Source organism: Diospyros lotus, chromosome 7, assembly GCF_014633365.1.
Source record: "Diospyros lotus cultivar Yz01 chromosome 7, ASM1463336v1, whole genome shotgun sequence".
NCBI lineage: Eukaryota > Viridiplantae > Streptophyta > Magnoliopsida > Ericales > Ebenaceae > Diospyros > Diospyros lotus.
This window is the reverse complement of record NC_068344.1, coordinates 1,600,549-1,878,048: the sequence shown is the minus strand read 5'-3', so window position 1 is coordinate 1,878,048 and position 277,500 is coordinate 1,600,549. Positions and strand designations below refer to the sequence as shown.

General features: G+C 34.9%; 8 protein-coding genes, 1 long non-coding RNA gene and 5 pseudogenes across 23 annotated transcripts; 7 read left to right on the top strand and 7 right to left on the bottom strand.

Annotated features, from left to right (window-relative positions):
- The first annotated feature begins 6,578 nt into the window (after window positions 1-6,578).
- Window positions 6,579-9,955, top strand: LOC127806347 (uncharacterized; annotated as a pseudogene).
- A 15,182-nt stretch (window positions 9,956-25,137) lies between these two features.
- On the bottom strand, window positions 25,138-30,580 carry LOC127806346 (aluminum-activated malate transporter 8-like). Its single transcript, XM_052343573.1, has 3 exons — window positions 30,515-30,580; window positions 25,834-25,977; window positions 25,138-25,671 (listed from the first exon to the last, which is right to left on the bottom strand). Exons 1-3 carry the CDS (start codon window positions 30,578-30,580, stop codon window positions 25,138-25,140), a joined length of 744 nt encoding a protein of 247 aa, XP_052199533.1.
- A 38,788-nt stretch (window positions 30,581-69,368) lies between these two features.
- LOC127806343 (aluminum-activated malate transporter 8-like) lies at window positions 69,369-71,724 on the bottom strand (annotated as a pseudogene).
- A 74-nt stretch (window positions 71,725-71,798) lies between these two features.
- Window positions 71,799-77,857, top strand: LOC127806342 (uncharacterized; annotated as a pseudogene).
- A 5,793-nt stretch (window positions 77,858-83,650) lies between these two features.
- LOC127806002 (phosphatidylinositol N-acetylglucosaminyltransferase subunit A-like) lies at window positions 83,651-174,562 on the top strand. Of its 6 annotated transcripts, none has more exons than XR_008024314.1 (11): window positions 83,655-83,890; window positions 92,858-92,993; window positions 93,696-94,268; window positions 94,388-94,542; window positions 95,164-95,254; window positions 95,413-95,529; window positions 95,639-95,742; window positions 96,319-96,409; window positions 96,517-96,590; window positions 162,323-162,501; window positions 167,587-167,621. XR_008024314.1 is itself a non-coding variant. In XM_052342921.1 (11 exons), exons 2-10 carry the CDS (start codon window positions 92,874-92,876, stop codon window positions 162,372-162,374), a joined length of 1,377 nt encoding a protein of 458 aa, XP_052198881.1. In that variant the 5' UTR covers window positions 83,655-83,890; window positions 92,858-92,873; the 3' UTR covers window positions 162,375-162,386; window positions 174,237-174,558. The 6 variants fall into 6 exon arrangements, 4 of the variants coding, with proteins under 4 accessions (XP_052198882.1, XP_052198883.1, XP_052198881.1 ...); XM_052342921.1 differs by lacking the exon at window positions 167,587-167,621 and adding an exon at window positions 174,237-174,558 and having other exon boundaries at window positions 162,323-162,386; XM_052342922.1 differs by lacking the exon at window positions 167,587-167,621 and having other exon boundaries at window positions 83,651-83,890; window positions 94,388-94,501; window positions 95,164-95,286; window positions 162,323-163,003.
- On the bottom strand, window positions 97,014-169,712 carry LOC127806004 (protein LEAD-SENSITIVE 1-like). 2 transcript variants are annotated; one of them, XM_052342935.1, is made up of 3 exons: window positions 169,653-169,712; window positions 98,349-98,422; window positions 97,014-97,853 (listed from the first exon to the last, which is right to left on the bottom strand). In XM_052342935.1, exons 1-3 carry the CDS (start codon window positions 169,670-169,672, stop codon window positions 97,168-97,170), a joined length of 780 nt encoding a protein of 259 aa, XP_052198895.1. In that variant the 5' UTR covers window positions 169,673-169,712; the 3' UTR covers window positions 97,014-97,167. The 2 variants fall into 2 exon arrangements, with proteins under 2 accessions (XP_052198895.1, XP_052198894.1); XM_052342934.1 differs by lacking the exon at window positions 169,653-169,712 and adding an exon at window positions 98,567-98,790.
- Window positions 112,028-169,800, bottom strand: LOC127806003 (protein LEAD-SENSITIVE 1-like). Of its 8 annotated transcripts, XM_052342925.1 has the most exons (5): window positions 169,653-169,800; window positions 169,404-169,477; window positions 168,448-168,574; window positions 138,820-139,329; window positions 112,060-112,633 (listed from the first exon to the last, which is right to left on the bottom strand). In XM_052342925.1, exons 1-5 carry the CDS (start codon window positions 169,670-169,672, stop codon window positions 112,240-112,242), a joined length of 1,125 nt encoding a protein of 374 aa, XP_052198885.1. In that variant the 5' UTR covers window positions 169,673-169,800; the 3' UTR covers window positions 112,060-112,239. The 8 variants fall into 8 exon arrangements, with proteins under 8 accessions (XP_052198890.1, XP_052198888.1, XP_052198885.1 ...); XM_052342930.1 differs by lacking the exons at window positions 138,820-139,329; window positions 168,448-168,574; window positions 169,404-169,477; window positions 169,653-169,800 and adding exons at window positions 114,191-114,827; window positions 115,538-115,611; window positions 115,785-115,980 and having other exon boundaries at window positions 112,028-112,633; XM_052342928.1 differs by lacking the exons at window positions 138,820-139,329; window positions 168,448-168,574 and adding an exon at window positions 150,285-150,921 and having other exon boundaries at window positions 112,044-112,633.
- Window positions 155,781-160,959, top strand: LOC127806007 (phosphatidylinositol N-acetylglucosaminyltransferase subunit A-like; annotated as a pseudogene).
- Window positions 162,602-164,804, bottom strand: LOC127806005 (protein LEAD-SENSITIVE 1-like; annotated as a pseudogene).
- Window positions 174,563-174,588: 26 nt separating the features above from the next.
- LOC127806006 (protein LEAD-SENSITIVE 1-like) lies at window positions 174,589-176,659 on the bottom strand. The gene is made up of 3 exons (XM_052342936.1): window positions 176,454-176,659; window positions 176,207-176,280; window positions 174,589-175,529 (listed from the first exon to the last, which is right to left on the bottom strand). The coding sequence occupies exons 1-3, from the start codon at window positions 176,471-176,473 to the stop codon at window positions 174,877-174,879; spliced, it is 747 nt and encodes a 248-aa protein (XP_052198896.1). The 5' UTR covers window positions 176,474-176,659; the 3' UTR covers window positions 174,589-174,876.
- Window positions 176,660-180,031: 3,372 nt separating this feature from the next.
- Window positions 180,032-209,118, top strand: LOC127806000 (digalactosyldiacylglycerol synthase 1, chloroplastic). Of its 2 annotated transcripts, XM_052342918.1 has the most exons (7): window positions 180,033-180,875; window positions 181,251-181,283; window positions 183,759-183,846; window positions 200,702-201,183; window positions 201,272-201,538; window positions 201,697-202,046; window positions 208,440-209,118. In XM_052342918.1, exons 1-7 carry the CDS (start codon window positions 180,213-180,215, stop codon window positions 208,972-208,974), a joined length of 2,418 nt encoding a protein of 805 aa, XP_052198878.1. In that variant the 5' UTR covers window positions 180,033-180,212; the 3' UTR covers window positions 208,975-209,118. The 2 variants fall into 2 exon arrangements, with proteins under 2 accessions (XP_052198879.1, XP_052198878.1); XM_052342919.1 differs by lacking the exon at window positions 181,251-181,283 and having other exon boundaries at window positions 180,032-180,875.
- A 6,685-nt stretch (window positions 209,119-215,803) lies between these two features.
- On the top strand, window positions 215,804-220,651 carry LOC127805762 (uncharacterized). The gene is made up of 2 exons (XR_008024182.1): window positions 215,804-216,329; window positions 220,347-220,651. It is a non-coding gene; the product is annotated as an uncharacterized LOC127805762 (long non-coding RNA).
- Window positions 220,652-253,861: 33,210 nt separating this feature from the next.
- LOC127806341 (uncharacterized) lies at window positions 253,862-254,629 on the top strand. Its single transcript, XM_052343568.1, has one exon. The coding sequence runs from the start codon at window positions 253,862-253,864 to the stop codon at window positions 254,627-254,629; it is 768 nt and encodes a 255-aa protein (XP_052199528.1).
- Window positions 254,630-258,253: 3,624 nt separating this feature from the next.
- On the bottom strand, window positions 258,254-258,859 carry LOC127806340 (uncharacterized). Its single transcript, XM_052343566.1, has one exon. The coding sequence runs from the start codon at window positions 258,857-258,859 to the stop codon at window positions 258,254-258,256; it is 606 nt and encodes a 201-aa protein (XP_052199526.1).
- Window positions 258,860-277,500: the final 18,641 nt, after the last annotated feature.

Sequence of the window (277,500 nt, the reverse complement as noted above, 5' to 3'; positions counted from 1 at the left end):
AATTTATAATACTTTTCATATTTTTTTCAATTTATATCTTAATTAACAAATACTATCTTAGTTGTAGAGGTAATCAAATTTTGGTTCGATCATTCGGTCCTAATATTAACCATAAGTGGTTTTCAATTTGGTTGTAGTTCAAGATGAAAAATTGATTATGTTTATTAATTAATAATAATAATAGATTATAATTTATAATACAAAATAATAATTAAAATATAAAATAATACATAATACACAATATACTGTATATACATAATACATATAATTTTTTATATTTTATATAAAATATAAAGAAGAAAAAATGAGTATGGATCATGTTTCTTCCGACCCAAAAGGGGTTGGCTGTCAAACGTGGGTCTTGAGGCGTCGAAGGATTCGACTCCAATAACGGCGTGGCTGGAGTGACTGATACCTGCAATCACTCTAACGCTCAAATAAGAATGAGAATTGACAGTATAACAGTAGAATTATAGAAGAACATACAATGGCCTATAATCGATTTAGATTATATAAAGGATAACAATGGGGGAGTCCTCCTATCTACAAGCTTGTCTCGGGTGTCGCACAACGATGGGACTGTGATATCTGAAGTCGGCGAGGCTCCCTAACAGAGGCGTGGTGCCAACGGGACCGACAATAAATACTGATGAAACTTGCAATAAGTATGAATAGGATCCATAATAGGTGCAAGCTGTTAGTACACAATGGTGATGATGGTTGCTGTAGGATGAAGTTAGGCCACGATTGGGTCGGAAGGTCGATGGAGATTTTGGGCCTCTATTAGGTCGGGTCCGATTGGGTCAGTACAGTTCAGATTGATCCACTTCTATCTAAATCCTAATTAACCCCATTTTTATTCTAAAATCTTTATTAATTTTAGTCTTAGTTCAGTTCGAACTGACACCTTAATTAGTTATTTTAACATTGATAATAATACACACATATATATATATTTATAGAAAAGAGCTGGCCAATATGAAGACATTCAATAAGGGTCACAAGTTGGGTCCAACTTCATTATTATTATTATAGAGGTTGTTAAAAATAAATAAATTGTCGGCATAAGCATTGTTTGCTTTTTGTCTTTTCATAAGACATTGTTTGCTCATTGCCCATTGGTGCATGAATGTGTTTAGTTAGAAACAAACAAGATCTTCATATTTCCTAACAAATCTCATTCAAAAGTCCAAGCTTTCCCCACAAAACAAGCACGCACAAACATGATTTATCTTGAGAACTTGATATTTTTCTAAATAGTATACTAAAACCGTGTAAATGACGGTAACACCCTTACAATTTAGATTTAATACATACAACTTCCTTTTAATAATTAAAAAATATAATATTTAATTTTTGATATATAAAATGTCAAGATTTAATACCTTATATTATTAAAAATTATTACTTTAAGGGTGCATTTGATAGGAGTAAAAAATGAGGGTAGAATTCATTTTCTATCCAAATTTCAAGAAATTCCATTAAACAGTTTTTTTTTTTTTTCATGAAATTCGAATTCCATTTTAGTTAAAAAAGTGAAGATTTTTCTTGGAATCAAGAAATTAAAATTCATAAGAGGTGGGGTGAGAATTGAAATTCCATGAAATTAGAATTACACATCACTTTTCACCCTCCAATCAAACGTACCATAAGTTCTTATTATGATAAAATGTTAATGAGTGTAAGTACGTACATGTTTTCATAAGTAACACGCAATGTGGACAACTAATTAGCTATATTTGAATAGATTGATTGATTTTTTATCTTTTTCCAATAATTAAAAATATGAAATTTGATCATTAATGTACAAAAATATTAAGATTTTATATCTCAATTATTAAAAATTATTACTTTAAGTGCTTATCTTGAAACACAAAAGATAATATAAATAAGAGAGTGAGGAAGCGATAGAACTAAGTTCAATAAAGAGAAATTATGGAGATTAGTTATGTTATATTTTGTGATTGATAATACAAGAATGTGGCATCTTTTGGATTAGTGATTATGAGATTTAGATATTTGGGATTTAGGATTTTTTAATCTATGAGTAATTTAGTATTTTATCCATCAAGATAAATTTTAATTTGATGTGTCTCGCTTACGTAATTTTCTTATGAAATGACACTTTTTATTTTTTATGTATATATTTCGCATGGCATAAATAACAACTTTGTTTACTCTCAAGATAAGGACTTAAAGTAATAATTTTTTATAGTTAAAATAAATAATTTTGATATTTTTGTATATCAAGAATAAAATATTATATTTTTTAATTATTAAAGGAACACAAGAAATCAATTAACCCATGCAAATATTAACAATTGATCATCTACGCAATGTGTCAATCATGGGAATATACGTGTTCATACACGTGTTAATATTTTTTCATGATAAAAATTTAAAATAATAATTTTTAATAATTAATATACTAAATATTAATATTTTATATATTAATAATTAAATATTATATATTTTTAATTATTAACGAAACAGGGAATGCATTATGCAAACAATTTATAATAAAAATAAATACATTTAGAGAACACAATAATAGCAATTTTGGAAACTGTTGGCAGGCGGAGGAACACAATTTCTTGTCGATCTATAACAGCTCACATTCATTTTATTGGGAGAGATGAAATGATTGATTGGGCTGATGAGTCCAAACACGCCCTATGTAGTCCACATGACGGGTTCCCATATGCATTCATCTATTATTATTAAATTATATGTGTAAATTAAAAAAATAAATAATTGATAATTATAAAAAAATATCAAATGTGTATTATTTTTTATTTTAATTATTATTAATATTTAATAATCATAATTGGTTTTAGTCCTAAACCAGTATTGAATCGAAAATCTTTTGTGGTTAGTATTAGGATCGAAGGTTGGAATTGCAATCCCTCTTTCCTAATTAATTTTTCGATTCAGGCCAAAATTTAAATATTCTTATAAAAAATTATAAAACCTTAGAACACTCAAACTTTATAGATAGCTAGAACCACAAATTTTTGCAATCATCACAACTCTAGATAACTAGTCAAACAAATTCAATTATAAAGTGTGTGACACAATCTCCATACCCATAACATCTTCTTGACGTGTGATTGTTAACAAACAAATAATAATGCCTATTTATTAACTTTGATAAGAATAAGTTTCTTAAGATAAATCGAGTAAGTTGTGGCACTTTATCTCTATCACAGATGAACTCAAAGTATCTTAACTTGCCTAGCTTATGTAAATGACAAAACCCTTACAAATAAAACAAGAGACTCTTACTATTTATTCATTAAATTAGTGTTTATTAATTAAGATATAAATTAAAAAATGTAATATATAGAAAGTATTTTAAATTTTTATTATTTTTAATATATTTGTTAAATTTATCTAGGGATCTTTGAAAAAAAAAGTCACGTAATTTATTATCTAATATTTTTTTAATATATTTATTTCTTTTTTCTAGATAAACATATATTAGATCTTATATTTAAGAAAAAAATGATACATATATTTTTTAATATATTTTAAAAAATTTAACGAATAATTTGATAAAAAATTAAAATATTTTTTAATTTTATTTTAATATAATCTTATTTTATTTATTTTGAACTCTAGTAACTTAAGTTTCGGAGCCTATACTAAAAGGAAAGAACGAATGATGCTTTTCTTATAAATATTCAAAAAGAGACAGAATTGTAGGAATCGATAATACCATGTCTATCGGATAACAAGATAAAATATTCCAAAGCCCAATGATGGTACAAAGCGTGTTGGTGAGGCGGTGGCAAAGGCTGGCTAAGGTGGCGTTTGGTTGGGCCACCAAGTGGAGTCGAGACAAAGGTGGGGGACCCATATCTCGTTGTTAAATGTACGTTGATTGTTCGTTTGCGGGGAAAGCAGGCGCAGGCAGGAAGGTCGGCACCCAAAGAGTCAAAATTCGAGGCCCCTCTCCAGTCTTCTGTCACTTCCACGTGGCCTTTTGTCTAAAACCTAAAAACATATGATTTCTTGTGGGTTTCATACAAATGATTCTTGTCTTGTGACCACGGAAATCAAATGGTTGAATAAATTTTAATATTTAATTATTCATCTTTAACGTTTAAAGTATAAGTGGTATATTATTTTATCTTATTTAGCATTTGGCTTGTGAGTTGTGATTGGCATTTGGTGATAGTTTGGAGAAAAAGAAGAAAAATAAGAAAAGGGACAAATTAAAAAAAAATAGTGAAGAAAAAAAAAAGAAGCTGATTATTGGATTGGTTGGTACTTGGTGATGGGTTCTAGCAATTAGAACAGTTGTCAGCAAATATGCTATTTTTTTCTTAGTTTTTGTTTTAATTAATTTAATTAGAGTTGAATTTTAACTTAATTAGGTTTACTAATTTAATTTTACTTAATTAAAATTTAATTAACGTTATTTGCAATGGATATATTTCTTTCCAAATAATTCAAATCATAGATGCTTCTAATCAAGAGTGAGTTGTGAGTATAATAAATTTAATATAAAATTTACATAAAACATTATATGCGTGATCAAAATGGTAGATATGTCTTATACGAAATATTATTTATTTTGATCATAGACACAAAAGCGTGCTTTTAGCAATTTTGCTATAAAAGGAATTTTTTCTGGGTTGGAAGACAACCCTCATTTATCTAACCCCAAGTGACCCATTAGAGGGTAACTTGTGCAGAATTGAACACCATATGATGTTTTCAATTTTAGAAGTATATATCACATAAAGTATTATCCATTTAACTCAAAAGTGTGAAAGTCTAGGAGTGGCCACACAATTAGATCCTACAAATGGCCTTGGGCCTACTCATCAGTCCCACACTCAATTCAACTTTTAGGCCCAGAGTCTTAAACCAAAGGGCACCCACTGCTGGCATAATTGCACCATTTTTTAGTTGGTTTACTTTAAAGTGGTAGCTAGGACCGTGGTCCAGCCACGGCCACCAGTTTGTCTTTATATTCTATCTCAAACATTGGTCTTATCCTCCTCTGGATATCATGGCCTGCAATTGAATCAATATCCAGATTTGTGGGTGCTCAAAAGGATTATCTATATTCTGCAAACTTCTCAAGTTAACACTACGAGAATAACCTGTCCATTTCTTAAAGTTCCCTTATTTTAGGGCACCTGCTTGTCCACACAAACATTAGAGATATATGCTTCTTGGGTAATTTAGAAATTTATTTTATAAGGATATAATTAGAGATTAAGGGAATCTTGACTTGAACCTGTGTCCCACTTTTTTGGATTAGGCATTTGGGTTGGAACATTTATATAGAAATTAATTAGAGACACGTAACATAACTGAATGTTCGTGACATTTAGACAAATTCCTTATAGTGAGCACTTGCAAGAATGGGGTAGGCTTGTTTTCTTAATTTAGTTTTTGAGGCTAAAGTTAGTAATGACACTTGGAAAGAATAATAATAATCTCGTAATCAAATAATTTTACTTATAGGAGTCTCTTATTTTATATAAATTGAATAAGGCAAATCTTTTAGAGTTATTTCTCATATTTCTTGAGAGTTTTGATATTTTCTTTAAGACTCTTGAATTTGACTATTATCATATATTTAGAGCTATTCTCGAGATTTGTTAGGATTTTTGAGATTTTCTTCATAATTCCCGATTTTGATTATTATCAAAAATTAAGATCTCTAATTTGAATTTAAATTAAGATAAATCTGTTAAAACTAACTCAAATTTTCTTGAATTAAGATTTAAGAGTTTTTCTCATATCTCGTCTCATAAATATAATAATTTTTTCTTACATGTTATATTTAGTAAAAAATTAAGTTGATGAAGAAACAAAAGTGCTATTGGCATACTAGTTATAACATATTTGATGACTCTAGTAAAATAATGTGTTTTACATTGATATAATATAAAATTATTATAAATTAATAATTAAGAGTCTAAATAAGATTATAATTGAATCGAGTTGAGTCTAGCAGAGCCTGAATCAAACTCGAGCTCGACTCGTTAAATTAAAAGGTTAATGAATTGAGTCTGAGCTCGATATAAACTCAAGCTTAGGCTTGTCAGCAGGCTCGAGATCGTCATAACCTATTATTTTTCTTAAATCTAATTTGTTATTTTATTTTATTATATATATGTTATTTATGTTAAATGATTAAATTAATATATATAATTTTAAATATATTCAATTTAATTATAATATAATAATTATAATTTAAAATTGATAACTATATGCTAAATAATATATTTATAAAATTAATCATAATTAATTATATTAAAATATTTATAAATCAAGATATTTATGAGTTATTTGCAAACTTATAATTAAGTATGTTTATGTATCTCTAATTAAATATATTAGTGTTCATAGCCCTCTAATTGAATATATATTCGTGAGTCTTAACGAAATTAAGCTCACACCGTTTACAAATTAAGTTTTAAAATTAGATTTAAACTCAATTTATTTATCTTAATACACAAATTTGAACGAATTTTTATCCAACTGTATATCAAATTGTTCGGAAATGACTACTCTCATTTGTGACCGCATGCATAAATATTATTTTTATAAAAAATAATGTGACGGTTGGTTATTTCACGTGGCTACGAGCAACCGACTCGAACGGTCTTCTAAAACCTCTTCCTTGGGTTTTGGAATCCCACCGCATTACAGAGGATTCAAGAGATTCAAAGCTTCGATTGCCGCCATGGTAAGATTTCTGAATCATCTCATCATTGCCAGTTATCGCACTCATCCTCATAATTCAATACCAGACTGTTGAAATTGATTTTGACTTGTTCAGTTTGTTGGTGTTGAAGCCGCAAGGAGATTACATAGAGCTGCACAGAAAGAGGCATGGCTACCGCCCTGACTACTTCGATCGCAAGCGTAAGCGAGAGGCCCACGATGCTCACAAGGGTAAGAGGTTTGCGAAGAGCGCTATGCGGAGAAGGCCCAGATGAAGAAAACGTTAGTACTTTTCTGGAAATCTCTATTCTTCTCTCGTTGTTTAATATGTAGCTAAAGATGCTTCTTCCTTTTCAATGAATTCAAGACAACTAGTTTCTCCAATTGAAACGGATTGGCAAAATCACAGAACTTTGTGTTTGTTTTCTTTTCCATATGTTTCCGAATTCATCAGTTTTGAACTCATCCAAGGATGTGCCCGAGTTAGAAATGTTTAATTTTCTCTAGATTGAAGCCTTTTATGCTCATTTTTCTTTCTTTGTTTTTTTTTTTTTTATGGGAATTGAATATGGATTTTAGGTTTCAGGGTATGGAAAGTTAAAATCCGTATGTTGGGCACCTGATGATGTGATTTTGTCTTTGTACTCCACTCTTCTTGAAGGATATACGTTCTTTTTGTCATGTGTTGTGGAAACTTGTGATGGCTACAGCCTCCAAGCCTACGATAAACAACACATCAAGCCTTTTATCCCATTACATGGGCCCGCTGCATGAATTCTTGCTCATTAATCTTTTGTCTAGAATTCATATTGTTTGATTTGAATAGTCTTGTGTTGGCTATGTAATGCAACCATCCACTTTTATGTGGGCTTGTGTTCACGAATCGGTGAAATTTGTACGCAATATGAGACTGAAGCCATATTCTGGTAAGAACGTGTATGCCTGGTACTTGTGAAGTGATGGTATGCTAATTGGTTGTATTTCCAACCTTTTAGAGGACTCAGCATGCAGCTTGGACATATGCATATTTGCTCATAATTCTTTACTTAATTCTGGTTTCGGAATTAGAATTAGGCATAGCAAAAGTAATAACGTTCTGTCGTCCTCCTTGTTGGATTTCTAGTTCACTTTGCATTTGGAGACTAGCAAGAAAATTGTTTGCTTAACCATTTTGGTCTATGTTGACACTTGACAGGATGGCAACGCACGAGGAATCATCAAGTAGGCGCAGAGTAGACGATGATGTTCGTGAGGAAGCTATTCCCGCCTACCTGCTTGATCGAGAAACAACAACACAAGCAAAGGTGTATTCTTTAGTTGATTGGATTTTTTTTTTCTTAGTATTAATGTCTATCAATGAAAATAATCCTTAAGCTGCTTTATGTGTATTATGATTTTGAATGTTAAATCATGCAACATATAGGTTCTTAGCAACACAATAAAGCAGAAGCGGAAAGAAAAGGCTGGGAAATGGGAGGTTCCTTTGCCCATGGTAAGCTCACATTCAAGTTCTTGATTTTCCAGTGTTCAGTTCCTACAAATTTATCATTGCATTTTCCTGATACTTTTTCTTCTTTTTCATCCACAGTCTCCTCTTTCTGCTGCATGCTGCTAGTGTTGGCAACAGTTTAATTAGTCTATTTTTCCTATAAGGTCAGGCCTGTAGCTGAAGATGAGATGTTCAAAGTGGTGAAATCTGGTAAAAGAAAAAAGTAAGTTTTACTAGGTTCGAGTATTAGGCATATGCTGCACTTCCATTTCTTTGGGTACATCAAACATGAGTCTGTTCAATCATTTATCAGATATGAGCCCATCTAATCAGACATCCTTTTCTCAAAAATTTTAGAACATAAACGACCTCTTTTTCCACCATCTCTAGTACTTAACATTCGCATTCATCTCGCAGCCAAGCAGTGGAAGAGGATGGTTACGAAAGCCACATTCGTGGGACCGGGATTCACTCGAAAACCTCCAAAATACGAGCGGTTCATTCGTCCTACAGGGCTGCGCTTCACCAAAGCCTATGTCACACATCCTGAGCTGAAATGCACATTCAACCTTGAGATCATCGGGGTGAAGAAAAATCCAAATGGTCCGATGTACACATCTCTGGGTGTCATCACAAAGGGAACGATTATTGAGGTAAATCTTCTCGCCTTTGTCATGCATATTGAATATTTTCAGATTCAGCTGCTCATGTATCTTGGTTCTTAAATTCTCAGGTAAATGTCAGTGAACTGGGCCTCGTCATGCCGGTGGGGAAAATAGTTTGGGGTAAGATTGTTCTTGACCCAACAATTGTCTCACTGCTGGGAATGGTGTCCCTCATTCATGGCCGTTCTTATTCATTTTTCTGGCTGTGGATGCGCAGGGAAGTATGCTCAAGTGACTAACGACCCTGAGAATGATGGTTGTATAAATGCAGTGCTCCTTGTCTAATAATACCGTTGTTGGTACAAATTTGGAGTTTTTGCTGTAGTAGATCATTGCATAAAGTGAAGCTGTAACTTAGTGATATCAAATCGGTTAGTTTTGTTCGTTACTATGGGGAAATGGGCTCCATTAGAGTTGGTTGGGTTGAGCCCAACATTTTGGGACCCATTACTTGACTTGGCTTGTCTAAGAGTTTGGGTCAGAGTTTGAGTATCCGTATGTTACTTAGATTATTTTAGTGAATATTCTAAGGTTAAAACTTGGCAATACAATTATTAATTTTGGTCAGCGATCTGCTGTTACTGTTCATTGGGATCTTGAGAGAGAAGTTAAATATTAAACAGAAAGAAAGGCGGAGTGATAAAGAGCAACGGTGACGAGAGTGCCATGGGGATGGTGAGTGATGAAATAGAAAATGGTGTCACCCAACGGTCAATGCTGGGCTCCATGCAGACACAGAGGTAAAGCGGTTACTGGAGGAATGGTGCTGCTGGGCAGCATCGCCATTGGCGTCGGCGATGGTGGACACGACGCTGTTGGGCAGTGCCACGACCGTCGCTAATGATGGTGATTCCGCCTTCATCTCCAGCAAATCTCCAAATCTCCATTGCCTTCATCTCTGACCTCTCTCTCTCTTTCATATGCCCGCTTTCATCTCCCTCTCTCATACTCCTGTTGTCGTCGCCTCCAGCCCATTGCCTCTGCTGCTGCTTCCACTCCGTTAATCTCAAGTTTTGTCGGCGCCATCTTTCTTCCGTTGCTCAGATTTGGTATTTTTTTCTTTTTAGATAAGTATATGATTTTTCTTTGGTACTTTTTTTTGTATTGATCTGTTTATTTTTTGTTTGTTGTTCTTCGACGGTCTAATTGACAAACAGTCAGTTCGCGCTTGATAGTATGTTCACATCACCTTAATCCTTTTTCTTTTTTTTTTTTGCCATTTTAGTCTCCATTTTGTTATGCATTCAAGCTTTACATATCAATTCCTCCAAGCAAAATATACTTAATTATTTGACTGGAGAATTCGAGTTAAGTGTGGTTTTTTTTAGTTGATTTTAGTTCTTTTTCATGCTACTATTTCTGAAATTTTGATTTGAATCATTGATTTACGTTATATATGACTTTTAACTATCTTTCATCAATTTAAGCTAATTTCTTCTTTTGGGTTTTCTGTTTCTGGCTGGAATTCGAGTATTTGATGTTAGAATTTTTTCATTATTAGTGTAATATTAATTGGATTTTGTTTTTAAGAAAAAGTCAGTTGGGCTATAACTTAACAATGCCGGGAGGCCCAAATGAATTATATATGATCATAATTGGACATTGAGCTTGGTGCACCTTAATGGGCTTAGGCCTATTTGTATGTATATGTGATTTGTAGAATAAGTGTAGGCCCAATAGGATTTTGTGATGGGTAAAACTCTATTGGCTCTATACATATATATGGCTAGGTCCCCTCTTCTCTCTAATCAATCTATTACACCATTTTCTTTTCATTAAGAAAATGTTAAGGCACAATAGCAGAGAAGAAGGGGAAGATCTGGTTTGGTGCAGTGCATTTGTGCTAGCTATTATAAACAAGATTTTTCATCACTGTTATGGAGTTAAGAGATATTCTTCTTCTTGTAGATATCAGTGTTTTATATGATATGTGAATTTAATATATACTGTGAAGTATTTATATCTAACATTTGAAGCTTATTTTGGAGTCAATCTCGTTATTTTTGTTATTTTATTTTGTCATTAATTCCATGTTTAGGGCAATTAATCTTCAAAATCCCATCTTTGTTCATTGATTTTGTGCACTGATTTTCCTTTTTCATGAACTTTATGGTTGTTGATTGTTTGTGGAATTCAAAGCTACTATATATATACATATGGTTGTTGATGGTAGAAAATTTATTATTTATAATTTATGTTATTTGGTATATAATATTTGCTATAGAATTGTTTTCCCATGCTGCAATCTTCTGCTGAATTTAATTCCTGTAGTTTTCCCATGATTACTCTACATTTATTTACACAGTAGTTATCGGTGAAAAGGGGTTTTGGTAGGGTTTATGGTTTGTAGATTCTGCCGTGCGATGTAATCGTATGTTTTGATGGTCTTCTGTAGGGGTGTGTACGGTGCGATTTGGGCGGTTTTGGAAGGATTTAATAAGCCAAACCGCATGTGCGGTTTGGCATTAAACCAGACCACGCGGTCTGGTTTGGTGTGCACAAACCGCACCAGACCGCACCGCATTTGCGGTGCGATTTGGTGCGGTTTTCGCGGTTTGATGCTTCTTTATTGTTTAATTTGGTGTTTCCTTCACTAACTTATAAAATTTTAATTAAAACATAAAAATCAATGCATAAAATCATAATTTTTAAATTTTTATAGTATCTTGGAGTTTAAAACTAAAATAAGTTACTATCTAATAAAAATTGCAAATTTAAAAGTTTTAAATCTACAACATAACCACATACTCATAATATAAAAATAACACAAAAATCCACAATATAATTCATGGTCAAGAAAGTATATATTTTTAATTTTTAAATTATTAGATATTTTTAATTTTTTTATTAATATACTACTTGGCCGGTTTGGTTTTAATCAAACCAAAAAAACCACAAATCGCAAATCGCACGGTTTGAGAATTTCTCAAACCGTGCCAAATCGCACCCCCAAAAAACCGCACGGTTTGGTGCGGTGCGGTTTGGTGCGGGCGGTTTCCGCGGTTTGACGGTTTTTTTGCACACCCCTAGTCTTCTGGTATATGTGTTTGGAATTTAATTATGTACTTATGGCTATTTATGTATTAAGTCAATCTAACATATCAATGTGTGGAGGGGTTTTTTGTGTAAACTGAACTAAGATCATGGTTTAGGGGTAAATTACACTAAAAATCACAAAATTTTGATACCTTTTTTTATTGTGGTCACTAAACTTTAATTCTTTACAATGTAATTACTAATATTTAATTTTTTTTGCATTGTGGTCACATTTAAAATTTTCTAACAAACCCCCATTGGAGTTGGTACGTGACGCTGATATGGCAAACACATGCTTATTGTGTGATAGCTACCAATGAGATGTTGTCATCTCTCATTACACCCCCCATAAACCTCCCTCTCTTTTGCTCTTCTTGTTGCTCACGGCTTCTTTCCTATCGTCGTTCATCATTCATTGTTGTTGCAACATTCGTTGACGCCTCCTTTGCTATTTGCCTACGTCATTCTAGTCGTCGTCAACGCCTCCATCTCTCTCTCATTGGCAACATCTCATTGGTAGCTATTGCACAATTAACATGTGTTTGACACATCAGCACCACGTCACAACTCCGACAGGGGGCTTGTCGAAAAATTTTAAATATGATCACATTGCAAAAAATTTCAAAGATTAGTGATCACATTGTAAAAAATTAAAGTTTAGTGACCACAATAAAAAAGGCACTAAAATTTTGTGATCTTTGATGTGATATAACCCTGGTTTAGTATGCAATTTTGTATCAATGAATGCTTCTTTTGTGCTTTGCATTTTGTCCCTTCCTGATGGCCTGGTTACATAAGAAGTACTATCTCACTTATCTAGGGTTTGCTATAGCTTCATGTTTGCCTGAAATATGCTATGACCCTGATATTTTATTAATCATTTACTAATGTTAAATTGTTTGTTTTACCATTGTGTTTCGCATTGATGGAAAAGTTACAGTTCTTTCTATGGACTGTTCACATTTATTGGAGTATGAAGGTGAAATTACAGTTCTTTCTATGAAATATTCACATTGGGCCGTCGCTAAAATCTCCGTCGGTAAATTTGAGACGGATTTTGAGACAGCTTAGAGACGGAAATAGAGATGGAAATAATCTGTCTCTAAGCTGTCTCAAATTTACCGATGGAGGTTTTAGCAACGGTCCAAAATTCGTTTTTAAATCCGTCTTAAACTCAAAATTCGTCTCAAATTGACTGTTTTCTTGTAGTGTGACATTAATTTTATCTGCTTTATATATCAAATTTTAAGGCCAGTTATTTAATTAGTTCTGTTGGGATTTGTTGTCAAATCATTCTAGCTAGTCCTTCACAGGAGCATGAAATTGTTAATAGCTTGATGAAGCAGGTTAATTGGTTTGACTAGATTGACCTTTCAACATATAATTTTCCTTTTCACTCTTTAATTTAGGATAACATGGAGGGGATGAACTGATTGCACGACTATGGGTTGTGAAAGGCTAATTGCAAAACTATTTGAAAGTTTAATCACATGCCTACTAACATGATATATATAACTTTTTTTAACCATAACCTTTCTTAAGTTATTCAAAAAGCTTGAAATATTCTCAAACCTCAAATGATATCATACAATTGTTATTTGTCTTGTATGACCGGATATGTCAAACAAACAGTACATTATATGATCAACTTATGCGACATTGTCATTGAGGAGTATCAGTGAGAGAGAGAATGATAATGAGGATTGCATGCATACACCTATTGGTACACCTTCCACCTCATTTCAGCCTATTCATTAGTCTGTGGGTTGAACCCCTCACAATCATTTATTTTTGTAGGCGACATTCTTTTTCGTCCAACAATAAATTTGATTTTCGATCCATAGCCCACAAGCACCCCACCCTAGCACTATCTGATCTAGGGCTTCTTCATCATTGCCACCTGAAATCGGGGGATCATCCACGTCCCCTGCTGCCCATCAAAATGGTTGAATGATATAATCGTTGGATTCCTCATAAGTCTTTTTTATTCACTAATAATTTTTAACTTCAACAAATGAAGTTTCATTTTTACATATGAGTTCACAAATTAACGTGTACTTCAACAAGTTTGATAACATTGACTGCAAATGGGACATTACACTAATAATCTAATTTAAGTTTGAGAAGTCATAAAGTAGTTGGAAAAAGATAAACCCTATTACGAGAGATATGTGTGGTTTGATAAGTTTAAGATGATGTGAATGCTTTTAAATAAGTATACAACCTTTTAAACTATAGCATTATGAGTCATTTTATTTATTTATGTTACAACATTTTTATAAGCTTTACTTTGCCTTAATATTATAGAAGAGGTGGTCTTCGGAGTCTGAAAAAGAACATCAAATAAGGAAAAACTTTAAGAAGACGGTGTCAGACCGTATAATTGACCTTCTATTTAATATGAGAAATGATTTAACAAAACGACCAACTTGGATGCCTTCTCAAGTATATGAAGTATTAAAGGAATATTAGAATATTCCACAATTTAAGACCAAGTATGAAAAGCCAAAAAAAAAAATGGGGTCTTAGAAGTTGGATTCACTATAATTAAACACATGTGACTCGATACCTATGTCCGAGCATAAGAGGAGATTGATAAATATTTGATGTTTTCTATTATTTTAAGTTTAGTTAATTACTTTTCCAAAATAAGTATAGTTGTATGAACACCTTTATTTTTTCCCTTTCTAAACTATGCAACTTGGTCGCTCATTAACACAGTTTGAGTTATTCCTCACCACGCATAAAGGAAAGGATATTTTGGGATTCATCGAGAAGAGGTCAAGAAAATTTATGTAAATATATATTAGTTATGTATTTTAAATCTTACTATGCTTGACTGACCTATTGATAATACAAATAATTATTCCATGTATCCATGATGATTGCAAGCTGACTTTCAGATGCGACAACAGGAGGCATCATCATGAGCATCGATAAGTGGCCCATTAGAAGGTAGTGATTGTGACCAGCACTTGCAACCAACTATTGACAAGACATGCTTATGGTTGGAGGTTATAGGTGGGAGGAAAAAAGGTCATGTGCATGGGAAGATGCCCCTGTTATCCCTATTATTCGTTCCTACCAAGTATTGTCACCATCTCCATCGTCGTCTTCGTTCATGGATAAGATTTGACAAGTTATGAGGGAGATGATTAGAGAAGCTGTGGATCCCATAAACCAATGCTTGCTAGTCTTGGAAGATAAAGTCGTAAGCATGTCTTTGTGTTTGCCACACTAAAATCATGGAGATCATTAGGAGGATCTGCCATTAGCATGGATAGATTTTAGGTTGTAGCGCTTCCTAGATAGATCTATTCATGGACAATATTATTTATTGTGATGGATTTATATTTATGCATGATTTTTAATTTAGTTTGTTTGTTTTGTTATATTAAGGCATATATATGCTGTGTCTATTAGGTTTAATTATAAAATTTTGAAAGAACATGAATTTTAATGCTTTTAAATTAGTTTAAACTTGAGATGAATTTTAAAAATTACAGACGAAAAAATTTGTCCAAATATCTTCTCAAATTACAAATGAAAAAATCTATCTGAAAAAATCGTCTCAAAATCCATTTGAAAATTCGTCTCAAATTAGAGATGAAAAAAATTTGAGTCAAAATCTGTCTGAAAATTTCGTTTCAAAATTTGTCTTAATATTCGTCTCAAATAGAGATGGAAAAAATTCGTCTCAAATTACAAAAAAGAAAATCCGTCTCAAAAATCTATTTTAATCTTGTTTCAAAATTTATCTCAAATTTTACGATGAGCATTTTTTAAATGACCCAAAATTCGTGTCAAATCGAAAATTCATCTCAAATTGACTATTTTCCTGTAGTGTCTTTACCCTATCAACTCTCGCAAAAGATTTTTTAACTAAATCCCATGCTTCTTTTGAGGTTTCTACAAAGACAACTAATTCAAACATATTTTTGTCAATGCATTAATAGATGGTGTACTACATCTTCTTATCTCTTTTCCTTTGATTTTTCAACTCCATCTTCTCTCCATGTGTTAAAGCTCTTTAGGTTGGTATGGACGGGTTCTGCGCAGTCTTCTTGAACAAAATCCATGCATGTGGTCCCAAAAGTGCTTTCATTTGTATACACCAAATGTCATAATTTTGTTTTGTTAACTTTGGAGTATGACATGCATTTGTGGCAATTTTCTTTTAATTAATTTTTTTTCTCTTTTTTTTTTTTTAAAAAATTTCTACAAGCTGTCTTCTTCGTTTTTTTTTTTTTTAATTTCCACGCTTTGATATCAGGTATTAGAAGGTTACTCCTTCCCTCTTTCTCAACCACTGTGTGTATATATGGGTTTTGTGTGTGAGATCAAATAATTGGGAAGAGCCTTTTCTTTGTTGTGAGAAGATCACTTTGAAATATGTAGATACAAAACTCACTTATTTATATGCAAAACGTTAAACAGTACAATACATATCAAAATTCCAAAAAGGCCCTCTCGGATTTCATGCTGGCTGCCTTTGTGGACTTCTTTCAGCTTCTTCTATATATTCTACAGGTTTAAAAACTCCAACACTCGTCAGTCGGCTGAGACACTGTCTCATTAAATCGGCATTCAAGGTAGGAAGCTACCCTTCAAGGACACAATAACGAACCATCAGTCTGGATCTAGCAGGTTTGAAAGTTGGACCTAAAGTTTTCCGGTAAATGCAAGTTGTGTGTTCCGCGTTGTTTTGTTATCATTTTTACAATTTTTTTTAATGTTTGTGATAATGATGAATGGCCCGTTACTACATGTTCACATGTGAGCCCAAGTGGCAGTGGTGGCTCCCCCTTTCCTCATATATAGTGCCCCTCTTTAGGCCATTTCCAATGCGAAGAGAAATTGTTTGTCAAGATATTGCTCGTCAAATCAAAGTATTAAGAGTTAATTGTTGAAAGCCTATTTTAATGGTGCTCCTTATCTGTTTTGTCCCTCATTAAAAATTTATTGAGCTTCAAATTGCTTGTTATAGTTGTTGAGTTTCAAATTGCTCTTTATATGTCTTGTCCCAAGAATATGGAGAACGTAGATTCGGGATTGGAAGAAGACGGCCGGCGACAAACAACAGCAACAGTGACCAACAGAGAAGAACGAACATTGCAAGCACATGGACGAGTTGTAGACACCAAATCTGATGACGACAACAACGACGAACACCTCCAGCAAAGGTGGCAATAGCGTCTTCTTCTTGATTCAATATATATTTTGTATTGGGTGTTTGATATTTTGTGTATTTAATTATTGATTTGTATATTTTACTACAAGAATTTCGGATTTTAGCGACTGAATATTTTCATCGTTAAATCTAAAAATTCGTCGCTAAATCAATTTAGTGACGGATTAGCGACGGATTTTTTCCGTCGCTGAAACAATCGTCGCTATATTTTTTTGCGACAGATCCGTCGCCAATTTAGCGACGGAAAATTTTCCGTCGCTAAATGTATTTTTTTTTTAAATTTAGCGACAGAAATTTTCGTCGCTATTTTTTAAAAAAAATTATTAAAAAAAATTAAAATTTATTTTAGCGACGGAATATTCCGTCGCTATTTTTAAAATTTAATTTTTTAAATAATTTTTTTATTTTTTAAATATAAAATTAAAAATTAAAAAAATGTTAACGACGGAATATAATCCGTCGCTAACTCATATTTATAAATAAAAAAAATAAAAAATAAAGAAAAATAATAATAATAATTAAAAAATAAAAAAATATTTACACTACAATCTGATAAATATAAAATTATTAAAAAAAGGATAATTAATTAATACTTAAATATTTAAACTTTAAATATAATCAAAAATAGAATAAAATTATAATACTAACAAACACTTCTAATAATTGACTGAAAATAAATAAAATAACACAAAAAAAAAAAAGAAAAAAGCATACAAAATATATGAACAGCAAAAAAAATCTAAAACATAAAAAATAAAATAAATATCTAAAAAATAAACATCTGAAAATACTTTAAATTTACTTAAATTAAACTGAGCTGCAAACAAATTTTAAGAATAAAAAATAAAATAAATATCTACAAAATAAAAAATAAAAAATTAACATTTTATTTACAAAATAAAAAATAAAAAATTAACCTGGGCAAGGGCGAGGGCGAGAGGCTGCAATGCGGGCGAGGGTGAGGGGCTGCAACGCGGGCTAGGGCGAGGGGCAGCGAGCAAGGGTGAGCCGCGAGCGAGCAAGCGAGAGACGAGGGCGATGCAGCAAGCGAGAGCGAGAGAGCGATGGCGAGACAGCGAGGGCGAGGCCGTGAGCGAGAGGCGAGATCGAGCGAGGGCGAAGCAGGGACCGAGAGCGAGAGCGAGAGAGCGATGGCGAGACAGCTAGGGCGAGGGCGAGGCCGCGAGCGAGGGCGAAGCAGCGAGGGAGAGCGAGAGCGAGAGTGATGGCGAGACAGCAAGGGTGAGGGCGCGAGCGAGAGCGAGACAGCAAGCGAAAGACGAGGTCGAGCGAGGGCGAAGCAGCGACCGAGAGCGAGAGCGAGACAGCGAGCGAGAGGCGAGGTCGAGCGAGGGCGAAGCAGCGACCCAGAGCGAGGGCGAATCAGCGACCTAGAGCGAGAGCGAGACAGCGATGGCGAGACAGTGAGGGCGAGGCCGCGAGCGAGAGCGGGGGGAAGGCGAGGCAGAGAGCGAAAGCGGGGGCGAGGACGGGGGCGAGAAGCTAGAGAAAGGTAGAGAGAAAGAGGGTTAGAGATTTGGGGGAAGGGGGACTTAGGGTTTTTGGAGGGGAAGGGAGGGGAAGGGGGAGGGGGGATTTGGTTATGAAAGAGGCGGGGGAGTTTCCCGCCTCTTCAATTTTTTTTTAATATTTATTAATTAAATAAAAATAATATAATTTATAAAAATAATAAAAATAATTATTTAATTGATAAAAATAATGTAATTTAAATAAAATTTTATTATCCAATAATTTAAATAGAATATTATTGTAATTATCTAAAAATTTAATTATATTATAAATCGAATAATTATAATAAATTAATTTTATATATTGAATTATTTATTAATAGTTTGTTATCTTAAAAAATTAATTTTTTTTATAAATAAAAATTATACTAAACGAATTTCAAATTGCTGAATTTCATCTATATCTCAAAAACAAAATTAAAGAGTATAAATAATAAAGCGATATATTTATTTTTTTCTTGGTCAACATTAATGTTTTATACATAACACTTAAAATTTAAAAATAAAAATTAACCTCTATAATTTTTTTATAGTATAACTATTAAGGAGGAAACCATTCCATATCTTCGTTCGAAAATCATTCCGAACTTATCTTGATACTCTGTTATCTTAATCAACACATTTCACTTCCCTAATTGTTTATTATGAATGACTTAATTGTATATTTAATTGTGTTACAATGTCTATATATTAGATAGTGACATATGATATTGTTATAAGACACAATGTCATCCATATATTATGGTTTTAAACTTTTTAGTTTAGCAAAAAATTCTCCTATTTATAAAAAAAAAGAAATTGACAAATAGCTCCTAAACACCTTCTTATATAATGTAATCCCTCAATATTGTTTTATTTTTATGATTTATAAAATTTAAAATAAAGAAAATTTCAATAATATTATGATTTTTAAACTTTTTATTTATTTTTCAAATATAGTGTTTGTTTACATTTTGAACATATTTAATAAATATTACGGTCTTGTACACAATGTCATTCATATATTATAGTTTTAAACTTTTTAGTTTTGCAAAAAATTCTCCTCTTTATAAAAAATAAGAAATTGACAAATAGCTCCTAGACACCTTTCTATATAATGTAATTCTTCAATATTGTTTTATTTTTATGATTTCTAAAATTTAAAATAAAGAAAATTTCAATAATATTATGATTTTTAAATTTTTTATTTATTTTTCAAATGTAGTTTTGTTTATATTTTTTACACATTTAATAAATATTACAAATAATTAATTATTATACATTTAATATATTTTTTATTTTATACACATGAAATATATTAATTGATAAAGTTAGAATTTAGCAATATTATAATTTTTAATATTAATATATTTATTTAAATTTTATAAATTAATTTTTTTATATTCATCTCATGTTTAAATGTATATTTAATTTTTTATAAAATTTAAATATTTATATATTTAAATATTCATCCCAAATTTAAATATTTATAAATTAATTGAATAAAAAAAATTAAAAATTAAAGCGACGGATTGTCCTAGCTTTAATTTTTTTATTTAAAAAAATTTTAATTTTAAATTTTTTATTATAAAATTGAGCCACGGAAATCTATTTCCGTCGCTAAATTTTAATAACAAAAAATTTAAAATTAAAATTTTATTTTAATTATTTAAATTAATATTAAAATTAATTTTTTATTTTTAAATTTTGCGACGGAATATATTTTCCGTCGCTAAAATTAGTGACAGAAAAAAATTCCGTCGCTATATAATTTTTTTTTTGTTTTTTTTATTATTATTAAAATTTAGCGACGGAAAATTATTTCCGTTGCTAAAATTAGCGACGGATTATTTTTTCTGTTGCTAAAAAAATAATTTTTTTATTTTTTTAGCAACGGAAGAATATTCCGTCGCGAAAATCCATTGCTAATTCTAAGAAAAAAAAAAAAATTTATCCATCGCAAATCCGTCGCAAAATAGCGACGAAAATGTCCGTCGCTAAAAATTCGTCGCTAAATCCCGTTTTTCTTGTAGTGAATTTAATTATTGATTTTGTGTATGTGTGTACTTAATTCTTTTTTGAATTTAATTATTAATTTTATTTATGTATACTAGTGGATTACCCATGCGATGCATGGATATTGTAAAAAAAAAAAAACAAATCGTTAAAGCGAAAGTTGTATAATTTAGTAATTACAATAAATGAAAACTACAATAAATAAGTAAAAAATAAACAAAATAATTGTGTTACAATCATGAGAATACAACAAAATGATTATAAATTTTGAAAGATTTCCTTATATACATTCAAGGGTAGACAAATAATAAAAAGTACATAACTTTATCCCGAAACCATATAGAAAATAAACCTAAATTAACATGTAATACAATAAGCAATGCGTAAAAAAATACAAAAATTACACGATAACAGGAAAAAAAAAATAAAAGATAACCAACCTCTTTATTCTAAAATATGCATTCAATGGTAGACATATTTTTTTTTTTATTTTCACATGTATTTGTCTCATATGTGCGTGCCACACGAACCCTCAATGCTTAATTTTTTCTAGTTGTATTCATATCACTCACTTCATAGAATAGTGGTGCTATGTTACACCAGAAGACCAAACTGGATAAAAAAATACGATTAAAATTTACTAAATAAAAGTAAAGAAGAAGAGAAAATTTAAGAAGAAGAATTGAGAAAGAAGAAGAGAGGAAATGAAAGTGTTGAACGGGAATGAAGAGGAAGAAGAGAGAGAGATATTTGTTTTATTCTATTAATTTTTCTTTCTTCAAATTCTTCAATTTCTCTCAATTTATCAAATCACATATCACCATTAAGTTTCTCTTTTTTTCCCACGCTTTGCCACACAATCTGAATCTTACTTAACATAATTTTCAAAACACAAATTTAATTTGTATTTAATTTCTCCAAGTCCAACATATAGCAGATCTTCGGAGTAGACCAATGAAAAAAATGAGAATTAAATAAATGACAATAATCAATTAAGTTGAAAAATAAAATTATGACATTTAAAATTATAAAAAATAAATTTAAATTAATTAAATTGTATGTAAAATAAAGATAATTTAAATAATCAATTAATTATATAAATAATAATAATCAAATTTTCAAAATTGATTATTCAACTTTATATATTTCTCCTAATAATTAATTACCACATTGAAGATAGGTCAAATTATTAAAGAAGTAAAAAGAAAGTTAAAAAATAAGATTATAACATTTAAGTTATATTTAAAATTATAATATTTAAAATTATACGAAAATAAATTTAAATTAATTAAACTATATATAAAATAAAGATAATTTAAATAATCAATTAATTATATAAACGGTAATAATCAAATTTTCAAAATTGATTATCCATGATTTTACATGTTTAACAATCAATTACCACATTTAAGATAGGTCAAATTTTAAGAAAATAATAATAAAAAGTTAAAAAGTAAAATTATAATATTTAAATTATATATAAAATTATAATATTTTAAAATATAAAAAATAAATTTAAATAATCAATTAATTATAAAAATAATAATAATCAAATTTTCAAAATTGATTATCCATATATGACTTTACATATTTTTCCTGACAATCAATTATCACATTTAAGACAGATCAAATTTTTAAGAAAGTAACAAAAAAATAAAGTTAAAAAATAAAATTATAATATTTAAGTTATATATAAAATATAACATTTAAAATTATAAGAAAATAAATTTAAATTAATTAAACTACATAAAATAAAGATAATTTAAATAAATAATTAATTATATAAATGATAGTAATCAAATTTTCAAAATTAAATATACATACATGACTTTACATATTTTTCCTAGCAATTAATTACCACATTTAAGACATGTCACATTTTTAAGAAAACAACAAATAAAAATAAAGTTAAAAAATAAAATTATAACATTTAAGTTATATATAAAATTATAACATTTAAAAATATAAAAAAATAAATTTAAAATAATTAAACTATATATAAAATAAGAATAATTTAAATAATCAATTAATTATATAAATGATAATAATCAAATTTTCAAAATTAATTATCCATATATGACTTTACATATTTCTCCTGACAATCAATTACCACATTTAAGACAAATCAAATTTTTAAGAAAGCAACAAAAAAATAAAGTTAAAAAATAAAATTATAATATTTAAGTTATATATAAAATTATAACATTTAAAATTATAAGAAAATAAATTTAAATTAATTAAACTACATAAAATAAATATAATTTAAATAATTAATTAATTATATAAATGATAATAATCAAATTTTCAAAATTAATTATACATACATGACTTTACATATTTTTCCTAGCAATCAATTACCACATTTAAGACATGTCACATTTTTAAGAAAACAACAAATTAAACTATAAAAAAATAAAATTAAAAAGTAAAATTATAACATTTAAGTTATATATAAAATTATAACATTTAAAATTATAAAAAAATAAATTTAAAATAGTTAAACTATATATAAAATAAAGATAATTTAAATAATCAATTAATTATATAAATAATAATAATCAAAATTTTAAAATTGATTATCCATACATGATTTTACATATTCCCTCTAGCAATTAATTATCACATTTAAGACATGTCACATTTTTAAGGAAGTAATAAAAAAAATAAAGTTAAAAAATAAAATTATAACATTTAAGTTATATATAAAATTATAACATTTAAAATTATAAAAAAATAAATTTAAATTAATTATACTATATATAAAATAAAAATAAAATAAAAAATTTACTTGGCAGTTGGTATTCGACGGTATTACCTGATATCTCAAGATTTCTCCCGATTTAAGAAAGTTTCATTTTTTTGTAATTTATTTCAATTAATATTTTATATTAATATTTAAAAATTAATAATATAGATTAGATCTTGTCTCTTCATCTACCAGCATGCTTACACATTTTCCAAACTCTATTCAACCATAAAAAAATTATTTACGTGTTCCAAGAACTATATGTTTTTCACCAATCTAGACTTAATTAATGACCTATAAAAATTCTATTTCGGGTAAACAAAAAAAATTAAAAAATATAATAAAATATTAAAATAGTAACTGAAAATGGGCGGAAAAAATTTTGACGGCTGTTTTGTTATAATATATATATAGATATCTGATTATTTTGTATATTTGATTATTAATTTTGTATGTATATGAGCATTATAGATAAGGTGAAATAGAGAGAATAAAATTTATTAAATAAATAAATAAAATAGAGAGTGAAATAAAGATGAAAATAGGGAATATGGTTAGAATATGCATAATTTTTTAAATAAAATTAAAATATAGAATAAATTATTTAAAAAATAATAAAAAGTGAGATAGGGAAATGAGTTGGAGATGCCTTACAACACACACGGATCTCTCTCTCTCTTTCTCGCTCTCAGTGTGAAAATGGTTGAAACAAAGAGCACTCTCACTCAGTATGAGATGAATGATTTGGAAGAGAGAGGAAAATGAAATGGGGGGGGGGGGGGGGGGGTGCATTTCCTCTTGCCAGTAGATGCACACACTCAATTCTTTGCTATACGTGACACATGTACATGAAAGGCGCCGCAAATTTCATGGGCAAAGTAGATTGAGTGTATGCGGGCCCAGTGATGATGACACAGTAACATCTAATTAAAATTAAAATCCAATGAGTTGGAGGGTATACATGACACGTACAAATCCAGGGAACGCATTGAATGACCTAAAACCACCCCAAAAAAGAAAACCCCTAAAACCACCACCCCCCGAATGACCTAAAACCTCCCCAAAAAAGAAAACCGCTAAAACCACCCGCCGAATAACCTAAAACCACCCCAAAAAATAAACCCACTAAAACCACCCCAAAAAATAAACTTTGATTGTTTCGATTAGAGAGTTGCACCCAGGTGCAATAGGACCACACGAAAATAGGAAAGAAAGAAGAGAAATAATGATGTTAAAAATTGTGTTTTTGTTCATTTGCTTAGCAGCATAAATGTGAGCTAGGGATGTTTTTGCAAGTTCGTTAAATTTTAGCGGAGATTATTATAAATTATCCATTTTTTATTGTACCATTTTACTTTACTTTAATTTCAATATATATACTAGTTAATTATTACTTGAACACTACTGAGTATTTGCAATAACTAATTAATTATCAGTAAAGTTTGAATTTATCTAAAGAAACAAATTAAGAATTTCACCAAGGGATGGAGCTGCACGCTACATAATTTCTCTGTCACATAATGCTGGCCAATTTGGCTGATCAATTTCGCGTCTCACTCTCGTTATATTTCTAAAATTTTTAATGTTCTTTTGCTTTAAACCCTCTAATTAGAATTGAAACCTAATTAATTATTATGGGTTTAAAGAGGCAAATTTATATTCAAATACGCAATAAGAACAATATGCTTTTTGATTGTAATGCAGCCCCAAGAAACTTTCGATTCATGAAAATGAAACAGAAACCAAAAAAGAGAATTCTGAATTCTTGTTTCCCTTTCCTTAAGAATCCATATGGCTTATAAGTTGGTAGCTAATATTTGGAGCTCGGCTCTTGGGACAGTCGACTTCGGGGATAGAGGATTCCCATTCTCAGGAGATTCCAGAGATGTTCCATCTAGTGTAATAATGACACCATCACCACCATCACCATCACCATCGACTTCGCTATCCGGCTTTGCAGTTCCCCGGTGAAGTTCCTGTGGTTTCTCCGGTGACACAGTCGACTGATCTTCCAGTTTCTTGAAATGTCCTTGGTGCGAAAGCTCATGGACCGACTCGCCAATTTTGTCAACGTATTTGATGATATCTGCAGGAACTGAAGCATCAACAGCCCGAATGATTTCCAAAAGGGTAGAGGTCTCTCTCGAGGCAGCTTCTATTGCTTCCTTGAGCTCATCGGCGGCTGCTTTGGAGTTCTCGATATGAACATCGGCTGCAGATGGGTGTGTCATCGTTTTGATTGATGAGGCTAGTTCTTTTAGAGCCTTGCTGGACTCTAAGCTCATTTTCATGCATAGCTGTTGAATATTTCTTTGGAAGGTTGTTGCCTCCTAGAAGAAACACACACACACACACGTGTAAATTAGTAAGGATGTGACTGAATAATCAAATAAAGAAACATGAATACTATTTCTCATGAAAAGTCACTTAAAATTGCTTAAATTGAACTCAAGGCATTGACATTGTTCATTGTTATTTAAAAGAAAATATACCTGAATATCAGAATTTATGTAGGCGCAGAGAACTTCAAAATGGTAAGCACATTTGCGAGAAAGGGCCGCAATCTTCAAGTACTGCTCCCATGGGTGACGGAATTTGAACCTTCCATGGCCTGGTTCCCACCATGCGAAGTTTGCCTGAAAGTTACAGATTTAATGAGATGAGAATGAATTGATCTGAACAAACCCAAAAAGAAAATCAAAAGGAAAACAAAAGAAAAAGAAATGGGCAGCAAAAGTTGTAACTTTTAAGCAAATTAAAAAACAAGTCAAAATGTCGAAAGAGAAGTGGCTCCAAAAATAGGCGACTACTCACCAAGGAATCCTCGGTGGCTTTTGTGTTGAGAACATCTTTATAAACTTGAAACTTGGGGAAGGGAAGACTGGGTATTAATTTCCCGCATCACCACGTGGCACGCAAGAGCTACGCACGCATGCAAGCACATGCGTGTGTGTGAGCGCGAGAAGGGCTAGGCCCGGGTACGCTGCCTGGCCTTTCCCACGCTTGCGCAGGGTGCGGCATTTAAAAATTTATTTATTTTTAATTTTTACTGCACTCTTGAAACCACAGCTAAAATTAAAAAAAAAAATTAATTTTTGTGACAATTTCAAATTAAAAAAAAGTTAATTTTTTTGGAATTCTTTGCAGCAATTCTGAAACTGCCGCTCAATATTTTAAAAACCCCCGCAAAAAATATAACTTAGCGGTTGTTACTCTAGGGGTTGCTAAAAACAGACGCTAAATGTTTTGCGATGGTTGATTTAGCGACGATTTTCAAAACCGCAACTAAATACCATTTTTTTTTTTAGCGGCTTAACCATTTTGGTCTATGTTGACACTTGATAGGATGGCAACGCATGAGGAATCATCAAGCAGTCAGAGAGTAGACGATGATGTTCATGAGGAAGCTATTCCGGCCTATCTGCTTGATTGAGAAACAACAACACAAGCAAAGGTGTATTCTTTAGTTGATTGGATTTTTTTTTTCTTAGGGATGATGTCTATCAATGAAAATAATCCTTAAGTTGTTTTATGAGTTATATGATTTTGAATATTAAATCATGCAACACAGGGGCGGAGCCACCCGAGGCCCAGTGGGGCAGTTGCTCCCACTGGGCCAGAGTTTTTTACAATGATTTATTATTAAAAATAATATATATATTATATTTTACTACTAGAAATTAAAATAAAATAAGTATTGAAGAAAGCAAGTATATAATGGCCAATAGTAATTATCACAGTATTTTTTACAATTTGTTCATAATTTTATTTTTTTACAATGATAATGCAAATAAAACTAAGTATTGAAGAAAATTGTGAAGTAAAGAAAGCAAGCATGGAGGAAATTTATATTAAAGAAAATGAATAAATTAACAAAACAAGTATTGAGTAAATTAATGTTGCACAACTTCGTACGGATCCCGGGCTAAGAACTATAATAATATATTACAATGTTAATTTTTAAGATCAAATTAGAAGAGTTTACTTGTAAAGAGGTTTGTATCAGTCTCGAAATCAAGACGATTCATTCCAACTTGGTTCAATGAATTTAGTAATTGGTTAGAATATAATATAAACAAAGATGTCACGTTTTGCTTAAAGTGTTATCTTTTTAAAACAAATAATATGGAATAAGGAGATAGTGATTCTTTCATGAAAAAAGGGTACAGTCATTAAAAAAAGAAGAAGATAGACTTTAAGTTTATGTTGGAGATACTAATAGTGTATACAATTAAATTCAAAACAATTGTGAAACCTTAATGAATCAAGAGCAAAATATTGAGATAGTTTTCTTCAGGCAGTTAGAACAAACACTGTGTGATTATTGAATTCGTCTAAATGCATCAATTGATTGTGTTTGACTTCTTTTACGATAAAAACTAGCATTTTGTGGTTATGATGAGTTTAAAGATTCAAATAATCAATGTAGTTTTCTTGAACAATTGCAATTTCTAGTATAAAAAGATGTAAGAAATAATTGTAAAAAAATTATTTTAATATTATCACTATTATCTTATTTTTAAAATTATATTTTTTGTATTTAACTTCGCTCCCATTGGACCAAAATCCTGGCTCCGCCCTTGATGCAACATATAGGTTCTTAACAACACTTGGGAAATGTCCTAACTTAATGTTATAGACCTTTTTTTTTTGTGTTTGATAAAATTTCTAATTATATAAAAAAATTAAAATTAAAATTTTATATTTAATTAATAAATTTAATATTTAAAAATTATATAGACAATGTCACAAATTATAACAGTTATAAATTTTAAATAATTTGTAAATAAACATAATGTTAAAAGTTTTGTCTAATAAAAAGTCATAATAATCTTAAAAAGATTTTAAATGTGTAAGTAAATATATAGTCATATATATATATAACGGTTGGAGTTTGATTTTTAAATTTTAATATAAAGTAATTTTTATAAATTTTAAATATTTATAAAATTTAATATTACTTTTAAAAATGAATTAAAAATTATTAAAAATTTAATTTTTGAATTTTTTTCAACTTTTTTATGTTGGGCCTTAGTTTGGTTAATAGGTTTTACGCCATCTCCAACGCAAGGGAAAAATTCTTGCTAAGCCAAAATTTGAGGAGGAAATTGTTGTAAATCATTTTCAATGGACCTCCTTATCTGCCTTCTCCCTCCCCAAATTTTTATTAAGCTTCAAATGAATCGCTAGAGTTGATGAGTGAAAATTTGCTCCATACTGCATTTCTTTAATGACTCTCTATTGTAGATTTAAAATTTGAAGAAGACGCCGGTGACGAGCAACAACGGCGACAACAGCTAAGAAGGAGCAGCGGCTGCTGCAACTAGATCAAAGTACCATCGATAGAGAAGAACGAGTAGTGGCAACTAGACTTGGTGGCGAAGAAGAAAGAGTAGCAGCTACAATGGCTCCAGTAGCGACGACGATGGCTCCCTCTTCTGGCAATGACGACTCTCTCCTTAAAATACCCTTGGGTTTGTGATTTATATTGTGTATTTTGTATATATTGAAGTATTAGGTGAATTATATTTTGATTATTTTGTGTATTTGATTATACATTGTACGCGAATATTTGATTATTTTGTGTATTTGATTATACATGTTTTTGTATGAAAATATTTGATTATTTTGGGTATTTGATTATACATTTTGTGTATGTATGTATTTTATTATTTTGTGTATTCGATTATTCATTTTGTGTGTGTATTTAATTATTGATTATGTGTATGTATATCGCATTTTTTTAATATAATGTGTACGTGTATATCTGTTTATATGTGTATGTGTGTATTGATTATGTGTATGTGTGTATCGCATTATTTCAATGTAATGTTTTAAAATTGATTCTAAACATAGAAGTCAAAGTTACTCAATTACATTATTTAATATTGTATTTAAATAATAGTTATTGTATCACAATGAGAGTATTTATTTTTGTGATTCTTTACGTAGTTTGGCCAATTATCTTTTGTTTTTCATGGAGGGAGATGATTAACAATACTATACAAATTTGCTCAAGGACAATGTGACGACCCAAATTTCCTGGATCTTAATTACCACCAGCTAATATCCCAAATATATGGGCTAGGGTTCTGCCCCAAATAATACAACAATGGAAGTCAAATAAAAGTGGAACACACCACTTAGGGGTTTAATCATACATAACAACCAATCAAAGCAGTCAAGCCACCATATCCGAGCCTCTGATCACAATTTGTATCTCAAGGATCTTTTTAGTCGAGATTGCCTTGTACACACAGAGCCACCCAAGACTAACACGCCAAACAGTCTAGCCACGGCGTCAGCTCCCACACATGGAATGATGGTAAAACAATGTAATACCCACGAGTTTAGAGAATGGTAGTATATATCGAGGATAAGTAAGAAATGAAATAACACCAACTGAATACCTTTTGGGCTGAATGTAGGCAAAGAACTCTCGGTTTAAGCATGCTTGAGTTGGAAAAGCTCAAGGATGGGTGACTCCTCAGGAAGTTCACGTAAATCCATCAGGGTAAGTTGTTCCACTCATTCCTATCGCTCGATGTAGTTAGTTACACCACTTCATCCCAACTTGATACATCCAAACTCAACACTCAAAAGAAAGCCACGAACAAAAAATTTCTCAACGCAAGAGGATTTAATACTTGTGTCAACATGGCGAAATATTAGTATGGATGCTACACACGGTAACGATAAAACAAAACAAAGGTATTGAAAAATGATATATGCCTATTTCAATAAATATAAAGAGTTTGAATCTGATCGAAATCCCAATTCACTGAGACATCGTTGGTCTACAATTCAACTTGTTGTGAGCAAATTCTCTGGATACTATAATGAAATTGATGGCATAAATCAAAGTGGAACAACAAAATAAAATAAGATAATCTCCATCGTTATTTGATGTTTACTAATTATTAATATCATGTTGCTAGTCATTGTTTTATTGACATTATTATTTAACTGTCTAGATTTCTGAAACAGTAGAGAAGTACAAGAGCCTACAAAAATCTTCTTTCATATTTCTACATTGTTGCCATGAGTTGCGATATGTACCCAAATTCTCCTTGGGTTATTCGAAGAAGAAATCTAAAATTTTTGAACATTCAAATCCCTTCCTCTTTTGCCTTCAACAATGTCGCCCAATGATGCCCCTTTTGCCTCGCTTACAGTATGATCAGAATCGCCATCATCAGCAACAACCGTGGTACTGCCAAGCAATGCTGTGTTTGCCATCGCCAAGTTGAATTATACATATAATGTTCCAACCAAGTTAAACCATGCATCATCGCACCCCCTCTTTTCCCAACCACCATCGCGGTCACCAGCGACTGCATTCTTTGGATAAGACACTACAAAAAAATTGATTTTTAGCGGCTGTTTTTTAGCGGCGGTTTCTAAAACTGCCGCAAAAAATGAAATTTTGCGGCGGTTTGCAAACTGCCGCAAAATATTATTTTAGCGGCGGTTTTTTTTACATTTTGAGGCGATTTTCAAAAAATCGTCGCTAAATTTAGAAAATAATTAAATAATTTAAAATTAAAATTTAATTTAGCTGAAGTTTCTGAAAAATCGTCGCTAAATTAAAAAATTATTAAATAATTTAAATTAAAATTAAATTAATATTTGCGGTGGTTTTAAAAACTGTCGCAAAATTGATTAAAAAATGTAATTTAGCGGCGGTTTCTGAAAAATGGCCGCTAAATTCAAAAATTATTAAATAATTTAAAATTAAAATTAAATTAATATTTGCGGCAGTTTTCAAAACCGCCGCAAAATTCATTAAAAAAATTAATTTAGCGGCGGTTTCTGAAAAATCGCTGCTAAATTAAAAAATAATTAAATAATTTATAATTAAAATTAAATTAATATTTACGGCGATTTTTCAAAACCGTCGCAAAATTCATTAAAATATTTAATTTAGTTTTCAAAAAAGAAATTTCCCCCCAAAACTTGCATTAATAATTTACAATTAATACTTATTGTATTAATAATTTATATTTTATAATTTGCATTAATAATTTAAAATTTTCAATTGCTTTGAAATAATAAGTAGTAATAAAATTTTTCCCCAAAATTTGCATTAATGATTTACATTTAATACTTATTGCATTAATAATTTACATTTTGTAATTTGCATCTTTATATATATAAAAGAAGGATAGTTTTCAAAAAAGAAATTTCCCCCCAAAACTTGCATTAATGATTTACAAATAATACTTATTGCATTAATAATTTGTATTTTGTAATTTGCATTAATAATTTAAAATTTTCAATTATTTTGAAATAATAAATAGTAATAAAATTTTCTCCCAAATTAATGATTTGCATTTAGTACTTATTGCATTAATAATTTACATTTTGTAATTTGCATCTTTATATATATAAAAGTAGGATAGTCTTCAAAAAAGAAATTTCCCCCCAAAACTTGCATTAATGATTTACAAATAATACTTATTGTATTAATAATTTATATTTTGTAATTTGCATCTTTATATATATAAAAGAAGGATAGTTTTCAAAAAAGAAAATTTCCTCCCAAAACTTGCATTAATGATTTACAAATAATACTTATTGCATTAATAATTTGTATTTTGTAATTTGCATTGATAACTTGCACCCGTGGTTGGGCGGGTGGGCAACAGTGTGGGCGCGGGCGGGTGAGAGAGTAAAATTTTTAATTTTATTTTAATTTTTTTTAATTTTTTAAAATTTTAATTTTTTTTAATTTTTGCGGCGGTTGAAAAACCGCCGCTAAAATAAAAAATTTTATTTTTTTTTTAATTTTAGCGGTGGTTTTTAAAATCGCCGCTAAAATTAAAAAAACCGCCGCTAAATCACTGATTTTGCGACGGTTTTAAAACCGCCGCAAAATTAGTGATTTAGCGACGGTTATTCCAGCGATTGGTCAAAATCGTCGCTAAATGCTCCACGACGGCTGGTTTAGCAGCGGTTTTCAAAACCGCCGCTAAATGCCAGTTTTTTTGTAGTGAGATAACCTGAACACAGACACACACATATATATACATATAGATAAACATATACACATATATATATACACACATATATACATACATATACATAGACGCCCAAAGAAGATGGCCCGAACCCAAGGGTTTGGAGGCCTTCAAGGCTTCCCGAACCCATGAACATGTCTGGTTTGTTAGTTAATGTGGGGTCGTTGTCAGCAGGGGCGAAATTAGGATTTTTTTACCTAAGGAAGGGTTCAAAATTTTTTTCTAACAGTAAGATTCACCAATAGAATTTTTTTTTTCAATTGCAGTAGTTAAGGGTAGAACTAGGATTTTAACAAAATCTGGGAAAGAAAAGAAGAAGGATGGGGGGAGCTGGGCTGGGGGATGGAGGGGGCTTGGGAGGGAGGGTTGGAATAATTTTTTTTTTCTAGAGTATAAGATCCATTTTTTAAAAAAATTGAGCCCTGCCCACCCCCTATGTTCGCCCTTGTTAGCGATCTGCCGCTATCGTTCCTCGGGATCTTGAGAGAGAAGTTGAGTATTAAACAGAAAGAAAGATGGAGTGATAAAGAGCAATGGAGACGAGAGTGCCATGGGATGGTGAGTGATGAAAAAGAAAATGGTGTATGGTGTCACCCAACAGTTAATGCTGGGCTTATGCAGACACAGAGGTGAGACGGTTACTAGAGGAACGGTGTTGCTAGGCAACATCGCCATTGACGCCGGTGATGGTGGACACGGCGCTGTTGGGTTGTGCAACGATCATCGCTAATAACACTACAAGAAAAATCAAATTTAGTGACGGGAGAATTCATCACTAAAATAAGAAAATCCTTCACTAAACAATTTAGTGACGGATTTAGTGACAGAAAAAATCCGTCACTAAAACTGGATTTAGCGACGGAAGTTTTAGTGACGGAAAGCCCCGTCACAGGCTAGAGACGGAAAATCAGCGACGGGGCCTCCCATCACTAAATTATTTTTTTTAAAAAAATAAAAATATATATATTAAAATTTTAATAAAATAAAAATTAAATTAAATTATTTTTTCGCTGTGATGGGCGCTACCCATCGCTGATCAGCGACGGGTATTCCCGTCACTAAATTATTTTTAGAAAAAAAATAAAAAATATAGATATTAAAATATATATTAAAATTTAAATAAAAATTAAAATATTTTTTCAAAAATCTGTGACGGGCATTATTCGTCGCTGATCAGCGACAGGATTCCCATCACTAAATAATTTTTTAAAATAAAAAAATAAAAATATATATTAAAATTTAATTAAAATTAAATTATTTTTAAAAAATCTGTGACTGTATGCCCGTCACTAAATTATTTTAAAAAATAAAAATATATATTAAAATTCAAAGAAAATTAAATGATTTTTTCCAAAATTTGTGATGGGCGCTATCCGTCGCTGATCAGCGATGGGTATTCCCGTCACTAAATGATTTTTAGAATAAAAAATAAAAAATATATATTTTAAATTTTAAATAAAAATTAAATTATTTTTCGAAAATTTGTGACGGGCATTATCCGTCGCTGATCAACGACGGGAATTCCCGTCACTAAATAATTTTTTAAAATAAAAAAATACAAAAATATATTAAAATTTAAATAAAATAAAATTATTTTAAAAAAAATCTGTGACGGGTAAGCCCCTCACTAAATTATTTTAAAAAAAATTAAAATATATATTAAAATTCAAATAAAATAAATTAAAATTAAATTATTTTTTTACAAAATCTGTGACGGGCGATACCAATCACTAAATTATTTTAAAATATATATATATATCAAAATTTAAATAAAATAAAATTATTTTATTAAATAATCAGCGATGGTTCCGTCACAAAATTATTAATTAAATTAAAAAAAATTAAAAAATATATTAAAATTTAATTAAAATTAAATTATTTTTCCAATATTCTGTGATGGGCGCTACCCGTCACTAAATTATTTTTAAATTAAAAAAATAAAAAAATATATTAAAATTTAAATAAAATTAAATTATTTTAAATCCTTTAAGAATTCAAAAATTGAAAAAATAATAATTACAAAATAAAAATTATATATTAAAATTAAATAAAATAATAATAATAATAATAATAATAAAATTAAAACTAAATTATTTTAAATCATGTAATAATGTAAAAATGAAAAAAATAATTTGCTTAGTTAAATTAAATACAACTGTAATATAAATAAATTTATATATAAAAATAAATATTTTCATAAATATTACTATTTATGTAAGCACCCCCGCCCGGATATCCCCAACTACCCGGACTATCCGAACGGGAGCGCCTACGGGAGGAGAAAAATAATGAAACACGAGACAAAAACCACCCCGGCATGCATACTCAAAGATGAGAGCAACAGAAGCGAAGAAAAACACATGCATGCACTACTGGTACCCCGCTAACACAGCGGTCACAAGATAAATAAATAAACAAAAACTTCTGTGCCGACATACACAAGACTCGAGAAAACACCTGGCACAGTACGAAATAATAAAGTAAATTCTACTTAGACATCAGAGTTGATAGGGATTGACGAGACTGCCTGTACACCACACCGACTCCGCCATTAAAGCTGACTCCCTTGCTATGGCCCACGCCGCCACTACCTGGAATGATGGAAAGTAAGGTGAGTCGAGAGACTCAGCAAGCATAAAAAAGAAAGGCTGAAGGCTGAACATAACCAGAAAACTCTCCCCAAAATAAACCCCCAGGTACACACAAGCCATGAGACACTACAACACAACAGCTCAATAGCATAACAAAATAAAAGCACATACCGGTCCTTGGGGCCCACATAAGACACTTGGCACCCAAGTCCCATACCAACCTGCCGCTGCCCTGAAAGGCAACAAATGTCTCCACAAACCTGCGCGCGTTGTCCCAGGCCGGTACTCCCGTCACCTGTATCCGTCGGTACTCCCAACAACCGAGCCATAGGCTCCCTCGGAACGGTACTCCCGTCCGAGAACTAAATACTACCAGTATCCATGCAATGCACATAAAAATGCAATGGCGTAGTGAGCATCAACGTGATACAAGGCGCCCATACATCCAGGCATCAAGCCATGCTCCGCCCACATAGTAAACCACACACCATGCATATGTCGCGCTGGATGCAACCTAACCAATCTAGAATGTCCGTGTCCAAGCATACTCAATAAATGAATATCCCAACATGCATCCCGTACCCATGTGCATATCAAATCATGAACAGTAATACAATGTATCTAACCATGCAGTAAATCACATACCGGCAGAGCTTGTCAGTAGTGCGTGGCACCGGTCAACAGCCAGTGACTAGGAGTGTCCACCCGACGGTCCACATCAAGGCCGTACGATAGTCTACTCCAACGTTACCAACAACTGACCCCTGCCCTACTGCTCGATAGCTCTAACCGAACCATAAATAAATCCAAGAAAACTGTAAATAAACCCAATAAAATCATAAATAAACCCGCCCGTCTAGGAACCTTGTCCCAACTGGGTTCAGCATCATTCCGAAAGGAATGGGGGCGGTACAAACCCCCGTAGGCTCACAACGAATAAAATTATAGAAGCCTCAGATTTAATTTAAATTAAAACAAATGAATAATAGTTCAACCAATAAGGCAAGGTGCCGAATTAGAGTAAGGGAGGTGATAAAATATAGAAAATCACGGGGTCTTCCACGGGAATTAAAGATCAGGAAGAGAGGGTTAAGAGCTTGCCTTTACACGGCCGTTCCTTGCTTTTCTTACACACCCGCTGCGAAGTAAAACGTTCGCTGGCAATAAATAAAATCACAGTTTTAATTAAATAAATCTATCGTGTAATATAATTAATTTAGCCGCCTAAAATCCCACGTAAGCACACCTCAATAAAATCTCAACGAGTCTCATATTTATTTTAAATTAAATCATGTTAATAAAATCCTCGAAGCCAGCTTAATAAATTAAATTTAAATCAATGACTCAAAATTCCATAATTAATAAACGAGCCGAAACAAACGAAGGGAGGGTATAAAATATGAGAAATTACAGGGTTTCTCACGGGAATTAAAGAATACGAGGAAAGGATTAGGATCTTGCCTGAAATCGGCTGATTCCTGTCTCTTTCGAGCTCCTGATGCAAATTAAATCATTTTCTAGCAAATAACACAATCGGGACCCAAATTAATTAATTTTAATCGCGTAAAATTTATAATTTAAACATATAATGCTTCTACTAATTTTTACCCACGTACCTGATCACTTCCCTTGTCGAAAAATCCCAAAATCCCTTTATTTTCCCCTTATTTTCTTCTCCTTTTCTTCTTCTTCTTCTTCTTCTTCTTCTTCTTCTTCTTCTTCCTTTCTCTTCCTTCCTTCTGTCTTCTTCTCCTTCTTCTTCCTTTCTTCCCCCCGTTCTTCTCCCAGCGGCCGAACCAGCACCGCCGCGGCCACTCGCGCACAGCTGCCCGCCATGGACGGCCCTTGCTGCTCCAGCCGCTGCAACCTCCGACCGCCTTCGCTCGCCATAGCCGGTCATCAAAGCCCCCATTGACCCCCCCTCGAGCTCCAGCGTTGCGGCCATGGCAGCGGCTTCCTCAAGCCGCTGCTACTTGCTTCAATCACTGGCCATGGCAGCCACTGCCATGGCCGATCTTTCCTCTCTCTCTCTCTCTCCTTTTCTCTCCATCTCGATCTCTCTCTCGATTACTCGCCCCCCCCCAGCTTCCTCTCAAGCTCTCCCTCTTTGTTCCTTCTCCATTCTCCATTTGACAGAAAACGGACACTGTTGATGGCTTAGAGACCACGCACACGCACCGCCTCTCATTTTTCATTTTCATTTTTGTTTTATTTAATTTAAATTAAATTAATTTATTATTTTATTAATATTTTCAAAATTTGAGGATATTACAATTCTCCCCTCCTTATTAGAATTTCGTCCTCGAAATTCGCGCTCAGTCCATATCCTCAAGATACGCTCACAACTCTCATGATATTACTCAACATCACCTCCAGGACATTCCATATCATCATTTTCCAATTCACACAAGTCTAAGTCCACGACATATCCTACTTGACTTAATACACTAGCACATCTCCCTAATCCATCACCTCAAGTGAACCACGATATGACCACTAATACCTTAACCAACCTATAACCAGCCTAAGAGACATCATCAAGGTTCCTCTATTACCATCTCATAACTCAACTGATAATGATAGGAGTAGGGCCATTCTCTTGCATGGCGAGAAGCTAATATTCGATAACGTGACCTAAACCTGCCACGTACTTACGACGCACCGGAACATGGAAACGATACGACATCCTCAATCAAGGATTTAGCAGCAATATCCTTTAGTCTGACTTTTGCTAACGGATTCTTAACCAGATACACATCATTTTCTCAGCAGTACTTTCTCCCACAATTTGCCGTGTACGTTCGGGGTCCTGTTAATAAACATGAGTAGCCATTTAATCATAACTATCAAAGGTTACACATTCTCCCCTCAATACACCTCGAGATCTTAAATGTCGTCAGATCTCCCCTCCTTAAAGGAATCAACACACCCAATTTTGACTTATTCGGTGACCACCAACCCTCAACCTGGTCTTGCTACTGATCTTAACTCCAAATAACTAAATGACCATACCTTCTCTCAAGACTTTATACGGTAGTTGGGACTCAATCTTTAGAACCGGTGTTATCTGCTTGGTAGTCGGCTCGACTAAAAGCACCTCACCATATCCGCAACTGTTCTAATTCCTAAGGCATCTCATAAGTCGCCTCAAAAACAAAAAGCAACTTAAAGATGTGGTTAAGCGTTCCTCTGAATGGCATAACAAGCCATCTCATGTTACTGCCGATGTACCACTTGACCAGCACCCAGAAGAGTCTCATTTTCTCACTCGGTCAATAATCGACCCTAGGGCATGTGGTCCGTGATTAACACCGCGCATACTCACAACAACCACTACCCTTACAGCAAAACCCATCAGTTACTTAGACCTGTATCCAATTTTGGCCTTAGCCATACACCTGGGTATCTCCCACAACAACAATCTTAAAGGGGTTTTCTTATTTCTAATTATCACGGATGCTCCACGGTAGCCCAAAACGTCTACTACCACTTTTGCTTTACCATATGTATTACAGAATCTTACAGCCTTAGTCTTTCGACACGCCAATCGCGACGTCACCTGAACTCCGCTTCACCTGTGAGAACAAAAGACCTATACCCTATTTAGGTCGTGATGCTAAATCTCCAAACAGCATAACCACTGTAAACTCCAAGTTCATAAGTCCATAATAATCCCTCAATAAATTCCCATCATAGATCTCTCTACCCAACCTTCAGTTTTCCATCTTAGTATCCATCTCAGTACACCCTATACACATCTCGGTACCTACGGATCTACTAGTAACCATTGGACTCCTATAGCACATTCCCATCCTTACACTCATAATTTACAGCCACATATTTGCATTGTAGCCCCCCCTAATAATCTCACTAACTAGAACTCTCCTCATCACCCCTGGCAACCGAGGTAGCTTCCTCTGCCAGGTACGCTAAGTCCTCATTGTTAGCTATGCTAGAACTGGGTCCAACGGGTACCTCTGGAGGCTGTGACGATACTCTCATGGTGGCTCGAATTAAACTGGTATTAGGTAATGCTCCAATCCTGGGCACATCCTGTACTAGTCCTTGGTAAGGCTCCCAAATGGCAGCTTGTTGCCTCACAGCCCTAGCAAAAACATCATAATGGGAACGAAGGCTCGCATCATTCAACGTTACTTCTATCAACCACCTCCACACGTCATTCATGTGCTCATGGGAAAACAGGACTTGTCTCTCCGACAATCCCCAAAAATCTCGTGAATCGACTCTTAAAACAACTTGTCAAGCCGATACATATAACTCACTACGTACTCATTTTCGTCTTACTCGCCTCCCCATCCAGAAGCAAACTCCTAGTCCTATCCTAACGTGCACTTATCACCCCTGCACGAGCATAAATTGAGACACAATCTCTCACACGAATCAGCAAAACACAACTGGGACACAGCCTAACCCCATTCGATTCACCTAGACATCCCTAACTCTACCCGACAACCTTGGTGTACAGGAACTCGTCCCCAAAAACTGACTCAAACTACGCTCTGATACCAACATTGTAAGCACCTCCGCCCGGATATCCCCAACCACCCGGACTACCCGAACGGGAGCGCCTACGGGAGGAGAAAAATAATGAAACACGAGACAAAAACCACCCCGGCATGCATACTCAAAAATGAGAGCAACAGAAGCGAAGAAAAACACATGCATGCACTACGGGTACCCCGCTAACACAGTGGTCACAAGATAAATAAATAAACAAAAACTTCTGTGCTGACATACACAAGACTCGAGAAAACACCTGGCACAGTACGAAATAATAGAGTAAATTCTACCTAGACATCAGAGTTGATAGGGATTGACGAGACTGCCTGTACACCACACCTACTCCGCCGTTAAAGCTGACTCCTTTGCTATGGCCCACGCCGCCACTACCTGGAATGATGGAAAGCAAGGTGAGTCGAGAGACTAAGCAAGCATAAAAAAGAAAGGCTGAAGGCTGAACATAACCAGAAAACTCTCCCCAAAATAAACCCCCAGGTACACACAAGCCATGAGACACTACAACACAACAGCTCAATAGCATAACAAAATAAAAGCACATACCGGTCCTTGGGGCCCACATAAGACACTTGGCACCTAAGTCCCATACCAACCTGCCGCTGCCCTGAAAGGCAACAAATGTCTCCACAAACCTGCGCGCGCTGTCCCAGGCCGATACTCCCGTCACCTGTATCCGTCGGTACTCCCGACAACCGAGCCATAGGCTCCCTCGGAACGGTACTCCCGTCCGAGAACTAAATACTACCAGTATCCATGCAATGCACATAAAAATGCAATGGCGTAGTGAGCATCAACGTGATACAAGGCGCCCATACATCCAGGCACACGCACCGCCTCTCATTTTTCATTTTCATTTTTGTTTTATTTAATTTAAATTAATTTAATTTATTCTTTTATTAATATTTTCAAAATTTGAGGATATTACAATTTACGATTGTTCAGAGTTAAATTTTTTAATTTATATATTTTTATAATTTATATAATTATATTAAGAAATATTTTAATTAAAAATATAAATTAAAATTTTATTTTTTTTTCAAAATTTGTTAATTAAAAATTTAATTATTTAATTGAACAGAAAAAAAATGTGGGATAACAAATATGGACACAAAATTCAAATCTATAAATTCCATTACTACAATCATAAATGGTCCACAATAGAATTAACAATCATCATCATCATCATTTTCTTCATCTTCACCCTGATTGCCCTCATTATCACTATCTATGTCACCAGACAATAACTCTTGTTCGTCGTTTTCTGATATGAATTCTTCCTCAATATCATCTTTTTCCTGTTGAGCGACATTGGAGACATCTATTTCTTCAACTATTCCATCGAAATCTTGTATAGTACCTGTTAGGTCATCAGTTAGATCTACTTGAGGCAATTCTGGTATCTCGTACTCTTGGAAAAGTTCTCCCATCTCAGCCTCAGGAGCAGTTATTGTACCTCGTGCCTTTGTTTTAATAAGAACTATCCAATCATGTTTATCACGACATGTGTCGGGATATGACGCATAATACATTTGTTCAGTTTGTTGGGCAAATATAAATAGATCATATTTTTTATACCTTCTTAACGATCGAACCTCCACAATACCATACTTTTCATGAATTTTGGTTCCCCGAGGACTTGGATCGTACCATTCACATTTGAATAAAACTACCCTCTTAATTGGTAGGCCTGCATATTCCAATTCAATAATATCTATAATTTTTCCATAATAGTAGATCTCTGATGATCCAACTCTTGTACCAGACACGCAAACACCAAAATTTTTGGTGGACCTACTATTACTCCACTCAACACTATGAAATTTATATCCATTTACTAAATACATTGGCCAGTATCGCACATTTGGAGTTGGTCCCCATCCTATATTCTGAATTAATAGATCTCTAACAACTTGAGTACTCGAATTCATCTGAGAAAATATTTGAATTATATAATATATATAACTAAAATTCAATTTAAAATGAAATAACATACATAATGATGGAACCACGTAGGAAAATGTTTTTCAATTTCTTTGTCGATTTCTTCGTCAGTGATATTTGAAGATAGCTGATGCAGAATATTGGTATACATGCTGAAAAATTCAAGTTATATATCAACCAAATAATACGAACCACATATGACCATATAAATAAAAGCATTTATTTATCTAATTCTTACTCGACCTGGAAAATTGAAGATGTAAATTTGTGGATATGAGGAATCTCCCCCATCTTCATTTCGAGGGACTCTTGTCTTTCTGGATTGAACGTTAGGTGCAAAATAATATTAACCAAATGTTGACGTCTCCTCAATTAAATAGGCTTCACATTAGGGGTGTTCATGGTGCGGTTTGGACGGTTTAGACTATTTTTAACACGCCAAACCGCATGTGCGGTTTACCATTAAATCAAACCGCACGGTTTGGTTTGGTCTACAAAAATCGCACCGCAATTTGCAGTGCGGTCTAGTGCGGTTTTCGCGGTTTGATGTAATATTGGCAAAGCAACAAACACATATCTAAAACCAATACATACCTGTAACGACCCGCTCCCACTTACGGGCGCCACCGATAAATAATCGATCGAATTACTCACCCGACAACCATAACTGAAGGGTTGGACTATGTTTCAACAGGAAACGCCCTAGGTGGGAACTAGGCTTCGTCCTTCCCTTCGCTCCACTCAGGAATCGGTCTCAACTCAGATAAGAAAAATCCAGCGGACCAAGACCCGAAACCCGAGTGAGCTTCACCTCTCTTCAGCTCACCCCATAGCAAGCCAGAGGTGACCCAGGCACAAAGCTAGCATACAAACACTTCGCTGAGTATTGGGGATTTATGAGTACATACCTTGCTGATCTTTACTCGGTCCGAAACTCGGCTTCTCCAACTAAGCCATATACCACGAACGATCTCACAATCATTTATCACACTACGATGATTTCAACAATTAAATACATCTAGTGCTCAACATCGTTTACATTCAATTACATGAATACATATAAAAATTATAGGAGGTTACACAACAACACATCTCAGGCAACAAGCTAATTGCCACAACAGCCTCCCGTCACCATTCATGCTTGCATATGGTCTTGCATCATCTACAACACGAGGTAAAACCTCATGAGTCATAAAGACTCAGTAAGGGTGCAATGCATGTAAATATGAATATAACCATGTTTATGTATGCCAATGCATGCAAATGAGGTTAGGCTCACACATCCTCACAACCCACTAAGGTTTGCGGCATCGACCTATTAGCCCTTACCACACTAGTCCTCCATATGGCCATAGGTCCACTAGGTCCTACATCACACAAGATATAACCACTACATGCCAATGCAACATAAAAACATTATCAAGCATATTTACCAACTTGCAAGGCCACCTCTGATTAGTGGTTAATTTTGTAAAAATTTTGTTATAATTATACCCTTCTTTCGATCTTAAATATGGTTTAAATTAGATATTAATATATATTTTATGGTTATATGTAAATTTAAATTGAAAGATGAATGAAATGAAGTTCTAAAGTAAATAATAATAATATATAAAATTATATATAATACATATATATATCATTATATGCATGCATGTAATATATATATAATATAATCTAATATATATATGTGCCATGTGTAATACATATATATAATATATAATTTATTAATAACATTAAATTATTTTTATTTTTTTTAGGCATGAAGAATTCAAGTCCATGAAGAAATCAAAGCCATGGAGAAATCAAGTCCATGAAGAAATCAAACCCATGAAAAATTAAAGTCCATGAAGAATTCAAGCCCATGAAGAATTAAGGCCCAATTTGAGCAACCCATGGAAAATATTATTTGGAGAAGGCCCAAGGATTATTTTTAATCCTAATGAAGATTAAAAACCAATTTATAGAAATTTATTTTTATTTTTTATGTGAGAGCTTTATTAGGTGTGTTTTTTAGCTAAAATCCATTTAACTATTAGGTGGATATTATAACTAAAATCCATTTAACTTTATGAGTGCTTTATTAGGTATGTATTTTAGCTAAAATCCATTTAATATTAGGTGTGTATTATAGCTAAAATCCATTTAACTTTAAGTGTATGAGTGCCCATTAGATATAATTATGTCTAATTGAATAATTGAAATTGTGTGGTTTGTATTGCATCTTGTGGCATATAAATAGCTCGCTTGATTGCATTTGTAAGTGTGATTATTATTCTTGAATAAAAGTTTAGTTGTTTTCTTATAATTCTCTCTTTGAGAATTGTTCTTGTTCTTTCTCATTTTCTTTAGTACTTTCTCTTATAATCTTACTTTTTTTTCTTTCTTCTTTTAAATTCTTATGTCATTTATTATTACTTTATTATTCACCGCCTAAATGGCCGGTTAATTTGTGCCTTTAAATTTCTGTAATTTTAATTCTTGTCATTTAATTATTCACCGCCTAAATGGCCGGTTAGTTTATGCCTTTAAATTTCTGCAATTTTAATTCTTGTCATTTAATTATCCACCGCCTAAATGGCCGGTTAGTTTATGCTTTTAAATTTCTTGTCATTTAAATTTTGTTATTTAAATTACGTCATTTAAATTTCTGTCAATTAACTTTCAAATAAAAATGAGTAGTTAAATCTAATCTTGGGTTAAGGCAAGGACAGTGTCCAATGCCAATGATTCCCAAAGAAAGCTGCGCTTTAAATAAGTAACATTAATTTAAATTTCAGTATGAGTGTGTATTAATTATTAAAAAATCACTAGGTTTGGATTGGAGCGTAAGCCTAACTTAGAGCTTTCATGCCATGTATGAGAGTTACTAGAACTGGAAACGCTATCATACCCAAACCCGGATGATTAATTTAGTTGTTTTGTATATTAATTGTAATTGGATTTATGGTAGTTGCTTAAATTAGAATCCCGCATATCATGTATGGGGATTGCTTAACTTAGAACTATCATCATCTCTAATTGCATTTAATAACAAACCCTCATATCTGAAATTAAATTAATGTTGCTAATCTTATATGCTAAAATTTGGGAATCAACGGGTTGGTACTGAAATTGTCTTAACTCAAGCACTATCCAAATTCATATTTTTACGTTTAATGTTTATTTCAATTTTTGCCTTACTTTATTTTCTAGTATCTGTTGTCTAAAAACAAAACCATAAAAAATCTTGTTGTCAATTTGTCCAAATGCGTGTGCGTGTGTGTGACATTCTTTTTCTTTTGCCATAAATAAATCTCTCAGTGGACGACCTGGATTCATCCAGAAAATATAAATTTAAATTTGGACTACAACTGCACTCGTACACTGGCGAGTATAAACCTCTCACTAAAATAAAAAAAATATAAAAGTTTTATTATGATTTGTTTTTATTGTGTTTTAATTGCAGGGTGAGAGTGCAGTCAACCTCCACCTGGGGCCATCCCTTACCTAGCTCGAAGCCTCATCTCTGTCTCAACGAGAATGCCAGCTTGCACTCCGAGCTCTTCTAGAATCACCGCCTCCCCGGTCAAACCTAGAGACAAAACACACAAACCCCTACTCCATTAACATCCGGCATTCAACCGATGCCCTCAACTACGCCGTATACCGCAAAACGCCCGACAACAACTTCAACAAAAACAACCCCAACCAAGGCATAAACCAATCAACTGATCACATTTCATTATCTCACATAATGAAAATATTTTGAAAAAAAATTAAATTAATTACCTCATTCAATTGGAAGGAAAAATCGGCCAATCGCCCACGCCGACGTTGCTTCCCGAGCTACCATCACATGCCAGAAATCCCATTCTCGAGCTTCTGGTATGCTCTACGAGCCTCAATATAATTTTCAGGACTTTTCCCCAATTTTTTGGAATTTTTTCGGGATTTTCCCCTATTTTTCCAGATTTTCTTAATTTCTATTTTTTTTATTTTTTTTTCTTTATTTTCCTCCTTGGATCTTCTCCCGCGCGGCACTATTCCTCCTTCTTCTTCATGCGTCCGTCTTCTTCTTCTTCCATGGGCCATTCTTCTTCGCGCGACTGCTGCCCCACCGCCGCCTCCACGGCCACGCAAACAGTGGCCGGCCACTGCCACCAAGGCTGGCTTCACCGCGAGCCACCACCGCAGCCGACCTCACAGCGCGCAGCCGAACCCGCAAAACTAGCAACCATGGCCGACCTGCGTGCAGCAGCAGCTCCCTCCGTGCACGTTGCCTTGCCCCGCCGTTGCCGCCTGCCAGCTCGCCTCCGCTGGCCGCCGTGACCGCCACCTCGAGCAGCAACCTCGCCATGGACGCCCCTACCTCGCTGCAACCAGCAGCCTTCGCCGGCCACTGCGGCTTCCATAGCCATCGCTGAAGCTTCCTTTGACTTCGCTGGTCACTGCGGCCACCATAGGCCGCATCCAACCAAGCCACCGTGGCCATCGGCCACTCCCCGAGCTTCCAGCACCGCGGCCATGGCTGCTGCCTTCAGGCCGGCCTTCGGCCCTCTTCCCCGATCTCTGCTTCTCTCCCTCTCGGTCTAGGCTCACATGAGCTCTCGGCCTCACTCCACTCTCTCTCCCTCTTGCTCTGCGTTTCACTCTCCCTCTCGGCTCTGCTCTCTGATTTCAATTTAATTTACAGAGACCACTTGGGAGGAAGCTTCAAGGAAGCTTCCTCTCCCTTATACACGCGCACAAAACAATATAAATATATATATTACAAAATTTAATCCCTTTATTTTCAGATAATTACACTTAAGGGACAAATTAATTATACTTGGGGAATTCTAATAATTATACTTGGACCCTCCCAAGATTTTAATTAATTACCCACAAGCCACCAAAACTTTAATTCTCCAAAATTAATAATTGACTTTTACTCGATAAAGCCAATTTCATCCCTGCGCCTGCACGGGACCTTAATTTGACCCGAAAACACTTAAGGGTTGTCTTACTCAGAAAATCGAACCACCCCTAGGGTCCCCTAAGCTTCCAGGAGGTCCCCTCCGACTATTCGGTATTGGCACCCACTCGGGCTTATACAGAATTTATTTCAAAAATTATTTCCGGTCGGATCGCTTCCAGCGTCATTAATCTCATCTTAAGATGCTCGTCAATCTCTTGTCCTCTTCCCTAGACATCCAAGTCCCGAGACACTCCCTGCCGCCGACTCGGTAAACCTTAATAATTAATTACTTGAAACCGACTCTTGGGCTTCTCGGACCACCCGAGGTCCTTTCAAATTAATCAAAAATTATTTATTTCAATACCATGTAATACCGGGTATTACAATACCAACTGCTCCCCGCACCAACAAAGCAACCAATAACCTGAAACATCAATTCCAAATCCACATGTTTACAAGCAAAGCAAATAACAAACACACTACACTGATCTTGCATTAAATCTTTTAACTAGAAAGTCCAAGAAAACAGAAAAACTGATCTGGAATTTACTACAAGAATTTCTATTACTGTTGTGGCATGAACATCTCTCGTGAACAGTATAGAGAGAAAATAATTACAGTGTAGAGTGTAGCATAGAGAATAATAAGATCATTGCACATGCTCTTCAAGAAGAATTTTCCCAGCTATCAATTGCAAAAGAATCTAAAATCCCACACACAGAGGAACAGTTGCAAGCATCATCTATTACTGCTCCTGATTGGGTAACTCCATCAATAGGGAATTATTATCCTGGTGATACGAGGCAGCTGCTGCTAATGAGATTGACAGATCGAATCCCCTTTGAGTCATTGGTGGGTTGGAGGCATGCGGCGCTGGGTAATGGGTAGAGAGAAGAAATAGAAGGCTTGAAATTGGAAGTGATTAGGGTTATGTGCCCTTTTATATTTTATATTATTATTAAAATATTATTCGGGCGGTTCGGTTTAAAACCGAATCGTCAATTTTTAAACCGCAAATCGTGGTTTGCTATTTTTTTTAAACCGCACTGAACTGCTCATCCAAAAAAACAGCGCGGTTTGGTTCGGTGCGGTGCGGTTTGGCCGGTTTTCGCGGTTAGCCGGTTTTTTTGAACACCCCTACTTCATATATAGATCCTTCTACACGAGCTTTATTGCGAACCTTTTTCTTTAAAGTATTGAGAAACCTAAATTATTCAATAATCAACTCAATATCGGAACAATTTAGTTTTTTAAAATAAACATATGAAAATGTCATACATGATTACCTTTCGAAAGGATACATCCACCTATACTGTACTGGTCCCCCCACCTTTGCTTCGTAAACTAAGTGTATTGGAAGATGCTCTATTGAGTTAAACCATCTCAGAGGAAATACACACTCTAATTTGCACAAGATGATGGATATGTTTTGCTCCATAACATCTAAGTTCAATCCTCAACACTGTTGAGCAAATATCTTTAAAAAACTGACATAACTCAATAACTGGATTCCAAATTCGATCTGGTAATATTGCAAATGCTGTTGGAAGTAATCGCTCAATGAGAACATGATAGTCATGACTTTTTAACCCAAATACCCTCGCGTTTCTCATATCAACACATCTACCCAATCTGGAAGCATATCTATCAGGGAGTTTCAGTTCTTTTATCCATTTCAAAACACTTAATTTCTGCTCCCTTGTGAACTTGTATTGGGCCTTTGGTTTCCAATACTTACCTCCACCACGGTCTATTAACTCAAGCTCCTTCCACCGATAATACTCTTTCAAATCCATTCTAGCTTTTGCATTATCTTTACTTTTACCCTTGAAATCCATTACTGTATTGAAAAGATTGTTAAAATTATTTTTTTCAATGTGCATTACGTCTAAGTTATATCGAATCATATTATCTTTCCAATACGGTAATTTCCAAAAAATACTTCGTTTAGTCCAATTATGTTCCACACCATATCCAGGCAGAGCACAGTCTTGCATTTCCAAAATAGATGGAAAATTACATACTCTTTGAAAAATACTATCTCCAGTTAATCGAGGTGGTGGAGGAGAATTATCAACTCTATTTTTTCGAAATGCACTTGTATTTCGCCTAAATACATGATGCATTAGTAAAAATTGCCTGTGATAATCAAAATATGACGTCTTTCGACCATACTTGAGAGTAAAAGCTTTAGTTTTTTCCATACAAATTGGACACGCTAATCTACCAGATGTCATCCAACCAGATAACATTCCATATGCAGGAAAATCATTGATAATCCACAATAGAGCAGCCTTTATCATGAAATTGGTTTTTGTTGATATATCATAAGTCAAAACTCCTTCATACCACAATAATTTAAGTTCATCAATTAGAGGTTGTAAAAACACATCTATCTTATTTTTTGGATTTGATGGATCTGGAATAATCGCAGTTAAAAAAAGAAACTCTTTTTTCAAACACATTCTAGGAGGTAAGTTATATGTGGTCAAAATGATTGGCCAACAAGAATATGGGCGACCCGATTGACTATATGGAGTGAACCCATCTGTACAAAGATCAAGCCTCACATTTCTAGAATCAACGGCGAAATTAGGATATTTCTGATCAAAATATTTCCATGCTTCCCCGTCGGACGGGTGGGACAATACGCCGGGCTCCCTTCGACTTTCATAATGCCATCTCATGCTTGCAGCTGTAACTGTGGAAGCATATATTCTCTATAATCTTGGAATTAGAGGCAAATACCAGATTTTCTTATAAGAAATTTGTTTAAATTTACCCTTCCCACTTCTTGCAAGTTTAAAACAAGGATGACCGCAAAACTTACAACTTATCTCGGATTCATCATCCTTATAATATAATGTACACACTTTTGGACAGCAATCAATCTTCTTACAACCAAGCCCCAGCTGGGAAACCAATTTCTTGGTATGATAAAGGTCAGTTGGCACACGATTATCAGTTGACATTGTTTCATGCATAAACTGCATGACTTCATTATAACAACCTTCAAGCATGTTATAATCAGATTTAATACTTAGCATTCTAACTGCAACAGAAAGTTCACTTTCTACTTCACAATTTGGATACAATGGAGCTTGTGTAGCAGTTAATATGTCATAAAATGCTTGTGCATTTTTATTCGATGCTTCATCTACAGTATAAGTTTGATAACCAGTCCCACTTCCACTTATAATATCTTGCATTATATATGGCCCACTAGATGGCCCTGCCGCATCCATTACCATTTGTTCATATGGATTGAATCGATCTCTAAAATTATCCTCTCTATAATATTCATTTTCAACAACTGGTGGAGGTATTACAGGCACATTCTCACCATGATGAGTCCAGTAATAATAATTCTTCATGAATCCATGTTTACAAATATCCCTTTTGACCTCATTGACTGATTTAAACCTCAAACACTCGCATTTCATACACGGACACCTTAACTTTTCTTCTAATCTTATAAAACTTTCTTGAATAGATGCAAATTGAATAAACTCATCAACACCATTATAAAATTCTCGAGTAATCCCACCCCTTCTTAGATTACACCTATTATCAATCCACTTACGATGCGGCGAAATTTTCATTTTAAATTTAATAATAATATGACCAATATAAAAGTATCCTCAAAACCTACAAAGTCATTAATATTTGATCGTTAATACTTTCGGATCTTTTGAGTATTGTTCTATAATTATCATTAATTACATCGTTACTATCTAGATCATTAGCCACTAATATTAAATCTATAACACTAAATAATTATGACATTAAATGAAATTGTTATAACATTAATTCAATTTTTTTAACAATATTAGATCAATCTAATTATTTTCATAACATTAAATATAATTATTGTAATATTACTTTAAAAAAAATTAATGTTCTTAATTATAAACATTAAATCTAAATGTTTTTATAACATCAATTCTATTTAATGTTATAGAAATATTTTAATAAATTTAGATTTTTATTACATTAAATCTAAATATTTCTAAAACATTACATTTTTAAAACATTAAATATGATTATTTTAAAAACATTAATTTAATTATTATTTTAACATTATTAAATTCATATATTTATTAAAAAAAATTATATAATCAATATTTTAAATTTCATATTTCATTTACAAAGTAATTTTAAATTTTTATTATATTTTATAACATTATTTTGTAAATTTAATTTTAAAATACAAATAAGAACTAATTAAAATACAAATATTAAGATTTTTATTTAAAATTATTATAATATATTTAATAAATAACTACTAATTAAAACACTGCTTTTACCAAAAAAAATTGTATATTTATTAAAAATTTTATATATAATTAATATTTCTTTTACAAAAAAATGTTTATTTTAAATTTTTTATTAAATTTTTATAACGTTTTATTTATATTTCTAATTTTAAAACTTAAATTTAATAAATACCTAACTAACCAATGATATTTATAACATTATTTTTGCATTTTTAAATTTAAAATACAAATAAGAACTAAATTTTAATAAAAAAATTTAACTTTTTCTTTAAAATTATTCTAATATATTTAATAAATAACTATTTAAAACACTGTTTTTACAAATAAATTGTATATTTCTTAAATTTTGTATTTATAATTATTAAATTTTTAGAAAATATATATTTTAAATTTTTATTAAATTTTATAACATTATATTTGTATTTTCAATTTTAAAATTTATATTTAATAAATACCTAACTAACCAACAATATTTATAACATTATATTTTTATTTTTAATTTTAAAATACAAATAAGAACTAATTAAAATACAAATATTATGGTTTTTATTTAAAATTATTATAATATTTTTAATAAATAACTACTTAAAACACTGTTTTTACAAAAATATATATTTTTATATGTAATTAATATTTCTTTTACAAAAAAAAATATATTTTACATTTGAATTAAATTTTATAACATTATATTTGTATTTTCAATTTTAAAAGTTGTATTTATTAAATACCTGACTAACAATATTTGTAACATTATATTTGTATTTTTAATTTTAAAATACAAATAAGAACTAATTAAAATACAAATATTAAGGTTTTTATTTAAAATCATTATAATATATTCAGTAAATAACTACTTAAAACACTGTTTTTACAAAAAAAATTATATATTTATTAAAATTTTATATATAATTAATATTTATTTGACAAAAATATTATTTAAATTTTTTAAACATAACATTATATTTTTATTTCCTATTTTAAAGTTTGTATTTAATAAATACCTAACTAACTAACAATATTTATAACATCATATTTGTATTTTTAATATTAAAAAATATATAAAAACTAGTTAAAATTTAAATATTAATATTTTTATTTAAAATTATTATAATATATTTAATAAAATAACTACGTACAACATGTTTTAAAAAAATTGTATATTCATTTTATTTTTTATAATTACTTAATATTTCATTTACAAATTGACATAATAATTTTTTTACATGTTTTTTAATATTTTTTTATATAAATTATCAATAATATATACACAATACACAATAATATATACAAAATATACAATTATATAAACATAAAATAAATAATAACATACATGCAATAAATATAAATAACAAAGACATTAAAATAAAATTGACATATCAATTAAAAGGAAACAATCTATAATTAAGATAATGAAATTGACATATCAGTTAAAAGGAAACAATCTATAACTAACATAAATATTTTTTATCCTGGAAACATTCCAAATACACTTAACAATTAAAATGATATAAATAAAACATAAAGACAAAAAAAAGAAGAAAAAATACCGTACTGGAAGAGCTCAACTATACTGCTTTATCGTGAGAGCGAGAGAGGGAGGAGGGAGAGATGTAGAAAGCGAGTGCAGAGGACGGGGAGGGGAAAGAGAGGTGGGAATTTTAAAAGGGGGGCGGGAATTTGAATTTAGCACGAGGGAGGGGAATTTTAATTTAGGGCGAGGGAAAGGGGAGGGGGAGGATTTAAAGGAGGGGGGAATTTCAATTTAGCGTGAGGGAAGGGGGGGCGCGTGGCATGCCAGGGAAATGAGAGAGGGGTGGGCACAGGGGAGGGAGGGGAAAGGGGATGCGTGGCATGCCAAGGAAAGGAGAGGGGGTGGGGGGGTTGGGGTGGGCCAGGGAGGGGGAAGGGGGACACGTGGGGGGCGGGCCAGGAGGGGGAGGGGGTGAGGTATTTATTTTAATATTTAATTTTAAAATATTAAAATATACTATTTTATTTTTAAAAATTTAAACATAAAATAATATAAATACTAATAAAAATAAATATTTTATTTATAAAATATAAATATAAAAAAATCATAAAATATAAATTAATTTTAAAAAATAATAAAATATAAATACATAAATAAATCAAATAAAAAGTTAAAAATTTGTAACATCCCGATTGAGTGATAGGAAGGATCGGAACAACTTACCCTGATGGGCCTACGCGAACTTCCCAGTAGGGTCACCCATCCCTGAATTACCCCAGGTTAAGTACGCTTAACTTGAGAGTTCTTTGCCAACATTCAGCCCAAAAGGTATCCAGCCAGTGTTGTTTCCTTTCTTACACTATCCTCGATATATACTAACTTCTTTGGGCTCTCGGGATATTACATTCTCCCCCCCCGTAAGCACATGACGTCCTCGTCATGCGACCTTACAACTGGTCCCAGATCTAAATTGTAATAACCGTTATTCGGTCTGATTATATTAATATGGGAAAGGAATATTTAATTAAGGGGATCATGAATTTGAGATATTATATGTGTTATTTTTAGGTAATGTGACCAAAGTAGAGGGGATGTGAAAAATCAAAGGTTTGAGTTTAATGGAAGTGGGACCCATAACTTTGCAAAGAATGTAAATAAACATTTTATGAAAATTGTGGAGTTTGATTTATGTTTAAACTATTATTTGTAAGTAAATAATTTCCATTTATGTTATTTGTAATAAGGGCATTTTGGTAATTGAGGGAGTGTATGGATATATATATATATATATATATTAGAAGAAGAAATTAAAAGGCAAAAATGGGAGAGAAGAGAGGGAGCGATCGAGAGAGCAATAAGGGGAGGCTAGGGCTTGATTTCCTCTCCATTTTTCTTTGCTTTTGATGTTTCAAGGAAGGTTTGAGCAAGTTAGGAGTAGCTTCATCTTCTTCTCCTCCTTCTTTTGTCTTAGTTTCTTGGCTATGGAGGTGTGGAGGTTGTGGTGGTTTCTCCAAGCAAGGTTTTCAAGAGGTTTGACAAAGGCAAGTTCTCCTCTACTCCTCTTCAAAATCTTTAAATCATGATGTTTTGAGAATTATTTGTGAAAGAAGAGAACCCCCATGATTTTTATGCTTTTGATTGAGATCTATGTAAAGATCTTTGTAAATCTCCCAAAATTCTTGAATGTGATGGTTGGAATTATTTTGTGACTTCAATAGGGTTTGTTCCACCCTATATTTGTTTGGGAATGGTGTATTTTGGCTTTAGATTTGAGTTTTGGGAGAGTTGGAGGAGTTTGGGGGTGTGTTTCTCGTCATTTTTGGGTTCTAGGGGTTCAAGAGTCGACTGGTGAGGTCTAGGCGTCGACTCCCCAAGGTTTGCTCTCGGTTAGGTCGACTCTGGGCATGTGATAGTCGACTTTGCCTCGAGAGTCGACTCTCGGGTGTCGAAAGTCGACTTCCGCGGTAGATTACACTGCGCACCTTATACTATTTTGGTCATAACTTTTTGTATAGATATTCGATTAACGAACCGTTTGAAGCGTTGTAAACTAGAATCGATAGGATTCAATTTGATATATTATGGGTATTATTTGGACAATATTTTAAGGGTCTCCCTAGGGTTTAAAGTCATACTAATTAGGTTTGGGAGCCAATCCACGATCCGTGGCATTTCTTGGTTTGAGTTTTAGGGTCTCATGAATGAATATTATGAGAGATGGTTGAGATGCATATTTGGAGCGCATTTCATGCACTAATGACCTCGAGTGACAATGAGCATTCCTTGACATTTCCCTGTTTGAGGTTTGGGTTGAGTAGAAATTATTATGGGATTCATGACTAATGTGCATACTTTGGGGCATGGTTCCGTACATTTTCATGTATATGTTAAATGAATAAGGGAGCCAAGGCATTGGGTGGAACAGACTGGCCTTAAGGGTGTATGCCATGGGTAGGCGTGACCCTAGGAGTTGAGCTATTTGGCCCCAGTAACCTTGTGGCCTATGATGAGAATTTGACCTTGGGTGGAGCTGGTTGGCCTTAGGTGTTAACCTGGAGTTGAGCTATTTGGCCCCAAATGTCAGTCGATAAGTGTATAAATCTTGGGTCGAGCTGACTGGCCTCAGGCATTGCCTTGGGAGTGGAGCTGTCTGGCCCCGAGCATATGATATTATTTTATATATAATGTCAGGGTAGGGATGTGTTCATGCATCATCTCTTATTATTGAGTTTGTGTGCATGGTATGGTTGGGCTAGTGTTTCACCTTCTGGTAGGTGTACCTTATTATGGGCATTACGACCTACTTGTATTGGGTTATATTTCTTTTGTGGCTTATTCTTATTGATCATGATCTTAATATTTCGTTATTATACTTGCTGGGCCTTGTGGCTCATTCTCTTGCTTCTTACACCATTCCAAGAAAAGGCAAAGGTAAGGCTGAAGGCGAGTCTAGCAAAGGTGGATCTCCAGGGACTTAACTGTGTATAGAGATTACTTAAAGGCAAGGTGATTAGAAGTCTTTTGTTGTGTTATAGAGAACTTGTCACTCTCTTATATTTTGAAGGCCTATGTATATGTTGTTGTGGTCATGGCTTGCGGTTTTGTGTTTAATGAAGGCTTAGAACTTGTGTAATTATGTCATGAATGGATGTGCATATGTGTTAATACAGAGAGTGTTTATGGATGTTTTGATGTTATTCCTCTCTGGTGGTGGTTGGGTTGAGCGTTTTTAATTGAGTTATTTCTATATCATTCTATTGATGACCTCCTCACGGATCCTCTATGCTAGCCGAGGCTCCGGGTGGCGGGCCGTCACAAAATTATACTCTCATTGATTAAGATATATAGTGCCCCTTTATATATGTTTTTGAATTTGCACTATAAATGTTGAATGCACTTAATATTAATTGTTAGATTTTTTATTTCATTTGTACTTGATATGACATGTCAAGTATTATAAACTGTACAATCTCTGGTTGTGCTGATATTAGGGTTCTTCACAAATCTTGGTCGATTGATTCATACATATAGAATTATAGAATATTACAAATAAAAATAATCTTAATATGGGCATTACTCAAAAAATAGGTACATCAATTCTAATGATAAAATAAATTTCTTCTAAGAATTTCTATATATTTTTTGAGAAGTGCTTCTTGATTTGTATAGAGAGCATATATCAAAATTACTTAAATAATATTATTTCATTTTGGATGCATTTGTCCATATATGATCATTGATCAATATATGAATTTAATTTTTTTTCATGATTATGTATATATTTTTCCTCTAGGATGTGAATGATCCCACTGATCTCGCCAATCTCATTTAAATTTCAAACTAATAAAAAAAAATATTTTCAGATAAAGATATGATCCAAATGTTTTATGATAAATTTTTTGTATTAAATCTCTATCTATCAAATTATTGTAATGTTTATTGTTTAGGTGAAAGAAAATTTATTCTTATTTCAAAAAAAATATTTACTTGTAATGCTTATTGGATCTATGATTGAATTTACCTGAACCAATAAAAAAGATGGCAATAAAATCAATAAGAAAAAGAACTTACATAAGATATATAGTGCATAGCATGCATGCTCATATCAAATTAAAAAAGTGTCATATGCTATTAATCACCAGATGAGTGAGAAAATTGGTATTATTAAATATTAATTTATTATCAAAAAAATTAATGATACATCAACAGATGAGTGAAAATTTTCTATAAGATGCGTGGTTTCATTTGGACCATAAAACCATTCAATAAAAAATTGTTATATGAAAACTTGTATTCAATTATATATAATTTTTTTATTATGTAATAATATTTTGATTAGATGGCAAGCCTAGGCCATATAAATAATATAATGAAAATTTTCTTCACATTGCGAGTTGTTTATATCTCCTTCTATACTTGTTTTATCTAGAGTGGATAAGATTTTGAATCATATAACTCATCGAATTGACAAATTATTTATATTTTCTAATGCATTATTTTATATCAATTTGCTAACTGGCTCTGATTTATATATATTCAGGATTTATATATATTCAACTTAACTTGGTCGAAAGATTTATATATATTTAGTAAAAAATTTAATAAAATTTTTAATTTTATTTAATTTTTTATTTTTTAGCTACGAAAATATTTTGTCGCTAAAGAATTTGTAACCTTGTAACATATAAAAAAAGAAGAAGTGTGGAGAGTAAAGTTGTAGCCTTATAACATTTCTTAAAATTAATATAGTTTTGACCATTTTTCAGTTAAATATTGTTAGTAATTTGTTTTGATCTTTAAGTATAGCCTTAAGCGTGGGATGATGATCCAAATGACACTCTCGAGATGTTTTTTTGTGTATTATAGAAGTTATATTTATATTTGTTTAAATAATTTAAAATTTCTTAAATAATTTAATTTTTTATAATTATTTAGCATAGAAATATTTCATTGCTAAATAATTTTAATTTATTTTTACTCTTTAATTATTTAGTGGTGAAATATCCATCACTAAATTAATATTATTTTAATTTTATTTTCTAAATTACTTAGCAATGGATTAACCCGTCGCTAAATAAATTTAATTTTAATTTTAATTTTTTAAATAATTTAGCAATGGGTCTACTGGTCGCTAAATAAATTTTATTTTATTTTTTATTTTTTTAATTATTAAGATACGAAAAATCCCATCGCTAAATAATTTTATTTTATTTTTTTCAGATTATTTAGTGACAGGTTTGCACAGTCACTAAATAAATTTTATTTTATTTTTAATATTTTAAATATTTAGCGATAATTTTATTTTATCTTTTATTTGGTTTAATTATTTGGCGACGGGTTACATCATCGTTAAATAATTTTATTTTATTTTTTAATTTATTTAATTATTGTTAAATTAATTTTATTTTATTTATATTTTTTTAAATATTAAGTGATGAGTTATCCCGTCGCTAAATATTTATTTTTATTTTTTAATTTATTTAATTATTGTTAAATAAATTTTATTTTATTTAAATATTTAGCGACGAGTATAAATAATTTTTTATTTCTAAATTATTTAGTGATGGGATCTCTCGTCAGTAAATAAATTTTATTTTATTTTTTTATTTTTAATTATTATGAAATAAATTTTATTTTATTTTTATTTTCTAAAATTTTTAGCGACACGTATTGTTGTCGCTAAATAATTTTATTTTATTCTTTATTTTGTTTAATTATTTAGCGATGACTAATTCCGTCACTAAATAATTTCATTTTATTTTTTATTTTTTCAATTATTTAGTGACGAGGACTCGTCACTAAATAAATTTCATTTTATTTTTTAATTTTTTTAATTATCGCTAAATAAACTTTATTCTATTTTTTATTTTGTTTAATTATTTAGCGACGGGTTGTCCCGTCACTAAATAATTTTATTTTATTTTATATTATATTTTTAAATTATTTAGTGACGAAAAACCTATCACTACAGAAATTTCATTTTATTTTTGAATTCTTAAATTATTTAGTGACGAGTTCTCCCGTCACTAAATAAATTTTATTTTATTTTTTAATTTTTTTAATTATCACAAAATAAATTTATTTTATTTTTTATTTTATTTAATTATTTAGCGACTGGTTGTCCCGTCGCTAAATAAATTTATTTTTATTTTGTTTAATAATTTAACGATGAGCATTCTGGTCGCTAAATAATTTTATTTTATTTTATTTTTTTCAATTATTTAGTGACGGGTTGTCCCGTCACTAAATAAATTTTATTTTATTTTTTATTTTATTTAATTAATTAGCGACGGGATGTCCCATCACTAAATAATTTTATTTTATTTTTAAATTTTTTAGTGATGAAAAACCTGTCATTACAGAAATTTCATTTTACTTTTTAAATTATTTAGTGACGGGTTCGCCCGTCACTAAAACAATTTCATTTTATTTTTTAAATTTTTTAATTATCGCTAAATAAACTTTATTTTATTTTTTATTTTGTTTAATTATTTAGCAACGGGTTGTCCGTCGCTAAATAATTTTATTTTATTTTTTATTTTTAAATTATTTAGTGACGAGTTTTCCCATCACTACATAAATTTCATTTTACTTTTTATTTTTTAAAGTATTTAGTGACGGGGTTTGGGTTCTCCTATCACTAAATAAATTTTATTTTATTTTTTAATTTTTTTAATTATCGTTAAATAAAGTTTATTTTATTTTTTATTTTGTTTAATTATTTAGCGATGGATTTTCTTGTCGCTAAATAATTTTATTTTTAAATTATTTAGTGACGTGTTTTCTCATCACTACATAAATTTCATTTTACTTTTTATTTTTTAAATTATTTAGTGACAGGTTTGCGAGTCACTAAATAAATTTCATTTTATTTTTTTATTTTTTTAATTATTACTAAATATAGTTTATTTTATTTTTTATTTTTAAATTATTTAGTGATGGTTCTTCCATCACTAAATAAATTTCATTTTATTTTTGAATTTTTTAATTATTGCTAAATAAATTTTATTTTATTTTTTATTTTTAAATTATTTAGTGATGGGTTCTTTCATCACTAAATAAATTTCATTTTATTTTTGAATTTTTTTAATTATCGCTAAATAAATTTTATTTTATTTTTTATTTAATTTAATTGTTTAGTGACGGGTCCGTCACTAAATAATTTTATTTTATTTTTTATTTTTAAATTATTTAGTGACAGGTTGTTTCGTCAGTAAATAAATTTTATTTTATTTTTAATTATTTAGCGACGGGTATTCCCGTCGCTAAATAATTTTATTTTATTTTTTATTTTTCAAATTATTTAGTGACGGATTTTTCATCATTAAATAAATTTCATTTTATTTTTTTAATTTTTTTAATTATCGCTAAATAAATGTTATTTTATTTTTTATTTTATAAATTAGTTAGGGACGGGTTTATCGTCGCTAAATAAATTTCATTTTATTTTTATTTTAGTTAATTAATTAGCGACGGTTTGTCTTGTCGCTAATTTATACATTTTAATGAAAATATTAAAAATATTTAGTAACGGAATTTTGCATCGCTAATTTCATCACTAAAAATTAAAAAAAAAATAAAAATTTGGTCACGAAATTTCCATCACAAATCCGTCGCTAAAATTTAGTGACGGAATTTCCGTCGCAAATCCATCTCTAAATAGTGACGGAATTTTTCCGTCACTAAATCTGTCACTATTTAATGGATTTTTTGTAGTGTGATGGCGATTCTGCCTTCATCTTTAGCAAATTTCCAACTCCCGATTGCCTTCATCTTCGGCCTCTCTCTCTCTCTCTCTTTCTCTCTCTCTCATACACCTGCTTTCATCTTTCTCTCTCATACTCCCACTGTCTCCGCCTCCAGCCCATTGCCGCTTCCACTGCATCAATCTCAAGTCTCGTTGGTGCCGTTTTTCCTCCATCGCCTCTTGTCAGTCGCTACGATCTGGTATTTTTTTTCTTTTTAGTTAAATATATGATTTTTCTCTAGTTCCTATTCTTTTGTATTGATCTGTTTATTTTTTGTTTGTTGTTCTTCGACAGTCTAATTAACGGACAATCAATTCGTGCTTGATAGTATGTTCACATCATCTTAATCTCTTCTTTTCTGCCATTTTAGTTTCCATTTTGTTATGCATTCAAGCTTTATATATCAATTCCTCTAAGAAAAATATACTTAGGGTGTGTTTGATTGTACATTTTTTTCATGGAAAATGGTCAATTTTAATCTAAATTCTAACTTTTGTAGTGTTTGATTAGCTAATTTTTCCATGAAAAATATTTTCCCACTTTGCCTCACGTGACCCTCTTTTCTCACTTTTGATGGAATTCTTTTTCTTAGGGGTGGGGTTAGATTTGATTTTCCATGGAAATGGAAACTGTTGGTATTTTATAGAGAAAGAAGAAAATGAAAGGGAATGAAAAAATATCAAAGCGAAAGTCGTATATTTTATTCAATCGTAAACTCCAATTTATACAACTAAAATGTAAATTAAAATGAGCATAAAGAGGAGAATAATATGGCATAATATCTATCCAAAATAACTAACAAACAATATCAGATATTTGCTAATTTATTGGTTATGGATAATCCTATTTTATTTTGACTTCTTTAAACCACATCAGCAGCTACTAAGTCAAAATTCAACACTTCTCCTTGACTTTGAGGTTGCAAATGCAAAGCATTTTAATTTTGGCATGACTTGGATATAGCATATGGGGATTTTATGATTTTATAGTTATGAGGCATAGGTATGGTTATGGGTTTTGGGGCATAGGCATTTTTTTTTTGGGCATAGGCATAGATATGATTTTTTTGAGTAGAGTTAAAATAACTCCTCCTCCTCATGTTGATAAGCAGCAGCTCTAGCTTCTCCTTCTTGTTGTTGTGATCTGTAGTATCCCTTTAAATGTAGAAGGATTCCTCATCTGGCAGATATGGATAAACCATCTTCTGCACAGTTGGATCTTCCATCATTTTTTCCAAAGCTTCCACTAACAAACCAGAACTTTTTTTCCAGGTTGACGATGAACCTTAAAAAACACCAACCTCAGATGCAGAAGCATTTCCATTCTGAGAAACTTGGTCCACAACCTCAGCATTCTTTGATGATTCTAACGCAGTTGTTTCCTCAAAATCTACAAAAAGAACTCTTCTGTAATGTTTCTTCAAGAGAAACATCTACAAACGCATATTTCTTTGGGCCCTCCATTTTTGGTTCACTCAATCTCATATGTCCCTTAAGAAGAAGGGCTCTGATACCATTTGTTGGTATTTTATGGAGAAAGAATAAAATGAAAGGGAATGAAAAAATATCAAAGCGAAAGTCGTATATTTTATTCAATCGTAAACTCCAATTTATACAACTAAAATATAAATTGAAATGAGCATAAAGAGGAGAATAATATAGCATAATATCTATCCAAAACAACTAACAAACAATATCAGATATTTGCTAATTTATTGATTATGGATAATCTTATTTTATTTTGACTTCTTTAAACCACATCAGCAGCTATTAAGTCAAAATTCAACACCCACGCTGGACGGAATTCATTATGCCATGGGTGGTGTACTCTTCCTTCTTCACGCCATTGGAGTTCGGCTTCTTTAGAGGCTTGCCGGAGAACCTCTTCCTCCTCTATGCGGCCAGCCAGATTGCCTTCCTTATAGACATTGTGGTCTGATTCTTCGTCGCCTACGGAGACTCCCAAGCTCATCGCTCTCTGGATTCATCTCACACATTTGCTAGATTCGACTTTGATTTTCAATTTTTGGTCTTTGAACAAGAACTGCAGCCAAGGCAAACAACCAAGAAAATCAACTAGAAGCTGAGATTTCAAACAGTGCGAGACAAAGCAGCTGATTTTCTTCAAACAATGCGAGACAAAGCAGTTGATTGAAGCAATTGATTTTCTTCAAACAGTGTGAGACAAAGCAACTTATTTTCTTGATTGCTTGCCTTGGTTGAAGTTGTGGGTAAGTAGATTATTTTGATTATTTTATGTAGTTGATTATTAATTTGTGTATTTGATTATTAATTATTTATATGTATGTATGTGATTATTTCTATGGAATATAATGATAATTAAACATCAAAAGTTAGAAAAATGCAATAATTTCTAGGTAAAAAATTAAGACAATCAAACACCTTCAATTAACATTTTTTCTAGAATTTAATTCTAGGCAATTCAATTGCCTAGAAAATATTTTCTTTCCACGCAAATTCCATGCTTGCAATCAAACACACCCTTAATTATTTGACTAAAGAATTTGAGTTAAGTGCGGTCTTTTTTTAGTTGATTTTAGTTCTTTTTCATGCTACTATTTTTGAAATTTTGATTTGAATAATTGATTTACGCTATGACTCTGACTATCTTTCATCAATTTCTGTTAATTTCTTTTTCAGGGTTTTCTATTTCTGGCTGGAATTCAAGTATTTGAAACTTATTTCGGAGTCAATCTCGTGATTTTTGTTATTTTATTTTGTCATTAATTCTATGTTTCGGGCAATCAAACTTCAAAATCCCATGTTTGTTAACTAATTTTCCTTTTTCATGATCTTTATGGAGATTATGGTTGTTGATTGTTTGTGGAATTAAAAACTAATATATATATATATATATGGTTGTTGATGGTAGAAAATTTATTATTTATAATTTATGTTATTTGGTATATAATATTTGCTATAGAATTGTTTTCCCGTGGTTCGATCTTCTGCTGAATTTATTTCCTGTAGTTTTGTGAATTTATTTTTCCTAACAGTTTTTTTTTTTTTTAATTCGAAATCTGGTTATATTTCATTTACTGCTAGTGGTGCGATAAGCTTGTGACGATTACTCTACATTTATTTATGCAATAGTTGTCGGTGAAAAAAGGATTTTGGTAGGGTTTACGGTTTGTAGATTCTGCCGTGTGATGTAATCGTATGTTTTGATGGTCTTCTGGTGTATGTGTTTGGAATTTGATTATGTACTTATGGCTATTTATGTATTAAGTCAATCTAGCATATCAATGTGTGGAGGGGTTCTTTGTGTAAACTGAACTAAGGAGTATGTTTTGGATGAGTTGTGGATATATCACACCAAAAATCACAAAATTTTGGTGCCTTTTTTATTGTAGTTACTAAATTTTAGTTCTTTTAAAATATGATCACTAATATTTAAAATTTTTTGCAATGTGATCACATTTAAAATTTTCTAACAAACTCCATCGAAGTTGGTGACGTGACGCTGACGTGGTAAACACATGCTGATTGTGTGATAGCTACCAATGAGATGTTGTCATGTGTCATTACACCCCCCATAACCCTCTCTCTCTCTCTCAGTCTTCTCGTTGCTCGCAGCTTCTTTCCTATCATCGTTCATAGTTTGTTGTCGTTGCAGCAGTCGTTGATGCCTCCCTTTTTATTCGCCTTCGTCATTCCAGTCGTCGTCGACATCTCCATCTCTCTCTCATTGGCAACATCACATTGGCATCTATTGCACAATCAACATGTGTTTGCCACATCAACGCCACGTCACCAACTCCGATAGGTGCTTGTCGAAAAATTTTAAATATGATCATATCACAAAAAATTTCAAAGATTAATGATCACATTGTAAAAAATTAAAGTTTATTGACCACAATAAAAAAGACACTAAAATTTTGTGATCTTTAATGTGATATACCCCTTGTTTAGTCTGCAACTTTGTATCAATGAATGCTTCTTTTGTGCTTTGCATTTTGTCCCTTCCTGATGGCCTGGTTACATAAGTACCATCTCACTTATTTAGGGTTTGCTATAGCTTCATGTTTGCCTGAAATATGCTATGAGCCTGATATTTTATTAATCATTTACTAATGTTAAATTGTTTGTTTTACCATTGTGTTTCGCATTGATGGAAAAGTTACAGTTCTTTCTATGGAATGTTCACGTTTATTGGAGTATGAAGGTGAAATTACAGTTCTTTATTTTACAAAAAAAAAAGAAATTACAGTTCTTTCTATGAAATATTCACATTGGTTAGGAGTATGAAGGTGGTGCTTATTAATTGGATGCGTCTTGTTATTTTAATTAACCAGTTTGTGGACTGGGATAACTAACATTTTATCAGTGACATTAATTTTATCTGCTTTATATATCGAATTTTAAGGTCAGTTATTTAATTAGTTATGTTGGGATTTGTTGCCAAATCATTCTAGTCCTTCATAGGAGCATGAAATTGTTAATAGCTTGATGAAGCAGGTTAATTGGTTTGACTACATTGACATTTCAACACATAATTTTCCTTTTCACTCTTCAATTTAGGATAACATGGAGAGGATGAACTGATTGCAGGACTATGAGTTGTGAAAGGCTAATTGCAAAACTATTTGAAAGTATAATCACATGTCTACTAACATGATATATATATATATATAACTTTTTTTAACCATAACCTTTCTTAAGTTATTCAAAAAGCTTGAAATATTCTCAAACCTCAAATGATATCATGCAATTGTTATTTGTCTTGTATGACCGGATACATTATATGATCAACTTATGTGACATTGTCATCGAGGAGTATCAGTGAGAGAGAGAATGATAATGAGGATTGCATGCATACACCTATTGGTACATCTTCCACCTCATTTCAGCCTATTCATTAGTCTGCGGGTTGAACCCCTCACAATCATTTATTTTTGTAGGCGACATTCTTTTTTGTCCAACAATAAATTTGATTTTCGATCCATAGCCCACAAGCACCCCACCCTTGCACTATCGGATCCAGGGCTTCTTCGTTATTGCCACCTGAAATCGAGGGATCATCCACGTCCCCGGCTGCCCATCAAAATAATTGAATGATATAGTTGTTGGATTCCTCATAAGTATTTTTTATTAATTAATCATTTTTAACTTCAATAAAGGAAGTTTCATTTTTACATATGAGTTCACAAATTAATGTGTGCTTCAACAAGTTTGATAACATTGATTGCAAACGGGATATTACACTAATATTCTAATTTAAGTTTGAGAAGTCATACACTTTGGAAAAAGATAAACCCTATTGTGAGAGATATGTGTGGTTTGCTAAGTTTAAGGTAATGTGAATGCTTTTAAATAAGTATACAACCTTTTAAACTATAGTATTATGAGTCATTTTATTTATTTATGTTGCAACATTTTTATAAGCTTTACTTTGCCTTAATATTATAGAAGAGGTGGTCTTGGGAGTCTGAAAAAGAACATCAAATCAAATAAGGAAAAACTTTAAGAAGACGGTGTTAGACCGTATGATTGACCTTCTATTTAATATGAGAAATGATTTAATGAAATGACCAACTTGGATGTCTTCTCAAGCATATGAAGTATTAAGTGAATATTAGAATATTCCACAATTTAAGACCAAGTATTAAAAAGCCAAAAAAAATAGGGTCTTAGAAGTTGGAGTCAGTATAAACACATGTGACTCGATACCTATGTTTGAGCACAAGAGGAGATTGATAAATATTTGATATTTTCTATTATTTTAATTTTAGTTAATTACTTTTCTGAAATAAGTATAGTTGCATGAACACCTTTATTTTTTCCCTTTCTAGACTATGCAACTTGGTCACTCATTAACACAGTTTGAGTTATTCCTCGCCATGCATAAAGGAAAGGATAATTTGGGATTCGTCGAGAAGAGGTTAAGAAAACTTATGTAAATATATATTAGTTGTGTATTTTAAATCTTACTATGCTTGATTGACCTATTGATAATACAAATAATTATTCCATGTATCCATGATGATTGCAAGTTGACTTTCAGAAGCGACAACATGAGGCATCATCATGAGCATCGATAGGTGGCCTATTAGAAGGTAGTGATTGTGACCAACGCTTGTAGCCAGCTATTGAGAAGACATGCTTATGGTTGGAGGTTGTAGGTGGAAGGAAAAAAAGGTCACGTGTATGGGAAGGGGTTAGAAGCCCATGTTATCCCTATTGTTGGTTCCTACCAAGTATTGTCACCATTTCCATCGTCGTCCTTGTTCATGGATTAGATTTGACAAGTTATGAGGGAGATGGTTAGAGAAGCTGTGGATCCCATAAACCAACACTTGCTAGTCTTGGAAGATAAATCGTAAGCATGTCTTCGTGTTTGCCACACTAAAATTATGGAGATCATTAGGAGGATCTGCCATTAACATGGATAGATTTTAGGTTGTAGCGCTTCCTAGATAGATCTATTCATGGACGATATTATTTATTGTGATGGATTTATATTTAAACATGATTTTTAATTTAGTTTATTTGTTTTGTTATATTAAGGCATATATATGCTGTGTCTATTAGGTTTAATTATAAAATTTTGAAAGAAAATGAATTTTAATGCTTTTAAATTAGTTTAAACTTGAGATGAATTTTAAAAATTACAGACGAAAAAATCTATCCAAATATCGTCTCAAATTACAAATGAACAAATCTATTTGAAAAAATCGTCTCAAAATCCATCTGGATATTCGTCTCAAATTAGAAATGGAAAAAATTTGAGTCAAAATCCGTCTGAAAATTCCGTTTCAAAATTCGTCTTAATATTCGTCTCAAATAGAGATAGAAAAAATTCGTCTCAAATTACAAAAAAGAAAATCCGTCTCAAAAATCTATTTTAATTTTGTTTCAAAATTTATCTCAAATTTTACGATGAGCATTTTTTAAATAACCCAAAATTCATGTCAAATCAAAAATTCATCTCAAATCGACTATTTTCCAGTAGTGTCTTTACCCTATCAACTCTCGCAAAAGATTTTTTAACTAAATCCCATGCTTCTTTTGAGGTTTCTACAAAGACAACTAGTTCAAATATATTTTTGTCAATGCATTAATAGATGGTGTACAACATCTCTCTCCTTGTGTTAAAGCTGCTTTAGGTTTGGTATGGACGGGTTCTGCGCAGGAATCTTGAACAAAATCCCATACATGTGGTCCCAAAAGTGCTTTCATTTGTATACGCCAAGTGTCATAATTTTGTTTCGTTAACTTTGGAGTAAGAAATGCATTTGTCGCAATTTTCTTTTAATTAATTTTTTTTCTTTTTTTTTTTTTTAAATTTCTACAAGCTGTCTTCTTCGTTTTTTTTTTTTAATTTCCATGCTCTGATATCAGGTTTTAGAAGGTTACTCCTTCCCTCTTTCTCAACCAGTACTGTGTGTATATATGGGTTTTGTGTGTGAGATCAAATAATTGGGAAGAGCCTTTTCTTTGTTGTTAGAAGATCACTTTGAAATATTTAGATACAAAACTCACTTATTTATAGGCAAAACGTTAAACAGTACATACAATGCATATCAACATTCCAAAAAAGGCCCTCGTGGATTTCATGCTGCCTCCCTTTGTGGACTTCTTTCAGCTTCTTCTATATATTCTGCAGGTTTAAACTCCAACACTCATCAGTCGGCTGAGACACTGTCTCATTAAATCGGCATTCAAGGTAGGAAGCTAGCTACCCTTCAAGGACACAATAATGAACCATCAGTCTGGATCTAGCAGGTTTGAAAATTGGACCTAAAGGACACAATAATGAATCATCGGTATTAGAGAGAAGAATGAACGTTACAGGCACGCTGACGACTTGCAGACACCAGATTTGGTGATGGCGGCAATGACGAACACCTACAGCAACTATAGCGACAACGTACGTCTTTCTCTTGCAATTTGTGATTCAATATCTATTTTGTATTGGGTGATTGATATGTTGTATATTTAGTTATTGATTTGAATATTTAATTATTAATTTTATGTATATGTGTATTTAATTAATTAATTTTATTTATACATATATATATATATCTAATTATTTTGTGTATTTAGTTATTAATTTGTGTATTTGATTATTAATTTTATAAATGTGTGAACATTATAAATAAGGTAAAATAAAAAGAATTAAAGTTTACTAAAATAAATAAATAAAATAGAATTTGAAATGAAGATGAGAATGTTGTTGGAGTATATATAATTTTTTTAAGTAAAATTAAAATATAGAGTAAATTATTTATAATGTTCGCAGATGAGTTAGAGATGTACTTACAACACACGGATCTCTCTCTCTCTCTCTCTCTCACTCTCAGTGTGAAATGGTTGAAACAAAGAGCACTCTCACTCAGTGTGAAAATGGCTGAAATAGGGAGCATACTTTTTGTGCGGTGGCAACTGGAAATGAGATGAATGATTTGGAAGAGAGAGGAAAATGAAATAGGGGGGGGGGGGGGGGGGGGGGGGGGGCGCCACCAGTAGATGCACACACACTCAATTCTTTGCTATACGTGACACATGTACATGAAAGGCGCCGCAGATTTCATGGGCAAAGTAGATTGAGTGTATGCGGGCCCAGTGATGATGACACAGTAACATCTAATTAAAATTAAAATCCAATGAGTTGGAGGGTATACATGACACATGTACAAATCCAGGGAACGCATTGAATGACCTAAAACCACCCCAAAAAAGAAAACCCCTAAAACCACCACCCCCCGAATGACCTAAAACCTCCCCAAAAAAGAAAACCGCTAAAACCACCCGCCGAATAACCTAAAACCAGCCCAAAAAAGAAATCCACTAAAACCACCCCAAAAAATAAACTTTGATTGTTTCGATTAGAGAGTTGCACCCAGGTGCAATAGGACCACACGAAAATAGGAAAGAAAGAAGAGAAATAATGATGTTAAAAATTGTGTTTTTGTTCATTTGCTTAGCAGCATAAATGTGAGCTAGGGATGTTTTTGCAAGTTCGTTAAATTTTAGCGGAGATTATTATAAATTATCCATTTTTTATTGTACCATTTTACTTTACTTTAATTTCAATATATATACTAGTTAATTATTACTTGAACACTACTGAGTATTTGCAATAACTAATTAATTATCAGTAAAGTTTGAATTTATCTAAAGAAACAAATTAAGAATTTCACCAAGGGATGGAGCTGCACGCACGCTACATACATAATTTCTCTGTGTCACATAATGCTGGCCAATTTGGCTGATCAATCTCGCGTCTCACTCTCGTTATATTTCTAGAATTTTAGTGTTCTTTTGCTTTAAACCCTCTAATTAGAATTGAAACCTAATTAATTATTAGTTATGGGTTTAAAGAGGCAAATTTATATTCAGATACGCAATAAGAACAGTATGCTTTTTGATTGTAATGCAGCCCCAAGAAACTTTCGATTCATGAAAGTGAAACAGAAACCAAAAGAAAGAATTCTGAATTCTTGTTTCCCTTTCCATAATTTTTCTTATCCATTATGGCTTATAAGTTGGTAGCTAATATTTGGAGCTCGGCTCTTGGGACAGTCGACTTCGGGGATAGAGGATTCCCATTCTCAGGAGATTCCAGAGATGTTCCATCTAGTGTAATAATGACACCATCACCACCATCACAATCGACTTCGCTATCCGGCTTCACAGTTCCCAGGTGCAGTTCCGGTGGTTTCTCCGGTGACAGAGTGGACTGATCTTCCAGTTAATTTCTTGAAATGTGCTTGGTGCGAAAGCTCATGGACCGACTCGCCGATTTTGTCGATGCATTTGATGATATCTGCAAGAACTGAAGCAGCAGCGACAGCCGGAATAATATCCAAAAGGTTAGAGGTCTCTGTCTCTCTCGAGGCAGCTTCTATTGCAGCTTTAAGCTCATCGGCTGCTGTTTTGGAGTTCTCCATATGAACATCGGCTGCAGATGGGTGTGTCATCGTTTTGATTGATGAGGCTAGTTCTTTTAGAGCCTTGCTGGACTCTAAGCTCATTTTCATGCATGGTTGTTGAATTTTTCTGTGGAAGTTTGTTGGTTCCTAGGAGAATAAAGTAAGGATGTGACTGAATAAAGTAGCTTTTAAGTAATCAATTTCTAACTCGTCGAGTCAAATAAAAGAAACATGAATACTAGTTCTCATTAAGTCACTTAAAAATTGCTTAAATTGAACTTAAGACATTGTTCATTGTTATTTAAGAGAAACTTTTATATATATATATATATATATATACCTGAATATCAGAATTTATGTAGGCGCAGAGAACTTCAAAATGGCAAGCACATTTGCGAGAAAGGGCCGCAATCTTCAAGTACTGCTTCCATGGATGATGGAATTTGAACCTTCCATGGCGAGGTTCCCACCATGCGAAGTTTGCCTGAAAGTTACAAATTTAATGAGATGATAATGAATTGATCTGAACAAACCCAAAAAGAAAATCAAAAGGAAAACAAAAGATAACGAAATGGGCAGCAAAAGTTGGAACTTTCAAGCAAATTAAAAAACAAGTCAAAATGTCGAAAGAGAAGTGGCTCCAAAAATAGGCGACTACTCACCAAGGAATCCTCAGTGGCTTTTGTGTTGAGAACATCTTTATAAACTTGAAGAAATGGCTTTTCTTCCCTGGCAGCAACAATACCGCTATCTTCAATTTCCCCATAATCTTTAAAGCATTCGTTTCCAAACCCTGGAAATGTATATAGATTCTTTTGTCATTTTAGCAATTAACCTTTCCCTTTTGGTGCTCATATATATGTAGAAGTGGTATAGCCGACAAAAACCAAAGCAAGTGGCTAAATTCTTTCCTTTTGTGTGTTGTGCAATGCAAACTGGAAGTTCAATTACCTTCTAGGAAGCTTCCAAGTTTCTCTAAGTTGGCAGTAACCCGATCGTGGAGCTCTTCGCCAGCCCAAACGGGGGCAAGGAATATGGATATGATTATGCATATTGCACCGCCGACCAGAATGTTAGACAATCGTTGGTAGGCAAGCAGTAAGATCTTGTCGTCCCGATAACCCGAAACGGCCACAAAAGTGACTGTCAGGATGAATATCAGGACTCCATAGTCATACCTTGCCTTGATATTTGGAAAGAATCTGGTAAATGTAGATGCCGCAGCTGCACAAATTTGATTGATCCATGAGTAAGGATCTCGAAGTAATGAATATTAGTAAATGACTTTGGAACCATTTATGTAACTGTGGAAGCTATTTATAGAGAGACTTGTATGAGTGATAAACTTATACAATAAAGATAGACATATAATATGAACGAGAGTTGGAACTCAAAATGATATCTTTAATTTCTGAGTGTATTTTATAAGGAATCGAAGAGCTATAATCAAGCGTTTTTGTGGGTACCTAGAAGGAAGACAAAGAGCCCAAGAATAATGGGATGTCCTTTGTGTCCAAGGAGGCAAGCTATTTGTTGGGCTCCAACGCCTAGAGCACCGGCAAGTAATGTTGCAAAGCCTCTGTTCATGCTCTTGTAGAGGGTGGCCCCTGGAAAGAGATAAAAAGAAGGATTCATCAATGACATTAAAAAGGAGGGACTCCAAACCATAAATATTAATTCCGTGTATGATTACTTACCAACTGTGAACTCAAAAACAACCACCACGGTGATGACAGCCCACATGCCTGATTGCGCGAAACTATCATACAATGGCCTCGAGTAGTAAAAGGAGGACACAAATGTGAGAGCCAATCCTACTTTGAGAGAGTGAATAATTGTCCTCGGGTCTTCTTGGGCTGTCTTCTTTGCCTCCTTGGCTATCTCTAACACCTTGCCCTTGATCAACCCACTCACCCGGTTGATGAACCCGGTTTTCTCTTGGGTTTTGGATTCAATCTCCATGGCCAAAGAGCAGGGAGAGAGAGGGAGGGAGAGAGAGAGAGAGGAGGGCCGGGGGGGGGGTGTTTTTGAAGAAAATGAATCTGGGGAGAGCTGGATCAGAAGCCGAAATTTATAAGAGGTAAAACCCGAAATTGTTATCATTTTTACAATTTTTTTTTTTAATGTTGTGCGACGACAGATGAATGACTTCATGTGATCCCGGTGGTGTGGTTACGTCACATGCCTCTCATCACAACACCTACGGAGGGAGGGAGCGAGAGGGGCGGACACAGAGGGTGGACAGGAGCCATCCCAACTTTTTTTTTTTTTTAATTATGCTCTATCAGTTGTGTTTCCGCCAAACTCATCCATGGTCATCATGAATGAGATAAATCAAGAATGTATTTGAGTGATTAAGATTTTTTTTTTTAAAATTGTGTCTATTGACAATTATCAAGAACCACTTCTAGAAGCAAGTAGATTTTTTACTTCCCCAAGAATCGATCCCACAATGACAGCCTCCAACATGATTTTACAATCCTTCATTTGACATCGCAACTTTTTTAAAAGTTAAATCTCATACACTAGAATTTTTTTTTTTTATTCCAACCCCCCTTTCATTTGACAGTCATGCGAATGGGAGAAGAGAGAGCACAGAAAAAGGCAATTAAGAGAAGGGGTGAGAGGTGTTTTTGTATTTCGATGGTCAAAATATTACATTTGATCATCATTTTGATCATGGTGTAGTATTTTTTAATAATCCAATGATACCAACCCCCAGGGGCATAGCTGAGTGGTAAAGTAGAGGGTTGTAAAGTCATGTTGGAGATTGTCATTGTGAGATCGATTCTTAGGCAAAACAAAAATTTGTATTTTTCTGGGAGTAGTCATTGGTAAGTGCCAGTCAAAGTTGTTAAAATCGTAAAATCGTAAAAGAGTCTTCAATATGTAAACTCGTAAAATCGAGTGCGATATAACTTTAAAATCGTAAAATTAATCGTAAGGGTTTTCGATACAAAAAATCATAAAATCATGCTCTTAAAATCGAGAGTTTAACAATCATGGTGCCAGTGGACACAACTTAAAAAAAAAAAATCTGATTATTTAGGCATATTTCTAATTTATCTCTCTTATGATAATTTTAGGACAAGTTGGATGAAACGCGAGTGATAACACGTAATTTAAAAGAATATAACAAGATAAAACACTCCAGAGCCAAAGGATAGTACAAAAGAAGGTGGGAAAGCAGACTGAAGGTCGGCTAACGTTCAACTATCGTTTTTAATACATCGGGTACTGGCCGGGACGTCTCTTTCCAAATAATCCAAATCACATGCGTTTCTAATCCAATATGAGTTGCAAGTACAAGAAATTTAATACAAAATTCACACAAAACATCACTTGCTATCAAATCGGTAGGGTAAATCTAAATCATATTAAAGATGACTAAATTTTAGTGTATTTTTTATTTTAATTATTAAATTTTAATTTTTTTTAATGTGATTACAGAAGTTTAAAAATTTTTATAATGTGGTCATATATAAAATTTTTCTGCCACTTTATTGATAGAATGGGTGATATGACGTTAATGTGACAAATAATAAAAATATTATGTAATAATAATTTAATATAATATTATTATATATTGACACGTGGTACGTTTTGATTGATTGTTATTGCACAATAATTTTTATTATGTGCACATCAGTCGAAAAATTTTATATGTGATTACATTGTAAAATTTTTTAAAATTCTGTGATCACATCAAAAAAAATTAAAATTTAGTGATTAAAATAAAAAATATACCAAAATTTAGTAATCTTCGATGTGATTTAACCCAAAACGGTAGCTATGACTAACACACAATATTATTTAATCTGATCACATACACGGAAGAGTACTCTTGGCAATTTTGCTATAAAAGGAATTTTTCTGGGTTGGAAGGCAACCCTCATTTATAAACCTTAAATTTGTCTTTATATTATATCTCAAACATTGGTCTTGTCCTCGTCTGGATATCATGGGCTGCAATTGAATCAATATCCAGACTTGTGGGTGCTCAAAAGGATTATCCATAGTCTGCATACTTTACATTGGTAGCTAGATGTGGGGTCTTGACTAATTAGTAGGGCATTCCCAGCAAATAAGCGATAATTGTTTAATGTAGATTTGGAATAAATTTTTAAATAAAAATATATTAAAGGATTTGTGACATATATCAATATGATAAGGTGATATTATAGGTATTATAGTAATATTGAATACTTTTCTCATATCTCGTCTCATAAATATAATAATTTTTTCTCACGTATTATGTTTAGTCAAAAATTAAGTTGATTAAGAAACAAAAGTGCTATTGGAACACTAGTTATGACACATTTAATGACTCAAAAATTAATATGTTTTACATTGATATAATATAAAATTATTACAAAATTATAATTAAGAGTCTAAATAAGACTATAATTGAATCGACTTAAATTGAGCGGAGCCTAAGCTCGAGCTCGAGCTCAGCTTGTCAAAAGATTAACGAATCAAGCCCAAATCTGAGCTCGACACAAACTCAAGCTTAAGTTCGCCAGCAAGCTCGGGATCGCCATAACCTATTATTTTGCTTAAACTTAATTTGTTATTTTATTTTATTATATATATGTTATATTATGTTAAATGATTAAATTAATATATATAATTTTAAACTTATTCAATTTAATTATATTATAATAATAATTTAAAATTTAAAAACTTTATGTTAAATAATATATTTATAAAATTAATTATAAAATAAATATATTAATATATTTATATACCAAGTTGTTCATGAGTTATTTGCGAACTTATAATCGAGTATGTTTACGAGTCTTTAGTTGAATATATTAGCATTCATAAGTCTCTAATCGAATATATTCGTGACCTTTAACGAGATTAATCTCAGATTATTTATAAATCGAGTTTTAAAATTAAGTTTAAACTTAATTCGTTTATCTTAATACATGAATTTTATCTAGTTTTTATCAAGCCAAATATCGAATTGTTCGCGAATGACTATGTTCATTTACGATTGCATACATAAATATTATTTTTATAAAAAATAATGTGGCGGTTGGTTATTTCCCGTAGCTATGAGCAACCGACTTTAGTATGAAAAGTTGTAAGGAACAATTGTAAAAAAAAAAAAAAAAAATTGTTTTAATATTATCACTATTATCTTATTTTTAAAATTATATTTTTTATATTTAAATTCGCCTCCACTGAACCAAAATCCTAGCTTCGCCCCTGGCCTTGGCCATACTTCCTTGCCTTGGCCATCACACATGCACTGATACGCACATATATATATATAATTATATATATTATATTATGATGATAAAAAATTACATATTTAAACTCCAATTTCATCTATATTTCATTAGGGCAATTCTCTAATTACAATTACATGCTTAAATATCAAATTAATTTACATTACGATACTAAAAATCCAAAATTAATAACTCATGGTTTACTTGATAAGGACAATTTCATCTCTGCGCCTTCATCGGACTTTTATTTCGTCTCGAAACTACTTCAAGGTTGATTTTTATGTAAAATTGGAGTCCCCCTCAGGATTCTGTTGGTTTCTCGAAAGTTTCCTATAATAATTCAATTTTTCAACCCAAATTATAGTTGTATTTTAGCTATACCGAAAATCGTTTTTAATTTGATTTCTTTCGATGTCATAATTCATGACTCGAAACGCTGGTCAGTACCATATCTTTTTTCTAAGATATCTAAGCTCCAAGACACTCCTTATAGCTGATTTGGTATTTCATAAGTATGAGAAATTATATTATAATCCTAATTTATCTGAAAATTTCACTTACGACCCAAGTTAAATTACACTTCAATCCTTTAGAAAATATGAGATATTATACATATTCTGGTAAGAACGTGTATGCCTGGTACCTGTGAATTGAGGGTATGCTAATTGGTTGTATTTCCAACCTTCCAGAGGACTCAGCATGCAGCTTGGACATATGCATATTTGCTCATAATTCTTTACTTGACTGTGGTTTCAAAATTAGAATTAGGCATGGTAAAAGTAATAACGTTCTGTCGTCCTCCTTTTTGGATTTCTAGTTCACTCTGCATTTGGTGACTAGCAAGAAAATTGTTTGCTTAACCATTTTGGTCTATGTTGACACTTGACAGGATGGCAACGCATGAGGAATCACCAAGTAGGCACAGAGTAAACGATGATGTTCATGAGGAAGCTATTCCTGCCTAGCTATCTGCTTGATCGAGAAACAACAACACAAGCAAAGGTGTATTCTTTAGTTGATTGGATTTTTTTTTTTCTTAGGGATGATGTCTATAAATGAAAATAATCCTTAAGCTGTTTTATGTGTATTGAGATTTTGAATGTTAAATCATGCAACGTATAGGTTCTTTTCTTAACAACACAATAAAGCAGAAGCGGAAAGAAAAGGCTGGCCAGGAAATGGGAGGTTCCTTTGCCCAAGGTAAGCTCACATTCAAGTTCTTGTTTTTCCAGTGTTCAGTTCCTACAAATTTATCATTGCATTTTCTTGATATTTTTTCTTCTTTTCATCCAAAGTCTCATCTTTCTGCTGCATGCTGCTAGTTTTGGCAACTGTTTAATTAGTGTATTTTTCTTATCAGGTCAGGCCTGTAGGTGAAGATGAGATGTTCAAAGTTTTGAAATCTGGTAAAAGAAAAAGTAAGTTTTACCAGGTTCTAGTATTAGGCCGGGGTGGGCATGGTGCAATTTAGACGGTTTAGGAGACATTTAATTCACCAAACTCTACATGCGGTTTGGCATTAAATCAGATCACACGGTCTGTTTGGTGCGTGAAAACCGCACCAGACCGCAATGCATTTTGTGGTGTGGTCTGGTGCAATTTTCATGATTTGGTACAGTAGAATGCGGTACAGTTTGGTGGGATTTTTGCGATTTGGTGTTTCTTCTACTGCTTCATCTATTATCTTGTAAATTTTTATATTTGATTAGAATGTTGAGTTGGATCTAACACTTAAACAAATACTAACTATGGAGCAAAATCTAAAACTATATCTATAAATAAAAACAAATTTTAGACATACAATGAAAGGAAAGATAACCAAGCAGTGATTATCTTATCTAGGAAGATTGCAATTTAGTCCCCATCACAGGCTGCAAGTTTGCTGTTCTTGTTTTCATTTTTCATCACAAGCTGCATTACGTTTAACATTTTAGTGTTATACCCTTTTAGGTTTTTATATATTTTATATTTTGTAAATTTTTTATTAATAGACTATTTGATCGATTCGGTTTAGTTTTAACCACACCGAAAAATTCGCAAACCACAAACCGCACAACTTGAAGATTTCTCAAATCATGTTGAACCGCTTCCTAAAAAAATCGCATGGTGCGATTCGGTGCGACCAATTCCCACGGTCTATTGATTTTTTTGCCCACCACTATGCTGCACTTCCATTTCTTTGGGTACATCAGACATGAGTCTGTTCAATCATTTATCAGATATGAGCCCATCTAATCAAACATCCTTTTCTCAAAGATTTTAGAACATAAACAACCTCTCTTTTTCCACCATCTCTAGTATTTAACATTAGCATTCATCTCGCAGCCAAGCAGTGGTATAGGATTGTTACGAAAGCCACATTCATGGGACCGGGATTCACTCGAAAACCTCTAAAATACGAGCGGTTCATTCGTCCTATAGGGCTGCGCTTCATCAAAGCCCATGTCACACATCCTAAGCTGAAATGCACATTCAACCTTGAGATCATCAGGGTGAAGAAAAATCCAAATGGTTCGATGTACACATCTCTGGGTGTCATCACAAAGGGAACGATTATTGAGATAAAGCTTCTCGCCTTTGTCCTACATATTGAATATTTTCAGATTCAATTGCTCATGTATCTTAGTTCTTAAATTCTCAGGTAAATGTCAATGAACTGGGCGTCGTCACGCCGGTGGGGAAAGTAGTTTGGGGTAAGATTGTTCTTGACCCAACAATAGTCTCATTGCTGGGAATGGTGTCCCTCATTTAGGGCTATTCTGATTCATTTTTGTGGATGTGGATGTGCAGGGAATTACGCCCAAGTGACTAACGACCCTGAGAATGATGGTTGTATAAATGCAGTGCTCCTTATCTAAGATCCCCGTTGGTAGAAATTTGGAGTTTTTGTTGTAGTAGATCATTGTATAAAGTGAAGCTATAACTTAGTGATATCAAATCAGTTAGTTTTGTTTGTTACTATGGGAAAATGGGCTCGATTAGTTATTTATATAGAGTTGGTTGGGCTCAGCTTAACATTTGGGGACCCATTACTTGACTTGGCTTGTGTAAGAATTTGGGTTTGGGTTTGAGTATTCATATGTTGTTTAAGTGATTATTTTGATAAGTATTTTAGAATTGGTATTTGACAATTCAATTGTTAATTTTGGACGATCAAATCCGACACAATTCTTATGACGATTGTTTTATCTGACAGTTTTTCAAAAGATGATACTGATGAAAATCTCCCATTACAATTATATATATTTTTTTATTGTTAGAAGAATTGTATTTTTTGTATTTGTACATTTTAATTAGTTATTTGAATCTTCTAAAGTGATATTTAGTTAGCACTTGAGGAATGCCCTAACTTAATGTTGTAGACACTTTTTGGTTGTGTTTGATGAAATTTTTAATTACAGAAAAAAAATAAGTTGTGATTTTATAAAAAATTAAATTATAAATAATTTAATTTTAAATTTGAATTTTTATATTTAATTAATAAATTTAATATTTAAAAATTATATAGACAAGGTCACAAATTCATGATAACAATTACAAATATTAAATAATTTGTATATAAACATAATGTTAAAAGTTTTATCTCATAAAAAAGTCATAATAATCTTAAAAAGATTTTAAATGTGTAAGTAAATATATACCCATATATAACGGTTGGTGTTTGATTTCTAAATTTTAATATAAAGTAATTTTTATAAATTCTAAATATTTATAAAATTTAATATTACTTTTAAAAGTGAATTGGAAATTATTAAAAATTCTAATTTTTAATTTTTTGTAACTTTTAATCGGGCCTTAGTTTGGTTAATGGGTTTTAGTTTAACAAGAAAGAAGTTATTGTTATTTTTAAAATTTTAAAAGACTGTTCTACCCTCAAAGAAATTCAAAAACTCCATCGTCCCCTTCCCTTCTCCATTCTCCTCTCCTGCTCTCCAGTTTAATAAAGAGTTATTGTTATGAAAATTTTTATTTGCAACTAGTTTTTTTGTTTTTTTGCGGTTAGTAAAAATTTATTTATTTTTTTTTTACACTTTACAATCACGTTAATAACTTTTTGTAATCAATATTTTTTAAAAATACTCTCTTCTATTTCAATTGCACACAATCACAATCATCCCCACAAAATCATCTCTAAAACACATAATCAAATCTCAATAACTCGAATCCACAAATACGAGCTTCATAAGAGAATGCAAAATCAAGGACACATATATACATATACAAACACACAAGGGCGGATCTATGTGAACAAAAATTAAATTTATAGAGTAAATTTTTTTATTATTTAGTATTAGCCCAACTCAAACTCAGTGCAGTCTACCCTAATTTTTCCTAGCCCAGCCCATTTCCTTGCATGCCCTTTTCTTCTCTTTCCTCTCTCGACCTTGCTCTTGCTCACGGTTGACCCTCGCTGCCTCACTCTCTGTCTCTTATTCTCTTGCTTGTTCGCTTATGCTTGCCCTCGCTCTCTGCCTCTCTCTTGTTCTCGCTCGCCTTCACTAGCTTTCTCTTACACTCACTTGGGCTCCCTCTTGCTCTCACTCATCCTCATTGCCTCTCTCCCTCGCTCTCTGTCTCTCTTGCTCTTCAGCTCTCGCTGCCTTTCTCTTGTTCTCGTTCTCGCTCGCTCTCTGCCTGATTGTCTCTCTCTTGCTTTCGCTGGCCCTCGCCCCCACTCTCGCTCGGCCAGTCGACTTCTCCCTCTTGCTCACTGCCCTGCCTCTGATTCAGGTCTTCGTTTTACCCCCCCCCCCCCAAACTTCCAAATTTGCTTCATTCGAGCCCAACTGCCTAGGTCTGTTTTCTATTCTTTCAGTTCTTTGATTTTCTCGATTGACAGCTAAATCTAGATAGTTTTTTTATTTTTCGCCCAAATTTTTTTCCTTGTTTATGCTTGATTTGTTGTTGAAATCATTGCCTTTTTTCAAGTTTTAAGTAAGTGATTTTCTGCTAACTTTGTGTCTACTTGCCTATTTGACTACTACATTTAGTTATGAACTTAGAAATTGGCGTGGCTGGAAACCTAGAATTTCTTATTGAAAGGCTAAAATTTGTTATTGTGAATCTATTATTGAATATTTGAATCGACCATACTTTTGCCTTCTCTTGTTTAAACTTTAGAAATACAATTGTTGTATTAGACTTGCATTTGCCTCAAATTTTGAATTAAATATTTTAATTGTTGGATTATTAAATTGTGCTATTTTTTGTTTGTGTATCTTAGAATTTAGGATGAAACAACAACCTTCTATGAAGAAACAAAAAATATTGTTGTCTTTTTTTAGAAAGAGAAATCATCACATTAGTGAAAATACTTTAATTCATAGTGAGCAAAATCAATTTAACATAAGTTTAATGAATTTTTTGTTTCAAAACCTTGTTGAGCACAACTTTAATGAAAATTTATTGTACTGACTTTTTGTTTACATAAAAATTTTATTACATTAATTTTTTAAATTTTAGCCCCCCTAACCTAAATTCCTGGATCCACCCCTGCAAACATATATATATATATACATATATAACGCATACGCAGATACACATATATATATATACACACACAGACATACTTGCCAACGGGTATGGCCGCCGTCTTTGTCTTTGCCCTATCATGTTCGATGGGTCACATCGTCTCCTGTGTAAATAGGTGGCCACGTATGGCAGTTGGTAAGCCATTCTTTGAGAGAGAAAGTAGGTGCATTGAAGAGGGTAAAAATGAAGTTTTAAATAAGGGTATTTTAGGTATATTAAAATATAGCTATGAAGAACAAAATGAGTGGTTGTAAATATAATTTTGAGAAATTCTATTCGCAGCCATAAAATTGCTCTCCATAGCCATTCCCTGCCAAAATTCACTAATATTTTCTAAACTTCCTATTTTACCCTCAACAACCCAGAGCCACCCCATCTCTCTCTCTCACACCTATCTCCCTCTCTCTCCCTGAATATACACACATATATACACGAATATCTTATGTATTTGATCTTGAATGACATAGATATCATTAATAATAAATAAATATTTACATGAATAAACAGAAAAGTTTTTTGCATTGATTAGAATTTGATGTTTTGACACTGTGACTAATTATTACATACAATCACAGTAGAGAATTGGACTAAGATGGAGTTGGGACACTCTCCAATTCTTAAGTCAACAAAGAAAAAAAACAAGATAATAATGGGAAATTGGGGGAGAGGGGTGAGGGAGAGAAATCAAGCAAGCCTATGTAAGAAAAGAATGAGTTAGTAAGCTATCGGGTGTTAGTTATATTCCAGTGATCATTGCCCAGCTGATGTCGAACCACTCCAGAATTAGAGATCTATGTATCTCTTCTCTAGTTTGCAGCAAAGTGCACCCTAGGTCATCTCTCACAAGGAGCCTCACATTCTTCTACCAACAAGGAGAACCAATATAAACAACAGTTTGTTTAGGAGGGGGTTTCGACAAAAAACTAATTAACAAAACAGAAAGACAAGGATGGATGAAAAATCAGTAAAAAAAAATGCAACCGGCTGTGTATTTGTCCCCTCTATGAAATCTTCCTCGTCCAATCTATAAATCTTAGCTTGTTAGATGTTTTAATCTCTGGATATCAAACTTAAAGCATCCCCAACAACCGTCCAAGGATTAGAATGATTGGAATAACAAAATGAATACAAAAACCTCTTATAAACAAAATGCAACCATTCACTCTCTATTCAACCTATTCGGACCTATGCAAGAACAACCGTTCAAGCACATAATATTCATTTCCGAGATGTTATACCAACTGGCTATAACATTCTATTCTCTTAAGCATTTAACAGAAAATGAAACCATGCAAATTCACACAAACCTGCCATGAACTCCATGCATTCACAAATCTGCTCAAATTAAACCAAATGGAAATGAATAAGAAACAAACAACAAATCAGGTTTCTGTAGCTCATCCGGGACTCAGATTCCACATGGATTCGAGATACACAACCGGTTACAAATGCTCTAGCCTATCATTACAGCAAGGAAGACAAAATGGAACAAAATAAAGAAAACAGAAAAAATGCTACAACAACAAAAACGGCCAGAGAATCCTCTCTCTTTTCTCTTCCCTCCCTAAAATATATATCTGGAAAATAAGTGCTAAGAGGCCTTAAATACATGGCTAAGAAAGGAAAAGCTAGAAAGGCTAGGGTTGGGCTTAGCCCAACAGAAAAGAAAAGAAACAAAAGGGGCGTAAGTGAGCCCAAATCTGTTTCTTTAAAGTGAGCCCAAGCTCCTTTAGATGAGTCCCACAATTGCCCAAGGCCGGCCTACCCTCATGAAGTCCGAGATGAGCCTTTTCAAGTCTTTTCTAGCTGCTTCTTTAGTTCATCCAATATTCCCTAAAGTTAAGCAAGCTTGGATCTATAGAAGTAAGATAGAAAATAGTGTAAGGATGATTTGAAGTATAATAAAATAGAAACAATGAAAGATCAGCAAAAATTACTTCAAAATGGCGTAATAAGATTGAGGTGAAATGCCAAAATATAGCATAAATATGCATGCTATCAATCATCTAGCCTTAATTAATAAGAGTTTTGATTCCAAGATTCCTCGACATAATCATTACCTATACATAGTGTGATATGTGCATGGGCTCAAACCTTCTCGTATGCAGATGAGTTCTTAATTTACAGTGTAACTATTCCTTATCTATTTGAGTTGGGTGTCTTGTAAGAGTGCGATTTTGGTCACCCCCTTTAACGGGGTAAACATAACCCTCAGTGTTTTGATGGTTAAAAATAACGGAGGGGCAGTCAAATATTACCCCCATGCAGCCCTTCCATTATTTTTAACCCTTAAAGTACTGAGGGTTATGTTCACCCCCGTTAAAGAGGGTGAACAAAATCGCACTCGTCTTGTAAGGGCGACTCTTACCCTTTAGGCCCTGCCCTACACTTGCCCAGGTAGGCAGAGCCATCTGGAGGATCTACGTTTTAAAGACATGTGCCACTTTATCCAAGAGACGATAGCACAAGTATAAGAGTCGCTCTACACGGCTCGACAGGCCTACAAAGCAGCTTACAGAGAGAGAGCAAAATGACGATTTTGCCCCCGCTCGCTTTGCAAATTTACAAAGTGGGACATTGCCCCCCTCGCTCTGTGCCTTCCCTGTCTGCCATGGCCACCGCTCACTTCTTTGCTGCTTCTCACTGCAATCGCCCGGCCTCGCCGCCTTACCTCGCCGACAGTCGCCTGACTGTCAACGAGGCGAGGTGACGAAGGCAAGGCCGGGCGACTACAATGAGGCGCGGCGGAGAGGCGAACGAAAGGCATGGCAGGCAAGGGAGACGCAGAGCAAGGGAGAATCCATGGGAGGGGGAGGGGGAGAGCAGGACGTGGGGGCAAAATAATCTTTTTGCCTCCTTTCGATAAGCCTGTCGAGCTCTTTAGCATTTTCTCAAATATAATTAAGTGGCAGGCTCCATAGCCACGGCTCATAATTTATTACAAATAAATTTAAGAGTATCATAAGCTCTCATTCCTGTGCCCAAATGATGATTAGGAAAAAAAAATAGTACTCTTACAAACTATTTTTGCTGAAAATTTGTATGCAACCTAAGGGTACCCTCAAATAAATTTTAAAATTTTAAAAGACTGTTCTACCCTCAAATAAATTCAAAAACTCCATCGTCTCCCTCCCTTCTCCATTCTCCTCTCTCGCAGCATCTCCTGTCCATCATCTCCGGCCGCTGCGTTCATCTCCGGCGTCCCTCGTCCGTCACCGCTGTTTCATCTTCCTCGGTCCGTTCGCCCTTTCATCTCCGACCTCGCAGCGTACCTGATCCGGCTTCACTTCTCCGGCGTCACAGCGTTCCCGCTCCGGCGTCGCTGCTGCGACCATTGATCAGCAATTCAGATCTGATAGGTAAGTATTTTTGCTGTATTTTGTTGCTGTTAACAGATTTTTTCTGTGATTTTTTGTTGTTGGATTTGTTGCTGTGTTTGCTGTTTAGGGTTGCTGTGAACAGACATTTTAACGGCTGTGGTTTGTTTATGTGAACAGAATTTTGATGTGTTTTTTATTGTTGGATTTTTGCTGCGTTTTGTGTTGATGTGATTTTTGCTGTTCACAGATTTTGGCTGTGATTTTTGTGTTGGATTGGTGTATTCATGGTTCTTTAGTTGTTGGGTATGTTGATTGTTGCTGTGAACAGAATTTAAGGAAAATTCCTGTCGGGTCTAGTTTCATATATGCCTTGTGTTTTTCCAGGCTCTTGATCCTTCAAGTTGGGTACAGTTGTTGAGCAAAATGTGCTTAGTTATGTTTAGCTTCATAGGAGGGATTGAATTACAAATTTTAAATGTTGAATTACTTTTATAAAAAACTTAAGGAGTCCAATGAAATGCTTATATTGAAATCCCCAAGTCCAAGCCTTATTATCTCTTGAATTGAAATTCAGTACTTATATTGAAAGTAAAATGTGCAGCAGAAAATTTAAATGAAATGCTATTCCCAATTTTGTGAAATGTTATTCAGTTCTTATAGTAGCCAATGTCATATTTTTGTGAAATGCTGTCAACAACCCCTTTGTGCCATTCCTGTTTTAAGTTAGATCCTTTTAACAGTTATATACGTATGTTACGATTTATGAAACCAAATATTTTCTTTTTCTGTAACTGAAACCAAATATTGTGTAATGTCCATGTTTGGGTCTTGTTATATATGTTTGGACCGCCTTTACATTATGATATCCATAATACATATACTATGCAAAAGTACAACAATTATGATATCCATAATACATTATGACATCATTTGATATTTGTTTATGATCTCAGTTTGTTTCATATCATTTGCCTTGTTGAATGTAACATAGATGGATATGCAACAAGACAATACTAGTAAGGCCTGCAAGTTCAATAATGAAAAAGGAAAGAGAAAGGGGCGAATGATGTTCCTAATAAGGGTCTGACCTCTGCTAGTTAGGATGACTTAATGCACTTTAGGTTTATAGAGTTGATATAAAAGGAAATTGAGAAAGGAAATAGGCCAAGGTCTTTCATAAATAAAGACGGTTGGAAATGTTTGGTTTAAACTTTTAATGACAGGACAGGGAGATGTTATGATAACAAACCGTTGAAAAATCACTAGGATTCCATGAAGAAGGAATGGACCTTTTTTAGGCAAATGATGCGAGGAGAGTCTGGTCTAGGTTGGGATGAAACAAAGAAGACCATTGCGACAAATGATGATTGGTGGGAAAAGAAAATCAAGGTAATTCCTAACTTTCTCTTTCTGCGTTCTTTGTTATCTGTCACTGTCACTATTGATATATTAATTGACAAATATGCAATATTATGTTTCACAGGAGAATTCAGATTACAAGAAATTTAGGAACAAAGACTTGTCCGTCATTTGGTTCTGCTATGATGCATTATTCTCAGATATTGCAGCCACGGTGAAAGGGCACGAGCATCCCATCAATGTGAGGTGCCAACCCAACTATCAAGTACTGAAAAGGATGATGGTGAGAATATAAACACTCAGGGACGTTGGTGTTGATGTCTCATCTGGATGGCAAGGGACTCCAACTATAGATAATGCATTATTTTCAGAACCAAGCTGGCAGCAGGGGACATCAGTGGGTCGTCCTAAAGGACAAGAAGAAAGACATAACAACGCCAGGCTAGTTTACTAATTTACAACTCTACGTATAAACACAGTAGGCCTCCCTAAAAGTAATTATACAAAGCCAATCAGAAAGATACTCATCCAGTTCCAAGTGAATAGAACAGAAATTAAGTAAATGAGCAGATATAACACCTAAGTTACAAACCCTAAGTAACAGATTATGCAAAAATTAAGTAAATCAAAGGCAGGATTAGTCTTCAATCATCAAGAGATAGAACCTATGTAAATGAGGTATGAATCGAGAGAAAATGGGAAATGAGCAGAAAAGGGGAAAGAGCCTGAACCTAAAATAGAGTTTTGTTGTGGTTTGTAATGCAGATGTTGGCAGCTGAGTGGGACAGAGTGATAATGGGTTCTGTTACCTGGGAATGAAGAAAAAGAAAAAGAGAAGGTGTTGGTACAGTGAGAGAAGAAGAAAAACAGAGAAGAGTATGTATCAAGTCTTTGAGATGTCAACAGATGGAGATGTCAATCTGCGACCATCCTTCTCTTGGTGGCAGCGACCATCGTCCTTGTCATCATCGCGTTCACTAATCAGGACATGAGTGAGAGAAAGGGTTAATTTTCAGATGTCAAAAGAGTGCAGGAGAGGAATTTTTTTGGGTTTTAATAGGCTTGGGAGTTCTTGACCTAAGCTATTTCCGCTGGTTTTATTATTAAAAGGAAACAAACAATCACTGGAAAAGTAATTAACTACAGCCAGAAAAATAACGGGTCAAATCCATTGTCACCCTCTTTAATGACGGTTTTGAATTTATTGCTGCTAAAAATATTTTAGCAGCAATAAATTCAAAACCGTCATTAAAGAGGGTGACAACTGAATTTAGCATTTGCCATGTGTCGCAGCTGGGCCTATTATTCTGTCTTTCTTCAGGAGTGAAGCAGCCTGCGCTGGTGTGTAGGTCCCTTTCACCCCATCTCACGAGTGCCTGGAAAGTCCCCCCTCCCTCTAGGTTGGTGGGTGATCACCCCTTATTTGTTTTTACTTTTTCTACCGCATGTATCCTATGAGTGATGGGATTTAATCACTCCCTCCAGGTGGTTGGTGATCACCCTGGTTTTAGTTTTGTTAGGCATCAGTAGATTATAGACATGGAGGAGGATGGGATTAGGATTTGAAATGCTAAGGTGCTTCAGGTGTTGATTGTCTTTGATTGATGTGCATTTTACTAAACAGAGACTGTACTGGTCTCATCTTAGAAATTACCTTCCCTTTTCAGCTGCAACGAAGGTGGGATCCATAAGGCTAGGAGTCTGAGCAAGACTCAGCTGATTGTATAATGTGGTTTGTTAAAACCTGAGCTAATCTCAACTTCAAGCCATGCCAATAACAATTACAATTTGGTAAATTTGGGATTGATCTGATTGGTTTTTAGATGGCTCCTATATGTCAATGGAAGAAAGAAAAAAAAAATCATGGTAAATGCTATGTGTTAGGTATTAATCTTACAAAATCTAGTTCAGGTTGGTTGTATTGCTTGTCAGTAGCTGTTCCAAGCCTGGCCCTACATCACCTCTGATTGAGATTTTAACCAAGCTTATTTACAAAATCCATCAAGGAGAAAAAGGGATATCTCATTTTGGAGGATCAGCCTACTTAAATTAGTGCCTTGCTCTAGTTTTTTATGCAGCTCATTCATTATGTACAGTCAATTCAATTTCAAGGTTTGCTCTGTAGGACCGACTCCATTAAACTAACGAATACAACCTGAACTTTGTTTAAATACATGGCATCATTTTGGCCAAACGAAAAGGGATATAGAGATTTTCAGACTATTCATAGAGCAGTTGATTTAGAAAGTAACAACCTGTGCTTACAACTTTGTGAACTTTTGTTGTTAATGACTTGTTGGCAACATTATCTTTCTTCCACAGATTGGAAGTGGAGAATTTTTCGTACTATATTCTTCTTCTTCTTCTTCTTGTTTTGTTTCTTTTTTGGAAAAAGTAGTATGCTTTCAAGTAATTTCAGTTACAGTTCAGGGACACTTTTCTTTGTTCTAAGCAGTTTCAAGTAATTTGCTTTGTTCTAAGTAGTATGAACAAACACGCTGAGATAGGCACCCTAGCTGAATTGCCACATATAAGGTGATTAAACTATATTATTTAAGCTAACTTTTGAAGATGCTTTAATACTAACTGAAATTAATTCTGTGTGCTGAAATCTGTCCCTAAAATTAACCAATTGGTTCTTATGTATATATATAGGTTTTTATGGCTTCTAGGGTGACTTTGTTGTGCCATTATTGGCTTCAAAGTTGTTGAAAATTAAGTATATCAATTATTTTGTTGTTATTATTAATGCAGATAATTACAAAAAAAAATTACTGACGGTTCTGAATAGCTGGTAACAAAGGTCTACCTTTACCGGAGGTAAATTGCCAACGGTAAAGTCCTAACTTTCCTGGCAGTTAAGTACCACCAGTAATGGTAGACCTTTATTGGTGGTTACTACCACCAGGAAAGGTACATATTTACTGGCTATAAGTAATTGTCGGGAATATTGCAAGACTTCCAGTGATTATTTAGAGTTGGTAACGTTCCTAATTACTGGCGGTGGCCACTGCTGGTAAAGGTCTTCTTTCCTGGTGGTTTTTCCTCAACCACCATTTTAGAGCTTTCCCAGCAGTAGCTAACTGCTGGGCACTTTTCTCGATGCATTTTTCCCTACAAAAGGCGAAACCACTGGGAAAAGTTTTCCCAATGGTTTCTCTGCCTTCTACTGGTAGTTTTCTACCACCAGTAAAACTCTTCCTCCTTGTAGATGGTTTTGAGATTTTGTAAGGGCTGTGCAAGGCCATTCGAAGGCTCTTAATGTTCTGTTGGCAAAGGTCCATGGGTGTGTGAGGAGTATATTGACAGTTTAAGTTGGTTTTGATGATTGTTTTATGTATTTCTGAGCCTTTTTGTTTGTCACTTGAATGGGTACATGACCCTTGCATTTATGGCAAAAATGGGTAATTCTATAATACTTATGGGTCTTGGTACCTTATAAAATGTAAAGAGTGTGATGTACAGCACAAAGGGTATATTGTGTATACAAAAGGTGTATTATACAATTATTATGTAGAGATTCTTTATGTGTACAATACATCCTTTATACTGTACAACACACTTTGTATTGTACATCGCACTTTTTTCATTATACAGTGTACTGATACCCTTGGGTTGCATAGAAATATTCAGCAAAAATAGTTCTTAAGAGTACTACTTTTTTTTTTTCCTGATCATCTTTGGGCAAAGGAATGAGAGCTTATGATACTTTTAAATTTATTTGTAATAAATTATGAGATGTGGCTGTGGAGCCTGCCACTTAATTATACTTGTGCTATCGTCTCTTGGATAAAGTGGCACATGTCTTTAAAACGTAGATCCTCCAGATGGCACTACCTACCTGGGCAAGTGTAGGGCAGGCCCCAAAGATTAGGAGTCACCCTTACAAGGCACCCAACTCAAATAGATAAGGAATAGTTACACTGTAAATTAAGAACTTGTCTGCATGCGAGAAGGTTTGAGCCCATGCTCATATCACACCATGTATAGGTAATGACCATGTCGAGGAATCTTGGAATCAGAACTCTTATTAGTTAAGGCTAGATGATCACTAGAATATAACTAACACCCGATAGCTTACTAACTCTTTCTTTTCTGACATAGGCTTGCTTGATCTCTCTCCCTCACCCCTCTCCCCAATTTCCCATTATTGTCCTGTTTTTTGCTCTATTGACTTAAGAATTGGAGAGTGTCCCAACTCCATCTTAGTCCAATTCTCTACTGTGATTGTATGTAATAATTAGTCACGGTGTCAAAACATCAAATTCTTATCAACGCAAAAAAAAAAAAAAAAAAATCTGTTTATTCATGTGAATATTTATTTATTATTAATGATATCTACGTCATTCAAGATCAAATACATAAGATATAGTTCCATAGAATTACCTAGGTAGTTGCAGATCAATGGTAATCGATGTTAACAAATTAAAATAAGGATGTCATGCATGGGCTAGTAATGTTGGATATATGTTCAAAGAAATAACGTCCTTACAAATTTTAATGTAACAAAAAAGTATTTTTTTTTCTTTTCAGTAAGTAATGTCACCAAAAGTCATGTCATAGTTGATTGTAACATTATTATATATTCATGTTAATAGAAAATCCAACATGAAAGATTCATTAATATCTTCATGGGGCCATTCGCTCTAAAGATTTACTCTCATATATAGAGGTTGTCTTCATTATAAATTAGGCATAAGTAAATGCACTTGAAATGCTTTGTAATATTTATTGATTATATTTATTAGTTCTAGCTTTCACTAATACTCCTACTTGTTTATTCAAAAGATAAATTACACTTAATATTTCTAAGATTTAGTAAAATGACAAGGACCTCCCCTGCCATTAACATGTTGCATAAATTGACCATGGTGCCCTCATTTAAACCTCTCATCTCTTTCTGTCTCTATCCTTTCTCGTAGCTCTCTCCCTCTTTGTAGCATAACAATGGTTTGGTAATAGTTGAAGGTTCAAGCATCGTCAAATTGACGTGGTTAATTGTTGAGAACCCCAATTGGGTTCTCTACTTTCCCACCTTTGGCCATTGTCGAACCAATTTGGTTGTTGGGAATGCCAATGGGGTTCTTGTAATCGCATTGCAATAAGATAACCCCTTTCACAATGGAAGAGGGAGAGATAGGGTAACTTCACGGTGGTGATGATGATAATTCTCCTTGATTGCGGCGGCAAGGGTACGCCTCTCTCTCCCCCTTTGTCTTCTTGCCTTCTCTTTCCTCTTTCTATCTTTCTCTTTGACGCTCGCTCCTTAACTGATGAGGAAACCCCACCACTAATGGGGTTTCATCCCCCCCCCCCCCCCCCCTTGAAGTAACCCCGCCAATGATGGGATGGGAAAACCCTCTCGCTCTCTCTTCATAGAGGAACCTAGATACCTAAATGTCAGTTCCTCCATCATCGATGGTTGTGGTTTGTGATGGCAATTGACTATCACTAGTAATTTTTTTATTTTTTATTTTTCTGTAATTATAGAGAGAAAAACGGAGGTGACGGAGAGGAGGGATGGCATTTTGGGATATTGCAAAAGTTTAACTCCCATTTTCTCATAGCAAGGTGGAAAGCAATGTGTGGTCAATAAAGTCAAGGGAAATCCTTAATGTTTCTGATACATCGAGGTTGTTTGTGTCTCTTTGCCAAACCTCAAGGGGTGTTGGGTGCATTAAAATTCACAGAAATCATGTAGATGGACTATTTTGAGTGATCAGGATTGCATATTGTGTGGTCCTATTCATAGCACGAGAAGATGTTACATTGTAATCCTGAACAAGAAATGTAGTGTCAAGTACTAATCAGGCTAGTATTTGGTCATAAAATTAATAGATTGATTATTATTTGAAAATGAATTTACTGTGAAGATCTAGAAGATGATGGTGAGGAAAAATGAAAACAAAATGGGTTTAATTTGAAAAAAAAATAAATGTATTACTTTTTCTTGCTGTGCTAATATATATATTTTTTCGTTTTTGTTTCTTTCGCAATATGTGTGTTGTTTTTTCTTCCGTTCCTTTGCTTTTTAAATTTTGCTTTAAGCATAACGAGTTACCACTCAAATTTCATATAGAACAAGACACTAAACCTCAATACTCCTAACCCCTATTCAAGTTTGACTCCTGTCATTTTAGGTTAGTGCTGGAGCCAGGACCTAGACTCAGTGGGTCAAACTCTTTTTCCTAGTTTAATATCATTAATTATTATATATTTAATATGAAAGTATTTGAAGCTTGGAAGAATGCTTTCATCATCTTGGTTATGGCATTCTTGAAGAGAGATGAGTATTGATTTAATGCCATTTTTATTTTAAGAAATTTTCCATAAATATAACCTATTAAAAAATAAATTTTAGATTAAAAAATAAATATTACTTAAGACTATGAATTAGTTAGTAATACAAAGTATTTTAACTACTAAGCATTATTAGTCCTAAAAAAAAAGTTTAACTATATTGTAAAAATCACTAATATGAAAAATGAACCAAGGTTTTTCTTCCTTACCTTAAAACTCAGATTGTTACACAATTGCTAAGATTTTGTGTCATTCTTCAATCATTTTTCTGTTTCTTTTTTCTTTTCCCACTCTCTTCCCCCCCTTTTTTTTCTTATAACTCTAAGCACTTGCATGTTCAAAAAAAAAAAAAAAATCTTTGTTCTTTTTATCGAGCAAGAATAGAGGAATAAAATTTGATTCTAAAATCTATTTTTAATCAGCTAATCAAGCTAAAGGAAACAAAATGTTGAATCAATTATCAAAGATTCAAGGCATCAGTTAAGTAATAAAGATACTCCTTGATTGTAAAAGAAGCTTAATTGTGGTTGTATTCTGAAAATTTTGAAAAGCACCTATTTATATCTTTTACTTTTTAAAAAGTCATAAAATTTCAAAATATACCTTTTTTTTTCTTGTGGCCTTGAATATTTTAAAATATCATATATTAATCAATATTTTTATTTTTATTGCTTAGAGTCTTCTTTTCTTTTTCTTTTCCAAATCGATTGACATTTTATTGATTTAATAGGGGGGCAATTTTGGAAAAAAAAAGTAAATTGCATACCTAACTTCTGTAAAGTTGGGGGGGGGGGGAGAATAGCGGCAATTTTGCAAACAGTGAATTGCATTTCAAATGTGTAATTTTTGTCAAGTTCAGGGGGGATGCAATTACCCCCTCTCAACTATCTGGATCTACTGCTTCTTGGTCAAAATTCCAGTTTGTGGATTGAATTTCTTCTTGTTTGATGCAATATGTTGCATTTCATTACATCGCCAATAGAACAAATAAAAGAGTGCTTAACTTGTCAACAAATCTTGATTCACAGGGTTTGTCATTATAGCCTCACTGGGTTCTTTCATTGTATGATCTTTGTATAACTGGAGTGCAGCATGCATATTGTTTATTAAAATCTGTTTACAAGTTTCTTGTATGAACAATGATGTGTGGCCCAAATTGAGGGCCCCAATACTTAGGACCAAAAGGGGAATTTCCCATTCTACTACCCCTCAATTCAGGCAACATATCATTCGTCTTCTTCAATTCATTTTGAAGTGGTTTGTTTTAATTGTTTATGTTAATAATCAACAACATTTTCAGTTTCCTTCTAGTCTATTTTCTAAATATCGCCTGTTCCTCCACTGCAGGTGTGAGAAGTCAGATATGGATGAGCAACTGAAACATAGAATTTTGATGGTGTCTGATTTTTTCTATCCCAATTTTGGTGGTGTGGAAAATCACATCTATTATCTATCACAATGTTTACTTAAGCTTGGCCACAAGGTCAGATAATGAATCTAATTTGCCTTTTTTTGGGGGGGGGGTTAGATTGTCCAATTTGTTTTTTACTGCACTCTTGCTAGCTCTTTCTTTGAATAAGCCATTATTAACCGGCCCTTTTCATTTGGAGAAATGAACTGGTTTTTTGAACAGTGTTCACTTAATTGGTGGAAATTTACTCAAGATTTGGCTATTTTGTCTTCTTCACTTATGCACTTTTAAATTATAAGTTCAATATGTTTAAAACAGAGTATGTTTTAACCCCTGGAGTTTGGCCTGAAAAGTTGGTGTCAGAATTTGTCATTAAGACCTATTAGGACTTAAGTACTGAAAGTTCATTAACCTTGTTACTTGTGATAATGCTGAAGGAACTTTATTTGATTCATATACCTTCTATTATGTTCTTCTTCAAATGGTTTGTAGAGAGTTCCAATATAGAGTGTAGTGTCATTCAAACTATCAAAGTGTCTATTGGATTTCACTTCTGGTGGGGATGAGAAGATAGGAAACACTTCCAGCACAATAATTACTTGGCTAAATAATTGTGTCCTACAAAAATGTGTGTTTAAAAATTTTGTTTTATGTTTTGTCATTGAAATGCTAAACAAAAACCAGGTAATTAGCAGAGCAAACTGTCTGCCTGTTGGAGGCATCACATATTTTCTTCTCTGGTTGGTTAAATTACTCAATGGCATGATTTTTCAGGTCGTAGTAATGACTCATGCTTATGGAAAACGTTCCGGGGTGAGGTATATGACAGGAGGCCTAAAGGTCTACTACGTACCATGGAAACCATTCCTTATGCAGAACACACTGCCCACCTTTTATGGGACACTTCCAATAACGAGGACAATTCTCATACGGGAAAAGATATCATTGGTGCACGGGCATCAAGCTTTCTCAACTCTTTGTCATGAAGTTTTGATGCATGCACGGACGATGGGATACAAAGTTGTATTTACAGATCATTCACTTTATGGTTTTGCTGATGCGGGCAGCATTCACATGAACAAAGTATTGCAGTTTACTCTAGCAGATGTTACTCGGGCCATTTGTGTTTCTCATACAAGTAAGGAAAACACAGTTCTGAGGTCAGGTCTGCCGCCAGAAAAGGTTTTTGTAATACCAAATGCCGTGGACACAGCTGTGTTCAAACCTGCTCCAGAACGACTTAGCTATGATGAAATTGTTATAGTTGTGATAAGTAGACTGGTTTATCGAAAGGGTGCAGATCTGCTTGTTGAAGTGATCCCAGAAGTATGCCGTTTATATCCTAATGTGAGTTATTGTAGGTCACTCTAGTGACTTCTTCAAATTTTCACACATATTACAAGCTCAGTTGTGCTTGTTGAAAGTACTCCCTGAATTTTGCCGTTTATATCATGATGTGAGTCAAGGTTCGTTTCCTTGTTGGAGGAGATGGGCCTAAAAGGGTGAGGCTAGAAGAGATGAGGGAAAAGCATTCTCTTCAAGATCGAGTGGAAATGTTAGGTGCCGTTCCGCATGCCAAAGTTCGTTCTGTCCTTATTTCTGGCCATATATTCTTAAACAGGTAATGTTTCATTATATTCATCTCTAATGTATTTTCTTTCATTAAAGTTTCAGCAACTTGAGCTGGTGATTTAAAATTTTACAAAAAGAAAACCTTTTTTTATCTGTTTTGATATTTGATCAATCCCAACATACCATCTCCAACATTCTCCTTGTCTCTTAATTAAGTGAATATATAGCAAAGCGATGCTCTTTGCTAATGATCATGACATTCAACATAAACCTTGTAACTGCTGTTATTGACTAATAATAAATACAAACATATTTTTTCTTTTCTGGGTTTGTCAAAGTAGTTATTTTATTTATATTAAATGATCAATGAGCCACCTGTGTTGAGAAAAGTTAGTGTGATTTTTGCATGTCCTGCCACAATCCAAGTCTTTTCTGTTGTTTTTCCAACCTTAGGGATGCAAGATTTTGCACAAATTATGCAAGACCAAGAGAAAACCTGAAGATAAGCACCGTTGCCACATATGTACAGAAACGCCTTTAGTGTCATCGCTTTGTTTTATCTACCCCTACCCCCCACCCCATCTTCTCCCCTTCTTTTCCTGTTTTTGTATGCAGTCATGTGTGTTCCTTTTGAAGAAATTTTACTTGTTTATTGTTTCTATTTTGGCAGTTCTTTGACAGAAGCATTTTGCATAGCAATCTTGGAGGCTGCGAGCTGTGGATTGTTAACAGTCAGTACACGTGTGGGAGGTGTCCCAGAGGCATGGATACTGAGATATCTTTTCTATGCTTACTTAGTTTGAGAATGTCTTCCCATTTTGTTCTTTAGTGGGTGGAGCTAAGATTAGTTTGAAAGAATGATAATTCTTTGGGCTATTGGCTTTTTAACTTCTCATTTCTTTCTGTTATGCCTAAATAGGTTCTTCCAGAGGATATGATTGTACTAGCAAAACCAGATCCCGTTGATATGGTACAAGCAATCCAGAAGGCAATATCTATGCTTCCAGAAATTGATCCACAAAACATGCATCTTCGTGTGAGTGAATTTCCTAAGTATACTTACCAAAAAAAAATCCTAAGTATAAGCTATTTGTTTTAAGATATACTGCTCACTTTTTATGTCTGTTTCTTATATTTAATGGCAGATGAAGAAATTGTACAGTTGGCATGATGTTGCCAAAAGAACAGAAATTGTCTATGACCGTGCTTTGAGATGTCCAAATCATAATCTTTTAGAACGACTGTCACGGTAAGAAGAGAGTTCATAATCTGAAAATTTCTTGTGCCAAAGTCTGGGGGTGAGGCTGGAGGTGGTTATATGCTTGTGGATACAAATACTTTAAGATGGGCGTGTAATGCAATGTGTAAATCATCCCTCGTATTGACTATGCTTCTTATTCTATAAAATCTTTTCTTCAACATATCAGCCATGGTAAATTGCTCTTATGGTTGCAGGAACTTAATGTGGTCCATTGTAAGATGTAATGTCTCCTTCCCTGTCACTGGGCTTCTTTGAGCTTTCTTAAATTGTTGGATAAAACAGCGCAATTAAATCTGAAATTACATTAGTTCTAGCAGCTTGTTAGATGTCATTTGCACATTACTTCTAGTAGTTTTCTGCTCTGCTCATGAATGCAACATTGTCTAGGCAATTAATGACCGACTTCAGAATAAACTTATCCAATTTTCAGTTAGGCTGGAAGTTTTAGTTTTTAAGTCAGAAAGCTGCATAATGAGCACTGTTCTTTTTTTGGTCATAAGTAGAGAATACTGCATAACACATTATGTAGTTTCAAGGTTTGCTGATGATGTGATGGGTAAATAGGTACCTCATATGCGGTGCTTTGGCAGGCAAGCTTTTCTGCTTGGTCATGATTATTGATTTTTTGTTATGGCATCTGTTGCAACTTTTGCAGGTATACCCCTTCTTCTATGCCATTTTGTTTAAAGAATTGCTCTTAATTACTTTGTCTTCTGCTTGATATTTTCCTCACATTAATTATTTGCTTGCACATTCCATTAGCCTGCTGCAGATATTGAGAGGGTCCCTGATATAATTCTACCACAAGGTCAACATGGGGAGGAATCGGGCGATTTTGAGTGAAGCTTTGAAATTAGTTGTGGCCTCAACAATCAAACTGGGAGCTATGTGATTGGATGCAGGTTACATGTTTTGACTTGCACCTTCCAATTTCATAGCGCCTGGCTTCTTAACTTTGCTTATCTTCCATTCAGTTGGTATGGAGGTATACTGTGTCTTGCGTAGGTTTTGGCAGTGATAGACTGACTTGTGGGTACTGATGATTATAGGGGCCTGAGATGTAAAGATGTTTGATTATTCAATTCTGTTGTTGCCCAATAGATATTTATTAACTGCCACTATTATAACTTGCTGCTGTAGTAAGGAGCCTTGACAGATTCATAGATTAGTCTTCAAACACCTTTAAAAAGACGTTTTTGTCACCATGATACTGTCTCATGCAGGAGGCTAAGTGATAGAGGAAAACAGGCCTGCAACCATGAAAGCAATCCCCTCGCACAAACTTAATAGAACTATAACATTCCAAATCTCATTTCAGTCTCTTATCATATTGGAGGGTGCCAATACTATATACCCATCCTGGTATTAAATAACGCAAACACATAATAGTTATGATGCAATACAGCAGCCAGTCTACCGGGCATGAGGTAGCAAAGCCGGGAGATTCGGTTCTGTAATCTGTAGTGCACCTGCTGCTAGCCTTGTTGTCAAGTCCTCGACAGAGACCTTAGCCACATCTCTTCTCATGCCAATGTCCGCAGCATACCGGCTTGCACAGTAGACTCCAAATGCTGTAGCGGCCATCCCATAGGCATTTGTGGTGATAAGCGTTAATGGAGTAGACAAAACAGCTGCAATCGGCCCACCCACGAATGAAACAGCTTGCCCACTCTGCCCCATTGTACTTTGATCCAGAACAAGTAACCCTGTCTTGCAGTAGATGGCAAAGTCTTCACAGTTGTTCTTGAATACGTTATAACATCCAAAGCCATTGTTAAGAAGGTGCTTTGCGCGATGGACCACAATGTCGTCTGGATCTGAAGCAGCAAGAGTGCAAGTTCCACCACGCGCTTTTGCAAGAAAGAGAGCGGGTGGGACAGCATACTCGAAACAGTAGAGAACACCTCCGGCGAGGAAACAGTTCAGGCATGAGGATATAACCCCATGATGACCCTCTTCCGGTGGGTTACAGGTGGAGCAGGGTACTTGAGCTCGGGCCGGTACCGAGCTCGTCACAAGGACATCCAGCACAGTTCCCGTTCCTACTTCCTGGCCCCGTCTTGTAAAATGGATGACTTTATCATCTCCAACATAGATGCCTGTAAGGACAAAAATTAGGTAAAAAATTAATACACACACACACACCCCCCCCTGGAGATGACAAAGAAATCAACCCTCAATCTTTTGAAACAGATCATTCAAAGTTCATACATCCAGAGTGACCATGGAGATAAAAAAATTAGTCTAAGAATACCAAGGGCAAGAACCCACAAGTTGCTCCTCATCAAATGACACAAACAATCATGAAATCGATAGAATTATGCTGCCTCAATGGGATCGCTGCATTTCACTTTGATGTCAAGGACACAAAATTTATTCCCAAATAATCAGATCTCGAGGCTCCCTCCACTCCAAACAACCTTCTGATGCGATCCCAACCATAGAGAAATGCCACAAACAAGAACAATACAAAGATCACGCCCCAAAATGGGCGAATCACAAAATACCCACAGAAATATGTAACAGATTGGGGAATAAAACAAAAGATTGAACCAGAGAAGAGAAGCAAATCAAGAGAAACACAGAGAAGTGACCATGATGGGCGTAGATATAGGCGGCCCTCCAGGAGTAGATGTGATCTCCGGGTTTGAGGTTCTTCTTGTCCACTCTGCGTTTGTTTTCGTCCATCGAAGTCCGAATACATCAAAAACATTCGAATCAACAAACCATTTGAAGAACGAAGTTACAAACACCAAATCCAATTGGGGAACAAAGTTAAATCAAAGGCGTACACGGATGCATGCATACATACCTGTTAGAAATCAGCCCCATCTCTCTCTTTCGGCGTGAGTGATCGAACAGAAAAGGGTTTTCGCGTCGAGAGAAGAAGAATTGCTATCACGAGCGTCTATAGAAGAAAAGGGCCTGGATCGATTGGCGAGAAAATAACGAATATGCCCTCCTCCACCGCCCTCGATCCTTCGCCGTTAGCGAACGGAAGTGTTGAAGGAAGCGTCGCCGTCACGCCGCGTCTTGCGGCGGTTGCACGTGTTTAAAATATAGGTGAGATATATTTAGCTAGGTTTTGACAAAACCATCCAGATAAAATTATATTAAAATAATTTTTTGATATTTTTTAAATTAAGATATAAAATAATTAAGATAATATTAAAAAAATCATAATTAGTATTCTATAAGTTACATCATAGGCTACACAATATATCATAAATGATAAAAATATCTCTCGCGTCTCACAGTCTCTCCTTATCGTGCTTCATCTCCTCATGCCATCTCACCGCCTTGGGTGAAGAGTATTTTATTCATGCGTCTCACCGTTTCATGCCGTCTTACTTCATCACCTTAAGTAAAGGGTAGTTTGAACATTTTAACTATATTATGTAGTCAATGATATAACTCATGATATATTAATAATATTTTTTATTAAAAAATATTTTAAAATTTCTATTAAATTATTTTTTAAAATTTTTAAAATATATTGGGGGATATATTAGTAATTTTTTTTATCTATAACGTATTAGATAAATTTATGTGGAATGATAGATAAATTTATATTGTCAAATAAATTTAATAAATATAATAAAAAATATTTTTATTTAAAAGGATAAATTAAATAAAAAGATAAAATAAATATTTTACTTTTCTCTCTCGACTTTTGATTAAAACAACTAAGAATAATTAATGAGCAATAGCCACTTAGCTTTTCAAAAAGAAAGAAAGACAAAGGATGAACTAATGAATTCTTGTGTCTTGATTCATTGTAGAAGGGAGATAAATGATAAAGTCAATTGCGTTGAGGTTCATTGCTAATAAATTTAGGTGTCAGTATCATAGAGAGAGAATCATGTTATCATTGTCGTTGTCATTACTATTTTTGTCGTTATTGACCCAAAAAAGAGAGAAACATATATAGATTTAAGAAAAAAAGATAAAAGTAAAAAAAAAAAAAGAGAATTTTTTTAAATATAAGAGCACTTTAGTTATTTTTTAAATAGATTCTTAAATCAAATTATATCTATATCAAAAATCAAACCGAATCAATTAAATAGATATTTAAATCTAATAAATCAAAAAAATTGAAAAAACTAAACCGATTGAAAGAGTAAAAGAAAATAAAAAATTAAAATAAAAAAGTATAAAAAAAACATCATTTTTGACATTTTGGTAGATTCTATTTTTTCAATTTTCTTTTAATTCGAGATCGAACTCAATCGAAATAAAAAAAATTGTTAAACTTAAAAATCGAACCAAATCGATCTACAATTTAAATTGAACTGAATCATCAATTTCGATCAATTCGATTCAATTATTTCAATTTAATCAAAATATTACTTATTCTATGTTTAAAAGAAAAATTAAGTAAAAGCTACAGAAGTGGTATTATCGACTCTTTTAACATGTCAATTTTGGAACTCATGCGTAGGCTAATTCATAGAAGAAAAAAGGTCTGCAACCCCATCCCACAAACTTTATAGAACTAGAACATTCCAAAACCCATCCTAGTACTAAATAACGCAAACAGATAATAGTTATCGATGCAATACAGCAGCCAGGCTATCTGGCTTGAGGTAGCAAATCCGGGACACTCGCTTCAGTAATCTGTAGTGCATCTGCTGCTAGCCTTGTTGTCAAGTCCTCGACAGAGACCTTAGCCACATCCCTTCTCATGCCAATGTCGGCAGCAATCCGGCTTTCACAGTAGACTTTGAATGCTGCAGCCCCTATCGTATAGACATTGGTGGTGGTGAAAAGCCTTAATGGAGCAGAACAAACAACTGCACTCAGCCCACTCACCAATGAATCAGCTTGCCCACTCTGCCCCATTGTTCTTTCATCCAGAACAAGTAACCCTGTCTTGCAGTAGATGGCAAAGTCTTCACAGTTGTTCTTGAATGTGTCATAGCGCCCAAAGCCATTGTTAAGGAGGTGGTTTGCACGATGGACCACAATGTCATCTGGATCTGAAGCAGCAAGAGTGCAAGTTCCACCACGCACACTCGCGAGAAAGAGAGCGCGTGAGACAGCATACTCGTAACGGTAGAGACCACCTCCGGCGAGGAAACAGTTCAGGCATGAGGAGACAACCCCATGATGACCCTCTTCCGGCGGGCTACAGGTAGAGCAGCATACCAGAGCTGGGGCTGGTAACGAGCTCATCACAAGGCGATCCAGCACGGTTCCTGTTCCTGCTTCCTGGCCCCGTCTGGTAAAATGGATGACTTTATCATCTCCAACATAGATTCCTGTAAGGACAAAAATTAGGTAAACAATGAATACAACACAAACGCACACCCCTGGAGATGACAAAGAAATCAACCCTCAAATCTTTTGGAACAGATCATTCAAAGTTCATACATCCAGAGTGACCATGGAGATAAAAAAATTAGTCTAGGAATACCAAGGGCAAGAACCCACAAGTTGCTCCTCATCAAATGACACAAACAATCATGAAATCAGTAGAATTATGCTGCCTCAAGCTCACAGTCAATGGGATTGCAAGGGTCCAAGATTCTTTTTTATTTAACTATGTGAATGTGCGCTCTGATTGCTAACAAGAAGGCAAGCATTTAAAACAATTAAACCCTATTGCCCTCTTCTTATGCATTCTATCCTAGACGTCCAAGATTACAGGATTTCATGTGGGTAACGATCAAAATTTATTACAAACATGGTAGCACCGAGGATTTGAATTTTCAATTGCAAAGATGCATATTTTTTAACAAATGCCGCAATGATGGATGGAGACTGAAGGGCTCTCCTGCAAAAGCAATACAGAAAGAGAACTGAGAGATCCAGCAAGCCTCTTTGATCACTGCATTTCACTTTGATGTCAACGACACAAAATTTATTCCCAAATAATCAGAAATGTCACAAACAATAACAATACAAAGATCAAGAGATTGAACCAGAGAAGAGAAGCAAGTCAAGAGAAACAGAAAGAAGTGACCATGATGGGCGTAGATATAGGCGGTCCTCCAGGAGTAGATGTGATCTCCGGGTTTGAGGCTCTTCTCGTCCACTCTGCTTCCATTTATTTGATTTCCCCATTCGTTTTCGTGTTTAATTAAAACATACTTAGAGATTTAATTAACTATCATTTGTTAAGATTATAATATTTTATAAGTAAAATATTAAACAATTAAGATAAGATTTGTGAAATATTTTAATATTTTTATCAAATTATTTATTAAATTTTTTAAAATATATTGAGAGACATGAGTTATTTTTTTCTTATATATAAGTTTCTAAATAAATTTATTTGAATAAGAAAGAGTTTAATTTATTTAAACAATTCTAGATAAAAAGTTATATGACTTTTTTTTAATGAATTATTAGATAAATTTAATAAATATAATAAAAAATATTTTTATCTGAAATATTTTTTATATTTTATTTTTTTAATCTATTATGATAAATTAAATGAAGAGATAAAATAACTACTTTACTTTTTTTTTTCTTTTGTCACTTTTTTGATTAAAATAATTAATAATCATTAATCAACCACAGTCACTTAACTTTTTAAAAAGAGAGAAAAAGAAAGAATGAACTTATGAACTCATGTGTTTTGAGTTTATTCTAAAAGTAAAAGAGAGGATAAATTCAATTGAGTCATAGAAAGTTATGTTGCACGGAAACACCTTATAAATGTCGTTTCTTCATTTTCGAAACGTTTCAGAAACGTTTCTTATTCCGCTTTTAGAGTCTATTTATGCCATTTTTTTAGAAAAATGTCCGTTTTCATGTTTTCGTTTTCTATTAAAAACGTTTCCCGTTTTTATTTCCGTAGAACATAGATAGAAAGAGAATCGTGTTGCTTTTGTTATTATTGTTTTTATCGTTATCGATCAAAAAAGAGATGCATAAGGAGAGAATCATGTTGCTTTTGTCATTATTACTTTTGTCACTGTCGATCAAAAAAGAGATAGATTGGTAGAGATTTAAGAATAAAAAAAAAAGAGAGAAATTCTTTAAATATAAGAGTTGAATATAATTTAAATATGTGAAGTACACATTATAAGTTGCTGAAATATAATTTATTTTTTAATTTATTTATTTTTCTTTTATTACATTTTATTTTTTTGCCTATTAATATATTTGTTAGTTATGTATTTGTGTAAGGATGAGCATTTGATGGATCAGCTACCCAATCAATCGAATTGCTAAAATCAAGTAGATTGAATTTATGTAAAAAATTGAACCATATTGATTAAATAAATCAAAAAAATTAAAAAAAAATCAAAAATCAAAATATCTGAACGAATCGAAAAAATTGAAATAACAAAGTACAAAAATGACATAATTTTTGATATTTTAATTGATTTAATTATTTTAATTATTTTAATGTGGAGATTGAACCTAATCAAAATTGTCAAACTTAAAAATCGAATCAAACCGACCTACAACTTGAATTAAATCGAACTAAGAAGTTTAACTAATTCGATTCAATTATTTCAGTTTAACAAAAATATTGTCAACTCCTATATTTGTGTGTTTAAAAGAAAAATTAAGTGAGTAAGACCAGTAGAAAGAGGTATTATTGACTCCTTTAATATGTCAATTTTAGACCAATATATATAAAGTTTTAAGTTAATAAAGTTCCTTAATAAAAAAATTAAATTATAATAATTTGATTATTCTTTGATGTTCAGTGACTGCAAAGGCATGAGCCCAAAGGCCGATGAATGGGCTTTCAGCTTAAGCCCATATCAAACTTCTACCCACAGACCCAACAGCTTAAGCCCATTCATTATAATTGTGCGATTACGCCATTGTATTATATTAAGGTAATATCATATTTCTTTTATATTACCATATCTCTCCAAAATGGGTGTTTATTTGCAGAGATGTATGGGATGGGACACACCCCTAAGCAAGCAGCTGAGACTGAGAGTGACCTCCATGGTGACACCATGCATAAGGACAGCAATGGTGGGTTCACAATTTTACCAGTCCATATATATATATATATATATCCAATAAGTCCTTTATTAATCCATGTATATCCATCCGTACACATAAATTGGGTAAAACTCCACCTAAAAAAGTTGATAATGAGATTAAGAAATAACGTTTAGCCCTAAGGGCATAGCCAAGTAGTAAAAAAGTAGGCTGAAAGCTTGTTTGGAGATTTCTAGTGTGGGTTCGATTCCTAAGAAAAGTAGAATGCTTCCTTCTGAGGAAGGACCTTATAAGTGATATTAGTGGTGTTGAGGGCTACCATCCTGATCATTTGGACACATTTCTTAATTTACCTCTTCATTGTAACTCTAGGGATAGGATGACTGAGAATGCCAATAATAAAGCATACTTTAAAAAAAAAATAGCATTTAATTAGAACTTATTTGAGCTACCCATGTCATGTGGTTAACTACCTATTTTATACTTAGCTAATATGACATGAGTGGCATGCATGTATGTGTATATGTATTATTTGAGTTGATTAAGACTTGATATATTCATGCGGTACAATTATAAATGGTATTTGAATACTTAAATTTAGAATATTTATTAATATATGTAACGATGTCATGTATATTTATATTAATATAATATACAATCCAAAATATTAATAAAAAATATCTTTAGAAATATCAAATTTGAATGTTTAAGTAATATTTTGAGGACTTAATTAGTTTGTAGTAATAATGGAATAAAATGGGGTAAAATACATATTTTAATTACTTGAATTTGCATCCATTTTTTTTATTTAGATACTTAAATTTTTTATTATTTTAATTATATCTATGGACTATACTTAATTTATCATCCTCAATAAATTTGTCGATGTATGTAATCACAATAGAAATAATAAAATTTTTAAGTATTTAAATGAAAAATGCATTTGGCCAATGAAAATGATTCAATAATGGAAATGGAGTCCATGCCATGCATGTATGATAGGGGTGTTTAAAAAAATTGTTAAACTATAAAAACAGACTACATTGCATGATTTTTTTGGGAGAACGGTTTGAGAAATTCATAAATTGTGCGGTTTGATAAAAAAAAAAAAATTAACCAAACTACCTACACCGCACCACAATATATAAAAATTAAAAAAATAAAACCCTAACATTTTAATTTTCTAACTTTATTTGTTTCCCTTAATATTGCAAATAAGTCCATTATGAAAATAAATATTGTAAACCTTGATTAGTGATGAAGTTAAAGTTATAGCATGTTTGCTAGGTTAATTACACCAATAATCACTTAATTTTGCATTCTGTTACTATTTGGTCACTGAATTTTGAAATATTACATGTTAATTATTAATATTTCAAAACTGTTACTGTTTAGTCATTGAACTTTAAAATATTATTTATTAGTCACTAATATTTTAAAATTGTTTCTCATCCATAAGTCGTAAACTTAAAGTTTAGTAACTAATGAGTGACGGGTAAGAAACGATTTTAAAATATTAATGACTAGTATGATATATTTTAAAGTTCAGTGACTAAATAATAATAATTTTGAAATATCAATGACTAACATATAACATTTCAAAGTTCAATGACCAAATAATAACAGAATGTAAAGTTTAGTGATTATTGGTGTAATTAACCCATGCTTGCTTGACCATGAATTATATTGTTGTTTCTTGTATTATTTTTATGTTACGGATATATGGTCGTGTTGTTAACTTTGAACTTTTAAATTTATATTTTGATTGGATTATAACTTATTTTACTTTGAATTGCATGACTTTAATTAGTTATGCTTGGTGTTTAAATAGTTATGGCATGTTTTGGACAAAATGTGAAAACGACGTCAAACCATACCGCAAAATATAGTGTAATTTGGTGCAATTTACGTTGATCAAATTAAATTGCATGATTTAAAATAATAAAAAAATTACATATATAATTTGATATATTAAAAATGACTTGAGACCAGCCAAATCACCCCAAACACCCCTAATGCATGGTGATTGTTTCGCCAATTGCCAGCCGCTAACTAGCTGCCAATATCATGTTATTCCTCCAACACCACCACCTCTTATATATATTAAAACTCCTAAAATATATAGCCTAACCGGTGGACATGTTTAAGAATATTTGTTATTTTAATTATTAAAAATTATTATTTAAATTTTTATTATATAATAAAATATTAATATGTGTATGAAGATATTTGTAAGTAACACGCTATATAAATGATTAATTAATAATATTTAAATAGATTAATTAGTTTATTGTACTTTTTTTAATAATTAAAAAATATAATTTTTGATTTTAATATATAATCACTTGAAAATTTTATATTTTAATTACTAAAATTATTATTTTAAAATTTTATTTAAAATATATAAAAAATATAAATAAGAGAGTGAGAAAGAGTTAAAAAAATAAATATTAGTTATCTCGATTTGTGATCAATATTTTGATCAAAATCTAAAAGAGGTGAGATTAATTTAAAAAAAAAATTACACGTAGTGACCCGTACGTGCGCCCAGCCACATAAGCACAGTGGCACGCGCAAGCAGACCCCCTTCTCGCAAACTCCAGCATCTTCATCCGCTTCCAGAAGATTCCACCATCCGCCTAATCATAGCCCGCCACTTCATCCACGTCAACAGCGAGCCGCGAATCTCCTCCAACTCCGTCCTACATGTCATATCATAACACGTGTCTCCAGCCGCCCCGTAAAAAATGTCCACGATACAATGTTGCGTATAGAAGCAAAAATCTTTGGCCGTTAAATTCGCAGCCTAAACATCTCCGATTCTCTTTATCTCTCTCGGCAAGAAGAAGCGCACTCGAGAGATATCGGAGCTCTCTTCGTGTTCGTCTTCTCTGAAACCTCAATTTTGGGAAGCCTGATTTGGAGGCGAAAGCGTCGATGATCAATCTGAAGCCGCCAGAGGCTTGGGGATCGACCGTGCCGCCGGTGACGACGAAGAAGGCGTTGTCGTTCATATCGAGAGGTTGGAGAGAATTGACTATGTCGAGGAATCTTGGAATCACAACTCTTATTAATTAAGGCTAGATCATCACTAGAATATATAACACACACCCGATAGCTTACCAACTTTTTCTTTTCTTACATAGGCTTGCTTGCTATCTCTCCCCCACCACTCTCCCCCAATTTCTCATTATTATCCTGTTTTATCTTTATTGACTTAAGAATTGGAGTGTGTCCCAACTCCATCTTAGCCCAATTCTCTACTGTGATTGTATGTAATAATTAGTCGCAGTGTCAAAACACCAATTCTAATGTGAGTTATTGAAATGGCACGATGAGCTATCAATTGTGTAAAGATAATCTCTTTTTGTAAGTGATAAACCTAGATTTGAAATTCAGAGAGACAAGTTTTGAAATATAGACAATGAGATTTTGAAATAGAACTTTTTGTTTATGATATTTCTATTTGAGATAAGAAGATTGCAAATTGTCATTCATTTCCAATTGATGCTCTTGTCCTAATATATTTGGAAGGATCTCCAATAATATCATTTCTCTACATATTTTTCTTTTTGAAAATGATTGATCTTTCTCTTCATTGACTATGTTTTCTTCATTAAACATTTAAGCATATTAACATTAAATCACAATCTTCATTAGGTATTGGAACTTCAACACTTATATCATCAACTATAGTTAGAAAAGATTCTTCTACAGTAGAGTTTTTTAAATACTTTATATGATTTACTTTGAGTAGAATATTCTAAAAAAATTATTTCCTCACTCTTTAGTATCAAATTTTTCTTAAAGAGTTTTTACCATTGTTAAGGATAAAGTATGCACTACCAAAAATATGAAAATATAAAATATTTAGGTTGCGTTATGTTTACTGTTTTCAAGTTATTTTTAGTTTTCAATTTTCTAAAATAATGAAAACGCATTCTCTTTGTTATTTTTAAAAATACATTTTTGAAAACAAAAAAAAAAAATTGTAAAGAAAACTCAAAACAACAAAAAGTTGTTTTGAGTGTTTTCATCCAAAACAAACTCAAAACTCAAAACATATTTATTTATTCATATTTTATTATTGTAAAGGGAAAAAATATTATAAAATTCATTAACTTTAAAAAGTATATATTTTTTAATAATATATTAACATTAAATATTTATAATTTACTTAATAATCAAATTTATTGAATAAAATATCATTGAAAAAATATTTTCAAAATTTCAAAGAGAACGCGTTTTCTAATTTTCTATTTTGAAAAATAGTTTTTCAAAATGACAAAGAAAATACGTTTTCAATTTTCTAAAAATAGAGTATCAAAATAAAAAACTGAAAATGAATTTAAAACTCAAAACTGAAAATTGAAAAGCAAAGAGAACGCACCCTTAGTTTCCTTTCTCTATATAACTCATAGGGGTTTTCTTTAGGATAAGCTTTATAGAAATCCTATTCAATATATAGCATAAGGTGTTAATGGCTTAAACCAAATGATTTTTGTCATATAACATAATTCTAACCATTTCTTGTAAAGATCTATTTTTTTCTTTTCAACTACCTCATTTTCTTTTAACATTAGAAAATTATGATCAATACCATTTTTCTCACAATAGTGCTTGAATTGTTCATTTCAAAATTCTCCCCATGATTGTTTCTAATTTTTTAAAATATATATATATATATATATACCTTTATCAAAAGATTTCAAATTGTCTAAACATTTGACCTTTTTGAAGCAAGAAACATTTTCAATTGAATCTAGAATAGTCATCTATAATGGCAAAAATATAATGTTTTCAATCTAAATTTTGGATTCTCATAGGTCCATCCAACAAGATGTAAATGAGGTAAATTAGAGTCCTAGAACAAACCTAACCAAAATTAATAATTCACAGATTTCCTTGATATTCTAATACTTTTATATGTCCAGCCAATAACTATAGAGTAAAAAGTGTTCTTTTAAGGGTCATATTGGCAATGTATTCTTTTATTCATTAAAATGCTAACTTAGAAAAGCAGTAAGAAAATAGGTAGTTTGGAACATGCTATGGATGAGTGTTTGGTAAATGCTTAAAAAAACTAGTTTTTTTTAGTCATGTTGGTAGAAGATTCCACCCTCCGCCTAATCATAGCCCGCCACTTCGTCCACGTCAACAGCCAGCTGCGAATCTCCTCCAACTCCGTCCTACGTGTCATATCATAACACGTGTCTCCAGCCGCCCTGTAAAAAATGTCCCCGATACAATGTTGCGTATAGAAGCAAAAATCTTTGGCTGTTAAATTCGCAGCCTAAAGATCTCTGATTCTCTCTATCTCTCTCGGCAAGAAGAAGCGCACTCAAGAGATATCGGAGCTCTCTTCGTGTTCGTCTTCTCTGAAACCTCAATTTCGGGAAGCCTGATTTGGAGGCAGAAGCGTCGATGATCAATCTGAAGTCGCCAGAGGCTTGAGGATCGACCGTGCCGCCGATGACGACGGAGAAGGCGTTGTCGTTCATATCGAGAGGTTGGAGAGAACTGATTATGTCGAGAAATCTTGGAATCACAACTCTTATTAATTAAGGCTAGATCATCACTAGAATATATAACACACACCCGATAGCTTACCAACTTTTTATTTTCTTACATAGGCTTGCTTGCTATCTCTCCCCCACCACTCTTCCCCAATTTCTCATTATTATCCTGTTTTATCTTTATTGACTTAAGAATTGGAGTGTGTCCCAACTCCATCTTAGCCCAATTCTCTACTGTGATTGTATGTAATAATTAGTCGCAGTGTCAAAACACCAATTCTAATCAACGCAAAAAAAATTTCTGTTTATTCACGTGAATATTTATTTATTATCAATGATATAGACATCATTCAAGATCAAATACATAAGATATAGTTTCATAGAATTGCCTAGGTAGCTGCAGATCAATGGTAATCGATGTTAACAAATTAAAATAAGCATGTCAAGGACCTGTTAGTATGCCATGCATGGGCTAGTAATGTTGGATATATGTTTGAAGAAACAACTTTCTTTCGAATTTTAATGTGACAAAAAAGTGTATTTTTTTTTTCTTTTCAGTAAGTAATGTCACCAAAAGTCATGTCATAGTTGATTGTAACATTATTATATATTCATGTTAATAGAAAATCCAACATGAAAGAATCATTAATATTTTCATGGGGCCATTCGCTCTAAAGATTTACTCTTATATATTGAGGTTGTCCTCATTATAAATTAGGCATAAGTAAATTCACAAGAACCTCCCCTGCCATTAACATGTTGCGTAATTGTAGTCCTACAAAAATGTCTCCGTTTAAAAATTTTGTTTTATGTTTTCTCATTATAATACTAAACAAAAACCAGGTATGCAGAATACACTGCCCACCATTTATGGGACACTTCCAATAACGAGGACAATTCTCAAACGGGAAAAGAATCATTGGTGCATGGGCACCAGGCTTTCTCAACTCTTTGTCATGAAGTTTTGATGCATGCACGGACGATGGGATACAAAGTTGTATTTACCTATCGTTCACTTTATGGTTTTGCTGATGCGGGCAGCATTCACATGAACGAAGTATTGCAGTTTACTCTAGCAGATGTTACTCGGGCCATTTGTGTTTCTCATACAAGTAAGGAAAACACAGTTCTGAGGTCAGGGCTGCCGCCAGAAAAGGTTTTTGTAATGCCAAATGCCGTGGACAGAGCTGTGTTCAAACTTGCTCCGGAACGACTTAGCCGTGATGAAATTGTTATAGTTGTGATAAGTAGACTGGTTTATCGAAAGGGTGCAGATCTGCTTGTTGAAGTGATCCCAGAAGTATGCCGTTTATATCCTAATGCAAGTTATTGAAATGGCACGATGAGGTATCAATTGTGTAAAGATAGTCTCTTTTTGTAAGTGATAAACTTAGATTTGAAATGCAGAGAGACAAGTTTAGAAATATAGACAATGAGGTTTTGAAATAAAAGTTTTTGTTTATGATGTTTCTATTTGAGATAAGAAGGTTGCAAATTGTCATTTATTTCCAATTGATGCTCTTATCCTAATACCTTTGGAAGAATCTCCAATAATATCATTTCTCTACATATTTTTCTTTTTGAAAATGATTGATCTTTCTCTTCATTGACTATGTTTTCTTTATTAAACATTTAAACATATTAACATTAAATCACAATCTTCGTTAGGTATTGGAACTTCAACACTCATATCATCAACTATAGTTAGAAAAGATTCTTCTACAGTAGAGTTTTTTAAATACTTTATATGATTTACTTTGAGTAGAATATTCTAAAAAAATTATTTTCTCATTCTTAATTAGCATCAAATTTTTCTTAAAGAGTTTTTACCATTGTTAAGGATAAAATATGTACTACCAAAAACATGAAAATATGAAATATTTAATAACCTTTCGCTATATAACTCATAGGAGTTTTCTTTAGGATAGGTTTTATAGAAATCCTATTCAACATATATAGCATAAGGTGTTAAACCAAATGATTTGTCATATAGCATAATTCTAACAATTTCTTGGAAAGATCTATTTTTCTTTTCAACTACCTCATTTTCTTCTAACACTATAAAATTATGATCAATACCATTTTTCTCACATTAGTGCTTGAATTATTCATTTCAAAATTCTCCCTATGATTGCTTCTAATTTTTTAAAATATATATATATATATATATACCTTTATCAAAAGATTTTAAATTGTCTAAACATTTGACCTTTTTGAAGCAAGAAACATTTTCAATTGAATCTAGAATAGTCATCTATAATGACAAAAATATAATGTTTTCCATCTAAATTTTGGATTCTCATAGGTCCAACAAGATGTAAATGAGGTAAAGTTAGAGTCCTACAACAAACCTAAACAACATTAATAATTCACATATTTCCTTGATATTCTAATACTTTTATATGTCCAGCCAATAACTATAGAGTAAAAAGTGTTCTTTTAAGGGTCATATTGGCAATGTATTCTTTTATTCATTAAAATGCTAACTTAGAAAGCAGTAAGAAAATAGGTAGTTTGGAACAAGCTATGGAGGAGTGTTTGGTAAATGCTTAAAAAAAATTAGTTTTTTTTAGTCATGTTGGTAGTAGAATAATTTAAGAAGTGATAAAAATACCCCTAGAATAAAAAAAATATTATATTTTAAGAACAGTTATATAAAAATGTAAGAACAATATCATATCTATTTCTTTACAATTACAAATAAATAATAAATAAAACATGTAATTTCTCGTGCTTTTGGTCCACAAACTTTGCATGAAGCAAAAATATATTGATTGGCCGCTCAATCTTTGGTATCCGAAGGGACTTCCGTTTACCTAACTTCTTCATATTGCAGGTAAATTAAAAAATTATGAAATAATCATCAAATTACCACTACAAACTTAATTCTCGTGACATACAGTTTACGAAATATATGAAATATCTCTATAAATACTTGTTTTAATTTTACCACTACAAACACATATCCAATTAGAGTTTTCATAACATACAGTTTTACTCAATTACCACTATATACGCATATATAAATATATTTCTCAAGTGTTAACCACAATCATGCCAACCCCTTTCCTTTACTATGGTCGTTCACACTTCTTTTTCCCTTATGCACTGTTACGTTCACTGGAATCTCCACGTCATCTTTTTCATATATTTGAGCTTGAGTCTGAAACATGCAAGATAACTCTTTTACGGAAAAATTGGTCGTAGACTTAGCCGAAGCACTACCACTTGATTCACCTTCTTCGACCCACTTCCAAAATCCACACTTAATACTGCAAATATTGAACAATCTCCCTTTATTTATGGACCTTTTGTTCACCTTGAAACATTTTACAATGCCTTGTTTACACGATGGGCATGGTCGCTTTGTTGGACATACCGCAAAGTAGTGCCCCCGCCGTCTACAGCTGTGACATACTCTTGCATTTCGTCTCATCCTTGTAATACTGTGAATTAGAAATTGCACTCCAATTAATAACACAAGGAAAAAAAGATTCATAATAACAAGGTTTCTATAGAAAGAGAGTGTTACAAATTTTCTATCGATCGCAAATGCCAACTATTACTATATCTATTACTATTAAAAGAGGTAGTGATGTACTTGAGCAACCAACTTTGACAAATTATTGCCTGCAACATACTACAATGCTTCTCCTAGCATAAAAAAATTGGTTGTCAATAATAAAACCCAACGGCCCAAGGTACAAATTCATGTTTGGACATCGCCTTTCAACATCTATTATTCAACTATAAGCATGATTTTATCTGGTATGACAGCAAAACTATTTTCAAAATCCATTTATATTGGAGGACCAAGATTAACGACGACTTTAATCCAAAACCATTGTATCTTTTTTTGTGTAGTAAATGGACTCAAAACTGAGAAATATCACCATAGAAGAATGCTATTCTGTGAAGATATAGACAAATATATAAACTCAAAGTACTACATACCAAGAGTGTTGGCCAGCGGTGGCAGATGCAATGGACGACAGGTGGGCGAGACATTGGGCACAACTGTCGGTGATGAGGGGTTGTGGGTTTTGTTTTGGAGATTTGTGGGTTTCTGGGCAACGGGTGGGGGCGACAATCGTGAGAGAGAGAGAGTGGTTGTGAGAGGCATGGCTGACCAATGGGGGCAATAGTCCTCAGAGCAAAAGAGAGAGAGAGAGAGAGAGACGATGGTCGACAGAGGCATGATCGGATGGTGAGGCCGACAGTCATGAGAGCGAGTGAGAAAAAGAGAGCGAGACAGTGGTGGGGCCAACTGTGTTGGGAGATGGAGAGACGGGTGGGGTTGACGGTGTTATCAAAGTGAGAGAGAGATAGAGACAGATGGTGGCTGTGAGAAGGGTGGCCGACGGCTGGGGCGACGGTGTTCGGACAGGGAGAGGCGGGTGGGGTTGATGGTGTCGTGAAAATGAGAGGTGGATGGGGGCGATGCTGTTTGCGAGAGGGAAAGTGACATAGAGAGTCAGTCGCATTAGAGGGGTGGTCGGAGGGTAGGGGCGATGGTCGTGAGAGCAAAAGAGAGAGAGAGAGAGAGAGAGAGAGGGTGATAGGGCTGATGGTGTCAGGAGATAGAAAGCAAGTAGGGCTGACGCTGTCGTTAGAATGAGAGAGAGAGCGTCAGACGATGGTCAATAGATAGGGCAACGTTTAGAAAGGGATAGGCAGGTGGCCGGAGGGTTGGGGCCAACGGTGTCTGCGAGAAGGAGAGCGAGAGAGAGAGAGAGAAAGACAAAGGGGGGGGAGAGAGAGAGAGAGAGATGGTTTAGGGTCTTTTCGGTTTGGGTTATTTATCACAAGGGCAAAATAGTCATTTACTTGCCCCGTAAACCATTCTCTAAACAGCCTTCTATACAAATAGCACAATGCTAAAAGAAAAATTAAGTAAAAGCTATAAAAAGAGGTATTATCGAATCTTTTAATATGTCAATTTTAGATCTCATGCGTAAGCCAATTCATAGAAGAAAACAGGCCAATACTAATCTGTAGTGCACCTGTTGTTTTCTAGCCTTGTTGTCAAGTCCTCGACAGAGACCCTAGCCACATCGCTTCTCATCCCAATGTCGGCAGCAATCCGGCTTTCACAGTAGACTTTGAATGCTGTAGCCCCCATCGTATTGACATCGGTGGTGGTGAAAAGCTTTAATCGAACAGACGAAACAAGTGCATTCAGCCCACTCACCAATGAATCAGCTTGCCCACTCGGCCCCATTGTTCTTTCATCCAGAACAAGTAACCCTGTCTTGCAGTAGATGGCAAAGTCTTCACAGTTGTTCTTGAATGTGTCATAGCGCCGAAAGCCATTGTTAAGGAGGTGGTTTGCACGATGGACCACAATGTCATCTGGATCTGAAGCAGCAAGAGTGCAAGTTCCGCCACGCACACTCGCGAGAAAGAGAGCGCGTGAGACAGCATACTCGTAACGGTAGAGAACACCTCCGGCGAGGAAACAGTTCACGCATGAGGACACAACCCCATGATGACCCTCTTCCGGCGGGCTACAGGTAGAGCAGCGTACCAGAGCTGGGGCTGGTAACGAGCTCATCACAAGGCGATCCAGCACGGTTCCTGTTCCTGCTTCCTGGCCCCGTCTGGTAAAATGGATGACTTTATCATCTCCAACATAGATGCCTGTAAGGACAAAAATTAGGTAAACAATGAATACAGCACACACGCACACCCCTGGAGATGACAAAGAAATCAACCCTCAAATCTTTTGGAACAGATCATTCAAAGTTCATACATCCAGAGTGACCATGGAGATAAAAAAATTAGTCTAGGAATACCAAGGGCAAGAACCCACAAGTTGCTCCTCATCAAATGACACAAACAATCATGAAATCAGTAGAATTATGCTGCCTCAAGCTAAGCTCACAGTCAATGGGATTGCAAGGGTCCAAGATTCTTTTTTATTTAACTATGTGAATGTGCGCTCTTATTGCTAACAAGAAGGCAAGCATTTAAAACAATTAAACCCTATTGGCACTCTTCTTATGCATTCTATCCTAGACGTCCAAGATTACAGGATTTCATGTGGGTAACGATCAAAATTTATTACAAACATGGTAGCACCGAGGATTTGAATTTTCAATTGCAAAGATGCATATTTTTTAACAAATGCCGCAATGATGCATGGAGACTGAAGGGCTCTCCTGGAAAAGCAATACAGAAAGAGAACTGAGAGATCCAGCAAGCCTCTTTGATCACTGCATTTCACTTTGATGTCAACGACACAAACTTTATTCCCAAATAATCAGAAATGTCACAAACAATAACAATACAAAGATCAAGAGATTGAACCAGAGAAGAGAAGCAAATCAAGAGAAACGGAAAAAAGTGACCATGATGGGCGTAGATATAGGCGGTCCTCCAGGAGTAGATGTGATCTCCGGGTTTGAGGCTCTTCTCGTCCACTCTGCTTCCATTTATTTGATTTCCCCGTTCGTTTTCGTCCATCGAAGTCCGAATACATGAAAAACATTCGAATCAGCAAACCATTTGAAGAACAAAGCTACAAACACCAAGTCCAACCGGGGATTTCTTTCTTGCTTTGTAATCAAAGGCATTGCGGGATGCATACGTACATACCTGTTGGAAATCAGCCCCATTTCTCTCTTTCTGCGCGAGTGATCGACCAAAGAAGGGTTTTCGCGTCGTGAGAAGAAGAATTGCTATTACGAGCGTCTGGAAGTGGGGTGACAGAGCAGTAGAAAAGGGACTGGTTCTATGCTTCGCCGTTAAGGAGCAGACGTGTTGGAGGAAGCTTCGCCATGACGCAGCGTCTTTCGGCGGGTGTTTGTCTTTACAACATATTTGAGATTTATTGAACTATCATTTGTTATAAAATGAGGAAGATAAAATTATATTATGATAAAATTATAATATTTTTTAAGTAAAATATTAAATAATTAAGATAAAGTTGTGAAGTATTTTAATATTTTTATTAAATTATTTATTAATTTTTTTAGAATGTATTAAGAGATATGAGTATTTTTTTTATATATAAGGTTATAAATAAATTTATTTGAATAAAAGATAGTTATATTTATTTGAATAATTTTAAATAAAAAATTGTTATGGGTATTTTCTTGGTCGTACTATATGGGATGGGAACGGTCCAGTAGATCAGCCCAATTCTTCAAAATTTAGTAAGTCCCGAGTTGAGGACATCAGAGCAAGGTTGTTTCGACTGGGTTCAAATCACAGAATGTCTTAAACTGTAAGATACGCCGTCAAGATACTTAGCTCACATCACGAAGAGATAACGAATTTATCGGAAACGGTTAGAGAAAAAGTTAACCTTTCTAATCTAAGACAAATCAAATCCCTACTAATGTTGAATCCGTTCCTAATTATGTAAAACTGATAAGAAAATATTATCTTTATGATATTATCCTTCCATTTTAGATTTTATTTAAATTGCAAATACCCCATATTATAAATAAATGTCAAAAACCATTGTATGTGGAAGAATAATAATATACTGTTACTCTACCAAAATAATCAGAGGAACAGTCGTAGACTAAGCGCCGTTCAGGGCAAACTACATAAAAAAAACTTCTTTAAGCACTTCTCTTCCTTACTTTTTCATTGAAATCGTGTTTATTTTCTCAGTGCGGGCAAACGAATCACGGTCGATTAATATTCAACGTCGACAAAAGTCAAGTGATTTCTTTTAAGTGAGTTATTAGATAAATTTAATAAATATAATAAAAAATAATTTTATGTAAAATATTTATCATATTTCACTTTTAAATTAAATAAAGAGATAAGATACCTACTTTACTTTTTTTTCTTTTTTTTCTCTCATCACTTTTTTCTCTCTTTTCATTGATCAACGACAGCCAGTTAGCTTTTCAAAAAGAGAAAAAAAAAAAAGAATGAACTTATGAACTCATGTGCTTGAGTTTATTGTAGGAGGGAGTGAGAGGATAAATTCAAACGGGTCAAGGTTCATCACCAATGAATCTAGGTGTTTGGATCATGGATTGAATTTACGTAAAAAAAAAAAAAAATTGAATTGTACCTGTTAAATAGATTCTTAAACCGAACAAAATAAAAAAAATAAAAAATAAAAAATAAAAAAATTGAATTGATCAAAAAAATTAAAAAAAATGAAAAACTGAAATAGCAAACTAACAACTTCAATTAAATCGAACCAACAATTTTGATTGATTCGATTCAATTATTTCAATTAAACAAAAATATTACGCCATTGTATTATATTAAGGTAATATCATATTTCATATATATTACCGTATCTCTGCAAAATGGGTGTTTATTTGCAGAGATGTATGGGATGGGACACACCCATAAGCAAACAGCTGAGACTGAGAGTGACCTTCATGGTGACACCATGCATAAGGACAACAACGGTGGGTTCACAATTTTACCAGTCTATATATATATATATATATCCAATAAGTCTTTTATTAATCCATGTATATCCATCCGTACACATAAATTGGGTAAAACTCCACCTAAAAACGTTGATAGTGAGACTAAGAAATAGCGTTTAGCCCCATGACATAGCTAAGTGGTAAAGGTGTAGGTTGAAAATTTGTCTAGAAATTCCTAATGTGGGTTCGATTCCTAAGAAAAACAGAATGCTTTCTTTTGGGAGGACCTTATGAGTGATATTAGTGGTGCTGAGGGCTACTATCCTGATCATTTGGATACATCTCTTGATTTACCTCCTCAGTGTAGTTCTAGCGGCAAGGTGACAGAGGATACCAATAATAGAGAGTAATTTAAAAAAAAATAGAGTTTAATTAGAACTTATTTGAGCTACCCATGTCGTGCGGTTAACTACCTATTTTATACTAGCTAATATGACATGAGTGGCATGCATGTACGTGTATATGTATTATTTGAGTTAATTAAGACTTAATATATTCCTGCGGTACAATTATAAATGTTATTTGAATACTCAAATTTAGAATATTTATTAATATATGTATCGATGTCATGTATATTTATATTAATATAATATACAATCCAAAATATTAATACAAAATATCTTTAGAAATATCAAATTTGAATGTTTAAGTAATATTTTGAGGACTTAATTAGTTTGTAGTAATGGAATAAAATGGGGGTAAAATACATATTTTAGTTATCTGAATTTGTACGTTTTTTTTATTTTATTTTGACACTTAAATTTTGTATTATTTTAATTACATCTATGGATTATACTTAATTTATTATCCTCAATAAATTTGTCGATGTATGTAATTATAATTTAAACAATAAAAATTTTGAGTATTTAAATAAAAAATGCATTTGGCCAATGAAAAAGATTCAATAATGGAAATGGAGTCCATGCCATGCAATAGGGGTGTTCAAAAAAATCGTTAAACTGTAAAAACATACTGCATCATATTGCATCGCATGATTTTTTTAGGAGAATGGTTTGAGAAATTCATAAATTGTGCGGTTTGATAAAAAAAAAAAAAATTAACCAAACTACCTATACCGCACCACAATATATAAAAATTAAAAAAATAAAACCCTAACATTTTAATTTTCTAACTTTATTTGTTTCCCTTAATATTGCAAATAAGTCCACTATGAAAATAGATATTGTAAACCTTGATTAGTGATGAAGTTAAAGTTCTAGCATGCTTGATGGGTTAATTACACCAATAATCACTTAATTTTGTATTCTGTTACTGTTTGGTTAATAAATTTTGAAATATTACATGTTAATTAATAATATTTCGAAACTGTTACTGTTTAATCACTGAACTTTAAAATGTTATCTATTAGTCACTAATATTTCAAAATTGTTTCTCATTCGTCATTTGTAAACTTAAAGTTCAGTAACTAACGAGTGATAGGTAAAAAATAATTTTAAAATATTAATGACTAGTATGTAATATTTTAAAGTTCAGTGACTAAACAGTAACAATTTTAAAATATCAATAATTAACATATAACATTTTAAAGTTCAGTGACTAAATAATAACATAATGCAAAGTTGAGTGATTATTGGTGTAATAAACCCATGCTTGTTTGACCATGAATTATATTGTGGCTTCTTGTGTTATTTTTATGTTACGGACATATGGTTTTGTTGTTAACTTTGAACTTTTAAATTTGTATTTTGATTGGATTGTAACTTATTTTACTTTGAATTGCATGACTTTAATTAGTTATGCTTGGTGTTTAAATAGTTATGACATGTTTTGGACAAAATGTGAAAACGACGTCGAACCATACCGCAAAATATAATGTAATTTGATGCAATTTATGCTAATCAAATTAAATCGCAAGATTTAAAATAATAAAAAAATTACATATATAATTTGATATATTAAAAATGACTTAAGACCAGCCAAATCACCTCAAACACCCCTAATGCATGGTGATTGTGTTGTGTCATAGAAAAAATAAAAAGAAATAAGAATAAAAAATGAAAAGTAAAAAAGCAAAAGCTGGCGGCAAATTGCCGCCAGCCTCGCGGCATGAGCTAGCCGCGAGGCTGGCCTGGCACAAGGGCTAGTCGCGAGGCCAGACTTGCGGCTAGCCTCGCGAGTGGCAGCCTCGCGGCTGCATGCCGCAAGGGCCGCGGCCCCCTCAGGGGCTGGCCGCAAGGCTCCACCTTGCGGCCATTTGGTGACTGCCTTGCGGCCACTTGGCTGGGCCGCAAGGTTCAAGCCTTGCGGCCACTTCTTTTCTGCAAAATTTAATTCCCCTTCGTTGAAGTCGCCCCCATTTGGCAAACGCCACGTGTCAACACCAACCACCTTTGAAAATCGTGCCCTATAAATACCCAACTACAGGACATTAATGGGGACCTCCAACTTCGATAAATCTGATCACTTTGAATACACTTTGACTATTTTTTTGTGAATATTTCATTAGGATTCGGGACTGACTTTGGCATCGGAGGGCCTTTGCAGGGAAGATTCCCGCAAGCCTTCTAACATATTTTCTCAGCATTAACAGGGCCAAATTCTTGTGGCGAAGCTAGCGGTAAAGCTTGGGCGAAGCTAGTGGCGAACCTTGTGGCAAAGCTAGTGGCAAGACCTTGTGGCGAAGCTAGTGGCAAAGCTAGTGGCAAGACCTTGTGGCAAAACTAGTGGCAAGACCTTGTGGCGAAGCTAGTGAAAAAGCTAGCGGCAAGACCTTGTGGCAAAGCTAGTGGCCAGACCTTGTGGCGAAGCTAGTGGCGAAGCTAGTGGCAAAACTAGTGGCAAGACCTTGTGGCGAAGCTTGTGGCAAAGCTCGTGGCGAAGCTAGCGGCAAAGCTTGTGGCGAAGCTAGCGACGAAGTTTGTGGCGAAACTAGCGGCAAAGCTTGTGGCGAAGTTAGTGGCGAACCTTGTGGCGAACCTAGCGACGAGACCTCGTGGCGAAAGTTAGTGACGAGAGCTAGTGGCGAAAGCTAGTGGCGAGAACTAGCGGCAAATCCTTGCGGCGAACATCCTAACGACAACCTCCCTTGAAGCAACATCTCTTACGGCAACCTAACTTCACCCGACACCAAGTTCGAGTGGACCCCACATCACAAAATTTTAATTGTTGTATTTTGACAACAACAATTTGGCGCCGTTTGTGGGAAACTGCAACAAAAAGACAATTTCAACACAAAATGCCGAGAGGGACAAGATCAGCCAGTCGGGCGAGCCCGCCTGACCCCACCCAAAAGAACGCTCATACCAGGACAGGAGCCACGAAAAGCTCCCACCAGGCGAACTCTACAGTACTAGAATTTTCAGTAGATCACCCTAACAACGAAGTGTGTTCTGGAAACTTTCCTGTGCTCGAATGCAACCATACCGCCGGACTGGGGGGTATGGAGCATTCGGAGCAAGAAGAAGCACACGTAGAGGGATACACGACAGGGCGAGGGGAACAAGTCCCACATACACCGCCCGCTAACCAGGAACAACACTCATTTGGACAGTCTTCAATTCCAAATAGAAACCTCATGGGAACTTCAAGAATAGCTCCACCCACAGTCTTACTCTCAGATTATGAACTATTGAGGAAGAACTTTGAGGAGCTGAAGCAGCAGAATAATGAGCTCAGGGTGAACAATGAGGAGAATATGAGAAGACTACAGGAGGTCACTACTTTGTTACGTGAACTAAGGCCGGACATTCATATTCCCCACATGGGACAAATCGATACAAGGGTAGAACATCGGAGATTCCAGGACAACCCTTCAAGAACCCCTCGGCAGGGGATAAGAATCAGAACACCAGGGCTGAATAGTCAAGTTCCAGAAGTAACAGACTTGAGAAGGAAAAATCGCATGAGGGCGAGAAAAGCTTCCAAGTATAGAGAGACAGCAGAAAACTCCTACTCGGGAGTGCCTCAAGACCCATCTATTTGCAAAAATGAAAAGAAGCACGGAACACTCAGCGTATCTGACATTAAACGCCTCATAGAAGAGGTGCTAGAACAGAAGTAGGTAATGATGATACCAAAGGTAACTCCCTCGAAAGGATTCCCTCTATCTGAGGAACTCCAGAGGCGACCAGTGCAACCAGGTTTTGAGCTACCACAACTCTCGGTATACTCAGGAAGGGAGGACCCCGAAAAACACTTACAACATTTTGTCGCAGTGGCCGTGTTACATGGATGGAATGAGGTCACTAGGTGCAGGGCTTTCCCACTCTCCCTGGTAGGACAAGCTCAGCAGTGGTTCACTGAATTACCGGCAGGACGTATACGATCATTCGAACAGTTGAAGAAAGAATTTCTAGATGCATTCTCCGTCTATCTCCCAAAGAAGAAGAGTGCAATATATCAATGAGTTTACAACAGAAGTCGGATGAATCCCTAAAGCAATATATCAAGCGGTTTAGAGTTGCGACACATGAAGTAAGGGATCTCCCAATCGGACTGGCAGCGTCAGCCCTGCTAAACGGAACTACCTACGCCTTGCTTAGAAGATCCTTAGCCTTCTCCGAGCCAAATTCAGTGACTGAGTTGTTCGACCGAGCAGAACAATTTGTCACCCAAATAGAAATTTTCGACGCAGGGGAGGGTAATAGAAGAGAAAGGGAAACCTAGCCCGAAGTACGAAAGACCTTACAAAATCCAGAAGATGGTAGACACCAACAGGTACACACTACCGACACCACAAAGCAAGGCGATAGGAAAAGCTCGGAACACCGCGCACCTCGAGAGGTACTTCCCGGCTTTAGCCCTAGGGGAAAGGACGAAGCACGGGACATAAAGTCAAGCCTATCGTCAGAAACGTTCCTCGACCCGGTTAGAGGCCGGAATTGTCTTTGAATTTTCCATTATAATGACATCCCCCGATAAATAAAAGAATATATCCCATGTATTCCCGTGGAGTAGGCAAAACTATAAGCTGAACCACGTAAAATCTACAAGAGCCCAGATTATTTGTATTTGTCTTGCAGGTATGGCGGCTCAAGCACAGCTCGCTTCCAATAGGTCAAGTAGCCTAGCTGCAATCTGGTGCCGATGACCACGGGATGGCCCGGGATTACCAGAACATCCGATGCCTATGCCCGCAGACTCACCCAGATCTCTCGTTTGAGTTTGGTGCTATGCCTTTTTGGCTACACCCGACTCCTTGGTAGATCTGGCGCCTAGGTCTCCCGGAAAACTCGGATGTCTGATAGGAATCCCGTGCTGCACCGCTGGCCAAACCCAGATTCCTTGAGGTAGACTGGCCCTAGGAAGGCGAAAAAGAAGTGAAGTGATCACCTGATAGCTCCAGCACAAGACCGCTCCCGAAGGTCAAGTCGCCTAGTGGCAATCTGGTGCCGATGACCACGAGCTGGCCCGGGATCACTAGAGGATCCGATGCCTATGCCCGCAGACTCACCTGGATCCCTCGTTTGAGTTCGGTGCTATGCCTTTTTGGCTAGACCCAACTCCTTGGTTGATCTGGCGCCTAGATCTCCCGGCAAACTCGGATACCTAGTAGGAATCCTGCGCCTGGCCACTGGTCAAACCCAGATCCCCTGAGGTAGACTAGCCCAAGGAAGGCATGAAAAGAAAACAACTCTGTCATAACCCCGCTTATCAGAGTTGAGCCATCCAGGTGGAATCTGGTGCCTATGACCACGAGTTGGCCCGGGATCACCAGACCATCCAATGCCTATGCCCGCAAACTCACCCAGATCCCTCGCTTGAGTTAGGTGCTACGTTTTTTTGGCTAGACTCAACTCCTTGGTAGATCTGGTGCCTAGGTCTCCCGGCAAACTTGGATGTCTGGCCGAAATCTCGTGCTGAACAACTGGCCAAACCCAGATTCCCTGAAATAGGCTAACCCTGAAAGATAGATATGGAGAACACAATAGCCAAAGCGCTATGACCCATCATGGTATCATCGGATGCTCCGGAAACTGTGCCCGTGGGCTTGTCGGGATCCACTGACTAAGTCCGGTGCTATGCTCCCGAGCTAGATCCGACTCCTTAGCTGATCTGACGCCTAGACCTCTCGGCAAGCTCGGACACCCGACTAGAATTCCATAGTGAAGTCTATCTACCAGGGGTATGGTTGCCCAGAGATAATTTGGTACTTCAACCCCTGGTCGAGGTAAGATCTTTTTGGGCATTCTGAAACACTTGGTTGAATCAAAGTGCTAGACCCGACTCCTTGGTTAAATATTTTTACTCTTCAATTTCGTCTAAAGACAAAACAAAAGAGTAGGGGGCAATTGTTGTGCCATAGAAAAAATAAAAAGAAATAAGAATAAAAAATGAAATGTAAAAAAGCAAAAGCTGGTGGCAAATTGCCGCCAGCCTCGCGGCATGAGCTAGCCGCAAGGCTGGCCTTGCACAAGGGCTAGCCGCGAGGCCAGACTTGCGGCTGGCCTCGCAAACGGCAGCCTCGCGGCTGCCTGCCGCGAGTTCGCTTGCGGCTAATTGCCACAAGCGGCCTCACGGCTACATGCCGCGAGGGCCGCGGCCCCACTTTGGCTGGCCACAAGGCTCCACCTTGTGGCCATTTGGTGGCTGCCTTGCGGTCACTTCTTTTTCGCAAAATTTAATCCCCCTTCGTTGAAGTCGCCCCCATTTAGCAAACGCCACGTGTCAACACCAACCACCATTGAAAATCGTGCCCTATAAATACCCAGCTACAGGACATTAATGGGGACCTCCAACTTCGGTAAATATGATCGCTTTGAATACACTTTGACTATTTTTTCGTGAATATTTAATCGGGATTCGGGACTGACTTTGGCATCGGAGGGCCTTCGCGGGGAAGATTACCGCGAGCCTTCTAACCTATTTTCTCAGCATTAACAGGGCCGAATCCTTGTGGCGAACCTCGTGGCGAAGCTAGCGGCAAAGCTTGTGGCGAAGCTAGCGGCGAAGCCTTGTGACGAAGCCTAGTGGCAAGACCTTGTGGCAAAGCTAGTGGCAAAACCTTGTGGTGAAGCTAGTGGCAAGACCTTGTGGCAAAACTAGTGGCAAGACCTTGTGGCGAAGTTAGTGGCAAAGCTAGCGGCAAAGCTAGTGGCCAGACCTTGTGGCGAAGCTAGTGGCAAAGCTAGTGGCAAGACCTTGTGGTGAAATTTGTGGCAAAGCTCGTGGCGAAGCTTGTGACGAACCTCATGGCGAAGCTTGTGGCGAACCTCGTGGCGAAGCTAGCGGCAAAGCTTATGGCGAAGCTAGCGGCGAAGCTTGTGGCGAAGCTAGCGGCGAAGCTTGTGGCGAAACTAGCGGCAAAACTTGTGGCGAACCTTGTGGCGAACCTAGCGGCGAGACCTCGTGGCGAAAGCTAATGACGAGAGCTAGTGGCGAGAACTACCGGCAAATCCTTGCGGCGAGCATCCTAACGGCAACCTCCCTTGAAGCAACATCTCTTACGGCAACCTAACTTCACCCGACACCGAGCTCGAGTAGACCCCACATCACAAAATTTTAATTGTTGTATTTTGACAACAACAGATTGTTTCGCCAATTGCCAGCCGCTAACTAGTTGCCAATATCATGTTGTTCGTCCAACACCACCACTTCTCAATATATATATATATATATATATAAACTCCTAAAATATATAGCCTAACGGTGGACATGCATGTTTAAGAATATTTGTTATTTTAATTATTAAAAATTATTATTTTAAATTTTTATTATATAATAAAATATTAATATGTGTATGAAGATATTTGTAAGTAACACGCTATATAAATGATTAATTAATAATATTTAAATAGATTAATTAGTTTATTGTATTTTTTTAATAATTAAAAAATATAATTTTATATTTTAATATATAATCACTTGAAAATTTTATATTTTAATTATTAAAATTATCATTTTAAAATTTTATTTAAAATATAAAAAAATATAAATAAGAGAGTGAGAAAGAATTAAAAAAATAAATATTAGTTATCTCGATTTGTGATCCATATTTTGATCAAAATTTAAAAGAGGTGAGATTAATTTAAAAAAAAAAAATTTGCACGTACTGACCCGTACGTACGCCCAGCCGCATAAGCACAGTGGCACGCGCAAGCAGACCCTCTTCTCGTAGGATAATGCTACACGGCCAATTTGGTCGACAATGCGGTTGACAATGATGCTCTAATGACAAATTTACCCTCTACTTTAATTACAAATTTACCCTCAAATCAGTTAAAAAAATTGAAATCGCGCGCAAGGCCTTCTTCTTCATCACCTTTTCTCTCTTTCTCTCTCTACCTGCCCAACGTCTGCTTCTTCCTCACCTACTATCTCTCTCTCCGGCGTCATTTTGTACACTGGCGGCGACTTCAAGAGGTTTGGCGAGCTTGGCAAGATGTTCGACATCTCTATCGCCGACCCCACCCAACATACGCTCAAGCCGTCACTCCCTGCCACCTCTTTTTCTCAGCACAACAGCGGATCCATCAGATCTGGCCCCAACTCCGCGCGAGTGCGTGACCGGCGACTGCGTCTCCTCCACCTCCAACCGTCCGGCGTCCCTTGGATCTCGTCTCCTTCATCTTTGTCGTCTTCATCATCGTCGCTTACCTTCATGGCTAGAGTTAGTTTCTAGGCTGGTTCTGTTTCATCGCCCGCTAATAGTGGTGCCAGGTAGTTTTGTTGCGCCCCTTTCCCTTTATCTTTGATCTTTCTTAGGTACTAATAGCCTTGTGGTTTGCTGCGTTGGTTGCCTATATTTGATCTTCCTTATGCCCACTAATGGTGGTTTTCTTATGCGGCGTTTCATCTTTCTCGCATTGCTCTTTGATGGGGAAATTCTTAAGATTACCTGGCTCCTCGTTCTCGGTCATATTTCAAATGGGTTTGACAAATTAGCCTACTTACAGCTTTTAACTATTTGATTCTGGACCTCATATGCTGATTAATTTTACATCCAATTTCAATTTGCTATCTTTTCCCTATTTGTTTTTGGGTTTATATTGAATTTCCAATTGTTCTATGCGTAGTTGTTTTATGTATTTTGACTTGCTCAAAGGAAGGCTGCTGGCCGGAGAGAACATACCCAATTTGTGGAAGTTGTTGATTGATATAGTTTTGACTCATTTCACACTGATACAGTTTCTTGCATGATTAGTATCTGTGTGTGAGTTTACATTCTTAGATGTGCAGATCCATTCGGTATTGATCTGCTTGAATAAAAAATTGAACTTGTAGATTAATTTTTCATCAATTACATATTTACATTGTTGGAAAAACAACAACTGTGGCTGTTGCCGTTGTCAGATGTACAAAGCTTTTTGCTGTTTGAGTATCCTGTTCATGACTATTTGTGCTATGCTTATTCAATTGAACATCAATTTCTATAAGTTTCTTTTCTTCTTGTTGATTTATTTCTGCTTGTTGATTTATATATCTGTATCTGTCTTTGTTTTTCAATTGCACGAATTTTTTCCCTGTAGCTATGTGCAAAGCCCTGTTTTCTTAGTTCTCTATTGTATATATTGCATTTTGAGGAATCTAATTTCACAAATAAAATGCACATTTTATTTTTTTTTCTCTTAATTCTTTTTCTTTAGTCTCTGTTCTATCTGATATTTTGCGTTGGAATATCGGAATGCAACCCATAACCTTTATATTTTCTTCTTTTTTAAAGAAAAAAGAAATGCAAGTAGCTTAAAGAAATTAATGTCAAATAGACCCCAAGAGTGACCTTACAAGAAGCATGTCATATATATCTGATAATTGAGTTCATTTTTGTAATTAGGTTTGGTATGAATATTCATATGTGCACTGATGAACAAACAACCAATTCTTTCTTGTCATTTGTTAGGGATGGATGGGGGTTGGGGACAAGGGATGACTTAGCTTGATAGTGTTGCAAATTCAGAATATTTTATGTACTTGTATTTACGTGTAATAGAAATGTTTGCTTTGCAGGTTATACACTCAGCCAGAGCAAATGCAATCCACAATCATGGGTTTGATCCGGATTGCGGCATATCAGGTGGCGTAGCAGTCTGATCAAGTATTTGTAGTAGAGGGCAAAAACCTTGTGCATCAAGTAGAGGCTATTGTGACTTAAAGAGACTTGAGTGGAAATTGATACTAAAATTATTTTCAATTTAGAGTATTTAATTAAGAGAATAGTTCTAGATTTGATACAAATTATACACCATGTTTTTTATTGTATTAGTTTAACTGGCCAGTTAGAATGATTAATCAACCTGCCTAGAATAATTTTCCAAGCAAGAAAATCATATTGATTGTTTATGTAGATTGTTTCAAGCTATTAACTAATTTTGATGGTTGTCTTAGTTAGTGTTAAAATACGAACATAATTTTTGATAATTTGGATAATATAAGTCAATAGATGTGTTAATTGAGAAACATCTTTAAAATTTCAAGTGTTGTAGAAGAATGCAATGCAATGCTCGGAGGCTCCTTGACTAGGGCCTTGGTATTTGCTGCCGACAACAATAAGGGAGACAAGATTTCAGACTAACTCTATAATGTTCTAAACAGAATGTCCAAAAGAAAAAAAATGGTCTAATTTTCAACAGAGGGAACATATGGAGTTAAGTGATATATGAACAAGAAATTTTCAACAAACGCTCTCTCATTTAATCACTGAAATTTCCACGTTCATGTATTGAATTTACCTCCACTCATTCCAAAGATAAATTGAAAGTTCACCAAATATTTTCATTTGTGATCAGACTTTTCACACCACAAAATGAATTGCATTTGTCAATACGTGCAAACATAAATCTGTCATTCGAAATGAAATCTCTGTTTTGGTAAGTATAAAATTGCAAAACCTCATGTAGAGTAGTGACCTTAAATTCAACATCTCGGAAAGCCCTGCTAATGAGTAAAAGCAGGATCAAATTGGCACGCGCAAGCAGACCCCCTTCTCGCAAACTCCAGCATCTTCATCCGCTTCCAGAAGATTCCACCCTCCGCTTAATCATAGCCCGCTACTTCGTCCACGTCAACAGCCAGCCGCGAATCTTCTCCAACTCCGTCCTACGTGTCATATCATAAGATTCATAACACGTGTCTCCAGCCGCCCCGTAAAAAATGTCCCCGATACAATGTTGCGTATAGAAGCAAAAATCTTTGGCCGTTAAATTCGCAGCCTAAACATCTCCGATTCTCTCTATCTCTCTCGGCAAGAAGTAGCGCACTCGAGAGATATCGGAGTTCTCTTCGTGTTCGTCTTCTCTGAAACCTCAATTTCGAGAAGCTTGATTTGGAGGCGGAAGCGTCAATGATCAATCTGAAGCCGCCAGAGGCTTGGGGATCGACCGTGCCGTCGGTGACGGCGGAGAAGGCGTTGTCGTTCATATCGAGAGGTTGGAGAGAACTGACTATGTCGAGAAATCTTGGAATCACAACTCTTATTAATTAAGGCTAGATCATCACTAGAATATATAACACACACCCGATAGCTTACCAACTTTTTCTTTTCTTACATAGGCTTGCTTGCTATCTCTCCCCCACCACTCTCCCCCAATTTCTCATTATTATCCTGTTTTATCTTTATTAACTTAAGAATTGGAGTGTGTCCCAACTCCATCTTAGCCCAATTCTCTACTGTGATTGTATGTAATAATTAGTCGCAGTGTCGAAACACCAATTCTAATCAACGCAAAAAAATTTTTTGTTTATTCACGTGAATATTTATTTATTATCAATGATATAGACATCATTCAAGATCAAATACATAAGATATAGTTTCATAGAATTGCCTAGGTAGCTGCAGATAAATGGTAATCGATGTTAACAAATTAAAATAAGCATGTCAAGGACTTGTTAGTATGCCATGCATGGGCTAGTAATGTTGGATATATGTTTGAAGAAACAACATTCTTACGAATTTTAATGTGACAAAAAAGTGTGTTTTTTTTTTTTCAGGTTAACAGAGAGCTTGAAATCTAACAGAGAAACACACGAGAATTAAAGGCTTCACTGACCCACTTTATTGATAGAGATCTCTGCCTTAAATATGCCCTAAAACTAATACACAAATTACAGAAATGTCCTTGAGACAAAAAATACAGAAACGCCACAAAACATGAAAATACAAATGTAAGCTATTACAATACAAAACAGAATATAAAAAAATACAACTCTATTACAACTCTATTACTCCCCCTCAAAATGAGCCATGAATATTGATGATGGCCATCTTGGACAATAGCGGAAAAAGATGAGAAGCTGGCAGAGCTTTAGTAAAAATATCTACCAGCTGGTGTAGTGAGCGAATAGGTAATAGCTTGATTTGTCCAGCAAGAATTTTGTCACGAACAAAATGGCAATCTAACTCAATATGTTTGGTACGCTCATGAAAAATCGGATTAGTTGCAATATGAACAGCAGCTTGATTATCACAAAAAAGTAAGGCAGGAGGGGAAAAAGCAACCTGAAAATCCGATAAAAGTTGAGTAAGCCATGTAAGTTCACTGGCAGCAGAAGCCAAAGCACGATACTCAGCTTCAGCGGAGGAACGGGAAACAGTGGGCTGCTTCTTAGAACGCCAAGAAATCAGAGATGCTCCAAGGAAAACACAATATCCAGTAACAGAACGACGAGTATCCAAGCACGAGCCCCAATCAGCATCGGAAAAAGCACGAAGCTGTAATGAAGAAGTGGCAGAAAAAAATAATCCCTAACCAGGAGCAGCCTTCAGATACTGCAATAAGTGATAGACAGCATCCAAGTGAGGTTTCCGAGGATTAGATACAAATTGGCTAAGTTTGTGGACCGCATAAGTGATATCCGGCCGAGAGACGGTAAGATATAGTAAGCGGCCGATAAGCCGACGATAGAGAGAAGCATCCTCAACCAAATCCCCTTCATTAGCACTAAGCTTTAGATTAGGAATCATGGGAACAGAAGCGAGTTTGTTGCCTAAGAGACCAGAATCTTCCAAAAGTTGCAAAGTGTAGTGCCTTTGAGAGAAGAAAATCCTTTTGGCAGATTGTGCAATCTCTAGACCAAGAAAATAACGCAAACGACCAAGATCCTTAAGCTTAAAATGACGATGTAGAAAAGATTTCAAATCAGCAATAACTGAAAGATTGGGTCCTGTAAGTATGATGTCATCCACATAGACCAAAAGAGCTACAAATGAAGAACCACTACCCTTGGTGAAAAGGGAATAATCTGATTTGGATTGTGTAAAACCAAATTGAAGAATAGCTTGAGAAAATTTTGAGAACCACTGCCTGGAAGCTTGTTTCAGCCCATATATAGACTTATGTAACCGACAAACTAATTTCTCCCCCTTATTACCAACGGAGTAAGAGGGCTTATACCCAAGTGGTAAGTCCATATAGACTTCCTCAAAAAGATCCCCGTTAAGAGAAGCATTATTCACATCCAATTGAGTAAGAACCCATTTATGGCTGGCAGCTAAGGCAAGTAAAACTTTAACAGTCACCAATTTCGCTACAGGAGAAAATGTATCAAGAAAATCCAACCCCTCTTGTTGTGTATATCCTTTAGCTACCAAGCGGGCCTTGTACCTTTCTATAGAACCATCAGATTTGTGTTTAATTTTATAAACCCATTTACACCCAATAGCATGCTTGTGAGAAGGCAAAGAGGTAACACTCCAAGTGTTATTAAGGTGCATGGCATCTAATTCAGCTTTCATTGCATCTCTCCAATGAGCATGCTTTACAGCTTGATGATAGTATTGAGGTTCAAAATCAGTGGAGACTTGAAGAAGAAAAGAACCATGAGTAGGAGAAAGTTTAGAATAAGAGACATAATGATGTAAAGGATAATAGGTGTTGGTCAAAAGAGGTGGGTGATGAGATAAAAGACTGCAATGAAAGTCTTGTAGATAAGTAGATGGTCGAGTAGCCCGAGAAGACCTACGGATGAGAATGGGAGAGATGGACGGAGATGAAGATGAATCAATAGCAGGATCAAGGCGATGATTAGAAGATGAAGGAGATGGTTCAACAGCAAGTTCATGTACAGGAAGTGGTAAAACAAGATCAGGAAATGGGTCCAATATCTCATCAGAAGAGGTTATAGAATGAAAGGGGAATATGTGCTCATGAAATTGAACATCCCGAGAGATGAAAATAGATTTTGCTGTGAGATCATACAGCTTGTAGCCTTTGATGTTTGGTGGGTAGCCAATAAAAATACAAGCCTTGGCCCTAGGATGAAATTTGGATCTATGCGAGGGCAAGGTAGAGGCAAAACATAGACTACCAAAAACTCTAAATGAAGAATAGTCGACGGGAGTTTGATACAACAATTGATAGGGGGTTTGGGAGTGTAAAAGAGGGGTAGGAGATCTATTAATCAAGTATGCAGCCGTAAGGACACAGTCACCCCAAAATTTTATAGGAACCCGAGACTGAAAACAGAGTGCCCTAGCCACATTTAAAAGATGTTGATGTTTCCTTTCAACAACAGAATTTTGTTCAGGTCTCTCGACACAGGAGAATTGATGTATGACTCCCTTAGAGGCAAAAAAATCAGCAAATTTCAATTCAGGGGCATTATTAGACCGAAATTTCTTAATCACCTTGTTAAATTGAGTTTCAACCAAGGAAAAAAACTTAGGAACAATAGTCTTAGCCTTAGATTTATGTTTCATAAGGAAAACCCAAGTAAACCTCGTACAATCATCAACTAATGTGAGAAAATATGTATGTCCAGCATATGTAGGTGTATGATACGGTCCCCAAGTATCACAATGAATTAAATCAAAAGCACACTTTGACAATTGATTATTTGAGACAAAAGATAACCTTCGTTGCTTAGCCAATGGACACACAGAACAAACATCATTGTTAGCATCATGAAAATGTAACTGATCCTTTATTAATTCCATTCGCTTAAAAGAAAGGTGTCCTAGTCTCTTATGCCATGTGGTTTTATTAACAACATTAGCTACCATGGCATGATGAGCAGATTTTACAGTTGTACTAACTGACATATCAGTTCCAGCTTTAAGGACATATAGGCCTCCAACCAAGTCACCCTTGCCAATCATCTTCAAAGTGCGTATATCCTGAATAACACACGCATGAGGAGCAAAATTGAGACTCATTGTATTCCTTTTAACCAATGCGCTGACAGATATGAGATTGAACTTAAATTGAGGCACATAAAGGACATTGTCTAATACCAAATCTAAGGTAAGTTGAACACAACCCATATAGAATACTGAGATCCGTGTATGGTTAGGAAGGGTAACATAAGTGTTCTGAATAGGTTTTACTTCAACAAAAGACGATAGACAAAAACATACATGACTAGTAGCTCCCGAATCCAAAATCCAATATTGAGGGTCACTAAGTAAAGAGCCAACAGACACAGAAAAATAGATACCTGAAGCCTGATCCAAAGTGGAGGCCTCAGGAGCAGGATCTGCACTTGTAGTCTTAGCAAATGTGAGATGTGAACTTAACATACTCAACAAATTTTGATATTGCCGAGGATTTAGCGACTGCGTAAAACCTTCAACACCCTGACTCTGAGAGGAGTTAGAATTTGATTCAAAAACTTGACTCACAATAGGATTTTTCAGCTGGTTATAAGGGATCTGATTAGATGTAACATTTCTCTGCCTAGGCCTATACCCGGGAGGATATCCATGAAGCTTATAGCATTTGTCAATTGTGTGCCCAGTAAAACCACAATGACTACATATGGATCTTTCCCTCTTTTGAGATCTACCTTGATTGGGCCTATTATTATCATGTTTGACAGAGAATGTGACTGGATCATTAACAACAGTATAAATGTTCCTTTGATTTTCCTCTTGAGTAACTAGGGCAAACACCTTATTAATGAGAGGAATTGGATCCATTAGCAACAGTTGTCCCCGAACTTGTGCATAAGAATCATTTAGGCCCATCAGAAACGACATTACATATTCAGTGTGATAATGTTCTGCTAAAGCCTTTATACCACCACAGGAGCATCTTCCACAAGAGCAGTTTGGCCTATAATTGCTAAGTTCGTCCCATATGGTCTTAAGTTTTGTGAAATAAGCACTAACAGATAACTGACCTTGTGTTAGATTCATCAAATCTCTCCTAAGCTGAAATATCCGAGGACCATTAGACTGTTGGTATCTTTCCTTAAGATCATTCCAAATATCATAGGTAGATTCAGAAAATATCACACTTGCAGATATTTCTTTAGAAACAGAATTTAAAATCCAGGAAATACAATATTGTTGTTTCTGATCCAGGAATTGAAAAGAGGATCATCACCTGGTGGCCGAGAAATCAAGCCACTAACAAAACCTAATTTGTTCTTTACCGAGAGAACAATAAGCATGGCGCGGCTCCACGACGCATAGTTGTCTCCGGTTAGCGGTTGAGATACTAGCAGCAATCCAGGATTATCAGAATGATGTAGGAAATATGGACTCGAGGCATTGTCAACAGCAGAGGTGCTCAGTGATGGAGAAGAAATTTCGGGAAATGAAGTCGCCATAGAACAAGTATGAGCAATCGATCAGATAGCAAAACAAATGAAGACAGTGACGGAATAAGATCGCAAGGTTCGCGATCTAAAAAAAATATGAAGGAAAACGATGAAGACGGTAATACCGATTTGCAGAACTCCGAACAATGGAGATCCACAACGACACCGAAAAAAAAAACACACAGCGTCGTCGATTAAGGAAGGAAAAGAAGCGTACCTAGAACTCACAGCGTCGGAGACCGATGAAGACAAGAATCGACGGAGGTGGAGGCTAGGGTTTGCTCTGATACCATAACAGAGAGCTTGAAATCTAACAGAGAAACACACGAGAATTAAAGGCTTCACTGACCCACTTTATTGATAGAGATCTCTGCCTTAAATATGCCCTAAAACTAATACACAAATTACAGAAATGTCCTTGAGACAAAAAATACAGAAACGCCACAAAACATGAAAGTACAAATGTAAGCTATTACAATACAAAACAGAATATAAAAAACATACAACTCTATTACAGGTCATAGTAATGACTCATGCTTATGGAAAACGTTCCGGGGTGAGGTATATAGCAGGAGGCCTGAAGGTCTACTACATACCATGGAAACCATTCCTTATGCAGAATACACTGCCCACCATTTATGGGACATTTCCAATAATGAGGACAATTCTCAAACGAGAAAAGATATCATTGGTGCATGGGCATCAGGCTTTCTCAACTCTTTGTCATGAAGTTTTCATGCATGCACGGACGATGGGATACAAAGTTGTATTTACCGATCATTCACTTTATGGTTTTGCTGATGCGGGCAGCATTCACATGAACGAAGTATTGCAGTTTACTTTAGCAGATGTTACTCGGGCCATTTGTGTTTCTCATACAAGTAAGGAAAACACAGTTTTGAGGTCAGGGCTGCCGCTAGATAAGGTGTTTGTAATTCCAAATGCCGTGGACAGAGCTGTGTTCAAACCTGCTCCAGAACGACTTAGCCGTGATGAAATTGTTATAGTTGTGATAAGTAGACTGGTTTATCAAAAGGGTGCAGATCTGCTTGTTGAAGTGATCCCAGAAGTATGCCGTTTATATCCTAATGTGAGTTATTGAAATGGCACGATGAAGTATCAATCGTGTAAAAACAATCTCTTTTTGTAAGTGATAAACCTAGATTTGAAAGGCATAGAGACAAGTTTTGAAATATAGACAAAGAAGTTTTGAAATAGAAGTTTTTGTTTATGATGTTTCTATTTGAGATAAGAAGATTGCAAATTGTCATTCATTTCCAATGGATGCTCTTGTCGTAATACCTTTGGAAGGATCTCTAATAATATCATTTCTCTACATCTTTTTCTTTTTGAAAATGATTGATCTTTCTCTTCATTGACTATGTTTTCTTCATTAAACATTTAAGCATATTAACATTAAATCACAATCTTCATTAGGTATTGAAACTTCAACATTCATATCATCAACTATAGTTAGAAAAGATTTTTCTATAGTAGAGTTTTTTAAATACTTTATATGATTTATTTTGAGTAGAATATTCTAAAAAAATTATTTCCTCACTCTTAACATTAAATTTTTCTTAAAGAGTTTTTACCATTGTTAAGGATAAAGCATGCACTACCAAAAACATGAAAATATGAAATATTTAGTTTCCTTTCTCTATATAACTCATAGGGGTTTTCTTTAGTATAGGCTTTATAAAAATCCTATTCAACATATATAGCATAAAGTGTTAATGGCTTAAACCAAATAATTTGTCATATAGCATAATTCTAACCATTTCTTGTAAAGATCTATTTTTCTTTTCAACTACCTCATTTTCTTCTAACACTAGAAAATTATGATCAATACCATTTTTCTCACAATAGTGCTTGAATTGTTCATTTTAAAATTCTCCCCATGATTGCTTCTAATTTTTTAAAATATATATATACTTTTATCAAAAGATTTCAAATTATATAAACATTTGACCTTTTTGAAGCAAGAAACATTTCCAATTGAAACTAGAATAGTCATCTATAATGATAAAAATATAATGTTTTCCATCTAAATTTTGGATTCTCATAGGTCCAACAAGATGTAAATGAGGTAAAGTTAGAGTCCTACAACAAACCTAAACAACATTAATAATTCACATATTTCCTTGATATTCTAATACTTTTATATGTCCAGCCAATAACTATAGAGTAAAAAGTGTTCTTTTAAGGGTCATATTGGCAATGTATTCTTTTATTCATTAAAATGCTAACTTAGAAAGCAGTAAGAAAATAGGTAGTTTGGAACAAGCTATGGAGGAGTGTTTGGTAAATGCTTAAAAAAAATTAGTTTTTTTTAGTCATGTTGGTAGTAGAATAATTTAAGAAGTGATAAAAATACCCCTAGAATAAAAAAAATATTATATTTTAAGAACAGTTATATAAAAATGTAAGAACAATATCATATCTATTTCTTTACAATTACAAATAAATAATAAATAAAACATGTAATTTCTCGTGCTTTTCTTCAAGTTTTGTGCTGTATAGCACCTTTTGGTCCACAAACTTTGCATGAAGCAAAAATATATTGATTGGCCGCTCAATCTTTGGTATCCAAAGGGACTTCCATTTACCTAACTTCTTCATATTGCAGGTAAATTAAAAAATTATGAAATAATCATCAAATTACCACTACAAACTTAATTTTCGTGACATACAGTTTACGAAATATATGAAATATCTCTATAAATACTTGTTTTAATTTTACCACTACAAACACATATCCAATTAGAGTTTTCATAACATACAATTTTACTCAATTATCACAATATATGCATATATAAATATATTTCTCAAGTGTCAACCACAATCATGCCAACCCCTTTCCTTTACCATGGTGGTTCACACTTCCTTTTCCCTTACGTACTGTTACATTCACTGAATTTTTCACGTCATCTTCTTCATATATTTGAGCTTGAGTCTGAAACATGCAAGATAACTCTTTTACGGGAAAATTGGTTGTAGACTTAGCTGAAGCACTGCCACTTGATTCACCTTCTTCGACCCACTTCCAAAATCCACACTTAATACTGCAAATATTGAACAACCTCCCTTTGTTTATGGACTCCTTTTTCACCTTGAAACATTTTACAATGCCTTGTTTACACGATGGGCATAGTCGCTTTGTTGGACATGCTGCAAAGTAGTGCCCCCGCCGTCTACAGCTATGACATACTCTTGCATTTCGTCTCGTCATTGTAATACTGTGAATTAGAAATTGCACTCCAATTAACAACAGAAGAAAAAAAAGATTCATAATAACAAGGTTTTTATAGAAAGAGAGTGTTACAAATTTTCTATCGATCGCAAATGCCAACTATTACTATATCTATTACTATTAAAAGAGGTAGTGATGTACTTGAGCAATGAACTTTGACAAATTATTGCCTCTGCAGCATACTACAATGCTTCTCCTAACATAAAAAAATTGGTTGTCAATAATAAAACCCAACGGCCCAGGGTACAAATTCATGTTTGGACATCGCCTTTCAACACGTATTATTCAACTATAAGCATGATTTTATCTGGTATGACAGCAAAACTATTTTCAAAATCCATTTATATTGGAGGACCAAGATCAACGACGACTTTAATCCAAAACCATTGTATCTTTTTTTTGCACAGTAAATGGACTCAAAATGAGAAATATCACCATAGAAGAATGCTATTCTGTGAAGATATAGGCAAATATATAAACTCAAAGTACTACATATCAAGAGTGTTGGCCAGCGGTGGCAGATGCAATGGGCAGCAGGTGGGCGAGATGTTGGGCACGACTGTCGGTGATGAGGGGTTGTGGGTTTTGTTTTGGGGATTTGTGGGTTTCTGGGCAGCGGGTGGGGGCGACAGTCGTGAGAGAGAGAGAGAGAGAGAGAGAGAAACGGTGGTTGTGAGAGGCATGGCTGACCAATGGGGGCAACAGTCCTCAGAGCGAAAGAGAGAGAGAGAAAGATGGTGGTCGTCAGAGGCATGATCGGATGGTGAGGCCGGCAGTCATGAGAGTGAGCGAGAAAAAGAGAGCGAGACAGTGGTGGGGCCAACTATGTTGGGAGATGGAGAAACGGGTGGGGCTGACGGTGTTATCAAAGTGAGAGAGAGATAGAGACAGATGGTGGCTGTGAGAAGGGTGGCCGACGGCTGGGGCGACGGTGTTCGGACAGGGAGATGCGAGTGGGGTTGACGGTGTCGTGAAAATAAGAGGTGGATGGGGGCCATGGTGTTTGCGAGAGGGAAAGTGACATAGAGAGTCAGTCGTATTAGAGGGGTGGTCGGAGGGTAAGGGCAATGGTCGTGAGAGCAAAAGAGAGAGAGAGAGAGAGACGGTGATGGGGCTGATGGTGTCAGGAGATAGAAAGCAAGTAGGGCTGACGGTGTCGTTAGAATGAGAGAAAGAGCGTCAGACGGTGGCCGGTAGAAGGGGCAACATTCAGGAAGGGATAGGCGGGTGGCCGAAGGGTTGGGGCCAACGGTGTCTGCGAGAAGAAGAGCGAGAGAGAGACAAAGGGGGGGAGGGAGAGAGATGGTTTAGGGTCTTTTCGGTTTGGGTCATTTATCACAAGGGCAAAATGGTCATTTAATTGCCCATAAACCATTCTATAAACAGCCTTCTACACAAATAGCACAATGCTAAAAGAAAAATTAAGTAAAAGCTATAAAAGAGGTATTATCGAATCTTTTAATATGTCAATTTTAGAACTCATGCGTAGGCTAATTCATAGAAGAAAACAGGCCAATACTAATCTGTAGTGCACCTGTTGTTTTCTAGCCTTGTTGTCAAGTCCTCGACAGAGACCCTAGCCACATCGCTTCTCATCCCAATGTCGGCAGCAATCCGGCTTTCACAGTAGACTTTGAATGCTGTAGCCCCCATCGTATTGACATCGGTGGTGGTGAAAAGCTTTAATCGAACAGACGAAACAAGTGCATTCAGCCCACTCACCAATGAATCAGCTTGCCCACTCTGCCCCATTGCTCTTTCATCCAGAACAAGTAACCCTGTCTTGCAGTAGATAGCAAAGTCTTCACAGTTGTTCTTGAATGTGTCATAGCGCCGAAAGCCATTGTTAAGGAGGTGGTTTGCACGATGGACCACAATGTCATCTGGATCTGAAGCAGCAAGAGTGCAAGTTCCACCACGCACACTCGCGAGAAAGAGAGCGCGTGAGACAGCATACTCGTAACGGTAGAGAACACCTCCGGCGAGGAAACAGTTCACGCATGAGGACACAACCCCATGATGACCCTCTTCCGGCGGGGTACAGGTAGAGCAGCGTACCAGAGCTGGGGCTGGTAACGAGCTCATCACAAGGCGATCCAGCACGGTTCCTGTTCCTGCTTCCTGGCCCCGTCTGGTAAAATGGATGACTTTATCATCTCCAACATAGATTCCTGTAAGGACAAAAATTAGGTAAACAATGAATACAACACAAACGCACACCCCTGGAGATGACAAAGAAATCAACCCTCAAATCTTTTGGAACAGATCATTCAAAGTTCATACATCCAGAGTGACCATGGAGATAAAAAAATTAGTCTAGGAATACCAAGGGCAAGAACCCACAAGTTGCTCCTCATCAAATGACACAAACAATCATGAAATCAGTAGAATTATGCTGCCTCAAGCTCACAGTCAATGGGATTGCAAGGGTCCAAGATTCTTTTTTATTTAACTATGTGAATGTGCGCTCTGATTGCTAACAAGAAGGCAAGCATTTAAAACAATTAAACCCTATTGCCCTCTTCTTATGCATTCTATCCTAGACGTCCAAGATTACAGGATTTCATGTGGGTAACGATCAAAATTTATTACAAACATGGTAGCACCGAGGATTTGAATTTTCAATTGCAAAGATGCATATTTTTTAACAAATGCCGCAATGATGGATGGAGACTGAAGGGCTCTCCTGCAAAAGCAATACAGAAAGAGAACTGAGAGATCCAGCAAGCCTCTTTGATCACTGCATTTCACTTTGATGTCAACGACACAAACTTTATTCCCAAATAATCAGAAATGTCACAAACAATAACAATACAAAGATCAAGAGATTGAACCAGAGAAGAGAAGCAAATCAAGAGAAACGGAAAAAAGTGACCATGATGGGCGTAGATATAGGCGGTCCTCCAGGAGTAGATGTGATCTCCGGGTTTGAGGCTCTTCTCGTCCACTCTGCTTCCATTTATTTGATTTCCCCATTCGTTTTCGTCCATCGAAGTCCGAATACATGAAAAACATTCGAATCAGCAAACCATTTGAAGAACAAAGCTACAAACACCAAGTCCAACCGGGGATTTCTTTCTTGCTTTGTAATCAAAGGCATTGCGGGATGCATACGTACATACCTGTTGGAAATCAGCCCCATTTCTCTCTTTCTGCGCGAGTGATCGACCAAAGAAGGGTTTTCGCGTCGAGAGAAGAAGAATTGCTATTACGAGCGTCTGGAAGTGGGGCGACAGAGCAGAAGAAAAGGGACTGGCTCTATCCTTCGCCGTTAAGGAGCAGACGTGTTGGAGGAAGCTTCGCTATCACGCAGCGTCTTTCGGCGGGTGTTTGTCTTTACAACATATTTGAGATTTATTGAACTATGATTTGTTATAAAACGAGGAAGATAAAATTATAATATTTTTTAAGTAAAATATTAAATAATTAAGATAAAGTTGTGAAGTATTTTAATATTTTTATTAAATTTTTTAGAATGTATTAAGAGATATGAGTCATTTTTTACATATATAAGGTTATAAATAAATTTATTTGAATAAAAGATAGTTAAATTTATTTGAATAATTTTAAATAAAAAGTTGTTATGGGTATTTTCTAGGTCGTACTGCATGGGATGGGAACGGTCCAGTAGATCAACCCAATTCTTCAAAACCCAGTAAGTCCCAAGTTGAGGACATCAAAGTAAGGTTATTTTGACTGGGTTCAAATCACAGAATGTCTTAAGCTGTGAGATACGCTGTCAAGATACTTAGCTCGCATCACGAAGAGATAACGAATTTATCGGAAACGGTTAGAGAAAAAGTTAACTTTCCTAATCTAAGGTAAATCAGATCCCTACTAATGCTGAATCCGTTCCTAATTATGTAAAACTAATAAGAAAATATTATCTTCATGATATTATCCTTCTATTTTAGATTTTATTTAAATTGTAAATACCCTATGTTATAAATAAATGTCGAAAACCATTGTATGTGGACGAATAATAATATACTGTTACTCTACCAAAATAATCAAAGGAACAGTCATGGACTAAGCATCGTTCAGGACAAATTACATAAAAAAAACTTCTTTAAGCACTTCTCTTCTTTACTTTTTCATTAAAATCGTATTTATTTTCTCAGTGCGGACAAACGAATCACGATCGACTAATTCCCAACGTCAACAAAAGTCAAGTGATTTCTTTTAAATGAGTTATCAGATAAATTTAATAAATATAATAAAAAATAATTTTATGTAAAATATTTATCATATTTCACTTTTAAATTAAATAAAGAGATAAAATAACTATTTACTTTTTTTCTTTTTTTCTCTCATCACTTTTTTTTCTTTTGTCTTTGATCAACGACAGCCAGTTAGCTTTTCAAAAAGAGAGAAAAAGAAAGAATAAACTTATGAACTCATGTGCTTGAGTTTATTGGATCATGGATTGAACTTAAGTAAAAAGAAAAAAAAAAAATTGAACTGTATCGATTAAATAGATTCTTAGATCGAACAAAATAAGAAAAATTTAAAAAAATAAAGAATAAAAAAATTGAACTGATCAAAAAAATTAAAAAAAATGAAAAACTGAAATAGCAAAGTGCAAAAATGACATAATTTTTTATATTTTAGTTGGTTTAATTATTTTAATTTTTTGTAATACGGAGATTGAACTAAATTGAAATAACTGAAATTATCAAATTTAAAAATCGAATCGAATCGACCAACAACTTCAATTAAATCGAACCAACAATTTCGATTGATTCGATTCAATTATTTCAATTAAACAAAAATATTGTCCACCCCTATATTTTGTGTTTAAAAGAAAAATTAAGACCAGTGGAAAGAGGTATCTGGACTCTTTTAATATGTCAATTTTAGACGAATATATATAAAGTTTGAAGCTAATAAAGTTTCTTAATAAAAAATTTAAATTATAATAATTTAGTTATTCTTTGATGTTCAGTGACTGCAAAGGGCATAAGCCCAAAGGCCGATGAATGGGCTTTCAGCTTAAGCCCATATCAAACTTCTCCCCTTAGGCCCAACAAGGTTACACTCTGAAATTGAACAAGATATATTCATTATAATTGTGCTATCATGCCATTATATTATATTAAGGTAATATCATATTTCATATATATTACCGTATCTCTGCAAAATGGGTGTTTATTTGCAGAGATGTATGGGATGGGACACACCCATAAGCAAACAGCTGAGACTGAGAGTGACCTTCATGGTGACAACAATGGTGGGTTCACAATTTTACTAGTCCATATATATATATATATATATATCCAATAAGTCCTTTATTAATCCATGTATATCCATCCGTACACATAAATTGGGTAAAACTCCACCTAAAAACGTTGATAGTGGGACTAAGAAATAGCGTTTAGCCCTAAATGCATAGCCAAGTGGTAAAGATGTAGGCTGAAAGTTTGTTTGGAGGTTCTTAATGTGGGTTCGATTCCTGAAAAAAGCAGAATACTTTTTTCTGAGGAGGAAGAACCTTATGAGTGATATTAGTGGTGCTGAGGGCTACTATCCTGATCATTTGGACATATCCCTTAATTTATCTCCTCAGTATAACTCTAAGGGTAAGGTGACTGAGGATACCAATAATGGAGCGTAATTTAAAAAAAAAAAATAGCATTTAATTAGAATTTATTTGAGCTACCCATGTCACGTGGTTAACTACTTATTTTATACTAGCTAATATGACATGAGTGGCATGCACGTATGTGTATATGTATTATTTGAGTTGATTAATACTTAATATATTCATGCGGTACAATTATAAATGGTATTTGAATACTTAAATTTGGAATGTTTATTAATATATGCATCGATGTCATGTATATTTATATTAATATAGTATACAATCCAAAATATTAATAGAAAATATCTTTAGAAATATCAAATTTGAATGTTTAAGTAATATTTTGAGGACTTAATTAGTTTGTAGTAATAATGGAATAAAATGGGGTAAAATACATATTTTAATTACTTGAATTTGCACCCATTTTTTTTATTTAGATACTTAATTTTTTTATTATTTTAATTATATCTATGGACTATACTTAATTTATTATCCTCAATAAATTTGTCTATGTATGTAATCACAATTGAAATAATAAAAATTTTAAGTATTTAAATGAAAAATACATTTGGCCAATGAAAAGGATTCAATAATGGAAATGGAGTCCATGCCATGCATGTATGATAGGGGTGTTCAAAAAAATCGTTAAACTGTAAAAACAGACTGCATCGTACTGCATCACATGATTTTTTTGGGAGAACGGTTTGAGAAATTCATAAATTGTGCGGTTTGATAAAAAAAAAAAAAATTAACCAAACTACCTACACCACACCACAATATATAAAAATTAAAAAAATAAAACCCTAACATTTTAATTTTCTAACTTTATTTGTTTCCCTTAATATTGCAAATAAGTCCACTATGAAAATAGATATTGTAAACCTTGATTAGTGATGAAGTTAAAGTTATAGCATGTTTGCTGGGTTAATTACACCAATAATCACTTAATTTTGCATTCTATTACTGTTTGGTTATTGAATTTTAAAATATTACATGTTAATCATTAATATTTCAAAACTGTTACTGTTTAGTTATTGAACTTTAAAATATTATTTATTAGTCACTAATATTTTAAAATTATTTCTCATCCGTCAGTCGTAAACTTAAAGTTTAGTAACTAACGAGTGACGGGTAAGAAACGATTTTAAAATATTAATAACTAGTATGTAATATTTTAAAGTTAAGTGACTAAATAGTAACAGTTTTGAAATATCAATGACTAACATATAACATTTCAAAATTCAGTGACCAAATAATAACAGAATCTAAAGTTAAGTGATTATTGGTGTAATTAACCCATGCTTGCTTGACCATGAATTATATTGTTGGTTCTTGTGTTATTTTTATGTTACGGACATATGGTTTTGTTGTTAACTTTGAACTTTTAAATTTATATTTTGATTGGATTGTAACTTATTTTACTTTGAATTACATGACTTTAATTAGTTATGCTTGGTGTTTAAATAGTTATGGCATGTTTTGAACAAAATGTGAAAACGACGTCGAACCATACCGCAAAATATAGTGTAATTTAATGCGATTTACGTTGATCAAATTAAATCACAAGATTTAATATAATAAAAAAATTACATATATAATTTGATATATTAAAAATGACTTAAACCAGCCAAATCACCCCAAACACCCCTAATGCATAGTGATTGTTTCGCCAATTGCCAGCCCCTAACTAGCTGCAAATATCATGTTATTCCTCCAACACCACCACCTCTCAATATATATATATATATATATATATATTAAAACTCCTAAAATATATAGCCTAACCGGTGGACATGCATGTTTAAGAATATTTGTTATTTTAATTATTAAAAATTATTATTTTAAATTTTTATTATATAATAAAATATTAATATGTGTATGAAGATATTTGTAAGTAACACGCTATATAAATGATTAATTAATAATATTTAAATAGATTAATTAGTTTATTGTACTTTTTTTAATAATTTAAAAATATAATTTTTCATTTTAATATATAATCACTTGAAATTTTTATATTTTAATTACTAAAATTATTATTTTAAAATTTTATTTAAAATATATAAAAAAAATATAAATAAGAGAGTGAGAAAGAGTTAAAAAAATAAATATTAGTTATCTCGATTTGTGATGAATATTTTGATCGAAATTTAAAAGACGTGAGATTAATTTAAAAAAAAATTGCACGTACTGAACCGTGCATGCGCCCAGCCGCATAAGCACAGTGGCACGCGCAAGCAGACCCCTTTCTCGCAAACTCCAGCATCTTCATCCGCTTCCAGAAGATTCCACCCTCCGCCTAATCATAGCCCGCCACTTCGTCCACGTCAACAGTCAGCCGCGAATCTCCTCCAACTCCGTCCTACGTGTCATATCATAACACGTGTCTCCAGCCGCCCCGTAAAAAATGTCCCCGATACAATGTTGCCTATAGAAGCAAAAATCTTTGGCCGTTAAATTCGCAGCCTAAAGATCTCCGATTCTCTCTATCTCTCTCGGCAAGAAGAAGCGCACTCGAGAGATATTGGAGTTCTCTTCGTGTTCGTCTTCTCTGAAACCTCAATTTCGAGAAGCCTGATTTGGAGGCGGAAGCGTCGATAATCAATCTGAAGTCGCCAGAGACTTGGGGATCGACCGTGCCGCCGGTGACGACGTAGAAGGCGTTGTCGTTCATATCGAGAGGTTGGAGAGAACTGATTATGTCGAGAAATCTTGGAATCACAACTCTTATTAATTAAGGCTAGATCATCACTAGAATATATAACACACACGCGATAGCTTACCAACTTTTTCTTTTCTTACATAGGCTTGCTTGCTATCTCTCCCCCACCACTCTTCCCCAATTTCTCATTTTGACTTAAGAATTGGAGTGTGTCCCAACTCCATCTTAGCCCAATTCTATTTATTCACGTGAATATTTATTTATTATCAATGATATAGACATCATTCAAGATCAAATACATAAGATATAGTTTCATAGAATTGCCTAGGTAGCTGCAGATCAATGGTAATCGATGTTAACAAATTAAAATAAGCATGTCAAGGACCTGTTAGTATGCCATGCATGGGCTAGTAATGTTGGATATACGTTTGAAGAAACAACATTCTTACGAATTTTAATGTGACAAAAAAGTGTGTTTTTTTTTTTCAGGTCATAGTAATGACTCATGCTTATGGAAAACGTTCCGGGGTGAGGTATATAGCAGGAGGCCTGAAGGTCTACTACATACCATGGAAACCATTCCTTATGCAGAATACACTACCCACCATTTATGGGACACTTCCAATAACGAGGACAATTCTCAAACGGGAAAAGATATCGTTGGTGCACGGGCATCAGGCTTTCTCTACTCTTTGTCATGAAGTTTTGATGCATGCACGGACAAGGGGATACAAAGTTGTATTTACAGATCATTCACTTTATGGTTTTGCTGATGCGGGCAGCATTCACATGAACAAAGTATTGCAGTTTACTCTAGCAGATGTTACTCGGGCCATTTGTGTTTCTCATACAAGTAAGGAAAACACAGTTTTGAGGTCAGGGCTATCGCCAGAAAAGGTTTTTGTAATACCAAATGCCGTGGACAGAGCTGTGTTCAAACCTGCTCCAGAACGACTTAGCCGTGATGAAATTGTTATAGTTGTGATAAGTAGACTGGTTTATCGAAAGGGTGCAGATCTGCTTGTTGAAGTGATCCCAGAAGTATGCCGTTTATATCCTAATGTGAGTTATTGAAATGACACGATGAGGTATCAATCGTGTAAAGACAATCTCTTTTTGTAAGTGATAAACCTAGATTTGAAAGGCAGAGAGACAAGTTTTGAAATATAGACAAGGAGGTTTTGAAATAGACATTTTTGTTTATGATGTTTCTATTTGAGATAAGAAGATTGCAAATTGTCATTCATTTCCAATGGATGCTCTTGTCGTAATACCTTTGGAAGGATCTCTAATAATATCATTTCTCTACATCTTTTTCTTTTTGAAAATGATTGATCTTTCTCTTCATTGACTATGTTTTCTTCATTAAACATTTAAGCATATTAACATTAAATCACAATCTTCATTAGGTATTGAAACTTCAACACTCGTATCATCAACTATAGTTAGAGAAGATTTTTCTACAGTAGAGTTTTTTAAATACTTTATATGATTTACTTTGAGTAGAATATTCTAAAAAAATTATTTCCTCACTCTTAACATTAAATTTTTCTTAAAGAGTTTTTACCATTGTTAAGGATAAAGCATGCATTACCAAAAACATGAAAATATGAAATATTTAGTTTCCTTTCTCTATATAACTCATAGGGGTTTTCTTTAGTATAGGCTTTATAAAAATCCTATTCAACATATATAGCATAAAGTGTTAATGGCTTAAACCAAATAATTTATCATATAGCATAATTCTAACTATTTCTTGTAAAGATCTATTTTTCTTTTCAACTACCTCATTTTCTTCTAACATTAGAAAATTATGATCAATACCATTTTTCTCACAATAGTGCTTGAATTGTTCATTTTAAAATTCTCCCCATGATTGCTTCTAATTTTTTAAAATATATATATACTTTTATCAAAAGATTTCAAATTATATAAACATTTGACCTTTTTGAAGCAAGAAACATTTCCAATTGAATCTAGAATAGTCATCTATAATAATAAAAATATAATGTTTTCCATCTAAATTTTGGATTCTCATAGGTCCAACAAGATGTAAATGAGGTAAATTAGAGTCCTACAACAAACCTAACCAACATTAATAATTCACAGATTTCCTTGATATTCTAATACTTTTATATGTCCAGCCAATAACTATAGAGTAAAAAGTGTTCTTTTAAGGGTCATATTGGCAATGTATTCTTTTATTCATTAAAATGCTAACTTAGAAAGCAGTAAGAAAATAGGTAGTTTGGAACAAGCTATGGATGAGTGTTTGGTAAATGCTTAAAAAAACTAGTTTTTTTTAGTCATGTTGGTAGTAGAATAATTTAAGAAGTGATAAAAATACCCCTAGAATAAAAAAAATATTATATTTTAAGAACAGTTATATAAAAATGTAAGAACAATATCATATCTATTTCTTTACAATTACAAATAAATAATAAATAAAACATGTAATTTCTCGTGCTTTTCTTCAAGTTTTGTGCTGTATAGCACCTTTTGGTCCACAAACTTTGCATGAAGCAAAAATATATTGATTGGCCGCTCAATCTTTGGTATCCAAAGGGACTTCCCTTTACCTAACTTCTTCATATTGCAGGTAAATTAAAAAATTATGAAATAATCATCAAATTACCACTACAAACTTAATTCTCCTGACATACAGTTTACGAAATATATGAAATATCTCTATAAATACTTGTTTTAATTTTACCACTACAAACACATATCCAATTAGAGTTTTCATAACATACAGTTTTACTCAATTACCACTATATACGCATATATAAATATATTTCTCAAGTGTTAACCACAATCATGCCAACCCCTTTCCTTTACCATGGTCGTTCACACTTCTTTTTTCCTTAGGCATTGTTACGTTCACTGGAATCTCCATGTCATCTTCTTCATATATTTGAGCTTGAGTCTGAAACATGCAAGATAACTCTTTTACGGAAAAATTGGTCGTAGACTTAGCCGAAGCACTACCACTTGATTCACCTTCTTCGACCCACTTCCAAAATCCACACTTAATACTGCAAATATTGAACAACCTCCCTTTGTTTATGGACTTCTTTTTCAACTTGAAACATTTTACAATGCCTTGTTTACACGATGGGCATGGTCGCTTTGTTGGACATACCGCAAAGTAGTGCCCCCGCCGTCTACAGCTGTGACATACTCTTGCATTTCGTCTCGTCATTGTAATACTGTGAATTAGAAATTGCACTCCAATTAACAACACAAGGAAAAAAAGATTCATAATAACAAGGTTTCTATAGAAAGAGAGTGTTACAAATTTTCTATCGATCGCAAATGCCAACTATTACTATATCTATTACTATTAAAAGAGGTAGTGATGTACTTGAGCAACCAACTTTGACAAATTATTGCCTCTGCAACATACTACAATGCTTCTCCTAACATAAAAAAATTGGTTGTCAATAATAAAACCCAACGGCCCAAGGTACAAATTCATGTTTGGACATCGCCTTTCAACACCTATTATTCAACTATAAGCATGATTTTATCTAGTATGACAACAAAACTGTTTTCAAAATCCATTTATATTGGAGGACCAAGATTAATGACGACTTTAATCCAAAACCATTGTATCTTTTTTTGTGCAGTAAATGGACTCAAAACTGAGAAATATCACCATATAGACAAATATATAAACTCAAAGTACTACATACCAAGAGTGTTGGCCAGCGGTGGCAGATGCAATGGACGACAGGTGGGCGAGACGTTGGGCACGACTGTCGGAGATGGGGGGTTGTGGGTTTTGTTTTGGGGATTTGTGGGTTTCTGGGCAACGGGTGGGGGCGACAATCGTGAAAGAGAGAGAGAGAAAGAGAGAGAGACGGTGGTTGTGAGAGGCATGGCTGACCAATGGGGGCAATAGTCCTCAGAGCGAAAGAGAGAGAGAGAGAGAGACGGTGGTCGACAGAGACATGATCGAATGGTGAGGCCGACAGTCATGAGAGTGAGCAAGAAAAAGAGAGCGAGACAGTGGTGGGGCCAACTGTGTTGGGCGATGGAGAGACGGGTGGGGCTGACGGTGTTATCAAAGTGAGAGAGAGAGAGAGAGAGAGACAGATGGTGGCTGTGAGAAGGGTGGCCGACGACTGGGGTGACGGTGTTCGGACAGGGAGAGGCAGGTAGGGTTGATGGTGTCGTGAGAATGAGAGGTGGATGGGGGCGATGCTGTTTGCGAGAGGGAAAGTGACATAGAGAGTCAGTTGCATTAGAGGGGTGGTTGGAGGGTAGGGGCGATGGCCGTGAGAGCAAAAGAGAGAGAGAGAGAGAGAGGGTGATGGGGCTGATGGTGTCAGGAGATAGAAAGCAAGTAGGGCTGACGATGTCATTAGAATGAGAGAGAGAGAGAGCGTCAGACGGTGGTTGGTAGATAAGGCAACGTTCAGAAAGGGATAGGCGGGTGGCCAGAGGGTTGGGGCCAACGGTGTCTGCGAGAAGCAGAGCGAGAGAGAGAGAGAGACAAGGGGGGGGGAGAGAGAGAGAGATGGTTTAGGGTCTTTTCGGTTTGGGTTATTTATCACAAGGGCAAAATAGTCATTTACTTGCCCCGTAAACCATTCTGTAAACAGCCTTCTATACAAATAGCACAATGCTAAAAGAAAAATTAAGTAAAAGCTATAAAAAGAGGTATTATCGAATCTTTTAATATGTCAATTTTAGAACTCATGCGTAAGCTAATTCATAGAAGAAAACAGGCCAATACTAATCTGTAGTGCACCTGTTGTTTTCTAGCCTTGTTGTCAAGTCCTCGACAGAGACCCTAGCCACATCGCTTCTCATCCCAATGTCGGCAGCAATCCGGCTTTCACAGTAGACTTTGAATGCTGTAGTCCCCATCGTATTGACATCGGTGGTGGTGAAAAGCTTTAATCGAACAGACGAAACAAGTGCATTCAGCCCACTCACCAATGAATCAGCTTGCCCACTCGGCCCCATTGTTCTTTCATCCAGAACAAGTAACCCTGTCTTGCAGTAGATGGCAAAGTCTTCACAGTTGTTCTTGAATGTGTCATAGCGCCGAAAGCCATTGTTAAGGAGGTGGTTTGCACGATGGACCACAATGTCATCTGGATCTGAAGCAGCAAGAGTGCAAGTTCCGCCACGCACACTCGCGAGAAAGAGAGCGCGTGAGACAGCATACTCGTAACGGTAGAGAACACCTCCGGCGAGGAAACAGTTCAGGCATGAGGAGACAACCCCATGATGACCCTCTTCCGGCGGGCTACAGGTAGAGCAGCGTACCAGAGCTGGGGCTGGTAACGAGCTCATCACAAGGCGATCCAGCACGGTTCCTGTTCCTGCTTCCTGGCCCCGTCTGGTAAAATGGATGACTTTATCATCTCCAACATAGATGCCTGTAAGGACAAAAATTAGGTAAACAATGAATACAGCACACACGCACACCCCTGGAGATGACAAAGAAATCAACCCTCAAATCTTTTGGAACAGATCATTCAAAGTTCATACATCCAGAGTGACCATGGAGATAAAAAAATTAGTCTAGGAATACCAAGGGCAAGAATCCACAAGTTGCTCCTCACCAAATGACACAAACAATCATGAAATCAGTAGAATTATGCTGCCTCAAGCTAAGCTCGCAGTCAATGGGATTGCAAGGGTCCAAGATTCTTTTTTATTTAACTATGTGAATGTGCGCTCTGATTGCTAACAAGAAGGCAAGCATTTAAAACAATTAAACCCTATTGGCACTCTTCTTATGCATTCTATCCTAGACGTCCAAGATTACAGGATTTCATGTGGGTAACGATCAAAATTTATTACAAACATGGTAGCACCAAGGATTTGAATTTTCAATTGCAAAGATGCATATTTTTTAACAAATGCCGTAATGATGCATGGAGACTGAAGGGCTCTCCTGGAAAAGCAATACAGAAAGAGAACTGAGAGATCCAGCAAGCCTCTTTGATCACTGCATTTCACTTTGATGTCAACGACACAAACTTTATTCCCAAATAATCAGAAATGTCACAAACAATAACAATACAAAGATCAAGAGATTGAACCAGAGAAGAGAAGCAAATCAAGAGAAACGGAAAAAAGTGACCATGATGGGCGTAGATATAGGCGGTCCTCCAGGAGTAGATGTGATCTCCGGGTTTGAGGCTCTTCTCGTCCACTCTGCTTCCATTTATTTGATTTCCCCATTCGTTTTCGTCCATCGAAGTCCGAATACATGAAAAACATTCGAATCAGCAAACCATTTGAAGAACAAAGCTACAAACACCAAGTCCAACCGGGGATTTCTTTCTTGCTTTGTAATCAAAGGCATTGCGGGATGCATACGTACATACCTGTTTGAAATCAGCCCCATTTCTCTCTTTCTGCGCGAGTGATCGACCAAGGAAGGGTTTTCGCGTCGTAAGAGAAGAATTGCTATTACGAGCGTCTGGAAGTGGGGCGACAGAGCAGAAGAAAAGGGACTGGTTCTATGCTTCGCCGTTAAGGAGCAGACGTGTTGGAGGAAGCTTCGCCATGACGCAGCGTCTTTCGGCGGGTGTTTGTCTTTACAACATATTTGAGATTTATTGAACTATCATTTGTTATAAAACGAGGAAGATAAAATTATATTATGATAAAATTATAATATTTTTTAAGTAAAATATTAAATAATTAAGATAAAGTTGTGAAGTAATTTAATATTTTTATTAAATTATTTATTAAATTTTTTAGAATGTATTAAGAGATATGAGTCATTTTTTTTATATATAAGGTTATAAATAAATTTATTTGAATAAAAGATAGTGAAATTTATTTGAATAATTTTAAATAAAAAATTGTTATAGGTATTTTCTTGGTCGTACTACATGGGATGGGAACGGTCCAGTAGATCAGTCCAATTCTTCAAAATTTAGCAAGTCCCGGGTTGAGGACATCAGAGCAAGGTTGTTTCGACTGGGTTCAAATCACATAATGTCTTAATCTGTGAGATACGCCATCAAGATACTTAACTCACATCACGAAGAGATAACGAATTTATCGGAAACGGTTAGAGAAAAAGTTAACCTTCCTAATCTAAGACAAATCAAATCCCACTAATGCCGAATCCGTTCCTAATTATGTAAAACTGATAAGAAAATATTATCTTTATGATATTATCCTTCCATTTTAAATTTTATTTAAATTGCAAATATCCCATATTATAAATAAATATCAAAAACCATTATATGTGGACACATAATAATATACTGTTACTCTACCAAAATAATCAGAGAAACAGTCATAGACTAAGCACCGTTCAGGACAAACTACATAAAAAAAAAACTTCTTTAAGCACTTCTCTTCTTTACTTTTTCATTGAAATCGTGTTTATTTTCTCAGTGCGGGCAAACGAATCACGGTCGATTAATATTCAATGTTGACAAAAGTCAAGTGATTTCTTTTAAGTGAGTTATTAGATAAATTTAATAAATATAATAAAAAATAATTTTATGTAAAATATTTATCATATTTCACTTTTAAATTAAATAAAGAGATAAGATACCTACTTTACTTTTTTTTCTTTTTTTTCTCTCATCACTTTTTTCCCTCTTTTCATTGATCAACGACAGCCAGTTAGCTTTTCAAAAAGAGAAAAAAAAAGAATGAACTTATGAACTCATGTGCTTGAGTTTATTGTAGGATAAATTCAAACGTGTCAAGGTTCATCACCAATGAATCTAGGTGTTTGGATCATGGATTGAATTTATGTTAAAAAAAAAAATTGAATTCTACCGGTTAAATAGATTCTTAAACCGAACAAAATAAAAAAAATTAAAAAATAAAAAATAAAAAAATTGAACTGATCAAAAAAATTAAAAAAATGAAAAACTGAAATAGCAAACTAACAACTTCAATTAAATCGAACCAACAATTTCGATTGATTCGATTCAATTATTTCAATTAAACAAAAATATTACCCCATTGTATTATATTAAGGTAATATCATATTTCATATATATTACCGTATCTCTGCAAAATTGGTGTTTATTTGCAGAGATGTATGGGATGGGACACACCCATAAGCAAACAGCTGAGACTGAGAGTGACCTTCATGGTGACACCATGCATAAGGACAACAATGGTGGGTTCACAATTTTACCAGTCTATATATATATATATATATATCCAATAAGTCTTTTATCAATCCATGTATATCCATCCGTACACATAAATTGGGTAAAACTCCACCTAAAAACGTTGATAGTGAGACTAAGAAATAGCGTCTAGTCCTAAGGCATAGCCAAGTGATAAACGTTTAGGCTGAAAATTTATCTAGAAGTTTCTAACGTGAGTTCAATTCTTGAGAAAAGTAGAATGTTTTCTTCTAGGGAGAACCTTATGAGTGATATTAGTGATGCTGAGGGCTATCACCCTAGTGATTTGACGTGCTGAAAATGATTCAGACCGGTTAAACCACACCGCGAACACCCCTCCTACTAGCTAATATGACATGAGTGGCATGAATGTATGTGTATATGTATTATTTGAGTTAATTAAGACTTAATATATTCATGCGGTACAATTATAAATGTTATTTGAATACTCAAATTTAGAATATTTATTAATATATGTATCGATGTCATGTATATTTATATTAATATAATATACAATCCAAAATATTAATACAAAATATCTTTAGAAATATTAAATTTGAATGTTTAAGTAATATTTTGAGGACTTAATTAGTTTGTAGTAATGGAATAAAATGGGGTAAAATACATATTTTAGTTATCTGAATTTGTACGTTTTTTTTATTTAGACACTTAATTTTTATATTATTTTAATTACATCTATGGATTATACTTAATTTATTATCCTCAATAAATTTGTCCATGTATGTAATCATAATTGAAACAATAAAATTTTAAGTATTTAAATGAAAAATGCATTTGGCCATTGAAAAGGATTCAATAATGGAAGTGGACCCCATGCCATGCATGCGTAATGAGAGTGTTCAAAAAAATCGTTAAATTGTAAAAAGAGAACGCACCCCGTACTACATTGCATGATTTTTTTGGAAGAATGGTTTGAGAAATTCATAAATTATGCGGTTTACAATTTAATAAAAAAAATAATTTTTAATCAAACTACTTGCACCGCACCACAATATATAAAAATTAAAAAAATAAAACCCTAATATTTTAATTTTCTAACTTTATTATTTCTCTTAATATTACATATAAGTCCATTATGACAATAAATATTGTAAACCTCATGAAGTTAAAGTTATAGTATGCTTGCTTCACCATGAATTATGTAATGAATTTTTGTGTTATTTTTATATTATTGACATGTGATTGTGCTGTGAACTTTGAACTTTTAAATTTGTATTTTGATTGGATTATAATTTATTTTATTTGAATTTCATGACTTTAATTAATTATACTTGATATTTGAATAGATATGACATGTTTTGTACAAATTGTGAAAACGAAACCGAACCATATAGCAAAATACCGTGTGATTTGATGCGATTTACGCAGATCAAATTAAATCGCATAATTTAAAATAATAAAAAAATTACATATATAATTTGATATAATAAAAATGATTTAAGACCAGCCAAATCACCCCAAACACCCTTAATGCATGGTGATTGTTTCGCCAATTGCCAGCCGCTAACTAGCTGCCAATATCATGTGATTCCTCCAACGCCACCACCTCTCAATATATATATATATATATATATATATATATATTACAACTCCTAAAATATATATAGCCTAACAGGTGGACATGCATGTTTAAGAATATTTGTTATTTTAATTATTAAAAATTATTATTTAAAATTTTTATTATATAATAAAATATTAATATATGTGTGAAGATATTTATAAGTAACACGCTATATAAATGATTAATTAATAATATTTAAATAGATTAATTAGTTTATTGTTTTTTTTAATAATTAAAAATATAATTTTTTATTTTAATATATAATTCGTGAAAATTTTATATTTTAATTATTAAAAATTATTATTTTAAAATATAAAAAAATATAAATAAGAGAGTGAGAAAGAGTTAAAAAAATAAATATTAGTTATCTCGTTTTGTCATCAAAATTTAAAAAAAAAAATTGCACGTACTGACCCGTACGTGCGCCCAGCGGCATAAGCACAGTGGCACGCGCAAGCAGACCCCCTTCTCGCAAACTCCAGCATCTTCATCCGTTTCCAGAAGATTCCACCCTCCGCCTTCGTCCACGTCAACAGCCAGCCGCGAATCTCCTCCTTAGCCCAACTCCGTCCTACGTGTTATATCTTTGGCCGCCCCGTAAAAAATGTCCACGATATAATGTTGCGTATAGAAGCAAAAATCTTTGGCCGTTAAATTCGCAGCCTAAACATCTCCGACTCTCTCTCTCTCTCTCTTTCCAAGAAGAAGCGCACTCGAGAGATATCGGAGCTCTTTTCGTGTTCGTCTTCTCTGAAACCTCAATTTTGGGAAGCCTGATTTGGAGGCGGAAGCGTCGATGATCAATCTGAAGCCGCCAGAGGCTCGGGGATCGACAGTGCCGCCGGTGACGGCGGAGAAGGCGTTGTCGTTCATATCGAGAGGTTGGAGAGAAGTGAGGGACTCGGCGGACGCGGATCTCCAGCTGATGTACAGAGCCAATTCGTTCAAGAATTTGCTTCGTCTTTCGACCGCAAGCTCGAGAACTTCTTGAATTCGGTCTCCAAGTCGACGTTCTCGGTGCCGGCCATCAGGTCGTCTCCGCCGGCGGAAATCGACTTCGTGAAGCGGTTGCAGCCGAAGTTGTCGGAGATTCGCAGGGTTTACTCTTCGCCGGAGTTCAGCCGCAAGGTCCTGCAGAAATGCAGCCCTAGACCTAGAATTCGGATCGACTTGTCGGCGATTAAGAACGCGATTGTGTCAGTTACTGCCAGCAGGAAAGGTACATATTTACTGGCTATAAGTAATCGTCAGGAATATTGCATGACTTCCGGTGATTATTTAGAGTTGGTAACGTTCCAAATTACTGGCGGTAACCACTGCTGGTAAAGGTCTTCATTCCTGGTGGTTTTTCCTCAACCGCCATTTTAGAGCTTTCCCAGCAGTAGCTAAGGGCATCTCCAAGGAATGCAGCGCCAATTGCATTTTGGCGCAGAACCATCTCCAATGAACACACCAAAATGGTGTTAGGCACAACCAATAAATTTGGTGTCGAGTGAATAGTATAACACCAAATTTGGTGTTACACTATTCATCAACACCAAATTTTTATTTTTATTTTATTTTTAATCTTACCTCTCTTTATATAACTTCAAAACAATTTATTCCCTTTATATCCTTTTATCACTTTGATTATATTTATATATTTGATTAATAATTAGAAATATAAATTAAATTATTACAAAAAAAATATATACTGATAAAAATATTTTATTAAAATCTATAAAATGAGTATAATATTGAATATATTTTAAAATATTTAATATATCTTATAAATACTATGTTAATATAAAATGAACTATTTTTATTTGTGTATATGAATTTTTTTATTTTAATAATTACTTAATAGAAAGAAAATATTTTTAATGTAAAAATTCAATAATATAATAAAAAGCAATAACATTTCCATTAATTTAAATTAAAAATACATGATGAAAATAGAAAAAAAAAACTTAAAATAAAAACAACAACAACAACATGACTTAAAAATAAAAAATATTTATTGGAAAAATAGTGAAAAAAAAGAAGATAAGAAAATTAATTGAAATATTAAGTGAAAAAAACATTTATTGGAAAAATAGTTTCTTTGATTTAAAATATTAGTTGAAAAATGAGATGGATAAATAATTAGGTGGATAAACAATTAGTTTGCTAAAAATTAGGCAAAAATAACTAATTAAAAATTTAGTAAAAAAATTAATTAGAATAACATATTTTGAAAAAAATATAAAAAAATTATGACTGTAATTTTTAATTTGTTTATAAAATATGACTAATTATTTTTAATTATATTATACTATTAATATTTATTAAATATTTATTTATAAAATATTCTTTAGAAATTTTCTTTTACACCAATTTGGTGTTACACGTTGGAGAGAACACCAAAATGGTGGACACCAAATTGGCGTAAATCACTGTTGGACACCAAATTGGCGTCCAATTTAGTGTCCAACATTGGAGATGCTCTAACTGCTGGAAACTTTTCTCGATGCATTTTTCCCTGCAAAAACTGGTTGTTTTCTGCCACCAGTAAAACCATCTCCTTGTAGATGGTTGTGAGATTTTGTAAGGGCTGTGCAAGGCCATTCGAAGGCTCTTAATGTTCTGTTCGCAAAGGTCCATGGGTCTGTGAGGAGTATTTTGACAGTTTAAGTTGGTTTTGATGATTGTATTTTGTATTTTTGAGCCTTTTTGTCTCTCACTTAAATGGGTACATAACCCTTTCATTTATGGCAAAAATGGGAAAATCTATAAAACCTATGGATCTCGGTACCCTATAAAATGCAAACAATGTGATGTACAGTATAAAGGGTATATTGTGTACGGAAAATTTTATGATGTCTGCACGGGGCAAATTTTTTTTTGCACTCGGGCCATTTGCGAGGGGCGGGCGTGGACCCTATGGAAGGGGGTGGATCCACACACCCACCCTGCTAACCCGCGCATGTTGTCCGGAGTGTGCAACATATCACTTCTCTATTGTGTACACAATAGATGTATTATACAATTACTATGTAGAGATTCTTCATGTGTACAATACAGCTTTTATACTCTATACACCTTTTTGCATAGAGTACTGGTACCGTTAGGTTGCACAGAAATTTTAAGTAAAAATAGTTATTAGGAGTACTAATATTTTGAATGAGAGCTTATGATACTCGTAAATTTATTTGTAATAAATTATGAGGCGTGACTGTGGAACCTGCCACTTAATTATACTTGTGCCATCGTCTCTTGGAAAAAGTGGCACATGTCATTAAAACTTAGATCCTCCACATGGCACTACCTACCTGGGCAAGTGTAGGGCAGGCCCCAAGGTGTAGGAATCGCCCTTACAAGACACCCAACTCAAATAGATAAGAAATATATAGTTACACTGTAAATTAAGAACTTATCTGCATGCGAGACGGTTTGAGCCCATGCACATTTCACGCTGTGTGTAGGTAATGACTATGTCGAGGAATCTTGGAATCACAACTCTTATTAATTAAGGCTAGATCATCACTGGAATATAACACACACCCGATAGCTTACCAACTTTTTCTTTTCTTACACAGGGTTGCTTGCTATCTCTCCCCCACCACTCTCCCCCAATTTCTCATTATTATCCTGTTTTTTCTCTATTGACTTAAGAATTGGAGTGTGTCCCAACTCCATCTTAGCCCAATTCTCTACTGTGATTGTATGTAATAATTAGTCGCAGTGTCAAAACACCAATTCTAATCAATGCAAAAAACTTTTCTGTTTATTCACGTGAATATTTATTTATTATTAATGATATCTACATCGTTCAAGATCAAATACATAAGATATAGTTTCATAGAATTGCCTAGGTAGCTGCAGATCAATGGTAATCGATGTTAACAAATTAAAATAAGCATGTCAAGGACCTGTTAGTATGCCATGCATGGGCTAATAATGTTGGATATATGTTCAAAGAAACAACTTTCTTCTGAATTTTAATATGACAAAAAAGTGTATTTTTTTTTCTTTTCAGTAAGTCATGTCATAGTTGATTGTAACATTATTATATATTCATGTTAATAGAAAATCCAACATGAAAGAATCATTAATATTTTCATGGGGACATTTGCTCTAAAGATTTACTCTTATATATAGAGGTTGTCTTCATTATAAATTAGGCATAAGTAAATTCACTAGAAATGCTTTTTAATATTTATTGATTATATTTACTAGTTCTAGCTTTCACTAATACTCCTATTTGTTTATTAAAAAGATAAATTACTGTTAACATTTCTAAAGTTTAGTAAAATGACAAGGACCTCCCCTGCCATTAACATGTTGCGTAATTGTGTCCTACAGAAATGTCTCCGTTTAAAAATTTTGTTTTATGTTTTCTCATTATAATACTAAACAAAAACCAGGTAACTAGCAGAGCAAACTGTCTGGTTGTTCGTTAAATTACTTGATGGAATGATTTTTCAGGTCGTAGTAATGACTCATGCTTATGGAAAACGTTCCAGGGTGAGGTATATAGCAGGAGGCCTGAAGGTCTACTACATACCATGGAAACCATTCCTTATGCAGAATACACTGCCCACCATTTATGGGACACTTCCAATAACGAGGACAATTCTCAAACGGGAAAAGAATCATTGGTGCATGGGCATCAGGCTTTCTCAACTCTTTGTCATGAAGTTTTGATGCATGCACGGACGATGGGATACAAAGTTGTATTTACCGATCATTCACTTTATGGTTTTGCTGATGCGGGCAGCATTCACATGAACGAAGTATTGCAGTTTACTCTAGCAGATGTTACTCGGGCCATTTGTGTTTCTCATACAAGTAAGGAAAACGCAGTTCTGAGGTCAGGGCTGCCGCCAGAAAAGGTTTTTGTAATACCAAATGCCGTGGACACAGCTGTGTTCAAACCTGCTCCAGAACAACTTAGCCGTGATGAAATTGTTATAGTTGTGATAAGTAGACTGGTTTATCGAAAGGGTGCAGATCTGATTGCTGAAGTGATCCCAGAAGTATGCCGTTTATATCCTAATGTGAGTTATTGTAGGTCACTCTAGTGACTAGTACAAATTTTCACACATATTACAAGCTCAGATGTCGTTTGTTGAAGTACTCCCTGAATTTTGCCGTTTATATCTTGATGTGAGTTAAGGTTCGTTTCCTTCTTGGAGGAGATGGACCTAAGAGGGTGAGGCTAGAAGTGATGAGGGAAAAGCACTCTCTTCAAGATCGAGTGGAAATGTTAGGCGACGTTCCGCATGCCAAAGTACGTTCTGCACTGATTTCTAGCCATATATTCTTAAACAGGTAATGTTTCATTACATTCATCTCCAATGTATTTTCTTCCATTAAAGTTTCTGTAACCTGAGCTGGTGATTTAAAATTTTACAAAAAAGAAACCTTTTTTATCTGTTGATATTTGATCAATCGCAACATACCATCCCCCAACATTTGCCTTGTCTCTTAATTAAGTGAATATATAGCAAAGCGATGCTCTTTGCTAATGATCATGGCATTCAACATAAACCTTGTAACTGCTGTTATTGACTAATAATAAATACAAACATATTTTTTTCTTTTCTGGGTTTGCCAAAGTAGTTATTTTATTTATATTAAATGATCAATGAGCCATTTGTATTGAGAAAAGTTAGTGTGATTTTTGCATGTCTTGCCACAATCCAGGACTTTTCTGTTGTTTTTCCAACCTTAAGGATACAACACTTTGCACAAATCTTGGAGGCAATCTTGGAGGCAACCTTAAGCATTTTGCGTAGCAATCTTGGAGGCTGCAAGCTGTGGATTGTTAACAGTCAGTACACGTGTGGGAGGTGTGTCCCAGAGGCATGGATACTGAGATATTTTTTCTATGCTTGGTTAGTTTGAGAATGTCTTCCATTTTGTTCTTTAGTGGGTGGAGCTAAGATTGGATTGACAGAATGATAATTCTTTGGGTTATTGGCTTTTTAACTTCTCATTTCTTTCTGTTATGCCTAAATAGGTTCTTCCAGAGGATATGATTGTACTAGCAAAACCAGATCCCGTTGATATGGTACAAGCAATCCTGAAAGCAATAGTCCTTGCTTCCAGAAATTGATCCACAAAACATGCATCTTCTTGTGAGTGAATTTCACAAGTATACTGGCCAAAAAAAATCCTAAGTATAAGCGATCTGTTTTAAGATGTGCTGCTCACTTTTTATGTCTGTTTCTTATATTTAATGGCAGATGAAGAAATTGTACAGTTGGCACGATGTTGCTAAAAGAACAGAAATTGTCTACGACCGTGCTTTGAGATGTCCAAATCATAATCTTTTAGAACTGACTGTCATGGTAAGAAGAGAGTTCATAATCTGAAAATTTCTTGTGCCAAATCTGTGGGTGACGCTGGAGGTGGTTATATGCTTGTGGATACAAATACTTTAAGATGGGCGTGTGGTGCATTGTGTTAATCATCCCTCGTATTGACTATACTTCTTATTCTATAAGCATGAAAATCTTTTCTTCAACATATCAGCCATCGTAAATTGCTCTTATGGTTCCAGGAACTTAATGTGGTCCATTGTAAGATGTAATGTCTCCTTCCCAGTCACTGGGCTTCTTTGAGCTTTCTTAAATTGCTGGATAAAACAGCGCAATTAAATCTGAACTTACGTTAGTTCTAGCAGCTTGTTAGGTGTCATTTGCACATTACTTCTCGTAGTTTTCTGCTCTGCTTATGAATGCAACATTGTCCAGGCAATTAATGACCGACTTCAGAATAAACTTTTCCAAGTTTCAGTTTGGCTGGAAGCTTTAGTTTTAAAGTCAGAGAAAGCTGCATAATGAGCACTGTTCTTTTATTGGTCATAAGTAGAGAATACTACATAACACATTAAGGTAGTTTCAAGGTTTGCTGATGATATGATGTGTAACTAGGTAGCTCATATGCGGTGCTTTGGCAGGCAAGCTTTTCTGCTTGGTTATGATTATTGATTTTTTTGTTATGGCATCTGTTGCAACTATTGCAGGTATACCCCCTCTTCTACGCCGTTTTGTTTAAAGAATTGCTCTTAATTAATTTGTCTTCTGCATGATATTTTCCACACATTAATCATTTGCTTGCACATTCCATTAGCCGGCTGCAGATATTGAGAAGGTCCCTGATATAATTCTACCACAAGGTCAACATGGGGAGGAATCGGGCGATTTTGAGTGAAGCTTTGAAATGAGTTGTGGCCTCAACAATCAGACCGGAAGCTGTGTAATTGGATGCAGGTTACATGTTTTGCCTTGCACCTTCCAATTTCATAGCGCCTGGCGTCTTCACTCTGCTCATCTTCCATAGTTCCATTCGGTTGGTAAGGAGGTATACCTGTGTTTTGCGTAGGCTAATTCATAGAAGAAAACGGGCCAATACTAATTCATAGAAGAAAACACGTCTGCAACCATGAAAGCAATCCCATCCCACAAACTTAATAGAACTATAACATTCCGAAACCCATCCTCGTATTAAATAACGCAAACAGATAATAGTTATCGAAGCAGTACAGCAGCCAGGCTATCTGGCATGAGGTAGCAAATCCGGGACACTCGCTTCAGTAATCTGTACACTCTAGTGCATCTGCTGCTAGCCTTGTTGTCAAGTCCTCGACAGAGACCCTAACTACGTCGCTGCTCATGCCAATGTCGGCAGCAATCCGTCTTTCACAGTAGACATTGACTGCTCTAATCCCGATCTCATAGACGTTGGTGTTGGTAAGCCTTAATGGAGCAGACAAAACAGCTGTAATCAGCCCACTCACGATTGAAACAGCTTGCCCGCTCTGCCCCATTGTTCTTTGACCCAGAGCATATAACTCTGTCTTGCAGTAGATGGCAAAGTCTTCACAGTTGTTCTTGAATGTGTGATAGCGCCCAAAGCCTTTCTTAAAGAGTTCCCTTGCGCGACGGACTACAATGTCATCTGGATCTGAAGGAGCAAGAGTGCAAGTTCCACCACGCACACTTGCGAGAAAGAGGGGGCGTGGGACAGCATACTCGTGACGGTAGAGACCACCTCCGGCGAGGAAACAGTTCAGGCATGAAGATACAACCCCATGATGACCCTCTTTCGGTGGGGTACAGGTGGAGCAAGGTACTTGAGGTTGGGCTGGTAACGAGCTCGTCACAAGGAGATCCAGCACAGTTCCTGTTCCTACTTCCTGGCCCCGTCATGTAAAATGGATGACTTTATCATCTCCAACATAGATGCCTGTAAGGACAAAAATTAGGTAAACAATGAATACAGCGCGCGCGCACACACCTGGAGATGACAAAGAAATCAACCCTCAAATCTTTTGGAACAGATCATTCAAAGTTCATATTATCCAGAGTGACCATGGAGATAAAGAAAAATTAGTCTAGGAATACCAAGGGCAAGAACCCGCAAGTTGCTCCTCCAACCGACACAAACAACCATGTAATCAATAAAATTATGCTGCCTCAAGCTCACATTCAATGGGATTGCACGGGTCCAAGACTCTTTTTCCTTAATTATGTGAATGTGCGCTCTGATTGGTAACAAGAAGCCAAGTATTTAAAACAATTAAACCCTATTGCACTCTTCTCATGCATTCTATCCTAGACGTCCAAGATCACAGGATTTCATGTGGGTAACAATCATAATTTATAACAAACACGGTAGCACCGAGGATTTGAATTTTCAATTGTAAAGATGCATATTTTTTAACAAATGCCACAATGATGCATGGAGATTGAAGGGCTCCCCTGCAAAAACAACACGGAAAGAGAACTGAGAGATCCAACAAGCCTCTTTGATCACTGCATTTCACTTTGATGTCAACGACATGAAGTGTGCTCCGAAATAATCAAATCTCGAGGCTCCCTCCACTCCAAACAACCTTTTGATGCGACCCCAACCATACAGAAATGTCACAAACAATAACAATACAAAGATCACGCCCCAAAATGGGCGAATCACAAAATACCCACAGAAATATGTAACAGACTTGAGGAATAAAACAAAAGATTGAACTGGAGAAGAGAAGCAAATCAAGAGAAACAGAGAGAAGTGACCATGATGTGCGTAGATATAGGCGGTCCTCCAGGAGTAGATGTGATCTCCGGGTTTGAGGCTCCTCTTGTCCACTCTGCTTCCATTTATTCGATTTCCCCGTTCGTTTCCGTCCATCGAAGTCCGAAATCGAATACATCAAAAACATTCGAATCAACACACCATTTGAAGAAAAAAGCTACAAACACCAAGTCCAATTGGCGATTTCTTTTGCTTTGTAATCAAAGGCGTACACGTATGCATACACACATACATACATTATACATACCTGTTGGAAAACAGCCCCATCTCTCTCTCTTTCGGCGTGAGTGATGGAACAAACAAGGGTTTTCGCGTCGAGAGAAGAAGAATTGCTATTACGAGCGCCTGGCAAAAACAGAGTTTATGCTCTTTGTGGCAGCAGAAGCTCCTCGGAGATCTCCAAATGGTGGAGCTTTTGAGCTAACCAGAAGGTTCTAGACAACTAGTGCATGGAGCTCACTAGACACATTCCAGAGACTAGCCAAGCTCAACACTTGGTAGATTATTCTAGAAATCTACCTAGATAGTTCTAGACTAGTTCTCGTATATTTTGCGGTAGATATTTTATTGGATAGTTGTAAAGAATTCTAAAATCATAATGTAGGCCGTTGGATCAAAGCGATCCTAGTCGTTCTTTGTATTCGGCAACTACTATAAAGTTATAAACACGTGGTGCCTCCATTTGTAAAACTACGTCGTTTAATACTTTGGTTAATTTGATTATTTAAAATAAAAAAATTGAATCAAATTGAATAACGAAATTTTTTTAAAAAAAAATCAAATCAAACAACTATAAAAAAAAAAAATTGAATCAACATTCAGTTCAGTTAATTCGATTTTCCCGAATTTTTGCTTACTCTTAAGAAAAATTATGTTGTTATTTTTGTTTTTGTCACTATGGACCAAAAAAAAAAAATGTATAGAGATTTGAAAATAAAAAGAGAAAAATAAAAAATAAGGAGAAGTTTTTCAAATATAAGGGTATTTTAATTATTTTTTAATATTTTATTGAAGTTAACTAATGTTACAACATAGCATTAAATTTCAAGGGGTGTTATGTATAATATTTCTTTTAAAATTATATTAGTTATCTCTATTTAAAAATTATATCAACTTATCTTTGAAATTATATTTATGTTGTTTTGGTATATTTAAATCTTTTAAAATTCTACAAATTTCCTAACAATTTTTTGATTAACAACGGTTGAATATAATTTCTAAATATGAGAAGTACACGTTACAAGTTAGTGAAATTGCAAGGGTGTCAAACATAATTTACTTTTTAATTTATTTGTATTTTTTTATTATTTTCTCTCTCTCTTTTGTTTATTAATAGATTTGTAACTTGAGTGAGAATTCAATCGACTCAGTTATCGAATCAATTGAATTGATCAAATCAAATAGAGTAAATTAATATTAAGAGTCAAATCGAATCGATTAAATAGATTTATAAATCGAAAAAATAAAAAAAATTGAAAAAAAAATCAAAAAAATTGAACTGAAAGAACCAAAAAATAAAAAAAAATCCAAAAAAGCCGAAAAAAAACCTAAAAAATAGAAATAACAAAGTGCAAAAGCAACATAATTTTTGACATTTTAGTCTATTCGATTATTTCATTTTTTTAATACAAATATCGAACATAATCGAAATAATTAAAATTGTTAAACTTGAAAATTGAACCAAACCAACCTATAACTTGAATTGAACCAAACTAGTAATTTTGACCGATTTAATTCAATTATTTTGGATTAACCAAAATATAGTTGACTTCAAGATTTGTGTATTTAAAAGAAAAATTAAGTGACTACAAGTGATAGAATTATAAAAGAGATATTATCGTCTCTTTTAATATGTCAATTTTAGACGAATGTATATGAAGTTTTAAGTTAATAATTAAAATTATTTAATAAAAAATTTAAATTATAATTTAATTCTTCTTTGTCTTCTCTCATTCTCTCTCTCTCTCCAACACTTATTTCTTAATTGAAAACCCCAATCAAGACACTTACTCCTTAATTGGTGGGTTTCATTCCTCCCTTCCCCAATCGAGATAACTCGGCCAAAGTTTGCAGAATTCTTATTATTACAGGGAAACCCACCCCTCTCCCCCCACAGAGGAATCTAGATATCGAAATATCAATTCCTTTGTTGCAAAAGGTGGATTCTTTCATTTTAAGAACCCTCCACATATTACCCCAGATGAATTCTTTTATCTTAAGAACCCTCCACATATTACCCCACGTACGTGAGAGGGTAAATCACGGTATACGGCAGCCCCCTAGGCAGGAGGCATAATTCATAATACCCACAATGAGCCACCTCTATAAGAGGGTGAAACTCTCACATTGTAGCTGTCATAACTCGAACCTGCATTCTTAACTACAATCTGCTACCCAGATACCAACCATGCTACGCCCGTGAGGACTTGAAATATCAATTCCTTCATCATCGATGGTTGTGGTTAGTTATTGCAATTGACTACCACTAGTAATTTATTTTTTATTTTTTTGTAATTATAGGGAGGAAAAAAAAAAGAGGTGAGTTAGAGAAGGGATGGCATTTTGGGATATTACAAAAGTTTAACTCCTATTTTCTCATAACAAGGTGGAAAGCAATGCATGATCAACAAAGTCAAGGAAATCCTTAACCTTTCTGATAAATCGAGATTGTTCATGTCTTTTTGCCAAACCTCAAGGGTGTTAATAGATTGATTAAAAAATAAATTTTAGATTAAAAAATAAATATTACTTAAAGACTATGAATTAGTTAGTAATACAGAGTATTTTAACTACTAAGCATTATTCATCCTAAAAATTGCTAATATGAAAAATGAACCAAGATTTTAATATGAAATTGATTCTAAAATCTATTTTTAATCAACTAATCAAGCTAAAGGAAACAAAGTGTTGGATCAATTATCGAAGATTCAAGGCATCAATTAAGTAATAAAGATGCTCCTTGACTGTAAAAGAAACTTAATTGTGGTTGTATTCTGAAAATATTAAAAGCACCTATTTATATATTTTGCTTTTTAAAAAGTCATAAAATTTCAAAATATACCTTTTTTTTTCTGTGGCCTTGAATATTTTAAAATATTATATATTAATCAATATTTTTATTTTTATTACTTCCAGTTTTCTTTTTCAAATTGATTGACATTTTATTGATTTAATAGGGGGGCAATTTTGGGAAAAGATATCATTGTCCGTGCATGGGCATGCACGGACAATGGGATACAAACCGGGAGCTGTCTGATTGGATGCAGGTTACGTGTTTTGACTTGCACCTTCCAATTTCATAGCGCCTGGCTTCTTCACTTTGCTTATCTTCCATTCAGTTGGTAAAAGGAGGTATACCTGTGTCTTGCGTAGGCTAATTCATAGAAGAAACTAGGCCAATACTAATTCATAGAAGAAAACAGGCCTGGAACCATGACAGCAATCCCATCCCACAAACTTAAATAGAACTACAACATTCCAAATCTCATTTCAGTCTCTTATCATATTGGATGGTGCCAATACTATATACCCATCCTAGTATTAAATAACGCAAGCACATAATAGTTATCGATTGAATACAGCAGCCAGGCTATCTGGCTTGAGGTAGCAAAGCCGGGAGACTCTTTTCAGTACTCTGTAGTGCACCTGCTGCTAGCCTTGTTGTCAAGTCCTCGACAGAGATCTTAACCACATCACTTCTCGAGCCAATGTCGGCAGCGCACCGGGTTGCACAGTAGAGTCCGAATGCCGTAGCCGCGATCCCATAGACATTGGTGGTGATAAGCCTTAATGGAGCAGACAAAACAGATGCAAACGGCCCACCCACCCATGAATCAGCTTGCCCACTCTGCCCCATTGTTCTTAGACCCAGAACGTGTAACCCTGTCTTGCAGTACATGGCAAAGTGTTCACAGTTGTTTGTGACTATGTTATAGCACCCAAAGCCATTGTTAAGGAGGTGGTTTGCGCGATGGACCACAATGTCGTCTGGATCTGAAGCAGCAAGAGTGCAAGTTCCACCACGCACTTTCGCAAGAAAGAGAGCGCGTGGGACAGCATACTCGAAACAGTAGAGAACACCTCCGGCGAGGAAACAGTTCAGGCATGAGGATACAACCCCATGATGACCCTCTTCCAGTGGGGCGCAGGTGGAGCAGGGTACTTGAGCTCGGGCTGGTACCGAGCTCGACACAAGGAGATCCAGCACAGTTCCTGTTCCTACTTCCTGGCCCCGTCTTGTAAAATGGATGACTTTATCATCTCCAACATAGATGCCTGTAAGGACAAAAATTAGGTAAAAAATGAATACAACACACACACACACACCCCTGGAGGTGACAAAGAAATCAACCCTCAATCTTTTGGAACAGATCATTCAAAGTTCATATTATCCAGAGTGACAATGGAGATAAAAAAAAAATAGTCTATGAATACCAAGGGCAAGAACCCACAAGTTGCTCCTCATCAAATGACACAAACAACCATGAAATGAGTAGAATGATGCTGCCTCAAGCTCACATTCAATGGGATTGCAAGGGTCCAAGATTCTTTTTTCTTTAATTATGTGAATGTGTGCTCTGATTGGTAACAAGAAGCCAGGCATTTAAAACAATTAAACCCCCTATTGCACGGTTCTTATGAATTCTATCCTAGACGTCCAAGATCACAGGATTTCATGTGGGTAACGATCATAATTTATAACACACATGGTAGCACGGAGGATTTGAATTTTCAATTGCAAAGATGCATGTTTTTGAACAAATGCCACAATGATGTATGAAGACTCAAGGGCTCTCCTGCAAAAGCAACACGGAAAGAGAACTGAGAGATCCAGCAAGCCTCTTTGATCACTGCATTTCACTTTGATGTCAACGACACAAAATTTATTCCCAAATAATCAGATCTCGAGGCTCCCTCCACTCCAAACAACCTTCTGATGTGACCCCAACCATACAGAAATGTCACAAACAAGAACAATACAAGGATCACGCCCCAAAATGGGCGAATCGCAAAATACCCACAGAAATATGCAACAGATCGGGGAATAAAACAAGAGATTGAACCAGAGAAGAGAAGCAAATCAAGAGAAACAGAGAGAAGTGACCATGATGGGCGTAGATATAGGCGGTCCTCCAGGAGTAGATGTGATCTCCGGGTTTGAGGCTCTTCTTGTCCACTCTGCTTCCATTTATTCGATTTCCCCGTTCGTTATATCGTCCATCGAAGTCCAAATACATCAAAAACATTCGAATCAACAAACCATTTGAAGAACAAAGCTACAAACACCATGCCCAACTGGGGATTTCTTTCTTGCTTTGTAATCAAAGGCATTGCGGTATGCATTCATACATACCTGTTGGAAATCAGCCCCATTTCTCTCTTTCGGCGTGAGTGATCGACCAAAGAAGGGTTTTCGCGTAGAGAGAAGAAGAATTGCTATTGCGAGCGAACTGGAAGTGGGGCGACAGAAGAAAGGGACCTGGATCGATTCGCGAGAAAATAACGAATATGCCCTCCTCCACCACCCTCGATCCTTCGCCGCTAAAGGAACGGTAGTGTTGGAGGAAGCTTCGCCATCACGCAGCTTGTGTCGGCGGGTGCTCGTGTTTAAAACGTAGTTGAGATTTATTTAGCTAACGTTTATTCGAATGCGCAGAATAGAATTATATATATATATATATATATAAATATTTGATAATAGGATTAATTATATTAATAATTATTTAATTTTATATTTTATTATTATTTAGTCACTGAACTTTAAAATATTACCTATTAGTTACTAATATTTCAAAACTGTTTCTCATTTGTCACTCGTAAATTTAGAGTTCAGTGACTGTGAGAAATGATTTTGAAATATTAATGAGTAACATTTGAAAGTTTAGTGACTAAGTAGTAACAGTTTTGAAATATTAGTGACTAACAGGTAACATTTCAAAGTTCAATAAATAAACAATAACAAAATGTAAAATTGAGTGATTATTGGTGTAATTAACCATTTGACCAGAAGGTAAATTATATTAAGATGAAGTTATAATAATTTTTAGATTAAAATATATAATAGTTAAAATAAAATTAAAAATATTTTAATATTTATTATATTATTTATTAATTTTTTTTAGATAAATTAATTCAATTGAGATATGAGTATTTTTTTTATTTATAAGATTCTAGATAAATTTATTAAGAAAATAAGAGATAAATTTATTTAAATAATCTCAAATAAAAATTTACGTGATTTTCTTAAATGAATTGACAGATAAATTTAATAAATATAATAAAAAAAATTGTTTAAAATGATTTCTATATTTTATTTTTTTAACCTATTAGGGTAAATTAAATTAAAAGGTAAAATAATTATTTTGTCATTTTTTCTCCTCTTACTCTTTCAATTAAAATAATTAATAATAATTGAATAGGAGCAACTACTTAGCCTTTCAAAGAAAGAGAGAGAGGTGATGAAATAATGAATTTGTGTGTTTGGGTTTATCGTAGAAGGGAGAGAGAAGATAAACTCAAATGTGTAAAAGGGAGAGAGAAGATAAACTCAAATGTGTTTGGGTTCAACACTAGTGAATCTAAGGATGCGTTTGATAGGAATGGAAAATTATGATGGAATTCATTTTTTACTCAAATTTTAAGAAATTCTATCGAACAGTTTTTTTTTTTATGAAATTTGAATTCCATTTTAGTTCAAAAAATGAAGATTTTATTTGAAATCAAGAAATTAAAATTCCTAAGGGGAAGGGTGAAAATTGAAATTCTATCCTATTTTTCGCCCTCAAATCAAACGCACCTTAAGTATCTAAAATAAAGAGAGAATCATGTTACCATTGACATTACTCTCTTTGTGACTATCAACCAAAAAAAATGAGAGAAACATATAGGGATTTGAGAAAAAAAATTAATAAATAAGAATAAATTTTTAAATATAAGGATATTCAATCGAGTTAGTTCCTAAACTCATCAAATTGATCAAATCAAGTAGATTGAATTTATGTCAAAAATTGAACTAAATTGATTAAATAGATTCTTAAATTGAATAAACTAAAAAAAAAAAAAACTGAATTGTCTGAAAGAACTGAAAAACAAAAAAATAAAAAATCAAAATAATAGAGTGTAAAAATAACACCATTTTTGACATTTTAGTTGGTTCAATTATTTTAATTTTTTTACTATAAAGATTGAAGCCAATCAAAATAATTGAAATTGTTAAACATTAAAATAGAATCAAACCAAACTGAATTAGTAAGTTTGACTCGTTCAATTCAATTATTTTAATTTAACTGAAAATTAGCGACCCCATATTTGTGTGTTTAAAAAAAAATGAAGTGAGCAAAAGCTATAGAAAGAGGTATTGTGGACTCTTTTAATATGTTAATTTTAGACGGATAGATATGAAGTTTTAAGTTAATAAAGTTATTTAATAAAAAATTTAAATTATAATTTAATTATTCTTTGATGTTCAGTGACTGCAAAGGGCATAAGCCCAAAGGCCGATGAATGGGCTTTCAGATTAAGCCCATATCAAACTTCTTCCCCACAGGCCCAACAACTTTGCACTCTGAAATTGAACAAAAAAAATTCATTAGGGAAATCCTATTTGCAGCTCACATATTTCTCAATGCAGCTCACCCCATCAAATTTTTTAATAATTTTAAAATTCTTATTTTATCTCCACCCCATTCTCTCCGCCAACCACCCCTGATTGCCACCTTGCCTCTTTCTCTTTCTTTCCTACACTATACACACATATATATATATATATATACACATACACGCATGCGACGACCATGGTTGTCGACCCACTGCCATCGGGGGACTTTCTATCTTTCTTTCTTTGTGCGACTGTCACGAAATGGGTTGACAATGACAACCAACCCACCACCATTGCTTGGGTTCCCCGATTTCCTATAGTCGAGGAACTCAAGTCCTAGGCGATCGGGGGTTTCCCAAGTCCCTAACAATCTACAGTCGGGGACTCAAGGAGCCCCTGACCGCGGTGGGTCAAGGAGTTCCTCAACCCATTCCCATCGAGGGCTCCTAGAAGCCCCCTCCCCCCATTAGGGGGTTCCAGGAACCCCTAATTGCGATGAACTAACCCTTACCTTAGCAATGGCAATGGGTCGGCTGCCATCGTCGACCCACCTCGCAACCGTCACAAAGAGAGAGAGAGAGAGAGAAAGTGTGTGTGCATGTCCCCTAATGGCAGTGGGTTGGCGACCAACCTTGACAATGGCGGATGGCTGGCCATGGCCGCACGCGTGTGTGTGTATATATATATATGTGTTTGTATGTGTATGTATATATATGGTGCGGGAGAGAAAGAGAGAGGTGAGGTGAGAGTTGGGGGTCATCTGCGGAGAGAGTGGGCTATGGAGGTAAAATATAAATTTGAAAATTAGCAAAAATTTGACGAAGGTGTGGGCTGCACTGAAAAATACCGGGGGCTGCCAATAGAATTTCCCAATTCATTATAATTGTTGCAGAGATGTATGGGATGGGACACCCATAAACAAGCAGCTGAGACTGAGACTGACCTTCATGGTGACACCATTCATAGGGACAACAATGGTGGGTTCACAATTTTACCAGTCCATATATATATATAACACGTCTCTCCAGCCGCCACATAAAAAATATTTATAAAACGGATGCCCACGATACAATGTTGCGTATAGAAACAAAAACCTTTGGCCTTTTAATTCCCAGTCTAAACATCTCCGATTCTCTCTCTCTCTCTCTCTCGTAAAGAAGAAGCGCACTCGAGAGATATCGGAGCTCTCTTCGTCTTGGTCTTCGTCTTCCCTGAAACCTCAATTTCGGGAAGCCTGATTTGGAGACGGAGAAGGTCAGTTTAGGTGGCAATGGAAAGGGGAAGGAGAAGGCGAGGAAGGTCAGTTTAGGGATTGGGAACCAATCCGGGTGTTGAAGACGCGGTTGCGGGAATTCAAACAAAAGAATTCATCTTCAGAGATTTTTGAGAATTTCAAGAATAGTGAGTTTGTGGAAAAAGTGAAGTCAAGCTTGGATGTTATTTTATTTTGATTCCTGATTTTAAGGACAAGGACAAAATAATTGTACTAGTGTGAGGCGTACTTAATGATGCATCTTTGTCTCGTTTGTCTATACGCTGTAAATCTACCAAGTCTGAAATGTCAAACTTTACAGTCCCTATTTTGTCATGTCACATATCTGAATAACAATACGCTTAAATTGTGTAAGTCATCCCTCGAATTGACTATACTTCTTATTCTATAAGCATGGAAATCTTTTCTTCAACATATCAGCCATCGTAAATTGCTCTTATGGTTGCAGGAACTTAATGCGGTCCATTGTAAGATGTACTGTCTCCTTCCCAGTCACTGGGCTTCTTTGTGCTTTCTTAAATTGTTGGATAAAACAGTGCAATTAAATCTGAAATTACATTAGTTCTAGTAGCTTGTTAGATGTCATTTGCACATTACTTCTAGTAGTTTTCTGCTCTGCTCATGAATGCAACATTGTCTAGGCAATTAATGACCGACTTCAGACTAAACTTTTCCGAGTTTCAGTTTGGCTGGAAGCTTTAGTTTTAAAGTCAGAGAAAGCTGCATAATGAGCACTGTTCTTTTTTTGGCCTTAAGTAGAGAATACTGCATTAACACATTAAGGTAGTTTCAAGGTTTGCTGATGATGTGCTGTGTAACTAGGTACCTCATATGCGGTGCTTTGGCGGGCAAGCTTTTCTGCTTGGTTATGATTATTGATTTTTTTGTTATGGCATCTGTTGCAACTATTGCAGGTATACCCCCTCTTCTATGCCATTTTGTTTAAAGAATTGCTCTTAATTACTTTGTCTTCTGCATGATATTTTCCTCACATTAATCATTTTCTTGCACATTCCATTAGCCTGCAGCAGATATTGAGAAGGTCCCTGATATAATTCTACCACGAGGTCAACATGGGGAGGAATCGGGCGATTTTGAGTGAAGCTTTGAAATTAGTTGTGGCCTCAACAATCAAACTGGGAGCTATATGATTGGATGCAGGTTACATGTTTTGACTTGCACCTTCCAATTTCATAGCGCCTGGCTTCTTCACTTTGCTCATCTTCCATTCAGGTGGTAAGGAGGTATGCTGTGTCTTACGTAGGTTTTGGCAATGATAGACTGACTTGTCATTATAGGGGGCCTAAGATGTAAAGATGTTTGATGATTCAATTCTGCTGTTGCCCAATAGACATTTATTAACTGCTACTATTATAACTTGCTGCTGTAGTAAGGAGCCTTGACAGATTCATAGATGGGTCTTCAAACACCATTAGAAAGACATTTTTGCCACCATGATATCATCTCATACAAGAGGCTAATTCACAGAAGAAAACAGGCCTGAAACCATGAAAGCAATCCCATCCCCCAAGCTTAATAGAACCATAACATTCCAAATCTCATTTCAGTCTTTTATCATATTGGAGGGTGCCAATACTATACCGAATTACCCATCCTAGTATTAAATAACGCACACACATAATAGTTATCGATGCAATACAGCAGGCAGGCTACCTGGCACGAGGTAGCAAAGCCGGGGGACTCGGTTCAGTAATCTGTAGTGCACCTGCTGTTTTCTAGCCTTGTTGTCAAGTCCTCGACAGAGACCTTAACCACATCGCTTCTCTTGCCAATGTCGGCAGCAATCCGGCTTTCACAGTAGACTCTGAATGCTGTAGCCCCGATATCAAAGATACTGGTGTTGGTAAGCCTTAATGGAGCAGAGAAAGCTGCTGCAATCAGCCCACTCACCAATGAATCAGCTTGCCCACTGTGCCCCATTGTTCTTTGATCCAGAACAAGTAACCCTGTCTTGCAGTAGATGGCAAAGTGTTCACAGTTGTTTTTGAATGCATTATAGCACCCAAAGCCATACTTAAGGAGGTGGTTTGCGCGATGGACCACAATGTCGTCTGGATCTGAAGCAGCAAGAGTGCAAGTTCCACCACGCACTTTCGCAAGAAAGAGATAGCGTTGGACAGCATACTCGTAACAGTAGAGAACACCTCCGGCAAGGAAACAGTTTAGGCATGAGGATAAAACCCCATGATGAGCCTCTTCCGTTGGGGTACAGGTGGAGCAGGGTACTTGAGCTCGGGCTGGTACCGAGCTCGTCACAAGGACATCCAGCACAGTTCCTGTTCCTAATTCCTGACCCCATCTTGTAAAATGGATGACCTTATCACCTCCAACATAGATGCCTAGAAGGACAAAAATTAGGTAAACAATGAATACAACACACACACACATACACCCCCCTGGAGATGACAAAGAAATCAACCCTCAATCTTTTGGAACAGATCAGTCAAAGTTCATATATGCAGAGTGACCATGGAGATAAAAAAGTTACTCTAGGAACTCATCAAATGACAAACAATCATGAAATCAGTAAAATTGTGCTGCCTCAAGCTCTCATTCAATGGATTGCAAGGGTCCAAGATTCTTTTTTCTTTAATTGCGTGAATGTGCGCTCTGATTGGTAACAAGAAGCCAAGCATTTAAAACAATTAAACCCTATGGCACTCTTCTTATGAATTCTATCCTAGACGTCCAAGATCCCAGGATTTCATGTTGGTAACGATCATAATTTATAACAAACATGGTAGCACCGAGGATTTGAATTTTCAATTGCAAAGATGCATATTTTTGAAAAAATGCCACAATGATGCATGGAGACTCGAGGGCTCTCCTGCAAAAGCAACACAGAAAGAGAACTGAGAGATCCAGCAAGCCTCTTTGATCACTTTATTTCACTTTGATGTCAACGACACAAAATTTTTTCCCAAATAATCAGAAATGTCACAAACAATAACAATACAAAGATCAAGACATTGAACCAGAGAAGAGAAGCAAATGAAGAGAAACAGAGAGAAGTGACCATGATGGGCGTAGATATAGGCGGTCCTCCAGGAGTAGATGTGATCTCCGGGTTTGAGGTTCTTCTTGTTCACTCTGCTTCCATTTATTCGATTTCCCCATTCGTTTTCGTCCATCGAAGTTCGAATACATCAAAAACATTCGAATCAACAAACCATTTTAAGAACAAAGTTACAAACACCAAATCCGATATGGGATTGCTTTCTCACTTTGTAATCAAAGGCGTACACGAATGCATACATACATACCTGTTGGAAAACAGCCCCATCTCTCTATTTCGGCGTTAGTGATCGAACAAAGAAGGGATTTCGCGTCGAAAGAATAAGAATTGCTATTGGAGCGTCTGGAAGTGGGACGACAGAAGAAGAGGGCCTGGATCGATTCGCGAGAAAGTAACGAATATAACCTCCTCCACCACCCTCGATCCTTCGCCGTTAAGGAGCAGAAGTGTTGAAGGAAGCGCCGCCATCACGCAACGTCTTTCAGCGGGTGCTCGTGTTTAAAACATAGTTGAGATTTATTTATTTAGTCTTGGGTAAAATGAGCATCATAAAATTGTATTAAAATAAAATTATAATATTTTTTATATTAAAATATAAAATAATTAAGATAATATTAAATAGATTTTTAATCTTCCCATTAGACTGTTGATTAAAATTTTTAAAATATATTGAGAGATGTATGAGTTTTTTATTTATTTATAAAGTTCTAGATAAATTCATCTACATGGAAGAGAAGAAATAAATTTATTTAAATAATTTTAAATAAAAAGTGATGTGATTTAATTTTTATTGGATTATTAAATAAATTTAACAAATACAATAAAAAATACTTTTGTCTGTAATGATTTTTACATTTCACTTTTTCTAACCCATTAAGATAAATTAAATAAAGAGATAAAATAATTATTTTATCTTTCTTTCTCTCATTCCTCTTTTAATTAAAATAATTAATAATTGTTAATGAGTGTCAACCACTTAACTTTTCAAAAAGAGAGGAAGATGCCCTCGAGGCATAAGTTGAATTGCAAAAATAGTGTAATTTGATGAGTCACACTTGGACTACAATAAGTTGGGCTTAAGCATATATCAGTTCGATTTAAACTTTTTTTTGTATCGGTTCGGTTTGATTAATTTTTTTTTAAAAGTTTAATTTTTTATTTGATTTTTTAATTTAAATAATTAAACTAACTGAACCAATTGAATTTTAAAATAATATTATTTTTATATTTATAAAATGATGTTATTAATTTTTTTACTTTTAATTTAGTTTATACGGATTCAATTTTTTTATTATCAATTAATTTAATTTTTAAGTTAAAAGATAGTGGTTGTGAGGCAAATAAATAGTCTTTACTAAATAATTATATTTTTAAATTTTTTGTTATTTTAATTATATTATTAATTATACTTAATTTATTATTATTAATAAATTTATCAAGATGTACAATTAAATCAAAATTATATAATTTATTAATGTAATTAAAATAATAAAAAATATAATATTTAAATAAGAAAACGTATAAATATATATACTAAAATATATATTTGGGCATTGAAATGACTTCAATAATGGAAGTGGACCATGCATGCATGGTGCTTGTTTGGCCAATTGCTAGACGCTGGCTGGCTGCCCATATCATGTTATCCCCCTTCAACACCACCACCTCTCAAAACATATATATATATATATATATTACACTCCTAAAATATATATAGCCTAACAGGTGGACATGCATGTAACCATTGGTCACTTGACCTTGGAAGTTGTTAGAATCCTTATTTCACGGGACATGTAGGGTACGTATGGTACTATTAGGGGCCCGTAATAGAAGGCAACCATCTAGATAGGGAGGGTAGTGGCCACTGTTTTGAATGACTCAACTGAGGTTAGTATCCCACTCAACTGAGGTTAGTAATGCCACTCTCTTTAAACACTCATGTAGTCTTTATCTTCACCAAGTCCTTTATATGATTCGAGTTAAGTATTAGAGACTATTTTAGGGTAGATTTCAAGATAATTTTTATTGTTAATTGTAAAATTTTAATGATCAACATTGTTATTGTTCAAATATAATAATAAATTTATTAATTATAAATATTATTATTAAATTAGTCAAATTTTACAAGAAAATAAACAATCAGATGGTGCATGACACTTTCCGAGCAAACACTACAATATTTAAATTAAACAGTGAATATTTGAATATTGTATTGAAATCAATATTAGAAATTATTCCTGGTAGGCTCCAAGCTGAGTTCGTTGGAGTAAGCTCACACATCGCTGGAGCCAAGCTCAGATCGCGGGACCAAGCGGGTTTTAAATGATCGAGCTCTCAATGATACTTCTAACTTGCTAGCCTAACCGATTAGCTCGCAGACCACAGAGTAACCAGAGAACAGCTATGGGTTAAGGGTTATTTTGATTAAACTGTCCAAGCCCAATCTGGCCCACCTTTTCGGTCTACTTTCTTGGCCTGTGCTGGTCCTATCCTAGCCCTGTACCCGTTTGCAACAACATCATTGTAGTCATTTATGGGTTTCTGCGCGCCCGCCTCAAATCTCATCCTCATTAATGGCGGATCCTATCCATATTAATGAAGGTCCCGTCGGCACCATGTTACAATCTGGGCGACTCCACATGCTCTGGATATTCTGTCCCATCACCTACAGACGTACGACACATGGAATAGGACATTTCCTCATCTTATATATAAGCCAACTCTCCCCAAAGCCATGGAATGCTCTCTCTCTGCCAATTAACTGATACTCTACATCTTCTTTCTTGCTTACTTGAGCATTAGAGTATTTTGCAGGGACTGATCGCCTGGCAGTTCAACAAGCAAAACCATACCACATATCATTCTCCCTTCTGGATTCATTACATCAGTGCGACCCGACAAATCACGATCGACCAATTTCGAATGTTAATAGAAACATACATTTTTTGAAATGAGGGATTATCTATTTAAGAGAAGTATGAAATTTTATAAGATCTACTAAGATTAAGATTCTTATGGATAATATTTATCTCAATATTTTTTAGATTCATTAGAATTATGATTCTAATAGATAATTTTTATCATTTTTTTGCATAACTTTTAAAAGAATTTTAGAATGTCGGAGTTATCCCGTTTACGCTTTATTTGGAGCCTTTGATTAAGGAAGAATTTACATGGTAGCTTATAGTCTATTTTAATTATTAAAAATAATTATTTTGATTCTTTATTACATAATGTAACGTTAGTACCTAAGGTGCCTGTAAGTGATATGTCATCTGGATGATCAGTTAATAGTATTTGAATAGATTAACTAGTTTGTTGTGTTTATTTAATAATTAAAAAATATCACTTCGGATTATTAATATAAAATAATATAAAAATTTTATATTTTAATTATTAAAAATAATTATTTTAAATCTTTAACTTGAGATATAAAAGAAAATATAAATAAAAGTGAGAGAGTAATGGAATGGAATTCAATAAAAAGAAAGGAATGGGATTAGTTCTGTCATTTTCTGATTAATATTTTGATCAAAATTTAAAAGGGGTGATTGGAAGTACTGACCCGTACGCCCGCCCAGCAGCATAAGCACGGCACAGAGGCACGCGCAAACAGACCCCCTTCTCGCAAACTCCAGCATCTTCATCCGCTTCCAGAAGAGTCCACCCTCCGCCTAATCACAGCCCGCCAACTCACCATCCACCTGGTCCAAGCCAACGGCCCAAATCCCCCCTCAACCCAACTCGTCCCACGTGTCATAGCACGGGTCTCCAGCCACCCCATAAAAAATATTTATAAAGCGGATGCCCACTATACAATGTTGCGCATAGAAGCAAAAATCTTTGGCCGTTAAATTCTCAGCCTAAACTTCTCCGATTCTCTCTCTCTCTCTCTCTCTCAGCAAGAAGAAGCGCACTCGAGAGATATCGGAACTCTCTTCGTCTTCGTCTTCGTCTTCTCTGAAACCTCGATTTCGGAAAGCCTGATTTGGTGGTGGAAGCGTCGATGATCAATCTGAAGCCGCCAGAGGCTCGGGCATCGACGGTGCCGCCGGTGACGGCGGAGAAGGCGTTGTCGTTAATATCGAAAGGTTGGAGAGAAGTGAGGAACTCGGCGGACGCGGATCTCCAGCTGATGCGGGACAGGGCCAATTCGTTCAAGAATTTGGCATCGTCTTTCGACCGCGAGCTCGAGAACTTCTTGAATTCGGCCTCCAAGTCGAAGTTCTCGGTGCCGGCCATCAGGTCGTCTCCACCGGCGGAAATCGACTTCGTGAAGCGGTTGCAGCCGAAGTTGTCGGAGATTCGCAGGGTTTACTCTTCGCCGGAGTTCAGCCGCAAGGTCCTGCAGAAATGGAGCCCTAGACCTAGAATTCGGATCGACTTGTCGGCAATTAAGAACGCCATTGTGTCGGAGGTGGAGGACAGGGACGATGTGGTTGATTATGACGCGAGGGAGAGCTTCTGGAGGGGTAGGAAGGTGGGGTTTACGAACTTTAGGTGGGAATGGAAAGGGGAAGGGGAAGGCGAGGAAGGTCAGTTTAGGGATTGGGAACCAATCCGGGTGTTGAAGACACGGTTGCGGGAGTTCGAACGGAAGAATTCATCTTCAGAGATTTTCGAGAATTTCAAGAATAGTGAGTTTGTGGAAAAAGTGAAGTCAAGCTTGGTATGCTATTTTTTTTATTGCTTTTAAGAGGCTTATCGCTCTGGATCTTTTCTGTATAATGTTGAAGTTTGTTTCTGAATGGTAGTTAAATAATTATATGCTGATTCTTTGAACTAAGATTTTTACGTCCCTTCTTTTTTTCTCTAGTTTTGAATTTGTCGTTGGAAAAGTTTTTCTAGCGTTGGGGCTCTGTTTTCTGTGAGGATAATAGTTGGCTTTGGGCTTAAAGTAGAATTTTTCTCTCCAAAAACTTGAAAATAAAGTGTTTGATTGATAGTAAAATTGTTTCATTGATATCGGCGCACTGAGGCGTTTATCAACTGATACAATTATACGTTCAACTTATTAATTATTAAACTTTATTTGTTTTTGCAGAAAGCAATCTGCAAGGAGCCAACTGAATCAAAGGTTGGTGTTGAATCTATCGCCTCCCCTTATTCCATTGTTCTGTTAATTTCTTTACACTGTTAAGAGTCTTAACTTTTATTGCTTTCTATGGGCACTCGAAGAAGACCAAGGTCATAAGTAGTTCTATTTGTCTAGTACAAAGGAATATTAACAGCAGTTCTATTAAGTGTAGTTATAGTTTAATTAAGTTTATTAGTTAGGACTTGTTCACTTTTTTTGTATCCTAACAGAATCAGTTGAGTTCACACTCTATAAATACTAACTGATTTTCTATTTCTAATGTCAAGAATCATTTTCGGCAAATCTTAGTTTCAATTCTCTTTTCAGTCTCTTTCTTTTTCTTCATAGAAGCTCTTGCTTCATGGTATCAGAGCCAACATCCCGCGTCAATGGCTGGAAATCAAGAACAATCACATTCTTCTTCTCAAAGTCATTCCTGCTCTTTTTCTTCTCCATAGCAAGCTTTCAGTCACAGTCCTATCAAACTAGATAGTAATAACTATCTATTTTGGAAAGCTCAAATCTTGGCGACAATTAGGGCTTTCAATTTGATCTCCTTCATCAACAAATTAGAAAAATCTCCAGTCAAATATTTACCGGATCCAGATTCTGGTGATCCTAACGCACAGAAAGTAAATTAAGAATATCTAGCCTGGCTCAAATCAGATCAGTTACTCCTAGGATGACTTTTCTTTACAATTGACAAAGAAGTTCTAGCTCAGGTGATTAATTGTGAATCCTCAGCAGAGTTATGGTATGTTCTTGAGAATTTATATTCTTGGAAAACTATTGTCAAACCTTTTCAGTTAAAACAACAATTAAGATCTAGCAAGAAAGGTTCTCTATCTTTGAATGACTATATCTTGAAGTTTAAAAAATAGGACATGCTCTTGCTACAATTGGTGAACCAATCAATGATGAGGATCTTTCATTGGCTTCTTAGTCTAATTATCTATCAAATGGATGATATTAACCTAGAGAAGGTTCAATACTTATTGTTGATGTATGAAGACATGTTATCTCTTAAGAATTCTTTTTCATAGTCAGCCCTAAATTTTGAAGGTATAACTCCGATGCATGCAAATGTTGCATCTCACTGGTCAAAGAATGGCACTGGTCTTATTACCAGTAGAGGAGGTTTTTCTAACGAAGGGGTAGAGGTTGAGGTAGATCTAACGCTAGAAAAATATATTGTCAATTGTGTGGGAGACCAGGTCATTTTGCTGGAAAATGTTACCATAGGTTTGACAAAAATTTTCAATGTTTTCCTAGTCAAAATTTGGCAGAGGAGGATTGTCTAAATCTGATTCAAGAGCTTATCTTGTAGCTCCTAGTAATCCTAGTGAAGTATTTCTAAGTGAGACCGGTTCTATTCAAGGTTCTCATTATAACAATTCTTTGGATAATCAATTTACTTCTTCAGCAACTTGCAGTGATCCTTCTTGGTTTGTTGTCATTGTACTGGGTGATGCATGCTAAAATTTTATATATCCAACAAATAAAAATCACTAGCCTGGGATTAGGATAGCTGACTCATATTTTGTGTGCCACGGTGTATTTGTTGTAAAAGAAATAGATGTGCTCTTGAGAGTTTCATTTTCTGTTTAAATTGTCATGATCTCTAGTCTTCGCTTTTGGTTGAGGGAAGATGCTTCTTGTTGCATGTATTCTGTGTACAGTTTTTTTTGATCCTGCATTGTATATATTGGAAACCTGAGGTTTCCCCCCCTAAGGCGGTTGTTCTATATACTTGTCAGGAAGACAAGGAATTTACTATTTTTATTTTCTTTTTGCTTGATAGAATTAACTGTGTTTCTTTGCATGTGGTGCAACTTCTGGCATTCATGTGAGAAACCTGACGCAACAAATTCATATATAAATTATTAAGTAGCCCTTTTAAATGATAAAAGAAGATTTTAAAAATTTTGTTTTTGAGTTGATGGTTGGATGATATGTGGATATTCTCCTTGTTTTGTGGGACGGCAGTGCATCTTCTGCAGGAGGCCTTGTGGCTACAGATCAGGGTTCTTCTGTGCCCCCTTCTTCAGTGGGGCAGAGGGGAAAAGATTGTCAGAATGTGTTGTTTCTATTGGACATGAGTGCTATCCCTTTCTCTCTCTTTTCTGAAGGTGTTGCAAATATTTGCTCAGATACCTTATATTGTAATGGACTCTGAATCCTTGAATATATATTCTTTGAGGTAGCTTGTTGTCTGATGGACATTGACATGTCTCTGCGTACTTGTTGACATGCATTGCATACCAATATGTAATCCTAGTAGATGAATACCTCACATTTAAGTACAGTTATAGGGCATAAGTGGAATCTGATTTCTGGTGTTGTGCTGTGTTTATTCCTTGGCTTGGTTTAGATTTGTTATAAATTGGATATATTTATCACACACAGTTTAATATAATCTGACGCTCACTGCACTGTTTCTTTTCTTCTCTTTTTCTCTTTTGATGTCTACTCTAGCAAGTCCCGCCATTCGATGTACCAGAACTTTTAGCATATTTAGTCAGGCAATCTGGACCATTCTTGGATCATCTTGGCATTAGTAGAGGTAAGTAATGCTTTTGGGTTTTGTTTTTGCTTTTGTGGTGCTCTTGTTTTAAACCAAAGCTATACCTCAATTGAACAACTGTCATTGAATCTATGTATTAGATACATGTATATATTATTCTTTTTTTTGTTGTCCTTGTACTATCCTGTAGCATGTATTTCAATCATATTTCTAGTGAGGATCTATGTAATCTCATATTTAGCATGTGACCAAACATTTGCTTAGCAATCATAGGTGGCCTATGATGAACATCAAGAGTTCTGATTATTCTAGGCAACAACATTAGTCACAAGACTTAAATCTCCTTAGGTGGGTTCAGCTAACGAGTTCTAGCTTTTCACCCATTTCCATTTATGGTCATTTTTTTTTTTTTTTGGCAATGCCATTATATCATATATCATGTTGAGTATTTTCCATTAATTTTCTTTAGTCTTTCTTCATTTTTTTTGTCATGAATTCTTTCTTTCCATCCACTTGCCTATCAGGTGCTTCTATTGGTCTTTTTCCATATCCAATCACATGTCAAGAACATCTTAATCTCGTTTTGTGCATCTTATCTTTAATAGGTGCCACATCAACCTTATGATGTATAATCTTATATCTAATTTTGTCCTTTTTCTTGTATGGCTATCTATTGATCATAAAATCTTCATTTCAATTGCATCCATATTTTGCATGAGTTGATACTTAATTGCCCAATATTTTGAGCTATCTAATAAAAATGGTCTTATCATTGTTTGATAAAATTTTCCTTTTAGCTAAAGGGATTTCACAGTTGCATAATTCTAATTATTTTAGAGGTTTTATAATTTCAGTTATGTAGGATTTTTCTTTTTTGGGGGCTAATATTGAAATTAAGGCTGGGGACTGACAGAAAATACAAAGATAGGGGGGCTAGACCCCTACATATGTCAGCCATCAAAGCAACAGAACTAAACCATAGGATTGGGGTGCAACTGAACAAATAGAAACATCATGCTCCATCTCACTTTAGAGAATTTTGAAAGTCACATCACCACCAGGGCTTCATTTTCTATTTTATGATTTTGAATGCCTTTGCAACGCTTTCTATCCAATTGAATTCTCCATTTTTCGTGCATTCTATGATGGGGCCATGATGATGTTGGACCTTTTAATAAACTAATGATAGAAGGTATATAATTCATGAAAACTCGTAATGTCTTGGATAGACTTTGAAATAGGCCAATCTACAATGGCTTGGAGCTTCTAAGATTAGCAATTACCCTTGAGGAGACAATGAATCCTAGGAAGACAACCTTATCCGTAAAGAGCTTACACTTTTTGAGAGTGGCAGAATGGCTCTTTTTCCTAAGCATTGGACATACTTGAGTAAGATGTTTCAAATGTTGTGCACTGGTCTTGTTATAAATGAGTATGTAGTCAAAGCAAACAACTAGAACCATTCTATAAGTAGCTTAAGTTAGGGATGAGCTGGCCCAGGCCCATAAGAAACCCTGGCTTGTCTCAAGAGCTCACATAGGGTGAGCTGAGTCAGGCCGGCCCATTAGGCTCACGGATGGTGAACTTGAACGACTGAGCCTAGCAAAAGCTCATTGAGCTAGCTCGATTTTGAAATCGTTTTAAAGTTACTTTAAAAAATGATATTTTTTTATTTAATGAAAATGATACAAAAATATTTTTTAAAATACAAATTCCACTTACAAGTTAGTAGTTAAAAAGTTTGAAAATTCCACTTGGAAGTAGTTTTCTCTTTATAGTTTTTGATAATCCAATTCCAATTACACTTTTAAAATTATTTTAATTTATATAAATATTTAAAAGTTATAACAAATATTTTGTCATTTTAGTAGTTGATTTGAAACTTGACACATTAAAATTGTATAACTGATCATATGGTAATGTTTATGTACTTTTTATTGTTATTGTGTTATGTTTTCTTATAATCTATAATTTTTAAAGTAGTAGACTTATTAAATTATATATAAAAAATTTAAAATCAAAGTTGCAATATAAAAGATTATAACTTTTTTATTTTATTTTTAAAGCTACATTTATTAAGCTGGCAAGAGGGGCCTGAGCTGAGCGGGGCTTTTTCCCAGGCCAAGCCACTAGCCCAACCTTGTTGGGCTTGGCTCTGCCCAACCTACCTAGAGAGATGGGCTTCCTAACCCGTTCGAGGACCCTAGCTTAAGTGTTTGGATCATTGTTTGCTAGAAGTTATTGAGTGCATTGGATAGTACAAATGGCATGACTAGCATTCATAAAGGCCATCTTTCATTCTGAAGGCAGTCTTCTATCCCTAGGCAGATTTTGATTTGATGATAATTGTGGAAAAGAGAAAAAGAAACAATGTTGAACAAGATAGAAAGTAGAGAAAATCTTTTTTAGGAGTAGAACTTTATATTAGCTCTAGTATCCTTCCATTGAAATTTATAGTAAGCTGTACAATAATTAAGCCTAAAATAAAGACTTAAATAATAGCTAATTACATTTAATCACATGCTAATTGATAAATCTTCTTTCCTTGATTTATGGCAAATATTTCTTCCTTGATTTATGGCAAATTTTCTTGATTTATGACAAAGATACTTTCCTTGATTTATGGTCTTGATTCACAGCACTTCCTCTCTTCCTCTCAAGCTGGTGAATAGACATTGTCCATTCCCAACTTGGCTATAATCTTGTGGAAGACAGGACTAGGGAGTCCCTTGGTTAGAATATCAGCTAATTGGGATTCATTTGGTATATAGGGAGTACAAATAAGCTCTCTGTCTAGTTTCTCTTTAATAAAATGTCGGTCAACCTCAATGTGTTTTGTTCGGTCATGCTCTATAGGACTGTGTGTAATGCTGATAGTAGACTTATTATCATAATAGAGTTTTATAGGGCTGTCCCACTTGAGTCCCAAGTTTTCAACAATAATTTTCATCCATAGCAACTCACATGTACCTTGTGCCATTGCTCGAAATTCCAATTTTGCACTCGACTTGGCCACAACAGTCTGCTTTTTACTCCTTTAAGTAACTAGATTTCTTCCCAAGAAAGTGCAATACCCTTTGGTAGACCTCCTATCAACCATTGAACTTGCATAATCTGCATCGGTATAGGCCTCTAGGGTAAGTTTAGCCTCTTTTTTGAACAAAATTCCCTTTCCTAGGGTTCTTTTGAGGCAGTGCAGAATTCTATAGATTGTTTGTAGGTGAAGCTCTTTGGGTTTGTGTATAAACTGACTTACTATGCTCACTGCATAGGCTGTGTTTGGCCTTGTGTGAGATAGATAAATCAACTTGCCAACTAATCTTTGATAGACTTCTTTATTGATATCCTTGTCTCCCTTTGCTTCTCCTAGTTTGTGATTAGGATCAATCGGGGTGTTGGCTGGTTTGCAAGCCATTTTCCCTGTGTCCTCAAAAGGTCAAGAATATACTTGTGTTGAGATATGAATATCCCATGCTTGGATCATGCCACTTCAATACCTAGAAAATATTTTAAATTCCCTAGTTCCTTGATCTCAAACTCCTTAGCCAAACATCTGCCCAAGTTTTGCCTCTCCTTTTCATCATTTCCTGTCACTATAATGTCATCAACATAAATAATAAGACTTGTGACAAAATCTGAACCTGAGTGTTTTATGAATAGAATGTGGACCCCTTGGCTTGGTTTGTAACCCATAGCTAGCATTACTTTGGAAAATCTCTCGAACCAAGCTCCAAGTGATTGTTTTAGGCCATATAGTGTTTTCATGAGTTTACAAACCTTGGTCCCAGGTCTGTTTTTGTTGAATTCTGGGGGTATGTCCATATAAATTTCCTTCTCAAGGTCTCTGTGTAAGAAAACATTCTTCACATCAAACTGTAACAAAGGCTAATCAAAGTTAATTGCTAGGGATAAGAGAATTCTCACCGTGTTTATTTTGGCTACCGAGGAAAAGGTTTCTTGGTAATCTATTCCATATGTTTGGGTATAACCCTTAGTTACCAACCTAACATTGTATCTTTCAAGTGTCCTATCTACTTTATACTTGATTGTGAAGACCCTTTTGCATCCAACAGGTTTCTTTCCTTTTGGTAAATCCACAATTTCCCATGTATTATTCCTCTCAAGAGCCTGCATTTCAACATTCATGGCATTTTTCCAATTTTCACAATTTAAAGCCTCTGATAATGTGGTAGGAATGGATGCTGTGTGTATATTTGTAATAAAGTTTCTATGAGATGGAGAGCATCTTTTAAGGGATATAAAGTATGAGAGTGGATATAAGGGATGTTTTGTGCACACTCTAATTCCTTTCCTTAGTGCTATAGGAAGGTCAATATCAGTTATTGAATCAACATTAGAAGATGAGTCAATAGATGTTACCTCATTTCCATACATTGGAACTGATGATAGGTGCAGCCTTGGTTCGGGTTTTGGATTATTTCTTCTTGAATAAATTTGGAGAAACCATTTGTCAGTGGTGGTCTCCTCCCCGGCAGTTTGGAGAACAGGTTGGAGGGAGGATTTAGAGTTCATGAACTTGTGAGGTAGAGTCAAATGCAGGTTCGGTCAGTAAGTCAAGGGAAGGTTCAAATGCAGGTTGTTCAAGTAGAGGTTTAGGAGCTGGAGTTGGTTGCAGAAAGTTAGGAAGGAGCAACTCATCCTTATTTTCCACACTTGAGGTCTCCCTTTGAAGAGAAAGGTGAGTAAAATAGGGTTCAATTTTAACAAAGGTAACATTCACAGAAACCAAAAAATTTTTAATCGGAGGATGATAACATTTGTACCCTTTTGTGTAAAAGAATAGCCCACATAGACACACTTAAGAGCTCTAGGATCCAACTTCTCTCGATGAGGGTTGTGAACATGAACAAATGAAGCACACCCAAATATGGTAGGACTAAGTTGATTTGTGGTAGGAAGAGCAGGATAGAAGTGGGATAAGACTGCCATTAGAGTTTGAAAATGTAACACTCGAGAGGGTAATTGGTTTATGACATGAATGGTTGTGAGGACAGGTTCTTCCCAAAATTGTTTAGGTACACCCAAATATGGTAGGACTAAGTTGATTTGTGTAGGAAGAGCAGGATAGAAGTGGGATAAGACTGCCATTAGAGTTTGAAAATGTAACACTCGAGAGGGTAATTGGTTTATGACATGAATGGTTGTGAGGACAGGTTCTTCCCAAAATTGTTTAGGTACATTTTTGTGAAACAACAATGCCTTAGTAGTATCTAGGAGATGGTTGTTCTTTTGTTCTGCAATCCCATTTTGTTGAGGGGTAGAAACACATGAGGATTCATGATAACTCCCTGTTGAAGGAAATAGTGGGAAAGGGTTTGGTTGAAATAATCCCTTGCATTGTCTGATCGAAACCGTTTGATTTGTGCCCCAAATTGATTGTGGATCATAGAAAAAAATTTGGGAAGAATATCACTCGCATCAGATTTAATTTAAGAAGAAAGACTCATGTAACCCTTGTGCAATCATAAATGAATAAAACAAACCAGTGCCCCAGAAACATTTGGAATGGTTGATGGACCCATATATCACTATGAATTAATTCAAAAGGAGTAAGACATCTGTTATTACTAGTTGGAAAAACAGCATGTCTATGTTTAGCAAACTCATAGACATCACAATGAAACTCTCTAATATCAAGGTTTTGAAACAACGAAGGGAACATAATTTTAAGAGTAGAGAAAGCAGGATGTCTTAGCCTGTAATGATGCATCCAAATAGTATCCTTGTGGGGTATATGTGGTTCTGAAAGACATGTTAAAGGGTTGCTTCCACCTACTAACATGTAATTTCTTAGATTTCTCAAGGTAGTATAAGCTATCCCGTTCTTGAGCATGTCCAATCATCAGTCTTGAGTCCTTGTCTTGAAACTAACAGTAAGACGGAAGATCTCTACAATTAGTGTCATAGGATAGCTTGGATATGGAGATTAGGTTGGTGGACAGTTTAGGCACATGAAGGACAATTTTTAGGGTCAAGGAAGGGCTAATTTTAATCTCTCTTATTCCCGCTACCGTGATCAATGAACCATTAGTTGTAGCAATTTTTCGATTGCTAGAACAGGGTGAGTATGAGAGAAAAAATTGGAAAGAAGGAATCATATGGTCTATGGTTCTAGAGTCAATAATCCATGAGTCTTTTAAGAGATGTATCAAAGGCATTTAAAGCATGTGAAATCGGGGTTTTACCTAATTGTTGCAGTGAGCATGTACTTGAAAAGGGTGGTGCCTCAAGGGTACTTAAAAAGTATCGCATCCTTTCAATCTCCTCCTTGTTGAATTCTTTTGGTTCATGGGATTGTTTTTCCTCTTGTGGAGTTGCCATATTAACTTTCCATTGGCTCTTATGCTGATGTTGTCCACCTCTATGTCACGGCACACTTGTGAATGCAACTACTCCTAGCCTCGATCTAATTAGGAGTGGGTTTCGATCAGCACAAAATGAAACAGAGCAAGGGAGGGAGAGAACAAGAGTGAAGAATGAGGGAGAAGAAGAAGAGAGATTGGAGCTAGGGAGGAGAATCAATTCGGATTGTTATCATTCAATGCCTCTTTCTCCAACAAGCCGGAAATATATAACACTGGTGTGAGGGGATTGCTACAGCAGATCCCTTCTCTATGCGGTTATAATCGCTTCTTTGTCCTATTCTAATTCCCCTCCACGTGGGAATCTTCTAGCTAATGCCACTAAGGGAAATTACAGTAGGAAAATAACAGAATTACAGCGAAATGGAAATGACAACAATAAGCAAAAAATAAACCAAGATTGTAACTATAAGGTGTATCAGTCCTCGGTCCCCTTCCGTGACAATTCCCCCCTCCTTACACCTTTCTTGTCCTCAAGAAATGTTGAGAAGACTGGTAGCTCTGGGGTCGTGTGAGCAAGCTAGGCAGGTACTCCCAAGTATCACTTCCTGTTGCACCCCCTCTGCCATTTTACCAATACTTGGATGAGTGGAACCCCTTGATTATGAATTACCTACTTATCCAAAATAGCTTCCGGTTCTTCCAAGCTGTCTTCTCTCTCAAAGATAGTGGGCATCGCGGGGTTCACTTGCTCAGTCCCAACTGTTGCCTTTAACAGGGAGACATGGAAAACTAGATGGATTCGAGTTCCTCCAAAAGCTGTAGTCGGTAGGCCACATTTCCTATCCTTTCCAGTATGGTAAAAGGCCCAAAATATCTAGGGGCAAGCTTTGGGACCCGCTTTTTAGTTTTAGCCTTTAAGTGGTGCTTCCTCAACCTCAGGTAGACCTTCTCCCCGACCTCAAATTCCCTGTCACTTTTCTTCTTATCTACAGCTTGCTTCATCCTATTCTGAGCCGTGGCTAATTCTTGTTTGAGTTGTCACAACACCTCCCTTCTCTGCTACAGATACTCTTCTACTGAGGCTGGGGTGGAGTGTTCTCCTAAAGCTTGTAGTAAAGGGGGCTTATAACCGAAGAGAGCCTCGAAGGGAGACACCTTTAAGGAAGAGTGTTGGTTGGAATTGTACCACCATTGGGCTAAAGATAGCCATCTGTGCCAACTCTTGGGCTGCAAGATGCAGATGCACCTCAAATAATTCTCCAGGCCTTGGTTTACTCGCTTGGTGTTGCCATCTGTCTGAGGATGATAGGCCGAAGACATGTTCAACTTAACACCCAATGCCTTCATAAGTTCTTTCCATTGGGCGCTTGTAAAAACCTTGTCTCGGTTGGAGATAATAGTAGTAGGAACCCTATGCAAGGCTGCCACTTGATCCATGAAAATTCTAGCCACCTCTTGGGTGGTATAAGGGTGGGCCAACCCTATAAAGTGAGCAAATTTTGTGAACTGATCAACCACCACCATGATACTATCTTTTCCTTCAAATCTAGGCAGCCCTTCGACGAAATCCATAGAGATGCTAGACCAAGCTTGCTCGGGCACCGGCAGTGGTTGTAGAAGCCCTGGGTAGGCCACATTCTCAACCTTGCACCTCCTGCAAATGTCACAGCCCAACATAAACCTCCTTACCTCAGCTCTTAATCCGGGCCAATGGAAGAGTTGTTTCACCCATAGGTAAGTATTTTGGATGCCGGAGTGCCCTCCCAATGGAGATTCATGTAGTGACTGCAGGATTTTCTTCTTGAGGTCTTCTCTATTCCCAATGACAATCTTGCCCTGGTACCTCAACATTCCATCCACCAGTGTATATCCTTCAACTTCTTTAGATCCTAGGGCCAGCTTTTCCAGCAGCTCCCTCACGGCTGCATCCCCTTCATAGCTTCTGATCACCTATTGACACTATTCAAGGATAACGGTAGTTATGGCTGCCACACTACCCTTCTCATGACACCTCGACAATGCATCAGCAACCACATTTTCTTTCCCTTTTCGATATTGTATCAAGTAGTCTAATCCCATTAACTTGGCCATGCCCTTCCTTTGCAACTATGTTTGTAATTTTTGTTGTAGTAAAAACTTCAAACTCTCATGATCCGTTTTGATTATAAACCTCCCCGTCTCCAAGTAATGCCTCCATTTGTCAACAGCCATCAGCATCGCAATGAACTCCTTCTCATATATGCTCAGCCCCACATGTTTTGGGCCCAATGCTTGGCTCAAAAAGGCCAAGGGCCTCCCTTCTTGCACCAGGACTGCCCCCACACCTGTTCCACACGCGTCAGTTTCCAGGACAAAGGGCTTACTAAAATCAGGTAGCCCCAATACCGTCACTCTACTCATGGCCTTCTTAAGCTCCTCAAAAGCCCTCTCGGCTTCTAGTCCCCAGCTAAAGTTGCCTTTTTTTAGCAGTTCCGTTAGTGGTTTGCTGAGGACCCCATAATCTTTAACAAACCGCCAGTAATACCTGGTTAGGACTAGGAACCCCCTCAAGGATCTCATGGACTGAGGCCTCGGCCAAGACACCATCGCCTCCATCTTCTTTGGGTTCGTACTAACTCCTCCCTTGGATATAATGTGCCCTAAATATTCCACTTGCCCTTGACCAAATGCACACTTAGATTTTTTAATGAAAAGATGGTTAGACTTGAGGACATCCAAGGTGATTTTGAGGTGAATTAGATGCTGGTTAAGGGAAGGGTTGTAGACTAATATGTCATCAAAGAACACAAGGATAAATTTCCGAAGATAGGGTTCAAAGATTCAATTCATTAGAGATTGAAAGGTGGGCGGGGCGTTGGTAAGCCCAAATGGCATTACCAAGAACTCAAAGTGTCCATGGTGGGTCCTAAAGGCTGTCTTATGCACGTCTTCCGACCTCATCCTAATTTGATGATACCCCAAACGCAAATCAAGCTTTGAAAAGATTTGGGCATGGTGAAGTTCATCTAGGAGGTCTTCCACCAAGGGTATAGGGAATTTGTCTTTAATGGTTATGGCATTAAGTTAGCGATAGTCCACACAAAATCGCCATGACCCATATTTCTTTTTGACTAATAGGACGGGTGAAGCAAAGGGGCTTTGGCTGGGCTTGATAATGGACTGTTGAAGCATTTCCCTAATCATTTTCTCTATTCAGTCTTTTGGAGAGGTGGGTACCGATAGGATCTTTACATTAATGGGTTCGGTATTTGGCTTTAGGTGAATGGCATGGACATACGGCCTGGCGGGGGGTAGGGAATTAGGTTCCATGCACAGGTCCTCATAATCTGCCAGCAGTTCATTAATGCAATTTAAGTGATTTACCTGGTCAGGGAGCTTCCCAGTTGAGCTGATCATCAGGTAGGCCTTCTCGTGCCCTCCTGGATATTCCTCCGAAGTTATGATGGAAAAGAGATTGGCTAGCTGACTCCATTTCCCCTTGAGCACCTTGTGCAACCTCCTTCCTGTTATCATTTTGCATGTTCCAACTTCCTTACCTCCTGTCAGTATCATCCTCCTCCCCTCCTTTTCGAACGACACCTCCATTCAGTTAAAATCAAAACTAATCGGGCTCACTCCCTTCATCCAATCCACCCCCAACACTACATCACATCCCCCTAGTTGTAACAATTTGAGGTCTGCTTCGAATTGTTCACCTTGCATCTCCCAGCAGAACCCATTGCAAGCTGATGTACTCATCACTTGCTGGCCATTGGCCATGGTCACACTCAAAGGGGGCTTACCCATGAGCTGACACCCCAGTTTCTTCGCCGTGCCTTCGTCTAAAAAGTTGTGGGTATTCCCACTGTCAATTAAGACCATTAGGCCTTTCCCTTTAACCTGTCCTTCTACCTTCATTATTTTGCTGTTGGGTACCCCTTTCAAGGCATGGATGGATATCTCTCCATTATCCTCCTGGGCCTTTTCCTCCTCTTCTTCTTTTGTTACTGCTTGTTCAGATTCCTCATTACCTTTCAGCAACAGTATCTGTCTCTTACACTGATGGCCCGCATGGTATTTCTCTCCACACCGGAAACACAATCCTGCCATCCTTCTTGACTCCCTTAGTTGTTCTCCAAAAGAAGTTGGGTTGGGGTCTGTCACCCCTCTCACCCCACTGCTTCCTCTCATCTAATCTCGGTTGGGGTGTCTTCCAGCAGTATTAGATGGGCCTCCTATCACGCCCCTCGTTTGTTGCCTCTGCTTCCTCATTAAGGCCTCCACCACCAACTCTGCAGCCTAGCATTCTTGGAGGCTTGTTCAACTGACCGGGGCCTCAACACCTTCACCATTGGTCTGAGCTCGTCATTAAGGCCGCTTAAATAACTTGACACAAAATAGGCCTCCGCGAGGTGGGGATTATGTTGGATCATGAAGGATCTCAATTCCTCAAAGCATTTCTGGTAGCTTTCCACACTTCCAGTTTGCCTCAGTTTGTTAAATTCTCCCACAATATCCTCCATACTTCTTTCCCCAAACCTTTCGCACACCTTCTCAGAGAATTCCCCCCAAGTGTAGGTCCTTCCCTGCCTAAGGCTTCCTTGATACCAGGCATCCACCATCTCATTGAAATGAACCGTAGCCAGTGGTACTCTCTGCCCTTCAGGGATGCCATACCACTCAAACATCCTTTCGCACTTCCTCAGCCACCACCGAGGATTAACTCCCTCAAAGGTGGGAATGTCCATCCGAGGCATCAGAAATCCTGGGTGTTGATTTACAGGTTTGTCTCGAGCCCTGTCCATCAACCCAGCCAGCTCCTCTTCTGGGTCCGCTTCGATCTCCGAAGTTCTGCGTTCCCGGTTAGTTTCATTCCTTTGTAGGATTGGTTCTGTGTGCTCTCGAAGTGGAAAATCAGGAGACAACCTTACTCGGTTTTGGCGAGCAAACATAACCATGAACTGTTGCATTTGAGCACCCAGTTCGTCCCGCACCCTTGCGATGGACCCTTCCAGCCTCTGCTCCATTTTGTCCATGGAGCTCTCCACTCGTCTGTCCAATGCCATGATCGCCTCGTGGCTACGGGTAGCTCCTAACTCCAGCTTAGGGGTGTTCGCGGTGCGGTTTGGCCGGTCTGAATCATTTTCAGCACGCCAAACCGCTAGTGCGGTTTTTCAACCAAACTAGACCGTTGGTTTGGGTTTGGCCAAACCACACCAAACTAGACTGCATTTGCGGTCTGGTTTGGTGCTATTTACCGTGGTTTGAAATGCTATTTAAAATCACTAAAAAAGATATTTAAAAATGGTAAATAAAGACACAAATATTGGTAAATAAAGACAATTAAATGTAAATAAATAGGAGCAAAAAATAAAGACAAAATAGTGTAAAAAATAAATAGGATGGGCTGCCAATTATTAGATTTTTATAATAATAATTTTTTTATAATTTTTTTTTTATTATTTTCTTGGGCGGTTCGGTTTAAAACCGAACCACAAACTGTCCAAGCCGCAAACCGCGCGGTTTGGACAGAATCCAAATCGTTTTCAACCGCCAAAAAAAAAAAATCGATCGGATCGGTTCGGTTCGGTTCGGTTTAGCCGATTTTCGCGGTGCACCGGTTTTTTTGAACACCCCTACTCCAGCTAGTTGATCCAATTTTGACAATCGGTCATGGCCGAGCTAGCCTGTTGCAGTTGTGCTTCCAAATTCTTCATACGAGTCCCTTCTGCCATTACCGACTTCTTTCTCAATCGGCCAAGGAAAGATGGCTCTGATACCAAATTGTCACGGCACACCTATGAATGCAACTACTCCTAGCCCTGATTGAATTAGGAGTGGGTTTCGACCAGCACAAAATGAAACAGAGCAAGGGAGGGAGAGAACAAGAGTGAAGAATGAGGGAGAAGAAGAAGAGAGATTGGAGCTAGGGAGGAGAATCAATTTGTATTGTTATCATTCGATGCCTCTTTCTCCAACAAGCTGGAAATATATAACACTCGGTGTGAGGGGACTACTACAACAGATCTCTCCTCCATGCGGTTATAATCGCTTCTTTGTCCTATTCTAATTCCCCTCCACGTGGGAATCTTCTAGTTAATGTCACCAAGGGAAATTACAGTAGGAAAATAACAGAATTACAGTGAAATGGAAATGACAACAATAAGCAAAGAATAAACCAAGATTGTAACTATAAGGTGTATCAGTCCTCGGTCCCTTTCCGTGACACTCTATTTCCCTATTCCTTGCTTGTTGGCTTTCCATGTAGCTTCCTGCACATCTCCCCAGTATGCCGTAGTTTATTGTAGGAAGTACACCACATATTCTCACAGTTGTCATTGCCCATGGATTTGAAACCTGTTTTTCCATTTTCTCCTGGTAGCTGGTCCTCCTCCTCCTTGAACTCATAATTTCCTCCTCCTTTTGCGACCATTGCTGAGGCCTCAATTGGTTTGGAGTCTAACACGACACCTCTCTTTCTTTCCTTAGCTATAATAATTGAAATCACTTCATTAAGTGAAGTTAAGTCATCCTTGCCTAGGATTTGAACTCTCACCTGATCGTACTCCACATTTAGGCTTGTAAGAAAATCATAGATGCGATGTTTGTCTATAAAAGCTTTCAAGATGGCTGCATCATCACTGTTCTTCATCTCAATTACCATGTAGTGATCCATTTTTTGCCATAGTCCCTTTAGGAAATGGGCATACTTGGTGACAGTTCTGTTATCTTGTTTTGCTGTAGCTATTTTGTTCTTCAACTCGTAGATCTGGGTTGCATCCTTCACCTTCAAGTAGGTTTGTTGGATAGACTCCCAGACTTTCTTTGCTGTTGACAAAAACATGCAGGTATCACTGATTTCAGGAGCCATGGAACTCTACAACCATGCAATGATCATGAAATCTTCTTCATCCCATGCTGCATAGGCTGGATCTCCTTTCTTTGGTCCGGTTCCTATAATATGGTTAATCTTCCCTTTTTCTTTCAAAACGGTTTGAATCAACTAGGACCATTTAAGATAATTCCTTCCATCCAACCAATAGGCAACATTGATTGGTTGCAGTTCTCCTGAAGCATCATGGGTACTGGTGTTTCCCTTGTATTGTGGGAACTAGCTTCATCAGTGGTGGCTGATATCTTCGATTAATGGGAAGGGCCAAGGAAAGAATGAGAAATAACATACTATTGCAGTAATGAAGGCTACTCGTGATGGCTATCAGTAGTAGCAGAAGAGTAGTCAGCGATGAAGGCTTAGAAAGAAGAGTCCTAGGGTTTCTTAGGTTCTGATACTGTGGAAAAGAGAGAAAAAAAACAATGTTGAACAAGATAGAAAAGAGAAAAAACCCTTTTTAGGAGTATAACTCTATATTAGGTCTAATATCATTCTATTGAAATTTATAGTAAGTTGTACAATAATTAAGGCTAAAATTAAGGTTACAATTAAGGCCTAAATAATAGCTAATTACATCTAATCACATGCTAATTGACAAATCTTCTTTTCTTGATTTATGGCAAAGATACTTTTCTTGATTTATGACAAATATTTCTTCCTTGATTTATGACAAATCTTATTTCCTTGATTTATGACAAATATACTTTCCTTGATTTATAGTCTTGATTCACAACATTAATCACTTCAAGTTCAACTTGGAGAAAATTGTGCCACCTACCATCATATCTAAAATGGGAACAGGAAAATGTTATTTTATTGTGATTTTGTTGATTCCTTGCTATCAACATACGTTCTAGTCCTATTTTTAGCAGTTAAAAGGGTTGGGACAGCACACAGGTCATAATTCTCACAGACGAACTTACCAAGATGTTGATCCACTTGCTGTTCGTATTTCAGCATGCTCACGTGAATCCATCCTATAATGTAGTAAGGTAGGCACCCTATAATGTACTAAGGTAGGAAGGCTTGCACTTGAGACAAAGTCAATAGAATGTTGAATATCATGCAAAGGGAGAAGAAGTTTTGGGGGAACCTGAGGAACACGCCTTGAAATTCCCTTAGTACCTAACATGCTTCTTCTAGTACTCCTTATTGTTCTTCCTTAGGGACTCCCTTAAGTACTCCAACAAGTGCAAAGAATTGTTCATCAATCTCACTCTTGAATTCTTTTGGGCCGATACATTGCAAGCAGTTCTGTACACCATTTCCCCAGACTTTGTTCATAGTAGCAGGTCAGAGTGGTAAGGGATTAAGGTGAATTTTCTTGCACTTAAAAGGTAAAAAGAACATGAGTTGGAGTGATTGAAGATTATTACATCCCAAGCTAAACATCCATGATCTTTTCAAGATAATATTGCACACTGCCCGCGTTTATAGGGAAATGATGTCACACCTAATCACACTAAACGACATCATGTCACAACTATGGAATATGCATCTACCCATGATACATTGCAAGGGATAAGACAAGGAACCAACTCTAACCCAAGGTGAGTTACTGTGGTAGAGGAGGAGTTTACATTAATGCAACTACCAGTATCTATTATGACTTTACAAGATTTGCCAGTGATCTTAATATTAATGTGAAGAATGCTGTTTGAGATTGCTTAGGTTGAGTGAGAATATCTTGACCAACACTTACACGGGTTGTTGAGGCTAGATTTAAATGAGCTTGGCTGAAAGGATTTGACTTTTTTTTGGGGCTAGGAAAAAAGATTTGACTTTACTGCAATTTAAGACATTATCATCAAAGTTGTCATCTAGAGTACCAAATTTGTCCATAGATTTGTTCCCATAAATGCTCCTCATCATTCACTTCTTCAATATCCTAAATGATGGAGAACCTTGTTGGACAGTTGGTAGACATGACCAAATCATTACATCTGAAGTATTGAACTTGTTGGGCCTTACTCTCTTTTGTCGGAGGTATGTTTCCGGATGTGGACCTAGAATATATTTTGTAGTTTGGAGGAGGAACCTAACTAGAAGATGGCCGATTGTTTCAGCATCTCCTGTGTTGAGGTTTAGATACTAGCTCCTACTTTTGGACCAAAGTACAAGCATGGTCAAGAGTCAATAAACCTATTAAGTCTACTTGTCTCCTAAGATTATTGTTAAGGTTTAAACCTACTTAAGGTTATAGACTCATACTCGATAACATTGCCTCCTCATCTTAAATTCGTCAAATTGGGCTGCATATTCTCGTCCAGGCCTATTGCCCTGTCTAAGATTGCTCCATTGGTCTAATAAGTTACTCTTATGAGATGGGGGAAGATGTTTTCCTTTGAGTGGTCCCTTCATTTCTTCCCAATCCATGACTTGAGGTTGATCCCATTTTGCTAAGAGGGCTTTGACACTTCTATAAAGTCTAATACCTTCAGTCGATTTGGGATGGCAAATCTGACCTCTCAATCTTTTGAGAAATTGTACCACTCAATGAAAAGGTCCATGTCATTAACCTTTTTCGTAAGGATTGAGGTGGCCATCAAACGTAGGGGCTTCTAGCTTAACATGTTTTAGGAGTAATTTGTCTTGATAGGTTGGAAAATTATTGACATGTTGATGGTAGTTCCCCTGTTCTGTATCCAGTTTAAGTGGTTCACGTCATTAACTAATTCGGTGAAAACCCGAGGATCAAAGCGGTCATCAAAGGTAGGGACTTCTAGTGTAACATGTTTTAGGTATAACTCATACCTTGCAAGTTTGGCAAAATAACATGTTGATGGTAGTTCCCCTATTGTCTATCGAGACCCCTCGGCCTATTTTGATCTCTATGAGGTACCTTGCCTTCTCTCTTATTATGGTGGTTGCTATTATGGATGCATCACTTTCATCAACTTCAGATGAAGGGGTAGCTCATTTCAAGTGACTAACTGTAGTGGTCAAGGTTGCAACTTGAGCTTGTTGTATCTTGAACACATTGTAGTATTTGAGTTTGTTTCTAGCCAGAAGGTTCTCAGGTTTGACTCCATTGCACTTAGTAGGTATACTGGTTTGAGTAAAAGAAGAAGAATAAAAGGAGAAGCAAGAAATAGGATTTTTGTAAACTAGTGGGACCCAATGCAAAAATTTGGAGAAAGAGGAGAATTGAGGAAGGAGTAGAGAGGGAAGGAATTTGGCAATTAGAATTCCAAAATCATGCGCCTTTGATTACATTAAATTGTACCTATTTATAGCCTCAAGATAAATCAAATTCATAAAGAAAAGAGAATTGGGGAAAAAGAAGAAGTAGGGAAGGAAAGAATTCAGCAGAGGAGAAATCTCAATTCTGATTCCAATATTAATTACCCTTGGGTTGCATCCATCTTATCTATTTATGGGTTAAAAGATAAAATCATTTCCTGAAAAATCAAACTAAAAATAAAGCTGAAATATAATCAAATATTTCTAAAAATAAAAAAAGATGAAATTTAAGTTCTTAATCAAAATTAAAACAAGTAAAAAAAGAAAAATCAAGGCAAGTAATATGTCCTATTTCATCATGTTGGAAGGAGAGAGCAGATTGGTAATACAAGATGCTACTGGTTTCTTACATTTTTATTTACTCTCAGAACTTTTGCTCGTTATATTTGTTATTTTTTGGGGATTTGGGATCACCTATACAATGAAGTTCTAACTTTTCTTGGCTTGATGCCAGATATATCAGACAGGATAGTGGAAAGCTTGTGTAGCAAACGCAAAAGTCAACTCCTATTGCGTTCCATTCCTGCAGGAGAAGCCTCCATTCTTGAAGGAGATATTAATGATGAACTGGATTTAAGGATAGCCAGTGTCCTCCAAAGCACGGGGCATCACTATGAGGGGGGCTTCTGGAATTATTCCTCAAACCATGACTTATCGGAAAGGAAAAGGCATGTTGCTATTGTCACAACTGCAAGTCTTCCATGGATGACAGGAACAGCTGTGAATCCACTGTTTCGAGCTGCTTATTTGTCTAGATCTGCCAAACAAAATGTCACACTGCTTGTTCCATGGCTTTGTCAGTCAGACCAAGAACTAGTATATCCAAACAATGTCACTTTTAATTCGCCAGAAGAACAGGAGCTTTATATACGAAAATGGCTTGAGGAGAGGGTGGGTTTTAGGGCTGATTTCAAAATTTCATTCTATCCAGGAAAGGTAATTTTGTTAGAGATATTACAGTTTCATGACTGTGTGTTGTTATTCACTATATCTGATGTGTTGTCTTTTTTTTTTTTTTTTTAAGTTCTCAAAAGCAAGACGAAGTATAATACCTGCTGGAGATACATCGCAGTTCATTTCATCAAAGGATGCTGACATTGCTATCCTGGAAGAACCAGAACATCTTAACTGGTACCATCATGGTAAACGTTGGACTGACAAATTTAACCATGTTGTTGGTATAGTTCACACAAATTACTTGGAATACATCAAGAGGGAGAAGAATGGGGCTATTCAAGCTTTCTTTGTGAAACACATAAACAATTGGGTTACTAGAGCATACTGCCACAAGGTACAAGTTGAAACTGTTGGTATTGTCATGATCCTGTCATTCCTCTGCCAATTTAATCATGTTGCAGTGCTGTTTGTTTTAAGATATACTGAGTAGTGGGTTCAGTGTGGCTGAAAATTTTACATTTCTCAAACTGATTTGATAAATTGTCTGTCTAGGTCCTCCGCCTTTCCGCTGCTACCCAGGACTTACCCAAGTCTGTTGTTTGCAATGTTCATGGCGTGAACCCAAAATTTTTGAAAATTGGTGAAAAAGTTGCCGAAGAAAGGGAGCGCGGACAGCAAGCCTTCACAAAAGGAGCATATTTCTTGGGGAAGATGGTCTGGGCAAAAGGATACAAGGAGCTGATAGATTTATTGGCAAAGCACAAGAGCGACCTTCATGGCTTCAAACTGGATGTATTTGGAAATGGAGAGGATGCTCATGAAGTTCAGAGCACAGCTAAGAAGTTGGATCTGAATCTCAACTTCATGAAAGGCAGGGACCATGCTGATGATTCTCTTCACGGGTAAGGAACCTTTGAAGCTTGATTGATGAATTGATTGGCTTGTTTTTATCATCTTTCTTATCTCAAATAATCTTTATCATCTCATCTTTTATTCAAAGTTGGTTTCTCCAACACTCCCCCTCAAGCTGGCGAGTAAATGTTGACCATTCCCAGTTTGCATGTGATCTCCTGAAATCTTGTCGGTAGAAGACCTTTTGTTAGGATGTCAGCTAATTGATTTTCTGTTGGCATATAAGGAGTAGTGATTATGCCATTGTTCAATTTTTGCTTGATAAAATGTCTGTCGACCTCTATATATTTGGTACGATCATGCTAGACTGGATTGTGAGCAATACTGATAGCAGACTTGTTAGCATAGTATAATTTTATCGTTCCTTCTAGTTTGATCTTGAGGTCATTTAGGATAATCTTCAGCCATAGAAGTTTGCATACTCCATGAGCCATAGCTCTGGATTCTGGCTTGGCACTTAATCTTGCAACTAAATTTTTCTTTTTACTCTTCCACGTGACCAAGTTTCCTCCTAAAAACGTACAGTAACCAAATGTGGATCATCTATCCATAGGTGACCCTGCATAGTCAGCATCAGAATAAGCTTCTAGTCATACCACCGTTATTCTGAAACATGATTCCTTTTCCCCATAGTTGCCTTTAAGTAATGCAGGATGTGATTGACAACCTATAGATGTTCTTCCCTTGGGTCATGCATAAATTAGTTGACTATTCCAACGGAGTAAGCAATATCAGGCTTGGTATGAGATAGATATATTAGCTTACCAACTAACCTTTGGTATTTGTCTTCATTAACTGCGCCACCTTCATTTTTGGACCCTATTCTATGATCAATGGGAGAGCTTGTTGCCTTGCTATTAAGTTTCCCTGTTTCCTTTAGCAGGTCCAAAATATACTTCTTTTTGGATAAGAATATGCTAGTTTTTGAATAAGTTACTTCAACTCTAAGAAAATACCATAGCTTATCGAGGTCTTTAATTTTAAATTCTCGTGCTAGATGTTCTCTTAGAGTTAGTCTTTCAGTAACATTATTCCCTGTAATAATAATATCATCAACATATTGGGCTATGATCTTACCTTCTCCATTGTGCTTGATGAATAGAGTATGATTTTCTTGACTTTGTTTATATTTTAGTTCCTTCATTACCTTTGTAAACCTTCCAAACCATGCCCTCAGAGACTATTTTAGCCCATACAAGGCCTTTTTCAACCGACACCCCTTGTTACCCTCAAATAATCCTTCAAACCTAGGAGGAGGCTCCATGTAAACTTCCTCTTCTAAATCACCATGTAAGAAGGCATTTTTAGGGTCAAATTGTAGCAATGGCTAATTAAAACAAGTAGCAAGATAAATAAGTATTCTAACTGTATTCGTCTTGGCTATTGGAGAAAGTGTTTCTTGATAGTCGATGCCATAGGTTTGTGTGTATCCTTTTGCCACAAATCTTGCTTTGTATCTTTCAAGTGTCCCATCAAATTTGTATTTTACTGTAAACACCTGTTTACATCCCACTGGTTTCCTATCCTTTGGCCTAGATATAAACTCCCAAGTTTTGTTCTTTTCAAGTGCTTTCATTTCCTCCTCCATAGCAAGTGTCCACTTCTTATCCTTTAATGCCTCATGAACGGATCTTGATATTGTGAGGACAATCTATGGTCAAATACAAACTGGGATATGGGGTAGATAGAACGTTTGGTGCATTCTTGGGTGCCTTTTCTTAATGCAGTGGGTAGATCAAGGTCACAAGACTCAGATTCTCAAATTCTTCCAGAGGGGTTGGAAAAGGAATAGTGGTACTACCTTCATCTAGGTAGGAATCTTAAACTTGTGTGGGTCTAGGTTCAGTTTCCTTCCTTCTTGAGTAGACTAGAGGTTCTCTTGGATTCAAGCCTGGTCGTTGCAATTTGGCCATGTGCTCGTCACGATTAGTGTGTGATGGAATTGTAGAAGCTGGGAATGGAAGGGAACCAGTTGAAAGAGAAGGCTGGCTTGGTGGTTGAGAGGATAAAGGAAGAGATAAACATGTGTTAAGAGTAAGATCCTCATCTTCACTCAAGTGCTCCCCCTAAAGATGAGGTGGGGAAGAGAAAAAAAAAGGGACAAGTATCATGAAAGATAACATCCATGGAGATAAAGAATTTACAAGTAGATGGATGATAGCATTTATACCATTTCTGAGTGTTTTGAGTACCCAAGGAATACACACTTGAGAGCCCCAAGGTCTAGCTTGTCACGGCTATGTAGATGAAGGTGAACATAGACCGTGCACTCAAAAACTTTGGGAGATAAATGAGACAGATGGGAAGTGATGCATTAGAAGCCAAATAGGACTTTTGTTGTCAAGGGAGCGAGAGGGGACACGGTTAACAGATGAGTGGCAATGAGCATAGCTTCCCCCCAGAATTGTTTAGGTACACAAGATTGAAATAACAAAGACCAAGTAACATTTAAGAGGTGGCAATTTTTCCTCTCAGTCACACTCCGCTTTGTTGAGGGGTATCGACACAAGAAGACTCGTGAAGAATGCCTTCTTTAAGAAAGAAGTTGTTTAAACAATGGTTAAAGTAGTCCTTGGCATTATTCGAGCAAAATCGTTTTTTATACACACCCTGAATTGGTTTTGATCATGCGACAAAAATTTGGAAGAATAGTGGCAACGTTAGATTTGTCATGCAAACGTAAGTGATCCGAGTACAATCATTAATAAAGGAAACAAACCATCGAGCCCGCAATTACAAATCCGTGAAGGACCCCATACATCACTATGAATTAATGGAAAATGAGAAATAACTTTTTTATTTACCAAGGGAAAATAAGTTCTGTGATATTTGGCAAGTTCACAGACTTCACAATGAAGATTGTCTAGAGATACATTGTGAAATATGATAGGAAACATAATTTTTAAGAGACTAAAAGGAGGATGGCCAAATAGATAGTGCTGTAACAAGATCTTGGAAGTAGTAGGAGAAGGTTGACATTGTGATGAGAGAGCCAATTGGTGCCTTGATCCATTCAAAGTACTTGTTGCCTCAAGATGGTAAAGTCTTATCTTAACCTTAACAAGTCCAACCGTCGTCCTTAAAATCTTGTCCTGAAAAATACAATCTATGTTAAAAAAGATAACACTGCAGTTCAAAGATTTGGTAAGTTAGCTTATGACAAAAGGTTGGTAGATAGCTTGAGAACATGAAGAACATTAGTTAATGGGAGATGGGGAATGAGATTGATGTTGCCTTGACCAACAATAGGAATATGAGAGCCATTTGCAACAACAATCCCTCTGTGGTCCGGAAGGGGTTTGTATGTTGTAAAAAGCGTGGGACATAGAGTCGTGTGATCAATTGCACCTAAGTCAAGAATCCACGAAGAAGGATGTGGCATTAAAGAAACAAGGAGAAAGACATTTATCAGAGGAGGCTAGAGAGTATGCGCAACTAGAGCCAGAAAGAGATTGGATGCAACCTCTAAACTTTTCAATTTCCTCCTTAGTCCACCAAGTTCATCACTGCTAGCAGAAGCATCTTGAGACCAATATGCCATTTTGGCAGTGTTTGTTGACTGTTGTGCTTGTCCCTTGAATCACCCGTCTGACTTGGAACTTGAGCTTTTCCATGAAGCTTGAAACAATTTTCTCTAGTGTTTTAACTTCTTACAAAATGTGCACCAAAAACCATTCTTATTGGAGGGCTTAAGGCAGTCAGTTTGACTCCCCATGGTTGTCCTTCCTCCATTAGGCTTCCTTGATACCATGGCAGACTCTTCAGTTTGCTAAGATTCAAGCATAACTAGGTGCCTGCTTTCCTCGGCTTGAATGAAAGAGAAGACTTCCCCTAATGGTGGCGACTTTCCTCTTCCAAGGATTTGAACTCGAACAGGATTAAATTCAGGATTTAGACCTACTAAGAACTCAAAACACTTGATTTCGTTCATTGAACTCTTTAGGATTTGGGAATCCTCGTCGTTTTTCATCTTCAGATTCTAATAGTGATAAAGTTCTATTCATAAGCCATTTAGATTATTGTAATAGGCAGTCACAGAAAAACTTGCCTGTTTCGTGGATAAGATTTTGGTTTTGATTTCAAGCATCAAGGTTACTTCTTGCATCATCTTTCGAATAGTTTCTCATACCTTATGGGCAGTGGATAAAAACTTGCAGTTGTGGTTAATTTCAGGTTATTTAGAGTTCCATAACCATGACATAATTGCCGAGCCCTCGTCCCATCGGTATGATGGGTTAAGATTTTGAAAGTCGCTTGCTGTCGTGTTGTGACTAACAACAGTCATCATGCTGGTGTTAGGATTAGCCTTGGAGCGGCTAGGGTTGTTGGTTTTAGAGACTGAAGACATCAGATTTGGGTAGTAAATCTGGGCAAAAAACATATATGAATCTGGGCTATCGGATCTGCAGTGGACCAATGGGTCGGGTCGTATCCAGGCCAGATCTAGGCAAAAGGCATGTCTGAAATTGGGCTAGCAGATTTGAAACGAGTTTGGAGTGGGCCAATGGGTTAAAACTAGATTTGGGTCAGATCTGGGTTGATTGAAAACTTGAAGCTTTCTGCGGTGGGGGAAACCCAATCGACGATGGCGACTATATTGACGTATAACAAGCAACAAGGAAGGCCCTTGACCGATGTTTGAAAAGGCGATCGAAGAGAGAGAGGAAGCTGGCGATGGCATGACTAGTGCAGGGCAATGGCAGTCGAAGGTAGGTCGACGATGGTGGAGGACAAAGACTTGACGAATGGTGACAACGAAGGCAGCAGTTGTGCCGACGATGAAGGCACGACCGAGACGGATGCCGCAAAGGTGATGAAGGCCGAGATTCAAACGATGGCGGTGGCAAGGGGGCGACCGACGATGGCCATTCTAGGAGCTTTAGTCGATGGTAGTGAGGAAACCAACAATCGTGATCGACAGTGGCAGTCGATGAAAGTTGCGCAAGAATCAAAAGCAGAGACTAGTTGGAAAAAATGGACGGCAATGAAGGCCGAAGGTACCCTAGGATGATGCCCTGATACCATGTAAAACAGAATTATATTGCTATACTCCGAAGCACATAAACAACTTAGAGACACCGTTTCAATGTTTTTGAACCATTTCCTGTTTTGAAAACAGAAAAAATGGCCTAGAACGTTTTTCAAGTCGTTTTTATAATTTGCAAAACGTTTCAGGGCCATTTTCCAAATTACATAAAATGGTCGAAAATGCGTTTCCGACGACGAGAGACAGCAAAGGAGGATAGAACAATAGAGGGAGGGGTGTGTAGTGGCGGCAAGAGGCAACGGAGAATAAGGATGCATCGTCGATCGACAATGAGAGGCGAGGCAACGAGAGTTGGGGTAGTGGCGAGAGGTGAGGCGATGGCTAGAGGGTCAGCAATGAGGGGAGGTAGCGGCCACAAAAGGAAGGGTGTGCAGTGGTGGCGAGAGGCAATAGAGAGGGAGGATGTAGTGGTGGCTGACAGTGAGAGACGAGATAGCGGCAAGATGCGGTTGTTGGAGAAGAAGATGAACAGGTGACCTAGGGAAGGGGAGAGAGAAAAACAAGGTTTCTTAGGGATAGACCCACTTAAATAATAAATGATATAATATTTGATATGTATGTATAGACTCTTGAAAAAGAAAGACGAATATGATGATATGTATGTATATGTATATATGTTAAATAATATCCTTTACATATTTTATTTTTAATTACTAAATTCAGCTTGCTTACTGTCCTAATGCTAACACTAGCATGTGTTCATTCTTGGTTTACTTTTAAATTAATTACAATAATAATATCATTAATTGGTGTTTCTCATTTTTTTTATAAAAGAAATATTGACTATTAGTTATTATGGAACTTATGCCTATTGTTTATGTTTATTTGTATTATGTTTGAATTATTTTTTATATTAACAATTATATTTATAAAAACCCCTATATTTTTTTTAATTTACACTTTACCTTGTGTTTTTGTTTTTTACTTTTTTGAAAAAATGTTGTTTTCTCATTTTCGTTTCGGAAACATTTCCCGTATCCGTTTCCATTCAACCTAGCTGTTGTAATTGTGTATATTATATGTATTGAGTTTAGAAGTCTATTTATACATGAGCTAGGCTATGGATTACTCCTAAAATTCAGGGATTAGATAAAATACAAATTCAAATATGCTATGAACAGATATTTTAAAATTCAAGTGGTGGTTTTTGTAACCACTTTTATCTCTTTTATCTTATCTTCTTCTCTATCTTCTCTTCTTTCTTATCTCAAATAATCTTTATCATCTCATCTTCTATTTAAATTTGGTTTCTCCAACAGTTTTTGATATTGCAAATGCTTGGCCGATCAGTAATTTGCCTTTTCTTGATGTTTTTATTGTTTTTGTTTTCTTGTAGGTACAAAGTCTTCATAAATCCCAGTGTTAGCGATGTGCTCTGCACAGCCACAGCCGAGGCCCTAGCAATGGGGAAGTTTGTTGTTTGTGCAGATCATCCATCGAACGAGTTCTTCAGGTCATTCCCCAACTGTTTGACTTACAAGACTCCAGAAGATTTTGTTGTGAAGGTGAAAGAAGCGATGGCCAATGAACCCCAGCCTCTTACTCCCGAACAAAGATACAACCTTTCATGGGAAGCGGCCACCCAGAGATTTATAGAGTACTCCGAGCTTGACAGAATGTTGAATGACGAAAAAGGCGATTCTCAATCTGCTCAAGCTAGTGGGAAAATCTTCAGAAAATCATTGTCCACGCCAAACTTGACGAACATGGTTGATGGAGGGTTGGCATTTGCCCACTATTGCCTTACTGGGAATGAGTTCCTTAGGCTGTGCACGGGGGCTATACCTGGGACACGCGACTATGACAAGCAGCATTGTAAAGACCTGCAACTCTTGCCTCCTCAGGTAGTAAACCCTATTTATCTGTGGTAGGTGGGTTCGTTCGCATGTGTATATCGGCAATAGTTACTTTTGTGTATAATCGATGCTATAGATATGTAGGATCTTATCATGTTTGTGGATCATCAAGGTCCTTCTTGACGTTCTTTAGTGATAAATTCAAGATTTTATAGTGTCCTTGTCTTGAATGCAGAAATATTGCAACTTGGTAAGAGGTAATTTAAGAAATCAGTCTCCTCTCTCTGGGCTTTGCTGTGTCGTGTGTGATGTCTAGTAATTTGATAGTTCACGCACAAACCGAAGGGAAATGGTCAGCTAAGACCTTGAGTGGGCTCTGCCTTTCATGAAGTTGAGATTCAGTTCTTAATTCTTTGCTTTGTTCTTGTAACAGTTTCAACTTGTTCCTTGTTCCCAATTCTTTGTGTGTTTCAAGGGGAAAGATTCACACTTGCTTCTTGTTCTTCTTCTTGTTATTAAATAAGGATATTATTAAATAAAATAAAATAATTAGAAAGATAAGGTGGTGTTTTATTCCTAAATTTTTATGAAATCTCTAGTTTTGTTTTTATTAAAAAACTGAAAAAGTATTGTGTTAAAATAAGAGATTGAGATGATTTACGAAAAAAATTGTGAAAAATAAAAAAAATTCAAATTAGTAAAGAAAATTTAGATATCTTATTTTAAGAAATTTTCAAGTTCAGTTAATATTTGAACAATGTTACTGTTGTTAAAAATAAATTAGTCTTTTGATAGTAAATAATGAGAGGCTAAAATTGGCACGCACCAAATATAGTAAGAGAGAGAGAGAGAGTCGTGCATTGCACAACACACAAATATATACAAATATAATATATAAATATATGTACGAGGCCATGCTGTTCTTCCGCTGTGTCTAAGATGCTAATGGATACTTTATTTTGTGAATAGTCGATAAAATTTTATTTTAATAAATAGAGTTTGGATATTAAAAAGTATTTATAAAAAAAAATATAAATAAAATTTTTAAAAGATTAACTATGTACACATAGGATGGTAAAGACATAGTCCCTACCCATAATATATTTTATATAATTATATGTATATATAAAAATTTATCAATTATATATCATAATTTATAAATTTGAAAAAGTCCCAAGTCACACGTATCACCACAAATTTTAAAGTTAATATAGTTATGGCCTCACCCGCCTCTTATTTTGTCATAAACAAACAAATTTGACATTTTTTTATTAATTAATACATTCAAACCATCTAAACTGTTATTTTTTAGTTTTTTAGTCAGATTATTTTATTATAAATTATTTAAATTGTAAATATAATTTTTTTAAAAATAAAGTATTATATATATGAACGATACAATATAACTGGCTGAGCATACCAAGAGCCACAATTACACCGACTCCATTTGCGTCCACCACACATCGCTTAGGTCCTCTAAGTTGTACAATTTTTGGCAAATACTTGATTCTCTGCACGTTCTTTTTTCTTAGAACTTCATTGATTCTAAATTTGATTTTTTTTTTGGGTTATAGGGTATCAGCCCAAAAGAATTCAAGAGTGAGATTGATGAACAATTCTTTGCACTTGTTGGAGTGTTAATGGAGTCCTTAAGGAAGAAGAACAAAGAGAGGTAGAAAAAACATGTTAGGTACTTGGGGAATTTCAAGATGTGCTCTCAAGGTTCTTTACCTTTTATCATCAATTTATTAAAAGGTTCAACACCATAAAGGAATGTCCATCATGAAAGTTACTAACAATGGAGAATTCAATTCAACTGAAAGGAAAGAGTCGTATAAGCATTCAAAATCATAAAAGAGAAAATAGAGCTGCTTAGGTAATGTGACTTGCAAATTTCTCTAAAGTAAGATGCGATGTGATATATCTATTTGTTCAATTGCAACCCAATCCCATGGTTTGAAATTCTTCTATTCTTGAAAAACTTCAGTTGTGATCGCTTCACCAAGTCAATTTTTGCCGGTGAAGGCGACTTGATGGTCAGCACTGAAAACGTCGACTTGGAGGCCGAATTCAAGAAGTTCTTGAGCTCGTGGTCGAAAAACGTTGGCAAATTTTTGAACGAATTAGCTCTGCTCACCTTCTGACTGCACTTTCACTCTGCAATTAAAACACAATAAAAACACAATAAAACTTATATATTTTTTCTTAATTTTGAAAAGAGATTTATACTCGTCAGTGTACGAGTGCAGTTGTAATCCAAATTTATATTTATATTTTCTGAATGAGTCAAGATCGTTCACTGAGAGATTTATTTATAGACGAATTGGCAACAAGATTTTTTTATGGATTTTCAGATAACGGATACTAGGAAATAAAGCAAGGCAGAAGTTGAAATACACATTGAATGTGAGAATATGAAATTGGATAGCACTTGAGTTAAGACAATTTCAGCACTAACCCGTTGATCCCCAATTTTTAGTAGAAAAGATTAGCAACATTAATTTAATTTCAGATATGAGGGTTTGTTATTAAATGCAATTAGAGATGATGATAGTTCTAGTTTAAGCAATCCCTATACATGATATGTGGGATTCTAATTTAAGCAACTACCATAAATTCAATTGCAATTAATACACAAAACAACTAAATTAATCATTCGGGTTTGGATATGATAGCGTTTCCAGTTCTAGTAACTCCCATACGTGGCATGAAAACTCTAAGTTAGGCTTACGTTCCAATCCAAATCTAGTAATTTTTTAATAATTAATACACACTCATACTGACATTTAAATTAATGTCACTCATTTAAAGCACAGGTTTCATTGACGTTGGACACTGTCCTTGTCTTAACCCAAGACTGAATTTAGCCACTCATCTTCATTTGAAAATTAATTTAAATGATAGGAATTAAAACAACAGAAATTAACCGACCATTTAGACGGTGGATAATAAAAAGACGTGAATTAAAAATTGCAGAAATTTAATGGTAGAAACTAACCGGCCATTTAGGCGGTGGATAATAAAATAATAATAAATAACATGAGAATTCAAGAGAAGAAAGATCACAAGAGAGAAAAGAAGAGAGAACAAGAGCAATTCTCAAATAAAAAACTCTAAAAACACAACTAAGCTTTCATTCAAGAATAATAATCTCTCCACAAGTGCATCCAAGTGAGTTATTTATAAGTCACAAGATGCAATAATGACAACACAAATAAAATTACCCCATTATTCGCTAAACATAATCATAACTAAGCTAATGGGGCATTTACCAAAAGACTTTAACTAGTGGAAAGACACAAAATACAAAAGACTTTAGGTGGTAAAACACTCATAAGAATATAAAAGACTTTAGGTGGTAAAACACTCATAAAAAAAAATATAAAATAAAGAAAAATATTCTACAAATTGAGCTTTGTTGGGCATTTGGTTGGTTTTGGGCCTTTGGTTGGACTCCACTTAGTAGTTGGGTCAAGTGCACTTGAAACATTCTCTAGATTCCATAATTGACCCTTGAATTTGAGTAACAATAATGGGTAATTCAACGTCTTCGATTTATGTCCCTAATTAATTGTAGAAATAAACTTCCTCGCATCATCCTAAAAATAATATGTAATGCATATAGTTATTTATTTTAAGCATAAATATAAAACTAAAATAGGGATATAATTCATTGAGATTTAGAAAACATTAACCCTTCATAACCTTCTTACCCCTCTAGCTGATGCATGACAGATTTTTATTTGATGGTAACCACTTCAACTTCAATTTGAACTTGGAGAAAATTGTAGCACCTACCATCATATCTAAAATAAAAAATGGGAATAGGAAAATATTATTTTATTGTGATTTTGTTGATCTCTTGCTATCAACATACCTTCTCCAAATCTTATTTTTAGCAGTTAAAAGTGTTAGGACAACACAAACTATAATTCTCACAAACAAACTTATCAACAAGGTGTTGGATCCACTGGCCGTTCATATCTCAACATACTCATGTGAATTCATCCTATGATGTAGTGAGGTAGGACGACCTACCCTCTTGAAACAAGATCAATAGAATGTTGAATATCATGTAAAGGGAGAAGTTGTTTTGGGAGAACTTTGAGCAACACATCTTGAAATTCCTCTAATACTTAACATGCTTCCTTTAGCACTCATTGTTTGTTCTTCTTTGGGGACTCCATTAGTCACTTATAAGTGCAAAGAATCGTTCATCAATCTCACACTTGAATTCTTTTGGGTTGATACCTTGCAAGCGGTTCTGTACACCATTTCCCTAGACTTTGTTTATAGTAGGGGGTCAAAATGTTAAGGGATTAAGGTGAATTTTCTTGCACTTAAAGATAAAAAGAACATAAGTTGGAGTGATTGAATATTGTTATATCCCAATCTAAACATCCATGATCTTTTCAAGATAATATTACACACTACCTGTGTTTATATAGGGGAATGACATCACACCTAATCATTGTAAACAATATCATGTCACAACTATGGAATATGTGTCTACCCATGAAACATTGCAAGGGATAAGACAAGGAACCAATTCTAACCCAATGTGAGTTACTATAGTAGAGGAGTAGTTTACATTAATGTAACTACCAATATTTGTTATGACTTTACAAGATTTGTCAATGATCTTAATATTAATGTGAAGAATGTTGTTTGAAATTGCTTAGGTTGAGTGAGAATATCTCAAACAACACTTACACCCAAGACGCGTGACTATGACAAGTAGTATTGTAAAGACCTACAACTTTTGCCTCTTCAGATAGTAAACCATATTTATGGATGGTAGGATAGTTCGTTTGCATGTGTATATCGATAATAGTTATGTGTGTATAATCAATGCTATAGATATGTAGGATCTTATCATGTTTGCTTGTTTGTTTGTGGATTTTCAAGGTCATTTTTAACTTTCTTTAGTGATAAATGCAAGATTTTATAGTGTCCTTGTCTTGAATGCAGAAATGTTGCAACTTTGTCATAGATAATGTAAGAAATCAATCTTCTCTCTGGGCTTTGTTGTGTCATGTGTGTGTTGTCTAGTAATTTGATAGTGCACACACAAACTGAAGGGAAATGGTCAATTAAGGCCTTGAGTGGGCTTTGCCTTTCAAGAAGTTGAGATTCAAATCTTAATGTGCTCTTGTAACAATTTTAACTTGTACCTTGTCCCATATTCTTTATGTGTTTCACAAAGAAAGATTCACACACTTGTTTCTTCTTGTTCTTTTTCTTGTTAGAACGACCTATACCTATTGTTTGTGTTCTTTAGGCATCCATGATTTCAATGAGGTCTCACGGTCAAAAGAGAAAAGTCCATTGAACTTTTAGGATTATAGTTAGCAAATTTAAGGATTTTTTATATGTTTATTTACTAAAATCGAACTTTAAAAGGGCTATGTTATTCTAACTTGGTGTTTATTTCATTGTGTTTAGAAGTCGAGTTGGCCATATGATTCTTACAATTTTAGTCATATTTTTTATAAGATTATTATTTATGTATAATTTAATGATTTACCTAAATTATGGATTATTACTACATCTAAATTTGAAATTGATTATAAACAGGAGGATTATCTTTCATGCTAGATGTGTTGTAAGAGGTAAGTTTTAAATTTCAAATTCTCCATTAATGGTTTATACCAAATTATCCATTGGATTCTACAGTTGGTGTAAGTGTATTATTTATTAGTTTAGGTAATCAAGTGGCATAAAGGTATAGTTGAAGGTGGACTTTGAATTAACCCAAAATATATATATATATATATATATTCCAATTCTAAACCCAGTGTCTAGTTTTAGATCATAATTAGAAGTCAACTTGGCACCATCAAGTTGATTTAAAACTAAATTTGATATTTGTAGGGATATTTTGTATTAATATATTTAATATAAAACACATTATACAATACAAAAGAATAATGTCACTTCAAATATTAAAATTAAGTATCTAAATAATATTTTTATTTGAAATTATACTTTCAAGAGAACTGTTAAGTTTAGGGACATCAGAATTTGGGAGATATCAATGGATTTAATAACAAACCAAACTTAGAAAAATTTATGAGTTAGTTACAATCAAATTTGCCCTTACCTTTCCCATTCAAAATAGATCTTAGTTTTTAACCTTCCTTTAAGAGGTTTATTTTATCAAAGAGGCAAAAAAAATATTGTGTCCTGTCTTTTGAGACACTTAACTATTCTCATATTATGATTATTTTTTCATTTATCATTTAATAAAACTAGTAAATGTATAAACCATCTAATATAAATATGGATCGCGCTAGTCGTACAGAAGAGGGTTCATAGAACCCTTTACAGGCGCAATTTATCACGATATATCGCGATTTTTTTCACCCGTTCTCTTTCTCTGCATGCCTCGCCTTTGCCACCGCCACTGCAATCTCATCGCCTCACCGTTGCCGCCTTTACTGCCTTATAGCCTCTTGCTCTCGTCGTTGCCTTGCCTTCTCTCGCCGCTGCAACCTTATTGTCTCGTTGCTGTAACCTCACCACTTCTCGTCGCCTCACTTCTGTCGTCTTGTCATTGGTCTTTTTCGCATCACTTTCTCACCGCTGCATCCTCCAGCAATCGGTGACCATGCAAACTAACCGAGGATTCAATAGGTGGCGACGATTAGCAAGCGACAAGGACAATGACGAGGTGGGCGAGAGAAAGACAGAGGAAAAAGAGAGTTTTGAGTGAAGCGAGAGAGAGACAGAGGAAAGAGAATTTGGGTTATTTATTATAAGGGTAAATGGATCATTTCATCCATTTGTAAAAGGTTCCGTAACTCTCTTTTTGTACAAACAGTATTATCTTATAAATATATATATATATATATACATAAGTAGATGTAAATAAATATATATTAGTATATGGTGATAGTGTAAAGAGTCCATGGTGGCCCAAAAAATTAATATGATTTTCGCGGCCTTGGGCTCCACTCTCATTGATGCTGCCGGAGTCCGATCTTGCTCGCCGTCGGCCAGTGAGTTCTCTAGGACTCTCTCATCCCTCGTCTCCCCTGCTCCGATGGGTTCTCTATTTCTCATATTTATACTTCTTCGTTCTCTCTTCCACGGTCAGTTTTCCCCTTCTTTGATCTCCTCCGCTATATATTGTATAATGGGTGTTTTTTGTTGTTGTTGTTGTTGCGGCGGCTGTGGCTTAATCTTGGGTTCCATCTGTTGGTTATGGCTGGGTGTGGATTTGGCTTTGCTTGTTCCGTCCTCCGTCGTGACCCTGTGATCCAAGACAACGCCCATCTCCTGGCAACTAACCCTGTCATTGATCCCCGAAAGAGAGGCCAGGATCATGTAGCTGCCATTCAATATTGCTCGACTCTCCTGTTGGTCCCTTGGGCCCTCTCGTTGCAATTGCATCAACTCTAGTCAATCTTGATGAATCTTGCATGCAGGTTGCGGCTCTCAGTGGCCATCTTCCTCCCCTTAATTGGGTAGTTTTAAAAATAAAAACTACCTTTATTAAGATGAATTCTTCTGTTCTTGAAATCTCACTATTCTTGAAATTCTCGAAAATCTCTGAAGATGAATTCTTCTGTTCGAACTCCCGCAACCGCGTCTTCAACATCCGGATTGGCTCTCCCAATCCCTAAACTGACCTTCCTCGCCTTCGTCTTCCCCTTTCCATTCCCACCTAAAGTTCACTTTCCTACCCCTTCGTCCCTGTCCCTAAACCGCTTGGAGAATAATGATTTTCTCTACATTCCTTTGATTGAGAATTACAATTATATAGAAGTAGGAACTTCCAAATACAGCTTAGGAAACTATACAGATTAGGAGACTGCCAAAAAAGATTCATTAATTTTATATGATCAGAAAATCAGGGTTGCTGAATTAGGAAACAAATAAGAAAGTTGGGACTCAACAACATGCACTTATCAATATTAAATTTCTAGGTTCAGTTCCCCTTTTACTGCTTATAAATTTTGGCTGCTGATCCAGCTCTCCCCAGATTCTTTGTCTCTGCTCTTTGGCCATGGAGATTGAATAAAAAACCCAAGAGAAAACTGGGTTGATCAACTGGGTGAGTGGGTTGATCAAGGGCAAGGTGTTAGAGGTAGCCAAGGAGGCAAAGAAGACTGGCCAAGATGACCCGAGGAGAATTATTCACTCTCTCAAAGTAGGATTGGCTCTCACATTTGTGTCCTCCTTTTACTACTTGAGGCCATTGTATGATGCTTTGGGGAAATCTGGCATGTCGGCTGTCCTGATTGTGGTGGCTGTTTTTGTGTTAATCATATATACCTGGAATTAATATTTATGGGCTCCCCCTTCTTTTTTTTTTTTCTTTCCCTTTTTAATGTCATTGATGAATCCTTTGTCTCTTCCAAGGGCCACCCTCTCCAAGAGCATGAACAGAGGCTTTGCAACATTACTTGCTCGTGCTCTAGGTGTTGGAGCCCAACAATTAGCTTGCCTCCTTGGACACAAAGGACTACCCATTGTTCTTGGGCTCTTTGTCTTCCTTCTAGGTACCCACAAAAATGCTTGATTATTGCTCTTCGATTACTTATATCAAGGCAAGGAATGACTATGGAGTCCTGATATTCATCATGACATTCACTTTGGTGGCGGTTTTGGGTTATCAGGCCGACGAGATCTTAGTGCTTGCCCACCAATAATTGTCAACCATTTTGGTCAGCGGTGCAATATGCTTAATCATATCCATATTCCTTGACCCCGTTTGGGCTGGCGAAGTGCTCCACAATCTAGTTGTTGCCAACTTAGAGAAGCTTGGAAGCTTCCTAGAAGGTAATTGAACTTCCAGTTTGCATTGCACGACACACAAAAAGAAAGAATTTAGCCACTTGCTTTGCTTTTTGTTAGCTGTACCACTTCCACATATGTATGAGCACCAAAAGGCAAAAGTTAATTGCTAATTGACGAAAGAATCTATATATACATTTCCAAGATTTGGAAATGAATGCCTTAAAGATTCTGGAGATATTGGAGATAGCGGTATTGTTGCTGACAGGGAAGAAAAGCCATTTCTGCAAGTTTATAAAGGTGAGAACACCTTATAAAACAAATGAAAAAGAAGGTGTATTTCGTTTTCATTTGTTTTATAAGTTGTTCTCACCTTTATAAACTTGCAGAAATGGCTTTTCTTCCATTGCAGCAACAATACCGCTATCTCCAATATCCCCAGAATCTTTAAGGCATTCGTTTCCAAATCTTGGAAATGTATACATAGATTATTTCGTCAATTAGCAATTAACTTTTGCCTTTTGGCGCTCATATATATGTAGAAGTGGTATAGCCGACAAAAAGCAAAGCAAGTTGCTAAATTCTTTATTTTTGTGTGTTGTGCAATGCAAACTGGAAGTTCAATTACCTTCTAGGAAGCTTCCAAGCTTCTCAAAGTTGGCAGCTACCAGATTGTGGAGCTCTTTGCCAGCCCAAACAGGGCCAAGGAACATGGATATGATTATGCATATTGCACCACCGACCAGAATGGTTGACAATCATTGGTGGGCAAGCACTAAGATCTCGTTGGCCTGATAACCCGAAATCGCTACCAAAGTGAATATCAAGACACCATAGTCATACCTCGCCTTGATATAAGGAATCGAAGAGCAATAATCAAACGTTTTTGTGGGTAACTAGAAGGAAGACAAAGAGCCCAAGAACATTGGGATGTCCTCTGTGTCCAAGGAGGCAAGCTAATTGTTGGGCTCCAATGCCTAGAGCACGGGCAAGTAATGTTGCAAAGCCTCTGTTCATGCTCTTGGAGAGGGTGGCCCTTGGAAGAGACAAAGAGAAGGATTCATCAATGACATTAAAAAGAAAGAAAAAGGGGGGGGGGGGTTGGACTCTAAACCATAAATATTAATTTCGGATATATATGATTCTTTACCAACTGTGAACTCAAAAACAACCACCACGGTCAGGACAACCGATATGCCAGATTTCCTGAAAGCATCATACAATGGCCTCAAGTAGTAAAAGAAGGACACAAATGTGAAACCAATCCTACTTTGAGAGAGTGAATAATTCTCCTCGGGTCATCTTGGCCAATCTTCTTTGCCTCCTTGGCTACCTCTAACACCTTGCCCTTGATCAACCCACCCACCTAGTTGATCAACCCGGTTTTCTCTTGGGTTTTTTATTCAATCTCCATGGCCAAAGAGGAGAGAGAGAGAGGGGGGGGGGTGTTATTGAGTAAAATGAATCTGGGGAGAGCTGGATCAGCAACCATAATTTATAAGCAGTAAAAGGGGAACTGAACTTAGAAATTTAAAATTGATAAATGCATGTTGTAGAATCCCAACCTTCTTATTTGTTTCCTAATTCAGCAACCCTGATTTTCTGATCATATGAAATTAATGAATCTTTGTTGGCAGTCTCCTAATCTGTATAGTTTCCTAATTTGTATTTAGTAATTTCCTAAAGTGTATTTAGTAGTTTCCTAAGTTGTATTTGCAAGTTCCTACTTCTATATAATTGTAGTTCTCAATCAAAGGAATGTAGAAAAATTCATTATTCTCCAAATTCTTCACGGTATCAGAGCAGTTTAGGGGCAGGGATGATGTGGTTGATTATGATGCGAGGGAGAGCTTCTGGAGGGGTAGGACGGACGGTGAACTTTAGGTGGGAATGGAAAAGGGAAGGCGAAGGCGAGGAAGGTCAGTTTAGGGATTGAGAACGAATATGGGTGTTGAAGACGTGGTTATGAGAGTTCGAACATAAGAATTCATCTTCAGAGATTATTGTGCTTAAAAGGGCTAAAAAAAACACTTCTGTTCTGTATTCTGTTCTTTTCATTTCTTCATTGTCATTGTACTGGGTGATGTATGCTAAAATTTTATATATCTGACAAATAAAAATCACTGGCCTGGGATTAGGATAGTTGACTCTCATATTTTTGTGTGCCACGGTGTATTTGTTTTGTTGTAAAAGAAATAGATGTGCTCTTTAGAGTTTCATTTTCTGTTTAATTTGTCATGATCTCTACTCTTTGCTTTTGGTTGAGGGAGGAAAGGATGCTCCTTGTTGCACGTATTCTGATGTACAGTTTTTTTTAATCCTGCTTTGTATATATTGGGAACCTGAGGTTTCCTACCCTTTTTGTGTGTGTGGGTTTTTTTTTTTTGAGGGGGGTGGGGGGGTTTCCCCTTAAGGCAGTTGTTCTATATATTTGTTTACTTGTGAGGAAAAGAAAAGAAAAGAAAACAAGACAAGGAATTAACTGTTTTTATTCTCTTTTTGCTTGATAGAGTTAACTGTTTTTTTTGCATGTGGTGCAACTTCTGACATTCATGTAATTGATAAAACCTGAGGCAACAAATTCATATATATAAGTTATTAAGCAGCCCTTTTAAATGATAAAAGAAGATTTTTTAAATTTTATTTTTGAGTTGATGGTTGGATGATATGTGGATTTTCTTTCTCCTTGTTTTGTGGGACGGAAGTCCATCTTCTGCAGGTGGCTCTGTGGCTACGGATCAAGGTTCTTCAGGGGGACAAGGGGAAAAGGATTGTTTCTATACTATAGTATTGGACATGAATGCTATCCTTTTCTCCCTCTTTTCTTTTCTGAAGGTGTTGCAAATATTCGTTCAGATACCTTATATATTGTAATGGATGTTGAATGTCTCTGAATCCTTGAATATTTTATTCTTTGAGGTAGCTGCTGCTTGTCTGATGAATACCAACATGTAATCCTAGTAGTTGAATACCTCACATTTAAATACAGCTACAGGGCATAATTGGAATCTTCTGATTTGTGGTCTTGTGCTATGTATGTTTATTCCTTGGCTTGGTTTGGATTTGTTATAAATTGGATATATCTATCACACGCAGTTTAATATAATAGGTGACACATCAACCTTATGATGTATAATCTTATATATCTAAATTTGTCCTTTTTCTTGTATGGGCATCTATTGATCGTAAAATTTTCGTTTCAGTTACATCCATATTTAATTGCCCAATATTTTGAGCTATCCAATAAAATGGTCTTATCTATTTGATAAAATTTTCCTTTCAACTAAAGGGATTTCACAATTACATAATTCTAATTATTTTAGAAATTTTAAAATTTTAGTTATGCCAATTTTTTTTTTTTACTAATATTGAAATTAAGGCGGGAAATTGACAAAAAATATAAAGATACAGACTCTAAACTATTACTTGCGTTAGATAATAATTATGTTGCCCCATGTTAATGTGGCAACAAATTATTGAGGGGTGGGATTAATTTGGGCCTCATGTCCCCTTAATGATCTGTTACCACATTAGTATTGGACAATATAATTATTATTTGATGTGAGTATTTAAAATCAGTTTGTAAAATTGAGCTACAACTGAACAAATAGATACATCAAAGTCATTTTAGAGAAATTTAGAAGTCACATTACTTATTTTCTATTTTATGATTTTATATGCCTTTGCAACTATTCTTTCCATCCAATTGAGTTCTCCATTTTTGTGCATTCCATGATGGGCCTTGATGGTGTTGGACCTATTAATAAACGAAGGTATATAATTCATGAAAACTCCTAATGTCTTGGATAGGCTTTGAAATAGGCCAATCTACAATGGCTTGGAGCTTCTAGGATTAGCAATTCCCCTTGAGGAGACAATGAATCCTAGGAAGACAATCTTATTCGTAAAGAACAAGACACTTTTTGAGAGTGTCAAAAAGGCTTTTTTTTTCCTTGAACATTGAACAGGCTTGAATAAGATGTGTTCAAATGTTGTGCATTAGTCTTGTATAAATGAGTATGTAGTCAAAGTAAACAACTAGAACCATCATATAAATAGGTTAAGTTAGGGCTGTGCTGGCCCGGGCTCATAAGAAACCTTGGCTTGTCTCATGAGGTCACTTAAGGTGAGCCAAGTTGGGCCGGCCCATTGGGCTCAAGGCTCATGAGCTTGAAAGGCTAAGCCTAGCAAAAGCTCATTGAGCCAGCTTGATTTTGAAATTATTTTAAAATTACTTTAAAAAATGATATTTTTTTAATTAATGAAAATGACATAAAAATATTTTTAAAAATACAAATTCCACTTACAAATTAGTAGTTAAAAGTATGAAAATTCCACTTGGAAGTAGTTTTCTCTTTTTGATTATCCAATTTCAATTACACTTAAAATTATTTTAATTTGTATAATTATTTAAAAATTATAACAAATATTTTGTTATTTTAATATTTGATTTGAACCTTGACACATTGAGATTGTATAAGATATGGATAATGCTTATGTACTTTTTATTGTTATTGTGTTGTGACATCTTTTTTATAATCTATAACTTTTGAAGTAGTAGATTTATTAAATTATATATACAAAATTTAAAATTAAAGTTGCAATATAAAAGATTATAACTTTTTTATTTATTTTTAAAACTACATTTATTAAATTGGCAAACTAGAGGTCGAGTTGAGCCGGGCTTTTTCTTGGGCCAGGCCACTAGCCCAACCTTGTTGGGCCTGATTTTGCCCAACCTATTTAGAGAGACGGGGAATATAACCCATCTGACAATCCTAACTTAAGTGATTGGATCATTATTTGCGTGAAATTATTGAGTGGATTAGATAGTACAAATGGCATGACTAGCATTCATAAAGGCCATCTTTCGTTCTAAAGGGAGTCTTCTATCCTTGGGCAAATTTTGATTTGACGGTAATCACTTCAAGTTCAACTTGGAGAAAATGGTGGCACCTACTGTCATATCTGAAATGGGAATAGGCAAATGCTACTTTATTGTGATTTTATTGATTCCTTGTTATCAACTTTCGTTCTCCAAGTTCCATTTTTAGCAGTTAAAAGGGTTGGGACAGCACACATGTTATAATTCTATGCTATTATAATTCTCAATGACAAACATACCAAGGTGTTGATCCACTGGCTGTTCGTATCTCAGCATCCTTATGCGAATTCATCCTATAATGTAATATAGGAAGGTTTGCTCTCTGGAGAAGAAGTTTTGTGAGAAGCTTGAGGAACACATCTTGAAATTCCCTTAGTACATAACATGCTTCTTCTAACACTCCTTCTTGTTCTTCCTTAAGGACTCCCTTAAGCACTCCAACAAGTGTAAAGAATTGTTCATCAATCTCACGCTTGAATTCTTTTGGGCTGATACCTTGCAAGCGATTTTGTACACCATTTCCCCATACCTTGCAAGTGATTAAGGTGAATTTTCTTGCACTTAAAGATAAAAAGAACATGAATTGAAGTGATCGAAGATTGTTACATCCCAATCTAAACATTTATGATCTTTTCAAGATAATATTGCACACTGCCCGCATTTATATAAGGGAATGGCATCACACATAATCACTCTAAACAACATCATGTCACAACTATGGAATATGTGTCTACCCATGAAACATTGTGAGGGATAAGACAAGGGACCAATTCTAACCCAAGATGAGTTACTATGTTAGATGAGGAGTTTATATTAATGCAACTACCAGAATCTATTATGACTTTACAAGATCTTAATATTGATGTGAAGAATGTTGTTTGAGATTGCTTAGGTTGAGTGAGAATATCTCAAACAACACTTACATAGGGGTTGTTGAGGCGGGATTTAGATGAGCTTGGTTGAAAGGACTTGACATTTTTTTGGGGCCACAAAAAAAGATTTGACTTTAATGCAATTTAAGACATTATCATCAAAGTTGTCATCTAGAGTACCAAATCTGTCCATAGATTTGTTCCTCTAAATGCTCCTCATCATTCACTTCTTCAATATCCTCAATGATAGAGGACCTTGTTGGGAAGTTGGTAGAAGCGACCAAATCATTACATCTGAAGCATTGAACTTGTTGGGCCTTACTCTCTTTTGTAGGAGGTATGTTTCCGGATGTGACCTAGAATATATTTTGTAGTTTGGAGGAGGAACCTAACTTGAGGATGACCGGTTGTTTCAACATCTCCTGTATTGAGGTTTAGATACTAGCTCCTACTTTTAGACCAAAGTACAAGCATTGTCAAGAGTCTACGAACCTATTAAGTCTACTTGTCTCCTAAGATTATTGTAAAGATTTAAACCTACTTAAGGTTATAATAGACTCATACTCAATAACATTGCCTCCGCATCTTAAATTCATCAAATTGGGCCATATTCTTGCCCAGTCTAAGATTGCTCCATTGGTCCAATAAGTTACTCTTATGAGATGGGGGAAGATGCTTTCCTTTGAGTGGTCCCTTTATTTCTTCCCAATCCATGACTTGAGGCTGATCCCATTTTGCTAAGAGGGCTTTGACACTTCCAATAAAGTCTAATACCTTCAGTTCATTTGGGATGGCAAATCTAACCTCTCAATCTTTTGAGAAATTGTACCACTCAATGAAAAGTTCCATGTCATTAACCTGTTTCATGAGGATTGAGGTGGTCATCAAAGTTAGGGGCTTCTAGCTTAACATGTTTTAGGAGTAATTTGTCTTGATAGGTTGGAAAATTATTGACATGTTGATGGTAGTTCCCCTCTTCTCTATCTAGTTTAAGTGATTCATGTATTAACCCGCATCATCTCATGCACATAACAACTACTACAGTCTAGTAAGGATGTAAACTAAAAGAAAGCACAATAAGAGACACGATATGATGATATTTGCTTTAAGCTTGTGGTTCACGTGAGCCCTAAGATATATATATATATATAGATAGATAGATATAACCATTTTACCATATATATAGATCGATATATATACATAAGTAGATGTAAATAAATAAATATTAGTATATGGTGATAGTGTAAAGAGTCCATGATGGCCCAAAAAGGGTAATGAGCATGTGATTGCCATTTTAATAGCCCACTCATCATGGCATGGCCCTTCAGAGGCCACAAGAGTTCATCAGACATCAGCAATAGTGGGAAGAACATGAATTACTGGTTTTGTTCTGATCAGCTACAGAAAAAAAGCCAAAGATTATGATGATGATGCAGAAGTAATTCAAAAGGACAGCTAAAAGCATAACCCACCATGCATATGCTAATGGCCCTTCAAGTTTAAGGAATGTAGCAGACAGTTGAAGGGCATATTCCAGTACTGACTCTGTCCTGCATGTCCTCTCTTTCCTAATGGCTTCTTTCTTTCATGTTTTCCTTTTCATTTTAAGTAGAGATTGGTTTTTGAATATTACATATATGTGCTGGACTTTGGCTTAAAACAGAAATATTATGGCAGGCTCAAATAGTAATTCCACTTAACATGGGATATCTAGATTTTCGGCCCCACTAAATTTTATGGGTCCAAGTAAATCACGTCATTTGTATGAGTTAAATAAAACTTCATCAGCAATCACAAATAACGTACAATGTTTACACAGATTTCACCACATAATATAATAGGTAGAGTACTACATCAATGAGTAAGCTCACATAAATTCCACCATGCATCATGGCAGGAGTACTCCGATAAGAATTCAGTTAGAAAATATTTTTTGCATATGACTAACGAGACCTAAACTTACACCAGACAACCTAAAATTGTGATAAAGACAAACTCAGACAACCCCAAAAAATAAATTGCAGTATTTGAACGTGAATGATCATATAGATCCAAGAAATGGGTGGAAAGAAACCTTGAAGGATATATATATATATATATATACACACACACACACACATATGGTACAGAATCTTCTAATTAAGTTGTTAATTTGAAGCCATTAACCTCTGAATACCCATTAAATTAATTTGTTCTTCTCTGCTTGTCTTTTGTGCCTTGAAGAGGCAAGTTTAATGGACAGAACTATATATATTACTTCAGTTTTATTTATTTATTAATATCCTTATTACAGGTATCTATAAAAGGCGAAAGACCTCCTGGGATCTCTGGATACTGACAAATTACAGCATACCAGTAGTTGATGAATCTCCAAGCTCTTAATTCCTTCACACCGGCTGCAGCTTAATTGGTTTTATGCTTAAGCATTATTAGGTGATGACAGCATGGTGCTCAGCTTTGTAACGTAATTTGGACCTAATTAAACTAAACTCTGGGATTGCAGCCAGCCACTGCAATTTATGCCAGCACAAAGTATATTATATGTGATGCATGGGGGTGGGTACATTAATTATTTCTTAATTGTATTAATTATGTACTGCCTTAAGCCTATCATTAAAAGAGACTGTTAAAATCTCCGACATATTAAACATAATTGACTGAATTAGACATTTGAGTAATCAGGGATTTGATACATACGGCAAGATGAATATACATAACATTCAAGATTGTTAACTTTTTAATGAATGATTTTAATGAAAGATAGACGATAGTACAAATTTGAAACAATAATTAATATTGTTTTATGCTGGGTTAGTATTAAGAGTAAAATTTTTAAGTTCACAAGAAATTAGACAAAAATATTGAGAAAAAATCAAAAGGGCTTTAGTCTCGTGTCCTATGGTTGATACAATTAAATTCTTTACATTAATTAATATTACTATTCATTAATCAAACATGCAATAATGAGTAATGTGTTTTCAGTCTTTGATTATAATGCAATTGGTTATGTTGTCTTCTGTTTTTTTAATAATTTTATCTGTCACGCTACATGAAAATACTAAAAAAAATAAATTACTAAATTATCTCTAAAGATTGGCCAGTCCCATTTAGTCAAGTATCACCATTAATAAGCAACAAAAAATTGACACATCTCTTCTCATTCATCTCAATTTTAAGAGAATAACTATCTTCTAACTCTCAGATTTTGATTCTCATTTGAACTCACCATTTATCTCTATTCAGGTCAAGAATTAACCGAGCAAGAGTATTGGAGATAAACTTCAAAGGTCTCGACTCACATCTAACTTATCTCATCTTTGAATAATTCAGGACTAATATTATCTCTATTTGGTTAAGTCCTCATTCATTATGGTTTACTAGTAGCCAATATTTACACCTCCATCGGCTCTTTGGGCAGTCGACTTTGGGGTTTGAGGATTCCCATCTTCAGGTTACTTCGGAGATGTTCCATGTTCTGTAAAAATGACATAGTCTCCATCGCACATAGCTAATCGGCTTTACGGTTCCCCGATGAAGTAACTGTGGTTTCTTTGGTGACACAGCTGACTGATCTTCCAATTTCTTGAGATGTGCTCGGCGTGAAAGCTCATGGATTGGCTCGCTAATGTTGTCAATACATTCGACGATATCTGCAAGAATTGAAGTGACAGCAATGGCAGGAATGATCTCCAGATTGTCAGAGGTCTCCCTGGAGGTGGCTACCAGTGCAGCCTTGAGCGCATTGGCTGCTCTTTTGCAGTTATCCATATGCACATTAGCCGAAGATGGGTGTGTCATTGTTTGGATTGACGAGGCCAGTTCTTTGAGAGCCTTGCTGGATTCTAAGCTCATTTTCATGCACAGTTCCTGAATTTTTCTTGAAAAGTTTGTTGGTGCCTGTAAGAGATACAAATATAGGAAAGTTTGCAATGATGTAAATGAATAAAGTTGTGTTTAGTAATTTATAGCTTAGGATAGTATCTCTAGTTTCAATGTTGCAAAATCATAAGCCCACGACAACTTAGATTTAATTTGAGAGCCTAACGAGATCAAGAAAGTGGGCTAACCAAAAATTCAACTCAAGACTATTCAAGTAAAGAGTACAAAAGAGGATTTGAATCCAAATCCACGCGCATAGTTTCCTCACCTAGTTCACCTAGAGGATCAAATTTGATTATTCACGTGACATCATCTTGACTTGTATTGACCCTCTAAGTAATATAAATACATGGTCTCTTAAGAATCAAGTAGGACTTTTATTACATTATTACTATATCATTCCTGAGTATAGTGACTGATTTGAGTGAGGATCTATCTAGAGACTAGAGCACCAGTCTGGACAAACTCAAATTCAAGAATTGTTAAGACTACCTTAGAATCAAGAAAAGCAAGAAGAGAGCATAACTCTCGCTAGGATCGAATGGTAATTGACTTGAAAAAACCCTCATCAATAATTAATGTAAAATTCATTGAATCAAATAAAAGAAACATGAGTATGAGATAACAGATAATTATGACAAAATGAAATTGCCTAATTATTGTTCAAAAAAATTATCAATTGAGAATTGGGATTGGTCAATTAATTGATAAAGCATTTAAGGAAAACATGTTTGAGAATGACAGAGAAAAAGAAGATATACTTAAAATTAAAACTCTTTCCTCTTTAATTATTGATATTTCTTTCTAATTATTTGAAAATGGAAATCCTTGTATGGGAACAAATGGCATATTTTTTTGCTCTCTCTAGGAAAACCCTAGAGATTTTTGCTGCCTTGGGCTCCACTCTCATTGATGCCGTCGGAGTCCGATTTAGCTCGCCGTCGGCCAGCGAGTTCTCTATTACTCTCTTATCCCTCGTCTCCCTGCGTTCCCTATTTCTCATATTTATACTCCTTCGTTCTCTTTTCCACAGTCAGTTTTCCCCTTCTTTGACCTCTTCTCCTGTATATGACCACCCTTATCTGCCCATGGGATCCATGAATTGACCCACATAGCATGTTAATCAAAAACCCTTTCTTTTTGGGGATTTTTGAGTGGTTTACGCCTGGCAAGGAGGTAAATGCCCCTTCCACCGTTCATCATCTCCTACAGAAGGACAACTGTGGCCTTCCCAGGGATGCATTCCCTTTGCGCCCTTTGATGGTAGGTGCCACAATTTTCTCCAAGTTGAAGTGGTTACCATCAAATCAAAATCTGGCTAGGGATAGAAGATTGCCTTCAGAATGAAAGATGACCTTTATGAATGCTAGTCATGCCATTTGTACCATCCAATGCACTCAACAACTTCATGCAAATAATGATTCACTCACTTAAACAGGAGACCCATCTCTCTAGGTAGGTTGGGCAAAGCCAGGCCCAGGAAAAAGCTTGGCTCAGCTGGGCCCTTGGCTTGCCAAGCCAGCTTAATAAAGGTAGTTTTAAAAAAAAAAATTATAATCTTTTATATTGCAATATTGATTTTAAATTTTTTATATATAATTTAGTACTTTAAAAATTATAGATAATAAAAAAGACGTCACAACACACAATAAAAAGTACATAAACATTATCCATATGATGAGTTATACAATTTTAATGTGTTAAATTTCAAATCAAATATTAAAATGACAAAATATTTGTTAAAACTCTGAAATATTTATACAAATAAAAATAATTTTAGAAGTGTAATTGGAATTGGATCATCAAAAACTACTTCCAACTGAAATTTTCAAACTTTTAACTACTAACTAACTTGTAAGTGGAATTTGTATTTTTTAAAATATTTGTATATCATTTTCTTTAGATAAAAAATATCATTTTTTAAAGTGAATTTAAAACGATTTAAAAATTGGACTGTTTACATGAATTATATATATACTTTCTATCATCAGTTTATTAAAAGGTCCAACACCAAGGAAGGCCCCATCATGGAATGCATGAACAATGGAGAGTTCAATTCAATTAGATGGAAAGAGTTGCAAAGGCATTCAAAATCATAAAAGAGAAAATGAAGCTGCCCTCGTAATATGACTTGTAGATTTCTCTAAAGTGAGATGCGGTGTGATGTATCTATTTGTTCAATTGCAGCCTAATCCCATGGTTCTTGAAAAATTTCGACTACGATTGCTTTACGAAGTCAATTTCCACCAACAAAAACGACCTGTTGGCTGGCACCGAAAACATTGACTTGGAAGTCGAATTCAAGAAGTTCTTGAGCTCACGGTCAAAAGACGTTGCCAAATTCTTGAACAAATTAGCTTTGTCCCTCATCAATTTGGCATCGTATTTCAATCGCAAGCACGAGAACTTCTTGAATTCGGCCTCCAAGTCGACGTTTTCGGTGCCGACCATCAAGTCGTCGCCATTGGCGAAAATTGACCTCGTGAAGGAATCACAGAAGAATTTCAAGAACCATGGGATTGGGCTGCAACTGAACAAATAAATACATCATACCACATCTCACTTTAGAGAAATCTACAAGTCACATTACCAGGGTGGCTTCATTTTCTCTTTTATGATTTTGAATGCCTTTGCAACTCTTTCCATCTAGTTGAACTGAATTCTCCATTGTTGGTGCATTCCGTGATGCGGCCTTCCTTGATAGTGTTGAACCTTTTAATAAACCGATGACAAAAGGTATATATATATATATATAGAATTCATGAAAACAACCCAATTTTGAAATCAATTTAAAATTACTTTAAAAAATGATTTTTTTTATTTAATGAAAATTATATAAAAATATTTTTAAAAATTACAAATTCCACTTACAAATTAATTTGTAGTTAAAAGTTTGAAAATTCCACTTTGAAGTAGTTTTTGATGATCCAATTTCAATTACACTTTTAAAATTATTTTAATTAATTTGTATAAATATTTAAAAGTTATAACAAATATTTTATCATTTTAATATTTAATTTGAAGCTTAGACACACTAAAATTGTATAACTAATCATATGAATAATGTTTATGTACTTTCTATTGTTACTGTGTTGTGATGTCTTTTTTATAATCTATAATTTTTAAAAGTAGTAGACTTATTAAATTATATATAAAAAATTTAAAATCAAAGTTACAATACAAAAGATTATAACTTTTTTTATTTATTTTTAAAACAACCTTTATTAAGTTGGCAAGCCAGGGCCCAAGTTAAGCCGAGCTTTTACCCAAGCCACTAGCCCAATCTTGTTGGGCCTGCTTCTGCCCAACCAACCTAGAGAGACGGCCGCCTGACCCGATTGGCGACCCTAGCATAAGTGCTTGGATCATTGTTTGCATGAAGTTATTGAATGCATTGGATGGTACAAATGGCATGACTAGCATTCATAAAGGCCATCTTTCATTTTGAAGAGGCAATCTTCTATCCCTAATCAAATTTTGATTTGATAGTAACCACTTCAAGCTCAACTTGGAAAAAATTGTGGCACCTACCATCATATCTAAAATGGGAACAAGAAAATGTTATTTTATTGTGATTTTGTTGATTCCTTGCTATCAATGTACGTACTCCAAGTTCCATTTTTAGTAGTTAAAAGGGTTGGAACAACACAGGTTATAATTCTCAAAGACAAACTTACCAAGGTGTTGGATCCAGTAGCCGTTTGTATCTCAGCATGCTCATATGAATTCATTCTATAATGTAGTAAGGTAGGAGGGCTTGCCCTCTCAGAACCAGGTCAATAGAATTTTGAATATCATGGAAAGGGAGACGTTGTTTTGGGAGAACCTTGAGGAACACATATTGAAATTCCCCTAGTACCTAATATGCTTCTTCTACCACTCCTTGTTGTTCTACCTTATAAGGGACTCCCTTAGGCACTCCAAAAAGTGCAAAGAATTGTTCATCAATCTCACGCTTAAATTCTTTTGGGCCGATACCATGCAAGCAATTTTGTAGACCATTTCCCCAAACTTTGTTCATAGTAGCAGGTCAGAGCGATAATGGATTAAGGTGAATTTTCTTGCACTTAAAAATAAATAGAACATGAGTTAACGTGCTCAAAGATTGTTACATCCCAATCTACAAATCCATGATCTTTTCAAGATAATATTGCACACTACCGGCGTTTACAGGGGAATGGCATCACACCTAATAACTCAAAACATCATATCACAACTATGGAATATGTGTCTACCCATGAAACATTGTGAGGGATAAGACAAGGGACCAATTCTAACCCAAGGTGAGTGACTATGGTACAGGACGAGTTTACATTAATGCAAATACCAATATCTAGTAGAGGACGAGTTTACATTAATGCAAATATTAATATCTATTATGACTTCGAGATTTGCTAGTGATCTTAATATTAATGTGAAGAATGTTGTTTGTGATTGCTTAGGTTGAGTGAGAATTGTTAGGATATGTACCGCCAGGGGGCACGTGCGGTAGATTGTAAGAAACAAATCGATTTTTAATTTTTTTTTTAAAAATCATACAAATAAACAGTTGAAACGGATTACTTTTTGCATGACACAGTAATAACAATCATATACATATACAAAAACATAACCATTCATAATAGAAATGTAGTAAATGGTAAATGATACCTCAAGCTAAAAAAGCATGCCGATTGCTTCTGTTATGCATCTGACTCGAACTCCTAGGTCACCTGTTGAGCTCCCGTGATATTATCGCGTATCGGCTCAACAACCTGCTTCCCGATCCAGCTCCTCCGATACCTATCTTTGGCTGACCAAGCTACCTCCACAGGCATAAGATATCAAGTCAGTCCATCCGTAGCCACCCTAGAATCCTTTGCTGGACCCATGTTAGGACCAGGTAAATAAGTGCGGAACTGTTCCTCCAAAAAAGATTGTCTATCCAATGGACCTATGGCGTAGTATAAAAAAGGTTTCACGGCTGTAAATCTACCACCGACAACTTTTTGCCGGACAGTTGCAAGGAACTTGTAGGAAACCCCAAAGGCTGTACCAACGACAACTCTTACCGTCACAGCTATCGGGACCGTCGGAGATCGGACTATGACTGCCACGGGCCGACAACAACAATTGTTGTATTCGACTGCCCGCGTTAGTCTTTTTGCAACGGCCACGACGAACACCTTCGCCGGATCTTCCCGTTGCCATCCGTCCTTCCGGTCTGCATTGTTCCGATTAATTTCTGACGGCGAGAAGCTCGCTGTCTGTAACCTTCCATTAAAGCTTCTCCAAGAAGTTTATGCCGACAGCACTCCAACTCCACCATCTCTCATTCTCTGAAATATATATATCACATATGTATACATGTAAATGGAGAATGGAAGCCGAAAGAACAAGACCGCAGGAATGCTGTTCGGCGCACCTGGAAGAACGGAAGAAGAAGAGAAGAAGAAGAAGAAGACGCACGGCACAGGATCAGGGGGTTGAATCGGAACACGCATGGGCTGCGTCTCACGCACGCCCCGCGCACGCACCAGAGAAGAAATCGGGAATGGAGAGAGAGAGAGAGAGAGAGAGAGAGCTGGAGAGAGGGCTTCACATGCTGGGCGTCGAACGCACTGAAGGAGACGAGAGGAAGGAACCATTAGCATCCAATTCCAATTCAAAATTTAAATCAATAAAATGGCTGAAGTCCGCTTCCCTTTTATTTTATTTTATTTTATTTTATTTTATTTATTAATTTATAATGTATATTGTATATTGCACGGCAGGCACGCACATGGCCCTCCACGGACGTCTCCTCATTTGCAATCTCCGAGTCTCCAATTTCATGGAAGCCCATTTCTCCCACTTTTTTCTTCCATTTCTTTTTACAATGAGGCCTGTTTGATTTGCTTTATTTTTCATGAAAAATAATCATTTTTTATGTAAATTCCCATTTTAGTGCTGTTTGATAGACTATATTTTTTAGGTAATTTAAATTCCCACTTTTGCTCACGTGATGCCCAATTCTAGCTTTAGCTAGAAAATCAATTCTTAGGGGAAGGGTTGGAAAAGAAATTCCAGGCATTTGGGAGAAGAAGAAGAAGATGCAGCAGCAGCGAACAGTAGAAGAGCAGAAGCGAAGGAGAAGAAGAAGGGAAGCTCGGCCGGCAGTAGCGATGAGGAGGGGAAGCGTAGCCGGTGATTGCGAGGAGGGGAAGCGTGGTCGGCGATCGTGACGAGTAAGGGAAGCGCGGTCGGCGGTCGGGCATGGCAGCGACCGACTGAGAGAGGGGGCGAGGACGGTGAAAGCATTCTGAAGCATCGGAAGTACTCTGGTCGATGCCGCCAGGCTCTCGGCCTCGCGCTGCTCTGCTGGAACTTGCTCAGTTGAAGACGATGCTGCCATCATCGCCTCTTCCCTCTTCTTGGCTCTGCTCCTATGTATGTATGTATATTTGTGTATATACATACACACACAAAGATGGGTGTGTGTATGTATGGGTGTGTGTGAAGTGCTCTGATCAACGCCGCCAGGTTCTCGGCCTCGCGCTGCTTCGCTGGAACTTGCTTGGTTGAAGATGATGCTGCCATCATTGCCTCTTCCCTCTTCTCGACTCTGCTTTGATCCTCTATATTTATGTATATTTGTGTATATACATACACGCACAAAGCTGGGTGTGTGTATGTATGTAAAATTGTGTGTATATATTTGATTTTTTTGAATATTTTGTATAGTATATTTGATTTTTTGAATATTTGTGTATTTATATTTGGTTTTTTGAATGTTTTGTATAATATATTTGATTTATTTTTAGATAATTTCTAGGTAGAAAATTAAAACAATCAAACGCCTTCAATTGATATTTTCCCTAGAATTTAATTCTAAGTAATTTAATTCCCTAGAATTTATTTTCTTTCTATCTAAATTCCACCATTGCAATCAAAGGCACCCTAATATATAATATAATATCATATTATATATATATATTATACATGTGCGCAATACCCACTTTCAATTCCAATTTCCCTTGTCTTCAATTCAATTAATTAAATAATTAATTAATATAATATTATATATAATAATTATACGTATAATATTGTACTCAAATTAATTATATACTGAGAATATTTCTTTAGAAATAACATCTTGCTAAATATTTTATTAATCATTAATTTTTAATAAAAATTTTGACTTTGTTAATTTTTAATGATAAAAGTATAGTCAATTAGTCCAAATTCACTAATTCGTATTACCCACTTAAGATGTGACCTTCTAAATAGACGAGAAGAGACAAGTGTCATTTTTCTGTTACTTATTAATGGTGATATTTGACTAAACATGATTGATCAATATTTAGAGATAACTTAGTAATTTATTTTTTTTGGTATTTTCATATCGCATGACAAGTAAAATTATTATAAACTTAAAGATATTACTCATTATTGCATATTTGATTAATGAATAGTAACATTAATTAATGCATGTAAAGAATTTAATTATATCAACCATATGATATGAGACTAAAGCCCTTTCTAATTTTTCTCAATATTTTTGTCTAATTTCTTATAAACTTAAAAATTTTACTCTTAATACTAACCCAGTATAAAACAATATTATTATGAACAGTCATATTATGTTGCTCGTCAATGGACAACATAACAGGCCTGTATTATTTCAAATTTGTACCACTGTTTATCTTTCATTAAAATTATTTATTAAAAAGTTAACAATCTTGAATGTTATGCATATTCATCTTGCCGTATGTATCAAATACTTGATTACTCAAATGTCTAATTCAGTCAATTATGTTTAATACGTCGGAGATTTTAACAGTCTCTTTTAATGATAGGCTTAAGGCAGTACATAATTAATACAATTAAGAAATAATTAATGTACCCACCCCCATGCATCACATATAATATACTTTTTACTGGCATAAATTACAGTGGTTGGCTGCAATCCCAGAGTTTAGTTTAATTAGGTCCAAATTACGTTACAAAGCTGTGCTGTCATCACCTAATAATAATGCTTAATGATAAAACTAATTAAGCTGCAGCCAGTGTGAAGGAATTAAGAGCTTGGAGATTCATCAACTACTGGTATGCTGTAATTTGTCAGTATCCAGAGATCCCAGGAGGTCTTTCGCCTTTTATAGATACATGTAATAAGATTAATAATTAAATAAATAAAACTGAAGTAATCTATAGTTCTGTCCATTAAACTTGCCTCTTCAAGGTACAAAAGACAAGCATAGGAGAACAAATTAATTTAACGGGTATTCAGAGGTTAATGGCTTCAAATTAACAACTTAATTAGAAGATTCTATACCATATGTGTATGTATATATATATATATATATCCTTCAAGGTTTCTTTCCACCCTTTTCTTGGATCTATACGACCATGCACGTTCAAATATTGTAATTTATTTTTTGGGGGTTGTCGGAGTTTGTCTTTACCACAATTTTGGGTTATTTGGTGTAAGTTTAGGTCTCTTTTAGTCGTATGCAAAAAATATCTTTTAATTGAATTTTCATTGGGATATTTTTGGAATGATTGTCCTTACGTGACTTTCCTTGCTCGTGCCATTGACTATGTGGCTCTTTGTGATTTTTCGGCTGCTCTTTTGCAGTTATCCATATGCACATTAGCAGAAGATGGTTGTGTCATTTTTTGGATTGACGAGGCCAGTTCTTTGAGAGCCTTGCTGGATTCTAAGCTCATTTTCATGCACAGTTCCTGAATTTTTCTTGGAAAGTTTGTTGGTGCCTGTAAGAGATACAAATACAGGTAAGTTTGCAAGGATGTAAATGAATAAAGCTGTGTTTAGTAATTGATAGCTTAGGATAGTATCTCTAGTTTCAATGGAGCAAAATCATAAGCCCATGACAACTTAGATTTAATTTGAGAGCCTAACAAGATCAAAGCTAAAGAACTGGGCTTACCCAAAAGTTCGACCCAAGATTATTCAAGCAAGAAGTACAAAAAAGGATCTGAACCCAAATTCACGCCCATAGTTCTCTTGCCTAGTTCACCCAGATGATCAAATTTGATCATCCACGTGACATCATCTTTGCTTGTAATAATTTTTTAGTCTATCTATCTAAATGTGCAGTCTCCTAGAAATCAAGTATGACTTTTATTACTCATTTAGTATATTATTATTATGTCATTTTCCAGCATAATAACTAATTTGAGTATTGAAAAATTTATTTGAAGATTAAGTCATAATCAAGATAAACTCAGAATCGAGAATTGTTAATACTACCTTGGAATCGAGAAAAGCAAGAAGAAAGCTCATTGTTGCACGAATCAAGTGGTAATCAATTCGAAAAAACTCTCATCAATAATTAATGTAAAAGCACGAATCGAGTGGTAATCAATTCGAGAAAACTCCCATCAATAATTAATATAAAACTCGTTGCAGCAAATAAAAGAAATAGGCTTAATGCATTATTTTGTCTTTGGACTAATCAAAAAAATAACTTTAAGTACCTCAAGTATTTTGTACTCACTATTCATTCCTAGACTAGTATTTTTGTACCTTTTTCATCCCTGATTTAACTGCCGTTAAAAGAGGTATTAAGTTTGTCTCGTCAGCACTGCCACTTCATCAAAATTATCCATGTCAACTTCTTTCCTTAATTTTAAAAAAACAAAACAAAAAAATAGTCACTCTCTGATTCACCCATCCCCCACATTCGTGACCCACCCCATATACCCCCACTCATCGACTATCATTGAAACAACCACCCATCGACTACCAATCTTGTGAGCTTCGTGAAGCAGTTATTGGTCACTCCATGCTGTTCTTCCCATCGAATCAAGCAACCGGCCATTAGCATCAAATCTGGCTAGCTTTTCCTTAGAACTAGTCACCCTCTGACTCTTCCTAAGGGAGGGATATGCTTGGATAGGTTGACAGCAACAGAGGTAGCCTCGTCATCGTTGGAGAAAGCTCTGAATGTGTTTTTGCCCTGTTCAAAAACTAGAGCTTTGTCCATCGCTAGCTCTCTCGTGAACGTTGATTTTCTTGTGCGAGATGGAGTTTTCAAGTAGTAAGGACTAAAAACAACTCATTTTCAGCCTAAGAAGTCGAAGAAACAAAAGCATCAGGTAACGGGATGGCCAGTTCCTCACTCGATCTCGAGACCTTTGTTTTTCTTTCCTCTATTTCAAATGCATTAAAATAATCTTGACCCTTCCTCGGCCAACCCTTTCTCTTTCTCTCTTCCCCACCCAACCCACCAAGTTGCTCTCTCCCCCAAAACTAGATCTAGCGCTACGGCAGCGATGCCTGGCAACGACGAAGACCTCTAGCGTTGTCGTTGTCTTTTTCTTCTTAAACGATATGCTACCGTTGTTGCTGTGTGATACTTTGTGTGATTTATATTGTATATATTTTGTTATTAATTTGTGTATTTAATTATTAATTTTGTATATGTGTTTATTTAATTATTTTATGTATTTGATTATTAATTATGTAAAATTATATATTTGTTAATTATGTAAAATTATATATCTGATTATTTTTGTATTAAATGATTGATATTGTGTGTTTAGTTATTAATTTGTATAGTTAATTATTGATTTGTGTATTTAATTATTAATTTTGTGTATGTATGTATTTGTTAAATTTTTTGTATTTAATTATTATTTTGTATATTTGATGAGGTGGTAATGCTGACGGGGTAAAGTGAACACCTCTTTTAATGGCAGTTAAGTTAGGGGTAAAAAATGCACTAAAATATTTGATTTAGAGATGAACAGTGACTATAAAATACTTGAGGTCTTTAAAGTTATTTTTTTGATTAGTCTAAGAATAAAATAATGTATTAAGTCAAAGAAATATGAGTATGAAATAACATATAAGTATGATAAAATGAAATTATCTAATTATCGTTTAAAAGAATTCTTAATTGAGAATTGGGATTGGTCAATTAATTGATCAAGCATGTGAGGAAGATATGTTTGAGAATAACAGAGAAAAAATAAGATATATTTAAAATTAAAAACTCTTTCCTTTTTAATTATTGATATTTCTTTCTAATTATTTGAAAATGAAAATCCTTGTTCGGGAACAAAGGGCATATTTTGCTCTCTCTAGGAAAACCCTAGAGATTTTCGCCGCCTTGGGCTCCACTCTCATCGATGCCGTCGGAGTCCGATCTAGCTCGCCGTCGGCCAATGAGTTCTCTAGTACTCTCTCATCCCTCGTCTCCCCTGCTCCGATGCGTTCCCTATTTTTCTTATTTATACTTCTTCGTTCCTCTCTTCCACGGTCAATTTTCCCCTTCTTTGATCTCCTCTCCTGTATATGATCACCCTTATCTGCCCATGGGACCCGTGAATTGACCCACATAGCATGTTAATCAAAAACCTTCTCTGTTTGGGGATTTTTTAGTGGTTTGCGCCTGGCAAGGAGGTAAATGCCCCTTCCACCGTTCATCATCTCCTACAGAAGGACAACTGTGGCCTTCCCAGGGATGCATTCCCTTTGCGCCCCTTGATCTGTTGATGCTTATTCGGTTGGGGGAGCGCTCATGTTGATGCTTATTCGGCTGCGGCGGCGGCTTAATCTTCGGTTCCATCTGTTGGTTATGGCTGGGTGTGGATTTGACTGTGCTTGTTCCGTCCTCCGTCGTGACCCTGTGATCCAAGACAACGCCCATCTCCTGACAACTAACCCTGTCCTTGATCTCCAAAAGAAAGGCCGGGATCATGTAGCTGCCATTCAATATTGCTCGACTCTCCTGTTGGTCCCTTGGGCCCTCTCGTTGCAGTTGCATCAACGCTAGTCAATCTTTATGAAGCTTGCATGCAGGTTGCGGCTCTCTGTGGCCATCTTCCTCCCCTTAATTGGGTCATATAAGATAAGTTGTTTAGCTCATCTTTCCTACATCTGGTGGTCTTTATGGATGCTTTTTATAGATTAAGCCTTTGATTGTGTTGGGTATGTAAATATTGAACTTATGGGTTTTCTGATAGTGATAATTGAAAGGAACTATGAGCTGAAAATTAACAAAATGACAAGAAAATTGGGCATTCGAGAGGCCCTTTTAACTCTCTTAAGAACTCAATACCAAAATCTTCTTCCCCTACCAATATCTTCACCTTCTACATATATCCCTCTTTCCTTCTCAACCGCATTCTGTTACGCACACTTGTTGGGTTGTTACGCAACCCAGCAATTTTCCCACTCTACTCCTTACACACATGGTTGGCTGTTATGCCAGCTAGTCAATTTACCATCCTACCCCAGTCTCTTGGACCTTCTTTGATAAATTCAATTAATCGGGACCTATCATGACCCCGACCCCCCCCCCCCCCCCCCCCAACTTTCACCTTGTCCTCAAGGTGAAAAGAATGGAAATTGCTGCTAGATCAAAAGGTAAGGCTCTCAAGTAGCTTTCCATGGGGGTAGCCCCTTCCATTGTATGAGCATCTCTAGCACATACGTTGGGGGTAGAGACCGCTTGTATGCCAACCCCCTAATCCTTTCCTCCACCTCCATAGATAACTTTCATGCCCAAATTCCCATCAATATTAAAGATCTTTGGGTCTATACCATTGGGCTCTACAATAGAATGCAAAATGAGCCCTCGACTTCTAGAAAGATGCTGCCTTTCCACCATCATGACCTGCTTGGATGAGGCACCCACCCCCTCATGATAGTGAGAATACATGGGAGGGCCTCCATTATCAACCAACCCCCTGTAAAATTTCTGAGAAACCTGGCTAAGAGTCAAACCATCTTCCCAAATAACATGGATCTATGATGGCGCCTCCTTCCTTGACAAGATGCTCTCCTTGGCTGTCACCGGATCGGCCGTCCGTGGCCTTTTAAATGGATCGATCGTCGGCTACCTTTCTGTCTCGCCGTGGAACTCCCCAACACCATCGTCGTCGGTAGCCACTCTGCTTCGCGACACCCTGTTTTGCTCAACCGCCAACCCCCCATTCAATATGTAGCTCGTTCGACTTCTCCCCCGCGCCTTCTTGCATGGACCCTAAGCGATTCCTCAGTAGCCCCTTCAACTCTTCCCAACTTCTCACTCTTCGTCTCCGTTGCTCGCATTGGACCCATGAAAGTGCAGCACCCTCCAGACACAGTGCTGCTGTGTCCATCCTCTCCTCGACAGCCAACCCATTCACTGCAACTCCCAACTCCTCACCTGTCGCCTTAAGCTCCCCCCAACTCCTCAATCGTCGCCTTCGCTGCTCCTACTGGAACCTAGCCAGAGTAGCTCTTTCGAAGCCGAAAGCAGCGGAGTCTAACTTCTCCGCATTCGACAACTTAATCACGGAGAAGTATCGCTCGGCCCGAAACACCCAATCATCCGGGTCGTCTTTTTCAATCACCGGCATCTCTAGCGTCGGCCCCTTCCTTCCGACCTCCCATAGACGTCGTACTCATCGCTAGCTTTCTTGTGTTGATTTCCCAGCTCCGGCGTGGCTTTCTCAGTGAGGGACGACCCCATCGGTAAGTGCTCGCCAAACTGTTTCACCTTCCTCCCTTTCTCTTGGTCCTCTTGTCTCTCCTCATTCTTCCTCTCTCGTTCTTGCTCTTCCCACCTCGTTCTCATCCAAGCGAATCGTTCCAGCAAGCTCGCCTGCCTTCTTCCCCACCGATGGAACCACACCCCTCATGGCATCAAGTTCCCGTTGCATGCCTTCCATCCTCCCTTCCAATTTTCCTACTCAGTCCGTCAAGTTCACCATTAGGATCGATGGCGCTCTGATACCAATTGATAGGATATTGATAATCAAAAGGAACTACAAACTGGAAATTAACAAAATGACAAGGAAACTGGGCCATTCGAGAGGCCCTTAACTCTCCCAAGAACTCAATACCAAAATCTTCTCCCCCTACCAATATCTTCACCCTCTACATATATCCCTCTCTCCTCCTCAACTGCATTCTGTTACGCACACTTACTGGGTTGTTACACAACCCATCAATTTCCCCACTCTACCCCTTACGCACATGGCTGATTGTTATGCCAGCTAGCCAATTTACTACCCTACCCCAGCCTCTTGGACCTTCTTTGATAAGTCCAATGAACCGGGACCTATCATTTTCCTCATTTAATTCTTTTATCATCGACATTGTTCATTGTTATTGAAGAGAAACTAATATATCTATATATTTATATATACATACCTGAATATCAGAATATATGTAGGCGTAGAGAGCTTCAAAATGGCAAGCACATTTGCGAGAAAGGGCTATCTGCAAGTACTGCTTCCATGGATGGCAGAATTTGAACCTTCCATGGCCAGGTTCCCACCAGGGGAAGTTTGCCTGAAAGTTACAGATTTAATGATGAAATAAAGTTTGAACTTTGTAGCAAAAACAAGTCAAAAAATGTCCAAAAATAGTCACCAAGGAATCCTCAGTGGCTTTTGTGTTGAGCACACTTTTATAAACTTGAAGAAATGGCTTTTCTTCCCTGGCAACATCACCACCACTATCTCTAACATCCCCAGAATCTTTAAAGCATTCGCTTCCAAATCCTGGAAATGTATAGTTTTTGTTATGCTAATTAGTAGTCCACTTTTGGTGCTCTAATATAGAAGTGGTATAATTAACCGACAAGAGGCAAAGCAAGTGGCTAAATTCTTTCCTTTTTGAGTGTCGTGTCATGGAAACTGAAAGTCTAATTACCTTCTAGGAAGCTTCCAAGCTTCTCTAAGTTGGCAGCAGCCAGATTGCGAAGCTCTTCACCAGCCCAAACCGGGCGAGGGAATATGGATATGCTGATGCATATTGCACCGCCGATCAGAATGGTCGATAATCGTTGGTTGGCAAGCTCTAAGATTTTGTCGCCTCGATAGCCCGAAACGGCCACCAAAGTGAATATCAGTATGAATATGATAACCCCGTAGTCCTACCTCGCCTTGATACTTCGAAGAAATCTGGAAAACGTAGATGCCGAGGCCGCACAAATTTGATTGGTCTGTCTAATTAGAACTTAGAATAAATACGAGACTCGAGACAATGAATATACATGGTCTTCTTTTGAATCAATTATATATGTAACTGTCGTGTAGAGTTTTTATAGAGAGAATAGGCGTGTAAGAGTTGGGAATCCTCACAATGATCCCTTTTTGATCTCTTTTCTTAGTATATTTTCAGGTCTGCAAATTCATTTGCTATTTCGTTAGTTAAGTCTGCTTTGCAGAGGTCTGATGTGATGAGTTCGTCTCTTTTAGCCTGGAGCTACTCTATTTCTGTTGCCTTGTTGAAGCAAGTTTTAGCTCTATTTCTAAAGGTTTTTTTTCTTCTTTTGTGGGTACCTAGAAGGAAGACAAAGAGCCCAAGAACAATGGGTTGTCCTTTGTGTCTAAGGAGGCAAGCTAATTGTTGGGCTTCAACGCCTAGAGCACCGGCAAGTAATGTTGCAAAGCCTCTGTTCATGCTCTTAGAGATGGTGGCCCCTGGAAGAGACAAAGAGAAGGATTCATCAATGACATTAAAAAGAAAAAAAATAAAAGGGGGATTCCAAACTATAAATATTATAATATTCCCGGTATATATGATTACTTACCAACTGTGAACTCAAAAACAACCACCACGGTCCAGACAGCCCACATGCCGGATTGCCTCAAGCAGGAAAAGATGGACACAAATGTGAGAGCCAATCCCACTTTGAGAGAGAATAATTCTCCTCGGGTCATCTTGGCCAGTCTTCTTTGCCTTCTTGGCTACCTCTAACACCTTGCCTTTCATCAACCCACTCACCCGGTTGATCAACCCGGTTTTCTCTTGGGTTTTTGATTCAATCTCCATGGCCAAAGAGCTGAGAGAGAGAGAGTATTGAGGGAAATGAACCTAGGGAGGAGAGCTGGATCATCAGCCGAAAGAGAGAGAGAGAGAGAGAGAGAGAGAGAGAGAGAGAGAGAGAGTATTGAGGAAAATGAACCTAGGGAGGAGAGCTGGATCAGCAGCCGAAATTTATAAGCAGTAAAAGGGGGCTGAACGTAGAAATTTAATATTGATGAGTGCATGTGTTGGTGGGAAAGACACAGATTTTCTTTAACACAATGAAAAGGAATTTGACAAAGTGGGTATGTATAGTGTGACTGCCCATCTGATCAATTTCGGCTGAACCAAATTAATTTAAACAGAAATACTATTTTTACACTTAATTTTAATATTTAGGGTGATTTCTGTATCAATGAATGATACACAGTATAATAAATTAATACACAATTGTCGCTCCGAATAACATTTCTATAATTCGAAATTGATAATCAGAGACATCAACAGGTGATGTTTAAGTCTCCTTCAAACTCAGCCTGGACAAGGGGAAGGCCCAATATTTGACTTCTTGACAAGTTACATATTAACACAAAGTTAACTGCCAAAATTGGCGGGAAGATTTTGTCAAGAAGATATGCCTGGCCACGGGAGTATTTGTATAACAATCAAACACTAAAGAGTAAAAACTAAAAAAGTTTCATGTTTGGAATCAAACGTACCCTAAGATTAAGTGACAATCAAACACTAAAAACTAAAAAAGTACAATAAATTCTAAATAGAAAATTAATCCAATTAAATATCCTTAATTGACAATTTATACATGCAAATCATTTCTAGGCAATTTAATTACCTAGAACTTATTTTCTTTTTATGCTAGTTCCATGTTTGCAATCAAACGGACCCTAAGATTAAGTCAAGTGTGTTCACTCTACCGTTCTACTTAGATATAGTGATTTTGCCTCTTTTACTACAAGAAAAACAACATTTAGGGATGAAAATATCCGTCGCTAATCTACTTAGATATAGTGATTTTGCCTCTTTTACTACAAGAAAAACAACATTTAGGGATGAAAATATCCGTCGCTAAAATATCAAAATCAGTCGCTAAAAAATGTAGCGATGGGTAGCTTCCCGTCTCTAAAAATGGTGTCGCTAAATTTTAGCGACGGCACAAATTAGCGACGGAAATTTTCGTAGCTGATTAAAAAATAAAAAAATTAAATATTATTTTAGCGACGAAAAACTTTCCATCGCTAATACACAATAAAAGTAAAAAATTAAAATAAATTCGAATTAGTAACGAAAAAAGTTCCGTCGCTGATTAGCGAAAGAACAGTTTTCGTCTCTGACTTTTATTTAAAAAAAATTAAAATAATTATGGTACGCGCTTGGCTGATGCGTGTGTGCGCCCCTGCCTTGCCCGCGCCAGGTGGCGTTGCCGTTACGTGCCAAGTGACTCCCCCTTAATCCACCACGTGTAGAGTTAGGAAATTAATCCTAACACTCTTTTCTTCCCCTCAGTTTCGATCCTTGGTCCCCTATGTCGGCGCGCTCTCGACCGTCCGAGCTGCGAGCCTCCTTATTACATATACTGCACATATTAATTATATACTACATTTAGCTATCAGTTATTTTAATTTTAATTTAAATTCATAAATTAATACTCAAAAAAATAAATGTTGTAAATTTTAACTCAACTAATGTATCACTTAAATGTTGTAATTAATTAATTTCTTAAATATTTAATTTTTATTTGATTAAAAATTAGTTTAATACATATTTCTTATTATAAAATTTAAAATATCATATCAATTTACATATTTTGGTTTGTAAATAAAATACATAAAATATGCATTTAATGGTAAAGAATTTTAATTTTTATTTAATCTTTGTTTAATACATAATTAATAATTTTTATTTTTTTACTTTATTTTTTTCTTTTTTAACAACGGATTAGTACTGTCGTTAAAGTTTTTAATTATTAATTTAACTTTTTTAATTATATTTTTTTAATTTTTTTATTATTTAACGACAAAATATTTTGTCGCTAAATTGTTTTAATTTAATTAAATAAAAAATACAAAATTTAGTGACGGATATTCTGTCTCTAAATAATTTAAGTTAATTTAAATTTTTAAATCATTTAAATTTAGTGACGAAATATTTTGTTAAATTTAAAAAAATTAAAAAATTTTGCGACAGAATATTCTGTCGCAAATATGTCGCTAAATTTTAGCGACGAACTATCCGTTACTAATTCATCTCTAATTAGTAATGGAAAAATTTCGTTGCTAAATCTATTACTAAATTACGAATTTTTTGTAGTGTTTGTTCGTAAATGTTGGCATATTGTACAACCACAAATTTTTTTTTGTGTATAAGAGTTGTAATCGAATCAAATTAAGCTAAACTTTATTTGAGCCACTTTCTAGGCTCGAGATTAGGCTTGTTAGAACCTATTATTTTGTTTAAACTTAATTTTTTATTTTATTTTTTTATATGTACATATATTATATTATGTTAAATATAATTATTTAATACATATTTAATTTAATTATGTTATTTTGCTATTTTAAAGTTTTATAACTTTATGTTAAATAATATATTTATAAAATTATAAATAAATATATTAATTAATATATTTATAAATGAATTTGTTCACGAACTATTTGCGAACTTCTAATTGAGCATATTTACGAGCCTCTAATCAAGCTTATTAGTATTTACGAACTTCTAATGATATATGTTTGCAAGTTTTAACGAATCAAAATTTACTAAAGTCAAACTCGATTTGTTTATAAATGAAGTTTTAAAATTAGACTCAAAATTGTTTCGTTTACATTAACGAACGAACTCAAACGAGATTTTGTTGAGTCAAGCATCAAGCAATTCACAATGATTTAGCTCATTTGCGACCCTATGTATGAGTTTGTGATTTTATCTTACTTTTCATATTGTGTTGGGGGAATGTTCATACAATAATCTTCTGAATTCTAGAATAATTTTTTAATTATGGATAACGTTAAAGAGATATAAATGCATCTTATTTTTAGGTAAAGTGGCTTTATTACAATACAATATATTACTAATTAATAAAAGTGTCCAAAACTTAAAAATAATATCTAATGAATACACATAATCAAAAAACAAGATACATTTATGTTCCTTAACATTGTCCTTTAATTATCTTGCACTTTGTATACAGTACAAAACAGGAAGGGTGCGATGCATTTATCTATCGTAAAATCTTCATCTTAATTACACTTATATTTTATATGAATTGGCTATACAGTAAAAATGATCTTACATCTATAATTTTACTTCAAGCATGAGGTTGATTTAAGCATCGAATGTTTCACAAGTGATCTTACTCGCACTTCTAATCGATTTCTTCATTGCAAGACTCTTGGAGACTACAAATAAGATTCTCTTTCACACAAAAAGAATTATTATTATATTTTAACAATAATAGTAGAAATTATTTAATATGTATTTTTAATAATAAAATCTTTATATATATAAAAGTAGGATAGTCTGAAAAAAAAAAATTTTCCCCCAAAACTTGCATTAATAATTTGTATTTAGTACTTATTGCATTAATAATTTGTATTTATTAATTTACATTAATAATTTAAAATTTTCAATTGTTTTAAAATAATAAATACTGATTACTATAAAATTAATAATGAATTTTAAATACATGAATTTTTCAATGGTAATCATGGGTTTTTCAATACATTATTATGTGAATATTAAATATTTAATTAATTCATCAATCAATAAAAAATAAATAATATTTATGAGGAATATGAATAGACACTTAAAGTATTAATTAAGTCACAGAAAATTGTCCATTTAATAAAATCTTATCTTTATATAATATAACAATATATAATATCTTTATATATTTATATATATAAAAGTAGGATAGTCTGAAAAAAAAAATTCCCTAGACCTTGCATTTACTATTTTTTGCATTAATAATTTATATTTAGTAATTTGCATTAATAATTTAAAATTTTCAATTGCTTTGAAATAATAAGTACTAATTACTGTAAAATTAATAATAAATTTTAAATATATGAATTTTTCAATGCTAATCATGGGTTTTCCAATACATTATTATGTGAATATTAAATATTTAATTAATTCGTCAATCAATAAAAAGTAAATTCTATTTATGAGGAATATGAATAGATATTTAAAGTATTAATTAAGTCATAGAAAATTATCTATTAAATAAAATTTTATCTTTATATAATATAATAATATATAATTTATATATATATAAAAGTAAGATAGTCTGAAAAAAAAATTCCCCCCAAAACTTGCATTAGTAATTTACATTTAGTACTTATTGCATTAATAATTTGTATTCAGTAATTTGCATTAATAATTTAAATTTTTTAATTGCTTTGAAATAATAAGTACTAATTACAGTAAAACTAATAATGAATTTTAAATACATTAGTTTTTCAATGTTAATCATAGGTTTTTTAATACATTATTATGTGAATATTAAATATTTAATTAATTCATCAATCCATCAAAAATAAACACTATTTATGAGGAATATGAATAGATACACAAAAAATTGTCTATTAAATAAAATCTTATTTTTATATAATATAATAATACATAATATATTATATTAAAGCAGAATAGTTTGCATATTTTTTTTTCCTCCAAAAATCTATCAAACTGTTTTTGCCTTTAAAATTTATATTAAATTTGCATAGGTTTTTTGAGAAATATTAATAGACAATTTGAACTATTAATTAAGTGATAGAAAATTGTCTATTTATTATTTAAAATCTTATCTTTATATCTTTATTCTATATATATATAATATTAAAATAGAATAGTCAAGCAAAGTATTTTGTCAAGTGTCAATCAATAGTGAATTTTTTCTCTCAAAAACTTGCATTAAATAAAAAATAGTGATTAATTAATTATTAATTTTACTTTAATAATTATATTATAGTCTTAAAAATATGATATCTTAACAAATTCATAAAAAAATATTTAAGGTTGTCAAATGCTTGAGTTTTTCAATACTAATTAATATTTAAGGTATCACATGTTTAAGACTATGGAAGAAATTAAAATTCATATTTTTAAAATTTTGTTATTATTAAAAAATTTATTCTTACTCACATTTAAGAATTTTAATTTATATTTATAATATAATAAATAAAAAATAACGAATGTCTTTGAGTGGATATATTATAAATTTTATAATATTTATTTATAAATATATATAATATAATATGATAAATACAAAATTTTATAAGTATTTTGCTAATTGATCTACTAAATGTGTTAATTATTTTTTAACACATTGAATGACGGTACATTGAATTAAGAGTGTTCTCCCTTAGTATATTAAATAACGAATAATTAATTGAACTTAAATTTTGATAAAAGATTGAGTATTAAAAGAAAAAAAAACTATAATTATCAATTCTATTAGAATTATTTAAAATAACGAGTTTAATCTTTTATTTTTAAATTAAACTCTCCCGTGTATCGCATGGGTTTACCACTAGTTGTCACTAAAGATAATATAGTGAACTGAATATATATGTATATACATATGCGTTATTTGTTTGCGTTAATAATTATCGCTTTAGTGATAAATTATTATTAGTAGAGACACATACAGAATGATTTAGAGATATATAATATTATATTTAAATATATTTATTAAAATTTAATTACATTTAACCCTAATTAAGTGGACAAAATTATTATTATAGCGTCACACTGCACGTCACTTATATTTCAAAGTCGTATTATGGGGACTTCATTTTGTATTTTTATGAGTTTGAATGCCTCCTAACACTCCGTCCAATTGAATTCTTCCTTTTCCCTTTTTATGTCCAATTGAATTTCATTAGGAAAAATAAAAAGTGTTCATAGTTTTTGATGAGAGAATATTTACAGGGGGCAATTTTACTGTACTACCCTTGGGAGGTTACCATTAACTTGGAGCCATGTGTGCCAGTAAAAGCCAATATGCAATCGCCACGTGTCAAGTCCTAGGAGCTCCACGTGTCTTTATAATCTCTATTATGATTTTGAATTGGAAAGAGATAGAGAAGAAGATTCAGTCAACCAATAATATCTCCAAAATCCCAAGAATTATCTCTATTAGGGAATATTATCTTTTCTCCCCATGGAAAGGGGATCGACCTCTATTTTTGAAAGATATCTTATCTCCTAAGGGAAAGGCCAGACGACATCTATAAATAGAGGATAATCTCTATAGGTATGGGGATCTGATTTCTAAGGGACTCTTCTATTTTTTTTCTATTATTATCTCCAATTTATAACCATATGAACTGACTTAAGTGTCGGAGGGATCACGGGGAGCAAGTCCCCACCCTTTTTGCAGGTACTTGGTCCGGGATAGAAGAAAGTGATCGGTTCTGCATCATCAATTGTCGCCCACCGTGGGGCCCTCATCTTTTCCTTTTGTTTTCCAAGTATAATATCAAGCCACACGAAACACAATCAGATCAAGTGGGAAAGAAAAGGTTTCACGTATGTGATCTCATTAACGGTATGCTCCCTGGTTTAATATTTATGCACCGATCACTGTTGCATAAAAGGGGAAAAGATAGCTGGAGGCATTATGCGTATCAACTATTAATTTATGTGTGTAAAGATCAATTATTGTATGTGTCGATTTTTGCCGTTTTCCCATAAGTTTTTCTCTTATGTTATATCATTAACGGCTTCTGAAAAAAAAAATGGGAGAAGAAATTGGGAGCGGCAATCCAGGAGAAAGAAGATGTTCATCTTATTTTATAGATCCTATGCGGCTTGATTTCTCCATCCTATGCAGCTTTATGTTAAAATAAAACCTTTTAGAGGCTAGGGAAAAAGACAAGCAGAATCAATGGATGAAGTTCCATGGCAGCAAGGTACTGTTAATTTTACTTCAGTTTTTTGTTTCCTTCTTTGCAAAATTATAGTTGTAGCCACTAGCATCCCTAAAGCCAAAGCATCCAATGGGACCATTAGACCAAGTGTCAATTAGAGTCTGCTTCAGGTGAGAACCTGCTTTGAATCAAGTTGATAAAAAATGGTGAAATTCCCTCTAGAAATGGCCATGTACACTCCGATTTCGGCAACTGATTTTGCGATAGCATCGTGCCACCGCATACGCGGCGATGGTAAATTCTATATTTTTCTAATCCATTGAGTCTATGTGTTTGTTTATCATCGTTGCTTATTAATGGCACTTGTTAAGGTCGAAAACCTTAAGATGATGAAGCTTGATTTTGTTCATGCTGTATATATTATATTTTTCTGGCCTATTTTTGGCTACAACGTTAATAAAGGGCTTTTCCGATGAGTCTAGCATCTCTCTCTACCCATGGGGGTTTTATTCCATGACTGTTAGGGCCAAATTGGGCTAGCCCCAAACCCTCAAAGAGATGGCCAATGGCTAGTAGGATGCATCTTTGCATGACAAGACAGTAGAGATGGCTATTGCGGATGTAGGCATCAAGACCGAACGACGAAGACAAAATATGAACATTATTTCTTATTGCGGACGAAGGCATGAAGCCGAGCGGTAAAAATAAAATGTGGATGGTATCTCGGATTGCGGATGTAGATTTTATATCGAACCGCGAAAACAAAATATTGTTATTCTTTAATTGCGGATATAGATTTTATGTCGAACCGCGAAAACAAAATATTGTTATTCTTTAATTACGGATGTAGGTATTACGCCGAACCGCAAAGACAAAATATTATTATTCTTTAATTGCAGACGTAGGCATTTCGCCGAATCGCGAAAATAAAATATGGACATTCCTTAAAATCTCGTCATCAACTGCAAATCCAAGCCAGCATGTGCACACGAAGATTGAGGGTCCGAAAGCCTCGACAACGCAAAAACAATGGATCAGATGATCCTCGGGGGGCCCCGAACCTCCGAACACTCAAAAACAAAGGATCACTTATGATCCTCGAACTCCTGACAACTCAAAATCAAAGATGAATAAGATCAGACATGATCTTCAAGGGGACCACCCCTAATAATTAAAGAACGAGTTCGAGGCTACGCACCTCGACCACCGAAGGTTCAAAGGGGACCACCCTTAATAATTAAGGAACGAATTTGAGGCTTTGAACCTCGACCACCGAAGACCAAAAGGGACCACCCTTACTAATTAAAGCCCCAGTTCGGAGGCTACAAACCTTCTCCAAATGAAGACCAAAGGAGACCACCCCTAATAATTAAGGAATGAGTTCGATGCTACGAACTTCGACCATCGAAGGCTCAAAGGGGACTACCCCTAACAATTAAGGAATCAATTCCAGGAATCACTCCCAAAACAAAAAAAAGGTTCGATGTAACCCCTCATCGGTTTAGAAAGAACCTCCGACGAAAGTTGAAAGATCAAGATTCTCCCTAAAGCAAGCAGCGCTACATGAAAAGTTGCCTCATCAAGATAGTAGAGCTTATCTTAGTACACCTAATGATTAAGGGCCAAGATTTTATGAGCTTTGGAAAGCAAACGAAAGAGAGAAATCTCAGCCACCACAGCTTCGGCTAGCGGCCCCCAAAGATGAGGCAAGCAGCCTCGGCCAGCGGCCCCCAAAGACGAGGCACGCAGCCTCGGCCAGCGGCCCCCGAAGATGAGGCAAGCAGTCTTAGCCAGCGGCCCCGAAGATAAGGCACACAGCCTCGGCCACCACAACCTCAGCCAGTGGCCCCCGAAGATGAGGAATGCGGCCTTGACCAGCATAGCCTCGGCCCTAGGCCAAAAATAACAATAAAAATATATATATGTACTAATTTAAGAGCTGGCCCCTTTCTACCATAGGAAAATCCCCGAACATCTTTTCACCCTCTACATGGGAAGAGTGAAAGGGCACTGGGAGACTTAAAAAGCGAATTCAGCATCCGAGACTGCTAACCCAATTTTTAGTAGAACTTTTTTACAGAGGCTCAGAAAAATAATGACGACTACTCCTTCAGTAGCCCAACCTCCTCGCTCGATCAGCTCAAGGAGTGGAGGACAAGTGATGAGGGAATATTTACAGGGGGCAATTTTACTGTACTACCCTTGGGAGGTTACCATTAACTTGGAGCCATGTGTGCCAGTAAAAGCCAATATGCAATCGCCACGTGTCAAGTCCTAGGAGCTCCACGTGTCTTTATAATCTCTATTATGATTTTGAACTGGAAAGAGATAGAGAAGAAGATTCAGTCAACCAATAATATCTCCAAAATCCCAAGAATTATCTCTATTAGGGAATATTATCTTTTCTCCCCATGGAAAGGGGATCGACCTCTATTTTTGAAAGATATCTTATCTCCTAAGGGAAAGGCCAGGCGACATCTATAAATAGAGGATAATCTCTATAGGTATGGGGATCTGATTTCTAAGGGACTCTTCTATTTTTTTTCTATTATTATCTCCAATTTATAACCATATGAACTGACTTAAGCGTCAGAAGGATCACGGGGAGCAAGTCCCCACCCTTTTTGCAGGTACTTGGTCCGGGACAGAAGAAGGTGATCGGCTCTGCATCATCAGTTTTAAATTGAAAGAACAAACATTCAAGTGAAAGAAATAACTTGTATATAATTATATACAATTGATGAAGAAAGTCTATAAAAAATGTCTATCGAAATGCAAACTCCCAAACTCTTGTTAACAAACCTTCCAAAGCACTTGAAGATTTATGACTCGAATGTCATGTTTATGATGCCAATACCTGATTACTTACATAGAAGAACTTAAGAGAGTTCATTCAAAGCATAACCTATCAATTTATGAAATCTCCCTAAACATTAGATTGGTAAATAAAATGAATGATAACATTTGTAATGAAGATACCCAACTATTCCCCAAACAATGGCTTAGAGTTTCTATAGCATATTCATAAGTCAATCACCGTTTTATTTGAAAGTTGACAGTGGTGATGTCAACTTAGAGTAGAAGAATATTGGTCAGCCGAGAACTGCAAAAAATGCTGCAAAACACAGCTCTATAAAGTATGAGGAAAGGAAATAGTAACTAACATTATTCAGACATTACACAAAATTTGATGTGCTAACTAGGACGTGAATCACTCTTATAAATATTATAAAAGTATCATAAATAAATATGAAAGTAATATGTGAGATGACAATTCCCTGTTCAAGGAGAGGATTAGGATGAATCCCAGAAAGAGACTGTGACGTTATTAAACCAAGTCAAAACTGTTAGTAGTGGAGTCAAAATAAGAGTGTTAGTTTTGTGCTGTGAGTGGCAATGCCACGTTCCAAGTTAGTAAGTTAGTGGTTGCTGTTTTTCCTAGATTTAAATTCCTATTTCTTAGGATATGCAGTTGTTATTTTTTGCTATTTATTTTGACAGTGTAATTCAGTGTGTGTGAGTGTGCCAAAAAGTAATAATAAAAGGAAGTTCAGCTTACCTCCTCCATCAGAGCCATCGTCAACCTTGCAAAGTATATTTTCAGTTGTGAAGCATGGCAAACAATTTCAATATTGTTTGGTCAGGTCCCAAATTAGATGAGAAACTTGATTACAATTATTGGCAGATTTTGATGACCACACATTTAAAAGCTCAAAATCTTTGGAGCTTTGTTGATCCAGGACTTCCACATGGAGCTGATGCAAATTTTCAGTGTAGAGATCAACTCGCATTGGGGCAAATTCACCAAGGTGTTGATTATTCAATATTTGGCAAGATAGCCAATGCCAAGACAGCCATGGAGGCATGGGACACATTGCAATTGTCAATTGTCATATATATAAAGGGGTTGATCCAATAGAAGTCTAAGTTGCAGTACTTACGAAGGGAGTATGATCTCTGTGAGATGATCATTTCAGAGACAGTTGAACAGTATTTTTCTCATCTTATTGATCTTGTTAATAAGATGAGATTATATGGAGACAAAATTGAGGACAAATTTGTAGTGGCAAAAATTCTTCGAACAATGCCGATAAAGTATGATCATGTGGTGGCTTCAATCACAGAATCACATGATACTGATAAAATGACAATTGCAGAGCTGCAAGGTTTTGTGGAAAGCCATGTTGACAGAATACATGAAAAGTCAGAGAAACCAATTGAAGAAGCCTTGAAGAGTCAAGTCACTCTGAGTAATATTGTTGAGACCAATCAAAGAGGAGGATCCAATATAGGTCGCAGAAGAGGTAGAGGAAGTTTTAGAGGAAGAGGACGTGGTAATTATTCGGCATACAGTCCAAGCCAAGGAAAAGGTGGAGATAATCCCAAGCAAGATAAGTTTCAGTTTTGTTGCTTCAATTGTGAAAAATTTGGGCACAAGATTGCAGATTGTAGATACAAGAAATTCAACAATCATGATAATCAGGCGAATGTTGTTGAAAATAAAGGTGAGGACTCTAATGAATCTGAAACTTTACTTTTGGCCAGTAATGCTTTGACTATAGATGAGAATACATGGTTTTTGGATACTGGATGTAGTAATCATATCTGTGGGCAGAAGGAACTATTCTCTGAGTTAGATGAATCAATTCAATTAGAAGTAATATTTGGAAATAATTCAAGAGTGTGTCAATTAAAGATGAAATATGCCGGCAGATACACCGAGCAAAAATGAGAAAATATAACTCTGTCAGAAATCTCTGTTAAAACATAAACATCTTTCCGTACAATCAAATGAGAGTTACAAAGCCATTTATACTAGTAACGTAATATATTAATGCTATGAATGTGGACTAGAACATTAATAATAACTCAAATTCCTAAGAGACTTAATGCATGCATCCAGAGAACTTATCAACTTCCTAATCAATTAAGCTTTATCTTCAAGATACATGGAATAATTCTCAATTAACATTCTCCTCCTCGGGAATTGTTCCATGTACTCCCAACATGCTTCTCATCTTCTCGAACCTTGCCTTTTGAAGACTTTTGGTCATGACATCTGTTACTTGAGCTTTGGACGGACAATAATTTAGCTTAATTTCTTTATTAGTCACCATTTCTCTTATTGCATGAAACTTGACCCAAATATGTTTGGCAATGCCATGAAGTACTGGATTTTCTGCAAGAGAAATAGCAGATTTGTTGTCCACATTTAAGACCACAGGTGAATTGACATTTATGCCCAAATCTAAGAGTAATTTCTGAATCCAAATAGCTTGATTTGCAGCATTTACAACTGCAATATATTCTGCCTCAGCAGAGGATTGAACAACAATTTCTTGTTTCTTTGAACACGATGAAAACACACCATTTCCAAGGGTAAATGCATAACCTGAAGTACTTCTGCTGTTAGCTTCATTTCCAGCCCAATCTGAGTCTGAATATCCCATTAACTCCCCTGAATTTCTGAAGTTGAACCAAATACCATAATTTATGGTTCCTTTCACATATCTCAGAATCCTCTTAGCACATCTAAGATGCCTTTCATATGGCTCATGCATAAATCTTGATAAATAGCTCACAAGAAACATAATATCTAGCCTGGTGTGTGTGAGGAAGAGAAGACCTCCAATGATGCTTCTGAAAAAGGTTGCATCAACCATTTCGCCTTCATCATTTTTTGACAGCTTCTCATTGCAAGCCATTGGAGTTGAGACTGGCTTGCAGTCTTCCATCTTACATCTTTTCAACAGATCTTTAGCATACTTGGATTGAGACATGAAAATACCTTTTTTTGTTTGCATGATCTCCATTCCAAGAAAGTAGTTCATAACTCCAAGATCTAATATCTCAAATTGCTTTTTCATTTCAGCTTTGAATTTCTGGAGTGCATCCTTATCATCTCATGTCATTAATAAATCATCAACATGCATAGAGACAACAAGAGTTCTGTTGTTAGAACCCTTCTTGACATATAATGTTGCCTCATGTAGACTTCTTTGAAAGCCACATCTGGACAAATAAGCATCAATCTTTCCATACCAAGCTCTTGGAGCCTGTTTCAGCCCATACAAAGCCTTATGAAGCTTCAAGATTTTATCACCTTCTACCTCAGCTGGAAAACCTTGAGGAATATCCACATAAATATCCTCTTTCAAATCACCATTGAGAAATGCTGATTTTACATCCAAATGATAGATTTCCCAGCCAAGTTTTGCAGCTAAAGCAACCAGCAACCGAACCGTGTCTTGCCTTGCAATAGGAGCAAATGTTTCCCCATAATCCAAACCAGCCTTTTGAGCATATCCTTTCACAACTAATCTTGCTTTTAGCTTGTTGACTGAGCCATCTGGGTTTCTTTTCACCTTGTAAATCCATTTCAAACCAATTGGCTTTCTTCCTTTAGGTTTGCTTACAAGACTCCAAGTTTGGTTCTTGTTGATCATGAACAACTCCTCCTCTATAGCTTGAATCCATCTAGGATCTTGAGAAGCCTCTTCATATGAATCTGGTTCAGAAATAACCAAATTACAACTCTCATATATATCAGCAAGACTTCTGGTTTTTTGCTTTAATGGTTCATCTTGCCTATCAAATTCATCTTTGGCATCTGCCTCTTCATTGCTTTGCTGTTGAAATTGCAATTCCTGAGTAGGTTCAGAAATGATATCTTTATGTGGCTTTAGTTCATTCTCATCAAAACTCCAATACGAGCCTTCATCAATCACCAAATCTCTAGTGATAAGGACCTTTCCTTCTTGCACATCATAGACTTTGTAACCTTTAGTCATAGGAGCATAACCTAGGAGTATCCCAGGTCGAGACTTTTGATCTAATTTGGATCTCTTGATTGCTGGCACATGAACATAACATCCAAAACCAAAGATTCTCATATGCTTTACTGAAGGTTTATGACCTTTTCATGCTTCAACAGGTGTAACTCCCTTTAAGGCTGAAGTAGGAAGTCTGTTTATAAGATAAATTGCTGTGTAAGCAGCTTCTACCCAGAACTCATTTGGGAGCTTCTTTTCGGCCAACATATATCTTACCATCTCCATGACAACTCTATTCTTCCTCTCCACAACACCATTCTGTTGCGGGGAATATGCACTTGTGAGTTGATGCGAAATACCATACTTATTGCAGAATTCTTTAAATTCTATGGAGTTACACTCAAGACCGTTGTCAGTTCTAAGAGCCTTGATCTTGCAACCACTTTGTGCTTCAACCATCCTTTTGAACTTCTTGAAAACATCAAAAGCTTGTGACTTACTTTTGATGAAATAGATCCAGGTACTTCGAGTATAATCATCCACAAAAAGGACAAAGTATTTATTCTTGTTCAAGGATTCCTTCATGGGACCACAAAGGTCACTGTGAATGAGTTCAAGCTTTTTCTTCGCTCTCCATGTGGTTTCAGCAGGAAATGGAAGTCTGTGTTGCTTCCCCATTTGACAAACCCCACACATTTCATTTGGGATCATTACATCTGGCATATTTCTTTCCATGCCTTCCTTACATAATTTAGAAAGAGCATTATAGTGAAAATGACCAAATCTACAATGCCACAACTTGGATTCATCAACAGTTACATTACATGCATCTTCCTTTTGGATATTAAAATTTAACATGAAGGACTTGTTGATCATAGGCATCCTTGCAGTTAAAGAGCCTTCTTTATCATAGATGTAACATGTATTTCCTTTGAAAAGAACTGAATAACCATTCAATAGCATTTGAGGCACACTTAGGAGGTTATGAGAGAGTGACGTGACATAAAGAACCTGATTAATATATCTTGGCCCAACCTTGGTTTGAACCAAAATAGTTCCCCTTCCAGCAGCTTCAACAAATTGACCATTTCCAAGTCTGACTTTGATCTTTACAGACTTGTCCAGGCTATGAAATAGATTCTCCTTCTTTGCCATATGACTTGTGCAACCACTATCAACCAGCCATGTATGAGAATCGATTTCAGATAATTGAGAGGCAAGAAATACCTTTGCTTCGGTCTCATCTTCTTCTTCTTTTGTGATATTTGCTTGTTGAGTTGCCCCTCATTTGCCTTGAGCTTTTTTCAGTCTACAATGTTTTTCAAAATGGCCCACCTTGTTGCAAAACCTACATTGAATGGGAGGCTTGCCTTTGTATCTGCAATCTTCCTCTTTGTGGTTTGTTCTAGTGCAATGTTTGCTTGGTGGATAGCTTGACTTTTTGTCTGAATCTGCAGAAATCTGCACGCCTTTCCCTTTGTCTGAACTTCCTTTTGTAGGTTTCTTGCCATATCTTTTGTCTTTCTTACCTTTGTGCCTTGCTTGGAATGCTCATTCGACATCATCTTCTTCATTTCTAATCCTTAGCCTTTTTTCAAGGCATAGAGCCTACTGATCAATTCTGAAATTCCAAGAGTCTTGGGATCAACAGACTCTTCAATGGCTGAAATCTTCGATTCATACTTCATTGGTAGGCTGATAAGGATTTTTTCAATAATATTTTCATCTGGAAAATCTTGGCCCAAAAATCTGATCTTGTTTGCCACATCAAGTAGCCTAGAAGTATATTCTTTAACACTTTCTCCTTCCTTCATTTTCATGAAATCAAATTCCCTCCTTAAAGTTCTTAAATTGACAGACTTCACTCTGTCGTTGCCTTCAAATTCCAGCTTCAGTTTGTCCCACACTTCCTTTGGAGACTTAATATTGATAATTCTTGTGAAAATTGCCTCAGAGATAGCCTGGTGAATGCAGGTCAAAGCTTTTGGTTTCCTTTGCTTTACCTCATTATGAATTTTAATTTGATTGAGAGTAGGATTTGTAGGTAGAGGAGGTGGATTAGAATCAAGCTCCACTACTTCCCATAGATTGAGGGTTTCGAGATATGCTTCCATCTTGAAAGCCCATAAATGGTAGTTGTTACCATCAAACCTTGGAGGACTAGACCCAATCTGCTCACTTGAAGACATTTTGGACTTAAATGAACAGATCCCTCAAGAATGCAGCTCTAATACCACTTGTCAATTAAAGACGAAATATGCCAGCAAATACACCAAACAAAAATGAGAAAATATAACTCTGTCAGAAATCTCTGTTAAAACATAAACATCTTTCCATAAAATCAAATGAGAGTTACAAAGCCATTTATACTAGTAACGTAATAAATTAATGCTATGAATGTGGACTAGAACATTAATAATAACTCAAATTCCTAAGAGACTTAATACATGCATCCAGAAAACTTATCAACTTCCTAATCAATTAAGTTTTATCTTCAAGATACATGGAATAATTCTCAATTAATAGAGTGCCAATTGTGGGGAAATGTCAGATTTCTATGAAACTAAAGGATGGGTCACACAACTTTATTTCTGATGTATTTTATGTTCCTGGGCTGCACCAAAATCTGTTGAGCATGGGACAGTTGTCAAAAAAAGGATATGACATATGGATTAAACACCAACATTGTACCATCACAGATGCAAATGGCAGGTTGATAGCAAAGGTAAATATGTCTTCAAATCGACCATTTCCTTTGAAACTACAACATGATGTTGTTTCTTGCTTTAGTTCTATGATAAGTGATGATAATTAGTTGTGGCATATGCGTTTTGGGCATTTTCATTTCTCTGGTTTGAATTATTTAGCAAGAAAAGGGCTTTTCTCTGGTTTGCCTTTGATTAGTATTTCTGATCATATTTGTGAGACTTGTGTTTTGGGGAAGAAGCGCAGAGAATCTTTAATTTCCTGTAGGCAAATCGTGGAGAGCTAAAGATCAGTTAGAAATTGTTCACTTAGATTTATGCACTGTGGAAGTTCCATCACATGGAAGTAGCAGGTTTTTCATTACCTTTATTGACGATCTGAGTCGGAAAACATGGGTTTATTTCCTGGGACAAAAATCAGAAGCATGTGATGTTTTCAAAAAATTCAAGTTTTTTGTTGAAAAGCAAAGTGGTTGCAAAAACAAAATTCTGAGAACTAATAGAGGCCAAGAATAACTTGTTTGCAATGAATTTTTTGAAAAGCATGGAATTCAACATCAAATGACAACTAGATACACTCCACAGCAAAACGAGGTGGCCGAAAGAAAAAACAGAACCATCTTGGACATGGTGAGATGTATGTTAAAATTCCAAAAACTGCCTAAACTTTTTTGGGCAGAAGTTGTTTCTTGTGTTGTCTGTATATTGAACAGGTGCTCAACAAAAAGTGTTCGAGATAAAACACCTGAGGAAGCTTGGAGTGGAAGAAGGCCATCTATCAGACATCTCAAGATCTTTGGATGTGTAGCATATGCACATGTACCGGACCAGTTGAGAAAAAATTTGATGATAAAGGTGAAAAGTGCATTTTCATTGGTTATAGTGACATGTCAAAGGCTTATAAATTGTATAATCCAGAGACTAAAAAAGTAATAATTAGTCGTGATGTTACCTTTGATGAACATGGTGTTTGGGATTGGTCTAGTATGGAAGAAAAGCCAGTTGTTGTTCCTGATAACTCTTTTGATGAACAACCTGCACAAGATGATCTTGAATCTCTGTCTAATCTACAGATTCAATCATTAGCTTGGAGATCACAATGCTAGCGCCACTTGCCAGCTCACTTGCAAGATTATGTTTTGGGTACTGATAATGATCCATCTGATGAAGAAATTGTTCAGTTTGCTCTTTTTGTAGATTGTGATCCCATATCATTCGAGGAAGCTGCTAGTAATGTTTCATTGGGTAAAGGCCATGGATGAAGAAATTCATGCTATTGAAAAGAATGGTACATGGGAATCGACTAACTTACCTCCACGAAAGCAGCCAATTGGTGTAAGATGGATCTACAAGACAAAATTTAAGTCTACTGGTGAATTTGATCATTTCAAAGCACGACTGGTAGCAAAGGGTTACAAGCGAAAACCTGGTATTGATTACTTTGAAGTCTTTGCCCCAGTAAGTAGACTTGATACAGTGCGTATGCTTATTTCTCTTGCTACTCAAAATAGATGAAAATTGCATCAAATGGACGTTAAATCTACTTTCTTAAATGGTTTTTTGGAGGAAGAACTATATGTTGAGCAACCTGCAGGTTATGTGAAAAAGGGAGAAGAGCATAAAGTTTATAGGTTGAAGAAAGCCCTATATGGTTTAAAACAGACACCAAGGGCATGGTATACGTGCATTGATTCTTATTTTATTGAGCATGGTTTTGTGAGATGTCCTTATGAGCATGCTTTATATGTTAAATGCACTGAATCTGGTGATATTCTCATAGTATGTCTTTATGTTGATGATCTGATTTTTACTGGGAACAATTCAAAGTTGATCACAGAGTTTAGGGAGGCTTTAATTAGCAAATTTGAGATGACTGATATGGGTTTGATGTGCTATTTTCTTGGACTCGAAGTTGTTTAGTTGGATGGTGGAATTTTCATCTCACAAAGGAAATAAACCTCTGATATTTTGAAGAAATTTAGAATGGAGAATTCCAAGCCAGTTCTAACTCTAGTAGCTGAAAAAATGAAGATGGCAAGACATAAAGCTGGTAAGGATGTGAATGTCATAGGCTATAAAAGTTTGATTGGGAATTTAAGATACTTGGTTGCTACAAGGCCAGATTTGGAGTTGGATTACTCAGCAGATTTATGGAAGAACCAAGAGAATCACATTGGCAGGCATTAAAGAGAATTTTAAGATATGTTAAAGGTACGATGAATGATGGAATTTTCTATTTTGCTAATAATGTTGTGAAACTTGTTGGCTACACAGAGAGCGATTGGGCTGGTGATATTGAGACCAGAAAAAGCACTTCAGGTTATGCTTTTCATCTTGGTTCAGCTGTATTCTCTTGGTCTTCTAAAAAACAGCAGGTGGTAGCTCTTTCAACTGCCGAAGCAGAGTATATTGCAGCAACAGGTTGTGCTACTCAAGTGATTTGGTTGAGAAAAATTCTGGAAATTTTGCAACACAAACAAGATGTACTTACATCTATTTTCTGTATTAACAAGTCAGCAATTGCATTATCCAAGAATCCTGTTTTTCATGGTCGTTGCAAGCATATAGATATCAAGTATCACAAAATTCTGGAGCTGGTTGTAGAAAAACAAATCAGCATTCAGTATTGTCCTATAGATTGTCAAATTGCAGATATTTTTACAAAGCCGTTGAAGACAGAGTTATTTCTCAGACTGAAGAAGTCACTTGGGATGGCTAATCTTTCTGACTTAGTTTAAGGGAGGCAATGTGATGTTATTAAACCAAGTCAAAATCGTTAGAAGTGGAGTCAAAATAGGAGTGTTAGTTTTGTGCTGTAGTGGCAATGCCATGTTCCAAGTCAGTAAGTTAGTGGTTGCTGTTTTTTCTTAGATTTAAATTCCTATTTCTTAGGACATGCCGTTGTTATTTTTTTCTATTTACTTTGACAGTGTAATTCAGTGTGTGTGTGCCAAAAAGTAATAATAAAAGGAAGTTCAGCTTACCTCCTCCTCGTTCAAATTTGTTTCTATCAGACATCCATATCCGCAGAGAGAGAGAGAGAGAGAGAGAGAGAGAGAGAGAGAGAGTATTGATTGGCATAAAGACTGATTTTGCTAAGCGTTGAATAGATGTTCCAAATGTTTTGTTTGACGAGGCCTTAGTAGTAATGAGTATGTGGTCAAGGCAAACAATTAGAAACTTCCTATAAATAGCTTAAATGCTCTGTTCATGCTTTGCCCCAAGTTATTTGGTTCATTGGATAATACAAATGGCATCACTACGCATTCGCAAGTGTCATCTTCATGTTGATTGGAAGATAACTTATAATGTGTAATAAATATATAATTTTTCAAGTAATGTATATTTATTAATGATAATGGGCATGAGTTGCACGAAAATAGAAATAAAAAATATTTTCGATAGGAAACAGAAATGAGGAAGCGATATTTAAAAAAAAAAAAGAAAGTAAAAAACAGAAATACAAAATAAAACAATAAATAAAAGAACATATGCTTTTTTTTTTGTAAATATAACTTTTAATATATAAAATTATAAAAAAATAGTTATTCAATTTAAAAACAAATATAAATTCCTTCCATAATGCATCCAAGCAAACATAAATATAAATTTCATATTGCATTGCATTCAAACAAATATATATATAATGTCTATAATGCATTCAAATAAACATAAACATAAAGTTCACAATACATTCAAACAAATATAAGCAATAAACATGAGTTCAATCACCGTTCACAATGACTTAATAATTAAAAATAAATAATAAATTTAAAAGAATAATCAAATGTAATACAACTAAAACTGTGAAAGTGTGAATCGATGGAGGCTTCGAGCACTGAGCAATTGACAACAAGAGGGAACCGAGCAATTGAAGTTGGAGATAGTGACCTCACAAGCAATTGCACCAAGCAACTGAATCAATGGTGACATGAGTACTGAGCATCGAGCAATTGGCGTCGAGTAAGAACCAAGTAATCGAAGTTGGAAACAACAACCTCGTGAGTAATTACACTGAGTATCGAGCAATTGAATCAATGGTGACATTGAGCACTAAGCACCGAGCAATTGGCCGGTGGGGGAGGGACGAAGGGACGATTGGACACGAGAGGATTCAGTTTAGCTCTGATTCAGACTTCAAAGAAATTAGATTTAAGGCTAGTGTGCGGGGATTGAGGTAGGAGTGAAGAGAGAAAAAAATGTGGATTATTTATTTGTTGGTTAGAAACGGAAAAAAATGTCATTTCTAACAAGCTTCCGTCGTCAGAAATGCGTTTATGATAGTTTAGCTTTATTATGAAATGCCTCTCAAAACGTTTCAAAAATTACTCAATGGCCCGAGAATTTTTTTTGGTCATTTTTAACTTTTCTGAAATGGGAAACTAATGTCTTGCCTTTGATATGATTTTGATGATGAAAAACAATTGTATTTTGACGATGAAATTATTTTATTAATAGTTAGGGCTCAAATTTACTTTTATATATTTTATTAAGTACTAAAATAAAAATTAATTTTATTAAGTAAATCTAATGCCAAAATGTTGAGCCAACTTCCTCTTCTTAATTAGTAATTAATTTTTTATAATTAAGAGAATATTTTGAATAAATATGAAAATTGTAATATCGAATTATTTTAGATTAATTTATAAAAGATGGAGAAAGGGATATATATAAATTAGTTGAAGCAAGAGAAAGAAAAAAAAAAGGATTTAAATCAAGTAAAATGCATAAAAGATGAAAATCAAAATGTATTAGTGAATGAGGGAGCGATTAAAGAGAGATAGAATGAGTATTTCACAAAATTATTCAATGATGGTAAGGACACAAGAGTTAGGTTGAGACATCTTAGTAACTCCAAAGAGAACGTGAGCTATACATTTTATCGATGCATAAGTTTAAATGAAATAAGACAAGCATTAAAAAAGATAAAAAGTCATAAGACGGTGAGACCGGATAATATACCAATAGAAGCATGAAAATGCATGGGAGAAGAGGGCATTTCTTGGCTAACAAAATTATTTAACGCGATTCTTAAATAAAAAAAAGATGCCAGATGAGTGGAGGAAGAGTACTTTGGTTCCTATATAAAAGAACAAAAGAGATGTTCAAAACTGTAAAAATTACAGAGGAATTAAGTTAATGAGCCATACCATGAAATTTTGGGAGAGAGTAATAGAGCAGAGGCTTAGAAAAGAAATAGATGTCTTGAAAAATCAGTTTGGTTTTATTCATGGTAGGTCAACAATGGAAGCTATATACTTACTGAGGCGTCTAATGGAAAGGTATCGAAATCAGCAGAAAGACCTACATATGGTGTTTATAGATCTAGAAAAGACCTATGATAGGATCTTTAGAGAAGTATTATGGAGGGTTTTAGAAAAGAAAGGAGTTCGAATAGTCTATATACAAGCCCTTAAGGACATATATCATGGTGCAGAGATAAGGGTCAGAACATGCAGAGAGGATACTGAACCGTTTAAAATTACAATGGGACTACACCAAGGTTCTGCACTAAGTCTATACTTATTTGCTTTAGTAATAAATGAACTCACTAAACACATTTAGACAGAGGCGCCATGGTGTATGCTACTTGCAGATGACATAGTATTAGTGGATGAAACAAAAGAGGGAGTGAATGCTAAGTTTGAGTTGTGGAGAAATAATTTAGAATCTAAGGGATTTAAATTAAGTAAAAGGAAAACAAAATATATGGAATGTAAATTTAGTAAGAATGCAAGAGTGAATGATGTTGTAATAAAATTGAAAGACCAAATCTTATAAAGAAAAGACTATTTTCGATATTTGGGATCAGTGATTCAAAAAGATAGAGAAATTCACAAGGATGTCACGCATAAAATTAAGGCAGGTTGGCTAAAATGGAGAAATGCATCGGGGGTGTTATGTGATGGTAAAATCCCATTAAAACTGAAAAGAAAATTCTATAGGATAGCTATAAGATCAGTCTTGTTATATGGCTTAAAATGTTGGGCAGTCAAATACTAATATGAGCAAAAGACGAGCGTATCAGAGATGAAGATGCTAAGATGGATATGTGGCCATACAAGAAAAGATAAAATTAAAAATATGAGATTATTCATAATAAGGTAGGAGTAGTGCCAATCGAGGAGAAAATGAAATAGATTAGATTAAGATGGTTTGGTCATGTGAGAATGAGACCTAGAGACGCTCCTGTGAGCAGAGTTGATGAAATGGAACAATTAGTCAAAAATCGATAGATAGAGATCCAAGAAGACTTTGGGAAATACATTAAAATTTGATATGAAGTGTATGGGCCTAAATGAAGATATGACAAAAGACAGAAATATATGGAAGTCTAAAATTCATGTAGCTGACCCCACATATTGGGATAAGGTTGGATATGCTGTTATAGTTGTTTTAATTTATAAAATATTTTTTAAATGACATATGTATTTCAAAAAATATTATTTTCACTAACTGTATTTTTTAAGTAATATTAAAATGCATAACAATTTTATTAAAAAAATGACCATTATGAACAGTAATTGTGAATAGTAATCATGAATAGTACCATGAACAGTGTTTTGACCGTTATGAATAGTGTTTTTGAGCGTTGTAAAATTTGACCATTGGAATAGTATCTCCAAACACCTATGAATATCCCCAAATTTATTTAGAAGAGTAACAAGGTGTCCATTGTGCATATATAACACATCTACAAGCTCTCAAACATTCTCAATTGTAAAATTTTCAAACATTCCAAAGCTCTTGAAAGTTCATCGTCCACTCATCAAAGAGCCACAAAGAAAAATGAGAAAAACATTTGAAGTCTATTTCGAATTTCTCCATTGAGGTCACAAATTTATATTTCATTGCCTTGAATATTTGTTTTTAATCATTTTATTTATTTCTCTCACAAAAGATTTACATTTATAGCGTATTAAATTGCTTTCAAGTCTTGTACTTATTTTAAGAGATTCTGTATTTAAGAGATTCATCTTTTAGAATTTATTTTTATAATAATTTATTATATTTTCTATCTTGTTGTTAGAGGGCCTACTTATTATAGTAGGAGGTTTGTAATTCCTAACAGATTATGTTAGAGGGTCTATCGGTTGTGATATGAGATTTTTAGTGGATTGTTTGAAAAATTCTTAGTAAGGAGATAAAGTAGTGGATTAGGCTTGGTTAAGTAGAACCACTATAAATCCTTATATCTACTCATTTGCATTTACTTATTCTTCATTTATCTTGTTAACTTTATCACTTGCTTATTTTTCAAAAATCTCATTTATTTGCTTCAAAATTTTAAGTTCAATTAGAATTTTAAAATAACCCAACTCACTCATCTCTTGGGTTGTGGTGCCATTGTTGTACAATTATAACAATTAGTATCAGAGTCAAGTACCTAATTTTTTTTAAGGTCTAACAACCTAGGGTAAAAGATCCATTCATGACATACTTTGCTAACTCATCTCAACCCGAGGGTCAAAACACTATTCGTCCACCTTACTGACGGTACTAACTATAACTATTAAAAGATAAAAATGTCGTGCTTTCTCATGTAAGATTCCAGCATTATGCAAGCTATCAAGAAGGAAACTAAACAGTCTGATGAGTAGAAAATGGACACTTGGATAGTAGAGGAAAGAAGGAATATGGAGATCAACACAAAAGCAATGAACATCCTATTCTGTGCTCTATTCCTTGAAGAATTCAATTATGTATCAACTTGCAAAACTATAAAGAAAATATGAGACAAACTAAAGGTAACACATGAAGGTACCAATTAGGTAAAAGAAATAAAAATTAATTTACTTGTTCATAATTATGAATTATTTTTCATAAAATAAAATTAATCTATAAAAGAAATGCACACTAGGTTTAATGATATAGTCACTACCTTAGAGTCTCTAGGAAAAATTTATACAAATGGTGAGAAAGTAAGAAAAATATGGAGAAGTCTACCTAGGGCTTGGGATCCTAAAGTTACAACTATAATCGAAGCCAAAGACCTAGATACTTTATCCTTTGATAATTTATTAGGATCATTAATGACTCGTGAAATTATGATGAAAAAGAATGATATATACGAGTCAAAGAAAAATAAAAATGTAGCATTTAAAGTAGAAAAAAAAGATCAAGATTCTCAAGATAGTAAAGTTGAGGATTTTGCTATGCTTGCTAGGAGATTTAGTAAGCTTATGAAATTAAAGTGATTTAATAAAAGAAGTAACTTTAAGAAAAACAAAGAACAAGAAAAAGTTACTACTAGCGAAGTTCGATATTATGAGTGCAAAAAGCCAGGTCATATAAGGACCAAATGTCCTTTGTTGAAGAATGAAAGAAAAAACAAAGAAGAAAGTATTAGTCGCATGGAGTGAGAATGACTTCTCCTCAAATGATGAATCTCAAGATGTAGAAGTGGCCAACCTATGCCTCATGGAAAAAATACAAGAAGAGGTACCTTCCCACTCTATTCCTTCAATTATAAATTTTACTCTTGATGAATTACATGATGCATTTAATGATGTCATGAGTGAATTTGAAAAAGCTAGTTAAAAAAATAATGTTCTAAAGAAGAAATTAAAATCTCTAGAGGAAGAATTAAATCTATTAAAAGAAGAAAAAGAATCTTGAATTAATGAGAAAAATGTTTTGATTGATGAAAAAGAAAATCTTTCTAAGCAAAATTTGGATTTAAAGGAATTTTTAGAAAAACTTGTTGAAGGTAAAAAGAAATTAGAAATTATTTTGGGTGCTCAAAGAAATTTTGGAGAAAAAAAAAAAAAACAAGGTTTAGGTTTTGATCCATTGCAAGTTAGGCAAAATAAAACTATTTTTGTAAAAACATTTTATCAAAAACCTATTTCAAATAAATCATTTTATAAACCAAAATTTTCAAAAAATAGGACTACATGTCATTATTGTGGTAGACTTGGCATTCAATTAACAAATGTTTTATAAGAAACTACCCATGTAGATTTAAGCAAGTTTGGGTTCTTAAGGTTTGCGTACCAAAGAGATCAAACAACTTGATTATTTTTTTTGATAAATTGCTCTTGTCACTAATGTTGTGAGGAGCAAGTGGTTTCTTAATAGTGGATGCGCCAAACACACGACTAGGGATGGAAAAATCTTCAACAACATCACATACAAGCAATGAGGTAATGTTGTCTATGATGACAACTCAAAAGGTAAGATTCTTAGCATTGGCTCAATTTGTTTCCCAAATTTTGTGTTAGAGGATGTTGTTTCACTAGAAGGTCTTAAACATAATTTGATTAGTATAAGTCAATTATATGACAAGGGACATAAAGTATGCTTTAATGCTAAATCATGTGAAGTATTTTATCCAAAACAAATGAAATAAAAATAATTGGAAATATAATAGAAAATGTGTATATCATTTATTTAGACTTATCTTTATCTAGTATAGAAAAATGCCTAGTATCAACCATTTCTCAAAATACTAGGTTATGGCATAATAGACTAGGCCATGCAAACATGAATGTCGTTAACAAACTATCCAAACATAATTTTGTTAAAGGATTGCCTAAGCTAAAATATGAAAAAAACTTGCATTTGTGAGGCATGTATGAAAGGTAAACAAATAAGCATATCTTTCAAACCTATAAATGAAGTTTCAACCTCTAGGCCTCTAACCTTACTTCATTTAGATCTTTTTGGATTTATGAGAACCCAAAGTTTAGGAGGAAAACATTATGTTCTCGTAATTGTAGATGACTAATCTAGATTTACTAGGTAATATTTCTTACTTCTAAAAGTGAAATGTTTAGACAATTTGAAATATTTTGTAAAATAGTACAAAAAGATAAAGGTATATGTATTTCAAAAATTAGAAGTGATAATGGGGGAGAATTTGAAAATGAACAATTCAAACTCTTTTGTGAAGATAATGGCATTGAACATAATTTTTCTTGTACCAGAACACCTTAATAAAATCGGGTAGTTGAGAGGAAGAATAGATCATTGCAAAAGATGGTTAGGATCATGTTATGTGACAAAAATATTCCCAAAAACCTTTGAGCAGAAGCCGTAAACACCGCATGCTATATTTTAAATAGAGTTTCTATAAGACCCATTCTAAAGAAAACCCCTATGAATCATATAAAGAAAGAAGATCAAATATTTTATATTTTCACATCTTTGGTAGTAGATGTTTCATTTTGAACAATAAAAATAATTTAGGTAAAGTTGATTCTAAGAGTAATGAAGGAATTTTTTTAGGTTATTCAACCCAAAGTAAAGCATATAAAGTGTTTAATAAAAGGACTCTAGCCGTAGAAGAGTCTATTCAAGTAATAGTTGATTATACAAATAGTGACATTTTCAAAATTCAAGAAGATTGTGAAAATGAATTAAATCAAAACTTTGAAAAATTATCATTAAATCATAAAACACAATCATTAAATGATAACATTCCAAATGTAGAAAATGTATCTCATGAAGAAAAAGAACCATCATTTTCAAGAGAATAAAAATATGTAGAAGATAATAAAATTATAGGAGATTCTTCTAAAGGAATTAGGACTAGAGTATCTATTAGAAATGAATATCAATATGTTGTCTTTATATCTCAAGTAGAGTCTAAAAACATTAAGGAAGCCTTGAATGATAAATTGGATCATTGTCATGCAGAGGAATTGAATCAATTTGAAAGAAATGAAGTATGACAATTGATTCCAAGACCTAAATATCACCCAACCATAGGAATCAAATGGGTGTTTAGAAATAAAATAGATGAAAATGGAATTGTTATTAAAAACAAATCTAGATTAGTGGCTCAAGAATATAGTCAAGAAGAATGCATAGATTATGATGAAATCTATGCTTCCATAGTAAGACTAGAAGCCATAGGAATGTTGTTGGCATTTGCATGCCACAAAAATTTTAGGTTATATCAAATGGATATTAAGAGTAAGAGCGTTTTTGAATGGATACATAAATAAGGAGGTATATGTGGAACAACCTCTCAATTTTGAGAATCCTCGATATGAGAATCCTGTGTTCAAACTTACAAAGACATATATGGTTTAAAATAGGCACCTAGGGCATGGTACGAGGGACTTAGCAATTTTTGTTTAAAATAAGAATTTAAAAGAGGACAAATAGATATAACATTGTTTATTAGTCTCATAACAAAGATATTTTATTAATTCAAATTTATGTGGATGATATTATTTTTGAATCTACAAATAAATTCCTATGTGATGATTTTGCAAATCTAATGCAAGGGAAATTCGAAATGAGTATGATGAGAGAATTGAAATATTTTCTAGATTTACAAATTAAGCAAAAAGATGAAGGAATTTACATATCTCAACAAAAATACATAAAGGATCTTTTTAAGAAATTCAATATTCAAGGAAATAAATCGATAGTCACTCCTATAAGTAGTTCATCATACCTAGACAAGGATGAAAAAGGCCAAGCAGTGGATAACAAGTTATATAAAAGTATGATTGGATCATTATTATATTCGATAGTCAGTAGGCCGAATATTATGTTTAGTGTTTGTCTATGTACTAGATTTCAATCTAATTCTAAAGAATCTCATCTAAAGGTTGTTAAAAGATTTTTTAGATATCTAAAAGGATCGACAATCTTAGAATTATTCTATCCTAAATCAAATGAATTTAATCTTGAAGCTTATACTGATGCTAACTATGATGGATGAAAGATAGATAAAAAAAAAAAAAAAACACAAATGGCTCGTGTCAATTTTTAGGAAATTCTCTAGTGTCATGTTCAAGTAGAAAACAAAATATCGTTGCACTATCTTCCACTGAGACTGAATATATAGCAACTAGAAGTTGTTGTACTCAAATTCTATAGATGAAACATCAACTAGAAGATCATGGCATAAAATTTCAAAATATTTCAATAAAATGTGACAACACAAGTGTAATAGCTTTAACCAAAAATCCAGTATTTCATGCATGTACAAAATACATTGAGGTTAAACATAATTTCATTAGGGATCATGTACAAAAAAAAGAGACATAAAATTGAAATTTGTAGACACAAATCATCAAACATCATTCATATTCACAAAACCCCTAGATAGGGACAAATTTGAATATTTTAGAAATGAACTAGGAATGATTGTATCTTGATGCGATGTTTGTATGCTTGAATGTGACTCATTGCAAGAATATGTTTGTTTGAGGAATTTTTTATTATATTTGTTTTAAAAGCCAAGAAAACCAAAAGACAACAAGATTATGCTTGATAAATTTCTTTCATGGATTATATTATTTACATCTTTAATGTAATGAGAGATTTCATGCAGTGAGACTCTATGTATGAAAGCAAGATTGTATGCTTAAGAGCAATGCTGCATATTTGAGAGTTGGGGCATCCAGGTTCAATGGTACACAAATCTATTTTTTTGATAAAATAATTTATTATATATGTTATTAGTATTTTTGAAAATGAGAGCATAAATCTTTTATTAAGGGGGAGTATCAAAATTATCTTATCCAAAATTATTGTTTTGTCAAATTTCCCACCTTGTTTTGTGGTAAATTTTTTCAAATTTATCCTATTTGATTTATGAAAAAAATAAAGAGATCTTTGGGTATTTGTTTCATAGTAGTTTTGTTATTATCAAAGAGAGAGAGATTGATGTTTTGCATTTGATATAGTTTTGATGATGAAAAATAATTATATTTTGATGATGAAATTATTTTATTAATAGTTAGTATTCAAATTTACTTTTATATATTTTTTATTAACTACCAAAATAAAAATTAATTTTATTAAGTAAATCTAATGTTAAAATGTTGACCCAACTTTCTCTATTTAATTAGTAATTAATTTTTGATAATTAAAATAATATTTTGAATAAATATACAAATTGTAATATCAAATTATTTTAGATTAATTTATAATTTTTTTTAAATAGTGCATGTATTTCAAAAAAATATTATTTTCACTAAAATTATTTTTTTAAGTAATATTAAAATGCATAACAATTTTATTAAAAAAATGACCGTTATGAACAGTAATCCGTGAATAGTATTTTGACCGTTATGAACAATGTTTTTGACTTTTGTAAAATTTGACTGTTGAAATAGTGTCTCCAAACACCTATAAATATCCCCAAATTCATTTGGAAGAGTAGCAAGGTATCCATTGTGCATATCTAAAGCATTTACAAGCTCTCAAACACTTTCAAGTGAATTTTTAAGTATGCCAAGACTCTCGAAACTTCATTGTCCACTCATCAAAAGATCCACAAGGTAAAATGAGAAAAACATTTCAAATCTATTTTGAATTTCTCTATTGATGTCACAAATTTATATTTCATTATCTTGAATATTTGTATTTAATCGTTTTATTTATTTCTCTCTCACAAAGGCTTTACATTTATATCGTATTAAATTGCTTTCAAGTTTTGTAATTATTTTGAAAGATTCTGTATCTAAGATATTCATCTTTTAGAATTTATTTTTTGTATAATTTCATATATTTCTGACCTTATTGCTAGAGGGCTTGTTATAGTAGGAGATTTGTAATTCCTAATGAGTTATGCTAGAGGGCCTATCGGTTGTGATAGGAAATTTTTAGTGGATTGCTTAAAAAAAAATTTGTGATGAGATAAGATATTTGATTGGACTTGGTTAAGACAAACTATTATAAATTCTTGTGTCTACTTCTTTGTATTTACTTTTACTTCATTTATCTTGTTAATTTTATCACTTGTTTATTTTTCTAAAATCTCATTTATTTGCATCAAAATTTTATTTTCAAACAAAAATAATTTTAAATTTTATTAAATTTTTAAAATAACCCAATTCACCTCCTCTTGAGTTGTGATGCTATTGCTATACAATTATAATATAAATGTCCTGAAAATACTAAAATGACGTCTCCAAGTCGTTTCTATAAATTAGAGAATGGGACATCCCAACTCAAAAGGACACAACCCAAGGTCTAAATTAAGTTAAAAACCTCATAGACGTGTATGGGTCAAGGTTTGAGAAGTCAGACCTAGCCTTATAGTAGGCTTAAAGCTCGGTGTAAGATCCTTTAAGAGTAGCAAGCCCTGTCTTGGGAAATTGGCTTGGGCTGCAAGCTCATGCTACATTGCTAGCTATAAAAACTCACCATTGGATCAATATTTAACTCACATTGGGGGTGCAAGCCCTCTCTTATTTTGCAAATAGAGCAAGTCCAGACAAACTCGGACTCAAGATTGCTAAGAATACTTCAAAATCGAGAAGAGTAGTGGAAAGACAACCATTGTTCAAATTGGGTGGTGATTGACTTCAAAACCGTCATCAATTGGAGTTTATTTTTAGCATTTAAATAAGCAAGTTGGTTAGTTAAATATTTTAAAATATGATACATTTATCATTAACTAATCAGATTGTTTGAATGCTAAGAACAAAACAAGGTGCATTATTTAAAAAAAGAAGAAGCACTTATTACACTTTAATATCGTCTTTATTTTATTTTTTTTAGTTTATTGGAGTATTTGAACAAAATAAAGATGGAATAATACTATGACTGATTTTGCATTTTGTTAGAGTCCCTAATGTGATTTTTCCTTTCACATTGAGGTGTTTTTTAAATTAAATTTTACATTTCTATGCATGATAATTTTGTTCCATTCTATTTTATTTAGTTATCGATATTATCCGGTCCTCTTATTATATTACCACAATTAGGATGGGTTTTATTTCCAAATTATTTTATAACCTCGGTATATTCAAATAATTTGTACTAGAGCTTTGATTTTTATTTGGTTATGGTTAATTATTGAAAGAAATATTAGAAAAATGATTAACTTGAATGTAAACAATTATCACCGATAGAAAAGAAAAATAGAGGAATAATTTATTGTAATAAGCTTCAAAAACTTGTTCTTGTTAATAAGACAGATGCAAATAATTTTAGATAATTAATCTCGATCACCTATTAATAAATAATATACTATCCCAAATTTATTTCAAATTCAAAGGTAAGATGATGATGTGACCATGTAAGCATGCTTTAATGACATTAAATAGGGTTTTAATTCAACATCTTTAAAGATTCATGCCCATACTTCAGTAAATTTTAGGGGCTAAGTGCAATACAAGAAAACTGGCAGTCACAAGCTTAATAAATGATAAATTACAGGTAATGTCACAATTTGAGCAAAACTAGCAGCCACATGTGTAATTATAACAAGTTGCAGGGTAAAACTGAAATAATAGGGTTTTTTTGGGAGGGCAAATGTCAACCCCAGAGGTTCAAATTCTTTGCAAAATTCTGCCTGTACCATTTTTTTTTCTCTGATGCGAGCTTTGCTACTTTCTGACCAAACTTTGTCATTGTCGTGGGTTATTTATATATTGTTCGGTTTGTCTTCCATTGAACCCTACCATCGGTAAGCCCTCTTTCTTCTTTTCTTTTTCTTTTTGCTCCCATTTATCACTTTGTAAGAAAAAAGCCAACCACTAATAGTAGAGACCTCAATTAGGAGTATCTAATTGGTTCAAACTAAATCGAGACTGAAAAATTGAAAAAAGTTTGTACTAAAGATCGGTTCAAATTGGCTCAATTTGGTTTGGTACTGATTAAAATTTAAAAAAAAAAATACATACATATATTGCATATGGATCCAAACAAAAACATAATTTTTTAACATCTAAATTTTCTTTCCATGACACAAAATCAATTAATGGCCTAAACTCAAACTATAAGTTCAAATTATTGCAAAAAATTAATTTCAAAAATAAAAAAATAAACAAAACCATGAAATTTGGTAAACAAACAATAAACACTCAAGGATGATGAATTGAGGAAGAAGCTGATGATATGAAAGATTGAGAGGAAACATTAAAGAAACCTCCTGCTTTACATTAAAAATTCAAATTCTCCATAATGGTTTTGTACCAAATTATCCATTGGATTCCACAGGTGGTGGAAGTGTATTATTTATTAGTTTAGGTAATTAAGTGGCATGAAAAGGTATAATTGAAGGTGGACATTGCACTAACCCAACATATATATATATATATATTTATATTTTCTCCAATTTCAAACTCAGTGTCTAATTTAAAATCATAATTATAAGTCAAAATTGGATTAGTATTTAATAGATTTGTTCTCCAAACCCGACGTGGCATACAAGAGGGGTATTTGGGGGAGGGGATGGGGCCTATTCCTCTTCTCTCATTTTGCCTGCATCATGCAAACGTCATGTTGTCTAACATAAGTAACATAATATTCTCATAATATTTAAATATCTCTTCTAGCATTTCAAATTCCAACAAACTAGCCTCTGGTTTCGCACCATTAATCAGGTGAAGCTTTGGGATCAAAGAGCTGTTAAATTTAATTTTTGAGAAAATATTGATGTATTGATGTGTTATATATTTATATTAATATGTTACTGTTCTTCCACTGAAATTATGCTAATCAAGAAAGGGTTAGTGGGTTTGCCTCGTTAGATCAAAGGTAAATGATATTTTTGTAATTTAAAAGGAAAAACAGTTAGGTGGTTAATGTAACCGACTTAAAAAAGTAAGCATATAAGAAAGGGTGGGGATTTGATATTTTTACATTTGATCAGTATATATTCTCTTTTCTCTTTGCAAGCTTAATTCTACTGAAATTATAAGGTATATGTGACTTTATATATATATGTGTGTGTGTGTGTAATGTATATATCTTCTTTTTACAATATATAAATGAACATATAGGTAGATGTGAATATATAAGTAGATGTGCCTTGTGTGTGTTTGTGTGTGGTGTGTAAAGAGTCCATGATGACCCCAAAAAGGGTAATGAGCATGTGATTGCCATTGTAATGGCCCATTCATCATGACATGGCCCTTCAGAGGCCACAAGAGTTCATCAGACATCAGCAATGGTGGGAAGAACATGAAGTACTGGTTTTCTTCTGATCAGCTACAGAAAAAGAAACTAAGATGACGATGATGATGATGGTGCAGAAGAAATTCAGAAGGATAGCTAAAAGCATAACCCACCATGCATATGTTAATGGCCCTTCGAGTTTAAGGAATGTAGCAGACAGTTGAAGGGCGTATTCCGGTACTGAATCTGTCCTACATGTCCTCACTTTCCTAAAGCAATTAATTAATGGCTTCTTTCTTTCATGTTTTCCTTTTCATTTTAGGTAAAGATTGGTTTTTGAATATTAAATATATGTGCTGGACTTTAGCTTAAAAAAGAATTGATATCATAGACTTAAATTGTAATTATTTTTTTTAACATGGGTATTTAGATTTTTGTCCTCGTTAATTTTTATGAATTCATGTAAATTGTCTCGTTCACATAACTTAAAATTTCATCACGTGATAGGTGGAGTTCCATAACAGTCACGAAAAACGCATAATGTCTATATAAATCTCACCACATAGCATGATGGATGGAGCACTTCATCAATGTGTAGGTCTCTATAAACCCCACCATGCATCGTGGCGGACGTGTTTCGACAAGAATTTAATTAAAAAATATTTTTTATATACGATTAATAAGACCAAAATTTACACCAAATAACCCAAAATAGCAACAAAGACCAACTTAGACAAATTTTTATGGATCCATGCAAACTCTCTTCATTTGAGTTAAACAAAGTTCCATCACATGATAGGGGAGCTCCAAAGCAGCCACAAATGGCATATAGTGTCTGTATAGACCTCACCACATAATATGATGAGTGAAGCACTCCATTAACCACGTAGAACATAGACTTACATAGACCCATATCATGCTTCATGATGGAAGTGTTTTGACAAGAATCCAATTAGAAAATGTTTTTTACATAGGCACCAACAAGAGCTAAACTTACACCAAAGAACTCAAAATTGCGACAAATACCAACTTATAGAGTATTTTAATGTGGGTGATTATATAGATCCAAGAAAAGGGTGGAAAGATACCTTGAAGATATATATACACACACACATATGGTACAGAATCTTCTAATGGAGTTGTTAATTTGAAGCCATTAACCTCTGAATACCCATTAATTAATTTGTTCTGCTCTGCTTGTTCTTCGTACCTTGAAGAAGCAAGTTTTATGGACAGAACTATAGATTATCAGTTCTAAAGGGATGCTCAAATACACGTGCCCCCACATAATCTCAACCAATCTCTCTACA

What these genes read in the sequence shown, in the direction of transcription:
- LOC127806341 (XM_052343568.1), top strand. Translation starts at nt 253,862, where the DNA reads ATGATCATTTCAGAGACAGTTGAACAGTATTTTTCTCATCTTATTGAT.
- LOC127806003 (XM_052342928.1), bottom strand. Translation starts at nt 169,672, where the DNA reads ATGGGGCTGATTTCCAACAG. An exon ending in ATGGGGCTGATTTCCAACAG is followed by an intron (nt 169,478 to 169,652) that starts GTATGTATGAAT and finishes AAATGGAAGCAG; the next exon opens with AGTGGACAAGAAGAGCCTCA. An exon ending in CTATATCTACGCCCATCATG is followed by an intron (nt 150,922 to 169,403) that starts GTCACTTCTCTC and finishes TTGTCCTTACAG; the next exon opens with GCATCTATGTTGGAGATGAT.
- LOC127806002 (XM_052342921.1), top strand. Translation starts at nt 92,874, where the DNA reads ATGGATGAGCAACTGAAACATAGAATTTTGATGGTGTCTGATTTTTTC. An exon ending in TATGCCGTTTATATCCTAAT is followed by an intron (nt 94,269 to 94,387) that starts GTGAGTTATTGT and finishes ATGTGAGTCAAG; the next exon opens with GTTCGTTTCCTTGTTGGAGG. An exon ending in GGGGAGGAATCGGGCGATTT is followed by an intron (nt 96,591 to 162,322) that starts TGAGTGAAGCTT and finishes CATTAATCATTT; the next exon opens with GCTTGCACATTCCATTAGCC.
- LOC127806006 (XM_052342936.1), bottom strand. Translation starts at nt 176,473, where the DNA reads ATGGGGCTGTTTTCCAACAG. An exon ending in ATGGGGCTGTTTTCCAACAG is followed by an intron (nt 176,281 to 176,453) that starts GTATGTATGTAT and finishes AAATGGAAGCAG; the next exon opens with AGTGAACAAGAAGAACCTCA. An exon ending in CTATATCTACGCCCATCATG is followed by an intron (nt 175,530 to 176,206) that starts GTCACTTCTCTC and finishes TTGTCCTTCTAG; the next exon opens with GCATCTATGTTGGAGGTGAT.
- LOC127806000 (XM_052342918.1), top strand. Translation starts at nt 180,213, where the DNA reads ATGATCAATCTGAAGCCGCCAGAGGCTCGGGCATCGACGGTGCCGCCG. An exon ending in AGGAGCCAACTGAATCAAAG is followed by an intron (nt 181,284 to 183,758) that starts GTTGGTGTTGAA and finishes TGTCTACTCTAG; the next exon opens with CAAGTCCCGCCATTCGATGT. An exon ending in CTAGAGCATACTGCCACAAG is followed by an intron (nt 201,539 to 201,696) that starts GTACAAGTTGAA and finishes TTGTCTGTCTAG; the next exon opens with GTCCTCCGCCTTTCCGCTGC.
- LOC127806346 (XM_052343573.1), bottom strand. Translation starts at nt 30,580, where the DNA reads ATGGCAAACACAGCATTGCTTGGCAGTACCACGGTTGTTGCTGATGAT. An exon ending in ATGGCGATTCTGATCATACT is followed by an intron (nt 25,978 to 30,514) that starts GTAAGCGAGGCA and finishes TGTAACTTTCAG; the next exon opens with GCAAACTTCGCATGGTGGGA. An exon ending in ACATAAATTCTGATATTCAG is followed by an intron (nt 25,672 to 25,833) that starts GTATATTTTCTT and finishes TGTTTCTTCTAG; the next exon opens with GAGGCAACAACCTTCCAAAG.
- LOC127806340 (XM_052343566.1), bottom strand. Translation starts at nt 258,859, where the DNA reads ATGTCTTCAAGTGAGCAGATTGGGTCTAGTCCTCCAAGGTTTGATGGT.
- LOC127806004 (XM_052342935.1), bottom strand. Translation starts at nt 169,672, where the DNA reads ATGGGGCTGATTTCCAACAG. An exon ending in ATGGGGCTGATTTCCAACAG is followed by an intron (nt 98,423 to 169,652) that starts GTATGTATGAAT and finishes AAACAAACGCAG; the next exon opens with AGTGGACAAGAAGAACCTCA. An exon ending in CTATATCTACGCCCATCATG is followed by an intron (nt 97,854 to 98,348) that starts GTCACTTCTCTG and finishes TTGTCCTTACAG; the next exon opens with GCATCTATGTTGGAGATGAT.